General features: G+C 43.4%; 40 protein-coding genes across 63 annotated transcripts; 22 read left to right on the top strand and 18 right to left on the bottom strand.

The window, feature by feature from the left end:
- The first annotated feature begins 14,250 nt into the window (after positions 1 to 14,250).
- On the top strand, positions 14,251 to 14,696 carry LOC6536686 (V-type proton ATPase subunit e 1). The gene has a single exon (XM_002097223.4). The coding sequence runs from the start codon at positions 14,318 to 14,320 to the stop codon at positions 14,582 to 14,584; it is 267 nt and encodes an 88-aa protein (XP_002097259.1). The 5' UTR covers positions 14,251 to 14,317; the 3' UTR covers positions 14,585 to 14,696.
- A 343-nt stretch (positions 14,697 to 15,039) lies between these two features.
- LOC6536685 (cytospin-A) lies at positions 15,040 to 17,055 on the bottom strand. The gene is made up of 2 exons (XM_002097222.3): positions 16,749 to 17,055; positions 15,040 to 16,696 (listed from the first exon to the last, which is right to left on the bottom strand). Exons 1-2 carry the CDS (start codon positions 16,981 to 16,983, stop codon positions 15,114 to 15,116), a joined length of 1,818 nt encoding a protein of 605 aa, XP_002097258.2. The 5' UTR covers positions 16,984 to 17,055; the 3' UTR covers positions 15,040 to 15,113.
- A 368-nt stretch (positions 17,056 to 17,423) lies between these two features.
- On the bottom strand, positions 17,424 to 21,433 carry LOC6536684 (adenosylhomocysteinase-like 2). 2 transcript variants are annotated; one of them, XM_002097221.4, is made up of 8 exons: positions 21,070 to 21,433; positions 20,890 to 20,950; positions 19,521 to 19,590; positions 18,734 to 19,400; positions 18,277 to 18,595; positions 17,969 to 18,212; positions 17,789 to 17,909; positions 17,424 to 17,725 (listed from the first exon to the last, which is right to left on the bottom strand). In XM_002097221.4, the coding sequence occupies exons 2-8, from the start codon at positions 20,938 to 20,940 to the stop codon at positions 17,719 to 17,721; spliced, it is 1,479 nt and encodes a 492-aa protein (XP_002097257.1). In that variant the 5' UTR covers positions 20,941 to 20,950; positions 21,070 to 21,433; the 3' UTR covers positions 17,424 to 17,718. The 2 variants fall into 2 exon arrangements, with proteins under 2 accessions (XP_002097257.1, XP_015047897.1); XM_015192411.3 differs by lacking the exons at positions 20,890 to 20,950; positions 21,070 to 21,433 and adding an exon at positions 19,684 to 19,793.
- Positions 21,434 to 22,701: 1,268 nt separating this feature from the next.
- LOC6536683 lies at positions 22,702 to 26,908 on the bottom strand. 3 transcript variants are annotated; one of them, XM_015192410.2, is made up of 3 exons: positions 26,657 to 26,908; positions 23,712 to 23,758; positions 22,702 to 23,277 (listed from the first exon to the last, which is right to left on the bottom strand). In XM_015192410.2, exons 2-3 carry the CDS (start codon positions 23,722 to 23,724, stop codon positions 23,006 to 23,008), a joined length of 285 nt encoding a protein of 94 aa, XP_015047896.1. In that variant the 5' UTR covers positions 23,725 to 23,758; positions 26,657 to 26,908; the 3' UTR covers positions 22,702 to 23,005. The 3 variants fall into 3 exon arrangements, with proteins under 3 accessions (XP_015047896.1, XP_015047895.1, XP_002097256.1); XM_015192409.2 differs by having other exon boundaries at positions 26,673 to 26,908; XM_002097220.3 differs by lacking the exon at positions 26,657 to 26,908 and adding an exon at positions 25,308 to 25,552.
- Positions 26,909 to 28,034: 1,126 nt separating this feature from the next.
- On the top strand, positions 28,035 to 29,581 carry LOC120321730. The gene is made up of 4 exons (XM_039375348.1): positions 28,035 to 28,112; positions 28,188 to 28,339; positions 28,394 to 28,825; positions 28,891 to 29,581. The coding sequence occupies exons 2-4, from the start codon at positions 28,296 to 28,298 to the stop codon at positions 29,255 to 29,257; spliced, it is 843 nt and encodes a 280-aa protein (XP_039231282.1). The 5' UTR covers positions 28,035 to 28,112; positions 28,188 to 28,295; the 3' UTR covers positions 29,258 to 29,581.
- A 166-nt stretch (positions 29,582 to 29,747) lies between these two features.
- On the bottom strand, positions 29,748 to 31,292 carry LOC6536681 (ER membrane protein complex subunit 2). Its single transcript, XM_002097218.3, has 4 exons — positions 31,134 to 31,292; positions 30,585 to 30,993; positions 30,324 to 30,480; positions 29,748 to 30,261 (listed from the first exon to the last, which is right to left on the bottom strand). Exons 1-4 carry the CDS (start codon positions 31,165 to 31,167, stop codon positions 30,013 to 30,015), a joined length of 849 nt encoding a protein of 282 aa, XP_002097254.1. The 5' UTR covers positions 31,168 to 31,292; the 3' UTR covers positions 29,748 to 30,012.
- A 1,452-nt stretch (positions 31,293 to 32,744) lies between these two features.
- LOC6536682 lies at positions 32,745 to 34,344 on the top strand. The gene is made up of 4 exons (XM_015192407.3): positions 32,745 to 32,875; positions 32,951 to 33,102; positions 33,157 to 33,588; positions 33,654 to 34,344. The coding sequence occupies exons 2-4, from the start codon at positions 33,059 to 33,061 to the stop codon at positions 34,018 to 34,020; spliced, it is 843 nt and encodes a 280-aa protein (XP_015047893.1). The 5' UTR covers positions 32,745 to 32,875; positions 32,951 to 33,058; the 3' UTR covers positions 34,021 to 34,344.
- Positions 34,345 to 34,510: 166 nt separating this feature from the next.
- LOC6536680 (ER membrane protein complex subunit 2) lies at positions 34,511 to 36,056 on the bottom strand. Its single transcript, XM_002097217.3, has 4 exons — positions 35,897 to 36,056; positions 35,348 to 35,756; positions 35,087 to 35,243; positions 34,511 to 35,024 (listed from the first exon to the last, which is right to left on the bottom strand). The coding sequence occupies exons 1-4, from the start codon at positions 35,928 to 35,930 to the stop codon at positions 34,776 to 34,778; spliced, it is 849 nt and encodes a 282-aa protein (XP_002097253.1). The 5' UTR covers positions 35,931 to 36,056; the 3' UTR covers positions 34,511 to 34,775.
- Positions 36,057 to 36,392: 336 nt separating this feature from the next.
- On the top strand, positions 36,393 to 39,432 carry LOC6536679 (xylulose kinase). Its single transcript, XM_002097216.4, has 6 exons — positions 36,393 to 36,581; positions 37,007 to 37,128; positions 37,408 to 38,235; positions 38,295 to 38,516; positions 38,763 to 38,952; positions 39,013 to 39,432. The coding sequence occupies exons 1-6, from the start codon at positions 36,522 to 36,524 to the stop codon at positions 39,247 to 39,249; spliced, it is 1,659 nt and encodes a 552-aa protein (XP_002097252.1). The 5' UTR covers positions 36,393 to 36,521; the 3' UTR covers positions 39,250 to 39,432.
- Positions 39,356 to 42,340, bottom strand: LOC6536678 (splicing factor 3A subunit 1). Its single transcript, XM_002097215.3, has 7 exons — positions 42,132 to 42,340; positions 41,845 to 42,009; positions 41,612 to 41,783; positions 40,088 to 41,550; positions 39,859 to 40,031; positions 39,624 to 39,794; positions 39,356 to 39,568 (listed from the first exon to the last, which is right to left on the bottom strand). The coding sequence occupies exons 1-7, from the start codon at positions 42,238 to 42,240 to the stop codon at positions 39,467 to 39,469; spliced, it is 2,355 nt and encodes a 784-aa protein (XP_002097251.1). The 5' UTR covers positions 42,241 to 42,340; the 3' UTR covers positions 39,356 to 39,466.
- Positions 42,341 to 43,033: 693 nt separating this feature from the next.
- On the top strand, positions 43,034 to 47,456 carry LOC6536677 (chorion peroxidase). The gene is made up of 11 exons (XM_002097214.3): positions 43,034 to 43,290; positions 44,322 to 44,418; positions 44,620 to 44,953; positions 45,018 to 45,204; positions 45,399 to 45,580; positions 45,650 to 46,215; positions 46,353 to 46,524; positions 46,581 to 46,748; positions 46,814 to 46,931; positions 46,988 to 47,147; positions 47,316 to 47,456. The coding sequence occupies exons 1-11, from the start codon at positions 43,215 to 43,217 to the stop codon at positions 47,344 to 47,346; spliced, it is 2,091 nt and encodes a 696-aa protein (XP_002097250.1). The 5' UTR covers positions 43,034 to 43,214; the 3' UTR covers positions 47,347 to 47,456.
- Positions 47,457 to 48,597: 1,141 nt separating this feature from the next.
- Positions 48,598 to 52,877, top strand: LOC6536676 (epidermal growth factor receptor kinase substrate 8). 2 transcript variants are annotated; one of them, XM_015192405.3, is made up of 7 exons: positions 48,598 to 48,707; positions 49,718 to 50,111; positions 50,169 to 50,213; positions 50,282 to 51,172; positions 51,784 to 52,153; positions 52,229 to 52,569; positions 52,630 to 52,877. In XM_015192405.3, exons 2-7 carry the CDS (start codon positions 49,719 to 49,721, stop codon positions 52,723 to 52,725), a joined length of 2,136 nt encoding a protein of 711 aa, XP_015047891.1. In that variant the 5' UTR covers positions 48,598 to 48,707; position 49,718; the 3' UTR covers positions 52,726 to 52,877. The 2 variants fall into 2 exon arrangements, with proteins under 2 accessions (XP_015047891.1, XP_002097249.2); XM_002097213.4 differs by lacking the exon at positions 48,598 to 48,707 and adding an exon at positions 49,158 to 49,274.
- A 1,950-nt stretch (positions 52,878 to 54,827) lies between these two features.
- LOC6536674 (peroxidase) lies at positions 54,828 to 68,464 on the top strand. Its single transcript, XM_002097211.4, has 9 exons — positions 54,828 to 55,233; positions 65,813 to 65,982; positions 66,039 to 66,245; positions 66,305 to 66,516; positions 66,581 to 67,325; positions 67,387 to 67,543; positions 67,604 to 67,973; positions 68,037 to 68,142; positions 68,211 to 68,464. Exons 2-9 carry the CDS (start codon positions 65,813 to 65,815, stop codon positions 68,314 to 68,316), a joined length of 2,073 nt encoding a protein of 690 aa, XP_002097247.1. The 5' UTR covers positions 54,828 to 55,233; the 3' UTR covers positions 68,317 to 68,464.
- LOC6536675 (adenylosuccinate lyase) lies at positions 59,272 to 61,443 on the bottom strand. The gene has a single exon (XM_002097212.4). It carries the CDS (start codon positions 61,317 to 61,319, stop codon positions 59,874 to 59,876), a length of 1,446 nt encoding a protein of 481 aa, XP_002097248.1. The 5' UTR covers positions 61,320 to 61,443; the 3' UTR covers positions 59,272 to 59,873.
- Positions 68,465 to 69,106: 642 nt separating the features above from the next.
- LOC6536673 (basic proline-rich protein) lies at positions 69,107 to 71,123 on the top strand. Its single transcript, XM_002097210.2, has 3 exons — positions 69,107 to 69,151; positions 69,227 to 69,865; positions 69,960 to 71,123. Exons 1-3 carry the CDS (start codon positions 69,121 to 69,123, stop codon positions 71,075 to 71,077), a joined length of 1,788 nt encoding a protein of 595 aa, XP_002097246.1. The 5' UTR covers positions 69,107 to 69,120; the 3' UTR covers positions 71,078 to 71,123.
- Positions 71,124 to 72,274: 1,151 nt separating this feature from the next.
- LOC6536672 lies at positions 72,275 to 73,977 on the top strand. The gene is given in 3 exon segments (XM_002097209.4): positions 72,275 to 72,342; positions 72,402 to 73,745; positions 73,748 to 73,977. Coding segments are annotated over 3 exon segments (1,443 nt in total). The 5' UTR covers positions 72,275 to 72,311; the 3' UTR covers positions 73,816 to 73,977.
- Positions 73,978 to 74,080: 103 nt separating this feature from the next.
- Positions 74,081 to 76,612, bottom strand: LOC6536671 (peroxidase). Its single transcript, XM_002097207.4, has 5 exons — positions 75,353 to 76,612; positions 74,955 to 75,294; positions 74,701 to 74,896; positions 74,542 to 74,647; positions 74,081 to 74,483 (listed from the first exon to the last, which is right to left on the bottom strand). Exons 1-5 carry the CDS (start codon positions 76,573 to 76,575, stop codon positions 74,402 to 74,404), a joined length of 1,947 nt encoding a protein of 648 aa, XP_002097243.1. The 5' UTR covers positions 76,576 to 76,612; the 3' UTR covers positions 74,081 to 74,401.
- A 295-nt stretch (positions 76,613 to 76,907) lies between these two features.
- On the bottom strand, positions 76,908 to 80,683 carry LOC6536670. Of its 8 annotated transcripts, none has more exons than XM_015192403.3 (14): positions 80,501 to 80,682; positions 80,233 to 80,368; positions 80,071 to 80,181; positions 79,845 to 80,004; positions 79,754 to 79,780; positions 79,517 to 79,682; positions 79,111 to 79,458; positions 78,221 to 79,045; positions 77,995 to 78,166; positions 77,836 to 77,932; positions 77,645 to 77,776; positions 77,441 to 77,582; positions 77,334 to 77,382; positions 76,908 to 77,278 (listed from the first exon to the last, which is right to left on the bottom strand). In XM_015192403.3, the coding sequence occupies exons 1-14, from the start codon at positions 80,593 to 80,595 to the stop codon at positions 77,198 to 77,200; spliced, it is 2,541 nt and encodes an 846-aa protein (XP_015047889.1). In that variant the 5' UTR covers positions 80,596 to 80,682; the 3' UTR covers positions 76,908 to 77,197. The 8 variants fall into 8 exon arrangements, with proteins under 8 accessions (XP_015047889.1, XP_039231618.1, XP_015047888.1 ...); XM_039375684.2 differs by having other exon boundaries at positions 77,334 to 77,379; XM_015192402.3 differs by having other exon boundaries at positions 76,908 to 77,382; positions 79,754 to 79,777; positions 80,501 to 80,683.
- A 489-nt stretch (positions 80,684 to 81,172) lies between these two features.
- Positions 81,173 to 82,397, top strand: LOC6536669 (putative tRNA (cytidine(32)/guanosine(34)-2'-O)-methyltransferase 1). Its single transcript, XM_002097205.3, has 3 exons — positions 81,173 to 81,466; positions 81,522 to 82,204; positions 82,262 to 82,397. Exons 1-3 carry the CDS (start codon positions 81,346 to 81,348, stop codon positions 82,364 to 82,366), a joined length of 909 nt encoding a protein of 302 aa, XP_002097241.1. The 5' UTR covers positions 81,173 to 81,345; the 3' UTR covers positions 82,367 to 82,397.
- Positions 82,398 to 82,462: 65 nt separating this feature from the next.
- Positions 82,463 to 83,647, bottom strand: LOC6536668. The gene is made up of 2 exons (XM_002097204.4): positions 83,170 to 83,647; positions 82,463 to 83,115 (listed from the first exon to the last, which is right to left on the bottom strand). Exons 1-2 carry the CDS (start codon positions 83,560 to 83,562, stop codon positions 82,540 to 82,542), a joined length of 969 nt encoding a protein of 322 aa, XP_002097240.1. The 5' UTR covers positions 83,563 to 83,647; the 3' UTR covers positions 82,463 to 82,539.
- Positions 83,648 to 84,092: 445 nt separating this feature from the next.
- LOC6536667 (protein PAT1 homolog 1) lies at positions 84,093 to 89,065 on the top strand. The gene is made up of 5 exons (XM_002097203.3): positions 84,093 to 84,246; positions 84,417 to 85,245; positions 85,502 to 87,051; positions 87,197 to 87,442; positions 87,499 to 89,065. Exons 1-5 carry the CDS (start codon positions 84,208 to 84,210, stop codon positions 87,775 to 87,777), a joined length of 2,943 nt encoding a protein of 980 aa, XP_002097239.1. The 5' UTR covers positions 84,093 to 84,207; the 3' UTR covers positions 87,778 to 89,065.
- A 5,735-nt stretch (positions 89,066 to 94,800) lies between these two features.
- On the top strand, positions 94,801 to 111,441 carry LOC6536665 (mothers against decapentaplegic homolog 6). The gene is made up of 8 exons (XM_002097201.4): positions 94,801 to 95,173; positions 95,898 to 96,026; positions 98,328 to 99,625; positions 105,564 to 105,617; positions 105,679 to 105,804; positions 109,510 to 109,728; positions 109,788 to 109,938; positions 110,009 to 111,441. The coding sequence occupies exons 3-8, from the start codon at positions 98,620 to 98,622 to the stop codon at positions 110,172 to 110,174; spliced, it is 1,722 nt and encodes a 573-aa protein (XP_002097237.1). The 5' UTR covers positions 94,801 to 95,173; positions 95,898 to 96,026; positions 98,328 to 98,619; the 3' UTR covers positions 110,175 to 111,441.
- Positions 111,442 to 111,612: 171 nt separating this feature from the next.
- Positions 111,613 to 113,827, bottom strand: LOC6536664 (guanine nucleotide-binding protein-like 3 homolog). Its single transcript, XM_002097200.4, has 5 exons — positions 113,674 to 113,827; positions 112,725 to 113,610; positions 112,415 to 112,665; positions 111,941 to 112,351; positions 111,613 to 111,870 (listed from the first exon to the last, which is right to left on the bottom strand). The coding sequence occupies exons 1-5, from the start codon at positions 113,693 to 113,695 to the stop codon at positions 111,695 to 111,697; spliced, it is 1,746 nt and encodes a 581-aa protein (XP_002097236.1). The 5' UTR covers positions 113,696 to 113,827; the 3' UTR covers positions 111,613 to 111,694.
- Positions 113,828 to 113,869: 42 nt separating this feature from the next.
- Positions 113,870 to 114,880, top strand: LOC6536663 (30S ribosomal protein S11). Its single transcript, XM_002097199.4, has 5 exons — positions 113,870 to 114,086; positions 114,145 to 114,275; positions 114,331 to 114,431; positions 114,574 to 114,639; positions 114,701 to 114,880. Exons 1-5 carry the CDS (start codon positions 113,890 to 113,892, stop codon positions 114,806 to 114,808), a joined length of 603 nt encoding a protein of 200 aa, XP_002097235.1. The 5' UTR covers positions 113,870 to 113,889; the 3' UTR covers positions 114,809 to 114,880.
- On the bottom strand, positions 114,437 to 121,286 carry LOC6536662 (kelch-like ECH-associated protein 1B). 4 transcript variants are annotated; one of them, XM_015192396.3, is made up of 6 exons: positions 121,192 to 121,286; positions 117,718 to 118,034; positions 117,386 to 117,643; positions 116,640 to 117,322; positions 116,265 to 116,470; positions 114,437 to 116,201 (listed from the first exon to the last, which is right to left on the bottom strand). In XM_015192396.3, the coding sequence occupies exons 2-6, from the start codon at positions 118,024 to 118,026 to the stop codon at positions 115,423 to 115,425; spliced, it is 2,235 nt and encodes a 744-aa protein (XP_015047882.1). In that variant the 5' UTR covers positions 118,027 to 118,034; positions 121,192 to 121,286; the 3' UTR covers positions 114,437 to 115,422. The 4 variants fall into 4 exon arrangements, with proteins under 4 accessions (XP_015047882.1, XP_039232184.1, XP_002097234.1 ...); XM_039376250.2 differs by lacking the exon at positions 121,192 to 121,286 and adding an exon at positions 120,957 to 121,151; XM_002097198.4 differs by lacking the exon at positions 121,192 to 121,286 and adding an exon at positions 118,992 to 119,787.
- Positions 121,287 to 121,517: 231 nt separating this feature from the next.
- LOC6536661 (probable serine/threonine-protein kinase nek3) lies at positions 121,518 to 126,650 on the top strand. 2 transcript variants are annotated; one of them, XM_002097197.4, is made up of 2 exons: positions 121,518 to 121,671; positions 123,975 to 126,650. In XM_002097197.4, the coding sequence occupies exon 2, from the start codon at positions 124,008 to 124,010 to the stop codon at positions 125,670 to 125,672; it is 1,665 nt and encodes a 554-aa protein (XP_002097233.2). In that variant the 5' UTR covers positions 121,518 to 121,671; positions 123,975 to 124,007; the 3' UTR covers positions 125,673 to 126,650. The 2 variants fall into 2 exon arrangements, with proteins under 2 accessions (XP_002097233.2, XP_015047881.1); XM_015192395.3 differs by lacking the exon at positions 121,518 to 121,671 and adding an exon at positions 123,646 to 123,805.
- Positions 126,651 to 126,921: 271 nt separating this feature from the next.
- On the top strand, positions 126,922 to 129,361 carry LOC6536660 (serine/threonine-protein kinase svkA). Its single transcript, XM_002097196.4, has one exon. The coding sequence runs from the start codon at positions 127,175 to 127,177 to the stop codon at positions 129,095 to 129,097; it is 1,923 nt and encodes a 640-aa protein (XP_002097232.1). The 5' UTR covers positions 126,922 to 127,174; the 3' UTR covers positions 129,098 to 129,361.
- Positions 129,362 to 129,648: 287 nt separating this feature from the next.
- Positions 129,649 to 132,984, top strand: LOC6536659. The gene is made up of 2 exons (XM_002097195.4): positions 129,649 to 129,853; positions 129,912 to 132,984. Exons 1-2 carry the CDS (start codon positions 129,773 to 129,775, stop codon positions 132,582 to 132,584), a joined length of 2,754 nt encoding a protein of 917 aa, XP_002097231.1. The 5' UTR covers positions 129,649 to 129,772; the 3' UTR covers positions 132,585 to 132,984.
- Positions 132,710 to 166,575, bottom strand: LOC6536658 (filamin-A). 9 transcript variants are annotated; one of them, XM_002097194.4, is made up of 19 exons: positions 166,413 to 166,575; positions 160,393 to 160,840; positions 158,574 to 158,937; positions 151,975 to 152,119; positions 151,579 to 151,914; positions 151,059 to 151,073; positions 150,059 to 150,150; positions 148,708 to 150,000; positions 148,262 to 148,648; positions 147,590 to 148,156; positions 146,323 to 147,127; positions 145,737 to 146,189; positions 145,536 to 145,671; positions 142,620 to 142,700; positions 142,243 to 142,333; positions 135,794 to 135,934; positions 135,561 to 135,730; positions 133,463 to 135,494; positions 132,710 to 133,392 (listed from the first exon to the last, which is right to left on the bottom strand). In XM_002097194.4, exons 1-19 carry the CDS (start codon positions 166,436 to 166,438, stop codon positions 133,208 to 133,210), a joined length of 7,767 nt encoding a protein of 2,588 aa, XP_002097230.3. In that variant the 5' UTR covers positions 166,439 to 166,575; the 3' UTR covers positions 132,710 to 133,207. The 9 variants fall into 9 exon arrangements, with proteins under 9 accessions (XP_002097230.3, XP_039232561.1, XP_015047870.1 ...); XM_039376627.2 differs by lacking the exon at positions 151,059 to 151,073 and having other exon boundaries at positions 166,413 to 166,574; XM_015192384.3 differs by lacking the exon at positions 147,590 to 148,156 and having other exon boundaries at positions 166,413 to 166,569.
- LOC6536657 lies at positions 160,849 to 162,518 on the top strand. The gene has a single exon (XM_039376632.1). It carries the CDS (start codon positions 162,207 to 162,209, stop codon positions 162,453 to 162,455), a length of 249 nt encoding a protein of 82 aa, XP_039232566.1. The 5' UTR covers positions 160,849 to 162,206; the 3' UTR covers positions 162,456 to 162,518.
- Positions 165,630 to 166,312, top strand: LOC120322010. Its single transcript, XM_039376631.2, has 2 exons — positions 165,630 to 165,960; positions 166,028 to 166,312. Exon 1 carries the CDS (start codon positions 165,677 to 165,679, stop codon positions 165,944 to 165,946), a length of 270 nt encoding a protein of 89 aa, XP_039232565.1. The 5' UTR covers positions 165,630 to 165,676; the 3' UTR covers positions 165,947 to 165,960; positions 166,028 to 166,312.
- A 631-nt stretch (positions 166,576 to 167,206) lies between the features above and the next one.
- On the bottom strand, positions 167,207 to 168,185 carry LOC6536656 (chymotrypsin-2). Its single transcript, XM_002097192.4, has one exon. The coding sequence runs from the start codon at positions 168,101 to 168,103 to the stop codon at positions 167,300 to 167,302; it is 804 nt and encodes a 267-aa protein (XP_002097228.1). The 5' UTR covers positions 168,104 to 168,185; the 3' UTR covers positions 167,207 to 167,299.
- An 84-nt stretch (positions 168,186 to 168,269) lies between these two features.
- On the top strand, positions 168,270 to 169,361 carry LOC6536655 (chymotrypsin-2). Its single transcript, XM_002097191.3, has 2 exons — positions 168,270 to 169,032; positions 169,158 to 169,361. Exons 1-2 carry the CDS (start codon positions 168,304 to 168,306, stop codon positions 169,251 to 169,253), a joined length of 825 nt encoding a protein of 274 aa, XP_002097227.1. The 5' UTR covers positions 168,270 to 168,303; the 3' UTR covers positions 169,254 to 169,361.
- On the top strand, positions 169,360 to 170,277 carry LOC6536654 (chymotrypsin-1). Its single transcript, XM_002097190.4, has one exon. The coding sequence runs from the start codon at positions 169,404 to 169,406 to the stop codon at positions 170,202 to 170,204; it is 801 nt and encodes a 266-aa protein (XP_002097226.1). The 5' UTR covers positions 169,360 to 169,403; the 3' UTR covers positions 170,205 to 170,277.
- A 207-nt stretch (positions 170,278 to 170,484) lies between these two features.
- On the bottom strand, positions 170,485 to 171,506 carry LOC6536653 (chymotrypsin-2). The gene has a single exon (XM_002097189.4). It carries the CDS (start codon positions 171,460 to 171,462, stop codon positions 170,572 to 170,574), a length of 891 nt encoding a protein of 296 aa, XP_002097225.1. The 5' UTR covers positions 171,463 to 171,506; the 3' UTR covers positions 170,485 to 170,571.
- Positions 171,507 to 172,136: 630 nt separating this feature from the next.
- LOC6536652 (chymotrypsin-1) lies at positions 172,137 to 173,164 on the bottom strand. Its single transcript, XM_002097188.4, has 2 exons — positions 172,358 to 173,164; positions 172,137 to 172,296 (listed from the first exon to the last, which is right to left on the bottom strand). The coding sequence occupies exons 1-2, from the start codon at positions 173,077 to 173,079 to the stop codon at positions 172,224 to 172,226; spliced, it is 795 nt and encodes a 264-aa protein (XP_002097224.1). The 5' UTR covers positions 173,080 to 173,164; the 3' UTR covers positions 172,137 to 172,223.
- Positions 173,165 to 173,568: 404 nt separating this feature from the next.
- LOC6536651 (chymotrypsin-2) lies at positions 173,569 to 174,619 on the top strand. The gene is made up of 2 exons (XM_002097187.4): positions 173,569 to 174,380; positions 174,450 to 174,619. The coding sequence occupies exons 1-2, from the start codon at positions 173,604 to 173,606 to the stop codon at positions 174,519 to 174,521; spliced, it is 849 nt and encodes a 282-aa protein (XP_002097223.3). The 5' UTR covers positions 173,569 to 173,603; the 3' UTR covers positions 174,522 to 174,619.
- Positions 174,620 to 177,921: 3,302 nt separating this feature from the next.
- LOC6536650 lies at positions 177,922 to 178,746 on the bottom strand. Its single transcript, XM_002097186.4, has one exon. It carries the CDS (start codon positions 178,629 to 178,631, stop codon positions 178,020 to 178,022), a length of 612 nt encoding a protein of 203 aa, XP_002097222.1. The 5' UTR covers positions 178,632 to 178,746; the 3' UTR covers positions 177,922 to 178,019.
- A 9,445-nt stretch (positions 178,747 to 188,191) lies between these two features.
- On the bottom strand, positions 188,192 to 194,257 carry LOC120321780. Its single transcript, XM_039375676.1, has 2 exons — positions 189,730 to 194,257; positions 188,192 to 189,013 (listed from the first exon to the last, which is right to left on the bottom strand). Exons 1-2 carry the CDS (start codon positions 193,679 to 193,681, stop codon positions 188,937 to 188,939), a joined length of 4,029 nt encoding a protein of 1,342 aa, XP_039231610.1. The 5' UTR covers positions 193,682 to 194,257; the 3' UTR covers positions 188,192 to 188,936.
- Positions 194,258 to 196,045: 1,788 nt separating this feature from the next.
- On the top strand, positions 196,046 to 205,815 carry LOC6536649 (hemicentin-1). The gene is made up of 6 exons (XM_002097185.4): positions 196,046 to 197,010; positions 199,050 to 199,238; positions 199,921 to 200,075; positions 203,012 to 203,222; positions 203,341 to 203,598; positions 204,461 to 205,815. The coding sequence occupies exons 2-6, from the start codon at positions 199,166 to 199,168 to the stop codon at positions 204,736 to 204,738; spliced, it is 975 nt and encodes a 324-aa protein (XP_002097221.1). The 5' UTR covers positions 196,046 to 197,010; positions 199,050 to 199,165; the 3' UTR covers positions 204,739 to 205,815.
- The last annotated feature ends 5,067 nt before the right edge of the window (positions 205,816 to 210,882 follow it).

The following is a 210,882-nucleotide window of genomic DNA, read 5'->3' as shown; positions in this document are numbered from 1 at the left end:
AATTAAAAATTCCAAATGTCCCGCAATCGGACTCTGAAATGTGGAGCGCCGCTGGGGAAGCGGCCATCTTTATGATTCAATTTATCTTTTTATCAATTTGCTGGTCACTCGCTGTTGCTGGTGGTCCGCCATCCAATTTCAATTTAACGAGTACTTAATTTGAGCAAGTGTTTGCTTGGCTGTAAATATTTATGGCCATCGTATGTGCTCATTTTCCCCACTCGTACACTCGTCCACCGGCTATCTCCCTCTATGTCTATCTATCTGAATGCGAAGCGTTCCATAACTTTATTGTTTTATTGCCATTATTATGCATTATTTTTATTGGGATAGTCGTAAATGAGCGAGCACCCGCGTCGGCCAATTGGGCCAACTGCAATTAGCTAAACGCTTTCCTCCGCCTAATTAGATTCCGGCCAGTGGCATGTGGTCTCCGAACCGATCAAATGTCAGGGCAATCAAAATAATAGCATTATGGCTTTCATTGCTGCGCCGCCGAGCGGAACGCCCAGCCAGCCGAAGTCGGCTTGAATTAACATTTCAGGCCCAAATTGGGCAATGAAGTGGGAAATGGCCAAAAGTGTTACTATTTGATTGGGCCTAAGCTCCACAAACTGTGGGTAGAAAGACAATGCTACAAATGAGGTCTCTTAATTTGCATAATTATTTCAAATAATTTGAATCAAAGCTAAAGCAAGCACTCTTGACATTGAGAAGCATAGGCAATTTGAAACATATTTATACCCGTTACTCGTAGAGTAAAAGGGTATACTAGATTCGTTGAAAAGTATGTAACAGGCAGAAGGAAGCGTTTCCGACCATATAAAGTATATATATTCTTGATCAGGATCAATAGCCGAGTCGATTTGGCCATGTCCGTCTGTCCGTCCGTCTGTCCGTCTGTCCGTCTGTCCGTCTGTCCGTCTGTCCGTCTGTCCGTCCGTCTGTCTGTCCGTATGAACGTCGAGATCTCAGGAACTACAAAAGCTAGAAAGTTGAGACTAAGCACACAGACTCCAGAGACATAGACGCAGCGCAAGTTTGTCGATTCATGTTGCCACGCCCACTCTAACGCCCACAAACCGCCCAAAGCTGCGACGCCCACACTTTTGAAAAATGTTTTAATATTTTTTCATTTTTGTATTGGTCTTGTAAACTTCTATCGATTTGCAAAAAAACTTTTTGCCACGCCCACTCTAACGCCCACAAACCGCCCAAAACTGCCACGCCCACACTTTTGAAAAATGTTTTTATATTTTTTCATTTTTGTATTGGTCTTGAAAATTTCTATCGATTTGCAAAAAATCTTTTTGCCACGCCCACTCTAACGCCCACAAACCGCCAAAAACTGTCCTTCGCACTTACACTAGCTGAGTAACGGGTATCAGATAGTCGGGGAACTCGACTATAGCGTTCTCTCTTGTTTTGCTGTATAAACATCGTTCAAATAAATTAAGCATCACTTTACAACATTTTGGTAAGAAACCAAAACAAAAGTTATAGCAAGAATTGTTTTGAATTCGAGACAAAAACAATGTATACTAATTATAAGTTCTTTTATTGTTTAACACTACTTCAAACTACCATTGCTAATTGCTCTTAAGCCCTTTGTTTGAGATATGTGACTTCGCTTACCGTCGTTTAATTTAATATAAAGAAACTAAGAATTATATAAATTTAGTTTCTCCTTTTGTGACTGCTGTGATTTTTATTATTCAGAATACCGATTTTTTATGAACTGCCAGCGGAGTTTCTTCATATTTGGCACTGTACTAATTCGTCAACTGAAAGTCTGATCTTTCCACTCCACACTTCAAAAATTATATCAGCATCCGAACTTTTTCACCGCGTTAATAGAAATCTGTTCAATAATTTAAGCTTTGATTTGATACTTGACCGCGAATGGTATTAATTACGCGCATTGATTGAGCGGCGATTGAGGCAGATTAACCCGAATCGGGACTGGGATTAAGTCGGTACTAGTGCTTTATGGCTGACACTCCGCGGTTTTAATTTCGACTTTATGCGGCGATGATGACGACGACAATGACGACTCGCGGTACTAAAACGCCATTGTAAAGTGGTAAATACTCGGGCGGCGCACCGTAAAAAACGCAAAGCGCCAAAACCAGAACAACAGCCTTTAAGAGGTATACACACACACGCACACAGATACCCGGCCTGCTGGTGTGTGTGTGCTCGCTATCTGCGTGTGTGTGTGTGGCATGGGGCGTATACGAAATCACCACTTTGCGCCGCTCTGCGAGTGGAAATCTCTTCGTTTTCGGCTCGTACTCTCTTTCTCTCTCGCCCTCGTGGTTTCCTCCTGACCCCCAGGACCCCCTGGCCCCCTTAGCCCCTCCGCATAGGCGTAAAAAATTGAAAATTCGAATTCGGTCGACGTGGCCGCCTTTCGTGGGGAATGGAAATGGGCAAAAATTGCAGAAGACACCCCGAACTGGGTGCATCACCTGACACACACATCTAATCGATAAAACCGAACACCTTTCTAGGTACTAAAACTCAGCCCCAGGAGCAATAACCGAAACCCAAGGAAAATAAGCCACGACGGCCACTAAAAATCTCAAATAATCCGGCGATGGGCGAGATATTGTAAATGAAAAATATTGTAAATAGTAAATCGCAAGTCACATAAACCTCTCAGCTTTCTTCATAACGAAATGAAATGATAAATCGTAGGTCACATAAACCTTTCAGCTTTCTTCATAGAAATAAAGAAACTTGAAGTATTTAGGTTTAACTGTTCATCGGAAGGCTGTTACCAATGAAAAAAGTACTTAAGATGCAGTAAATTTATCTTACGAAAATAAATTAAAATCTATAAATTTCCATTTCAAAAATTGTTGAATGCCTGCAACCATGAAAACTTGAATACAGAACAAATTACTAGAATGGAAATCTATATTAAATATATACCCGTCTTAAACTTATTTAAACAGAATGCCATAGTATCGCCAAATCTTTGTAATTAATTAAAAATTTAAATGAAATCAATTTTGGTTTAATAATAATTTGTTTAACGCCACAGAACAGGAGAAGAGAGGACACAAGTCTTTTATTGGATTTTGACAAAACAGTTTGAAAACAATTCCAATTTATTTTGGTTTGGTTTGGTGGTAGCCAAATAACGAGCCAATAATTTACGATTCGACTCAGCGAGCTTGAAAATATTTAGCAATCTGCCGAAATGGCCTTCGTCTGCCTTCCTGCTAATACACAATTCGATATTTTTCCTCCCGAACGAGGAAAACTCCCCCAAAGGCAGTCAGCCATCTTGAACGGGCATTTTCCGATGGTTTGCTTTTCGTCTGGGTCAATGTGGTGGTTCTGGGGTTCTGTGGCGGTCCTTTGGCTACTGTGTCGTGTCCTTGCTGACAAAAGACGGCTGCTAATCGGACTGGGCGATACATTTAGGAAATTGTGCACCATTTCGGCATTTCGGCATTTCGCATTTCAAGGGAGGCGGGCGAGCATTTACGACTTATAAATTATAGTTGTTTTTCCTTTAGTTTCGCTGCCGGCCGCAGGACACCCAGAAGGACGAGGGAATGGGTGCGGCCAGTGGACTTAGCCCAGGACCCTCGAATTTGGAACCGGGCATTGGGCGCTGCTGATTGTGGAACTGTGGAGTTTTGGGACATTAAGACAGTGACAGGCGCAATTTATGGCCTCCGCAGTTGCTGGCCACAGGGCTTGGCACTCATTCTCCTCGCCTGCCAGTCGCAATCATTTCCGAGTGCGGACTCGTACACTTGGGATCCTGAGCTTGGACCTAGGATTGGACCTCGCCGGCAAACTAATCTGTAATTTAACCGATGAAAAATTGACCTCAGTTTGTTTGTGCGGTGAACAAAAAACCAAAATTGGTAAAATCCCAAGCTCGCTGGCATTGAAAATATAAATTCTCAGAATGATATGGCTGGGTCAACTGGAGCATCAACAGCAGCGATCTATTTGGAAATACTGTTTCACAATTTAAATTGACAGATTATCTTCTGTAGAAAGCGTGCGATGTGCTTACGCTGAATAATGTACATCAAAAATTTCCGGCCTCTATCTCATCTGCAGAACTTGAACATATTTCGGCACTTTTTATTTCACTTCACACTTCAACTCAGCATGCGCTCTCCTTGCAGCTTCAAACCATTAAATCTGTTATGCAAATTACATTTTTGATTTTTTGATTTTTAAGCGCGCTATTAAATCTAGATGGTTTTATTATAATTTGTTTTCTCCATCTTGGTGGCGTTCATGGTCTTCGCTGTGTATCAAAGACCTGTTCTAAAAACCCATAGCAATGCATTTGACATCAGCTGCCCGGGAACCTTTTTAATGTTGCCGAAAAATGTAATTTCCGCCGTCAACGTTTTTTGCCCTGCCCATAAAAGTGATGCACAACTTCATCGGCTCATCAGCATTAAAATTGCGATGGCGAGGGATGCCGATGGCGGAAGAGGCAACAAAGACGCTCGGAAAATGTCACAGTTAATCGAGCGGAAGTGGAACCGTGCAATGCAAGGGGTTAAAGCCGATATCCTTCAACGCCTCCTCTTTGATCAACACTCATACGCCCCGTGGCTCCTCATCGAAGATGAGCCATGAGCCATGAGAAGGCAAGCACTATTCCACCGACGTTCGCTCTGGAAGCAGTGCTTAGTTTTAGTATTTTGTTTAATTGGCTATAACCGTTTTTTACAATCGAACGGTCACTAGGAGCCCATCTCGCCCATTCCCTTGAAAGTGAGCTCTGTCTGCCAAGCCGCCCCTTCGTTATTATTTGCTCACTGCAGTAGTTAAAACTGTTGTAGGTCTTAGGGCTGGTACTTTTATGGAGTCCGCTTAGATTGTAACCAAACTGCTGTGGCCCATTCGCGAAACGAAATATTATTGACGATCCAAGCTAATTGAGACATAAACTTAATTTGATGGCTGATTTCATAAAAACGACATCGAGAGTCCCAAATCAATGCAACGTGTTGTGGGAATCCGAATTGCGTGAGCCGTCCGCACTACCGAGAACCTCAATTTACATAACAAAATCCAAATAGAACGGGGGAACAACGTAAGTGAAGCGGGCTCGTTATGCAAATAAACAAATTACTATTCACATTCATTTATTATCATGAACTGTTAGGTCATAAAGCACGTTCGTACACTTTTTCGGTCACTTAATGGCCCCGACCCTAGTGTTTGTTGGTCGGAAAAGTGAATGCTCTGATTTAACATTTATTATGGCCCAATGAATACACCTACTGGCTCATACACCTAACAAGTTCTTCAGCTTTATGATTAATAGAATTTTCCTACACCTTTTCCCTGGAATTGTTAAGCAGCGAGTGATGAAAATGAAAAGCAATTTACTCAAGCTCGGCTTTTCTATTTAAAAACGCAATATCCAACAGATTGTGGCCTGCTGTGAAAACGATGGAACAGGCTCAGGATGCCTCATCTTTCAGCTCTTTCCCATCCTGCATCGACTTTCAGATGTGCTGGGTCCGGATGGGTCTGCTGATGATAAGTCAAGATACTCTCGGCTGAACAAAGGGGCTATAATTTATGTAAATCTGAGGAGGAACCCAGCAACAGCACCAGCATGGCGTTCGCCGAGGAGTCGTGTTTCGAGGTTTGGGGTCTGGGTACTGGGTTCTGGCAAAATGGTGGCTCATTTGTCGGTTGTTTCAGGGAGATCTGGAAAAGGGCGACCAGGGCAGAGACCGTGGACAGTGGATGGAAGGTTGCTGGACTGCCCGCGCCTCGCCTTCAATTACAAACACATAAATTCTCATTTCCATTTGACACATGACATCCCATAAAACTTGTTAAAAAGTACGACCACAAAGGCCCAGCCTCTCGTTTTCTCGGTCTGCAACGGAGATGGGATTGGAATTGGGATTGGGTTCGGGTTCGATTTGATTGGATTGCGGTGAAAAAAGGGGAGAGTGGCGGGGAACGCACAGCAAACACTGCATCCAAAATGGTAAATTCTGCTTCACAATCTCAACGACCCCTTGGCCATAAAAAACCGAGGGTTCCCTCTTTATTTTTTCTTTACGGACGCCGAATGATATCAGATTTCTTTTCATTTCTGTGCCTTTCGTTTCGATTCGTTTCGTTTTGCCTGTGACTGTGAATGTGCATTTCGGTACGGAGATGACGTAAAATGGCGGAGTCGCATTAAGCGCGGCCTTTTATGGAGTCCGCCCAAAGCTGCGTACAAAGCGGAGCTCATTATATAAATCTCATTGATCCGCCATTAAAAGATACAGTTTAAAAGCCCAGCCGCGGGGAGTGCAACAATGACGGACTCTGGCACTTAATGGGGCTGACTGCAAAGTCTGTAGCACTTACGTTTCTAGGAAAGTGTTGGACAGAGATTGGGGCCGCTGTGTAAAGCGATTAAGAAATCCCCAAAAGGAAATCAACTATTCAACTACCAAAACTCTGGGCCAAACAAAGTATCTAAACGGGCAATCTACGCCGAAAAAGGCATTACCGAGCGGGGTAAGTTTGGAATCCACTTTGTGACAGACATTCGCATAAGCTGCTCAAACGTTTGATGCAATAAAAACGAAATTGACATTTTCGCAAAGTCCGTTGCTGGCAATAAATTTGCTTCTTTCTGGCATTCCGTTTATTTCTACTCATTTCTTTGGCATTTGCAGACAAAGGGAGCTGCCAACAATGTAGGCAGTACATCCCATGGATATACTATATGTTTTGCCGTTGCCGTTGGGAGAGGGTCACTTTCGAGCTGGCTTTTACGAGTCCACGTAGCCAGGGATCCAACTCCGACGATTTGGATTTACGAGGACGCTTAGATTTCGCGGACAATGGAGCACAAATCGTTACTGCCGCACGTGGAAGTCCGCCGGCAATTGTGAAAAGCGTTTTTCGATTGCTATTCTGCGCAGATACGAAGTTTTGGATATCCACCCAGATACTGAAACCGATCCGCGACCACCGGACAACACATGTTGCACACCGCTGTGCGGCTTGCGAACTGATTTGCATCCTTCGGTGGAAAACGGAATCACACCCACGCAATACTTTTGACCTTGGGACGACCACACCGCTCAGCACTTTGAATAAAGGACTCAACTCTTTTCATAGCCACCAAATGGCTTTAGAAACCGGATCGTAATGGCAATGCATTTGCTTCAAGGACACCGTGTATCCTTCCATTGCGCAATGTTACGCTCGATCGACGAGGCCGCATTTGGGCCAAGGTCGCCCTTTAATGTTAATGCTAGATCGTAAAGATTTGCCGAGTCTCGAATGGAAATGAAGGGGTGCAGCTGTAAAAGCGAGATTTTAGTGTTTATGAGAGCACTTTGAAAAGTATTTTTAGCGCTTCACTTATGCTAGCTAAATATTTTCTTAATGTTTGTTTGGCTTAAATGTTTATTAAGGATATTTCGATTTTATTTTCTTGAGCTTATGAGTGTATAAGTATTTTATAAATATGTATGTTTTTATATATTAAATTGTAAGAGCATTTTAGTTTTTACAGCACTATCCTAACTGTAAAGACAATTAAAATGCAATTGAAGAACAAATGCAAATTCATAATTCAATGATTTATCATCACAAAAGATGACATTTGAATAATATAGAATTGTAAAAATTGTTAGACTAAGAACTCTGGGTTATCAATTTCTGGGCCTTTTTAAATTTAACACATATAATGCTTTATTGCTTAATTCGTGTTTAATTTGCAATGTAATACAAAATAAACGTCAAGTCAATAAGAAGGCGATACGACAGATAAATTTAAATTCCTATAGCCCAATTTTTAAAAGCATCTAAGCAAAGACTTACCTAAAACTTCGTTAGCATAATTAATTAAAATATAATTTTTAGTAACTTAATTTTTAACATCGCGTAAGAAAATAATAAATTATAAATATTTGAATACCGAAAAATCCGTCTTAATATCTAACCTTCAAGAATATATTATCTCCCAACTCGGTAGCTTATATGTATGTATACGAACTGTGGATACACCTACATATGCACATACATACATGTGTGCACTGCTTGGACTCGTGGCGGCCATCATGGATTTAGACTCCGCCCCTTTTCGAATACAGACTGTTTTTCCTTCTTATATTTTCTGCCCAGAGTCTTATACGAATTATTCGCTAGGTGGCGCTAGCAGGATTAGGTGGAAGAATTTGCTATGTAAGGTGGGTGAAATAGCTAGATGGGCTGTTCACCAGACTGGGAGGGTGGATTCGCTAAAAAAGGTAGGTGTCCACTGCCAAAGCACAGTGGAAAGCATTTTACATTGGCATCAATTTCAGTTTGAGGTACTTAAAGGACTTTATTCTTGGATTTGCATTGTTACTAATTAAGATGAAGGGAAATTCTTTGGCAAGAAATAATATTATTTATACCCGTTACTGGTAGAATTATATGGTATACTAGATTCGTTGAAATTTATGTAACATGTATAAGGAAGTTAAAATATCTGACCATGTCCGTCCGTCCGTATGAACTTCGAGTTCTCGGAAACGATAAAAGCTAGAAAGTTACGATTAAATATGCGGAGTTTAGTGACGCCTACGCTGGTCCTTAAACTGACATACCCACACTAAAAAAAAAAATATTTTTCCGTTTTTTAATTAGTTTTGGATATTTGAAGCGATAAACTAAAAGCATTTTAGCCATGCCCCTTCTAAGGCCCCTAAGCCCCTCAAAACTGTAACGCGACACTTTAAAAATATATTTTATTATATTTTTTTACCAAATCATTTTATTATTTTTTTAGGCTAATTTTTATTGATTTGCCAAAACAAAATTTTAAATTTCCACTCGCTATATAAATGCATAAACTCTGGTTTCAGTAGCTTTTAAGTTACTATTTATAAATAATCATTTTGTGAAATGTTTATTATCAGTCACTTTTATTCCATATTTAAAAGTTCGCCAACAACCAAAGATGTAATTTAAACAGCTACACATTGTTAATATATAAAAATTCTTGAAGCAATATATAATTTACATGTAAAGGGTAAGCAGTATTCGGCTTTCGTAGAGATTGCCGTTCACATGTTCACCTATCTGGCAACGCTGTACTATCTGCACGCCATTATTTTCTCGACAAGCCCCGCCCCGCCACAGAGAAATGGTATAAAAAAGTATCTGTATCCGTATGAGTTGCAACAATGTGCGCGGCCATTAGAGACACAGATACGAGCCCGTACTGGAAGACTCATGTAGCGATAAGGTGGTGGAATGACAATGGTTGATAGATAGATAAAGAACACAACAATGAGGGGTGGAAAGTGGGGGTGGTGAGCGTGGCTCCATTTTGCGGAATTGGATTAAGCGGCAGCGGTTCTTGGTTCTTAAGTGCCGCCATTCCATTTCCCGTTATCTGTGTCCGGGCTTTTATGGCCGTACGTGATCTTGGAGAGCAAACGAAGGTCCGCGGTAGGACGTGGGAACTTCCCAGATGCCATGAATGAGATGTCGAATGGCGACCGGAAATCTGTTTCATCCCTACTATGTTTCCTCGACGAGTTGCTCGTCTTGCTGAAGATTGCTGTAATAGCATCACGCACTGACAAATAGTGAAGTTGAATTAAACAGGACATAAAGCACGGCTATGATAACATTGTCGTTCTTAATGGGACATTGACTGCATTGAGATGCGTGGGAAGGCCCGCTGCGCAACAGTCTTTTATTGCTAATCAAATAATTTAAATATTCATTCTGGGGATAAGGTGATTAGCCTTTGGATTGTGACTACCGAGATCCACTTAATTAAAGCATAAGCTTTGCTTTTGTCTTTTACATTTGGCACAGTTCCAAAGAAAGGCTTTCTAAATTTTTCGCTGTTTTATATAGTTTAAAAAAATATATAAAAGTAAACTTCTTTTGATAATATATTTACGAAAGCAAAATACTATTTTGAAATAAAATCATAACCCATTCAGAGACATTTTAAAATAAAAACTAGAATCAAAAAACAACTGAGTAATTAAACACAATTAGAGGCAATGGGCTCTAAACAGCAATGTCATAACGCTTAATACAAGTTTGTATATTTGTTTTATTTGCTTCTCGTTATAAATTGAGCCATAATTAAAAATGTATTTTTAAGAAAGCAACATTTTTTAAAAAACTGTGGAGGCGAAATTAAAAAGCAATTATTCTTCGAAAACTTTGAAAACTTAACTAAAAAGTAAAAATCAAAATATTGTAAAGAAAACTTTTTTTTTTCAATTTAACAATTTTGTTTTTAATAGCAATATCTTTAATTAATTACCTAAAGAAGTGTGAAGTATCGGATCATAACATTTTAAACAGGATAGCTAACGAAATAAAATACGCTATTTATTTAAATTGATGGATAGAACGTAAGTTGTGTTCCTTTTTACTTTTACATTCACCAGACTAATGCTGTAAGATATCTCATTAGTTTGGAAACAAACTAGCACAGTACCAATTTAAAAATGTTTTAATTTTAGAGACGGCAAAGCTATATTCTGCTCATTGTACAAGACAATTTATGTATTGATGTGTTAAAACTTATTTACCGAATTATAATTTCAGATATTAATTTTTGTATTTGCCTAAAAAGCGGGTATACTTAGTAGTAGTCGATTTTTCTTTTGTTTTTTAATTTTAAATTTATTAATATTTATTTAACAACGGTTTATATAAGTTATTGCTGCAACATTAAACACGTTGAGTTTCATTCTTGTTAAAACTTATGGTTGATACTAAGACGAAAAACAGTACTCACCCCAGATTGCCTGGCACTTGAATCAAAGTATTATCATTTATAACAGCCGCACAAATACAATCTGCGGAGAAGTCACTTGCCGTCGGCTTGCAATTCCTAAACGCGATTAATATTATAATTGGCGATAAGGTGATATAATTGATAATGGCGAGATATTTGCCACCGGATCGACTAATGGGTCCCGGTTTGATGATGGCTATAATTTAAAGCACACAGTCAATGGGTCTGGCGCGTAATGTTTATGAAAATTGCACATTAAATCTTTGTTTTGTGGCCCAATAGTCTGTCAATTACACTGTTATAGTTCCCGTTGTCGTTGTAAACGCTTTGGTTATTGTTGTTGGTTTATTATTTTAACACTTTCGAGCAAGAGCGCGCCGGCGGTGGCCAAGTGTTAGAGCCAGTTTTTGGTTTTGGAGTCCGAGGTGCGGAGCGTCATCGAGTGAACTGAATGGTGCGAGTTCTCCGATGTCTGTGAATCGCTGTTAGTTTCCAGGAATCGCAATCGCATGGCCCACTCACACTCAAAGTCACACTCACATTCACACTGGCACTCACACTCAGAAATCAATATACGAAGCCGACGCCAAGAGTCACCCAGTGCGATGCCAATAAGGCGATGGGCATGGCATGGGGTATACCTATGGCTATAGGAAAATCGGCAACAACAACGACGACCGTGACGAACGCGGGCCGGGGTCTAAGAAAAACTTCGACTTCGGCTTCGGCTACGGCTACGGCTCTTGGGATCATAAATAGTAGATAAACAAATAAATAAAGCGGCGTGGGGAACCGCCTAGATATATGACGGGCATATATCTTTTTTCGAGCCGCACCCGCACCCTTAAAGGCGCACGCTTACCCCACCACAGTATCCGATACTCTTCGAATTCGATTTCGGTTCCTGGCCTCGTTGGGGTTGCAGCTCCGCTCCGTTCCAGATACATAAATTCGCCGGCGACAGGAATCAACCACCGACACCGACCGTTGACGCCCCCGCCCCAAATATCCGTATATATATCTGTATCTGTAAGTGTAGCTGCGCAGTGCGCCCTGCAAAACGAAGCAGTACCAGTCACTTGTCTCAGATACAGATACAGATACAGATACACTCCGTGCCACGTCGAAAATCAATCACCTTCGACAGATGCATTTTATCGTGCGCAGACTCCGATTTATGAGACCCACTATTGGGGTGGACGCCCACATATCGCTCGGGCTTATTTACTTTCCCAGCACTTTGGCTTATAATATAAAGGGCATTAATTCTCAAATGCTGTCCAGATAAAGGACGACCTGCCGAATTAAGTTTGACCCTCAATGAAATCGAAAGTCTTTAATAAAGAACAGAATAATTGCAAAAATTGTAGAGAGAATTTTACAAGTACTATTTAAATCGTTTTTGAAGGTATTTGGACATCAGATATGACTTCTGGTAAAGTTAAATAAAACCCTGATTTGTATTCAAAGTTGTATGTGATATTTGGAAAAGTTTGATAATTATTCCAATAAACAACAGTCGATTTAATTTAGGTCCAATTGTATAACATTTCCCCCTAACTCAATACAGCTCCTGGCAGACATTGATATCCATCCTAAATCTTAGTTTAGTAAATAAGACGTGTTGGTTTAATATAAATACCAATTTTGATAATTAATAGAAGGATATAATCCCTTTTTAGAACCTAACTGAAATATAGATATCTTAAAAAAGATATAATGAGTTAGTAGTGATGTTTACAAAGCAAAGAGGGAAAGTGAGTTCCGTAATAAAATCCTCCTTCCGTCTACCAAATGCGCGTGTGGTGTGGCCTTTTGGAGGATCTAACTGGGCACGGACGTGTGCTAATTCGAGAGCCAACAAAGGTAAGGGACCAGAGCTCTCGCAGTTTGCGTTCCAAACAGAAAACGGACACTTTTCCAGACCGTTCCTAAAGTCCAGAGATGGAGTGGTGGAAGGCGTGAGAAGGGGCCAAGCGGTACCGGTCCAGCGCCATCGACACGGTCCAAAGAGCCGACTCGACGCCTGGCCAGGTGTTTACCTGCGAAATGTGTGGCAAGCTTTGTGTTTGTGACTCCGGACACTTCCTCAAGCGGTGCAAAGACAAGCCGCTAAGTGGCTGCTCAAACTACGCGTGCTGGTGTCGTACGACTAATCCAAATTGCTCAGATTCCCTCCCTCAGTCCTCACTCCATTGCAGTTACAATAAGAACGAAGGAGATCAGGTGCGCTAGATCTAAAACCTGTTGTAGTACTTGTCAGACTGGCTATGACATTTGCTTACAAGTTACTTACTAAAATAATGTATCCTTTCTTAAATCCTGAGCTAGCTCTAGGCTTTAAAAACATTTCTAGCATCAATGAAGTTCAATGAAGTTCATGTTGTGCCTCTACTTGTGTTTGAGCTTTTATATTAAACTGAACAATATATAATATTTAGAAATCGTAACTATATATCCAAAGACGTTGAGTGTTGGTGGGACTGTGAGGGATAACTGGGGAAGTTGCCCTGATACAAACCTATTCAAATCAGTCACGCACTTCTTTGCACCCACACTCCTGGCGAAACGACTGCAAGTCAAATATTTTGACGGCTTGTCAAAGAAGTGACAAGACAAACCCTCACCGGAACCGATAACGCGGTGCCCCAGAATTTGGCAGCATGGCTTTTGTTTCGGGCTCGGTCTGAACTCGGATTCTTCTTAAATGCCGACCGTGTTAAAGGGGAAATCACACATTTAGCTCGATTTGCATTTGCTTGCGACTCCAGCTACGAGAGACCTCTGTCCGGTGATTTACGATACCGAATCGATCTGGCACCGAAACTCGGTTACTTTTCGCCTGGAGTACCTTTCCAGTTTTTAGTTTCTGTCGGTGGTCGATGTGCAAAGTTGTACGAGTACTCCAAAGCCGGCTACTGTATTTCACTTTCTGTGGGGCTGGGGTTCTCCCCACTTTGGAACGGAATTAAAGATGGCCATTGCCGCGAAATAACCGCTGGCTTGGCACCGGACGTCTTGATACTTATGGCGAGAAAATGGAAAATTCGATGTCGCCATTAACATTTATTGCTACTTTGGGAAAACTCGATTACACCACCACCAGCACCACCGCCGCCTCCGCCGCGCACATTGCATTGCCATTGCACAGCCGCCATTTTATGAGACGCGCCTGGGCACTTATGGCATCATCAGGACCTCGGAGGGGATGATCCGGGGAAGGATGACAGGATGGCAGGATAACTGAAGAGCTGGAGAGCTGGCAGTCTCGTAAAACGGATTTTGCGCTTAGTCAGGATGCGTGCAGCAGTTTTATGGACCGCTCCAGCACTCGGAAAATGTATACAGTTTTCCATTTACAGCCTTCGCGCTCCACTGCGCCTGCAGCCTCCGCTGTTTGCCATAAAATATCGAAATGTTCGCAGCCATAAAAGTTTATGAGTGCAGGCACCCAAATTGGGATTGCCCAAGCTCCGAGATCCAGGACACAGGGTGGAAACTTGTCAGAACTTAACATTCAGCCAGCTGGCAAACTCTCCGGAAATGGATAAGTACGTGGCATTCACGGTCATCACCGTCTTCTGGCTGCTATTCGCCATCATTGGCTTCCTGGTCTCCTACCGATACGAGGAGCGTGGTCTCATCCGGTCCTGTGTGATCCTCACGGTGGTGTGCTGCTACTTGGCCTGGATGGTCACCTTCGTGATGCAGTTGAATCCACTGAGCGGACCGAGAGCCAAGCAGAAGATTATTCTCGGCATGATATGCTACTGGCCCAACTCTTTTATCCACGATCAGAGGGACCCGTAGAAACGCTGCAGATTATATATTTTTATAAAGCAGGCCTAAGTGTTATTAATGTTCATGCTTGGAGCACATCCTTTGAACACTATTTTCTTGAAAATTATTACTAAACTTTCTGTATCGCCGTCGCAAATTTTTTTCCAAGTTTTTCAGGGCAAATGAATTATCCAACTATGCTAAATCAAAAAGGCCGCCGGCTTTTATAATTATATAAATCACCTTTGGAATAAAATATAAATGTGTTTTAATTGATCATTGCTCGTTTTTGTCAGTAGCATGTGTGGAACACCTATGGAGAATATTATTAATGTTGTCTTAAAATAAAATTAATGTGTTCCGAAGGGGGAAAACATTGACCGTAGCCCCTAATGTCAAAACATTCACATGCGAGTCAATGATAGCGACTGCAACAGCTAGAAAAATCTACGCCAAAAAAAACCTAATTTTATTTCGCTTTCCCGAACGTTTTCAAAGATATGTTTTGTTGTATTTAAGAAATATATTTGTACAAAACTAATAAGAATTTATAATTTTTCTATACACCTGGTTCCAGTAAGCTCTGGAGCTCCTCCACGAAACCGACCACCTTCTCTAAGTTAGGATGCCCCTGGCGGAGCTCGCCAATCAGGTCAACGGAGTCAGAAACCCCAAGGGATTTGGCAACTTGAATGCCATATGCCAAGGCCTCCTTGGTTTTCCTATGGCCGAGAAAGGTTGTGTCAACCAGGTCTGGGCGGTAGGAGTGGATGATGGCGCACAGAGCACGGCCACTGCTCCACGAGGCACTGAACTCGTACATGGGAATGCCGTAAGGTTTAACCCTTTCCCGGCACCAGCGGAGCAGACTCAGGCGTCGATCGCCGAATGTTTTTCCCAGGTACTTCGGCACCGATGCTGTGCAGGGGACGCGGGTCTTCACTCTACGGGGAACTAGGGGCACTAAGGATAGTTTCTTAAGTATGGGTTTGGACTGTTTCTTAGGCAAAACCGGGATTAAACTCGCATTGGACGTAATAGGTTTTGACTGGGTGCAGGGCTTGTATATCTTGTCCCAAAAAAGCTCGGGTGGCAAATAAGAAACTGCCATTGGTGGCTTTGGTAAAAAGAGAGCTCTACTTTCGGAACCGCTTAATTTTGGTTCCACTGCACTGCTAATTTTTCGGATCCATCTTTTTCGGATCGTCATCATGTTGCCATAAAGACATTCCATGAGGCGGCTTAACTTGAATCTGCAGTACGGAAATTTAAGTCTGTTGTAATGGGAAAGAGCACTCAAGGCTTTGTCAATGACAACCAAGGTATCCTTACTGTTTTTTCTTAAACTCCGAATTGCATTTGTACCTGACTTGCTCTCTTTTTGTAACCCAAATCGCAGCTGTGCTTTCCCAAAGTACAACTCGTCCATGTCCTTTTTGATTTTACACATTGCGGTCCTGGCTCTCACCCTAATCTCTTTTTCCTCAATAAGGCGAGTCTTCAGTTTCATAAGAGTCTCCTGTTCCGATTGATTTAGCTTAACCGACTCCCATACAGGGCTTTTCCTAGTCGATATTCTGCTTTTTCTGCGCACAACTTGAGCATTCCAACTTTGAGGACATCTTTTCTGTGGCCTAATCTGATTTCTCTCCTTGATTAATTGCTTGCTGGCTTCCTTCAATTTCTGATACTGTTCGGTGATGTCCTTTAAATGTATCTGGCATTTGGTCAGGCATTCTTCGAGTGCCTTGTTGCGATCCTGCTCCTCGGCTAGTCTATGTTCCGCTGCCTCTTGTTTTCTGCGGGCCTGAAGGACCAAAGTTTTCTCCTTCATTATCATTAAATTGTGGCCCATTACTTCTAGCTCCTTCTTTTTCTCCGCATTTCTCAGCATTAGCCGCAGTTTATTTAGCTCACAAATCGAACTTTCTTTTCCGCAAGTTTCCGCACTAGTACAACAAGGTTCTGGATAGGCAAATTGCGGAGTGGAAGGAGGTTTTAAGGCCTCTTTGACAATACACTCTAGTTCAAAAAGTATGGTATCGACGTCCAGCTGAAATAGCGTTTTATTTACTTTATTTAAGCTTTCTTCAGCCTCAAGTAGTGGCAGGATCGTAGACAAACGCTTTATGTACCGAGTGCCTACCCATAAATAAACATAGTTACATAACGCCACTTTGAAATAAGAACTTACATCGCAACAGAACTGTAGCCTTCGAGGCTGGGTCTTGATCGCCGGACACAGGACTTTCGGCAAATGTCTCTCTCAAGGACCTCGTGAAGAGAATCACTTTTCCCAAGCAGTTCTTCATTCTGCGAACTTCATTGCGGTTCCAATCCGCGCTATCTGGTCCCAAATGGGTGCCATCCTTCAAATCAGATTGTATTTCTTTTATCTGGCTTACAAGCTCCTTTAATAGGGAACACATCGGCAATGATAATTGAGGGAACGAAAGTGTGATTTGGTCAAGTTAAAAATCATGAAAATTGTATTAAAAGTTGGCAATTCAAAATATAGCTACTGAGAGTGTTTAGAACTATTTTAATTAGTATAAGTATTTTATTTCTTGCTTCTATTATTTGCAACGTCATTTGTTTTATTAGAAATCCGTAATTTTATTTACACATTCATGTAAGTTTTATGTAGATTGACAGCGGCCTGTAGAAACTTTGATGTAGAACTTTTGTACTATCGATTAAAATCGAATAAGCATGTGTAAAATTGGCCTTAGCCAACACACGAACCATAATGCTAGATTTTACAGAATTTGATAGTTTGTTAGTAAATTCGCTAATTGGAATACGACTTGAATCAAATGATTAACTGATAAGAAAATTAGAAAATAATATTATCCGTAATTTATTATAATTTTTATTTTTTTGTAATTGCCTTTTATTGCTAATAAAATTTGAGAATACCACTAATATTTGTTTAACATAAACAATTAAAAAATGATCAATTCAATTATAATTATAATTATTTTAGAATTGGGTAAAAAGGCTTATAAGCACCAAAGGCATAGCAATTACTGTGTTGTTAGAAAACGCTCCTAACAGAATGTTCGCAAATTTAAACCATTCATATTAAAATGTATTTTAATATATTTTCTAAATAATATCAAAAGTACAGAACGAGAATAACAGGATAAAACATTAAATACTGATTAATATCTGCGAATGAAATAAAATTAAATAAGTTAAAGAGCTGATTAGAGCGGGAGAAGGTGAACCAACCTGTAGTAATTGGCTTTAAAAGGCCCTGCCTTGTTTAAGCCCATAAATTTGGACTGCTCATCCGTGAGCTCCGTGAGATGAGCGTCGAAGGTGGCAAGATGCAAACTGGCCACGTATTCATCTGAAAGTATGCATTAAATTATCCTTAGCTTTCGTTAGCTAGAATAAGGAATAACCTACCCATTTTCTTTGGCAGCAGATAGACATCCGACTTATATCTTCCTGGCGCTGAGAAGAGTTCAATCAGAGCCAAAGCCTGTGTGGATGAGGCTACGGATACGACAAACGAGGATATGGTGGAGCAGGAGAGATTCACCAGTCTTCCCTCGGCCAGCAAAATGATCATCCTGCCGTCCGGCCACCTGATGTGGTCCACTTGGGAACGGACACGCTCCCACGTTAGCTCCGGGGTATGCAGTCCATTCTGAAATGGATGAAACTCGTTTTAGTAGGTGAAGGCCAATCCGCAACGACCCCCGACAACATACCACATCAATCTCCGAGCATGAATGCCCCATATTGCAGAGGATACACCCGTTCTTCATGCGATTCATGTGATCCCTGGTGATTACGTTTTTGTTTCCCGTTGCCGTGACCACCACATCCACGCTCCTTATGACCTCGTTGAGCCGTACCACCCGGAACCCATCCATGGCAGCTTGTAGAGCGCATATGGGATCCACCTCCGTAACATAGACAATGCATCCCTGGCCCTTCAGGGACTGGGCACAGCCCTTGCCCACATCTCCGTAGCCGCAGATCACCACCTGCTTTCCGCCAAACATTATGTCCGTGGTGCGTTTCAGACTGAAAGAAGATTATCAGATATTATTAGGAAAACTCTACAACATCTAAAGAAAAAATGTGTGCAATTGGATTTGGAAGTTGTGTTATATTATTATGTATAGATAGTACTCTTTCTACATCATGAATATCTGAGCTCACCTGTCCAGGATGGAGTCGCGACACGTGTAGAAGGTATCAAACTTGTTCTTGGTCACAGAGTCGTTGACGTTGATGGCCGGAACAGTAAGCTTTCCGCCCTTTGACAGCATGTACAGCCGGTGCACCCCGGTCACACTCTCCTCCACAATGCCGCGAATGGCTTTGAAGTAGTCCGGGTACTTTTTCAGCATAAGGTGCGTGGCATCGCCGCCATCGTCCAGGATCAGGTTCGGTTGCCAGCCCTCGGAGTGGATGACCTTGTCCAAGCACCACCAGAACTCCTCCTCCGTCTCGCCGCGCCAGGCGAAGATCGGAATGCCCGCCTTCGCCAAAGCGGCGGCAACTGCGTTTTGTGTGGAATAAATGTTGCAGGCAGCCCAGCGAACAGTGGCGCCCAGTTGGACGAGCGTCTCGATGAGCACTGCCGACTGAGCGTTGACGTGGGTGCATCCGACGATATTGGCTCCCTTCAGGGGCTTCTCCTCCTTCGCCCTCTTCCTCAGCGTCATAATGCCCGGCATCTCCGACTCGGCGATCTCGATCTCCCGCCTTCCAAACGCACTCTTCGAGATGCTCTTCACGCAGAAGTCGGTGCTTCCGGCGGAGTTGCGCTGATGGTTGTCCTTCGGGGAGACGTCTTCCTCGTCAGAGCTTCCGGTGAAACAGGCTGTTAGGGAGATTTACAAGAATATTGAGTAAGTTCAAGTACTAGAAAAGGTATTAAAGCAGAAAGCTGAGTTTACATACAAGTTTATTATCCTTAAAATGTTTGGGTTGTAATACTTACTGGAACTGAATGAGCAGGTGGACACATCAGAAAACCGCCGAGCTTCGATACTTGACTTCTTTACAGCAGTCTATTTAATAAAAAAAATAATTAAGACATGAATAATACTGCAATTAAAATATTTATGTAGGATAAGCTTTGTTTACATTTTATCTTGCCTTACTTTGCTTAATTGCACGTATGTACAATAAAAAGTGCTTTTAATAGACGATGAACTCATTGGAATTAACATAAATCATGTGATACAAAAGGGAGATAATAATACAACAAGTTCCTTGCAAATGCGAGTTCAGTACATGCAAAAAAAACAATTCACCTATTATATTTTATCTAATATCAGGTGTTTTTTGCATATTTTAGCATCACCTTCACGTGTTAATGAATACTTAATATATTTACCTATATCTAATGAATTTGATTCCACCGGCTTGACTAACTAGATTTGTAAAATAACCGCATAATCAGGGGTAATGGATTCGATTCACAAACTCATGAATTTATTGCACTTTCCAATTAACAAATTGCCATCGAACATAAAACATGCAAAATCGCACATACGAGTATGCGAGTATTATAGGGATTGATTAATTTTTTGTTGAAAAACCTATTTGAAGGCGCGACTTTTGCGTCGTTTCCAGCTAAATCCAGATTTAAGTGCAGAGAAAAGCCGAAGGAAATAAATTCGCAGTTGGCCACTAATTGGCATCGTTTAGCATACCGGCGATAATTCGTCGCGCCAATTGATTTCGAGAGATATGAAATCGCGAATATAGATCTACAATCCAGACCTACGTCGGAGGCCTCCCGGAGTGTATGTAAACAGTTGAGTTAATGAAATCTACGACTGTATGCCGTGGCCAGTGTGTCTATGGTTGTTTACGTTTCACTGGCCATATGGAATAAACATGCACTTGTATCCACAACATTAGACTCTTCTACTATCTACTCATGACCCCAGCAGATCAATATTTTGATTACAAGTTGAAAGTCTGCAGAGCTCATAAGGTAAGATTTACTCGAATGATTTATAGCGGCCATGTGTGTATATAGTAGTTTATAGTTCAAGACTGCGATCATTTAGTTTAGCTTGACCCCTAATACTGAATTACTGAATTTCTTACTCGACCACTTTCACGAAGTGTATTAAACGCTTCGAGGTGAATGAATTGCTTTAAATTATTGTTCGGAGATCGCCTTTGGGAGCTTTGTTTGGTTGACGCAGTGTCACGTGCTATTTTTATTATTTTTTCTTTCTTAATCGCCAAGTTCGGCGATTGAAACCAGTTGTGGGAATCTGGCCAACACACCTACTAACTTCGAGTGGCTAATAAATATTCACTACGGTGTTTCCTCCCATGGTTATAGTTACCTTATCAGCCAGACTCAGGTCGGCAAACGTTGTCTCTGGCATTTTGGCCATTCTGCAGGCGCTGAGAGCAGATAAAGAATAAAACAAAAAGTAAACCAGCAGTTCGAATAAAAACAAACAAACAAACGTATTCAGTGTCAGAACTTATTCAAAGCGAGCGAACGACCTTCGGGGACTTACACTTAGACGGATCCGAAACAGGTTATGAAGTATGCTCGGCTTTGTCGCGTTTTATTCCGACTTCTTACGTTCTTACGTTCTGTGCAGCTGGGAGACCGGCTCTAATCATCCAGTGCAAGATTCGTCTGGATAGCACCTAGACTATGTATATCCTATTTGACTATTTGGCACAACGGAGGCACAACGTCCGTACTGGTGGAGATCTCCGATCGGACTAGATCGTCCCGCGTTTCGAATTCAAACGAGATCGCCAATCGATCGATCTGTTTGCCTAATGTATTTGTATCTAGAGCGATCTGCGATCTCCGATCTCCGATCTCCGATCTCACGGATCGTCCGCTCGCGACTGGGGCACACAACAAACTGACTCACTGCACCGGGTTTATTGGGAGGCAGCACGATCGTGTGGAAATACAGAAATACGGCAAGTAAAAAGCAAATAAGAAAAGAAAAAACCAAAAATCAAAAAAACACAACAAGTCCACGGAGCGGGTATCAGCAGCGGTTCAAATAAAAGATCGCCACATTTATGAGAATCTTATCACGAAGCGGCCTCTTATCTCTGCTTCCCCCTTGTCCCCCTCGGGCGCTTATCATAATCACAACTTCACCCCATGCAGTATTCCTCGGCAGATTACGGAAATCAATTTCGACTCTGACGTAGGCAAAGTGTCCACTCGGATGAGTGAACTTCATTATAGCCATACACGGCTTAAGTTCGAGTTGAAAGGCTTGACTTCATTGAAATTAAATGTGGAATATTCAAGTACAGTGGATTCTTATCGCCTACCCCAGGTATAACTATTGGAAGCTAAGTACTCTGTTCCTTTTAATGGAATTACTAAACAAATTCAGCCATTGAGAAACGTCACTCTTATAAAGCTTAAAAAATTTGGGGTAATTATCATTAATTTTATGACGGCAATACTATCATATTATTAAAATATTGAAAAACTTCTCTAAAATAAAAACCTTATTAAAAATTGTACAATTATTTTAAATCATTTGTTTTGACAAATCACAAGAGAATATAGCTCGAAATAGAGAGGTGCTTTTAAATCTTCAGTTTAATCTTATTGCTTAAGACATATTACATGTGAGAAGTAAACAAATATTAGCGCTTTCTTTTAATCATTTTTTCAATTAGTTCTTCAAAGTAGTTTTGGCTTTTACAGGGGGTGGGTCGTAAACTTTACTTTCTGACGTGCCAATCGGCCATTTTTAGCCATCGTTGCCCAATGATTTGATAGCATTGCATTTTATTGAATGCCTGTGCGCTTTTAGCGTAGCCATAAAGAGGGAAGAATTTTAATCAAGGCACCGAAACGGGATTACGCCATCAACCCTCAAGGCAACTCCTTGGATGAGGGGATGCTGGTTAGGGGATGCAGCATCTGCGGGGGATGATTGTTACCTCAAATTGGTGCAGAGCTCCAGGGGTTGAGAAGTTCATTATGTCCATCCGATGGTCTAATTGGTTGCTTTCAATTCCGAGCAGTGTCTACATTGTGCGTGATAAACATTTATTATACCAGCTTCTGTTGAGGATTCTCATTCTCGTGATCTTGTAAACTCTTTTATTGCATACTGCAGATACGACCCCTTGGGCATTCAGAACAAAAGATACAACAATTTAAAGGGCAAGTATTTCGTTTATTCCATGTACTATCTTTGTGATCTTTCATAGGACTAAACTTATGAGAATTTACACGTCCTAAAATACAATCCACGTTCCATAGTTTGGCTTTAGCAGTCACTGTCGCACTCGTATTGCACCAAGAGTTTTTCAAACTCTATCCTTAAAAAAGCCACAGGTCTATATACAACGTACGTACTATTTACAATTAGTTAAATCTACGCTTGCTTATGTACAAGAGTCTACTTAATACCGTCCGGGTACCTATATACAAAAAGCCGGGCCTTCGAGCCCCGTTTCTTACAGCGATCCTACTTTCTCCATCAAATACCAGGGCAGGAACACGGAGACGGCCACCACGGCCACGCAGGTGGCGCACATGGCCACTGTCGCCGAGAGATTGGTCATCGAGAAGTGATCCTCCTTGTCCTCCAGCTCCTCATGAGGATGCCTCTCGAACTCCAGGACCTCGACGTCAAAGCGAAAGCGCACTTTCGACTCCGGAGAGTCCTTGCGCCACACCAAATGGCCAGACGACTCACGGCGCTCCAGGCTCCATTTCGGATCGTGGACTGAAAAATTAAGAAAATATTAAGAAGAAGGGATTTAGGAAAACCAAAGAAGGTAGTAAACATCTGTTTATCAGTAAACATCATATGGGTGTATATATGGGAATCTATCTTCTACATCTGACTTCCAAATGATTTCAAAATAACAACAATGCACTCTTGAATTTATATATTTTTATGAATGCCGCCAGAGGTTTAATCGCAAGTATTTGACAAAACTTAGTACACGACAATTCTACATCAAAGAACTACATTTATGTTCCCATAAGTATGCAATCAATTATATTTTTGAGCATTGTGCTAACTGATCGTGACATTTCGATTGAAAGGGGTAAACAGCTATTTTTAAAATTATTGCTTCCATATGAAAGCGATCTGTCTACAAAGTATTTTATCCACCATGATGCCAGGCTAATTGAATTAATTTAAATACTTACCTGATCCAGTCATTGTGCCGTTTTGGGAGTATGTTCAACGCGAAACCCTGAAATGGCACAAAAAATATCATTGAATAAATTAAATGAGAAATACTGCTTATGTAGACGCCGATTAAATGAAATGTTTGCCATTGCACTTCGCAAAAGCTCTGAGTAATCAAACGTTCTAGGCGGAGTACGACCATCTAATTAGCATTCCAGGCACACGATCAATTAGTGCTCACACTTCCCGACATTCAAAATTAAAATGGAACACGGCGACCAAGTTGCTGACCCTGTCCTTCCATCGCTCAAATGAATAAAGTGTACGCCGCCCGGAGCAGAGCTATTATTTCCCATATAACGAATACTTTTTATATGATGTTCCATTAACCCGGCGTGAGTTCGCCTAGACTTTAGTCGCCTGAATTTCCAGCCAGTTAAGACCCTAGTACATGTATGATGATGTATATATTGACATGTGGGGAAGACGCCACCTGACTTTTTACCTATCCCCTGTTCACACATTGGCATTGATTTTACTTGTTGTCTTTTTTGTCATGGGAAAAAGTGGTGCCATACACGAGGGCAAAAACCAAAAATCAATCACGCTGGACACTTTGTACTGGTGGAAATGGGTTTTTATCACATGGGTTAAGTAATCAATACTTGTAAATATTGCAAATTTGATAAGCACTAAACGAGCGAGTGACCAGTGAAGAAATGCTTATCTAGCTCTTGGATTTTATTGACTCACTTTTAGCAACGGTCTAAAGCAATTGATGTTTATCATTGCTTTGTGTGAAATTATTTTTGGTCAAACCATTTCCGTAGACTTGTAAATTTACAATTGCGTAAGTGCCTTGAACCGTGAATATATTTTTCATAAAAGGTAAACCTTGCCTTCATACAGATATCCGAATGATAGGGTTTCAATGCCGAAAAACAGAACGATAAGTGACACGGACCTTAATTTAATTTACCACCATCCTTATCTTTGGGCTCTGGTGATTTGACTAATATTCAAATTTCGAGGAAGTCTATTTGGGATAAAAGCATATGCGACTGCATGACGCAAAGCGGGGGAACTAAACAAAAATAAACGAAAACAAAGAGGCAACAAACAAATTGAAATTTTGGTCGTTTTGCCTTTCGCATACCCCGCTACTGAACAATTATTTTTAGATGGCTCTCGCAGTGGAAATAGCGAAATAAATCAAAATTGGCAAAATAAAAATATGAGGATCTGATTGTGTTTGGGGAACATAAATAAATCAATACGCCCTGTTGTTCAGGGGTACTGCAGAGTCGCAACACATGGCTAGGTTCGTTTGTGAATGCGGTTTTTGCATATTTTACGTGGTGCTCGTATTCCGAAATGACATCGAGAAAGGTCGCAGCTCCAAATTAGCATTCCACGCATTGTAGACCACTGCCCTTGAAATCCGGCATTACGACAGCTTACAAAACCGATTCTCCCGGTTCCACACGATCTGTTTCATTATCTGGAACCTTTCAATATCCAGCACGGCATTTGTTGTGGTACCGTGGAACAAAACATATTTGCTTAGTTGGAGAGCACTCTGTGCGAAAGTGCCCAATATTTAACTCACTCACTTCAAAGCACTATACTGGATTGGTCTCTACCCGGTCTCTATCCAATCAGCCAGATTTTAGCACCTTTCGCCACCGAATGATAAACTTCAGCGATTGCCGCACGATCGACACGGAAAGTGATCGTTCTATGGCGACTTGCGAGTCAGACAGGGCTTTTTTACTGGACTTTGGTCCGATTCGATGCGATTCTTTGTGACTGCGAGCTCTGCGAAAGTACAAGTACATACATATATATATGCAATAATACACCGCTTACACACGATCGCCTTTGCATGGCATAAAGTCCCCTACGATCCGGTGTATGGGTGATTTTAATTGGTTTTCCTATTTTTGTTGCTGCTCTGGGCTCTGGTCCGATAAGATTCACAAAGAAACGGCAACGTCAGCTGAGCACTTTTAATCAATGAACTCACAGCGCACTCACTCGTTTCCCAGATGCCCATTTCCACTTCCACTTGAGTTCGGCCACAGTGGTCTCTCGCTGCCGCCGATCCCAAATGGAAGAGTGTCACGGCTGGCCGTCTTGGCATTTAAGCTTCGTTAGCCGAAAACCTGATTTGGCCAATGCCATTTTTATGCACATCCACATGCACGGATTACGCAAGCCACGCTCCACTGTTTCACAGCAAAGCCGCCAAGACAGTAAAATAGTTAGTTAGTTTCCACAAGTGCGAATCGCGCAATCCGACACAAATCGGCATTTAAATTCACGGGGAGGTAAACACGCGCCAGCGATAAGAGTAAAGACCTCTTTCGGTGGAGCTGATACTGATGTACAAATGGTTGTATTTACGGTATGCTTTTGTTCATCGTATGTTGTCATTTAATCAATAAATATGTGGGGGCTGTCGCACAGAGAGAAAATTATGCTCCACTAGGCCAACTAATAATTTTGAAAACGAATTTGACATAGAGTAACTTATTCAAAACCCGTTTTCAACAGTTGGTTCACATTTAATAGTAATAGTAGTAGACAACTTTTATGCGAAATTGTATTGCAAGGCTTAAAAAGGAATTTATATATTGTATAAGTCAAACTAATAATGTTAAATGACTTATTCACATCTCTACGCAGTGTGATAATTAAATTATAAATTTTCACGAGTTTATTCATGTAGTCTTGAACATGTTCTTTAAATAATTATTTATATATATTATAAATATTAATAAAATGGTGTTCTTTTCATAGCACTTTAATAGTGCAGATTTTGATATTTTTCCCTGTGTCACAATCGATTCAATGGTCGTTCGGGAGGTGGTGCCACTGGCAACCCGAGTAATCAATAACAAACTCAATTTAGTATTTGCTATGCTCGCATGTTCAATTGCATATTTATGTAAGCACATACGTTTTTTTGTTATTACCGCTGCGATTTGAAGTGACTCGACTTGCAACTCGAGGCCAAGCGCCGCTTGAGAATTAGACAACAGCTGCAGCCGTGCACCGCCACTAAAATAACACTCGCACTCGCACACACTCGAAAAGTCGATTCAATTCGATTCAACTGATTCGACTTGGTTCGGATCGATCTTGCCGAGCTTTTGCCGCGTGTAGGCCGCGCCGAACTATTGGGGTCTAGAGCGTGGAGCCGACTGCCGACCACTTGCCCACTCACCGTGCTCCATTCCAGCCCCAGCGGTACGAGACCAGCGTACCAGAGTACCAGGCAGCTTTACGAGCGGTATTGCTGAGAGCGAAAGTCCGCCGGGGGCTCGCCCCTCCGAGTTCCACTACATCGCCTAGTGGAATCGCATACTAGTACTAGTGCTGTCGTTGGTCTCATTCGACTGCGAGAACTCGTGGGTAAATTAACTTAATGAATGAGTGAGTGATTCCAATCGAAGCTTGGGAAACAGCCAAAGACGGCGACCTGACCAGTTACGATCACTGTGTAAGGTGTAACTACAGTCAAGCATCAGTAGTGAGCGCCAGTACCTTATAATTTTAAATATTTGTTTAATAATTATAATAATAATTTATTAATAGTAAGCACTGAACAGCACGGCTCCACGCCAAAAAGAAAATAAATATAACTTGTGCCGTGCTGTAAAACTAGACTAAGTCTATCAACATATTTTCACGTTTCCTTCTGTTTCCGCCTTCACTCGACTCTCTACACAATGTGTAAACGCTATAAGGCATATTTATTATTTATTTGAACAATGTAAACAAACATGTGAAAAAAAGTGACTATGGTTTATAACATTACGAGGAGGTATTAATTATTATTTCCACCGCAATACTATGGACCAATTGTTTCCAACCACGTAAGTTAGTACGATTCTGTCTTTGATAAAAGAGATACGAAAATAACCTTAGACCCTCTTACTAAAAGTACTCCTACTTTGACAGGAATTCTGTAAACCAAGAACTTAATAGAATACCAAGCGTTCAGGAAAACTAACACACCATGTCCGTAGATAACTCGATGGAAGAGTATCAGCATCAACAAAGAAAAAACAATAGCGTTTTGTTCCTCATTTCTTACTTTGTTGTTCTCGACGTCTCTGTACATTTACACTTACTAATCTGAACGAGAAATTTTACACAGAAAAAATACGTTTATTAATAATCCTTGAACTAAATAAGTAGGAAATTATGATGGAATTTCTATACAATTGTGGCAATAAAGGATCGTAATACAATTGTTATGCTCATAACCTATTTATACTTCCACCTGTGTTTTTATAGATAATTCTATTTTTACAAACTGTTGAATAAAATATTTTTCCGAGTGTAGTTGAGTGCGCCGGGTAATTGCGACCACCGAGATGACAATTGTTTCAATACACTCACATATTCGGGTATGTGTTTGCTTGGGGAGCGGAAGACCCAGATAATCTGCGCGGAGCGAGAATCAAGTGTCATTTTTCCCTCAGTCTACCACCGACTTTGGACCAAAATAAATACAAGCCGACGGAGTCCCGATCCCGATTGGAATACACAGAGAATAGGATCGGCTGCCAGTTATGTAGATCTTCGCCGTTATGTCTGGAACATCGACCTCTGAACGCTCCAACTCCGAGGACAGGTAGTAGATGGGCATCCAAAAATCCACGGCATGGTCATAATATTCCGCTTGCAGCCCATCGAATCCCTGCCTAACGGAGGTGCTCAGGAACTGTGCCAATATCCAGTCCCTGGAGAGCTTGAACTACGAATACAACGACGTGTTGTTAAGCGAATCCAACGAGGGGAAGATGATTACGCCGAATCCGTACTCCTTTAGCGGCAACATATCCATCAGCAGTTGTCCAAGTGAAGATGTTTCATTTACGGAAAGCATCCTGGAGGACAACGGACGCATTTCGCTGGCCTATGAGAACCTGAAGACCATTCCGCGGCGACTGGCCGACAAATTTGCAGCGCAGACGAAGTTTCTCGATTTGAGTCACAATGATTTCCGAAATCTTAGATTTCTTTCCTTTTTCGAGGATCTGGACACTTTAATTCTGGACCGCAACGTAAACCTGGACATAAACACTTTTCCCTATTTGCCGAGCTTAAGGATCTTGTGGTGATTACCATGAATCTTCTATAAAGTGGTCCTCGCAAAACGAGTAATGTCTATTTGTTTTGCAGGATCAACAATTGCGACATAGCGAATATAACCGACTGGATACACCGCATCGAACGGCAGTGTCCTGCGCTGGATCAGCTCTCTTGCATGGGGAATCCTGGCATCCGCACAGTTTTCGGGGGCCAAGGACCCCGCGAGTATATACTGCAGGTGCTTCCCCAGCTAAAATATCTTGATGGACTTCCGACCAGCAGGAGTGCAGTTCATACGACGCTGTCTTCCTCACAAGGACAGGCTCAGGACTCCACCAGCAATTCGGAAAAGCCACCATCCGCCCACGCACTCACTTTCAAGGACATCTTCCGACCAAGGCATTCCAGAAAATCGCACAGCGGACGCATGTACGGCAACGGCTCCTCCACAAATTGAAGTAACATGCCGAAGGAGGGAGGGGTATTCCACTGATTGCATTCTGTCCCATTGTTGGACTATTTTTAACCGTCCGCTGGATTATCAGCGCTGCCCTCGGTGCCCTGCAGTCGTCGATTGCACCTACAGTGCTATGCAAGTATATATACATATGGTATTGCCATGTGCGTATATAAATATGCAATCGTATGACGATGGACATGCATGAGCCTAGTGAGAATTAATCTAGTGCATTATAGCAATTTTTACAATAATAAGAGTCAATGACCTCAACGAATAGTCAAGTAAACAAAAGTATACAATAGGCACCATCTTCAGAAGAAATGTTCTTAGTTTTATTCTGAATGTCGTTCAGTGCCCGATTAATTTTACAGATGTCAAATATGAGGCAGGCATGAGTAAGATATTGTTTAAAAACTCGAGGCCAGCAAAATAAGTTTAATGAACATGAAATTGCGGTTTTAAGGGATTGAAAAGCGAAGTCTTTAAATATGGATAATTGATTATTCTACATTTATTACAAGACTATTTTTGCCTACCCCAATAACAAAGGCTTTAAGTTATCCGATTACAATACTAGAACACCATAAACAGTTGCTCGGATGCACTGACTATAAAATTGTTTTTACTCCTGCTAGTTTAATTGATTATCTATGTACTTGCTTAAGAAACAGAAACTGGAAACCCACTTCTGAAAATATTTGGAATCTTTACATTCTGGCATCTATTGCACAAATTATTAGTGCTTATATTGGTCAATTCGATTTGATTTCCAGGTTTCCAAAGGCAGCCTCCAATGGTACAATCGTTTTTTTTGTCAAAATTTGTTCGAGGGCCCACTGACCCAACTTCTGCAGCTCCTTTCGCTTGGAGCTCACAGCTCGGGAGTTGTCCAAGTGGTTGCAGCACAAGTAAATTCCATAAAGGGCCCTCAAGTTATGCGGGTTAAGCTTCAGCGCCTGCGAATAGTAAGTGCGAGCCGATTCAATATTCTCGACGCCTCCCTGAAAGAACATGAGTTGATGAATTGGAATTCATTAAGGTTTATCTTGCTTTTATAGCTCACCATTGTGTAGCGTATTTCCGCCAAGCGCTGGTGTATTAGATGGCTATGGGGATTGTGGAGCAAAACCTCCTCCATGCAGAAAGCGGCTTTGCCAAACTCACCCTCGGCCAGATACATGTTGCACAGCTCGTGCCATGCCTCCTGGTCAGACATGAACCTGAAGGAATTAAAAATGTTTATAAGATTGTTGTACGTGGTACACGGTAAGATAAGGAGTTATGTTTGTTTAGCGACCGATTGCCGGAAACTTAGTCTTCTTACTTCTTCAGATACTCGCTGAGCTCCTTGATGGCCTCCAGCCGACGACCTCGGGCCTTGAGGATGGCAATCTTGCGCTTCCTGGGCGCGGCATTTGTCTCGTCCTTAGCAATGATTGCGTCCAGGACCTCGTCAGCCTCATCGTACTGCTCCAGAGCCTCGTAGCGCATCGCTTTGAACTTCATCACGCGCAGGCTTCCCGGGAACTCCAGGGCCAGCTGCTTGGTGCACTGGGTGGCGATGTCAAAGCGAGCCGTGTCCAATGCCGCGATGATCACCTGCTCCAGGATGAGATGCCGCTCGTTGCCGGTCTTCTGCACCTTGTCCTCCAGCACAGCAACCCACAGCTGGACCACCTCCTCGCTGTGGCGACCGGTCTCCTCGCGCCACGTTCTGAACTGATCCCGCACATCTGGAAGGATGATCATTCATTATGATTGGGCACTTTTCATTCATGCCCCCATTTTTTGGGTCCACGGAAAACCGGATGATTGGTAGCAACCACTGACGTGGTCTGTACCCGCTTGGAGTCGGGAAAAGGCGAAAACTCACCCGACCAGCTCATCTTCTCATAGTTTAGCGACATGCTCACTCAGGCGGACTCAAATATCACATCAATTTAACTTAATTTCCCAATTGTGATCTATAACTAGCGATTTCCTTCCTGCCAAAATAAAAGTGTGACCGCGAGTGAACCGTTAGAATATACCAAATAACAGTGGTTCGGCGCTGCTAACCTGGTTTTTGAATATCGTAAAGTCCAGTGGTGTCAAAGGTAATTATACTTGTTACTAGTTGAAAAGTATGTTAAAGGAAATGAAAACGTTTTTTATGAACGAAAAATCTTTTGACGCTATTTAATTAAGATTTATCTACTGGAAAACGGAAGAGGTACAAGGTGCAGACATTCCAATTCCAATAAAGGCGCTTTAAGGCAAAAATAAGACGTTTTTTTACCGGTTCAATGTGATTCGATTTATCCATTCCATTCAAAATCGGACGTACTACCGAAATGAAAAAGGTTTTAATGATAGAATCATAGAATAATAGAATCTGGTTTATTAAACACACACTTAGAGCCATTTAAGTTTTGTAAGTTGACACGGCACCTCTTTTGGAAGCTGCCTAGTTCCCGAATGTAGTGCTTTTAGTTCCCGAATGTCGTAGGCCGAGTACCGCCATCTATGAGTGGGTCTTGCACATAAGATGTGGCATGCCTCCAGAACAAACAAGAGAGAACGCCATAGTCGAGTTCCCCGACTATTTGATACCCGTTACTCAGTAAAAGTGCAAGTGAGAGTCTTCAACAGTGAAGGTTTTTGGCGGTTTGTGGGCGTTAGAGTGGGCGTGGCAACATGAATGGAAAAACTTGCGCTGCTTCTATGTCCCTGGAGTCTGTATGCCTAATCTCAACTTTCTAGCTTTTTTAGTTCCTGAGATCTCGACGTTCATACGGACAGACAGACGAACAGACGGACGGACAGACGGACATATGGACGGACAGATGGATGGACATGGCCAAATCGACTCGGCTATTGATCCTGATCAAGAATATATATGGTCGGAAACGATTTCTTCTGCCTGTTACATACTTTTCAACGAATTTAGTGTACCCTTTTACTCTACGAGTAACGGGTATAAAAAGCTAATATTTCACATAAGAATCGAATAAGTTATTTTCAGGCAAAGAACACTGGCTATCCAATAAAAGGAATATATTTTCATTGGTATTTACCGCCTGCCACGTAATTTAGAACGATTCTGTCTTTGATAAAAGAGATACGAAAATAACCTTAGACCCTCTTACTAAAAGTACTCATACTTTGATAGGAATTCTGTAAACCAAGAACTTAATAGAATACCAAGCGTTCAGGAAAACTAACACACCATGTCCGTAGATAACTCCATGGAAGAGTATCAGCATCAACAAAGAAAAAACAATAGCGTTTTGTTCCTCATTTCTTACTTTGTTGTTCTCGACGTCTCTGTACATATGTCTGTACATTTACACTTACTAATCTGAACGAGAAATTTTACACAGAAAAAATACATTTATTAATAATCCTTGAACTAAATAAGTAGGAAATTATGATGGAATTTCTATACAATTGTGGCAATAAAGGATCGTAACACAATTGTTATGCTCATAACCTATTTATACTTCCACCTGTGTTTTTATAGATAATTCTATTTTTACAAACTGTTGAATAAAATATTTTTCCGAGTGTAGTTGAGTGCGCCGGGTAATTGCGACCACCGAGATGACAATTGTTTCAATACACTCACATATTCGGGTATGTGTTTGCTTGGGGAGCGGAAGACCCAGATAATCTGCGCGGAGCGAGAATCAAGTGTCATTTTTCCCTCAGTCTACCACCGACTTTGGACCAAAATAAATACAAGCCGACGGAGTCCCGATCCCGATTGGAATACACAGAGAATAGGATCGGCTGCCAGTTATGTAGATCTTCGCCGTTATGTCTGGAACATCGACCTCTGAACGCTCCAACTCCGAGGACAGGTAGTAGATGGGCATCCAAAAATCCACGGCATGGTCATAATATTCCGCTTGCAGCCCATCGAATCCCTGCCTAACGGAGGTGCTCAGGAACTGTGCCAATATCCAGTCCCTGGAGAGCTTGAACTACGAATACAACGACGTGTTGTTAAGCGAATCCAACGAGGGGAAGATGATTACGCCGAATCCGTACTCCTTTAGCGGCAACATATCCATCAGCAGTTGTCCAAGTGAAGATGTTTCATTTACGGAAAGCATCCTGGAGGACAACGGACGCATTTCGCTGGCCTATGAGAACCTGAAGACCATTCCGCGGCGACTGGCCGACAAATTTGCAGCGCAGACGAAGTTTCTCGATTTGAGTCACAATGATTTCCGAAATCTTAGATTTCTTTCCTTTTTCGAGGATCTGGACACTTTAATTCTGGACCGCAACGTAAACCTGGACATAAACACTTTTCCCTATTTGCCGAGCTTAAGGATCTTGTGGTGATTACCATGAATCTTCTATAAAGTGGTCCTCGCAAAACGAGTAATGTCTATTTGTTTTGCAGGATCAACAATTGCGACATAGCGAATATAACCGACTGGATACACCGCATCGAACGGCAGTGTCCTGCGCTGGATCAGCTCTCTTGCATGGGGAATCCTGGCATCCGCACAGTTTTCGGGGGCCAAGGACCCCGCGAGTATATACTGCAGGTGCTTCCCCAGCTAAAATATCTTGATGGACTTCCGACCAGCAGGAGTGCAGTTCATACGACGCTGTCTTCCTCACAAGGACAGGCTCAGGACTCCACCAGCAATTCGGAAAAGCCACCATCCGCCCACGCACTCACTTTCAAGGACATCTTCCGACCAAGGCATTCCAGAAAATCGCACAGCGGACGCATGTACGGCAACGGCTCCTCCACAAATTGAAGTAACATGCCGAAGGAGGGAGGGGTATTCCACTGATTGCATTCTGTCCCATTGTTGGACTATTTTTAACCGTCCGCTGGATTATCAGCGCTGCCCTCGGTGCCCTGCAGTCGTCGATTGCACCTACAGTGCTATGCAAGTATATATACATATGGTATTGCCATGTGCGTATATAAATATGCAATCGTATGACGATGGACATGCATGAGCCTAGTGAGAATTAATCTAGTGCATTATAGCAATTTTTACAATAATAAGAGTCAATGACCTCAACGAATAGTCAAGTAAACAAAAGTATACAATAGGCACCATCTTCAGAAGAAATGTTCTTAGTTTTATTCTGAATGTCGTTCAGTGCCCGATTAATTTTACAGATGTCAAATATGAGGCAGGCATGAGTAAGATATTGTTTAAAAACTCGAGGCCAGCAAAATAAGTTTAATGAACATGAAATTTCGGTTTTAAGGGATTGAAAAGCGAAGTCTTTAAATATGGATAATTGATTATTCTACATTTATTACAAGACTATTTTTGCCTACCCCAATAACAAAGGCTTTAAGTTATCCGATTACAATACTAGAACACCATAAACAGTTGCTCGGATGCACTGACTATAAAATTGTTTTTACTCCTGCTAGTTTAATTGATTATCTATGTACTTGCTTAAGAAACAGAAACTGGAAACCCACTTCTGAAAATATTTGGAATCTTTACATTCTGGCATCTATTGCACAAATTATTAGTGCTTATATTGGTCAATTCGATTTGATTTCCAGGTTTCCAAAGGCAGCCTCCAATGGTACAATCGTTTTTTTTGTCAAAATTTGTTCGAGGGCCCACTGACCCAACTTCTGCAGCTCCTTTCGCTTGGAGCTCACAGCTCGGGAGTTGTCCAAGTGGTTGCAGCACAAGTAAATTCCATAAAGGGCCCTCAAGTTATGCGGGTTAAGCTTCAGCGCCTGCGAATAGTAAGTGCGAGCCGATTCAATATTCTCGACGCCTCCCTGAAAGAACATGAGTTGATGAATTGGAATTCATTAAGGTTTATCTTGCTTTTATAGCTCACCATTGTGTAGCGTATTTCCGCCAAGCGCTGGTGTATTAGATGGCTATGGGGATTGTGGAGCAAAACCTCCTCCATGCAGAAAGCGGCTTTGCCAAACTCACCCTCGGCCAGATACATGTTGCACAGCTCGTGCCATGCCTCCTGGTCAGACATGAACCTGAAGGAATTATATATGTTTATAAGATTGTTGTACGTGGTACACGGTAAGATAAGGAGTTATGTTTGTTTAGCAACCGATTGCCGGAAACTTAGTCTTCTTACTTCTTCAGATACTCGCTGAGCTCCTTGATGGCCTCCAGCCGACGACCTCGGGCCTTGAGGATGGCAATCTTGCGCTTCCTGGGCGCGGCATTTGTCTCGTCCTTAGCAATGATTGCGTCCAGGACCTCGTCAGCCTCATCGTACTGCTCCAGAGCCTCGTAGCGCATCGCTTTGAACTTCATCACGCGCAGGCTGCCCGGGAACTCCAGGGCCAGCTGCTTGGTGCACTGGGTGGCGATGTCAAAGCGAGCCGTGTCCAATGCCGCGATGATCACCTGCTCCAGGATGAGATGCCGCTCGTTGCCGGTCTTCTGCACCTTGTCCTCCAGCACAGCAACCCACAGCTGGACCACCTCCTCGCTGTGGCGACCGGTCTCCTCGCGCCACGTTCTGAACTGATCCCGCACATCTGGAAGGATGATCATTCATTATGATTGGGCACTTTTCATTCATGCCCCCATTTTTTGGGTCCACGGAAAACCGGATGATTGGTAGCAACCACTGACGTGGTCTGTACCCGCTTGGAGTCGGGAAAAGGCGAAAACTCACCCGACCAGCTCATCTTCTCATAGTTTAGCGACATGCTCACTCAGGCGGACTCAAATATCACATCAATTTAACTTAATTTCCCAATTGTGATCTATAACTGGCGATTTCCTTCCTGCCAAAATAAAAGTGTGACCGCGAGCGAACCGTTAGAATATACCAAATAACAGTGGTTCGGCGCTGCTAACCTGGTTTCTGAATATCGTAATCCAGCTAAGAAGTCAAATGTAATATTTTGAACAAATTTAATTATTTAGAAACCAAAAGAATTAAAAAATTTAATTTTTCTACACAACCATTTTTTTCCGATGTTTGCAATATTACGTATTAATCTAAATACTTGTTAAATACTATTATTAAATGGTTTAATCTTATTTTGCTTTAACTTTGCGCTGCATTCATTTTTCCATTTTAAATAATTTTGAAAAGCGCGCCAAAGCGAACATGAAACCTGATATTTCTGCCTTCCAGCGACAGTCACACTAATAACTCAAATAATTGTGGTACCGTCAACAAAACCAGAGTCTCTCGCGTACTCCGGGTATTAAAGCCGTGGAATCGGGCAGTGCCGCATGCGGTGCTGTTTATAATTTTGCAAACTCCCAACAGATCCGGAAGCAGTTTGAACATGGGTCCGCCGAAGCAGCTGAAACGAACCTTCCTTGGCTTCGACTTGAGCACGCAAAAGGTGAGAACTGGAACTGCCTACGTAGTATCTTTGCATCTGAGATGTGGAGGCGTCTCCAAATCGACTAGATCTGGGCCAAATACGTGCGAATGGTGTTGCTCGAAAAGGTCAAACGGAACTCGGGAACCTGTTAGCCCTTGAAACACAAACTATTAAAACAATTCTTATCAGTTTCGGTGACCGGGGCTCGATTCTCGCTTATCTGCTAAAGAGCCGAGCGCCAACCGTTTTAACTATTATGGTTTGATTATTGAAATTCATGTTCGAAGGTATTGGCCCCCGCCATTATCTTAATAAAGCCGCAATAACTTTCACAATCCCTGAATGACGCCAGCGGTGACTCCTAGTTGCCCTCTGTGTTTGATCGTTATTTTCGAGGTGTGTCTCCATATCTCTAATTGCTGCCCCCCATTTACTCCTCTCAGCTCAAGGCCGTCCTGCTGGGCTCCAGTTTGGAGGTGGTTGCCGCGGCGGAAGTGAAATTCGACACCGATTTGCCGGAGTTTCGGACCACCGGAGGAGCCAATGCCGGACCCAACAAAAATGAGTGAGTCTGTTTCACCATCATCTATTATTACTCCAATTGAGGACTTTAATGGGATGATTGCTTTCGTAAAGCAAATAGGGGAATATTTCCTGTTTGTACGATAAAACTTAGGGCCCTATTTCATAGCAGTTATAGATAAGAAAACTAAACACGAGTTTTATTACCATAGTTTGTTAAAGTGGGATCCCTGCTATAGGAAGAGCAGGGACTACCCATACAATAGGTACCACATAATGTAAAATTGCTAACCAAACTTCACCTCTGCTCGTTCATCTCTAGATACTTTGTGCAGCCAGTGATGTGGGTGAAGGCCATGGACATTGTCCTGGACCGACTGGTGATGCAACAGGCTGATCTTAGTACCGTAGCAGCCATCAGTGGCTCCGGACAGCAGCACGGATCGCTCTACTGGTCCAAGCATGGAATCAACACGCTGCAAAACCTCGATTCCGAAAAGTTCCTTCACGGACAAATCGACGACTCCGCCTTTGTGGTTAATCGTACTCCAATTTGGATGGACGCCACCACCACCAAACAGTGCCTAGAGATGGAGATGGCCGTTGGCGGCAAACTTAACATGGTGGAACTGACGGGCTCCAAATGCTACGAACGCTTTACAGGTCCCCAGATCCGGAAGATATATCAGCAACGCTGCCACGCCTACGAAGAGGCCAATCGAATCTCATTGGTCAGCAGTTTTATATCATCGCTTTTTCTGGGCTCTGTCGCTCCAATTGACTTCAGTGATGGATCCGGCATGAATCTGCTGGACATCCGCAAAAAGAACTGGTCCAAAGAATGCCTGAATGTCTGTGCACCCGATCTGGACAAGCGCCTGGACATTCCGGTCAGTCCCAATACGATTTTGGGAAACGTCTCCCCGTACTTTGTGGAGCGCTTTAGTTTTTCGCCCGATTGCAAAGTGGCTGCTAGCACGGGAGACAATCCTTCGGCGCTGTCTGGGATGTTGGTGGGCAGCAGCTGGCTTACCATTTCCCTCGGCACCAGTGACACCCTAATGATGAGCTTCAAGGAGCCGCTAAACTGGGAAGAGGGTCATGTACTCTGTCATCCAACCGAAACGGAAGAATTCATGGGTCTTCTATGGTAAATTATCCCCGGGACATACGATCTTACAATGAGTATGTCTAAAAACCCTTTTTTAGTTTTAGAAATGCTTCATTGGTCCGCGAGGAAATGAACAAGAAGACAACCGGCGGCAATTGGGATAAATTCAATGAGTATCTCGAGTCCACGCCACGTGGAAACTTTGGGAACATGGCCGTACACTTTAACGATATGGAAATAATTCCAAAGGCACAGGGTGTTCTGCGATGGAACAAGGAAATGGATCCCAGTTCCCTGGAGGCGGCTAGGGGTGTTATCAAGTAAGTCAGTTCGAATTTATGCATTAATTAGCTGTTCTAGGCCAGACATGAATCCAATGACTCATAATCTGTTAACAATCATTTGTAAATAGTTATTTTTGGAAATGACCTTACCAACGTGAAAAATTGAGATAAATATATGAACATCAGTTCGAAGACAGCTGTTTATTTTTTTCTCAATGCCCATTTGCCTTGTATTAAGTTCTTAAAATTGTAATAAAAATTCCGACCTCTTTTGCTCAACAGATTTAGCTCGCCCCAAATCGAAATTCGAGCTCTAGTTGAAGGCCAGATGCTGCATCACCGGGCTGTGGCTGAAGATCTTGGCTACGAATTCGGACCCGAGACCCAAATCCTTGTTACAGGAGGCGCATCTGTTAACAAATCCATCCTGCAAACAATTGCCGATGTGTTCAATGCTCCCGTCCATATCCAGGTGGGTTAACTACAACTGTTCACCCAAGTGCAGGCAATTTAGACAACATATTTCTTGCAGGACGAAGGATATGAGGCCGCCCTACTGGGAGCCGCTTACCGAGCCGCCTATACTCTGTACCTTCATGAGGTGGGTGAAGAAGAGACGCCTCTCTGTTACCGAGATTATATTCTAAGTCTGACCAGCAACAAGCTGAACCTTGTCTGCGAACCACACAAGGACAGTGAGGAGATCTACGCTCCAATGCTACTAAGATATCGCGAAATGGCGCGCATTCTGTCCAATCCAAACACATAAACTCCGAGAGCCCAACGTAACATTCCAGTTTATACTCCGTACATTCCGAAATCACCAACCGATTCCTTTTTTAACGTCTCCTGGAATTGACAGAACTAAAGTGCAATTAACAAATTCTGTGATTGACGATTTATTACAAATTTATGCGACTCCATATACAAATACATTTTTATATATGGCCCACTTGTGTCTGGTATGACTTTATTCTGCGATCCTCCTACTTCTTGCGTCCACCACGCTCCTTGACCTGTAAATGCACCGTGGTTCCGTTTACAAGATTGTAAAAAGCCATGGTATTGCTGTCTTTGAAGAACATTCCCTGAAGAAGAAGTGGTTGCAATAATAGTTTTCTGAAAATAAGTTGTATTTCTTACCTCATAAAAGATCTTCTGCTTAGCCGGTGGCATGCCAGTTTCGTCCTGCAGCTTTGTCTTCAGATTGGCAATGGGTTCGGAAAGTGCCATTGTTACAGCTATCATTTGGCCATTAAGCTTCCACTCTGATTTGTCGGAATTGGGTACCAAAACCTGAATGGTCACAGGGCTCTGAAATAACAAAAAAAAACGGGGTATATACCAACAGAAAGTCTATTTCCCAAGTTAAAGTTACCTTGTGGGAGGCTATGAACTCTGCTTCTGGAATCAGGTTATCCTCGCTTCGAATCTTTTTAGAGGGCGGCTCCTCCTCCATTATATCAACAGGTGGAGCAGGTGCTATTTGCTGAGGGACTCCACCGGGCTGCATGTTCATGTAGCCTCCACCACCAGCTCCGAACGGTGGCTCTGCAAAATAAAAACGCTTAGCCCTCGATGTGTGTTGAATAATATTTGTTACTTACGCATCATGGGTGGACGCAGTTGCATCAGCTGCATAACCGGCTGAGGCTGCTGCGGCGGGTGGTGGTGGTGCGACTGGTGAGGTGGCGCCTGCTGATGCGGTGGGTGGTGGTGATGAGGGTTATGATGCCCGTGATGACCACCTCCGCCACCTTGGTGGTGTTGGCTCTGGCTGGAGTGGCTGTGCTGCGACTTGGTTGACGGCTGCGGCGGAGCTGAAAGCGTTGCCTTGCTGCCCACCGGTTTGGGACCGATCTTTTCCTTCTCCTCGTCGGGCAGCAGTCCCTTAACCTTGTGGATCTGATGAATTTGTTCCTCCAGTGTAATATTTGCACGAGCTGCTCTCGTGGCCGCTTCCACACTGGACGTGTGTCCGTCCCAGGTGACGCGATCGTCCTTCTTGGTTTCCTCTTCGCCGAGCTTCTTACCGATGACGGTCTCCTCGTCGCCCACACCAAAGATATCGGTACGGCGCTCAGCCAGTTGCTTGAGACTGGCCTCGATGGCTGTGCCCGCGGCGAAGACATTGTCTTGATTAATTTTCTCCACAGTATGCTTGTCGCGCTGTTCCACCCAGCGTGGATCCAATAGACCAATGCGCATGTGCTCCGAGACCTTGGAAGCCGGGATCTTTTCACCAGTAATAGGCGATATGAGATACTCATCTGTAGGCATTGGCGCCTGCTTCGGTTGCGTTGCTTTGGGATCGTATTTCTTGACCACCACTTTGTCGTGGGTGGGCGGCAGCATTGGCGCCACAGCTGGCTGCAACTTAGTGGTTGGAGTGTCCTCATCACTAGAGGCCTCGTCCATGTCTTGCACTTGGGTGTTGTCTCTCTTGGCGCCAGTCGGCTGGCCGTAGGACGACACGTTCTTCATTTGAATACCCACACGATTCTCCATTTGCGAGAGCTTCAGACCGCTTTCCAAAAGGCTGTTCACCTGGGAGTCGCCTTCTTCGTCCGACTCGATCTGCATTTCTGTATCACCCTCTTCGTCCATTAGACGTTCCTCCATTAGCACACGGGCACCCACCTCGTCGGGATTCGTGGGCGGCGGAAAGTTGCCCGATTCGAATGGCTGATAGTCCACCGTCTCCACCACCACAAAATCGTGCCAATCGATTTGGGCGTAGGCCACGCGCTCCCTTTCGATCTTCTCCTCCTCGCGGCGACGTTGTGCTTCTTGGTGGCGCTGCCAGTTGGCCCGATATTTAACGTGCTCCAGCACCTGGTTCATGCTGCCCCTGCCCGGAGCGCTCTCGGTGCGCAGTTTGCCCAGCAGATCCTTCGGTGGTATTAATACCTTGGTATACTGCTCCAGCAACTTGGTGAAGTACTGGAAGAGCGAGTGCTGTGGTCGCAGGAAGTCAAACTGGAAGTTGCGCTGCTCCCGGCTCATAAGATTGGTCAAAAACTGACGGCCATTACGGGCTACGAACTGGGCGGTTAACTTCACAATGTCCCTGAAAAGATATGGAAAACGATAGGACTGGCGTTGGAATTTCCTGGCAAGTGGACACTTACAAATCCAGCGCTGAAATGGAAGGCGGATCAGCTATGAACTCAAATTCGGGCGGTGGTTCCTTTGGTACGAACTGCTGCTCCACCACCTGTTTGAGAAGCTCTTGCTGGCGCTGTTGGGCGGCACTGGTCACCGCCAGCTGCTTCATGTTGGCAATGGCAGTGATACCGGCATCTAAAGGGGGTCAACATTTCATGTATAAAAACAAAAGTGAGGAAAGTGAACCAAAACATACCATTGCCCTCGCGAAACTCGTTGACCTTGTGTCTGTAGTAGGCGTGGTAGGGATCTCCGCCATTCAAGAAATTAAACTTGGGATTGCCCAACTCATTTTGACGAATACGCGCCTCGAACTCCGGTCCATTGCGAGCTACAAAACTGGCGGTCTTGTCAACGATATCTAATAGTTAAAGCTTTGGCAACTGAGTATGGGAAACGTTAAATGTGTAACATGTTAATGGATTTAAGGTAAAAATGGTTAAAATGAGAAAATGGTTTTGTTTTCTTTTTGGCAAAGGATGCTTCTGACTTCCGGCGGCGGATAGATAATCCCAATGATTGGACCCGACATCGACTTGGGCTGATCGTTGCCGAACTGCTCGTCGGTTGCTTCCGCGTCTAAAGTTGCCATGGCTGTTGAAATCGTCCTCTTTTATTGATAAAATCCAATTGCTGTTCGAGAAACGAGAAAACGCTTGTTTAGGCGAAAATTAGAGGTGGAAGAAATAGGGATGGAACTATCGCCGGTACTGATGGTTTGCCTGTTGCCACCGCCATCGATATTATCATTATCCCTACTTTCGCGATAGTAAACACAACTCAGCTTTTCATATTTCATATACATTTTTATTTAAATTATAATTTTTTAAATGCAATATTTTTAGAGATACAGTATATAAATATATTTTACTTGCATTTGTAATGGTTATGAAATTTTGTAGTTAATATGTTAAGGTAATTCAATAAGCGAACTGGTTTCACGCCAGAACTAGAGAACCACTGGTTCAACATATCGAAAATGCTGAGTGTGGCGGTAGATTTAAACGATCTGTTGAACAAAATATCAAATCAGGCGTTAAAAATGGCTTAAAAAGCTTTACACCTTACATACATACGTTATATTCATCAGAATGTGGACTGACAAAGGCGTGGGTTGAACTGAATCCCGCAGGTGAGGTCTTCATTTGCATATTGCGTTAGTGTTGGTACGGCTTTGTACGCCCGGTTTGATTCACCAAGCCCAAACAAAAATAACATTTGTTTACGTTTGTGCGATTTTATTCACCCGCTGAGAGAGTCTGCTGCCAGCCAGATGATGATGACTATCAAAATGATGAGGTTCCATTGTGCGTGATAACGACCCGACTCATTTCCATCGGCTCGATTCTGTCGAGACTTGCCCCCAAGCTCAGTAGTCTACGAATCGCTGAGCCGTCGGCACTGTTTAATTGGACGGAAAACTCGGATTAGGTCCGATTGAGCCGCATTTCGGATCACTTCCTTATCACAAGCTAGCGACGTGACTTAAATTCCATTGACGTGCGGGTATTTTGTGAATCACAACCGGTGGCTGAAAACCCTAGTTCTAGAACAAAGAACACTGCAATGGGTGGAATTCAATACATCTGCCTGCTGGCTCTCATAATAGGAGCATCATTAATGACAACGAGCGATGCAAATTGTAAGACCTATAGCAATATTTAAGTCAAACTCTGTCTTTATGACGATCTTTTGGTGTCAAGTATCTCATGCCTATGCTAATATCATTTGAGAGAACACAGAAAACATGAAGTCGTCTTTGTAAAGAGAATTTGGGCAAATAGAAAGCCTATTAATTTTATAGCTTGTTATTCGGTTTATTATGATAATAAAAACTTTATTGAAGTAAATAAATATTTTATTGATAAAGCAGGAAGGCTATTATCAAACGGAGGCTGGTCGCCACTTAGCGATACATTTCCACAGCTACGCACTACTCAGTTTATTAATATTATATATCATATTATTACTCAAGTAATAATATTTAAAATATATATAGAAATTGGGAAATGTTTTATTACTTATGTAATTTCCAATTTCCTACGAGTGCATCATCAAGAATGACAGCATTTGTTTTTACCAGGTTTACACATTTGTTTATTGTAGTAAACATTTCTAAATTATTACATTTAGAAAAACCCATTTGCATATATGTATGTACTTGTTGATAAAGATTCCAATAAATTCCAAAAGCTAAACCCAATGGTGCTCACACATACATATATTGAGAGCTAATCTCCCAAAAAGAATTCCCCCAATCAACAATTGTTTACCGATCGATTGGATCCAAATAGATTTTTATAAGCGTGAGACCTAATTGATGTTTATTCATTTAAATTAACATACTGTAGCCAGGGGGATGCACACTTTCAAAAAAGATCCGACAGTTTAGTAAACATTCACAAATGACCATTTTTTTACTGTGTCTTTACCTTTGATATAGTACTTTTAAATTGACTTGATTAATGTGTTGACAAGTCCTAATTTGTGGAATATTCCAGAACAATTCAATTATATCGTAGATATAAATGATGTATTCTTTAAATGAGTCAATTGCCTTAAAACGGCGCCTAGAACTTGAGATTCGCAAGAGAAATTATAACAATGACAATGACATTATCTGTATGAACTGAAATTTAACCATTTTAATTGTATCATTTTATACATTTTCAGCAAGCCGGGATGTTAATGCCGAATTGAACAGGATACCTGCCTCGAAATGGTTGCAATATGTAGAAACAGCGTTGGACTCAGTAAATAGGCAAAAGCGGTTTGTAAAACTGATTACTTTGAAAACCAGTTAACTTCAATGACTTACGCTGATGAATTTGGGAGTGACACCTATCAGACTGTAACTATATACCTGTAAAAAGGGGAACAATTTAAATTTGTAGCACGACCTGTATTTCCGTATTCGGTCTTAAATTTAAACATTTACATAAAGTGACTTGAATTTTACACCAATTTTTAGTCTGGAGGACACTCTATTGGGATCCGATATCACTGTTAAGAACGGTAGCCTTTCACACCGCCAACTCCTGGATACTTTACCCAGCCTAGCTTCGAAGAATGACAACAAGCTCGCCCTGAAGATCCTTAAGTCCGGCTTGCTCGTTTTCAACAGCGAATGCCTGCCCAATGAAATCGATGGAGATGAGTGCCGCAGTTACCTGGAGCAAAAACCACTTCCAGAGGGCAGTAGTTTACGAACGGAGTGTGAAAACTCGCTCAAGGGAAACCGAGAGGGTCACCATGCTTTTAGGAGGCTACTTGGTAGCAGCCACTACAGGAATGGATTCTACGAGGTATGTTTTGCCCAGAAAACCAGGATGCAGAAAAGGAATTTAATGGGCAATATGGTATTTTCAGATGTTTCCCAATTCCGGAAGACGCGAAACGGTGCCTGCTGCGTGGTCCATCAGTAAGGATCTATATGAGCCCGACAACATTCAAACCTCCAAACAACAAACCGTCGAAAGCAACTCCAACTTGGGCCTCCCTCAGTGGGCGCAGTTTGTGGAGCATGATCTCAGCAAGCCGGTATCGCAATCAATGAGTAAGTTTCTTATGATGACCTCTTCTTTCCATACTTAACACTGCTAAAACAAAGATTTTAAACAATTTTTTAATGCCCTGAAAATAAGTCCTGTGGACATCACAAGTTGACTTGAAGATATATACATATAATTAAATAACAATTTATATTTATTTAGTTAAGGTAAATCTAACTAATGAGTTGTGCATTCCCAGGCAATGGAGCCCCGATAGAGTGCTGCAGCCGTGACCAGATCAACCTTCAGCCGCGTCACCACCACCCGGCATGTGCTCCGATTCTGTACCAGCCCGGTGGGAAATACGACGTGCCCAGCTGCCTCAATTATGTGAGAAGTGCTCTGGCCGTGGCTGATTGCAATTTCGGTGGCGCCGAGCAGGTGAGAAGAATTCAATTATAAAAAACCACGTAAAAATATCACTGGCTTACACCCATTATATGTATGTAGCTCAACCAGGCCACGGGGTCCTTGGATCTGTCGCAACTCTACGGTTTCACGGCATCAGCGGAGAGAAAGTTGCGGCTTCTTGAGGGCGGTTTGTTGAGGTCAACTCCACGAGGAGAGTTCGACAACGCCCTGCTGCCCATTGCCACCGACGCGGAAGGACCTTCCTTCTGCGCCAGGGAGAGAATTGGAGATGGCACTTGCTTTGCAGCCGGAGATTCGCGGGTAAACAGCAGTCCGTTCTCCATACTGATCTACACGATATTCATGCGCAACCACAACAAAGTGGCTGCCGAGCTGCATCAAAGGAATCCCCGGTGGAGCGACGAAAAGCTCTTCCAAGCAGCCAAGGCCGTCAATGTAGATATATACCGTCGAGTGGTGATTGAAGAGTGGCTTCCCGAGGTGATCGGCCAAAAGTTGGCTAGTGAGATTAGGAGGAAACACGGTAATCGTGCTTTGGAGGTCTCCAATGAGTTTGCGGTGGCTGCCATTCGATTTTACTTCTCAATGGTGCCCAATGAGCTCCAAAATTTGACCAAGGATAACGTAGTCTACGGAACTGAAAAGTAAGTGCCAGAATATATGAATAAATTGATTGCCATATACATTACTAATACGATAAATAATACAAACATTTCATCATTAATTACAAAAGATAATAATACTTACCGAGTACTTTTAATAACATGTCACTTGTCTCCAGAAACAACGAATATGTGTTTATAAGCAAGGAGCTTCCAACTAGAAATCTGTTTGAGCTCAAAGAAGAAATCTACAAGCCAAAGTTACAGTACACTTCCCAAAAGTTAAATAACATCCTTGAGAGTTTACTCAACCAGGAGTCCATGAAGATGGATGCGGCCTACTCCGGTGGTGTAAGTAATATGATTTTGATATTTATATATCCCAAAAATCATATTTTAACTCACAGGTCGTCTGGCACAAGGACACCAGACCCACCCACGCCGACATTTTGGCATTCGATATCCAAAGAGGCAGAGATCACGGTCTGCTGCCATACCATCGGTACTTGGAGTCGTGTGTCCTGTCCGAACCCGTAAAAAGCTGGAAAGATTTTGAGCACTTCATTCCAAACGATGTAGGTTGTTCATTTATTACGACTATCCTTTTATTAATATAGTTTCAAAATACTCATTTAACAAGGTTTTGGATAAGCTGAAGACAATCTACGCCAGTTGGGCTGATGTGGACCTCATTGTGGGCGGTATTTCGGAGAAGCCTGTTCACGGATCCGTTGGCCCCACCTTCAGCTGCATTATCTGTATGAGCTTTCCTGTTATAAAATGTGAATTTATCTCTGAAATTCTTTTCTTATAGCCGAGCAATTCGTACATGTTCTGAAGCAAAACGAGCAAAAAGCCCCGAAACACAATGAACTGGTGGAGCAATATCGCCACTTCAATGGAACCAAACTCCTGTGCCTGAGCTCCGGCCTTTCAGCTGTTCCGCAGAATATCTTCCAGTTGCCATCGACCAGGTTAGTATTGAAAAGAAATCATAATAGATCACCTGTCAGTCGCTTGAGTCACAGTCTGCACACAATTTGATTCCCATTTGATATTCCACTGAGTACTGAAGTGATAAGCTCGGCAACCAAAATTATCTACAACCTTAATGATTGTTTTTTTTTTGTGTTTCCTTACAGAAATCAAATGGTCTCTTGTGAAGACATCTAGAGGGTGAGAATACAACGCCGCTCACACTTCGCAACCAATTTAAGATTGTTTCCAAACCAAAAAAATTGTATAAGAGCTAAGACTCATTAAATACCTCAATAACATCTTGATTCTTATTATCTTACTGCTATTTTGGTTGTTAACTACACATTTGTCTAGTGGAACATCGAATTACAGATAGATCTGATTGTATTGCAATATCGTTATGTTTAAATAGACATGGAATTACATATCGATTGTCTGGCTGACACTTTTGATAACTCTCAACTCAGAAGCGGATCGTTAAAGTCACGCAATATTACTATACTCAAAGCCGTTGCAGAAAGTGTTGCGGCCAGAGCGGTACGTGTATTTCCATTTTGAACAATTCCCATTTTGAACTGCAATGAGGGTCGCTTTTTTCTGTTATTACGTGAAATAGTGGCCAAACCTCATTAAATGGCAAGAATGTCACAATTAGCTCCAATAAAAGTTATTGGCCAATAAACGCATAAAATAGTTGCCTCAGACCCTACAGCATTGCTTTACAACTTATAATTTATGATAAAGGACATTCCTAGGCTGGGAATGATTCATAAGCAGCATACAGAAGTTGGATATGATAGTGGTATAAGATAAAGAGTAAGTTATTTGTAGATTTCAATTTTAATTGATCGAAATTATGCACACACGTCATGACATAAATTATTTTAATTTCGATTGTGAAAACTAGTCATGAGACTGTTTTCCATGGAAGTATATACATAAAAGACTTCTTTGACCTTCAAAATAATCAAAGAGATGCATTGTTGTGATATAAAATATATATTGAAGTATTAATCCAAGAAGCGTAGATCCTTTTTGCCTTGTAACTCGATTTTTAATAAGCTATTTTAGGTATTACTGCGAAGCATCGCAGTATGCAAGGAATGATAGAAATGAGTCCATGAAACTTGAAGAAATTCCTAGTACACCTTATTATCTTTAATCGAAAGTTTGATTTGTTGTTGGCCCCAGGGTCAACTGTTGACCATTCCCCACGGTTCCATTGTGGGCTGATATCAATATCAAGGCCCAAAGGCAGCAGACTCTCTCATAAGGAATGGTATTTGTATTCGTTTTTCTGCTCCCAGATAAGATTGAAAAGTGCCTATGAGCACAACACCAAATGATAAGGCACACTTTTGCTTTTGCGATAACGCACCATCGCAATTTCAGGCAATCAATTAATGAGCCAGCTGATATCGCCGATTCCCTTTGGGCCAGCCAACGTCAGTTAGTTGGAGTTGGAATTCGATTCGCAGCGGGTCGAGAGTGCTAGTGCTAGTTCGGGTCGGAAAAAGAGCAACAAAATAAATAAAGAGCACAGTGGGCAGTACAAGGTAACCCATCGGTGCTTCTAAGCCCGTAAATCAAGATACCAAAGATATGGCACAGACATCGGTATCTTAGGATCTGATGTCATGCCAGTGAAAGCAATAAATAAATCTCGAATCACAGCTACCAGCCAAACGATGCCAGCCATACGATGGCGGTAAATAAGTGACCCACAATCACGGACTAAAAATACGCGATTAACTCTTATATTGGAGTCCTTATGTAATGAGCTTCCATTAATGATTGCTTCATTTGCGAAGAATTTCCTGGCTTGTGATAACTGCAAAAATAAAAAAAAAGGCCAGCAAACTGAAAAAGCAAGGCAATCGCAAACACAGTGCCAATTGCGTTTATCTAATCGGACAGTTGGCTACCACACAGGTGAATTAGGTACTCTTCTATGTACCTATGTGTTTCCAAATGCAAAGGTATCTAAAGGTAGCTATCTATCGGTTCGCATTGCCCATTCGGAATCAATAGTTTACCAGATCGCTTTGATTCCACACCGGCGGAATGGTCAAAGCAGGCAATAGGACCCTCAAATACTTCCGACCCATTTCGGTCAAGTATGGGTAAATATCAAGCGTGATGGACAGGTGTCTATATCACAGATTGGCGCACAGATTGCCAACACCTGTCTATCATATTTCGGTATACCTAGGCGTCAGTTCCGAACACCTAGTGTTTTACTGTTTGACTGTTTAAAATACAAATTAAAAAAATCGTTGAGTTAGGTCTGGGCTAACATATCTTAAATGTAAGCTGTGAACCAGCTATTATATTTTACTATTGAACAATTGAAGTTTGAACCCATTTTCCGTGTGCTACAATTAGTCATCGACAATTACCTTCTGTCATGCATTAGTTGTAATGTAGTGTTATCAACGAAACACAAAAAGATGGGCGAAGAACTGCGCAGTTAATATTAGCAGTTAATGCCAAACTTAAAATGGAAAGAATCAACAAATGATGGAAAACGATAATTATTTTGATTGCACACCTCCTTATTTCTCAGGATGCCACAAAACGGCTACGAAAATGGAGTCCCCGGCGGGAATCAGGCAAATGGGCAGTACGACGAGGTCAAACCCACTTATGCTCTGGAGCATTTGGCCACCTTTAAGCTGAAGAACGAGGCTGAGGTCAAGCAGCCGAAGGAGAAGATGAAGCTTCTGGTCGAACTGGAGAAGACCGGGGGCATTTGGCCGCACAAGATGTTCATGAGCTTTAATGGACAGTGGCTGGTGATGCTGGACAGTGAGATGAAGGAGATTGAGAATTTCCCAGGCAGCCTGATCACGGAGCCCACGGCTTTCATAAGCGAACATCCGCAGGAGTCATTCAACAATATCCTCATCTTCTCAGTGCCCGGAATCTCACTGGGCAATACCGAAATGCACATCTTCCAGGTGAGAAGCCCCTGTTTTTGATCGCTTAGAGATCTTTAATAATTGGATATATCATAGGTGGCCGATGTCAGTTCAGTGCTTTTGGTTGAGGATCTGAAGACGGTGAGTTGCAAAACGAAATGTTTCCCGATCTCCAATCCAAATTGAATCCAAATTCCTTGCTTTTTCAGCTAAGCAAGGGAACGCCTGTGACAGTGGATCGCAACAAGACACCCATTGTGCTGCCCAAGCCGGAAAGGCCCCAGAACCAGCAGGCCAAGGATCAGTATGGAATAGCAGCTGCAGTGGCCGGAATAGCAGCGGAGAAGAATGCCCTGGACAAGGAGCAGACCGAGCGGGATGTCCAGGTGATAAATCACTGCTTCGAGGACATCGAGAGGTTCATGGCTCGACTTCATTATGCCGCCGAGGCCCTCAACGAGCTGAAGCTGCGCAAGGAGCAGCATAATCCTCACGGTGAGGGACTTTTGGTCCTGAGATCGCGACCCCCGATCGAAAGCGAGTTCCACGACATCTTGGCCAAGGTGAAACTGGCCCTGATATACTCCGTCCGGCTGCAGAACCAATTCTCCAAGCCCGCCGATCCGGTGCACAATGTCTTCATTTCGCTTAAGTCCATCGTCACCGTTTGCAACGATATCTACGAGGATGCGGGTCTGCCGCAGGCGGTGCTTAATCCCCTTCTGCGTCGTGAGACCATTGCCTTCCTCAACGGCATACTGGACTCCAACGAGAAGCAGCTGTGGCAGAGCCTCGGCCCCAACTGGACGGTGCCCAAGGATCAGTTCAAGGATCACAAGAGCTCCTACCACCCGATCTTCTACGACGACTGGTCTCCCGATTGGGTGGTCGATGAGGAGGTGCCGTACCTGGCTCCTGCTCTCAAAAAGAGCACAACGCCTTCGCCAGTGCCGGTTGCAGTGCCACCTAGTCCAGGTCTAGGAAATCGCACCTGGCTGAGCAGATTAGAGAGCCGAAACGTGAAGATCGCCGAGGTTGCCTTTAATAAGTCGGCCACCAACGAGAAGGAACTGAAGGTTACGAAGGGAGAGTATTTGGAGGTACGTAACTAATAATCATCGAAAGCGGTTTAATTTAATTGTCGAATGAATGTACGTCCGTTATTGTCATTTAGAACATTTCACGAAAACATCCCATTTGCTTGTTTAATTAAGATTTGCATATGATTTAACACGACTTAGCATTTTAAATCGTTTGTATGTAAAAAGCACTTATTTTTTGATACAATCCAGTTTTTTTCATTTAGGTATGTACATATGTCCACGTGTGAAAACTGAATCACTTGACATCTTATAAGGCACAGGTCTTTTACTTTTATATTAATCTTTTGTTTGGGAATGTTGCTGATATAAAAGCTTTAGATAAGTGTTGCTTATTCAGATAAGAAAATTCTTAGACGGAAAAAATATGATTCCATAGTTTTAAATTCAGGGACTTACCCCGAAGTTGTAGTTGAGATGAGAGGTCATTGACTCCGTTTCTCCATACAAAAACCAAGAATAGAATTACTAAACATTGATTATATTAATACTATGTACCAGTTTTATTATACATGACACCAATCTTATCGATTCCCCATTTACGCGATCTTAGTACCCCATCAACCCGATAACAGACCTTATAACGTTCATATACCTCGTCTGATTCCAAGATTATCGATGACTCCCGCAACTGGTGGAAGGCCCGTAACTCTTACGGGAACATCGGCTACGTTCCGCACACAGTGCTCACGCCGTACAACTTTGAGCCCGGAGTAAATGGCCGGGACACGGAGTCGCTGGCCTCGATGGCTTTGACGGAGAACGGCGGCGAGGAGGTCAATCCTCCGCTGTACCGCAACACCATGGCCATGTATACCGCTCCCGTGGAGCAGCCGGCGGCCAATGGCAAGGCAATGCAGCGCACCTTCTCGATGCCCAACGTGCCCGTTCCACCACCGATGCCTCCACCAAGCGACAGCCAGACGAATACGCCCAGTGGCACCCTCAAGCGCAACATGGCGGCGGCAGGAGCGCTAGCAGGTGGGTACCTAAACAAAGGAAAAACAATTATAATAGGAATAATTGTCGTAATTATCTCGTTTATTGTGATAACAGCTATGCGCGCCCGCAACGATTGCGAGGCAGATGACCAAGCCTACTACATGCAGGACGATGTGAACGACGAACTGCGACTTCTGCTGCAGCAGCGAGAGAGGCGCAAGGACCTCGAGATCCTTAAGACGCCGGAAATCTACATCAACCAGAACTCAAAGCCACGTGAGGTGGAGGAGTGGCTTCGGGGCAAGGGCTTCTCGGACATCATTATCAAGCGATTGCATACACTTAGTGGAGAGGAGATCTTCGCCCTATCACCACACACCATCGAAAGTTACTTTGGCCAGCGGGAGAGTCGCCGCCTCATTTCCCAGATCGTGCTGCAAAAGAACTTCTGCGAGGTGAGTTCTTGTACAAATTAATTAATCTTATCAAATTCATTCCCATATCCAATTTTGCAGTACAAAACCATTCGATCATCGGAGCTTTCTGCCAAACTGGCACGTGCCCGCCAAAAGGCCGATCAGTCTAATGGCAATCCCAACGAGGTCTTCTAAGGTCTTTCTCCTATAGCCGGAGACCAGAGAGACAATAATGCTTCAGATGCCATTAATTTATTTATGATTAATAATCCTCCATTTATGTTAAACAGTGTTCATACGTATATTAAAAAACAAGACAAAAAAGGGTTCGACTTTTACGCTTTGAATGCTTGCATTTTTATGAAATGAAATGTATATTTATAAAAAGTAGAAATCGAATTATTAATCTAATGAATATGCTTTACTGTACAGAACTTAACTTCCCTTAACTCAAAAGTGGTATGATTAGTTGCGCTATTCGAAGCTGTGGCATGATTAATTAGGCAAGAATATGTTTATCATTACAGGAAACTTTGAGAACTGGTTATGGAACAGTCCTAATGCAACGCTTATTGGTTAACCCAGATACCTTATATGTCGAACTGCAGCTTGAACTGCAGACTTCAATCAACAAAGTTACGAAACAAGCGAAAAATGTTTTTTCCATAAACATGATTTTAATGTTATGAAGAAGTAATAGACGCCGCTCAAGTGCAAAAAGTGATAATCTTCATAAATTCATAAATTCTGCAATGTGAATGCATCCTAAAGCATCAAGTAAGTGGGCGTTTTGAAACCGGTAGGGGCGTGGCGGCATGTGACTGTTTTGTGGGCATATTGAGGGGGAAATAAGTATTTGAAAATGTAAGTCACGCGCCTGTTTAACCGATTAATTCAGATCTGTGAAGTCACATGTTTCAAGGCTCCAACCGGTCTCTTGTTAGCCTGGTTACGTGGCCGAACATGTGTAGGTTCACGTGTACTTGCTGGCCAAAACATAAAAATACAACTTTTATTCGAATCATATTGGGAATTTTGATTTTTCGAGTTTGGGTAGTTACAAGCGATGACCAATTGTTTCGCTTTCTGCGGCGGTTTTGCCAATTAGAACGAATTAATTTTGCAATTACGCGGCACGCAGAAAACAGGTCCATGGGTTTTTTGGGTTTAAGAGTCGATCAAATTGAATCAATTAGACTCAAATTTATTTGCAACGACCAAACAAACAGCAAACGAGTTATGACTGATACCTGATTGTTGTCAACCTTTGTTACGGATAGGACTTTTAATCGATCTGTAATACATTTGACAGATCAAATTGTGTGTGAATGTGACGATTGTAATGATTGGTTTTTTGCTAAGGTAAACATACCTCTTTCCATGCAACTTTGTCGACTGCACATTTTACGGCCGGGTAATGCTGACAGATAATTACCAACTGTTTGGAGATTTGGTAATACGATTGATTTAGACAGCGGCAAACATTCCGAGCAAGACATACATTAAACGCTTTTCTTGTTTGCTGTTAGGTGCCTCAAACCGTATTGTGGTCAATTTAAAAGTCGAAAAGCATTCAAACATTTTAAGCATGAGAAATTATAAAAATTACCTTTGAATTTTGCCTTTAAAATTATCCATAAAACGTATTTTAGTAGCTTTGAAATATATTTACTGCATTCACACACAAAAATTCGGGTGTCTTTTTATGCCAAGTAGTGTCCCCAATTATGTGCATTTGGCTCTAGGACGGCCCAAATGTTTAATTAATGAAACAATTAGCCGTAACGACGGTCACGCAAAGCCAGTGACACACAAAATGAAACCAAAATGTGGATTTCGAAACATTTTCGAAAGAAAAGCTCTCTAGGTCATGTCAGCCGTGTGTCCCCACATTACATAGCTTGGCACTCAGAAAGGTCGGCGGGTCGCCGATGGCCGATCTCCTCCCGAGCAATAAAGACCAATAACCAATAGCGTTAGGTACACTTAAAACATAGTTGAGATAAGTAGTGTCCTGGCCAAAGGCGACAACTGTTCGAACATAAATTACATAAAGCATAAACGCAGCGACGTTTTCAATAGCGCCATTAAATTGGAGCAGAGAGAAAAAAGCTGAAATGCGGGGAGCCTTTGATTTACACACTCGCAGATGCAAGTACAGTGGAACCGGCCAGCCTTACCTGCTCTTACCAACTCAACGCGGCTCAAAAACGCTAACGTTAACGCTAACGCTAACGCCAACATTTGCGCATGCGCGGCGCACCGGATTCGATATAAAAGGCCCAAATTCAGCGGCAGCGCAGTTAGTTCGCCTTGGGCCTTGCCACAGTTAACCACCCGATCCGAAATCCATAGCATAGAAGTGCAGCCGCTAGTTAATCGTCCACGGATTAGCACTAAGCCCTCTATTTTGTGGGCAGGTGCAAACCCAATTAAACGGTGAACTGCTGTTTTCACGTCACTAGTACTAGTAATCGCGAAAACCAACATAATTCGCAGCAATTTGCTCACCTCAGCGTGGAATTCGCGATTGCGCACTTCAAATTGGTCGATTGTAAATACGGTCTTTGAGTATCGCGAGGGAATACCCCTCCACTGCCCCTTCACCAAAGCCGTTGGCAATAAAAGTGAAAGAACTCCATTGTGTTCGCAAACAACCTGTTGATTAATCGTCGGGAGAAAGGATATTCGCTGCGAGCCACCGTAAGTACATTTTATGCGAAAAGTGCGGTAACGCAATTTAATAGCTGTGAAAAGTCATGCGGAAAGTATGAACATAAACCAGACTTTGAAAATATCATCGATAGATATGCTACAGATTACATTTCTAGGAATGCCTTTAAGTGCTTCGTTTAAAACAATTATAAGATTTTTTAAATCCAATGCTAATGATTTGATCTCAATTTTGAAAACCGCAATCTGCACAGCTAATCTTATTTGGATTAAAATTAGGTCAGCATCAACAGCCTCGCAATATATTGGATTACTTTAATGAATTACTTTAATGAATAAAAAGTCGATATTTAGTTTTATCTGCAATCTGATAATTAGCAAGTCATTAGTAACCAAGTGCTCAGTAATCAACAAATCGCTAAAATAAAACCCAGACCCACTAATTTAGAGTAATTACCAATATTAACGTGAACTCTATAAATGATTTTCTTCCAATGTCAATTATTCTGCAGTCTGCAACTTAAAAACCACAATTGCAAATAATCAACTTAATTTGCTTAAAGGGCACCTAGTAATGAAACAGTGTTAGGATAACGTTCGTACAAACACATATCTCTGTTAACAGCTTTGGTTTTGAAACGAAATGAGTCTTTTAATTAATGGCCAATTATGGAGCACAATAGCTCCACGTACTTAAAGCACATACCGGTTTGCAAAACTGCTCTAAATTACACATTTTAATATAGATTACGGTCAAGCGCTGTTTTTAAAACCTCTGAAAGCCGTTGGCGGTAAACAACTGACCCAAGCATTGCGTTGAAAGTAACAAATCTTTTAATTACAAGCAAGACAATTATTTTGAGATCCAATGCGGCGACCTTCAGGCTTCCATTGCGGGTCTTTCGACAAAGGTTTCCAGTCGACCAAAAACTGAAAACCATTCCGAAAAACCACATTGATCGGCGCCCGCGTGGCCTTTTGAATGCCTCGAATTGATTTCTTTTTACTGCATTCTAACTAAGTCCGGTGTTTTGATTCGGCTCGAGTGCTTTGATATAAATCTCAAGCTCTTGACAGCTGAGATATATGCTCCACACTACGGACAATTCATTTTCCTTTCTTCTGGCCATCAAGCATTCGCTGAGTTATTCCCCTAGAACATTTGAATCGCTCATTCGGATCAGGTTTTTAATCGTCCGTGACTTATTACGCGGGCTTTACTTTCTCTATCGATCGGAATCTTTTAAGCCCGTTATGCAAACGCAGCCAATAGTGACGTATGCCTTAATACTTTCATATATTTCATTACATCTGGCGACTTGCCATTCACCTGGTGGTCTTAAGGCTTAACGGTTATGCTGTTCAAGCTGCCATTTAGCTCGAAACCCAGAAGTCATTTACGATCTTTGGGCCGCAGGTATGTAAATTTGCGCAGGCGTCGCAGACAGGTGTTGTTGTATATCCGTCTTTGTCGGTCGATCTCACATAAAATTAGTTTATTGTATAGGAAATAATGAAATCTGCGCTTTGAGTCACGACACCTCCAACAATGGCAGATATTAGTTTTGGGAACTATCATACTGCCGTGTGTCAGCTGAAAAACAAGAAACACTCGACTGTGCAACTACCACCCCATTGCAATTAGTTTAGTTGCACATAATTGACAGACATGCATAATTCACTTCTGGTGTTCAATCCAGCTAGTTAGTCCCAGTTATTAATACTCATACCAAATCGTTCCAAAATTACGTCAGCAAACAGATTAGCCACCCCCACCCACTTAAGAAATATTCACTTCACAACTTGGCCAACTCCAAAGTGAATGAATCTACTTAGTGAATACTACTACTGTCTACTGTCTACTGTCCCAAACGTCCATCCATTCCACAGGTTGAAACCCAATTAAGACCAATATGTCTACGCATTGAATGTCTAAAAATAACTGGATTAGTATAGTATGTATGCAGCTACTGGTCACATAGAGAAGTGGGCGTTTTTACGGACGTTGCACCCAATCTCGTGCACAAGTCGGCTTGCCAAATCGAAGGCGGTGTCTGAAATTGTTTGGACTCCTTCATGGCAGACAGCCCGGCGTGTGCGCAGCCCACATGGCGTATTAATTCGCCCAAGAACCACAGAGCACCCCACAAACGCGGCCAATTATTGCAATTACCTGAGCGAATTAAACAATAGAATAATTAATTAGCTGAGGAGCTTGTGGAATGTGCCTGATGACCACAGACTTTCAAAATGCTTTGGTGTTTACCACAGTCAACCTTTATCATTGCAGTTATTATCATATGGAGATCGTGTGTATTTATAGCCGCTTTTCGTCGAGTAAAGTAGTAAGAAAGATTCGTCAAAGATAACGTAACTTATCAATAAAACTGATATATGATATTGTGAAACATTACTAAGATTTTATAAACAGGGTCTTTATAACTTTAGTTGATCGCAGTTGCTGAACTTAACTTTCTAATAAATGCAGCACACTTTTCACACAAGATAAAGAGAGATATTTAAATTACGGTCACCTTAAAATCGAGCTGATTGTCAATTTTTATTGGTAAGCATTTAATGCTGACTTAAACTTCAGTATCCAGCATCAAAAGCATTTAACGCGCTTGGCTACATATTTAAATTAAATTTTGCATAACAGATCGGTAACGTTTACATCGATTGTAATGCCAGACGATTTTCGTGATTTCCATGACTTAATCCCCATTACAGTCGGCCAACTGCGATTGATCCAATTGATCCAATCGAGGCAAAACCCAAAGAAAGCGATTGTGTATTCGGGTCCAACCAGTTTTGCCAATTGCACCGCCGTTTCAAAGTCAAGGTCTCCGTACCCCCAAACCGACCAGCTTGCAACGGTCAACGGCAGCAGCAAGTGGCAAGTGGCCACATGGCTCGTCCATAATTGGCGTCCATTACCACTTTAGTTGGTCCGCAACCGCTCGTCGGTTAGCTGATTCACGGGGCGTCTGTCACGACTTGTTCATGAAACTGGAGATAAGCTTTCCTTGCTTCCTGCCATTGCAATCCTACGAGCGTAATAGTAAAAATTTCCCGACTGGAAGGTCGCGGCCGATTAATGGGCCTGGGAAAATGTGATTCAATAAGGGCGGCGGTCTTTTGAGTGATTGCGTGAATGCATATCCAGAAAAACGAGCCGACATTGCAGTAACACATTTCTCGAGTGCGATACACTTTAATGAAGAAATTGTATCTCGCGTGCCGAACGGATTGTCTTCGGCGGAAGCTTCCGTTTTCGAATAGCTGTTGCAAGAGTTTTCCCTGCTCTGGTTGGCATTGTATTGTCACTGCCGTACTTTGCGTGTTAACCGGACCATCGTAATTACATTAGTTTTAATTGCAGCGAGCCAATACAACAACTCAACAACTAAACAACTCAACAGCTCAGCATACAAGATTCAACCAAACCAGGTAGCGGATCATAAATCGCGTCTTGTCTCCGGTGTATTTCTTTGTTTTTAATTCGTTTTTCCATGTCGCGACACTGAGCTTAATTAGTCGAGCGGCTTGTCGCCACTTCATTCACACAAGTGCGGCACACGTTCGGCTCATCATTTCCCAGCCATCAGTCGACCAAAAAGGAAACTTGGAGCCTGTTGTCGTCGGGTTGATTAAAATGTTATGGCCACCCAATGCAGACAAGCAAATCTATTAGCAGCTAATAAACAAGCTCGAAAAGCTCGTGCTGCTTCTGTAGTGATTCAAATAGCTTTTTAATAGATTTTCATTCATTTAAACTTAATTTACTTTCCCTGCTTAACATTCAGGGGATTAAATTTCTAAACTTTGTTTTCAAAAGTTATATGTAAAACTATTAAATGAGTTACAGTGTTCGTACTATCCGATTCCATATTCATATTTCATATTCATGTTTATTCTCCAACTAGTGAGTTAATAAACCCATTGCGATCTTATCTGATCTGAATGCAGTCATTCATGTAAATGTGATAATCCCTTTAGCAACAGCAATAGTGAGACGACCTCTTTGGCGAGACGCTGCTGATTAGCAAACCAGTGTCGTACACTTACTTTTTATGGGCTCGTATACTTTATTATGATATGATATTTCAGTTTTCGTCAAAACAATCTTAATTATGGAAACAAGATTTAAGCATAAGATATTCTTCAACTTAAAGCCAGTAGCAACTGTTTATGCGCCCGCCAAGAAAATTCTCAGCACTTGGCCATGTTATGTTTTATATGTGGTATACCGTATACGAGTAATTAAAAGTAAAGCAAGCGGCATGAGACCCAGAGACCTACTGTGCCCGCATCATTGGAGTCGTGATATGTCAGCCCGAGTGGCGAACGGGAAAGGCACAGGCGGCAAATATATTTAAAGGTATATGTTTACGTTTACTCGGATCAAGAACGTCGACTTGAGTTCGATCCGAGGCTTGTGGTTTTGTTTTTCGACTTTAGCATTTAATTGTAAATAAGCTGGCAAAACAAAGACAAAAACAGAAAGACAAACACGCCGGGGGTTTGACTGCCATCGAGCGACCCATTGAGTCGAAAAGGTGATAACGTTGACTGCATCCAGTGGCTGACGCAGTTGGTTTGGTGCGAATGTTAGTGTGTATTTTACAAAATCAAATTCGGTGCTTAATACAGGGCAACATAATGGGCGTCTAGATGTTCAGCTTGACGTCTTGAACGTTCTTCAGGGCATCCGAGTAGCGTGCCAGCACGGGATCCACCTCCTCCTTGACGAACTCGCCTACTTGGTCGCTGGCTCGTCCAGTGAATGTTTTGGCATCCAGAATGGTGTCCAGTTGCTCCAGGATGGGCGAAAAGTAGGGATCCTTGCGCACTCGCTCCACCAGATCGTTGTCCTTGCCGTGCTGCTTCACCTGGGCTCCGGCCTCCTGGGACAGCACGCGAATCTTCTCGTGGCACACCTGGCGATCTCCTCCGGCCTTCACCATGGCCATGATTATGTTCTCCGTGGACATGAAGGGAAGCTCCTGCGAAATGTGCCGTTCAATCACCTTCGGGTAGACGACCAATCCCTGCGAGATGTTCAGCAGAGTAAGCAGAGCGGCATCCGCAGCCAAGAAGGCCTCAGAAAGGGTCAACCTTCTGTTGGCAGAGTCATCCAGGGTGCGTTCCAGCCACTGGGTGGCATGTGTATTAGCGGCACTGCTGAACAAGGTGATAAGGTGTCGGGCCAGCGCGCAACAACGTTCAGAGCGCATGGGGTTCCTCTTGTAGGGCATGGCCGAGGAGCCAATCTGGGTGCTCTCGAAGGGCTCTTCCAGCTCTTTGCGGGAGGCGAGGATGCGCAGGTCGGAGCACATCTTGTGGATGGTGGTGCCGAGGCTGGCAAGAGCGGCCACGATCTCCACATCCACCTTCCGGGAGTATGTTTGTCCGGTTACCGCATAGGCCTTCTTAAAACCAGCCAGTTCGGTGACCAACAGATCCAGCTGCTTCACCTTCTCGCCATCCCCATTGAAGAGCTGCAGGAAGGAGGCCTGGGTACCAGTAGTGCCCTTGACTCCCCGGAAGCGCAGATCCTCTAAACACCGGGACAGGGCTCGTTCGTCCATGATCAGATCCTGGATCCACAGGCAGGCCCGCTTTCCCACCGTGGTCAACTGGGCGGGCTGGAGATGGGTGAATCCCAACGTGGGCTGATCTTTGTAGCTCTGGGCAAACTGGCTTAGACGAGCTATCACGCTGGCGACTCGTGGGAGGAGCAGTTTCAGAGCGTCCCTCAGTACAATCAGATCAGTGTTGTCGCCCACATAGCACGAGGTGGCTCCTAAATGGATCACCGGCGCAGCAGAGGGACACTGTTTGGCAAAGACATGGACGTGGGCCATTACGTCGTGGCGCGTAAGTCGCTCCTCGGCGGCGGCCGCCTCAAAGTCGATGTTGCTGATCTGCAGCTCCATCTCGGCAATCTGGGCATCGCTGATCTCCAATCCCAGCCTGCTCTCCGCCTTCGCCAGCCACACCCACAACCGGCGCCAGGTGGAGAACTTGTTCTGGTCACTGAAGAGGAACTGCATCTCTTTGCTGGCGTACCGGGTGCTCAGCGGCGACTTGTAGCCCTCGTAGTTGCTAGCCATGTTTGGTATTCTATGTAGGAGATTATTGACTATAAATCACAAATCCGCCGGGCCAATAGTGCGTAATTACGAGCGAAGAGTCGAAAAACAACTGTTGCTTAATTGAGCGACTTCTCACATGTGGCGGGCCAGTGTGACCGACTTGCGCTAGGGCGATGTAAAATATACCACACGCACACACTAATATACCAAGTTCTAAATGGACCGTTAATGGGAAGTGGGCTAATTGGAATTTATTCAAAAAAAGGAGTCCTAAAAGGGTATATTTTATATTTATATATGTTTCATTATTTTAGCCCATAAAGTTTCGTCAATTGATAGCCTTTAAGGTTTAAGCTTCTATGATAAATTTAAGAAAATAAAATAACTACAACATTATTTAACCTTGCCACTATTCAATTATATTCAATTAAATCTAACGAATTCCTTAGCTGTAAGCATTACGTTTTTAGTTGGTTGAGAGCACAGGTCAAGTATGTTAAGTTAAGTATGGTGGTAGCTAATGTTTCGGTTGTTTTAACTAACAATTAAAGCGACCAAAAATCAATAAAAAGCTGCTTAATATTAATTCACGTTTACTAGGTTGTACGACTAAAATAACAACGTCATTAAAACTAGAAATAAAGTCAACCATCAAAGTCGTAGACAAGCGAATCAGATAATTTTCGATAAGTCGCACTCCATAACTAGCTGGTTATAAATAAAAAATCACATCTTTTTGAAAAAAATGGCAAAAATGTAAAAGAAAAACCAGAAAAAATATGAACTAGTTTTCATTGAGTAAAATGCAAAAAATCCAACTAGCCATAAGATACAAATCAGATCTTAACTTTTGCCACGGTAGTCTTATTAATGGGAAGGCCGTAAAAAGTAATTCAAATCGAAAAATGTCAAGCACTTTGTGGACAATTTTAATTTGCATCAGAAAGAGCCAAAACATACACATAATGACCAACCAAAAATAGTGACCACTTGGAACAGAACTGGTTCGACGAATTCGGTGCAGTACAGTTAAGAATCAATTAGTGCACCGCATCTAAGGCGATTGCAAATTGCATTTGGCATGTGTGAAAATATCCAAATAGCTTCCAAATTCAGAAGGCTGAAAAATTCGCCGTCCAAGTGTCCAAGCTCCAAGATTTCCAAGAGCGTGGGCCTGGGCACGAGATCTCGATTTGTATTTCGAACTTTATCTTAATACCACTGAGATCTTGTGATCTAACTTATGTTACGTAAATCACCGCAGTCGGTTGGCTATGAAATTGCATATTGACGGCACTTTGACAAAATGCTGCCATTGGCTTGCATAAATTTTGATTTGAAACGACACATATTTTGTAATTAACGCGCGGATTTCTCGAGTTGCGAAACTGGGGATCCCGTAAGAAATAAAGAAATACCAGAGCAGTGACAGCTTCTGATGGGTCCGGGTCCCATTTTTGCAGTTTTAGGTGCTCGACGCTTGGGACACTTTCCTTTTAAATGGCCATTTCAATTAGTGCTTGTTACTGTATCGGTCGGACAAATCGGAATGTCCTCGATTTGTGTGCACGCCACGTAGCCGCGTTTTTCATACCTATACCTCCGCCAAATACAACCGATTGCAATGATGTTGTCGCTCTCCGGTTATAGAGCAGGTCTTATATGGTATATAGTTGGCCAAAGCCAGCCAATAAATCAATCACGGCATCACCAGGCGTCCCATGCACTATTTTACACTTTAATGATCACCAAATAGCTCGGGATATGAATTCGTTTTTAATTAGAAGTCGTTAAAGTCGTAAAAAATTTGCTCGCGTTGGCCAATTTCGTCACTAGATCTGGCCAAACTTACCACGCCTTCTATGAAAGCTCATATATGGGTGCACTTGCACCATTTAAGTGCATGGCTGCATAACGTATGGTCTATGTCAATCATGAAATTAGCCAAAGATAAAAAAGTACAGACATGACCAAAACAAATTGAGCCCTTCCGCAAAAATGACGTAACTTTTCCGTTGGCCTTTTCTTGTCATGTGGTTGAAAAATCCATAACTCATTTTTTGGTCTGCGCCCATAGTTTTGGGAAAGTCAATCAAAACCAAATCATAAATCAACGTTTGCAGGCTTTTAAATTGTAAAGCAAACTAGTTTCGGAATTGAAGTGCGCGTAAAATATGTTAATGCTATGGAAAGATCATTAGGTTAGTCTAGCCAATTCTTTTTGGTGTACAATTTACGCCAGCCAGTAATAACTTCAATTGTTGCGAAATTTGGGATTGAAGTTGGAGTAAGAATGGATAAAAGGAGTTAGTGGAGTAATGGGAAAACCAATTTTGTTTTCTTCTATTCCTTTTCTCTATCTCACCCCAGTGCCTAAGAAAATTCTTTAACTTAAAACTCACTTGATGAAAATGGTTTAATTCAACAATAAACAATCTGTCTGATGCTGCACTGCAACATGATTTCATACAAATAATTTTGATATTGTCAAGTAGTTTATATTAAATTAATTCACTCATTTCGCTGTTTTACAACTTTGTGATCGTAAATATTTGCTTTGCAAGAAGGCGGCACGATGAAATTATATGCATGTATTCATTTTTTAGAAAGGGACTGCATGGTAAATTAGAATATAATGGCGCGGCCAAGCGGTTCTTGTGACCATTATAGCCACGACATGTCCGTCCGATTCGCGATTCGCAAATCGCCAAGATCTTTCAGAGGTTCTCTTGTGTTCTGTTACAGATTTCAGCGATAGCCACATCGGATATTTTTATGTCCCAGTCATTCGTGTCTAGTACGTCTCATTAAGGCTGAAACCAACAATGCTGATGACGGCCCTGACCAACGGCTGCTGTTTTCTGAGCTAACTTGCATATGGATTGGATTGCCTTGGCGTGTCCGCCTGAGACTGCAATTCAAATTTAAGTCGAGACTTGAATACAGCACTCTTTTCTATTGACAGGCGGCGATGTTGGCGTTGTGGTTTTAAATCCAGCCAATCATCGGTTCCAATCACCCGTTGACCCCATTCGAATTTTAAAACCCCAGAGATGCACTCAAAAAAACATGGGAAACTATTAAGTTCTATTGCTAAGGCAGTACTGATGAAAGTATATCAATGTATTTTGTTTCCAAACATTCAGGCATAAATATTCAATACTTACTATCAAAATTCTCGCAATTTTTTCATGCTCAATAATTATTAATTTACAAGCCTATAAGCTAGCCAAAATAGGTCGCTATGCTGGAAAAGAGGTATTAATAGATTTATTTATATCAATTTCTATCACAAATTAAAAAAATGTATAGATACAATTTCTAACACATTTGCATGCCCATGAAATCTGTAAATTAGGCAAGGGCCAACTTGACTTCAAGTGTAGGCGATGGTTTCCTGGAGAGGGCCACCGCCAATCGGCCGATCAACTTGGATCCAGGGTCCCGGAAAGTGTAAGACTCATGGCACGAACTCGAATTGTTGTCTGGTCCATTGTTCTGCACGGCATGCAATTAAAACATTGACAGAGGGGTGCCTTTGTTTTATTTTGTGGGGTTTCTGGTGGTGGATGCCGATGGATGCGGATTTGCATGCAGCAGCAGCAGCTGGCCTTTTGTGGAAAAGGTTGGGAATGAGTTGGCTTAGTCGGCAGAACGGGGCCGCAGACAAATTCATTATGTAAAGCTAACCATTACTGTCGATTCGGTCTGTTTACATAAGTAGCTTGCAAATTGGTCAAATATGCAGTTGCCATAAAACAATTATGAGACTTTTCACGCTTTTGCGCGCCTTGAGCACTCGAATCTGCATCTGAATTGGATTCATTGTGCTCAGATTTATGCTTGGGGTTGGGTTTGTTGTTTTCTGTTCGGTGTTTAAACTATGGGGTTTTAGCCCAATACCATATAGTACACATAATACCCAGATAGCCGGGTCTGAGCAATGAACATGTTCGTACTAAAATGTCGCAATAAATAATAATGAATGCGCACCAAAACGGTGATGAAACCTGTTGTGACCATATGTGAGCCAAAGGAGCCGGAGTCCAGATCGATCGGCTGCCGCAAAAAAATGCAAAACGTTCCAGTTGTAGTTCACTTGCCGTCTGCAGCCGGCGAACATGAAATGTGTCCAAAGTGTTCAATGTGTCCAACGAGTCCAAGTCGGTAGTGTTGGCTTCACGTATCAGCCGCTGGGATAGATACAATGTATGCTCTTTTGGCCAATTGCAGGTGCCTCTGCAAAAAACACAGTTTTTATTTGGGTTACCATACCAGCACCACTTGAGTTGCTGAGTGTGTTAGGTGTGCTAACAACCTTTTCCCATGTTGTTCAGGATGCCATATCCATAGATTGTCGATGGCCGTAAATGGCGGAGACCTTGGACCACAATATTCATGATTTATTATGAATGTGTTTCTTTTTGAACAGGAAATACAAATTCCATAGCACTAATTCCTTGCAACGCTTTAAGTATTCATTTATTTAAATGTGTCAATTTTAATTTCAGATGATTAGGGCACGAGATCTTCAGCTCTTGGCCCTCTTGGGATTCATCTCATGTGCACTTGGGCTGAAAGTTTCCTCGGGCTACCATATAGTCCACAATCATCCCCAATCATCTTTTCCCAACTATCATGGATTCAGTTACCTACAAGGCTCGGCTCCATATGTAATTGGGTAAGCGTTGAGAAAACTTCTTTCTCCGTTCTCTAATGTGAGTCCTTAATTTTTAGGAACAGCCTGCCGACTTCTCCGGCTCCACAAAATCCGTTTTCCTCGCCTGCCAGTCCTCCCGTAACCGCTTATGGTTACAGCTTTCCTACTGCTGGTAGGGTGTCATGTGCTGCTCCTCCGGCAGCTTGCGAGAAAAGTGCTTACCGCACCTTGGACGGATCCTGCAATCACCTGGAGCAACCTGGCCTAGGAGTGGCCAATTCCAAGTAATTTTTATTAGATTCTGTTAAGAGTTTAAGGTGTTTATTTTCTATGATCTTACTAGGTATGGACGCCTGCTGACTCCCAAATATGCCGACGGCATTTCGGCACCCACTAGATCCGTGACGGGAGATGAGTTGCCCAGTGCTCGTCTTGTTTCCTTGGTGGCCTTTGGAGAACAGGATGTACCCGATCCGGAGTTCACGCTTCACAACATGCAGTGGGGCCAGATCATGACCCACGATATGAGCATGCAGGCGGGTGGCACTCAGTCCAGTAAGTACTACATCTCAAACTATAAATGTATGTTCCTTGATAAAGACGCTTGAATATCCAACAGAAAAGCATCCCACACGTTGTTGCACCGACGATGGTCGTCTGATTGGCCTGGACACCGCGCACAAGACCTGTTTCGCCATTATTGTGCCACCCCACGATCCGGCTTACTCCCAAGTGGGCACTGAGTGCCTCAACTTTGTGCGCACTCTGACGGATCGGGACTCCAACTGCCAGTACCACGGTGGCCCAGCGGAGCAGCTGACGGTGGTCACCTCGTATTTGGATCTCTCGCTGGTATACGGCAATTCCATTCAGCAGAACAGCGATATCCGGGAGTTCCAGGGAGGACGTATGATTGTGGAGGAGCGTAACGGAGCCAAGTGGCTGCCACTTTCTCGAAATGTGACCGGCGATTGTGATGCCGTTGATGCCAGTGAGGTGTGCTACCGTTCTGGGGACGTGAGGGTCAACCAAAATCCGGGGCTGGCCATTCTCCAGACGATCCTGCTGCGTGAACACAATCGCATTGCAGACGCCTTGTCGGCCCTGAATCCACACTACGATGATCGCACGCTGTTCCAGGAGGCGCGAAAGATCAACATTGCCCAGTATCAGCAAATCAGTTACTACGAATGGCTGCCCATCTTTCTGGGCGGCGAGAACATGCTGAAGAACCAGCTGATCTACAAGGCTCCGTCCGGAAGCTATATCAACGATTACGATCATACCATCGATCCATCGGTGCTGAATGAGCATGCGACGGCCGCTTTCAGATACTTCCATTCCCAGATTGAAGGTCGCTTGGAGTAAGTGACTCTTTACTATTAGAGCTAAAGGGGTTTTTTTAATTATAATATTTTTGTACAGCCTTCTGTCCGAGCTGCGTCAAGTTCTCGGCTCTCTGACCCTCAGCGACTGGTTCAACCGTCCCGGCATTATCGAGGTGGGAGATAACTTTGATTCCCTGACCAGAGGACATGCCACACAGCCCGAGGAGCTAACTGATATCAACTTTGACCGGCAGGTGGGTACACAAATAGCTAAATTAGTCCACCTTTCTCAATGCTGACCTTTCCTGGCCTAGATCAAGCACTTCCTGTTCAGAAGAAACATGCCTTTTGGTTCCGATCTGCGATCCCTGGACATTCAGCGTAACCGCGATCACGGTCTGGCCTCCTACAATGACATGAGGGAATTCTGCGGACTGAGACGTGCCCACTCGTGGGAGGGATACGGTGATCTAATCAGTCCACCCATTCTGGAGAAACTGAAGTCGCTGTACCCGAGCCACGAAGACGTGGACCTGACTGTGGGAGCCTCATTGGAGGCGCATGTGGCCGGAGCTTTGGCTGGACCCACCTTCCTGTGTATCCTGACTGAACAGTTCTACAGGACCAGGGTGGGAGATCGTTTCTTCTTCGAAAACGGAGACAAGCTCACCGGATTTACGCCCGGTAAATAAACCTTTCCTCTCTGGAAAAATCAAAATATTAATGTATAAAAACCTCTTTTCATAGATCAACTGGAGGAGCTGCGAAAGGCCAGTATGGCCCGTTTGCTGTGCGACAATGGCAACCACATTTCATCTATGCAGCCCGAAGCTTTCAGAACTGTTTCGCATTCGTAAGCTAGAACTGAAAATATAGGATTTAGGGATAGTTCAAGTTACTAAACTATTTGTTAAATTACAGGAATCCGATCATGCCGTGCTCAAATATTCCACAAGTCGACCTCACCAAATGGATTGATCAAAAGCCATATGCCACTGTAGATCCGTCGCACTACGGAAAAAAGTAATCCCTTGCTGCGGGATCTATGGTTAACTAGTTGAATACAAATACCTTTAGCTTAATCAGTAACATAATCGTTAATGCGAAGTCCCTTCCCCCACCCTGTATGATAATGCCCCCAACTGATGTACAGAAATAAAGCCTTACCATTTAAATAATCAGCTTTCCTTTCTCCTGACCTATAATGTGTGTAAGCTCGCATTGTAGGGTTTTAATTGATATGAAAATAAGTCAAGGGCGAAGGTCTCCAGTCCCTCCCCTTCTTATGCAATATGTCCAGATAATGAAACGCCGGGTCCGAAAACCTTTACACTTTCGTTGACTTTGGGATAGCTCCGATTCATCGGGGTTAATCATATGGAGGCGCGCGACCGAGGTGTGAACAAGTTGATAGAAACGGCCAATTAAGAGACAAAACTCTTTTTTCTGCTGTTTTTCAGTCATTGTTCATTCGAATCGTAAAGCTGAACAATCGACAACAAAGAATCTGTTCTTTTTTGCATATGTCTTCATATTCTGTTTTCATATGGGAGTTAACATATTAATACTTCAGAGGCTGTCCACTTTTGGAGTGGACATAAATTTACATAAGTTTAGAGAGAACCTAGGATGATAGCATCGTCTCAAACAGGTTTGCATATTTTCCGAGAGATTTGGCGAGCAGATTTCTGAATGGACATGATATAACGGTTCTGATGAATCTAGATTAATGAAAGTGATTTAAACAAAGTGTGCATACGAGATTAGCAGTTCATAATGCGGTATAAAAGTGATCCGTCCGCCGGAGAAAGGCAGCAGATGCCATTTCGCCATGAGGCTGTTCGCAGTGATTTTTTGGATAGGTAAGGGAATCCCCCAGTCAATCTAATTAAAACAGGATAGATCTGATTTCTAAATGCGATTTATTTGCTTTCCAGGCTGGGCCTTTGGCCAAGTGAATTCCAAGAACCCAAGTGCCGAGACCGGCAGACTGATAGCCTCTCTTCAAGCAGCTCCAGCTCCGGCGCCAGCACAAAGTGTGATCTACAAACTGCCACCACAGCACTATTACCCACCACCACCGCCACCACCTCAACCACAGCACTGTAATTGCCCGCCAGGGCCACCGGGTCCTCCAGGACCACCGGGCTTACCAGGAACCCCTGGTCCTCAAGGTCCCAAGGGACACACTGGCTCCAAGGGCGAGCGAGGGGAGAAGGGAGAGCGAGGTCACTACGGATTACCAGGCCAACCAGGTCAACCAGGACAACCGGGACCCATTGGCCCACCGGGGCTACCCGGCCCACCCAGTCACAAATCGGGACATGGTCATCATGATCATCATGATCACCATCATCATCATCCAGCGCCAGCACCGCCACCACCGCCGCCACCTCCACCTCCCCCTCCTCCACCACCGCCACCACATCCACACCCGCACCCACATCATCCGCAGCCACCGATCGTGACTCCTCCAATTATAGTTCCCATACCATTGCCACCACAGAAAGGTGACCATGGCCACCATCATCACCACAAGGGATCCAAGGGTCCTCCCGGACCTCCTGGTCCACCAGGTAAGTGAGAGTCGTTACTTATACATCCCAACGGTCCACGCAAAAACAGTACAAATATTGTAAGGTACAATATTGAGTTTTAAATCTTTCGCAGGAACGGGACCACCGGGTCCTCCAGGACCTCCAGGCTCTGCGTATCCCCCTCCCCCACCACCACCACCACCTCCGCCACCATCGTACCCATACCCATCGTATCCGTATCCACCACCTGGACCATATCCAGGACCATGGATTCCTCTCCCAGTGCCAGTGCCCTGGCCCTCAAAGGGACATAAAGGAGACAAAGGTCACAAAGGAGGTCACAAGGGAGACAAGGGCGGACACCACCATCACTATTATCCTCCAGGACACGATAAGGGAGGCCACTACCCGTATCCACCCCACGGCGGCCATGGAGACCATCATCATCCAGGCCATAATTATCCAGGCCCCTATCCGCCACCTTATCCACCTCACCATCCACATGATGGCGGAGACAAGGGACATCACCATCATCCTCCTTCCCACAATCACCATCATCCACCCCACAATCACGGAGGACACCACCACCATCATCCATCTCACGGCAACGGAGAGCATAACCATAATCCACCCCCACACAATAACGGAGGACATAGCCACCATCATCCCCCACACGACCACGGAGGGCAGGGCACACACAACACACACCCCCACTCTGGTACTCACGGAAGTGGAGGACACAGCCAGCCTACACACCATCAGCACCACCATCATCATCAACCGAAGCCCACTGAGCCAGAGGGTAGTGGCGAACAAAGTCCACGGGATGATGTGGACTTGCTGGATGAAAATGTGGAGGTCGTCGAGAACATAATTGATGACAATGAAAATGGTTCCATAGAGGGCGAAGAAGTAATGTCCAATGAGCCCATTGACTTGGAGACGGAACCTGAGGATTCGGGCTACGGCATTGAATATGCAGATAATACAGTGGAGAGTCCCGAATCTCCGAGTGGCGCTGAAGAAATCGATGATGAGGATCCAAACTATGTGGTAACAGAAGGGGAAGATGCGATAGAAGAGGACCATTTAATGGAGGACGAGATGGACATTGTGAATTTGCTGGAGGATAACGCAGCTATGGATGGAGATGAAATTGAGGAGCGAACTAAAAAAGGTCCAATTATCCTGTCAATTGGAACTCCTCGAAATCCTTTTCACATTTACGCCTATGAACAGTATGATACATAAATAAGCCAACACCACCAGAAAATAAAAAATAACTTTGAAATATGAACCTTATTGTGTTTATCTTAAATTTTTAAATCGCCAAAAGTTTAGCGATTCGTTTAGGGTTTTTAATACAGTTAATAATTTAAATATAATAATTGACAAAGAGCAGTTAACCTCTGATTTTAATTTTGGCCAACAAGATCATCTCACAGAATTTCTAAGCAACAAATTTAAATAAATAAACAATAAACTTGGTTATTGTTAGCTGTCAAAATAGTTCCGTTGTTCTTGGAAGTGGCTGTGGCTCTGTGAGATTGTCTATAAAATAACAATGGACAAAGATATGAAAAAGTGAAATCACAAAGAAATAAGCCATTAATTCAATAACGTTCGACTGAAATTGTAAACTCAAATCATTTTTCATAATACAATGGTAAATTATTGAATCTTATCAGCTGGGCAAGTAAAAGTGCTTTTTTATGTATTTAACTGTTTGCAGATTAGAAATTGATTGAGCATTAACATTCAGTTTTCTTTCCATCTTGCCAAATGTTTGCAGTTATTAGGTTGATTGAAATAAAAAAGTTCCCCCACATTTAAATTTAAATTGTGAAGTCACTTACCAATTTTGTTTCCAAATTTATGTCTTTCACGAGTTTTTAAAGAATGCGTCCAGTGCCTTAAGATCTTAAAACATGTTGCGTGTGTCATTTTGAATTTCACTATTTAGAACCAATTTGTATGATAACATTAAAAAGGTTTGGTATCTATGAAAAGATATATTCCAGATCGTTCCCTTTTTGAGGTATTTTGATTTTATTGCCCTAAATAAAACAATGGGTGCAGAAATGGAACAACCAATAACGACGTGGAACCAAACAGAAACTACAGAAAAGTAAATAAAACTTGTGCAATATTTTACATTATAATTCTTAAATAAAAATAAAGGAAACAACAAATTTAAGTCTCAATTGTGGTAATCCAGTTATTGATATATTAATAGTTGGACAACACCGAATAAATAATTTTTCTTGAGCATCAACGAATACCACGCCTTTGTATCTGGACCATCTGGACCACTCTTCGGTAAAATTTATGCAAAATCATCAGGCTGATCAGATCCGAGATTTGCGATTTAAATTTTATGTGTTTCGCATTAACCCATTAAGGTCTAGCCCAACTGTTCTTAAAAGCCTATATAAGAGTAGAGTTAAGACGGGCAGGTGTTCATTCACGAAAGCAGAGTCTTAAAATGAGGCTGCTCGCGGTTCTGCTGTTCACAGGTAAGTCCAGTGAAGATAAGACCTCAAGAACATTACTTAACTTCGTTTTTGTATTGCAGCCTTCTCAGCATTCTGCGAGGGATCATGGCTTCTTTCCCCAGTTCAGCCGGTCAGAGCAGAATCGCGTCCAAAGGCCAAGAAACCACATTATAAATACAACAACCTGTACTATTACAGCCCTGAAACGATAGCTTCTTCCTTTTACCACGGATCTCAAGCCGATTGCCAATGTCGTCCTGGGCCGCCAGGACCTCCTGGGCCACCAGGAATTCCTGGTCTGCCAGGTGAGGAAGGAGCGCCAGGGGAAAAGGGGGATCGTGGTGACCGTGGAGAAAGTGGAAAAAGAGGAAGGCCGGGTTATACTGGATTTCCGGGGCCCATTGGGCCACCTGGACAACCTGGGCCAAAGGGACGCCCTGGAAAATCTCCATCGCATCAACAGAAACAAGGCCCAACCATTATTTACTTGCCAGCAATTCCAGCAGACAAACCGCCAAAAACTGAAAACACAAAGGGCAGCAATGACAACCCACCAGTAAAACCCGATAATAGAAACGTCATTAAAAAGACAAACAAGCCCCAGGCACCGCAGGCTTTGAGGGCAAATTCCACTGAAATTAAGTATCTTAAAGTTAGTCCGCATCTGACCCAAAACCACAAAAACCGAACTCGCAAGAGACCAACTACTTTCGCCCATTCTAATCGCAGGAAAATCAACCAGAGCAACAAGATAACACCATCGACTAAGAACAGAAAAACAGTGACCATTTCCCAAAAACATAAAACAAGCGCTATACAACGCCGAAGGCAAGCTCCTAAGCGAAAGGTAATTAAAAATACAACTTCTGATTTAAGCAGTTCAGATCGACAGCCAGCTACCAAAACCGAGGAAACCAATCTTGACGAGAAAACCATGTTAACCGATGCAAATATCAGCATGAATTTGAACATCAGCCATATTGGATACCAAAAAACGAAAAACGTAATCACAAATGGTGTTAAAAGTGTTCAAATTGATGACAATATAGCTATAAACAGAGAGCCCATACCTGCAGATGTTCTTGCATTGAGTTCTTTAGATAAAGAGCAATCGTCAATGAAAGCGGAGATGGATCAAATAAATTCGAAGATATCTAATACTACATTGCAAGGTAACTTTCTTGAAGACATGATTCAGCCTAATAGTATTAAAATAACAGAGGAAAAGCTAGATCTTAACAAATTAACAACGATTACCGAAGAGACACCAGAAGCGATTAATACATCAATAGTTCAAATTGAGACCGGGAAGAGTGAAAACACAGGTGAAGCACAAACTACAGAAATTCCTATTGAGGAATTAGGATCAGTCTCCGCTGGACTTTCGGTAGAAGCGACCACATATAAAATATCTAAAGATGAAATAAGTTCAGGTTTTACTACATTGGAACCAACATGGAGCACCGAAAGACCAGAAACAACAGTGCCACCTGAGTCTGGAGAACTCACAACAAACAGTAAAGATGAGGAACTAGGATCACCAACCACTGAAACTACCATAACAGAAACGACAGAGGCATTCCCCTCAGAGAAAGATATTTTGGATAAAGAAGATCATAGGTTGCCGTTCACCCCCAATGAAACTGAGATCGCAATCCCAGTAGCTGTTCTGTTTGATAGTACGCCTGAGGAGATGGAAACTACACAAGCAAACTTTACTGCCTAAGTTAAAAAGTCTGAAATAATAAACAACATTAAATAAAAGCATACGTTGATTATCTTATTAAAATAGTGTACGATTTAAGATGTAAGATTTTACGTAAAATTAAAGTGGTAAACATTTTAATAAATTACTTTTTATTACTCCGAAACTTTTTCGTAAACATCAAATTAAATATTTTATTTGTGTTCATATCTTGTTTAACTACAGTCACGGGCTAAAAAACAAAACCCATATCTTTGTTGCATTGTGCTAGGTTATGCAAAAAAGGATGTAAATTCAACTAAACAAAAATATTTGCATCTGAAAGAACAAATTGAGTAGTCCAATTAGTTTCAGATACATTTACTAGTAAGCGCACTAGTGAACAAGCTGAGGCCTAAGATCCTGCCATTTGCTAAGATCGATTTGCGGAATGAAATTGCAGTTGAGCAGGAGATTACTATAAAAGGAAATTATTATATGATAATATATCAAGATATAAAGATTTGTATGCTTACTGTGAATTGGGAAATACAAATACGTTTGGCTGGATTAAATGAAGGTAGTTGGCATTGCTGCAGAACAAGCTGGCCAGGCTCACCTTACGGATCTCAGCAAGTTGAGCTGTGAAAAAATCAATTGCAAAGTGCTATTTCCATACTATTATGTCAACTTACCGCGCGAAAAACCTCCTGCGTTTTCCCGCTCAAAGAAGAACCTATCGCCGCGTCGCGTGTTAAGGAACTGTTTTCCGATTACGCACAGTAAAGTTGGTCCGAATAGAGCATCTGGGACATGGTACTCCAGGGTACCGCCTACACCTAGTTCCACGTCATCCGGAGTGGCGTACAACCGACGCAACAGCGATATTTTCTACACCAAAGTAATTTTAGTAATTGTATTTACAATAGTCTTGACCTCAATAATTTACCTCTCCGGGAATTTCGTGGGCGAAATCCGCCCAATCGATAGCTCGTCGCAGTCCACAAAACTCTCGCACATCGTTGTAAGAAGCCAATCCGAAGTCTCGTGCCCTCTGAATATCTATTGACTTGAGATCCGACCCATACTCCTCGAATTCCTTGCGGTTGAAGTAGTGCTTGATCTCCCGATCGATATTCCCATCCGATCGCTTGTGCAGCTGGGTAGCTAAGCCTCTCAGCAAGGCATCGAAGTTGTCGGATGTGTCCAGTAACCGAATAGTCTCTGGTCGGTCGAGGTAGTCGCTCAGGCGCATGGTGTCATTAGCGCTCCGATTGGGGGCGACCAATCTGTAAAAAAAATATTACAAAGTCACAGATACTTTCAGGAATATAGTCAAATGCCTACGAAAACCATCCGGGGATTTGAGTGTGGGCGTATCGGAAGGCAGCAGCAGAAAACTCTGCATAGGCAGCAGGATTAATGGCCTCGTCGTAGTCGTTGACGTACTCGGTGGGCTCCACTGGATAGATCAGACCGTTCAAGTAAGTATAAGTGCGACCAACGAACAGTGGAAGCCAGTCATAATATGTGATCTTCTGGAACTGCGCAATGTTGATCTTGCGTGCCTCCTGGAAAATGCGCTCGTCACCATGATCGGGATTAATCAGCGCTAGGTTTTCGGCCAGACGATTGTGCTCTCGGACCAACAGAGTCTGCAGCAGCGCGATTGTGGGCGTGAAGCGATTCCGAGTGTCGGGTACGTTGTAGCACTCGCTCTTGGCACCACACTCGCCATTCTCATTTTGACTCACTGGCAGCCAGTGTTGTCCGTTCACGTAGCTGGTCCTTAGAAGTCCGCCCTTGAACAATCGGACCTTTCTGTTTTGCGAGGGATTGTTCCCATAGATGGAGGAAAGATCTAGGTAAGCTGTTGCCACCGTTAGCTTCTCGGGATAGGGTTCCTCTCTCTTTGGGCATACGGCATCCGCATCGGACACACTGCGGGCAAAGTGCAGGCAGGTCTTCCCCGTATGGTAGGCGATAGGTCCACCACGGGGCAGGTTGATTGGCAGACAACGAGGATGACGTGGCTCGGCACAGCAATCTTGAGGAGCTCCCTGTGTGCTCAATTGGCTGATGTCGTGGGCAACAAACTGGCCCCATTGCATGGCCGCCATGGTGCGAAATCTATCGTTCCTCGTCTGCTCCCCGTAGAGCGACAAGGAGATCAAACGGGCATTTGGAGCCTGTTCGACTTGCCGGGGAGGCAGAAGCCTTCGATAGCGTGAAACGGCAATTCCAAACTCCGGATACAACAGATTGTTGCAGGATCCATCCAAGCTTCGATAGTGCAGGTTTCGAGTATCATTCAAGCAGTTGCGAGGCGGAACTCCACACCTAAAAGTTTGATGGGAGCCAGAAGACTCGACCCAACTATTGTGAACATTATTGCCATTGTACTTGGGCATAAAGTCTTTAATCAAAGCATCCAAACTTCCGTCACTAACTCCTGGACGAATGTCAAAAGAACTCCTTTTGGATCTGGACAAGGGTTCCATTGCAGAATACGGACACTTGGTGGCCACCGCCACAGACAGCACACTTAAAACCACCAAAAACTCTCTCATAGCACCGACGACACCACAAAACACACTGCAGCACCAGCAGCATTGTGCCCATATATAGATCTCCGCCAGTTGCTGACCCGCACGATCTTCGCGCTCTGGAGACGTGATAATACAACGTAAAATTCTTGGTATGATTGACTAGATTGAAGAACGTGCAGAAATATGCGAGCATAATTTCCAATATTCGGAAGCTCAAACGGTGGGCGAATTTCATAAACAAATAATGTCGACTGGAACGTGTTTACCGTTCGGAAAATAAGACAATGGTCAAGTTCTTATTAAATGTAGCTGATATAAAATCATGAAGAATGAAATCACATAAAGATAAACCATTAAGAAGCGCAGTAAAGAATTCTGACTCATTATAATTTTTGTGTTGAATAACTGAAGAGAGCTACTTCTATAGATAAGTAACACATGTTAAACATAAACTTATAAAAATAGTTTGGCTGTTTGCAACACAAATATAAATTAACTGGAATGTCTCTTTGTCTTCGTATTCAAAAGTTAACAGGAGTATATTAAACACAAAGCTTACAAAATATGAACAAAAACTGCATTTGCTGTAAAGTTATTATTTTATACTATTTTATCAAAAAGTTCTTTAAGTCTGGTGACATCATCAAATAGGAATGAAGGACTTTCTTCCATTTATGATGATAGGTACAATATTCCATGTATAAAGATGAAGCCTCTTCATTATCTATTAAAGCTTCCGTATGAAACTGCAGTCTTTTTAAAACAAAGGAAGAGCTTACAAAAACCATGTTGGGATAATCCGGCCCGACTTCTGGACAGTCCACCCTGCTAAGGTAATGCATTTGTACATCTTTATACTCTTATACAGCTACATATCTAAACTCACATGATATCAATAAATTGTTCCATAATGCATCTGATTACACCGAAGGTTTGACGGTAAATTTCGATATTTTTAAAATATATATCATCCATTTCAGTTAACTCAACGAAGTGCAATATATTATCGCTAGAGTGTTGTAAAAAGCCTGTATTAAGTAAACATAGCTTTTTATAATCAGAACGACTATAATTTTAAATGTAAACAAACCATTCATTGCTAGAAACATGGAGAATTTGAGTACTCCCAGAAAACGTGTCTCATCCTTTTCTCCGCAATGCAAGGCGAGAAAACTGTTGTACGTGCCGTATAGAATGGACAAATTAAGTTGCAGATTTACATCTATAAGATAAGGAGAGAAAGTTAAAACAAATTCAGAAATCGTATAAAATAACTCAAACCTAATCGAGACTCTTTCCATGCTGAAATGTTCTCGTTAATGGCGAGGATGAATGCTTTATTGTGTCGCCCGAACTCTGGGGAAATCCTTTTCTCAGGCTAAGCAACATAATTGAAAGAAATATGAATCATCCGATTTGAAAAGTTATAACATTACTTACATTTAAGTTTCCGCTTACAAGATTTGGAGTAAAGTCGAAATCTTCGCGTCGTGCTAAATCCAATATTAGGTTGTGATCACGGTGCCTAGCAAAATCAGGGCATAGCACTAGTTCCTCGCCCTTATGGACTTTTTTAGCAGTCACTCCAATGACTTTTCCACTTGGTAGACATCTAAAATTTTCATAAATATCTTATTTTAAACAAAAATATAAGATCATAACTTACACGGCTTTCATATTATTCGTCTCACCATTCTGCTTAAAAGCTTTTAATGTAACAAAAAGCGTAGACTTTAATTGGACGGTATTTTCTATTTTGTTAAAATATTGATTTACAAATTGATGAAAATATTTTGTAATATTCGTCAGCAGCTGGCAACGTTTTGATGTGTTGAAGATTTGAAGAATATCGTCTATTTGGTGTTTAGGTAATGTCTCAGCACCAACGAGATCTTCCACAGTTTCAATTTCATATTTTTGTATGCAAATAGAATGTAGCCTATCAGCAAACCGAAACATTGGGCTACCCTGTGGTAACTTTTCTAGGTACTCATGTTCAGCCTCAGTTAGACTATCGTGAACGTTGTTGTAGCAGTCAACGAAATCTGATATCGCATTTACTCCATAATAACTAAATACATTTGCGCTTATACGTTCAGTTGGCATCGGAAGCGCACCACACTTTTCGAATTCTGCATTAATTTCATTCATGTCAACTGTATCTCCGGGCTTTGTGTAGTAAAGCTCATTTCGATGGGAATTTAATAGAACGTGGCCACACAACCGTAAAAGTATAGCTGCCATTACATTAATTAAGTCTGTTTTCACGAGAGCCAGTAAATAAAAATATTTATCTGCGATGTGGGTGTCATTGTAAATGAAAACCGACAATCGAAATGCGGTGGCTACGATTTCTTTATACTTTTCCCTTGTCAGCAGGTTATAATCTGGCGCCGTAGCCAGGAGTTCTCCAACAAGATTATAATTTTTCTCCTCTTCCTGGGCATGCTCCAGTATAAAGGTCCAAGCCTCATGGGGATCACTTATAACTCTGAAATGGCGGAAAAAAATGATTTTAGGTCTTTAGGCATGTGATTATATCTACACTTTAGTTACCCTCCATCCATGGCATAGTCTACTATAGCCGGAAGAATATATTCTAATGCTTCGTAAAACAATCGAAATAGCATGCTAGCCTCTAGCATTGGTATCAGCCCAATTCTATATCCATAGCACTCGTATTGGTGGATTTCTGCATCTGATTCCATACACAATCTTGAGCAATAGGTTCTATAACGACAGTCATCACAGGTATATAGCTGTTCCTGATGTACTCCACACAAATCGCAGTTTAGAAATGGAGCACTGAACTGAAAGTGCACAGGATTTTCCACAAGAACAATTTCTCCCTTTGGCATTTCGCATGAAGCGAAAACTCCGCCAGAATTCTCAATGGGTTTTTCGCTATAAGAGAATAGATCGCTTTACTATATTTATTGTACATCAAGCATTCTTTACCTACAAATAATCACAGGCTTGACTGGCAAATGGAATTTTCCGAGTAAGCTTAAAACCTTTAAAAGGCGCCAAGTTCTCGTATTGGACTTCCTTGCAAAACTCAACATTTGTTCTAGCTTGGTTGATTCTCTCTTCATATTGTTTTATAAGAGTTAGGAACCGACTGATTTCTGGAAAACATAATAAAATAGGAATATAAAGACCTCAAACTTTTCATAATCACAACTCTAGTAATACTGACCAGTTTGATCAACTAACGACACCTCTTCTGAAATTATGGAAAAACATCATTTTATAGGTAGGTGATCATTATAACATATAATGCGAATTACCAATTAGTCTTTTTACAGCCGACAATTTTTCTTTCGATGATTTATACTCCCGAATCATAAAAAGGCATACGCAGTGAAGTATCTGTGACACTATTGTTCCCTCCGTTGTCTTGAGAGCTGGATCCAAAGACTCGTAATATAGTAAGTCATTACAGGCGATCTAGAGTGATAAAAAGGGCTGTAAACATATGATGTAGACTATTCAGCTAGAAAGAAGATGACATACCGCATGCTGGTTACTTTTCATATACAGCACACTTCTGGCCAAAATAGCATCCACGCATGTAGCGGAGGCGCTGGGTGCGCGGCATATAATTTCGTTCAGACTCTGCAAAGTCTGAGTACTGGATTACAATGAGGTTATTCATAAGAAATAAAATGGATATACCATCTTCAACACTGAAGGACTTTTCATATGCATACACTTCTTAGCAATGTTAAGGCAACTTTGGGCAACTTCGGAAAAATCGCAAAAAACTGCGTCGGTTGTTTTACGCAGAACCTTTAAGAACAGCTCGCATTCTCTGAAAGTGTAGTTTAATTTAGTATTATATGGGCTATCTATGAACACTTGAAGGACCCTAATGTAGGATAACTAGGATTTCACAATATTGCAAAAGCTACGGGATCCCAGACCAAATGGCGCTGGTACTCACATCAGGTTACGTGGACACATGACCCCGGACATCGTGATGTATTCAGAGGCCTCTGGGCACGGCTCCGACACCATATGCAATGGTATTCTATGCATATTCACCACTTAATTTGGAAAAAACTCTTAAAAGCGTATTTTTGAAGCTCTCGCGCTAAGAATGTGACCGCATTTGGCCGCCACTAAAATCCTCAACTATTTTACACAATATTTTAGTGTTACCAGAAATAAGTCATCATATTTATTTATTAATATAATAGTTCTTAACTCAAATTCTTAATTGTATACACTTCGAGAAATCCAAAAAAATTACTGATTTCTATACATGAGGTGCCGCTATTTTTTCCGGCCAGCTAGCAATGTATCCTAAGCATGGACAATTTAAATTAACAGATTAAATATATTTTAAATATTCAACAAATTTTGATATCTAATTTAAAAAAAAAAAACACAACGGGTTTTTGAAACAAGTAAACAAAGAGGCCCACCTAATCTTGGGCAGTCTGTGATGTTCTTCGCAAAATTATTTTTTTTTTTGGTTTTATTGCATTAAGATTTCTTTGTAAAGCCTCCGTTAACCACAGAGCCATTACTTTGAAATTGAACCAGTTGACACTACCGATCCACTAGCTCGCATCCCTAGCTTATCGATATATCGATATTATTACATCAAAAACGTAAATAACAGACACTTATTTTCTTTTTAGCGAGCTTCTGCCCGTGATAACTATATTCAAACAATTTCTTTTACTGTTTTTGTATCTTAGAAAAACAAACCAGTTCTATTGCCGACCACCCCTAATATTTCATATAAGCGGTTATTTATTTACCGAGTTAAAATAGTTTACAATGGGAAAAACCTCAAAGGATAAACGTGATATATATTATCGGCAGGCCAAAGACGAAGGCTGGAGGGCCAGGAGTGCGTTCAAGTTGCTCCACGTGGACGAGGCCTACGGAATTCTTAATGGTAAGAGCATTGAAACTACGTAGGATCGAAAGCTAACACATATTAAAATATTAAGGTGTCCAGCGGGCAGTCGATCTATGTGCTGCTCCTGGCAGCTGGTCCCAGGTCCTCTCCCGGAAACTCTACGATGCCTGCGAAACGGACGATGAAAAGGCCGCTGTTAAGATCATAGCCGTTGATCTGCAAGCCATGGCACCGATCCGAGGAATACTCCAGCTCCAGGGAGATATCACAAAGCAGTCGACCGCAGAAGCAATCATCGGTCACTTTGGTGGGAATGAGAAAGCCCAGTTGGTGGTCTGCGATGGAGCCCCCGATGTCACCGGTGTGCATGAAATGGACGAGTACATGCAGCATCAGTTACTTGTAGCTGCTCTGAGCATTGCCACCTGTGTACTGGAAACTGGCGGAACTTTTGTGGCCAAGATTTTCAAGGGGAATGCAACCTCACTATTAAGCTCCCAGATGCAGATATTTTTCAAGAAATTCGACATCTACAAGCCACCGAGTTCGCGCCCTTCGAGCATTGAAGCGTTTGTAGTTTGCTCCGACTTCTGCCTTCCCGAGGGCTACATTCCTCAAGTGATTAACCCTGCACGAGATGATATACGTCTACTGGCACAGAAAACAGGGTCAGAGGTAAACCGTCGCCTAGTTCCTTTTATAGCGTGCGGAGACTTAAACGGTTTAAGTGATCCCAAAGAGGACCAGACTTCCCCCTCAGATGAATCCAAACCAGTAAGTAATGTGCCTTTTACTCTGCACCGTTTTTTCATTCAACACTCTTTCCCACAGTACGTAGAGTATGTTTACGATGCTGTTATGGACGACGCATCTTATCCCCTGGAATTTAAGGAGATCCTAACGCAAGTCTACGATGAACAATTCCATATCAACTAAATGTTTCTAAAATAAAACTTAAAAATTTAAATTCAATTTCTATATAAAGTGGGCTTAGGTCAAGCAATTTGAAATTTTATAAAATGAATCAACATATTTTTGAAATACTTAGTTTATTTAAGGATTAGGGCATTAAGACTACCTTGCTATTAATTTATTTTGTGTTTATCCCGTCATTTGAGCGACAACTTTTTTTGCTCGATTTCCAATAGTTTCTTTTTCACTTCTATTTTCTCAGCCATTAATTGTTCGATTGCCAAATGATGTCGCTTATCCTCGTACAGCTTCTGCTTGTACAGAACGAAGAATTCATTAAGTGCAAGTTGGGCGCTGTTGGCGGCATCGTGCACCATTCCTAGGTTATTGCTAATCTTGTCAAGCAGCGTCGGCTCCTCCTCCGCGAGTCGACTGCTGGTCAATGCGGCCCGTTTGTTTGATTGCAGGTAAAGCGGGTCTATGTCAGTTTTGTTCTCCTCCGGTTCGTAAACGTACTCGGCGGAGGTCTGCAGAGCGCCACTATCTTCTTCCGGGACCACGTCCTCTACTTCGTCCACGTCAAATTCGGTGGTAGAATTTTCATGCATTTCATCGTCGGAGACCTTCATAATAATTTGACTAACATCCTCGTTTAACCGGCACAGGGTTGCTATTGTTTCCTCCGACGAACTAAGACTGGTGCCAAATGGCATGTTGTGCATTTCGTTTTTTTCCACCTTCCTCAGGATAAACCTCTTCCAGTCCTTCAAGGCCTACAAACAAATCTTATAATGCAAGTGCTTATGGGAACAAATGAGTTAGCCTACCCTTTTCCATGTGGCTATATCTTTTCGCGGAGGACCGTGGCTGTTGAGTTCGGATGTCAGCTCCTCCCAGAGGGACTCCAGATTGCCCCGTGTTTCCCACGTCGGATTCTGAAGCAGGCGCGGATGTTTCTTCACGAAGTCCAGCAATATAAGCTCTTGCGTTGAGTTACGCGGCTTAGCTTTGTTACGGTCAATGGCGAGACTGGTCTGCGGCTGGAATTTGTACTTGGCGCTCCGGTTGAGTCCCGATGTGGGGTGCATCCTATTCATGTGCTTGCTCAGATTCGTGGTGGTCGTCTTGTATGACAGCTTCGCCTTGCAGATATTGCACAATGCAAACATGTCGTCCACCGCCCGGAAAAAGCACCAGATCTCGCTCGTCTTCCGCTTCATTTCGACCTTTTGAAATGACCAATTTGTTTTGAAAACGAAAATATGCTCGGCGTTCAGTCCGAAGCAATAGTTCAAGAACTAGTTACTTAGAAATGAGTTGGCAACCGCTGGTTTCAAGTTTAGAACTAGATCAAAATATCGAATGCATTGATAAGCGCTGCATGTGCACTTTAATTGGGATAGATAAAAATATAACATTAAATATATTTTTATTTAACCACTAAAATTACCCCTACTATTATATTTTATACAAACTATATAAATAACTATAATATTAATATACTAAAGCTTTTAATGGTTCCATCGAGTTTTAAATGGGACTATCTATTTTTTTAAATATTTTTATTGTAAAAAGTTTTTTAAAAAACTTTAACAAAAAAAAATTATTTTAAAATTTGTTATTAAATTAAATCCAATATTTCTAATATCATAATAGAAAAGTGGAGAAATTAATAAAGGATGCATGCTAAAATTGATTGGTAGTATTAGGCGATAGTCAGAAAACCATCGATGCTACTGTCCAGTGTCAGACCGCCGATTGTAGTATCGATAGTACCATCGATGTTTTGACAGCTCTACTGCTGAGGTGACAAATTGTCACTGACAAGTCATGATAATTTTTTGTAAAGCAATAGATTTATCGCCATGGATGACTCTTTTTTCGGCTTTGACACAAATCTACCGGTAAGCAGTGGTCCAGGCATTGCGGCAGCAGTATCCGGAAAAACGGAACCGCACGGGGAGCGCCAAATGCCCAACGCACACTTTTCACTCGTCAAATAAGGGGCATCGAAGGCGACCGGGGGCAGAAAAAGTTGGAATGTCTAATTTACTTTCCTCAATTGTTTCCCCAGGATGAAGATGGTGGCGATGGACGCATCGTCGAGGCGGAATACGATGCCCTCAATGACGAAACCTTTGGATCCGCGATAAATGGCGACTGGGAGGAAGCCCATGAGACGATGGTGCGCCTGGGCGGGAATGGCGAAAGGGTGCGGAAGCGACCCGCGGAATCTAGTGGAAATACGGATTTTGCCGATCACGGCAATGGTGCCTTCCTGCGACACGGTAATCCGCTTTCATCGGCGCCTTCTTCAAGTGGCTCCACTCCGGCCCCATTGAATGCCCCCTTCCGACAGTCTCGGCACATAGGCGACTCGGATCTGGAGCTGAACATTTCCTCAATGAAGTTGGACGACATGGACCTGTCCTCGTTTGCCAACGATAGCGAAGCCGGTGGCCTGAGCAACCGCATCAAGCTGGACTCCGGGGTCTGGGGATCACAGCCGTTTCCCAACAACCAACATTTGTTCCGTGAGCCTATGCGCAGCGCCTTCAAGCCACAGCAGCAGCAACAACAACAGCAACATCAGCAGCACCACCCACAACAGATCAAGCCCCCACAGGAAGCGAATGCTAATTTCGCACTGACTCCACAGGCTTTTCCTAAAATTACAACACTTGAGGACATAGAACGCAATATGATCATTCAGCAGGCCATTCCCAAACAACAGCAGCAGAGTCAGCAACAGGCGGAACGCAAGATGTTCGATGATTTTAGTCTGGGTAACAGGCAGCAGGTGCCTACACCAACCATGTTGCAGCAACAGATTTTGCAGCAGCAGCAGCATCAACAAAAACAACAGTCGCAGCAGCAGCCCCCACAACAAGCTCAGCACATGGGTAAGTATATACTAAATCTAATTTAATATTGATGCTTACAAGAACAGATCTGTGTTTTAAAAGTGTGTGTTTATACAGAAAACTTGTCCAACAAAAAGTCAATTTTTTGTTAAAATGCTTTAAGAAATTCTTTTAGAGGTCATGTACCGATGTATGTTTATTTTATTTTTAATAGATTCAATCATTTTAGTAACAAATATCAAGTTCTTAATATTATTAACCAGTGAAAATAACACTATTCAACCATTCATTGCAGCACCTCCTGGCTTCTTGGGCACGCCACAGACCTCGCCATCGAGGCCAACTTTGGGTTTTCCCGGACCCCATCCACTGCCCGAACTACTGCCCACACCGCCGTCGCAGCAACAGCTGAACGGCATTGGTGGCAACCGAGTGCCGCCCGGATTTATTTACCCGCCAGGTCTGCCCGGGAATATTCCGCAATTACCCCAGCATCCGCTAATACAGCAGCACATGCTGCCAAACTTTCCACTGCCCGGCGGCAACCAGCGACCTCTACCCAATCCGCTCAATCCGCACGCTCTGCCCACGGCCCTAAACAACTTCGCGATGCATCCGAGCTTCAATGCGATGCGGGCCGCTGGACTGCATCCAGCCGCTTTTATGCAACCACCCCATCCGCACCAGATGCAGCCCCCGCGAATGCCGCCGCACCCGTTGCAAGCTGCCTCAAGTCTATTAGGTCAACAGCCACCGAGCTCCATGTACAACATGTTCAATATGCGACTAGTGCAAGAGATTCAGCAGAACCATCCGCTGCTTCAACAGGCAGCAGTCGTGCGCCAAATGCAACAAAGCAGAGCCGGTTCCGTGACCAGCGATCGCCAGAGGACGCAGACGCAACAGCAGCAACAAGGACGACGTCCAGATGGTACAGGGAATTACCCGCTGGAAGAGTACGATGAATATGCCAACCTGATGAGCACGCGCGACAAGCACTGGTTAATTGGAATCCAGCTCTCGCAGCTGAACACAGAAACGCCGTATATCGACGACTACTACTACACGGTGTTCAGGGAGCGCAAGGCCCAACAGAATGGACAGATGCGCAACAGTCAGGCGCACAAGGATAACCAGCTGAATCATCCGCTTACCCAGCCACGCGGCCATGCGCAGCTTATTCTCGTGCAGTTGGGCAACAAGAATGGTGGTCGCAATGGACACGGACGTGAGCGCCGGAACTCGGAGAACGCCAACAGCACGTCAGGCAGCACGAACAATGGATCAAGTGGTAACAACAACAACCTGACAGGCTATATATTCTCGCCTCTTAAGTTTGAGAACTCATTGGGAAAGCTGCAGTATGGAAGTGTGACAGCACCGCGAAAAATTATCGATGCTGACATTATGAGCGGTGAATCAAATACAGCTGCTGATGCCAACGCAACTTCTTCATCAACGAGCTCGACTCCGCTGCCCACCTCCGCGAGCCACGATGTAAATCCCAGCAGCATGCGCAAGTCGCGTCACATTCTGCTTTTGATTGAAACGCTGTATCGTTATCTGCTGAAGCTGGAGGATTTGGAAAGCCCCGAGGTGATGGCCACCATTGAGCTGAAAAAGAAAAAGGAAGCCGAACGGATCGCAGCCCTTGAGCAGCTAGAAATGGCCAATAAAACTCCCGAAGAGCGGGCTGCCGAAGCCGCCAATCCGCAAACCATGAATCCGCAACTAAAGAACAAGTTCAACTATGAGGTTGAGACGAAAGCTGCGTTGGTCAATAAATTAAAGGCAGGACTGGCTTTCGACAAGGTGATCGCCATGATGAATGTGCGCAAGGGAAAGGTGCGTTTTTTTAAACTAGTTTAAATAGGTGCATGCAAATAAAAAAGGCTAGTTACCTTTGAATATATTAAAATGGTATTAAACTATTGAACTCGATATAAGTTAGTTTTTTACTAAAAAATTTAAATGATTCCTTCCGTTGCAGATACTTATCCGACGCATTATGCCCTTTATTGCGGACCAAAACATTCGCTGGATCGTATGGAGCGGAGTCTTCTGTTCCCTGCAAACAGTTGTGAAAAAGGACAAGGACGACGTTGAAGGCGTCTTGTACGCTCTTTACCCAGAGTTTAAAAAACACGTTAACAAAGCCACTTTCGAACTAATAGTGAGCATTTCATCTGCTATTACGCTGAATGACAAGAAACTGTCTGGAATCTTCTGCAGTCGCGTAAGTTATCCCCACTTTTAAGTAATAGACTGTCCTACTAATTATTAAATTGACAGTTTGGAATCCTTTCGTTGGTTGCCCTTATACTTCGCGCCGAGGAAATCTACGTTTCGCGAAATGACGCTACTCTCAGCGAGGAGAACAGGCAAAAATGGCGCGAATTTCTGGCACAGGTGGCATCCTGCCTCAATCGCACTATTCAAAACCAGACCATCTCGGCAGCCATTGAGTCGGATGCAATTCAGCCGCTTATGAACCATTTTGAACGGTTTAAAGATCTTAAACTAGATGCCCTCTTAGCATTAATAACTGAAGCCAGGCATCAAATTGATTAGGTTGCTTTGACGGATTTTCATTTAACTTGATTGAAGCGTTTCAAATAATTGTGAAATTATATAGCCGAGTTCACTTTGCTTTACTCAATTACGCATATGTTTGTATAGAATATGTATCCAAAACTTACATATGTACGATCGTTTTTACATTTACGCGTACTACACAAAAATATTGATACAGGGTATAAAAATCTCATACTGAAATTGAGAAAGTACTCAACTGTCAATAAATTTTGATAATAGTTTGTTAGAAACGTTCTTTTATCCAAAATTGTGTGCACTGTACAAGAAAGATAGAGAGAGGAAATCATGTTTTATAAATATAATATCGAATGGTAGGTTTTGCTCATTGTACATACTTATATCATTTTATATTTGATAAGGAGTACTTTTCCGGCATTTTCTGTAGAGATTTATAAAGAATAATTCACCCTAAATATTATTATTTTTTTCATCGAATTGACAACTGGGCTTTCCTATATCTTGTAACCACGATTATAAAGGGAATATTATAACTACGTTTTAAAATTTAAAAGCACCGATTTAATGCGCGATCCATGCATACTCATTTAAATGTGCATACTTAAGTATCTGCTTATTTTCTGGTATTTGTAAATATCGGTTTAATGAAATTTTTACTACAATACCTTTTGGGTTTCATTGAATCAAATTTGTGCAAGACCCATTAAATATAGTCGAGACATTCAGCATAAATGTGTACTAAATAATTAGCATTGTGAAAGGTGCAGACGTATTTATTATAACAAAATGATCAAAATTGTGATACATTTTGACTTTTAAACATAAACGAAAGTCCGATGATCGGAAACAATTAGTTTAACACGCAAATACAAATTTGAAATTAGAGAAACAGCAATTTTCATAATACTTCTGTAACGCAACGGAGAGATATTTGTTATAAGAATCCGTTGTGGAGCATTTTAATTTTATTTCGTTTTTAATTGTATCTACATCATCATTTAATGTTGTTTAATACATTTTTTTTTATTGAAATTCATGTTTTGTATCTAAAAAAAATTCTACTCGACTGCAAACTTTTTGCAAACACGTTAAAACAATGCTTTTTTAGCAAACAAGAGTCAAAATACGATAGCTGTTTAAGATTGCTAACACAAACACAATAATTGTAGTTTAATTTGTATTTATCAACTGCAAACACTTCAAACATTTTTCTATATGTTCGCCGATTTAAAAGTAAATTTTTTAAATTAATATAATTTCAGAGAGTATAATAAATAAAACATACCATTTCACAGAACACACCGAATCCATAAAACCGGTTTTTTTTGGGCTTAAAAAATGTTATTAAATTAAGAAGCCTGAGGAAATGATATTAAAAATCAATATACAAAAAAAAAACATTTTCTATTTTAATAAGATTTAATTTTATAGGATTTCCTGTGGTTTCTTTCAAAGTTATTTATTAACTTCTATTTAGAGTTGTAAGAATGGACGCTTGCTTTACTATTTTTTCTTCTATTATGATATATTTATAATTTGATTTCTATAAACAATTGTGCTTAGAGGGGGGCATCATTAATGGCGACCGTGTCTTGTGTCTGTCTGTTTTTGTTTTTGGCGCAGAATCAAGCGTCGAAGTGTCGGCAGTTGCCTGTCCGTAAGGGACATTTTGTTGTGCGGAGGCGCCAAAGTGCGTAACAAGTGGCGGCGGCGCGCTCGGGAATTGTTGCAAATTTCTGAGTCGGCGACGCCAACCACTGGCGACGGTCACCAAGACGACAACTTGTCGGCAGCAGTCCGCCCAGCGCGAAGGGATGCGAAGCCCATGCTCCCGATCCCACCCCACACACCCAGAGAGCATGCGGTACACTCGGATAAATAACATGACTTCAGTGCGGAAACTACCGTGGGTCTCGAATGAGCTTTTAGGTAAGTACTCGTGGAGAATATAAATAATTGTCAATTATAATTATTATTTTCACTGTTTGAACATTTTTATAAAATAATATATAAATACATACGTACAATTTTGGTACAAATAAAGGTGGTCACAAAACCAAAAGAGAGCTAAGGTTATTACAAATCAATATAAAAATTGTATACAGATTGTATACAGCGAAAATTTAACTGACACAATAATAAGTTGTAAACTGCGTACCAATTATTTCATTCCACCACTATTTCTACACCACTCATTTCTCCGAGTGCATACAAAGGCTAGACTTAGACAGACGATAGTGGCGACCAGTCGCCCGTCGTTGCTTCTTCGGCGACAGCGACAATGGCACGACGACAGGCAGGAGGACAGGACTCTGGCTCTGCCGTGGAGCGAAGCGGAGCAGACAGTGCCGCAGTTCTGGGCAGGACCAGGACTCAGCGGATGCGGATACGCAGAACTTTGATTTGCGAACGGGCCAAGTGTGCGCCACTGGGCGCCGCTATTATTGCCATTGCCACCAATTGGCGCGCCAAACGCCGCTGTTCTCACAATTAGATGCGAAAATAGCCGGCGCGTCGATGATGACGAGTTATTGTCGCGTCTATCTGGTCGTTGTTTTTGTTGACAACCCCACGATTGGTTCGTTAGCGGCAGGAGGGGATCATCTTCAATACGCTTTTACCAGGGCGCCCATCCATGTAATGTGCGGATTTAACTGATCCTTACATACACACATATGTCTACGAATTTCTTGTTGGAGAGGGGATAGAGATTTGATCAGGGCAACGTGCAGTATGAGTAATATGCCAGGCCTACCTTGAATCTTATTTAATTTAGATTTATTGTACATATATTGCAATATTGCAATATCCGGCGACTGCATCGTTTTATTGAAACCTTACAGATCGGCGACCTGCGGCGCGACCTCTTCTTATTTTGGAGTTAACCACTTAATTACCGGTTAATGAGTGTCGGTGTCTTGATTTCTCCTCTGGCTGCCAATAGGTCGTGCAAACTTTCCCACCGGAATCGGAGTGTCTAGGGCTCGCTGTGCGGTTTAGGCCAACTTCGGCCGCCAGTCGCCATGGTCGCCGTCGCCGGCAGCCAACATTTGAAAAACGAAATGGCGCGCAGATAGGTTTCAGCTTAGACCCCAGTGCGACTAGACCAGACGCCTAGTGACGCCAACTAAAAATTTATGTACTTACTACGTCGTGCTTTTTGCAGTTTCTAGACTTCTTTCCATTTAATAAGGTTTCTTATTAATGCGTAGAGTTATTAATCCAGATGCTTTTGAGCAGACAGCCACTTAATAACTTATCAATTCAGAATTTAGCATACATATGTACATGTACATGTAATGGAATCAATAATGTTACACAAATATGGACCCCATAATTAAAAAAAACTTACTATCCTATAAATCCACTTATGAGTGCAATGTACATTTGTAAAATAATTATAAAAAGTTCTTCTCAAGTTGCCGCTTCGTCCGGTAGCCAAAAATCAAAACAAACAAAAACCAAAACATCTAATGTGCCCGCCACAAAAAAAAAAGAATGGAAAAGACAATAAACTCGAATGTCCACAGCGACATACATCTGCATACAAGTGCCAGTTTGGTGCATGAATGGCTGGCGGGAACTGGCAATGAGTCAGAAGGATGAAGGACGAGTGGCGTCGGCGTCCAAGGAGGTGGACTGGCTCGCAAGCTCGATTCGGTTTCAGACGGCGGCGGCGACGGCGCCTTGTCCAATGATTCTTCCGTGCCGACGCCGCCGTGGTGTCCACATCCATATCCGTATCACTGCGCAGTGGTCGCAGTCGCAGGAGTCCCAGTGCGCACCAAACCGCCGGAGCCCAGTAGCATCGCCTATAAAAGGACGAGTCCTGCTACGGCCGGCGCTTAGTTGGATTAGAAATGCGCCACAGGACGCGTCCGCCAAATCGTGACAGTCAAATAAAAACGCGCGCCATCCAAATCAAAATTGGAAAAGGAACATTTACCCACAGTTACATATATTTGGAAATGACAAATAATCTTGGAGGTAAGACGCGTTTAAACCTCGGATTAATCTTCAACTAGTTGTGATTTAAAACTTCAAACTTAAAAAATGTAAAACGGTTCTAACATTATGTGCATGTTTTCTAATGCTAGTTTTATTTTTTTTTAAGTAAAAATAGCAGACAGAAAAACCTTTTTGTTATAAAAAAGTGCGTTCAAGAACTTGTCTGTTCTAAAACTTTAAAACTAAATATAGTCAAAGTGCAAAGTAATAGTTATGTGAGTTTGGTATCTCTTTGCCCTAAAAAAAAACAAGACCGCTGATCAAAATTAACAGGTAAGTCGATATGGCTTTCAAGAGCTCAAAGGCCATACAAATTCTTCCGACTTGAAGGGACACACTCTACTCAGTTTTATCTTTTTTGAATGAACTCTCGAAAATTAGCTTATGAAACTCAAAACCGAGGGCAAAAGAGACAGCAAATGGGAATATCAATGGATAAAAAAGGCTGGAACTCGTTAAGGGGCCAACAAATGCCAGTGAATTGCACAGGATAAGAAGATGATGAACGATGCTAAACTGGTTTTCAGATCTGCCAGGAATTTCTCGAGCTTTGGGTTTTCAGAGGAAGTCGGCAGCTGATAGTGGATTGCAGCAGATTCGCGGAGAATGCGAGTGAAGAGTTTTCAAGGATGAGTGGCCACCCAAGTGGGCCCGTCAACAGAACAATCATTCAGACATAACAGCAGGTCGGCAGATCAAGTACTTTTCCACTTATTAACTTATTCTGACGCGAATGTGGGAACTTTTTAAAAATTAAGTTGCGGAGTTTTTACCTTTTCTTAGATCAGACGTTTTTTTTTCAATTTTGTGGCCAGTAGCCAAGAAACTTCCGAGAATTCTTTAGATAGAAAATTTGAAAAACTTCCTGAATGGTCCAAATACCACAAGTTCTGTCGGCATTTAAAAGAGTCGAAGCGGTAACCCGATACTTTCCAAGCAACAAAACTCGTAAGCAGCCAAGCTAAGATTTCATAGGTGACCATCCACTATATCACCCAAACTATATACCATTCCTCTTCCCACACACAAGAAACATATACATATTTGAGTTAATCCACGTTGTGCATTTGTTTATAGTTAAATGACGTAACTCTTAAAAAGGTAGACTCTTGTGATAGACACGTGTAAAATAAGCCACATCACATTATCGTTATAGTTTGAAAGTGAAGATTCAATTCAATGATTACTAATCAGAAAATTCTTGTCAAATATCATTTAAGTGCTTCAATTAAATTAGCATTCAATTATAATTGAGCTATACTTATATATTGGTGGTTAAATACCTGTCCTATCAAATCCCTTAATCTGAACTTTGAATAACCTTTTCCCGAATGTTAAGCTCGCGAGCAATTGGTTGGTAGACTGTTATATGTTGCCTTTTTTTCATGTCCTAAGAAAAAATAAATCGTAACAAAGACACTGCTAAATAATTGAGGCCCTTTAAATAAGATGCGTTGTGGGAAGATACTCCTCGCTGTCGTATTATTTGTTTAGCATTTGCGGAATGTCTGTGGCCTCATAAGAAAATAATGTATTCAAACTCCTGCCGTCCTTTCCGGAGGTAATACCCCGTGTCACTCCCTCCACAAGTCAGGGGTCCGACTCTCGCTTATTTAACGCTCACGACGCGATCAAATTCCTCCTGCCAACATCGCCGGTTGCCGGTTGCCGGTTTGGTTTCACTCCACAAGTGGCCTGTGTTCCCTGTGTTCCCTGCTCCCGACCTGTTATTATCGTAATGACGGGAGCCTATTTGCTTTTGTGTTTTTGAGTCGTCCAAACGAGAGACAATTATGTATTTCTGCTGGAACTGACGAACCAGGGTCCCTGCTGGAGCGTCTGCCTGGCACTGCGAGAAACTTCGACGTCGAAAACAGTTCATTACCCATTTGTGATCTTGTGTTCTTTACACGTTGAAGTAATACGTTTTGAAAATTACTATAATAACTATCTTTGAACTCGCCGCTCTATTAATTTTGTAAGTCATCATAAGCGAACTAATGGGAAAACGAATCTTTACATTAGAAAAATTTTAGCGGGGATAATTTTACTGACTTTTCCCTCAGTGTGGTGTGCGATCCTCGCTGCGCGCTTTAAATGTGCGTCTGTGTGTGTACGCCCGCTGCAGGGGCGCCACTTTGTATGGGCGTGTGTGTGTCCGTGTGTTTGGCAGACATGGGCAAGGCAATGCAACTGATATGCCCTTGATCACAACCATTCATCACATTTTGCGGCAACGAAGACCGCGCTAAATGTCGGTGTTGCTTCCTCGGGTTCTCCGCTCTCGATTGCATCGAGGGAGTTGAGTGGAGTTTTTTTGGCAACATCAACCAACTTATTTAACGGGGGCTAATATGTACTTAGAATGTATAACTAGAGTACCTTTAATTCAACGAGCCTTTTAAGCATTTATCTTTAAAACCATCGTGAATACAAACTGAAGGTACTTTATTTTCCCACTTAAAACTCAAATTATAAAATGTTTTTGCTTAAATACTGCGTTTCCATTTCAAAAATGTTAAATGTCCTTAAACTAAGACAATAACTTTAAGAAAGTAAAAAAAAAATTATTTAGTTAATTTGTTGCTACAAAGACTAGACTTATCAATTTTTGAAAATTACCGCGTTAGCCAACACTATTCCCACGGCACTGCCAGCATGGAGCGAAGTGTGGGTGTGCGTGCGCAGGTTGTATCTGCGCGCGGGAGCGACATAAAACTCACCACGCCATCCAACGGATTGCTCTCCGCTCGTAGTTGACTTGGATTCGTGGTTCAGCACTCGCAGTAGAAACAGCGATGTGCAAAATCTGAACATATTTTAACCATTATTGTCTTTTTATTATTAATTTTAAATTCCATATGGATTGTAAGATCGGGAACTTGATGTATGATTCTTATTTTCCTATATCATGGCTACTGAATTTACCTCTCTCTCAACATCCCTCTCGCAACGAAACAGTTTGCGCTCTCAAACTCAACGTTCAAGTTATTCCCCACAGCTCCAAAGACTAGCAATCCGCACGGTGTGTCGTGAGCGCTGCGCTCATTGCCCCAACAATTTTCAACCGCGCCGCTTGTGTGTTCCTTTGCCGTTCGAGAAATCCGAATCCGAAAGATATCAACCAAAAGATGGATACTTGACGTATTGCCACGAGAAATATTCCGAAATAACGTTATTTGTGTTCGGGACTGCTAAATGATTTTTGGGTTAATTCAATGACAACGAAACGCAACGCAGTGCAGGAAAATCGGACTTTTTCGCCTTTTCCCGACTCTTTTTTTCGCAAAATTTACGGAATTTTGTTGTTGTTGTAAACGCGGGCGTCGTAAACAACAAACAAGTGCAGTGAAGTTGTTGTGCGCTCTAGAACAGAAATGTGAAGGAGGAAATACAAAGAAAAAGTGTGAGTGCAGCAGGCAAATCAATTGAAGTGAAAATCGAAGGGGATTGGAAATCGTCAGGCGAAAATCTTTTGTTTTTTGCTGCTTGCTGTTATGAATTCTATGCATTTGTTTGTGTTTGTGTGTGCCAAGAAAGAGCGAGAATTCTACACCCGGATAACGGATCTTCGATCTCGTTGGCGTGCGTGTGTTTGTGTGTGTGTTAGTGTGCGAATGTTTGCGCAAATTAAAAATCATTGAGCATCGGGGGGAAAATACGGTCCAAATATGTAATAAGTGTGTTCAAGCTTTAACTGGGCAAATAACAGAAAGAAAAGAAATGCAATTGTTCGCCAGCCACGTACACACATTGTACCTGCACTGTCCATACAAACAAACATACGTATACGTATATTGCGGCGGCAGCGACGCCGGCAGAATCAAAGCAGAGCGCAAATCGCAAGCCAACAAAAAAGGCCTTTTCCACCACGTTAAAATTGTTATTGTTTTCCGGCTTTCGGCTACTTCAACATAATATTCAACCGAAATCAACACATTACTCGCACCTTATTAAATCCACACAAGCGTACAAACATACATACACTTATGCATAGCAAAAAGTGACTGACCAGTAACAAATAAAAAGAAAAGAAAAAATCAACTGCGATTACCAATCCAATAACAAAAACCCGTCGGCACGTGTTAAACAAATTCGAATTCGTTGCTAATATTCTGTTTCTTCTGCAGTCAATGTAAATATCAATTATCAAGTGAACCTCTAAACATATCAAAACCACCCAAACATATCAAAAATTAAAACAATATAAGGAAAGGATAAACCGGAAACCGCCTTAAACACAAACAAATTGTGTAACAGTAAGTACCTAATTTCACTACTTAGAATTCAAGCTCAATCCGTTTAAAAAAGGTGCACTCGTGATTATGCAAAATAGCTGAGGAATTGGAAACTATTGAATTGGAAAGTCAACAAACAAATGCTAATTATTCAGACAGCAGGCCTTCTTTAAACTCATTAGCGTTATTTTAGTTTTACTCTGATGTGGTTTCGAAACTGATTGTTTTCAAAAGCCGATTGGCAAACTATGGTTTTTTTTTCAGTTTGTGCAATACCACTGCCTTAAAGGATCCTTTGGAATTTTATTAAATACACATATTTTAATCAGTCGCGGATATCTGTTACCAAATTGCGATAGTTTCCAATTGGACTTGAAATTAGTCATGCTTTCTTTATCAGAGAGTCAGTTCATAGTATATACATAATGCTTGTTTTTGTAAACGTGAATTTGGGAAAAATAATTACTCAGCGGTTTTGAATAGAAATTCTTGTCAAAAGACTTTTTTTAATTGATGGTTAAATGGCTTTGAAGTGTTGATGCGCAATTTCTTGTTGCTTTATGGATTTGCTCTTAATAAATTAACTTTATGACCTTTAGGAACTGATCTCTTGATTAATATTTTAATTTAAAAGTGGTTTTCCAGTGGATATCAATAACTCCACAATTTTGAAGTAAAATACTGCATAAATGCAGTTATAGATGTATATAATTTGTATCGCTTTTGAATTGCATTTTCGTCTCTTGAAAAATATGGATCGTGTAGGCATGTATAAGCTTGCAGAAGGAATAAAGGATCATTTAAATGTATTACTAGTACTGGCTCTGTTTTTGAAGAAAGCTACTGTTAGCTGATAAAGCTACTGTTTGAAACACATCCATTTGGGTCCCGATTGACAAAATCTCAGATGCATTCTTGGGCGCTCATAAGTTCTGATACAAAGATAGACTTCAAGAACGTTAAATTCTCGACTTGCCGACTTTTCAGAAGAGTTTCGAGAGCGCCTTCGGTTCTAATTCCCACCACACTCACACTCTCTGGGGCTCTCTTGTGAACCACGGCTGCGGTAGATTATTCCATACTCACCTCAACCTTAAATTGTTGATTCTTCAACTTGTCAAACCGGCTGACAAACCGACCGTCGCGTCGCGTCGCTCGTCCCTGTCCGTGTGTCTGTCTGAGGTGAGCGTGTGTTGGTGTGGCGCCATTCCGACGACGCCTCTGCCGCCGACATCGTTACTATTATTTCTTTTATTACGTCAGTGGCGCCAGGCACTTCCCTCTCGCTCGCACGCCCGCCGCCCTGCCTTTTTTTACTCTGCACGCAAGCATTCTGTAAGTGTGAGTGAGCGAGAGAGCGCGAGTGTGCGGTGTGTTGTGTTGGTGTTGGTGAGCGTGTTTGTGGGGCTGACTCGTAATTTTGTTGCTGTTCGTCGCTGCTGTGCTGTTTTTCTTGTTGTTGCCGTCATGCCGGCGGCGCCACTTTTGTCGTCGATAAGGAGCGCAAGAAATGCCAGCAACAAAATGGAAATGCTCGCATGGGCCACACACATACACGTACACAAACAAACACAAGCATATTTGGGCTGTTAATTTGCGGCGCTCCTCGTTCGTTCCCCCTTACACATCGTTCCCCCCACCATCGTCCGTCTCTTTCCCGCCGACAGCTGATGCTGCCGCACAGATCTTTTGCATATGCACTGGCGTCGGCTGTCCGTCGGCGAAAGAGGGCGTGGAGGGGGGCATTACTCACTCAAGCGATCCACCAGCAGATTCCTTGCCTGCCACCACGGGCGTAGTCTGGAAGTCGAAAACGGGGATGTTAGCCCGTTTATAGGAAATGTGGCACATTGAAACAAAAACTACACTCATTATCGATTTTATACATGCATACATACATATGTATGTTTGTATCCACCTTTATAGTTCCGTTTAACTGCTAAATTTCAAATACAACACGGATTGATTATATTGGAATCTTCCAAATCATATAATCTATATTTATCTGCTGTCAGAACATTAAGTACTAGAAGATTAACATAGTATTTTTACAGAAAAAACTTTGCCTCATATTAAAACCGATCGGTATAACTATGTATGTACGTATGTATACTTTGGATTATTAAAATCTAATTTATAATAATACATAATTACCAGATTTTTAAAGATGTCAGGGCTGGATTTATTTGGTTTTGAGGATTAATTGCAGGCCAACCCCTTTCTGAACGCCACCCCTGTTTTACTTAAGCACGAGTGCATTTAACGATGCTCGAAAGACCAATTAGGCCAGTGACTAATCAACTTACCCCTCTTTTATTGCAGAGTGCACACCACTGGACAATACATATCAAGTCGAAAGCATATCAACGAGTGATACGAGGAGTATAAAACAGTTTAACAAGTTCCCATGTTCCCTGCGCCCCTCGGCCGCCCCAAAGTAAACCCAAGTTCTCAGACACCCACACCTACCACCCCGTGCAACCGAGCTGCGAAATAGGAAAAAAGTGAACTACCGTGACTAGCCGGCCCCGTCGAGTCCGCGAACCAAGTTAGTCAACTACAAATAATGCGCATACAATAGGATCGATGTTACCGCAAAACTGTATGTCCCTCCATGATATTCCCAAGAGAAAAGAAGGCGTTATGGCGTTATGCGTCCAGCAACAATCCGAGCAATGGGGTGCCACCAGCACCGCCCGCTCAGCCACCACGGCCGCCTCCCCCTCCACATCGACACCGCCCTCATCAGAGTCCTCCTTGCTTTGGTTACTCCTGCGACGAGGAGGACTCCTTGGCAATGCGACAGACGCCGCCGCCGCCCTACAGTTCAATGTCCTGCGCGATGGACTGCTCCAGCTCAAACTCCAGCTCCTGTGGCCAGAGTTTGAGTCTGAGTCAGAGTCAGGGGCAAAACCACAACAACAACAACAGCCATCCGTACCGCCGTCTGCCAAATCACATGGACCTATTGTCACCGCCTCCGTCAGCATGCGACCACTGCTGTACCGCTCCTGGCTGCAGCTGCGCAAGCTCCTGCGACGATATGTTGATCGACGAAAGCGATCTGGATCAGGATCGGAATCCGGATCAGGGACATGTTCAGCCGGTGGACCGCCGGATGATAAGTGCCACCACCTTTACGACCATGTTTCGGAAATGCTGCGGCGGCGCGACGGAGTCCACCACCGGATCCACACTCACGATTCCAGTCAGCACGGCCAAAGCCGCCGCATATCCTCCACCAACGCAAGTCCAGAATGGCAAACGTACTCGCGAGGATTTCGATGCGCTGATGAAGCAACTCAAGCGCAAGCAGAGAAACGCACTTCTGCTGGCAGTCAAGAGTCGCGTGGATCCGCCGACCAGGACGCAGCGCGATGTCGTGGAACCCACCACCACCGCACCCACCTACCTGCAGTGCATACTGATACCCTCGGAACCCTGCAAATCACAAACGGATTGGGAGCCGCACGTGACCGCCAGCCGGTTGTTTTTCTGGCGGGAATTGACCAACGGCAAGGAACTGAAGCGACTGCCTGTTTGTCCCGCCGCCCGCGACTGCATCTACACGTGCTGCAACCCGCTGCATTGGTTTCGCATCCTGCACCAGCCCGAAACAGGTAGGACCACTGTTCTCCTGCCACAGGGAGTCACTTCTATGAAGTAGCCTAGGCTGAGAAAGTTAGCAGTTAGAACTAAACTAAATCACACCTCAGAACTTTTGTCGATTTCCAATGTACATATAATTCGGAATCCAATAAGAAGGTTTTTACTTGTCAACTTTGTTGGCTAATTTAATGTAATGGAGAACTTCTTGGAATTGTTCAAATTTATCAATTCCACTTCCGGAACCGAAAAAGGGTGCAAATCGCGTTTGCTTACTGAACTTGGATCGATCAAACCTCATTTGCAATTGGTTTCCCCCCAATAAATTCGCACCTTATCCGAATCTTTATGGCGGGAGGAAAAGCTAATAGCAATCTAAGCGCCAGCTGTGCCAATACCCGTGCCCGCCACTGTAGGTGAAGGCACACAGACGCACACCAATGCACTGGGTGTGTGGTGAGCATGTATTTGGTGGCGCCAGGCCACACAGACAGGCACTGGCACTCACACAAGCGAACTTTCGCTGCGGCATGCGAAATCATCCATACGACTGCCGCCGCTCGCCAATTTGATTTTTTTCGCAAACAAGCATGTGCTGTGCACTTTGCTGTGGTGTGGGTATTCGTACTTATGAGTGAGTGTTTTTCGGTCTGGAGAGCCAAAGCGAAGCCAAAAGAGCCAGATACAAGGTGCATCTGTATCTGTATCATCCGCATGCATTAAACTGAATTTCAAGTTCCTGCACAGAAAAGAAAGTGTAGATACTACATGAAAATTATCTGATTGGATAAAAATACCTACATTTGCTTTTACATACAATTACAATTGTCATGTGGTGAGTGCTACTTCTACATTTTTGCACGTACATTCATTAATGAAAGAAATTCGTAGTTTAATTACCATCCCTCTTCAATGCATTTGCCTTTGGTTTCAATAAACAAACTTCAAAAATGATTTTGTTACTTGAATGGAATATTTGGAGAAGCAGGATGCAGCAGATATGGTTGGATTTATTTCATGATGTGAACTAGTTTTGCATTATTATTTCTCTCTGTGTTGGCTCACTGTGCGCCGCCGCCTTGACTTTTGCCCAGACACAGACATAGACACCGCGCACTCACACACCCACCGGATCCACCGCTCTCCGGCTCATTTATTCCGCTTTATCACGGCCCGCACACCACACTCGAGCACCAACACACGCACACACGTGGGGGAGCAGAGAGAGCGGCGGAGAATGTGCGTGAAAGCGCCACGCAAACGGTCGGCCCAACATGACGGCAACTAAATTCTTTTCAAAATAATTTGCGTAAATTTAGAAACTGGCGCCAGGAAATAATCAGGCGTCGTCGCCAACGCAAACGCAAAAGCTAAAGCTAAAGCAAAGTCGGCGGAGTCCGTTACCCATTGCCCATACCCATTACCCATTACCCGTACTCGTCCGAGTACTCGAATCATTCAGAATACAGTCCAGCTGCCCTAAATCAAACCTCAAACATCAAGGCATAAAAGCTTGAGGAGTTTGAGAAATTTAGGAAACTCCCAGACCCACCCTGAGTATTTTTTTAAAATCATTTTTGAACTTGAAGAAAGCGTATGTATATTCTCAGTGGAAAACTTTATTAATTAGGATGTTGAATGAAAACGTTGCCTACTTATTGGAATAATATACTTATAATGTGGAATTTTTCTTCTTTTTCCGTTTATTTTTTATAAGACATTAAAATGTTAAATTACTCTACAACAAAATTTCCATCAAAACTTGATTAGATTTTTAAGGGACGCTTCACTGTAGCTGGGGCCGCGGCATATCCGTCGCCACCAGCTAGTTGGCGCACCGTTTAAAAATCCCATTCGCACTATGTACATTCGGGCAAACATCGGAGCATGTGCATGTACATACATATGTACATCGTACATATGTGCATTACATACATGTGCGCTTTCCGATTTGTTTGTTTTTATTTTTAGCACGCGCATGCACACACTTCGTTGGCGCATCAAAAATACGTAGACATACCAATTGCATCTGTAGGCATTATACTCGTACATCGAATTCAGATTGAAAGATGCACCATGCACTTACATCGTTGCTTGCAGCTAGCTTTTCATCACGGTTGAAAGCTATCGACGAGTGCCATTTATTTATAACCCATTTGCCGGCCAACAGATTTACTGGGCACATTGAACGTTATCTAGAACGTGCGTATCACTCGGCCGAGCTTACAACTAACTGTATGGGCACATGGATCGTTGTTCTAGTGCTAATCTAATCGCACTATTATATCAGCACTAAACTGCATGCATGTAATACATCATATGTGTGGGTTGTTTTCATCAATTGGCGATGGTGCTATATGCGGAGCTAGCCTAACCTCAAATCCCAAACCTCAAACCTCGAACACAACCCCACTTTTGTGCCATGTGCAGAAGGAAGAACTTCTGCTGAAGCTACAATGATTTCACCTATCAAACTCATCAACACTCCACCGTACAAACAAAAAGAAACACCAAATAAAGATCGATGAATGGTCGTTCTTATCAATGTAGTAAAACTATGTGTACATTTTATGTGATGTTTATTAATTCATAAAGAAAATAGTCCCAATTAGTATAAGAATACAAACCTTTTTTATGAGCCATTTTATAAATGTAAAATAAACCTTTAATTAGGGGAAGTCAATAGCATAAGAAATCCGAACGATTGTAAGATTGCGAACAAATTAATTAGGAAATTGCATACGTTCACTTGTTGATGTTTAACTTAATAGCGACTAAGATTAAGATCACCACTTTTTTATGCCCAGCAGTTTCAGAGTCTTTTCCTAACCGATAATCACTGTAGATGTGATGGCAAAAAGGCATGTCTATACCGACATTCCTGTGCACAAAACACAATCTTTTGGGAAACATGAAGACTCTGTTCGTGCCGGTCTCCAGATACAGATACAGATACAGCTTCCCTTACCTGGCTGGTCGGCTTACCTGTGCCACTTTACCAGTGTGCCTGTGCAACGGCAACGGGCTGTGCACTGGCATCTGGAAAAAAGGCAACAGGGAACTGGCAACAGGGAAATCGGCAATCGGCAACAGGCAACAGGCCGCTTTCTGGCTTTCTGGCTCTTTGGCTTTCTGGATTTCTGGCTGCCTTCTGCTGGCTGTGTCATCGTCGTCTGGCCGGCGGATGGACGACGTCCCGACAGTGACTGGTTTTTTAATGATGGCGCCGAACACATTAAACAAGTCGATAATGTTATTCCATCCGCATCGGTCGGGGAACACAATTCCAGGAATTGTAACGACGAGTGGTCCCGCGACCGGTGCTTTGGTCTTTGGACATCGCGGTTCCATTGGCTCTTTCGACTCCACCGACCCCAACGTCCCTGCCTCGCAGCGAGGCACCTATAATAAGGATCATTTTGCGTGCCTCTGCCCCATCCATCCGATCCCATTCACAGAGGTGCGGTTCTTGGCCATAAAGCAGCACTGCGCGGTTGAGGGTTTTTGTGTGTTCCTCTGAAGATCGGCTACAGATACATATTTATGCTGGCATATTTGCGCTGGTCGAAATCGTTTCGGGACTATTTAATGATTTCGATGGAGGCAACTTGACTAATTACGTTGTATGCTTCGAATAGCACGGAGTTCGGTTCTACGCTTGCTTTAGTCATTATGTCAGGTGTGCTGGAGGTGAGTTTATGGAAACGCATTCACTGCTGTGTACAACAAGATATTACCTAAAAATTAAAATTATTTTCGACCAAAATATATTGTAAGCATGATTGCCAAATGAAACATTAGTGAATGGTTTTATAGTGATTGAATTATACATATCAGATAATTTTCACTAATACATATACGTTATGCTATACATTTTGAAACCCATTTTAAATACGAACCGAAATGTGGAGCATGGTCGAAAACCAAAGCGGTGTCCCCTTTGTGGAATCGCCTGGTTTAAATTTCAATTACTGGAATCTGACTCAATGGACTGGCCCTCTTTTGCCAGAACCCCAAATCCAGAGCCGTGAATATTCGGTTGCCTATTCCGCCGACTGGTCATACGATCCATCCATCAGCTTTTTGATGGCGTGCTGGAATGGTTGGCTCTCCCTTTGGTTTCAGTTTCGGTTTCGCTGCGGCGCTCGTGTTTTTGTTTTTATGGTTCTTTTAAGAATTGTTAGATTTTCGACGTTGGCGTCGATGACGCGGCCGCTCGTAATCAGGTTTAACTGGTACATTGGAGCTTGGGGACTGGCGGCGGTGGCGGTGGCGAATCGCCACGATCTGGGTACATTGGAGGCGATTCGAGTCGCCAGGCGCCGTTGACGAGGCGCATCAAGCGATTTATGCGCCGTCAGAATACCAAGAGCATTACTTGCCGCAGATCTTCTATTCCCATCGAAATCTGGGCTCACCTGTTGCACCTTTATTTGTGCTTTTTGCCTGCAATGTTTTGTGGCGATTTTTGTTGGCTGAATATTAATTTCTATTACATGTACCGCATAGATTTGCATTTGATTGGGTGGAAGCTAATCAAAGACATTTAGATGCAAAGTTGATTTGCTTTATGTCTGGTTTGATTTACATATTGCCGTGCCCCTTTAAAATAACAACTTATCCAAAGGGCTTCTATTTTATTTTTATCTTAAAGTGTATTATTTTTATTAAATTTATTAATAAACCAAAGTGGACCTGTTGCATAATAATTATACATATACATGGTAAAAAAACAGAAAGGTAGTTAAACTTGTTCCAGAGTTCTTTCTAATAATAATAAAATTTGTTATATTCATGGCGCTCTCGTCAAACAGTTTATTATTTTTTAAGTAATACATTAATGCATCCCATAAAATGTTAATGCGACGTTTCATAAATAAGCTAATTTATTTAATTGAATGAGAGGTTCGGAACTGGCAGGTAATCCATTGAGGCCTTTGTTTGCGCCCATCTCAGCCACCAAAAACGACGACCTGTTCCGTTTGCTTATTTGGGAGTAAACTGGAAGAATGAAAACGGTGTAGGATGTAGAATGTAAGCGAGATTAAATACAGCGCCATAGGAATCGGAGATGGGAGCTGGTAGATGGTAGATGGGAGATGGGAGATCGGAGATCGCCGCACATCAAACGATTTCTGCGCCAATAAAAATAAAATGTCCCCCAGTGGGGCTGGCTGATATGCAAAGATTATTTATTTTTATATCGCCGCGCTGATGTTTGGCTTGCTTACGCTTACGCCTTGGTTTGTTTCGACTGCCTTTTCTTTCTTCGTGGTTTTTAGTTTTTCTGGCCTTTATTTTTGTTTGGCTTTGTTGCTCTCTCTCTGTTTTTGTTTCGCTTTGATTTGCTGCTCAAATATTCGAGCACTAGTATTAGTATTAGTTTTGCGAACCATGATCTCATCCTATATGCGCCCGCGACTAGAAGACGCGCATTTATAACTCGAACTTTTGGTTAACTCGAAAGGGTCTGTAATCTCCCATGGGGCTGTCCAAAATGAAACTAGGTAAAAGTGCATTAGGCTGATAAGGTTGAGATAAGAATTTTAATGTGGTTTAGTCAGTCAAGTTATTTCATAAACTTGGTATATTTTGTTTTTTAATTTTCGAGTAGGAAACCAGCTTAAACTAACTTGAGTTCTGGCAGATCGAATTGGACTGAATTTTTAATTATGTCATTGTAAAGTTGATTACCTCTTTCGAGCACCTGATGTTAGTGTGATCTTAAAAAAGTACTAAACAAATGGTTTACTGTGCTGTTATACAATTGTTTAACAATTTGGTTATATAAAACTTATCAGATCTTAACTGATAATGCTTAAGATCTGCAGATTTTACTTATTTATCATGCATCTATTACAAAACTAAGACAACTATTTATACAATTATAAAGCTCTAATTATGTATCTTCAAGATATCTAAAGCCATCCCCTCTCTTGTCTTCCATTTTAGAAGCCCCAACGCCGCCATACCAACGCTCAAAAATGCTGAGACTGAGAGATGCAGGTAAGCCGGCTCCCCTATATAGATTTTCGATCCGATGATTAGTAATCGCCAAATCTTGCAGATTTCGAAGAAGACTCGCAGAACGATGCAAAGTCGGCAGCGCTGAGCACGTGGAGTGCCCAAAGCACCAGCATTTCGAGCTTCTACAAGCCGACTCTCTACGAGTCGTTTACCACTGATGGAAAAGGTGAGTTTTGTGCCCCAAAATCCCTCTCCCCTTTGGCTCTCCCCCGCTTATCAGGGAATTGGTATAGTGCACAGAAAATAAAAATTGTTAATAATTTGTAATATTTGGATTTTAAAATGAAGCATGAAGTTATAATGTGATATGTAGAGGTTGCTTCAATACAATTCTGAACTAAATATCACAACTCCGCCCTAATAAAAAATCTTTTTTTGAAGTTAAGCATAAGTTAAATACCGATCTCAACCAAATAGATTAAAAATATATATCCAAATGCTATTATTAGTTAATATGTAACGCCATTTTGTTCAGTGTATGAAAGAGGGAGAGCACGAAGTGTTGCGATTATTTTGCCGTTTAGGTGTATTGGGGCTGGGGCCCGCTGCTGATGTGTGTGTGAGCGGCGCTCTCTCTGGCGGGCAAGTTGTTGTTGTATCGTGGCGCCAGCTTGCCGCGTCAGGTCGTCACTTTCTATATTGATATTAACTTTTAAGCGAAAACAGCAAAAACGAAATGAAAATAAATAATGAGCGAAAAACAAACACGGGCGGCGGCAGGCTGAGCGAAAGAGAGGGCGTGAGCGCGGAGAGCGAGGTGAGTTGGCGCTCTCGATGGCGCCACAATCTTAATGCTAACTTACAAGAGTGCTTGAAAGGGGGTGAGTGGGCCGAGGGGGCACAAGGGGTCCCTATGGGGACTATGGGGCTATGGGGGCTATGATATCATTCACGGCACTACCATTACCCGGCGACTGAGACGGCACCGTGAAACTGAAACTGGCCAGAACTCACACATGCATGCATTCATACGTACGCGTACGTACATATGTGTGTGTGTATACCATCGTCCATTTGGCTTTTTTATGGCATTGTACTGGCGACGGAACGACGGAAAACTATTACATTTAAATGGACCGTTAAGTTGCGGCTTTACGACGATTGGGTGACAGGCCAGTTAAAAATAGATTGAAATTCCGATTTGATTGATTCCCATCACAAGTTGTCAAATGGACATTGTTTGCATAGTCTTTGAACTGCAAATGATGGTCTTAAACGGCCTTCTAAGGAATTTTGAATCAATGATGGACGGCGATAAGCAAAACGAGGGAATTTAGAGGCCTTAAGATGCAATATAGTATAAGTTGCAGATTTTCAAAATGCGTTCTACCGATATAGACATTAACTAAGGGAACGGCAATAAGTAATGTGAGATGGTTCAATCGTCCACATACTTTCAGCATTCTTGAGCAATCGATTCAATTTCGTAATTGCATTACTGCAACTTCTTCGCCGGTGGGACTCGCCCGAAATGGAGCACACACAAGTCGAGCATCCGTGTTTCCCCGAAGGCACCACATGTGTGCCACCAACAAACTTACAGGCCACTGCCTCGACCCACACATGCACACAGATTGAAGATAAAATATTCTAAATTTAAAGATGATGTAGCAGCCCGTGGATTCGGGCATCTAACACAAATGAATGTACATTTATGTACCTACTTACATAAATATTAGCAAGGGGAATCAGCAGCCATGAAGCGGCGCTACGAATTCACAAAAATGTAGTACAGGAAAAACTGCAGTAGGCAGATCTTTCAAGCAGAACCCTCCTTCAGCATAGAGTTCTTTGTTAAGTGTATTGCAAGCATTGTTCAAATACTCACTGCGGTAATCTTTAATTTAAATAGAACACCTCTCCATCACAATTTTGCACGATATAAATCAAATTCACACGAAAAATCTCATTCTATCCTTGTTAAGGCAACAATCCATAAGAATCATGAATTCATTAAAATTATTTAAATATAAAAAATGGAAATGCAAAAATTATTTATTTATTCAAGGCCAATAATTCGAAAAATTTGGCACGTTGAGTGTAATGTATGTGGCGGAACCTGTTGAAATCTTTACGTAGATATTCAATTTCATTTGATTTGGCACAATGGGGCCAATTTGATTCCCCAATTTTCCGAATCACCTTTCGCCTAGATCAACTCCACTGGCCCACAATCTTGGCGAGCTGCTGCTCTCCCAGTTGAGCGAGCAAGGTGGCGACGGCAGCCTGGTGGGGTAAACAATTTTTCGTGGCCATGGCGAGACGCGACGGAATCGCCGGCGTCGACCTAATTAGGTAAACATCGGACAGGCGCCACTTGCAGCGTCCAACGCCCCCGCTGGCCCCCCGTCGCCCGCCGCCTGCCGCCTGCGACCCCATTCGGCACATTCTTTGCCATGCAAAATTTTAAAAGCCGTCTACGGATTTATTGCGATATATTTTTACTTGGCGCCACTAGCCGTCCGCCTGGGCTTGGCCTTTAGCGCCTTTCGGCCTTTTCGTTTTCCCAGCGATTTCCCTCGATTTTCCTCTGAATCGCCGAGCGATTGTAGATTGTGTGTGCCGCCCAATGCGCACAGCACATTTCTCGAATCGGCTTTGGCCGTTCTGGCCAACTGCACTGCCAATCGACTATCGACCCGCTGGCATTGTTGCAATTGGCAATTTGGCCACCATGGCGTATGCGCGATATTTGCACTCTGTTGTCTGACAATGCTCTTTATGCCATTGTTGATTGATAAATTCCCAAGACGAGGGTGTGGGTTTATGCTGACAGTGGTAATGGTGTCATCCGAAGTAGGTATCAACAAATATATATACATATATATAAATAACTTTGGATACGGTGGCGTATACGCAATGTTAGCATTGTCTTACGACTATAAAAGTTAAATTCAGCGCATTTTGTTTACTAATTCTGAGGAATTCATAGGTACATATACTCATTCAATTAAATATAAATTTTCAATTTTATGAATGGTTTAATGTGGACATAAATTTCAAACAATTTGTACTCAAAGCCCACGCGTTTTCGAAAACTCTCGTCAGCAAGGATTTCAAATAAAGAGTGGCACTTGTTTCTCACTTTGTTATTGGCCCGACACGCGTTCGGAATCGGAATATACAAATGAACCCATAAACAGACTCTGTGGGTTTGCGTACTATATATACAGACATACATACATATGTATGTATATCAAACAGAGCCGAGCAGGCTGATATACATATGCGCAAATGAATACCACTCAAATACAGAATACGCGTCGCCGGTCTGTTTACGTAATGCCCTGGCGCCAAAATTATTACCATTTAAATGTCTGAGCACACAAGTGAGTGAGAACGTAATGTGAATGTGCCTGGTTGAATGCGCGACTCGCCGTAGTCGCCGTCTCTTGGTTCTTTCTGTATTTTCAAACGATATGGCGATATATAGCGCTTACTCCCCCGATATCGCTTGAATGTTATGGCAATTTTAAATCACATTTTATTGGGCGGCGAAAGAGTTATTACCGCTTTAGCCTGCTATTTGTATGCGGGTTACAAGACTGCGATTTGAATAATAGTTATTAATGGGAATAATATTATCGCAGGCGTCTTTAAGAATTTAATGACTTGACAATCTGACAAATAAATTAGCTAGTTAACTAGACATCGTAATCTTTAGGCGTCAACCTTATCGCAGCGTAAGAAGTGAAAGATATGAGAAGTTGTTGCAATTCAGCAGTCCTTGTAAATTCATCACAAATCCATCTCTTTATACCTCGGCACATGCAAACATACAATTTCACAAACTAGAATTGCAATTATTATAGTCCCTCTCTATTAAAAATGGTACCTGCATCTATAGCATCTGGTTTCGCTTGAATTTCAGATCACAACATCAACAGCAAGGTATGGTGCCAAATCGCCTACTGGGAGATGGCCCACCGCGTCGGGGAGTTCTTTCACGCCAAAACGAACGCAGTCAATATCTATACGGATGGGATTGTGGCCAGTGAGGTGGACAGCATGTGCCTACGTGACCTCACACCCGCAGGCAGTCAGATGCACTCGGAGGCGGTGCCAACAGCGCGTCAGACGGTCGGATTGGGTAAGAGAAAAGGGTTTTCTAACGTGGACAAGAGGTTTTAATCGGCGTACACCTCACAGGGGTCACATTGAGCCTGGAGAACGGCGATGTGTGGATCTACAACCGTGGGAATACAACCATTTTTGTCGATTCACCCACTCTGGCCGAAAATCTGGACCGAGTGTGCAAGGTGATGCCGGGCTACTGTCTGAAGGCCTTTGAAACCAATAGGTAAGATCCATCAATAAAGTTGTCCCGAAATTCAGAGCCTCTTATGGAGTATATTTATTTCGATTTGCAGGGCTGAGCTGCTAAGCATGAAAGGGCAAGGCCACCACCCCATGGGACCCGTCGACTACTTCAGCATAAAGATCAGCTTTGGCAAGGGCTGGGGACGCGACTACAAAAGACAGGACATCATGGGCTGCCCCTGCTGGCTGGAGGTTCACTTTAGCCATCTGCGGTGACAGTACCTGATGCAGGCCCGTTCGGCAGGACCTCATTCGGTAACCCAGCACCTGGTTGAGCCCGGCTTGGGATGCGCATGCGACGAGGTGAGCTGCTGGCGATCGCGCTGCCAACTGCTGCAGAAGGCGCAGAAGCTGCTGACCAGGCTGTGCAGACAGGTGTGCGCACTGAGGGATTATCGTCCGGCGAGGACGAGATGGAGGTGTCTGGCGGGAGGAGGCAGGAGATCGAGCCGCCAGTTAACCACTAAACAACCAATAATTTGGAACAACAAAGGACTGCAAAAGAAATCATTTTAAATGTTAATATACATAATTACGAAACAAGTTTCAATTACTGCTAGTAGACACATCGAAATTAATTTTAACGCATCTGAGTCGCATTAAGAGAGATAGAAAGAGAGAGAGAAAGAGAGATAGAGAGGAGACGAGAAGTCGAAGCGAGTCGGGCCGAAATACATAGTAATTGATTGTTAAAAATACTTAGCAAAAATTGAAATCCTGTGATTCACTCTATATATACACATGTAGTACGTACCGATGCATGGGGCTAGAGCTCCATTGCCAGTAGCTATATGATATGTATAAATATTTAATCTTACATACATACTAAACAGAAGGCACTTCAGGGTTAATAGTTTCGAGAATGGCGAACAGTCTAGTTACGATGCAATACATTCAGAAGCCACTACCTTTTCTATGCGACGTTTTTAGAGCAACCCAAGCCCATAATTTATACCCCACCCAAATGAAACCAAACATCACTGAAATACAAATCTGTTCAGTAGAATCTGCATAGATACTAGGTTAAAGAAAAAACACCATTAACAAATTCTATACGGTTGTAGATTCTAGCGCAAGAGGATTCGATTGGCTTTAGAAAGCACACGTCATGTTCGAACATTATTTGTTTTATGTTGATATTTTGACTGTTTTCGTTGTCATCATTACGTTCATTCATTGTTTAAATTAAAATATGTGTCATTTGTCAAATGTATAGAAAGCTATCGCACCACGATACCTTCAGCAGCTGAGTACCATAGAATAATTTCATTTAAATCTGTAATCGCTTTTTGTCCATTCATGAATGCACCAACTTCGTTTGCATTTCCACCTGTAGCAAATGCGAATTCGAGGAACTGGTGTTCTATTTAAAATCCGTGCGCTAGATCTTTTAACCCTTACCAAACCAAACTGCATGTAGGCCATCCTAAAATCCCAGCCTTGTATGTATTTCGTTTTAAGAATAAATGCGATCCACGTTAAACTTTTACGATTTTCTCATTTTTTGAAGCAACACCGGGTAGTTAAATTTTCTTGGGCTTTGGCATGAGCAGAGCTCCGGTCAAATCGGGGTTTTACTTTTATTTGGCCCAGAGAAATCCAGAGTAAAAAGGACCAAAAGGATGGCTCCTTTCAAAGTAATAAAATGGTAGTGTAGTTTTCCAGAGACTTTACACCCTTCTATATTATAGTGTATTATCAACAGATTTATTTAATTATTAAAACTAAGGCAGAATTTACTCAATCACATAGTCCTCATCAAAATCGTATTTCTCTGCCTTGGAAGAGGATGAACCTAAGCTAAAGCTATCCAGAACGTCTGTAATTTTGGAGATTTTCTTCTCGTTGCGGACATTTTGTTTCTTTTTAAGCTTTTGCTGTTGTTTGATGCTTTTATTGAGGGATTGGTTTTCTAGAATTTATATATAACAAGAGCGTTAATTCATTTTCATGTTCCATAGTGAAGGTTTATACATGCTTACCTTCTAAGAGCAGGCTGGGATCAACCTTCTCCTTTTCCTCATCTAGCTTTCGTTTCCGACCCTTTGCGGGCTTTTCCTTCTCGTCTATGACCAAGCTGGCAGTTATTTTATCTGCAGGTTCCGCTTCCTCACGCGGTTGTCTAATCTCTAGAGGCCCGGTAGACGTTATCTCCATAATGTCATCAGTTTTCACAGCGCAGTGCTCTAGGATTTCCGTTTCCATGGACTCAAAGTTTTCCACATCAAACTCGCGAGCCTCTGAGTGTACTATCGAAGCACTTATGTGCACACTTTGTTCTTCCTTAACTTCTGGAGGCTGTGTACAGTATTTAATTTTGCCCGTGTTCCAATCATTTAGCACGCTTCTTGCTGCGGCCACAACATCCGGCACTCCCTTTTTAAGAAATTTTCCTATAATAAGCGTAAAGAAACGAATGTTTGTCATTTATGCCAGTTCGAATTTATAGTACTTACCCATTCTGGCTGCCTTTTTGGCGAAGAATTCCTCGAATGTGTCGTAGTTTGTAATATCGTACATCGTGCAGAAATATTCCTTGCTGGCACGCTTCAACACGCTCTCGGCAATGGTAAAGGGATCCTTTACATCACCTACACGCTGTGCATTCTTCAGCACTGCATGAGAGTTTTCACCTCCGCTGGTAAATACGATTCCAGGACAATCAATCAGTTTGATCTTGGAATCCAGCTCTACTTCCTGCATTGACCTGCAAAAAATCATATATTTCATAAATTCGATGCACCACAGTGATAAATTTTAACTCACTTGGTCACTCCTGGTGTGCTGCCTACCATGCACGACCTACCGCGGGTCAACGAGTTTATGATGGAGCTCTTGCCTACATTTGGAATTCCAACGACGCCAACGCGAATCGAGGTCTTGATGCCCTTGTTGCGGCAATAGTTGCCCAGCATGGACATAAGCAACTCGGCGCCAATGCAGACAGAACCCTGCATGGCCTTCTCGGTCTTCATCTCGCGCAGTTTGCGGCGTCCCAGACGGTTGGCCTGATCCTGTGTGGAAGCCTTGAAGGCGGTGACGGGTCCGCTGCGGCGGAAGTACTTGATCCAGTTGTTCAGATTCTCTCGCGGCACCAGGTCGGCCTTGTTAAGCACCAGGACCAGTCGCTTGTTGCCCGGAGCACCGCGAACGGCACGCTCAACCTCATTGCAGCGGGTCCCCAGGGGGTCACGTGCGTCAACCACCTCAAGGACAACGTCGGCGTTTTCTATTACCTTACGGAATTCCTTGAAGTACTGCTTCAACGACTGCTCCTTGGTCACAGCGTTTTTGTACTTCTTTTCGTCCTGATCCTGGGCATCGTTTTCGTGCATTATTCCGTGCACAGTGCTTCGCATGTCTGCATCCTCGACCATGGACTCCAGGGTCTTGAATTTGTTCTGTTCGCGTTCGACCTTAAAGGCTTCGCGGCGAGCCAAACGCTCGGCCTCCTGGCGCTGCTTTGCCTCCTCCACCTCCTTGAGGATGTCATCCTTGAAGGGGCAGATGTTCGGGATCTGGATGAGCTTCTGTTTCTTGCTACCCTTCTTCGGATTCTTCTTGGCTGCGCGACGTTCCTTTTTGTTGTGGTCGCGCACCTTCTTTTCGATCTTGTGCTTTAAGCGGCCGGTCAGCCTCTTGGATTTCTTGGCTGCGGATTATGGATATACATGTAAAGCTACATTAAATCAATATAAATATACTAAAAACTTACTCTTCAACCTTTTTAGAGCCATTTTAAACGAGGATAACCGGAATCAAAACCAACTTAAAACAAGAACACGTGAAGATAGTCTTCTTCTGGATCTTTTGTCATTCACTACGAAGCGTGCCCACTTGTTGTGGCGTGCTAGCCAACACTACCAGTGTTGCCAGACTGGCGGTGTGATGTAATTTGGTTTTTGTGCACCCTCTGCGAATTAAATTAATAATGTCACTTAAAAGTGTATTTCTAAGTGCTCTTCGGAGCATTACTCTGCCCGCTGTGCCGCTCCAGACTTCTAGGATACACACGAGCGCTTGCTGGCGGAAGGCGGAGGACCGCAAGGAAATGCTTGCATCTTTACCGGCCAAAGACGAAGGAACCGTGGGCGAAAAAACCGTGGATATCGACACACTTATCAACCGGTTGGGATTACATTTTACATTTGTATATAATCTTGATGGCAATGAGTTTTCCATTTAGCAAGGCTAAGTTTTTCCCGGATGCCAGCACCGCCACCACCTTATTCAATGGAACGCCATTTAACGAGCTGCCCATTTGCAATATTCGCGTTTCACCCAACAACACAATTATTTCCGTCACGGATCACAAAGGTGGGTCATGTGGAACTTTACACCCACTGTGCACTAACGTATAGCCTATGTCTAGGAGTCCTCCGGCTGATACGATCCTGCGGAATTGAGGGATTCAAAAACACCCGCAAGGGAACCAACATTGCAGCTCAAGCTACTGCGGTCACCATTAGTGGAGTAAGTACTTTTCAGAAAAATCGGTTTTACTAAAGTGGAAAACTACAAACTACATTTTGGATAATAATGGGACACAATATTCTATTTGAATAGGATGTTAAACTAATTCTATAAATGTACAAAAAATTCGATTGTATTTCAGAAAGCCATTGAATTGGGTTGGAAGACTGTGCGAGTGAAGGTCCGAGGTCTTGGTCCTGGAAGAATGGTATGTGCCAAACATAATGTCACTCATACCATTTAAAAATAATTGAATATTTTTAATTCAGTCGGCCATCAAAGGACTGCAAATGGGTGGCCTAAACATCGTTTCCATAACCGACAACACGCATGTTTCCTTTAATCCTCCAAGGCCCCGAAAGCAGAGGAGTCTTTAATGTAAAACTTGTTTAGACAACTTGTTTAAAAGCTAAAAATACACAAATAGTCCTTTACAAACAAATACGAAACAAATACAGCTTATCTTTCAAATGGAATAGCGCTGTCACGGTGAGTTTAATGGGAAGAAATTTATATATGGCCTTATTGTTGCCACAGAATAAATAGAACCCACACGTAGACCAAAGGTTTGCAAAAGATTAATAACAGATTAAATAATTTTGTAAAATATGTTTGTTTAATATTTTTTAACCTATTTGTTTTTTTCTTAAAAACTATTTTGGATGCACATAATTCCTCTTTTTATCCTACGCTAAAAAAGTACAATACGCAATCTATCAGTTTGGATACCTACAAAATACATAAAATACGAAACTTTCCTCCCACTAATCAACTATTAACCCTAATCAATCTTTTTAAAATTGTCTGACGCGCGCCAGTTATGTTATGGATGCCATAAAAACGGTTTGACTAATTATCACCTAGCGAACACACTAGTAATATTACAATGGAATGCTGCTTCTCAACATGGAATTCTAGGGGAAACGATCAGGCTTTGTACAATGAATAATGTTTTTGGTTGAGGCTAAGCGTGAGGCTCGGATTCGTATTGTCATGTGGCTGTACTCGTGAGTTTTCGCAGGCGATCTTCGATGTGACTGTGAAAAACTTTCGCTGCTGTGCTTAAAAAACATTTTTTCGTTTTAAAAAGTTTATGACGCACACTATCTACGGTTTGCACATTCTCTGAGAAAGACGCTGGTGGAGTTCTTCGAAATCTTTCTTGCATTGTAGACCAGGGACAGCTTGGATTGACCAGCTCTTCCTCTGATTTGATGGCGGGAATTTGAAAACTATGCTGTTCTGCAGTAATATCTGGTTTCATATCCGTTTCCGAGTCACAGTTGTTGCAGCCGCTTGATCCAAATGAACTATGAAACTGCATATTGGACGCTGTTCCAAGATAATGTGGACTCCCACTACCGTACGAGTTTTGTGGGGTATGTCCGTCCCTGCCCTCGTTGTTACTTCCATCGGTTTGTGGTGCGTCGCTGTCCTCGTAGTCCATAGATGTCGTGGAACACGCTGGTTGATAAATAACCGCCGACGCGTGGCCCGATCTACCCGATTTTAGTGGTGTTCCTTTAGTCCAGCTATTCGTTCGTGGGTCGTAGACCTCGACTATGGACAGGAAGTTGTTGCCATCGAATCCACCAATGGCGTACAGTTTTCCGTCCAGCGGTGTCAGAGAGAGTGCACTACGTGCGATTTGGATTGGCGCCACCATGTCCCAGGTTTCGTTTTCGGTATCATAACGCTCCACGGTGGCTAGTTGACGAGTGCCATCGAAACCACCAACAACGTAGATGTACTGGTTAATTGCAGCAACACCTGATAGCAATTAAATCAGAATTTAGTTGGAAACTAGATAACAGGACTCACAGTCATTCTTACCCGCTCCACTGCGACCCGTTTGTAGTGGTGGCAGAAAGCTCCACTCGTTGTTCTCCGGATGGTAGCATTCCACGCTGCCCAACCGCTCGTTTCCATCGAAACCTCCGATGGCATAAAGCAGACGGTTGACCACCACAACACCCACTCCCAAACGCTTGGAATGCATCGGCTGTACAAGAGTCCAGCGATCCAAATCCGGGTCATAGCTGCAAAGGAGTTAAAAAAAATGGGTATTGTTAAACCATGTCGATAGTAAAATAATAATTATCTAACCTATTAATGTTATGTGTTTATAGACACACATAGAATGCACCGCCAAATATAGAAATCTTCAAATTAACTAGTATGTCTTTTCAAAAAATTAACATTACTTACTATTCCACCGTGTTGTGGTACTCCATGCCCGCGGATCCGCCCACGGCGTACATCAGCTCGTCCATCACCGCCACGCCCACTCGGTGGCGTGGCACGGACATGGGAGCGCAGGGACGCCAGGTCTCGGTGACTGCACTATAGCGATCAACCCAATCCGAGTCGTAGGAAGATCCAATGTTGTTATTTCTGCCTCCAACCGCATAGAACTTGCCCTTGAGAAAGGCGGCACCCAAACCAGATCTTGGAATGCGAAGATTCGGCAGTGTCGTCCACGTCTTGTCGTCTACATTGTAGGCCTCCAGAATATCCAGTGAGTGACGGAAAAAGCCGCCGGCAACGAATATCATCCTCGTGGTGTTGGGGGTTCGTTCCTTGACACCCGGGCACTTGTGCAGCGTTAAGTCCTTGAAGATCTTGGCCAAATACTCCCGACAGGCGGGCACCTTCCGCAGAACATCGCAGTTTTTCATCTGCTCCTTGAGGAAGTTTGGCGTGAGGAACTGACAACGTACAGCGCCCAAAATGTGCTCCATTTTACAGTGCCGGTTGTCCTCGTCGTATTTCACCCACTTCAGCACAGCGTTGTAAACCTCTCGCTCCTCCTGCACATTCAGTTCATCCCTTCGTATCAGGGCTATCACCTGATATGCCGAAAGCTGAAGAAACTCCTCCTCTTGGCACACCTATGGATAACTCAGTAGCTATAGTTCACTATGCTATTTGTGTATGGTAAAGTAGTCACCTACCTGAGTGAAATTACGCTCGATGAACACATTGGCCTTCTTTTGCAGCTCAACGCAGCCGTGTTGCTCAGCAAAGTGGGCGATGCCAATGGCATTCGCTGGGTCCAATTGGCGCTCCAGAAAGGCACAGCAGGCATCGATTACGTTTGGCACTTGGAACATGGTAGCCGCGGGCAGGAGTTGGCACACCGTTACCTCAGTCACGCGTATTTGGCCGGTGTACATGAAGTAGAGGATGCGGGACATGGCCGTGGGACACACCTGAAAGAGCGAAACGGACGAACTGTTCATCCATTAAACCAACCAATTGAGGGCCGCGCTTGAGCTCAACTTACCCCTTGGAGCTGGACGCGCGACATCTCCGACTCCTTGAGTCCGCCTGTGAACATGGCCTTGAAGTAGGGCGATGCTGCGGACAGCACCACTTTGTGGGCGGGAAAGAGTTCATTCTTCACCTCCAGCACCACGTCTGTGAGCATGCCGTGCGAACGCATCATGTACATCATCTTCAGGGCCTCCTTGGCGTAGTTGGACATGCAGAAGGTCATGTCGTCATCTGTAGCATCGTGATCATCTAAGGTCGAGTGCGCCGATCCGAACCGACCACCGCATGAGATGGAACAACTTTCCGTAGTGCTGCTCATCTCAGCCTCTGGAAAATCGAGCAACAAACTATATTGTAATATATATACCCTTGAATCTACTTAATAACTAAATAAATATATAGTAAACTTCATATACTATTAACTATTAATAACATATATACTATATAACTATTAATAATATAACTTTGGGAAACTAACACACGCCCTACAGTTGAGCCCTGTAACCCTTGTACCTCATCCACCGCAAATAGATCGACAATCAGCTTTTGCTATTTATTCTATTATATTATCTAATCTGTTATGAATTTGCAAAAATCCAAGATGGCACTTTAAAGAAATCCACCAAGTGTGAAATGACGTACAATTTTATGCATATCTAAGATAACAGAAAGGTTAGATACGACCGGCCTTTAATACGCTCTAGAGATTCGAGCGGTTGGTAATTTTGTTTTTGAATATGAATATGTATTTACTAATTTGTATTATAGTAAATTGGTGTGAAAGATTTATAAATTATTGATTAAAACACTAAGATAAGGTTAAAGATTAAAGCTCTAAAACAACACTTTCAGTGCTTCAAGTACACTCTTTTTAATGGATACTATATTGCCAACCGGAATTCGCATTGTAAACACAAACCCGTTTCCACAAACTTATATATCTTTCACGATAATGTTTCAACTGTCTCTAATTATTCAAATGCTTAAACACGCGTCCAAATCAAGCAATGCAACTTAAATATGTGCTGTTTCACCCCATTAATTTGTATCATCTCACAGTCACATACAGGTGACTTCACTGTAGCACAATCTAGAATCGTTTCAAACATTTTCGCCAATCATTGTGGGCTGTTTTAGTGTGTGGAACCCGCCATAGAACTTGATTCGCACTGTCATGATCAGTGGTTTTTTACCAAAAGCCCGAGTAACAAAATATTCTGGCAAACTCGTTGCGAATTGAACTGTGCCCCCAGGCTAAAATCCAGAACGGAAAAAAAAACCAACCTTCTGGGCGGCTGGAGGAGTAGCTGTTGTGGGTGGGCATGTTGGAGATGTGAGTCTCATATTGCATGGGCGAATGCATTTGGGTTTGCATATTGGCACTAATCTGGGATCGATAAGGAGATCCTGCACAGCTTCGTCAGATCACAATAATCAATTGTGTTTCAATAATCGTTCGCTTCACTCCACTTGAGATAATGGCAATTCGCGAACAAAGACTGAAAGTCCGTGTGAAAATGAAAGCGCACGATCGATCAGCTGCTGCTCCGTAAATCCGCTCCGGCGATCATGCGTGCGCCGTGGAGAGAGCCCGTCAACTGACTGCCATGGTCTGCTGCGTCTGGCCTGGCCCATCGGGAATCCGAATCGAAAGACCCAGAGGCCCCAGAGACGACTTATCTCTCGGATGGCGGGGAGCGTTACAAAGAGCGCTATCATGCTTACATGTGTGTACCCATGTGACTCGGTTCTTTTGGACCCTTACAGGTGAATATACTCCGCGTTGTGACGATAAAAGATACGCCATGAATGAAACGCACGGCTTGCTTGCGTTTTCAGTTTGTAACGATGACGCTTACGAATTGTGCCTATGGCAAACATAATTTGTTGCCATGATTTTATGTTTTGGGTGCGAAGTGCCCAACCCGTCCAGCAAGTTTTTTTAGGAAGCCTCACTTTTTTATGTACCCAACTAATTAATTTGCAGGGTAACTGTGCGGCTACACAGTATGTTCAACAAATTTACGCGCGTCATGCAAGCAGTTAGGAATTTCGTTTCGTTCAAAAGATAGCTTAAATTTGTTCAAAGTCCGTGCAAAATGAACTTTTGAATAGAATCAAAACAAAAATAAACTAATTTCGTATGCATATTTCATGGAATACGAACAAATCGACCAACTTATTAGAGATAAACGTCTCTATTCTGCAATTCCACAGCATAACCCTTTATGCATATTGTTTTTACATACATATATTTATACATATTTTTTGTCCGATTAATCATTGTTACCAGGCAATTGAAAAAGGCAATAATTTTGGGAGTAGCTAGTCATGTTCCCAAATCATTTTCAATTTACGAACGCATTATCACATGACGATAGAAATATTAATATCACTGACACACTCTTAACTTAACATTGTGCATTGGAGAAATTAACTTATTACTTATTAAAACAATTGTGAAAAAACAATGCCTTGAAAAAATTTTAATTCTTAATATATTTTTTATTGTTTAATAACTATCCGAAACCAAAGATTAAAATAACTTAAGGTTGATAAATCTTTCCAGAACATCTGCTAGACGTCTATAATTTTTTTCAGTAATAAACTTAAAAACAAAATTGTATCCACTCCTTTTTTATCTGAATCACCAAATAAAACCCATAGGAACTATCAGACAACCGCAAAAAAGGGGCTTCCCCGCAAAAAAAAACCAAATCTAACGCTTTTTGGAAAATCCACACCCGTTAGTAACCTATGAGCATCTTGGTTTATCGAATTGCGGCTTTAAAATTTCCGCGTTAAGTGACGCTGGGCTGTTGGTAAATGAATGATAAAGGCAAAACTGGGCGAAATAGTGCCGAATCATGCTGAGGAGGCAAAACCTTACACACGGTCGCAGTGTACATTGGTGTAGGTGAAAACAGCGGCGTAATCAGCACGGATGTTGATGGTGTGTGAGTGTGTGTGCAGGTACCGATGAACTTTGCCTTCACATAAACAAATATTACTCACTTACATTGCTCTCCCTAGGGAGACAGCTGTCACCCTTGCACACATGTACGTACTGTACATACAATCTACATACTATTTACATACACACACCCGCACTTCCAATGCCATGTGCCAAACAGCTGATAGAGGCCATGGAAATGGAGCTCGAAAGAAGGCCACCATTCGTTAATGTGAAAATGTCACATTGTATTAAGAAATTACTGCAATGCAGGGCAAACATTTACACTTAATTACCACGGATTTCAAGATCTCACAGATACTTTACACATTTGTGTATATAACCACGTATATGGATGGGCAAGTACACCGTTAATTTCTCCCTTTGTTTCATTGAGGTTTTCACACGAAGATAAATGTAAGTTCGCTGTTAAATAAAAGGTTGCAAACTGTTAACTAAACTATGCGAAGGTCAGGCACTTTATGTAAAATTTTTCGTTGCACTTTGTATGTTTTATTTACTGCTACTCACATCTGTATTTATTTATTTTGCCACTACACAACGATTTTTTTCTACTCTTCTTCTTGAGGTAAACATGCAAGTGTTGAAAAACGCTCGGCACTTAACAGCGGGAGTTGCCGGATGGACAACAAGATTGCGGATATTTATAAAATAAATAGTGTTAAAGACTTCCAACAACCTTTACAATAAATTTTAGTTGTTAGAACTTTAAATAAGTTGTTTTGCTCACCTATTCTAACCTATTTCGAAAAAAAAATCTATTTTCTACACATGTAAGTAGAAATTCCAAGACGTCAACCACGTGACTTATCGATAGCGAAACGATGGTCGGCAACGCGTGGTATTTCTTCACGTTATTACTAAGGTCACACTAGCGCGTTGGTTTTAATTTGTTTGTATCGGCGTCGGTTGAGTTGAAATCAGATAATTCGTCGCAAAGTGATTGCTATTTAAGTAATAGTTGTGCTTCCAGAACTAGAACGCTACAAGGTGGGTGTGCTTACGTTAATATTGAGTTACAAAAACTTAAAAAGCTGCGGCTACTGCGAGGACTATCTGCGCATCCTTTTTGTTGCGGTAGGATAGTAAAGCTAGGTGTACATAAATTTGTGCGCGTACGAAGACTAACAATTCGCAAATTGCAAAAAGTGCGCAAAATATAAAGCAGTGGCGTTAGAAACATCAGTTACATAGGCCCACAAAGGGTTTTCTTAAACCCCTCGCCCTCTTGTTCAAATCTTTTCCTTTCTCCAAACAAATTATCGCCAATTGCGGCTGTCGCGCCGCCATTTTAAAAAACGAACGCGGTATCTGAGCCTCAGACAATTGCCTGGTACAGTGGTGGCAAAGCATAGTGGACCAGGTTGAGCCTGGGATGTCGAAATATCGGAATATAGTTTCTTTTTGATTTGTAATTATAAGAATGCTTTTTAAATATATTTAACAATAATTTAAATATACAGTAAACATAGAGGAAACCACATTATCTAATGCATCCTTTAATATCATTTTCCGTATTCCATTAAATACGTTATTCTGAGACACACAACTAGTTACCTAAATATGTGAGAAAATAATTTTGTTTGATTAAGTTCTCTTTCTTGGCGAATGGTATGCAATATTTTGGCGCGCACTGTAAGCCGCCTTTCCTTACCCACACACAGACAGCTTGTCGCTGCCCATGTGTGGGTTTCTGATTTTTGCTCTGTTCCTTCTGTTTATGTTTTTTGCTGATCCGATCGCAGCTCGTTCAAATTGATTAACTAGACTTGGGGCAGATTCTCCATTAACCACTCGACCATATAAACAGGAACTTATGCTCGAGTTTAATCAACTCCGCGAAGCGAATACCAAAACAAACTACGAAAAGGGCACTGCAACAAAAGTGATGATTTTCATCAAAGAGGGCTTGGCTATAAATACATATGTACATACATGTGTGCGCACACTAATGTGCATCTGCATGGCAAACCTCGCAAAAACACTTATTTTTGCAGTCTTTCGCTGCAATTGTGTTCATTATTTTTATGTATTTTTGCAACATCGTTTGCTGTCGCGATTTTCAGCATTCGCATTTCCACTTTCTAAAAACAAGAAAAAAAGAAAACTGCTCAATGCACTTTTCTTCTAAGTGAATTCCCCTTTCCTCCTTGCCCATCGCGTCTCCTAAATAAATGCACCTGGGTGCAACTAGTTTTGATACCCTTACAAAAAGCGGTATACTGATCAGTAAATTAACAAAAGTAAACAAAAGTAAAATTACAAAATGATATAGAATAGAACATAAAATTTATTTAGTTCAAGTTTATCTTTGTATTTATAAACTTTTAAAAGAACTAAAATTAGTTGTCAATATTTCTACTTAGTATATAATCACAAAAATTCAGTAAAATCCGATTTAAACGATTGAGTAGAGTATTAAGTGCACTTGCGCTTTCGCATTTATCTGGCATCGAGCTGTCTTTGCATTGTAGGTCGGCCTATGACAAGAAAATTTCTCTCTCTCGGCATTTTAGACAAATTTCTTCACTTCAGCCGTTCTTACCCTTTCGAAATATTTTACTTGCAAGGCGAGTGAAAACGGAAAACGCACTGAGGCAAACAGCTTGCGTGCTGGTCTGTATTTGTTAAGTTTGTGTCTCATTTGTTTTGAATGCATTTTATAGAACGGAAGCCAGTTTAAAGTGTGGGGGAAGTGAAAGCCACTCAAGCAGAGCAAAATAACACAGTCGGGAAGAGGAAAACCGAAAATACCCATCTCAAACTGCAAAGCGTAACTTTTTGACGAGTATTTTTCTGAACTTCGAAATTTAGAGGTAGAAATTAGCATATGTCGCCGGCTGACCGTTTATTCCCGGTAATTAGCACATCCTAATCTCTGCACACATGTCCATCATAAATGACAGCTGCATCGGCAGGTAGACTGTCCATGATTCACGTACCTGCACTTATCCTGATCCCTCGGCCAGCTACTTAAGGCGGCGCAGGACGAAGATCCCTCTAAGTTAAGCTTCAGACTTGAAACTGTGAAGACGTGCTAGGAAATCAGAGACATAAAACGCATAGCGTAGTATAAAATCAGAGACTGTGATTACAAATTCCCATGCTGGACAGCAAATCTGTGGTAAGTGGGTGGAGGTATTGATTTTAGAGCCGGTTCTCGCAAGGAATGTGGTGTAAACAAACCGCAAATCAATTCGTGTTTACTTTGTGTTTTCGTTTTCACTGCACTTGAAGTGCAGCAGTATGAAATCAACTAATCACATATACTCTTTGTTTGTGCTCCCTTGCAGAGATCGTGCAACACATCGAAGGAAACCCAACCAATGTTAAGCAAAATGGCTAGCAATACAAGCGGCGGGGGAGGTAATTCCGGAAGCACTGGGTCGGGACGTCGTTTGCCACTCTCGCTGAGCGGTGGTACTACCGTATCGCGGCTGCAGCAATCTTCTGGCAGCAACGGCCGCTCAAATAGCCCCCAGAATGGCAATAAAAAGATCACAGAGTCCTTTGTGCCGGTAAAAAAGATCAACCAATCGAGAACCGCTTCCACCAGCTCTTCCTCGTCGACCGGATCCAGCCAGAACGGCGTAAGCAAGTCCACAAATGGCAAGGATAAGGCACAGAATGGCAGCTCCGCAGGCAAAGACCATAAGGTGGAGAAATCTAAGGATAAGTTGCCGGAAAAGAAGGAAAGGGAAGTGGGTGCCGAAGATAAGAATAAGGATGTCGCTGTCGAGAAAACAGATAAGGAGATTGTAGTCGAAAATAAGCATAAGGAGGTCGTATCTGAAAATAAGGAGGTGGTGATTAAAGTTTCCTCCGAAAAAGACAGCAACGAAGAGACCAAAAAGGAAGTTACCGTTGAAAGTACGACACCCGCTTCTCAACCGCCTGCGGATACTGTGGTCATCAATGATGACGTGGTGGTTATTCCAGATCTCAGCACTCCTACTAAGGATCGCAAGTCTGCACGCAAGTCGGGCAGCCAGCAAAAGTCTCCCATCAGCAAGGCAAGTAACGCCTCACCAGCCCAGAAGATGCAAACCGAAGCAACCGTTTCTCCATCATCCGCGGGCGCTTTGACTCCGCAAGAAGATGTCGATATGGAACCATTACAAGTGGATGCCTCTCCCATACGCAGCGTCCATGGCAATTTAAATGCCCTGCCGACGGCTACATCCACGCCCGGACGCAATCTCTTTGGTTTCCGCGGTAGCAGCAAGCAAAGCACCGAAGTAGAGCTGGCTGCCCAGACTTCCAGCTCGCCGGCAGGCACTCCGGCCCGCACTTTTGCCCAGATCAGCGGCAGGCGCAGCATACGACCCATCGATTCGCTGACACCCTCAAAAATAGGCACCTACAGGTGCGGGAACAGCGACCTGGACACCTCGAACTGCACCAACGCAAGCATGAATGCCACAGTCGGATCAGAGATCCCCAACAGCTCCTCATTTTCGTTTTCATTCTTCGGCCGTGGCCGCAAACGTGACCGCACTCCCCCACCACTGTCGGCCTCTCAGTCGACCAGTGACCTGGGACACGATGTGGATATGTCGCCGCCAAAGCGCGCCCGCTTCGACTTGTTTAGCCTCAATCTGGCTTCACCCTTCAGCATGCTGCGCTCAAGGTTCTCCAAGGCAACAATCAGTTCTCCGAGCCGTCTGCGTCTGGAGCCGAACAGTTCTGGCGTGGAGGAGCAACATCTAAACACATCTTCGTCTGGGATGCCAGAAGAGGTTGAAGTGGAGGAGGAACAACCAGCCCAGGACGTGACCGTTGGCCAGGAAGCCGGTGCGGAGACACCGAAGAAAGGCGGCTCGCCCATTAAGGAGATCCCCGCCGAGAAGGATGTCGAGAGTAAGAACGTCGATGGACAGAATGTCGACGAGACATCCCCATCCAGCGATGGGGAAAACATTGCCCCCGCTGTAGAGGTTGCTGCTGATGTGGCCGGAGCCGAGGGCCGATCCTTCTGCTCAATTATGTAATACAACACACCAGACCCTTCCCCTAGTTTATAAGCTTTTGTCTTAGCATATCCGTTTTAGCCTCTTTGGTAATTTGTGTTCTGACGTAAAGTTACATGTTAAGAGAGAAAGACATCTGCCGCTGCGATACTTTGATAGCCAGGCCTGGTCAGGTAAGTTTCCGCCCGGAAAATTTTGACCAGTCGCCGGCGTACACCAAGCTGGCACAGATTCCTTGCTGGTTGGCTCATCACGAACTCCCGGGTCGCAGTCAACCACCGACGAATCTGATGATCTGTACCCAGGCAAAGTGGGTACCAACAAAGAAAACCCATATTTGTAGTAATCTGTGTAAGAAGTTTTATATGAAACACATATTCGTGAGAGTCTGTCATATCCCTTTCGATGATAAAATATTTTGTTTTAAATATAAAAAAAGGATACAAAAAGCTTCTTGATTTGTAAAAATGTAACACATTTCATAAATAAAGTACATTACAAAAAAAATTTGAAATTGTATGCTCCTGGGAGTCGTCACTGATTTGCTATTTCGTAGATTATCAAATAGCCTTTTTTAAATGAAAATGATATTGTATTTTAAATATTGAAATAGCCCATATATTTGAGGCCCCGTTTTCAATCGTTTGCATTTTTAAGCCGTCAGAAAATAGTTTTTGAAATGTTTGAAAATTGTCGTTGGTGATGGGGTTAAGATCATTTAATTTGTGTCTTTCAGAAACCAGGGCTTTTTCGTTTCGACTCCATAACTACTACTAACTATTATAATGATAAAAAATGAATTTTAAGTGGATACGATTTACGATTTCCCCGTTTATCGATTCAGCGCTTAATAACTGGCTGATAATCGAATATGTGGCAACGCTGCGAAATGGGTTTTGTAGTTCGAGAAGTGGGTATACAAATAAAAATGTGTATAAAATATGTATTGTAAGCGTTGATGTAAGTCGACTATGCAAATAAATGAAGAATTATAACGTATTTAAGGCTTTTATAATTGCTAACGAGTTAAATCATTTTAGGAACATAAAAAATTTTTTATATAAGGAGGATAAAGTGTTCCTCTGGTTTTTCGAATCTAAATTTTTTTTAATTATGATTTTAAAATATTATAATATACTTAAGACAGAATGCATTAGAATTAAAAATGAATTTTTAAATTAAATATTTTTGTTTTTGGCTGGCGGCTCCAATAAACAGCTGGAAAGATATCGATATCGGCAGGGCGAATATCGATATCGAATCGGTATTCGATACTGCTGCGATACAGCAAAAAAAAGAGAGATTTCTCGGATTAGATGAGATACCAACGAAAAAATTATTAGTCAAGTGCCCCCGCAGAGAAGTCGAGCCACCAAATAGCCCACAGAGCAGTTCAGTCCACTCGGGTCCACCACAAGCCAGTCGAGAGCCAGCGGAGTAGCAAGGGAATCCGTGAATCAAGAAGGAGGAGGAGGAGGAGAGCCAGAAGCCACGAAGTGGGAAGTAGAAACCAGATAGGAAACATGTCCTGGACGGAGAAAGTCGATCCCGAACTCATCTTCACCAAGCAGGAGCGCATCGGCAAGGGCTCCTTCGGCGAGGTGTTCAAGGGCATCGACAACCGCACCCAGCAAGTGGTGGCCATCAAGATCATAGATCTGGAGGAGGCCGAAGATGAGATCGACGACATCCAGCAGGAGATTATGGTGCTGTCGCAGTGCGACTCACCGTATGTGACCAAGTACTATGGCAGCTTCCTTAAGGGCACCAAGCTGTGGATCATCATGGAGTACCTGGGCGGTGGATCCGCCTTGGACCTCATGAAGGCCGGCTCCTTTGAAGAAATGCACATCGGGATCATATTGCGCGAAGTGCTCAAGGGCCTGGACTACCTGCACTCGGAGCGCAAGCTGCATCGCGACATTAAGGCGGCTAATGTGCTGTTGAGCGAACAGGGCGATGTCAAGCTGGCGGACTTTGGAGTCGCTGGCCAGCTGACCAACACCACATCCAAAAGGAACACCTTCGTGGGCACACCCTTTTGGATGGCGCCGGAGGTGATCAAGCAGTCGCAGTACGATGCCAAGGCGGACATCTGGTCGTTGGGCATCACAGCTATCGAGCTGGCCAAGGGCGAGCCTCCGAATTCGGAGCTGCATCCGATGCGAGTGCTCTTCCTTATCCCCAAGAACAACCCGCCCCAGCTGACGGGCAACTATACCAAGTCTTTTAAGGACTTTGTGGAGGCGTGCCTAAACAAGGACCCGGAGAACAGGCCCACGGCCAAGGAGCTCCTCAAGTACCCGTTCATCAAGAAAGCCAAGAAGAACGCCTACCTAATTGACCTGATCGACCGATTCAAGAAGTGGAAGCTCTCCAAGGGCGACGAAAGTGAGACAGAGTCGGAGAACTCAGACTCGGACTCGGATGCCAAGCAGGGCGGCAGCAGCCAGGACGAGCCCTGGATTATGACCGTCAAGGGACTACACATCAACAGTGCTCCGCGGGCGGGTGTCAACAGCTTTCAGTTGCAGGAGCACGAGCTGACCATGCAGAAGCTGATGCAGACCACACACTCGCCAGCCGGCGGCGGTGGTGGACAAGCATCCCCTGCTACATCTACATTATCGTCTTCTGTGTCCGCCGTGGCGGCGACAGCTTCCTCCGTGTCCGTCATCGCAGCCAACGAAGGTGTCTCCTCTGCATCCGCCCTGCCCCCCCAGAACAGCCACGTCCACAACCACAACAACATTAACAACAATAACATCAGCAACTTGAGCAACAAGCATGCCACCACCACCATGCTGAATGCAGCTCCTCCGCCAAGCAGCGTCACAAGCTCGTCGTCGGCCAGTGAGCTGCAACAGAAGCGTTCCAGCTCGAAGCCGGAGCTCCGCCAGTCGCGATCCGCTGCCCCTCTGGATCAAGTGGAAGATCGCCGTGCCTCTCTGGGCCTGCCATTGCAGTCTTCAGTTCCGAGCCCTACGCTGGCTGAGCAGCAGCAACAGCGCCGCAGCAACCAACGTGAATCATTCCATGCAACTAACGCCGCGCTGGCTGCCAGCAGCAGCAGCAGTAGCAACAACCACAGCCACGAGGAGCATGTGGCCACCAACCATGCCAGCCATGTCAAGCACTCTGGGGCGGGACAACGGCTTGTCCAGTCGAACAGCGCCTGTCTGAACAACTTCCTCTTCCCCGTGCTGAGCGACATCCAGCGAAAGTACTCCGGCGGAGGATCTGCAGGTGGTGGAGGATCAGGCGGCCGTAACTTAGGCGTTGGCAGCGACATCGGCGACCTGAAGTCTGTGTTCGAGCTGGCCGAACGCTCCAGTCCGGGAGTAAGCGACCTCTTTATGAAAGAGCTGATCCACATGCTCGTTCCTGGTTACTCGGAGACGCGAATCAATACGATTATGGACCGCGCCATACGCAACCGCAAGTAGCTGGCCAAGCCGTAGCCAATTCCGATTCCAAGCATCCTACTTTACTATATACACAACTTTATTAACGAGACCGAGACAACACAAACTGAAACGCTGGAGCAGACATATTCCGACATTTAGTGGCCAACAGAGGAGCGGGAGCGATGTACATGTATTTCAATTGAACAGTTATTTAAGCATACAATATGTATTCGTTTGTTTATCTGCAATATTAATCTAATGTAAAACATATATAACTTCAAAATAAAAACCCCACAAAAATAATCAAATCGAATTTGGCGCGCTAATGCGCACTTGGCAGCATTGGTAGTTTCGAGCAGCATAGGTGATCTGGCAACGTTGGATGCTGGGCAAGGAGTGACCGTATACTCGAGCAGTAATTACTTATTGAATCAACCCCAAATATTTAAATATTTTTAGAAAGCGCTGGGCCAAAAAAAATAAAACCTGCAAACACAGATTATTAAAAAATGAGAGAAACACATTTAATTTTTTTTTTTTTTAAATCAAAACATGTATTGCTTTGAGGCTCTTTGGTATATATTGGCGCTCTGGAAACGGTAACACCAGTGGCAACGCCATTTTTGTGGGCCCTTTTATTTTTGTGTTTTTGGATTATATTTTAGTTTTCATAAATTTTAACCAAATATTCTGAGAACTGATAGCGACACAGCCATGGCCCATGCACTGGTGGATGAGGAAACGCTGGAGGCCATGGTCTTCGAGCGCTCGAAGGCATGGTCCAGCAAAATAACGGTGAGTGCTTATAAACCCAAGTGGCGTCTCTTTTTGATGGACGCTATCATTTTTGTAGGAGTTTTCCAACTTGGAAGACGGAGTGGAGGTGGATGTGTCGGAGTTCGACAACTTGTTCCACGGCGAGGACCAGGACCCCGACCTAGAAAACGAGGCGAACGAGGCCGTGGAGGACAACGTGCCCGACGAGGCAAGGCTTGAAATGGGCCATATCAACGCCACCAGCGTTGCGGAACTGACACTCATTCTGTGCGACAATAAGGATAACGAGGCAAAGGCCGAGATTGAGGAAATCCTTAACCAAACGGTCCCGGTCGTCGAGGAGCACAAGCGCAAGTGGCGGGAGGCGGGACTGGATCGCATCTTGGACACCTTTGATGAAAAGCAGATCGAACATCATGTGGGCCGCTGGATGCGAAGGCACAACAGCGTCTACCTGCAGGCCTCACCACCCAAGTACCTCCCTGCGCACCACAACTCAATCTCAGACGAAAGCGACGAATCGATGCACTCCATCGATACGGCTCGCTACATCCAGCAGAGCCGCCGGCGCAGTGCCCACATGAGCAATAAGAACTCAAACATGACCACCATTAAGATGTACCGTAAACACTCTCACAAACGGGACGAGTTGCGGGCCAAGTATGCCTACGGTGACGAGCAGGAGCATCGTCACCACATGCAGGCTGTGCTGCTTCGTCGACGTGAGAGGGAGCGCCAATTGGCCTACCTGGCTTCTACGCCGATGCAATGCCTCTACTCCAACAGCCATCATATGAGACGCAAGAATCTGCGTAAGCGGCGCATAAGCTCCTGCATGTTTGACTCAGCATCCAGTAGCGAGGACGACACATCATTCGGCGGCTGTGACTGCCACTCCTGCCGGAGGCATTACGCTCTGTCTAGAAGTGTCTACCAGTCCTGCCCGTACGGCAGGGGTCAACGCGAGTATCACCACCGCCAGGTGGCATCTCGAACCATGCACACTATGCGCCGCCATCACATCTTCGACAAGGAAATGGACTTGCGACCAATTTTGCCGGAGAACGAGTGCAGTTGTTGCAATAGTGACCGCCTATGCTCCAATGTAATCCACATTGCCAATAGCTCAACCGAAGAGTGGGTGGTGGAAAACAGAGGAAGTCATTTGATCCAGGAGACGCCGGATAAGACCAGGAATCTAAAGCACCAACCGATGGTTGCCAAGAAGACTAGCCATCGCTCCAAAGGACACGAACAAAAACCACAAAATTCGAAGGCTACTTCTGCTTCCAAATTAGTCTTATCTAAAGAAAAGTACATGCAAATGTTTGATAGTGACACTCCCGATGAAGACAACGCAGTGACAAAAAAAGGATTGCTGTGCTATTCGGAGAAAAAACAAGGAATTCTAGTTCAAACTCCAAAGGTCGCTTCCACGGCAAAGAAGGTTTTAAAGAAAGTGCGTCCGAATGGTTTGCCACAGATCCAAGAAGAAAATACGATTGCAGCATTGGCGGCACCAAAAACTAACGGATTAATTGAGGCCATTTCTCTACCAGTGGCTCATGTGAAAAGCGTATCGTTTGACGGAGCATGTGGTACATCTGCACCACTAGAATCTCCAGCAAAGAACTCAACTCCTTCAGTACTCAAAGAAAATCAATTACACCAATTGTTCAGCCCTATAGCTGACGAAAGGGCATTGCGTCCTATGGATAAAATGGATCAACATATTAAAGAAGCGAAAGTTACCATTAAAAGGTCAGAAATTCCAAAAAGTATTATTAACAAAGAAATCCCAGAAAAAAACAGCACTGAAACCTTGTCTGAAAAACGAGTTGTAGCGAGAGGAAGACCGCAGTCAGTTAAAAAGACAGGTGCGACCAGTAAATCGTCTGCTCCAAAAAAGAAAAAGTTAGAAAAAAATAAAAAGCCATCTGTTACTAAGTTAGAGCAAGTGAGGGAAGAGGCGTCTGATCTATCACCTATCATAATTAGTAAGGATGGGGCATCAAACTCGGACGAGGATTTGCATCGAGCCCTGACTTTGTCGAAGGCCACCTACAAAGAGGAGCAACTGAAGCGCAGGAAAACAAAGAAAGAGACCCCTATTAAGCAGCCCCAATCAGCTGCAGAGACATCAATGCCGGTATTCAACAATCAAAGCGTAGTGTGCAACTCCACAGCTCTGGCCAACGACACGGCTTGCCACCGAGTGCTTCCCAAGAGACGATGTGTCAAAAGGGCAGCCGCTGTAAGCACTACGGAGGAGAAGACAGCGACAAACAGCTTGAGTTCCCCACCGAGCAGTTTGGAAGAGATGGACAGCCCCACGAGTGGGGATCCTGACTGCACTGTAGTCACGTCTACCACATCCTGCGAGCCGCCGGTAAGTGAACCGATTCCAGCGACCATCAGGATCACCAAGCGGGGCATTTTACTGCACAGCCCTTCGGCAGCTGGAGTTGCCGACTTCACACTGACCGAGCAGGGACTCGGAAAGGTTATTGGAGAACGGTGGGCCCGCAAGTACCTGAAATACCACATCGGCAGTCGCAGCTTTGACAGCCGACACTCGGTTTACTATCAGCCAACTCCACAGCTGGCCGCTGCTCTCAGTTCTCCGCAGGATGTGCAGAGCCTCGGAAACATCTCCGACTCCAGTGCAAGCGATGATGACATTTTCGAGCAAATAAATCGATATGGAACGGTGTACAGCGTACTCGAAAAGAATTCCGTTGACAAGTGATGATTAAGCTTAGCAAGTTAATGTTTCCTGTTCAGCCCTAATTGTTATATACTAAGTTCATGTTTTATTGCACATGTCAGATTTCTTGGTGGTGTTAAACAGATCCTTGCAATTTTTTTAGTTCATTTTTGTGTTTTGATTTATTTCACGTAAATTACATGATCGATAGTGATAATAGAAAACATAATACGTCATAATCATTATAATCATCATAAATTTTCGCTTAAGTATTAAATAATTGTTTAAGAGATTTATTCGCATTGCAATAGTAATTCTTGTGTGTCGAAGTTGTGTTTAAGTTCGTTTCCAAGACGTTTATCAAAATTCATATCGGCTATTGCTAATTTTATGTATTCACAAGAAAACAAATAAAACGTAAGATCAATTTAAAGAGTGAAAATGGCGCGTCGAAAAACAGAAGCTTCTTCCTTCCATGTATGTACAAATAACAAAAACTTATCTAAAATATGATGATAAATCAAGAAATTAAAATTAAACAAAGAGCGTTATGATGAAAACAAGAAACACACGACTTTTGACCCTGGAACATGCGCGCCCACACACATACACATGCGAAGCATATATCTACACGTACACATATGCCTGGCCGGCTATATAGCGCCCTACACATCGATCTGGAATGGGGAGCCGGGTATATGCTCCTCGCCCCACTTGATTAGGAGCACGTACTGGCCGCGGTCGCGCACCAGGTACTGCACATTATAGTTGTTGTGGCCAGCGTGCTTCACGTGGAACTCCTCGCAGGGTCCCTTTGGTCCGTACATGCCCACGTACAGGATGTTGTTGCCTGAAAACATAAGCAGGATGGATTAATAACATTTGTTTGTTTGGTTTGTTATGGGGAAAATGCTTCTCACCCGCATCGGTGGCACTGATGCTGAACTGGTTCTGCTTGCCAATGTAGGCCTTCTTCAGGCCCATACCCTTGGACACCACTTTGCTGGCGTCCGACTTGAAGGTGGGCAGATGGACGCCCGTGTTCTTGCCTCCCTTGGCCACCTTCTGCACTGTCTCCACGATCACCGTGGACGTCTCCTGGGCGCCCTCATCCGCCAATTTGTCGCCGGTAGCGTTCACCTTGAATGGCGAGCCCACGATGTGCATGTTGTTGTACTTGACCGTGATGTAGTGCTCGCCGGGCAGCAGAGGGGTGTAGCGGACCTTGTAGCCCTCTTCAACCTCTGTGCAGTCCATGGCCACCTTGGAGGGGCCATCGATGGAGACGGCCAACGTGCCAACGCCGGCGTTGCAGGTATTGATGATGAAGTCGGCCTTGTGTCCAGTCTTCACTTCGTCCAATCCATTGCCGCTGGCGTGCACTGCAGCCGGATCGGCCACATCCTTACCCACCTTGATCCTGAATGGAGAGTCGGGTATGTGGACGCCGTTGAACTTGACGTGGATGGCGTGGATTCCGTTCTCGCGTGGATAGAAACGCACCGAGTACATCTCTCCGTCGATCACCTGGATGAAGCAATCATCGTCCGTTCCGGATGGAGCCACAATCTTGGCATCCAGCTCACCCTTGGCACCGTTCTTGCGCACCATGAACTGGTAGGGAGCGTCCGCCTGGATGTTACCCTGCGGGAACTGCTGAACCTCCAGCTTGTGGGCATCGCCTGCATCCGGGGAGACGTACACCTTGAAGGGTGAGTCGGGTATGTGGCGATCGTTGAATTTCAGGCCCACGCGGTACTCTCCCGGTTCGGTGACCTTGTACGACACATCGCAGCTTCCGTCCTTGCGATCCTTAAACTCGATATCAGCCTTGCTAGGACCCTCCACGGAAATGGCCAGAGAACCGCCGCCTGCTTCGCGGGTCCACACATTGAACTCGGCCGCCTCTCCGACAACGCCCCGCTCCAGGCCAGAACCTCCAGCCTTGACAAGATGGCTGCCGGAGTCGCGCAGTGGTCCCACGGTGAACTGGAACGGTGATCCGGGTATGTGCATCTCGGAGTAGCGCACCGACACCGTGTGCACGCCCAACTCCTTGGGCACAAAGTGTACTGCGTAGAGGCCATCCTCCACCTCCTGGATCTCCGCATCCTCGGTCACGTTGCTGGGAGAGGTGACGCAGGCGGCCAGATCGAACGAGGTAATGCCGGGCATCTTGAATGTCAACTTGCACTGGCTGCCAATTTCCGTGATTGGAACAGCATCACGCTCCCGCTGGATCTTCTCGCGCTTGCGGTTGCTGCCCTCGCCGGCAACCTTGACGGTGAAAGGTGAACCCTCCACGTGATGATCGGCGAACTTCAGGTTAACAATGTAGTAGCCCGGCTCCGTGGGCTTGTAAGAGATGTTGAGGGTACCGTCATCCTTATCCGTGCACTGGATCTCAGCCTTGCTGGGACCCTCAATGGAGACGGAAAGACCACCGAAGCCGGCGTTCCTCGTGTCCACGGAGAAGATGTTGTCAGCATGGGTTTGACCCTCCTTAAGGCCAGCTCCGCTAACCTTGACCTTCTTGGCGTCGCCCACCTCGCGCTCGCAGACAGTCACCTTAAAAGGTGAGTTGTTGATGTGCTTGCCCAGACGCTTCACCGACACCAGGTGCTCGCCAATCTCGCGGGGCGTGAAGGAGATGCCAATGTTGCCAGTGGGCATACGCTTCAGGAAGCAGGGCTCCTCCAGGCCACTGGGCGCCTGGATCGAGGCGTTCAAGGCGCGCAGATCGTCATCGGTAATGTCGCCGGGCATGGTCACTTCGGAGCAGGAGCCAACCGAGATCTGGTTGCGCTTGCGACCCTCGCCGGTGATCTTGGCAAAGTACGGCGAACCCTTGATGTGCTTATCGCCGAAGCGAACGGACACCTGGTACTCGCCAGGAGCGGTGGGCAGGTATTGCACGGAAACAGTGCCGTCTTTGTTGTCATGGTAGTTGATCTGCAAAGTTGGTACAGAGTTGGTTCATTAGTAAGATGCTTAAGTCCTGGCAAGGATATATCTTACGTCAGCCTTGCTGGGTCCTTCGACGGCCATGGTCAGGCCACCGGCGCTGGCTCCCTTGGTGGAGATGGTAAAGTTGGCCGGCTCACCGGTGACTCCGTGGGTCAGACCGGGTCCATAGGCAGTCACATAACCGGAGGTGATCGAGTCAACGTGGAATTTGAAGGGAGATCCTGTTGGCGAACGGAAATTAGCGGATTTAGAACGTTGTTAGCCCGCATTTTTTATCTATTTACCCTGCACGGGTTCTCCGTTGTATTTGACCACGAGCTCGTGGGATCCCTCCTCACGGGGATCGTACTTCACCGAGACGGTACCATCACGGTTATCCTGGATCACGGGTTTGTCTACTTTACCGCTCGGCATTCTGACTTCAGCTAAAAAGGAATAACACGTATGATAATATTTGTTAGTTACTGACTTTTTTAAGCATTTTTTTAAAATAAGCCCAATTTTTTAAACTATAATGATAATCGGGAGAATATCATCTAAATCTGCTACGATAATTTAAGAAGAGCTACTAGAAGAATTCCCATTTTATTATTTTAATTATTCTGGTTTCGACCAGCTATCTTGAAAAGTACTGTAACCTTAGAAATACAGTCGATCAAAAACCGAATTGGATGGTATTTAATGGATGTGTTTTGTATACTCTGAATTATGTCACTGAAGCATTTTTTAAATAACTTGCGGGGGCGAGAGCCACAAGTTTGAAAAAATCATAATTTCATTTTTATGTTCGAATATGTGTGCCATTTTTTATTTCACAAATCTATTTCTGTTTTCTGCACAGATCGAAGATCAAGTTGTTCTTGTTTCCGTTGTCCCAACGAAAAGAAAATTAATTGAACCGAATGTTCTTCTCCTCGAGAAATTCCAAACTTTTTGATGAGTTTCTAAGAAGGATATCATATAACTATGGAAAATTCTAGCTTATTAGCCGATTCATTTATTCACAACACTCCACATACTTTTTCTCTGCTAGAGAGACACACCCACAAAATTATATGTAAGGGAAATTCTCGGTTGGATGGGTATCCTTGTTTAAAAATCCTTTGGCACTTGGGACCTGGAGTCCAAATCACTTCTCAACTGAACGAATGCTGCGCATCGACTGAGTGGCCAGTAAACTTTTGGCTTTCCAAAGAAATCTCCACCAACGCCTACAATTGCTTTTATACTTTCCCACGCCATCAAGCTCGAGAAATAAAAACAACATCGTTCCTGAATTCCGTTGAGGTCAAATATAGGACACTCTTTTTATGTATTTCCCACTCACATATGTACATTTGTGATCCACATAGAACATCGTATACCGTATACCACATCCATTAGTTGTCACAGCTCCCTTACCCATCCAGAAGTATGTACATACATATGTGTCACAAATGCATAAAACCTATTTATATATCTACCTATGTGCTGGAACGATCAATATGGACGGACTTTATTGTGCACGTGTCTGAATTTATATTTAATTCCCGATATTTTTAAAATCGGGAAGACGTGTTATATGCAAACGAAATTCCAATGTTTTCTCGCTGTCAAAATATCATCAAGTATATGCTCGTACTAGGGATCATTAGTAGAAACAGAAGAGTTTGTTGTTGACAAATAAATAATTTACTTAAATGAATTAAGATTTAACGGGATGGCTAGAACACAGTGAGTCACATGAACTATATAAAGTACAATCAAATTTATTATCAGTTAATTATAGACATTTGCTGACACCCCCCATGAGCATTATCGTATATTTCGTTTTATTTAAAGATCATTTTATTTTCTAAGAACATATGATGTCGAACCGACCATAAATATGTTCAAAGAGCCCACTAAGCCTCAAACTTTCAACCGAATAATATTCCGCTTAGCTTTGATCAATCAGAATTAATGAGTATTTCGCGGCCAAGAGCCTAATCAAAAACAAAGACGGAAAACACAGATAAATCAGTGAAAATGTCGCGTGCCTGGCGAAAATTTAGATCAACTCACTATACACACATTATCATGTGAAACACACTAAACATCTCGAAAAACCCAAGACAAAGGCTGCCAAAGAAATATGTGAGCACGTCTTTGAAGAATCTGCCGAGTGAAAAATCTGCAATTTATAGCCAACTTATGGGCGACAAAAGGTAAAGAATGCACAACTGCCATGGAAAATATGCACACTACGCATATTCTAATCAAATAGATACTTTGAATAATTATTCAAGCGTTTGTACTCAGCTGTTCGCCTTTTTGAATTTAATGACTTGTAAAATTAAAAAATGAAACGCGAAATGGTTCAAATTAACGATAAAATATAGTGTCGAGTGCAGGCGTTTAATAAAAAGAAATTCCTTTCGAATAGAATGTATTAAAAAGTGGCCGCCAAGACAACTTGATTCACTCCCAAGCACCGATCCCCCCGTCAAGAAAAAAAATGAAAATATGATTATTTATGTTTGAACATTTGCTGCTGTCCGTCGTCCAACGCAACTCTTCTCCTCCCCTGCCCACGATCACCTGCCAGCGCCGCCCATTGAAGCATGAGATACGACTGCGACAGAGGATGGGAATCGGAATAGGAATCGGAATGGGAATCGGAATGGGACTGAGGATTGGAGGCTGAGGATGAGGTTGAGGAGGTGACCACGACGACTCGCACATTTTTCGCATCTAATGGACGCTGGCAATACAAATGAAAGATTTAATGACTCTCGGACCGCAACGGGCAGGCCAACGATATTTTCGATATTTCGGCGAGAGTTTGCCATTTGCGCATAGCGAATAACACTTGTATACAGGCCAGCAGGCCACCAACACTCCCAATCGCAGTGTACAGACTTTTAGAGGTTTCTTAAGATCCAACTATGAACTCGAATTGGAACCTCACAAGAAGGAAACTCATTTAGCGTTATAAAATAATGTTACGAGACTTGGTAGAGATTTTCCATTATTATTAACACAATTTTTAATTGAAATCATACTCAAAATGAACTCAATATTTTCGATACTTTGTTTTGTATACGCTTAGTCCAAGCTTCAATTGAAACTGTATTATACTAATATATATTTCAACAGCATTTTCAGTGATTGGGTTTGATTATTATGATATCAGTAAAACAAACATACATATTTTTTGAATCATAAAAAACGGGTAATAAAGCAGTTGATATCTGCTTACACCCAAGATGAGGGGAACCAAATTTGGCAACTGCAAACTCTCGATGATCAGTGTAAGCCATCGCCATCACGGTGCCCCTTCTACGCAACCATTGAGAAATTGCATGTGGAGGAGCCAAACGAATTTTACGCTTTGTTGCATATTCTGATAATAAATCATAGAAAATAATTTGCAGACAAATGCCTACGGGGCCTTGGGGGCCCGGGGAGGACGACATCCATCCGGGGGACTTTTGGGCAATAATTCATATTCTTTGCTCAGCCCGCAAGTGCTTTCTGTGTGGGCCCGCCTGGCGCTTGGCCGCGCTTCGAATTGAATTGAAAATATGAATATGAATGTGAATGCGAATTTGAATAAAACTTTGGTGTCAGTTTTGTCATTAACACAAATGAAAAATTCTTGGGGATCTAGTCAGGATTTGGCGGTGGCTGCATGTGTCATCATGGACGTCATTTCTTTTGGCAAAGCGTCAAGAATCACAGCGGCTTTGAGCTCCAGGAATGTACGTTACATCTTACTAGCGGCATTTACCTTGATGTGTTACAATTGAAAACGACGATTTGAAATTCAATGGCATAAAATCTGAACCATTTAGTCCTTGGTTCTCCGGTATGATCGTCTCATTGAAGTACACGTGCGTCCGTTCCGGGTGATCGCGCTCGGATACGGTCACCTTATAGTACTGCGGCCGGAAGAAGTACGAGTGATCGGCCCAGGTGGCAGGCGGCGTGGGCGCTTTCTCTGACAGCCAACTGAAGTGCATTTTCCCGTAATTCGGATTGGGTTGGACAAGTGTGTTTCAATTTAATCGGCAAGCGCACGCGATTGGTTTTGCAAAAAAAGACACTTAAAATTTATAACAATTTAATTTAACAACGAAACAAAAACATTCTGTTCGACTGTTGGCAGAGCAAACAGCAAGGATATGCCGGAGAATTTCAAACGAATGGAAATTTTCGCATCGGATTCGTTACATATCCTTGCTGGCCAAGAGTTGGGAGACTGAGATATTCGAATTGGATTGGAAAATTATTGATTTGGACACTCACACTTGGGCAATCGACTAGAAGGGTTATATAATAGTATTTACAAGCGAATTGTGAATTGTGAACGATCGTGGGGCTCTGTGAGCGAATGTCCTGCACTGCTAAAGAGAGTCCTGGCAATCGATTGTTAAGCGTGCACTTGAGTTCGATTCGATTTATTAATGTGTCATTTGACTGCGAACGGATTGTGTTTTCTTTTGGTGCTTCAATGGCCAGCGACGGTTTGTAGGTCCACGCGTCTCCACGTCCCGATTTCAAGTGAACATCGACAGTTCCAAATCGAAATTAAGGCCAAAATATGAAAGCACATCGGTTCCTACCACCGAGATGCGTCTGCTGCCGTGGCCCAAAAGCAGCGCAGCCGCAGCGCAGCAACCCACACACATACCAATATTTTGGGGGATTTTCGAAAATATGGCCGACTGCTATAAGGCAGGAGAGATCGGACCAATGAACGACATATGAAAGATAAAAAGATAGAAAATTGGAATTGGAATATTTGCTATGCGCCCGAATCTATGTGGCGTGTATATATGTATGTATATTTTATATACAAGTATTAGCATAAGTTTCTGCTCTTGGATCGATCATGGTGTGGGTTTAACAGTTGCCACTTCGAACGATTCGAAATCGAAAGGTGCAAAAATCAGGGGGACTTTGGGTCAAAAGCATAGGTATACCCTATGGTTATAACCTATAGATTTTTCGATGTGAGAGTGCATGGAAGATCGCTGGCGAAATGAAATTTATTACTTATTGCAGCTCAGACGACATAGAATTTATTAATATTTTACCATTAAATCGGCGGGAAACGTTTAAAAATAAAGCGAACAAACATATAGACAGATCTATATTTTATTTTATTGGCGTGAAAGCGGCGATCTGGCCATAAAACCCATAGAATACAAATATAGTCTTGTTGGTATGCCGAAAATGTGTTAATCATTTCGATTCTATATCCGTATTATGTCGTATTAATCGTTAAAGTGGAAAACATTCCATTCGATGAGCCGCACGCGTTTATCCAATACTTATGTAATGGCTTTTGGCAATGGGAAATCGATTTGAAATTGCAAATGGCCAGCTAGCTGGGACACTGAAGCAATTGCCCAAAATCAATCAAATTTCTGTTGATCTTTCAGATGACTACTTGGCAGCGATTATTGACTAATCAAAATCTACATACGCTCGCGAGAATAGGTGTGTGTTTTATTATTAGGCTTGGCGAAATACCAGAAGGCGATACAAAGTTCCAGTTTATAAAAACTGTCGATTTCGAATCAACCTGGTCGTTAGCTGTTAATTAAAAATACTGTTGCCCCTTTCATTTGACGGGCAATGAAAAATCAATGCAACAAATGCGCAACAAATCTATGTCATTTGGCCAAAACGAATCATTTACAATAAACCATCTTCAAAGCAAATGGAGCGCGGCACAGAAAGCTAAAACCCACAACGAGGCGTGGTCCAGATTCGCATGGTGCAGGAAAAGAACCACCACCAAATGAAACGTGGCGCGGCTTGTGATCTTAATGATGACCGAGGATGATGATGAGGAGCCAGTGCCCCCCAGTTGCTCATCCTAGCCCAGCCGAACCCAGTCCAACCCAAACCAGCCCAGCCTAGCGACAAAAATGCTTGAATGCTTGAAAATTGCATGGAAGCGTGAAAAATCGACCAAATATTTGCACGGAGAGGAAAGTGCAAAGTGATGTTCATTGATTTGCATGCAGAGGGTGGAAACCTCATTAATCATGTTGAAAATGTTCATTAAATTGCGGTGCAGCGATTTGCAACTCGTAAATCGCTCGTTGGTACAAAAATGGCCAAATAAATTTAGGTAATTAAGAGACTTATACACACAAGTTGAATACCCAATTACTTTCCCACGAGTCACAAGTGGCCAAGTCAATGAACGTGTCGGAATGGAAAACAAAAGAAAATCCCCTCTGAAAAGTGAGATGAAAAATTGCCAAGAAATGCAGCCAAAATACTACAGACCTCCCAGAACTCAGAGCAGGGGTATACGAGTATTGTCTAATTAAGTTGTCGCCTGTCAGCGTTTAGCCTGATAAGCCGTCACTCGCCCGTCCACTTTCCCCCATCCAAAAGTTGGGTGCGATGCCACTTGTCCATGGTGTCCCATCCAAATGCGCCGCATCGCAAATATATAGTTGGTATTTATATTTCTGTATACGTTTCAGAGATTTACGACACACGAATATTTTTGCCTGACAATAGCACATATCTGATATTCATACGAATTTTCCTTGGTTGCGCTAGATTCTGGCAAAAATGAGATACATGTTGCCCGCCCAAATGGCGCATAAACGCTTTTTAGATTAAATAAACTACTATACATTGTGCTTTAATTAAGTGCACGGCTAGGTGTCTCTTCTGAGGCCTTAGATTATCATTTGAATATTATTTTAAATATATATTCAGTTTTCTTCTGGGTTGCACATACCTGTAACGTTGCCGCCTGTTGTGGGTAGTGGTAATTTCTCAAATGCTACACTGCGATACGTGATCTCAGATTTTCCGTTGACAAGCTCGCTCTGAAAATGTTAGTTATGTGCCATTGTATTTATTGATCATAGCTTAATAAAAAACAAATGTGATAAAGCTAAATACAGATCGTCGGACGATGCAGTAAATTGATTTAGTCTACATAAGCTATTTAATTTTATATTCATTTACATTTAAGTTGTTTAAGCAAACGTAGAACTCTACTGTATGTGATTGAGTTTGATTCGAAAAGTAATTCATTAAAATGCATATATTATATATTCCGAGACTTTTAATATACCTATTAGGTTTTTAAAATCTGGATTGACGACTTACCTGCGTAGATTGCTGAACCACTTTGGTCGTGTGCTCCTCGATATATTCACTATGCGAGTATTGCTCGATACTTTCGACAGCCTGAGGTCAATGAAAAAAAAATTGAATATTAAGATTGCCGAGTCTTGTTTCGATGGAAAAATCGAAATATCTAAAACAAACACACACTCAAGCCAGCAGCCAATAGATCATTAGCATGGCAGTCTGGAGAATGAGAACAATGTCCGAAATGGGTTACTTCGGGTCCATATACTTTGCACTTGTGAATATTGAAGAACTACCACATATAGAGGAGATCTGCTTATTATTAAAACTGGACACTGAGTGATATGGGGAAACTTGAAAGTGTGAAACTATGGGAGCAATACACAAATGAAATTATTGGAGAGGAAGTGAAATTGATTGACGCGGGCACGATTGTGCAAAAGAATTTCCACAATTGCAGCTATTACATAAGCAAATAATTATATTTATATACGTCGTATACGAGTATATCGAAATCATTTCGTATCCGTGGCCAAATCGAAAAAGTCAAAGATACAAATCGCTATAAAATATTTGAGCTATTAATAAGAAGTACGCCAATGCACGGCCAATCAATAGACCAGCAAGGAAAATCGAATTGCCAGTGGGCGACAGTTTGCGGCTCCTCCGCTACATTTGTATATGAATCTGAATCTTAATCAGAATCCATATATCCTACTATATGGACATAGAGTAGTGTATAGTATATGTAGTCCATTGACGGGAATCCATCTCTGCCATCAAATCGTTGGGAGATGGGGAATGTGGCGCACTGAGTTTTCCACTTCCAGTTACCGATGCGACACGATCACGACAACGACCAGTACAGGACAATCTATGACTAAGACTAGACTAGATCGGCTAGCTAGCTGCTGCCACTAGTGTCGGGCCTCCGGTCTTCTTCTAGCCACACTTTATGGCGCTTCCACTGGCGTTGGCAGCAGAAATCAGCACAACACACTTTGCGCCATTTTCATTATACATAATTTTATTTTCCTATTTTAATTACTTGCGATTTTTGCTAGCCAGCGCTCGCTGGCTATACAAAATCATCTTCATATGCATATATGCAGTCGTGGTGCCAGGCGGCGTATACTTGATTTTGTTGCAACCTGCCGAAAGCATCAACGGCAGACCATTGCAACTATCACAGAAACAGCGGGTAGAACATGCTGATTCAGCGTGGGATGTCATCATCGCCCCTCTTCCCGAGATCATTTGAATGCTTTTATAGACTGCAGTGGCGTAGATGAAGAGGCATTGCACAGTCTAAATATAAGCCCCACGGAACACCCTGTACCAACAAAGATGTTTTAGATGTTTTGGAATTGTTTTTCTCTCCAAGTTTGCTACTTCTGCTACTTTGGAATGATTTCTGAGTTTTTTTAATACGGCAGACAAACTAACAGCTAGAAAACAAAATTCTACCATAGACCTAGAACTAAATTTCTTCATTTTGATATTTATAAATCATTTCTAGATTAATAAAAACACAAAACCATGTCGCCACAATTTACACTAAATTTCTTCTCGGTAGGAAAACATGTGTACTTTTAATTGCATTCTAGCAAACACGTCCTTATTTAATAGCAAATGTGGTTTCGAACGACCAAAACAAACAATAATGTTCTTTTGTGTGCGGCAAAGCACGCAGAAATGTGAACAGTTTCAATAAAGAAGTTGCATTTGTCGGATATAGATGTCAACAAAGTTGCCCTTTACAAATTGATCAATGTGGGAAAAAAATTATTTTGCAGCCAGCTAATTGTGCAAATCTGTTAAACATAAATTCTGCGCGAAAACAACAGACAACTCAATTAATCTTGGGTTCACGACTCGACCAACATTATTTCATTTTGGGCACCATGCCCGAAATTGCCGACCATTTCAATCCCAATGAAAGGCGCATTGTTCTTGTGGATGTCAGGTCCCATGATTTTGGCCCAGTATTTATGACACTTCATTTTTTAGGTTGTCAACGCAGATGGCGCGTGAATGGTTTCAGAATTTTACTTACAGAACAAACCACTTCTGGCTGAAAGAAAAATTGAGGCAAGTGCAAAGTATAGGCTCTACGTTGGTTAGGAATATTGTTGTTAAATTAGCAATTATTCAGTGATTAATTAACATTTTGTGGTAAATTTGTGCTCAAGCGTCAAGTTGAAGTACGTGGTTTTCAAGACGTTGTCGTTTTGTTTTTCGCTGTGTTAAGTGCGTTCGGATCAGTCTTTAATGAAATACAGAAACACACAAACAACTTACATAGACTATGGCTGGCTAGCTTACAAACAAAGAAGCATTAAGAATAATTGTTCATTAAATGCATAATGTAAAACAAAGCGCATTGGCAGTGAGGCATAGCAGAAATAATTTTGGGAACGAAACAATTTTCATGCAATTAATTCAAATTTTTTTTGCCTTAAAGATTTTTGAGCGTTTTTGGTTTGCAAACCAAAAGTTGTTTCTTTTGTTTAATTTTTCTTTTTTATTATTTTGGAAGTCATGTTTTACAATGTTGCACTTAAATCGTATTCTGTTGTTTCTTTTTCTGATCACTCCTTATTCTTATGTGAAATTTGTTTGTGTGTTTTTCGGGGAAGCCCAATGAAAAATTTACACAACAATTTTAAGACGATTTGAGGAGTCGCACGAAACACAAAACAATGACAATGGACTTGACTAGAATATAATTATTAAGAGGCGGGTGAGGCTGAGCTCTAAACCGCTTCCACCTGGCTTAAATGACTAGAAAAACGTTAAAGTATATATGTATAAGAATTAAAATAATTGCTAATTTCCAACAAATCCCATTTGTGACTAGACTAGATTTGGCTGTGTCTGTTTTGGTTTGATTAAATCAAGAGTTTCGAAAGAAAATGTAGTTCAGGCTACCTTGATGGCGAAGCTGCCGTTCGGGATGTCCTTGCCACCAAACTTTACGTTGATGTCATAGTCTCCGGGATCGTTAAGGGCGTACAGAATGTCGAAGAAACCATCCTTTTCGATCACATCAATGTCGACAATTTCGCTAGAGTCATTGGATTTACGTTAGGCAAAAGAACATAGAACACCAAAACCAAATGCAATCCCTACCTGCCCGCCTTGTTGGTGATCTTGCAGGTCACCGCTCCATCTCCGGCCTCACGGGCATCCACTTTCAGGTGCGATTGACTGCCCGAGGACTGAATCTTGGGCGCCTGCTCCACCAGTTTGCACTTCTTGGCTTCGCCGGTGGGGAATGCTTCGAGTTTGAAGGGCGAGCCCTCGATCTCCTTGTCGCCGTACTTGATGCTGCACTGGTAAGTGCCGCACTCATCGGGCACAAAGGACACCACGTACGTGCCAGTGGACACCTCCTCCAGGCGCGGCTGCATGGCCTTGCCCTTGGGGTTCTTAATGGCTACATTGATATCAGCCTGGCCAGCCTGTTTTGTATCGATTTCAAACTCCGCGGGAAGGGAAGCAGGCGTTTTCTTCTTTTCATTGACACCCTTTACCTTTACTTTGGTGGGCTCTGATTTGGGGAAAACGGTCATCACAAATGGACTGAAGGGAAAAAAATCAATCATATAGATTTACTGTTTAGATATATACAAATTTTAAATAGAATCTACTTGGACTTTAGAATGCATTAGTCTACAAAACACTCATTAAAACAGTTGCTTAATTAGTCACTCACCTGCATGGCACTTCAACCTCAGAGAACTTCACCTGGCAGGTGAGCACGGAGCCAGCCTTGGGCGGCACATAGTGCACCGCGTAAATGCAATTGCCCTTGTCTTCCACGCGTAGATTGTCCACGGGAATACCCTCGGAGTTGGTCAGCTTAACGGCAATGCGGCCAGGACCAGCCTCGCCCACATCCACGTTGAAGAACGTGGGCACGCTCTCGCGCACCTGGCCGTGCTCGATGCCCGGACCGTACACCTTCACCTTGCTGGGATCCACCGTCTCCTCGACGAGAACGCGGAACGGAGAGCCGGGTATGTGCTTGTCCGCAAACCGAATGGTAATGTCATACTCTCCTGGATCAGTGGCCAAATAGTCTACATCGCAGCTACCATCGCGGTTGTCCGTGCACGTCATTTTCGCCTCCGAGGGACCCTCGATGGCAAGCGAAAGGCCACCATTTCCTGCACCCTTGGTCTCCACGGTGAATTTGTTTTTCTGGTTGGTCAGTCCTTTTTCGAGGCCTGGTCCATAGGCCTTGCAGCGAGCGGGATCGCAGCCGCTCTTCACATTCACAACAAACGGAGATCCTGGCACCGGGATGTTGTCGTACATCAGCTCAATGGTGTGGCGGCCAGCCTCGAAGGGAGTGTACATGATGCGGAAGATGTCGTCGGTTGGACCTTGCACAATCTTGCTCGGCAACACATGGCCCATTGGGTCGAAGATCGCACAGGACAGCTTTCCTGAGTCAATGTTGCTGCCCACCTTGCTCATATCAACCATGAAGTCCGTGGCCGCATTCATGATCACACCTAAGGAATAGCGAAAATTAGAAAGATCCAATAGGTTGCATAATTGTGTATACACTAAGGCATAACATCAACAATAATAATATGCAGTTAGTTATGATGGAGCAAGGTACAAATATCTATACCTTTACGTAAAGAAAAAGAAGAGGTACATTTACTAATTGATAAAGGTGCATTCTTAAATTTTTCTTCTGGGTAAAATCCCTCATTTGAGAAGTAACAGTACATCTTTTGTTCCTTAAGCACTCTCCCCATCATTTTAGATTAGTGGTTTTCGGTTTAGTTCAAATCAAACAAACACAAGGGACAGCCCAACAACAAAAAGGCGTGGCGAGGCGATTGCAACAGGCAACCTTGGTCAGGTTGTGAGTAGAGCGCAGAGGATTAGAGATGTTCTGCAGCGGGAACACTCGGAATTGGCAATTGGCAACTGGTAACTGGTAACAGGAACTCCTCATAGCCTACCATGCGGCTGGATGCCGATGCCGCTGACGCGGGTATTCTTCAGATTTGGTACCGGAACTATTAGTGGCTGGAAGGGCGAGCCGGTTATGTGCCGCTCGTTGAACGTTATGTTGACGGTATAATCGCCCGCCTCAGTCGGTAAATAGGCGACGTTGCAAGTGCCATCTCCATTATCGCGGCAATTGATGGCCGCCTCGCAGGGTCCTTCCACCGTCACTCCCAATCCGCCCTGTCCGGCGCCACGCGTATCTATCATAAACTCCGCCGGCTGGCCCACAATGCCGCGTTCCAGGCCAGGCCCAAAGGCTTGCACCTTATTGGAATCGCTGCCAGTGAGGCACTGCAGTCGGAAGGGACGTGGAGTGATCGGCGTGCCGCCAAAGCAGATGCTTAAGAGGTACTCGCCCAGTTGGGTTGGCGTAAAGTTAACCAGAAATCCCTCTGCGGTCGGTATGATGTGGGCCTTTATGCGATTGCCCGATGGACTGGTGATGGTCACCGCCAAGTCCGCTTTCGGCAGGCCATGTGTAATAATCCGAAACTGCTGCAAACTGTTCAAGGGCGCGGCTTTTGTTTTGGGCGAATGAAATTATGATATGGACTTAGACCATGACGCACTCCAAATGGACACTTTTGTATAAAGTATTTGAGTCCTATCCTACGAGTACTTACTTGGCTCAAGCCCGTCCACCTTGATCTTGGATACATCGACCGTTTGTTCCACGACGACCTTCTGTCCCAGGGGAACTCTTTGGCCACCATACGTCATTGTGGTGGTGTAGGCACCCTTGGATGGCGGGATCACTTCCACCGAGTAGGTGTTGTCCTCGTTATCGATGATGCGACACGGCACCTCGATCTTGGTTTCCTCGTGAATGATCTTTACCTTCAGCTCGGCGTCGCCAGCCTCACGGGCATCCACATTGAAGTGTGTGGCCGCGTTGGGGCGCACTCCAGGTTGCAACCAGGGTCCAAAGGCCTGCACCTTGGCTGCGTCAACAGGAACTCCGACGTACACACGATGGGGAGAATTGGGCGTAGAAACTCCGCCATAATTAACTAAAATTATTACATTAAACTAACTACTCAATAACCGCTACTACTAAACCGCTTCTTACCTTCGACGGTGTGCGGAACTCCAGATGTAGGCGTATACGTGACCTTCTTGGTGCCATCTGGGTTGTTCTTCAGCTCCACGGGCAACTTGGTGCCGTACACATCCTGAACGACAACATCCAGCGGAGCATTGCCTGCCTTGCTGGGGTCCACAGTAAAGCTGGTCGGCTGGTTGATGGTCACGCCATTCTTCTCCAGTCCAGGACCACTAGCTTTGACCAGTTCGGGATGGAAATCGGTGCGGGGGAGGATCTGAGCGATAAACGGCGACTTGGGAATGTCCTCATTGTCGCACAGAATATGCACGGCGTACTCTCCCACTGCGGTGGGGTGATACTTGACCAGGGCAGAGCCATCGCCGTTGTCGTGGCACTCGATCTCGGCCTGCGAGGGACCGGCCACGGTGAACCCGAGGGCGCCGGTCTCGCCATTGGTCTCCACTACAAAGGCGGCCGGGTAGCCGATAACGCCGCTGCTCAGTCCGGGCCCGTAGGCCACAATGGAGGACTCCTTCTTGGGACCTACCTTCACCTCAAACGGCGACTTGGCAACTTCTTGGCCAGCAAAGGTCACCATGATGACGTAACGGCCTTCCTTGGTGGGATAGTAGTGACACTCGTAGGTATTGCCATCCACCTTCGACTGCATGACGTTCTGGTTCATGCCTCCAGGACCAATGACGCGCACCTCTGGCTCACCCTCGCCGGCTCCCTCGGTATAGATCTTGAAGTCGGCATCGTCGCCGACGCGAACGCCAGTTGCCTGGAGACCACGACCGGAAGCGCGAACTTTACGCGCATCAGACAATGGAGCTACCTTCACCGGGAAGGGACTGTTGGGGATCGGTGTTCCAGCATAGAAGACATTCACCGAATGCAATCCCTGCAGAGCGGTCACGTACTCGCAGCGCCAAGTATCGTTTTCCAGTTGTCGCACTTTGGCGGCCACAGAGGTTTTGTGGTTAGCCGGATCGATGATAATCACTTCAGGCACTCCGCGACCCGCATCCTTGGCCAGAATGTCGAAAAAGGTGGGCTTCTTGATGGTGACACCGTTGGGCTGTATTCCGGGACCCGTAACCTTCACCTTAGAGGCGTCTCCAGCATGTCCTTCCACCTTCACGGGGAACGGCGACTTGGGGATGTCGCGACCGGAGAACTTAACGGCCACCTTGTGAGAACCCTCGGCTTTGGGTATGTACGAAACTGTGTACGTAAGGTTCTTGTCATTGTTAAAGCGCACATCAGCCTTCTCGATCTCGCCGTTGGGTCCCTGGATGTCAACATCCACGGAACCTGCACATTAAAAATATTGTTAGAAAGGGGTTGATCAATGGCGAATGTGAAAGCTCACCTTTGCCCGCAGAGAAGGTTTCAACGGTGAAGTTGGCCGGGGCTCCAACCACAGGACCAATAGGCTCAATACCAGGACCATAGGCACGCACTCTGTGGAATGAGAAAAAGTTTGGTCACTATATATATAATAATTGCGTGAAGAGCTCTACATAGCCAATTATGATACACTGGACCATGGAATAGCGCGTAAAGGCTTTTGCTGCATATATTAAACGCCATTGGGTATGCGCAAATAATCTTGTTAAAAGGAACAACACTAGCAAACACAGTTGAATAATTATTTTGAAAACATTCTTTTCAGTGGCGCCACTGCGTTCTATAAGCGGCATGTTACAGAACTAAATTCAAAATTGCTTTTTTGAAGTCTACTTTTTGGATGTTGTTACAAACAATCAAAATTATGTTTTTGAAGCCATAAAGTTTTTTAAATTACTATATTCTGGCTCACCTAGATATTGTATTATTTTATTATTTTTATGTTAATACACTAATATATAAATAATTTAATTATTTACAGATATCCAAAACTATTTACAGAACACAAAACTGTAATTAAGCCAATACAAGTTTGAAAAATGCTTGTATTTCAAATCTAATACACCGGCTTGTAATCAAAAATCATGGTAGCTTAACAAAGCAATAAATTAAATCAGCGTCGGCCAAGATGAATGCGTTTAGTGAGCGCTAATTGCAGAGAGCAAAAAAAGCCGGCAGCCAGAACAGGAAAAATACAAACAGGAAAGCAGCGGCGTTGAAGTATCCATTAGATACGGATCGCTCTGGGCTAGCGCGAGAAGCGGAGAGCAACAGCAACAGAACAAAAGTAACCGAAACTGGTGGAACATTTAAATCACAAATACCACAAGAAGTCAATAAATTAAAAACCGACAATCAAGCGGATAACAACGTTGGTCAAAAAGAAGTGGCAAAACATATCAGAACGGAAAAGAAAAGAATGAACTGAACGAGAGCAGAGAAGACATGCCGAAGAAACTTACCGCGGCGGCGGAATGCTGAGTTTTGCATTTTGAGGCGTTTAATAAATATATATATATGGGTAGGTAGTTTATATACATATTATGTATACGGTGCGGATAGGGAAAACAAGAACAATATCCATACATTAAAATGTTGCTCAATAATACACGGAGAAAAAAGATATAAAAAGATAAAGAGAAAGAAGAAAGATAGATAGAGTCGAGAACAGATCCAGATAAATGCATTGGCCTTAAGAACAGACGGAGATAGAGTACAAATTGAATTTGGAATAGAGTTCGGAATAAGTATAAGGCTGGACTTATAGATCAAACAAGGAAGTTCAACTTTTCTAGCTCAAACTGTAACTTGACACATTTTGGATACACAGAACAACTTTTGTTTCTTTATCGTTTCTTTAAAATCTTTAGAAAAGCTCGAAACAACTCTGAAATAAATTCGTTTAAATAAATAATGTCCAACGTTTAGTTTGAAATATGTCAGAGCTAGAAAAGTACCGATTTAAAAAGCATTCGCACACACCTGTTGGGATTCGTCTTGGGCCTCAAGGGAGCTCCAGTCTTGAGCTTGGAGTTCGGGTACTGAGACAGATAGGTCATCATAGACTGCTCGTCCACGTTGGGGTTGACCAGCTCCTCGGGCTTGATCAGCTGGCGCACGTTGAGCCAGTCATCGGCCAGGCCCATGGCCTCGGAGGCGTTCTGCACGGCATCCTTGGGATCCCACAGCTCCCAGTCGGGACAGAGACCCGGAGCACAGGCGTCAACAAGGGCGCCCACCGCCTTGCCCGTGGTCCAGTCGTTGGTGAAGTTGTTGATGGGCAAGTCGGGTATCTTGGCGTGTATCCAGTTCAGCAGGCTGCCATCGGAAGAGTGATTTAGTACTGGGCAATAAACCAAGTGGGTAGGCGTCACTTACCGCTGCTTGGGAGTGTGGCCCGAGCCGTTGAGCTGCTTGTCGTCCTCGCCATCCCACATCGGCATCGATATCGAGTAGTGCAGAATCAGTGTCCATATCAGACCGAGTATCAGTTTCAGCTTACAGTCCACAATGTCCGACGAGTCTGTGGAACGGGGCAAGAACAGAGATTGGATTACTTTGTGTGTCGGGCGAAAAATCCAGAACGGGCACCGGTACCAGTCGCATGTACCTAATGTATCTATTAATTGTCCCGACAACTTGTGGCAGCCACTGCAACGACTAAAGCGACTGCAACGAATGCATGCCTCATCTGTCACTGGCAACAATTTGATGGGGCTGCTGCAAACCTGTTGCCATTCGACAAGTTGCCAATTATGGTCAGAGATGTCCGCTAACTGTTACAACTACTTTGCCTCCTGGTCAAGTTCAGGGCTGATTATACACGCAATCAACTGGTCTTGCCGGTTTGCTTAAACATCGCCGTCGCGCCGACTTTAAACTTGGCCAACAAAGCCTGCGCTTCGAACGGCTCTTCTTTTGAAATGCAAAACTCAAAACTCAGAGATAGTCGGAGTTTATTGAACCTTCGATAATGGGATCTTTTAATAGCGTAACACCGCAAGGTGAAAGGCGTGGGGATCGTTCTGATTACCTATCACCGATTAGTCAACACCTGGGCCCTCGGCAAATGCATTTGGCACGCACTGAACCATGACGCGAATGGAATTCCTCCCCCTTATCGTGGGGAAAGTTGCCACAGTGAAAACTCGGTGGCCAGCAGTGGTAACCGAATATGCCAAGTGACGACGGACTACTGCGTCGTTGACTGACGTACTAGATGTTCTACATTTCTTTGTTTTCACCCGCTGGGGCTTTCTTGTAGTCCCCGGATCGTTTGGCGCTTTTCGGCCTGCCCAACGAGCCGTTAAACGATTGCTGATAGAGCCAGCTCGCTTACCGCTTACTGCCCAACACCCGCAACAGCAATAACCACTTTTTGCTAAAAATTTGCAATTTGGCTTTGTTTACTTGAGTAGCCGGCCACTTGAGGCCAGTGGACAGGGAAACCGGCTGGATGGGTTGGCAAGCAAAATGGTCAAATGACTTTGCTTTGTTGGCCGCTCGGCTGCTCGGCCTCTCCAAAAAGCCATCAAATTGCCGGGCCATCTCTGCGTTTGGCCATTTAAAATACTTTTACGGTCGAGTGAAGCCTTGACAAATGAATTAGCTGCCAATCTGTAAGCCCAGCCCGATGACATATTTATGAAAAATACATCGAAGACACAGGCGCAACAACTCCATTTGCGAGGCGAAAGAAAGCAGCAATTAAAACGGCATGGAAAAACTAAATAGCCAGAAATGATTTGGCTAATTAGGCAGCAGTCGGCGTGCCGTTTGGCGAGCCTCGGTAACTGTCTTGGCCAAAACTCCACTTCGACTAGATGTCTTTGTGGAGCTCAAACTGGTTGCTTGTCAACTTCAAGAGCCAAAAGTTTGTTTTTGGCACGGCAGCGCGAACAAGAAAATGTGGTGTAAATTATAAAGAAATATGCTAATGCCTGGAGAGGAGAACGAGATGCCATAACTGTGATAGGAATATGCAATGCATATAAACCAGGCAAACTCCAGTCGATGGAATTTCATATCCATACATATGCATAAGTGTGAAGATCGCGGAGAACGAGAATAGAAATTCTACGAAGAGTATTCACTCGAAAGGGGAAATGTAATCCATCTTTGAAAAAGAAAATAGCTCTTGGGATTCTGAATGGGTGCATGATCTAACTAATATGGTTAAGGCTTACACGAAGCAGGCATTCTTGGATTCCGTTAAAGGAAACTAATTTTGCATTTTTAAACCCATTTAGAGTAGCAGTAACAATAATTTTAGGATACTTTATGATTTAGGGGTTATTTTGGAAAAGGTATTTGTTTGTGAGATATAGTAGACAATACAAAATAGTTATTTTAAGTATTGAAAGAAAACCCACTCAAGAATCGTTCTTATCAGATTTAAAGGTGGGCAACCAGTCAGGAAGGCAGAAATTCGATTATTTTGTTGGGATCTGTGTTTATCTGAGAAGAAACTTCCAGAATAAAACAATTCGATTTAAACTTCTGTATTAAGGTGTTACTCTTCAAGTGTAACTAAGTATGATCAAAGGTTGTCCTACTCGACTCAAATAATAATCCAATATAATAAGTTCACTGATACATATTCCTCCAACTTAATCTTATCTGACAAGAGAATTTGTCGCAAAACATTATATGATGAAGTTATTTTTCTTTGTTTATAAATTTCTGGTTAATATTAGGGAGTCTTGTGAGTCTCACTCAATTTTTATTTGAGCCTGTTGTTCCGCAAAATGAAAGATAAACCTTGAGTAAAGAATCTGGATAATTAGCCTCGAAACAACAAAGATAGCCCTAAGATAACTTTATCTATTGATAGTGTACATGGTGTTGCTGTAGATCTTCTTCCCTTCCCATTTAACAAGCCGAACAGAAGATTTTGATTTAATTATAGGAGTAAAGAGTGGAAATTTCTGCGATCTCCCGTTTACAATCCATCATAATTTCGCTGTCATTGACCACAGCAATCGGATATGTCCACCCCAAAACCAGAGGCAGAATCTGGAACCCAGACCTGCTGCTTCAGAAGCCTCCATTCGTTTGGCCATGTCGAATGATGACTTGACATGATTTATGTGCAACGATTCTCGCCTCGATGCGGCCACAGAGTTATTATGATGTTAAGTGCAACGGCAGAGAAGTATTTAACATTCAGATAACAAGAATGCTGAGGCTGCGGCTCCGATTCCGATTTCGATGCCGAGGCCACCATTCCCGGGTAACCGGCACGCGCATACCAGAGACCCGAGTTGGAGTCGGAAAAGCGGCAGCGCTACAATGGAGCGTCTGGAAAGATTTTCCGAACGGAACGGAACGAAACGGAAAAACCAGTTTCCGTTCGGTCTGAGGCTAATCATCCAGACGCCTAACTGTTGCTCGGCTAATTAAATTAGAGCCAGGGCAGGGCTAAGCCGCAAAGAATCGTTGACATCGCGTGGAAAGTGGGAGCCTGTCTGGCCCGGAGTTTTTAAGCGGCTCAGAGCTCCATTTTGGGCGCACTTTTGATGTGGGTTGTCCCACATTCGGGTGGCTTCGAAAGCGCCAAATGTTTTCCTCAATTTTCACTTGTTTGAAGGTAATTGAGCCGGGTCTCACCAGCTCTCTAGCGACCAGCTTTTGCTAATCTAAATAATTGACTGACGGGCTGTTCAGAGAATCCAAACATTCCGTCGAGTAAGTAACGATGTTCATAACACCTTAATCTTATCTCAATTGCCTCTGGAGTGACGAGGAGTGGACATCATTGCTATTTCCAGTCCGTGGATCAGAGGGTTAGCTTCGGCTCATCGGTGACGTGTCCGAGTCGATGGCGTCATTTTGAGGCATTTTAAGACATTGCAAATGATTTATAAAAACACCGGTGAGTACGTGCCGAGTGATCAGGGCAAGTATTGATGTTTGGTCGTGTCATTTTACGAGCGATTCAGCAGAAATTCAATGGAAATTTAGCTGACACTCTGCACCTTGCATATTTCCTTACTATGAGCTGAATCACCAGCCTAAGCTTTTTGACTTAGGAAACGGAAGCTGTTAGCACGAACCAAAACAAAGTGCCTGACTAATTTGCCAAAAATGCAAGATAACATTATGCTAAGCAAAATAGTGATAAAAATCCATTTAAGTTGTTTTTCGTTTTGACTAATTCTAACAATAGCCATTTATTTAAAAAACGAAATGTTGTCAGCTGCAACGAAGGCAAAGATCATGAACAGTTTATCAAGAATGTGTTTTGGGGAGTTTTTTAGACATGTAACTTGAAAATGGTTGAGCATTTCAATTGTGCAGATGCCTCCGTGGTAATCAACACATCATGGGTGAAATCACAAAAATATGAACAAATTATTAACAAGCACACAACAGAAGTAAAATTGGGTCAAATGGATGATCGAGGGGCCTCCATTAAGTGAAATATGCATTTATGTGCTTGACTCATCGCCTGGAAAATCTTCGACGCCCTCCATAGATGACTTTAATGATGTTCGGGCGACGATGATGGCGTCATCAATAACAATCAATTGGCTGTGACAAATTGAGCCTGAGTTTATAGGAACCATTAGCTTGCTGCTGCTGCTGAAACCAGAAGTTGTAAGGCTCCGAAAAACTTCAGCCAAAAGCCAAAGTAAGCCCGATACCAAAAACCAGATGATGTCATGGAGAGTCAACTGAGCGACTTTATCTCTACTCTATCCGGCACGTATTAGGTTTGTTCTTCCCTCTGTTTTGTACTTTTAATGTTGTTATTTTTATTTGTTTTTTTCGCTGCTTTTTATTTTTGCTTTTTGCAGTTTATTGCGACCGCCCGAGAGGCTTTATTATTGTTTTTGTGGATTTTTTAGCGCAAACATTTGTAGATACGAACAGCGGCGCTCCATGGAAATCTACATTCCCACTTGGAGCCGGGGCTGCGGACTGAAAGACAAGCTCTTGAGCCCGCAGCTGCGTGGTTTTTGGCACAAAAGTCGACGCACACATAACTCCACAAAATTTCGCGCTAATTCAATTGACAGCACAAAAGAGGAAAAGGCAGCTTGGAAGAAAATAACCGAACAGAAATGATCTGTGCGATACAGTGGGAACCCAAAAATGTTTAACCCCAAATGCTTACAAACGCCGAGAACAGAAATTTCACACGGAAGCTTTCACTGTACCCAATTTAAATCGATTAAAACCACATAATTGGACAGCAGGAAGAGGTGGGGCTCGTTAAATTAATTTACTATGTTTTCTTATAAGATTCGCATTTGTGCAACCAAAATATCCGAAATTGGATGCGATATCTCTTTTGGGAATGTTTGTCAAAATAAACGGGCAATTAATGTTTGCATTCTAGTGAACAATGCCATTTAGGCAATATTTAGTTAATGACTAAGCTGATTAAAGAGTCGAGCGCGGAGTAAATGAATGAATCACCTCTCCTTGGAATTAAGTTTTTGGCAAACTCGAAATTAAATCGCGAAATTTGAGTTGCTAGCGCTACAAATTTTGGGGATAGATATGAAAGCGCCTTATCGCTAACCCAAGTCCAGAATGGATGATATTTTTATCGCAAGAAAACGAAAGTGCTGATAGCTATAAAAATACCGCCGAACCAGGCGATTGTACTGCCAATAAAAGTACGTGAACTGAAATTCGCTTAAAAATGTCTCGAAATTGCATTTGCTTGCTCACAGTTAACGAGCGCGTTTGTTTGGCTTTCATTTTTGGTATCTGTATTTTTTAGGCAGCTCCCCTTTGAGTCGATAAAAAGTGTCTGTAAACATATCTGTAAACATTATTTACCTAGCTGTCAATTATTGACAAACTGCCTTTTTTTCTGGAACGTTAAGATACTGAAGTTGTTTATCTGTTTTATATGGGGCAGTAAGTCCTCACTGAGTGATTTAACTATATCAAACGCTCCGAGATTGTTGGTCTTATCACTTACGCCACGGGGTCAGCTCAGGGTAGCTGATTACATTGTGAATGAAATGTAATACTCCTACCCGGTATAATCATACATTTACTGAATGCCTCAATGAGCGATCGATGCTTGAGTTGAGGCCGCAAGAGTGAGTCATAAAATCCCGGATCACATGCTCCTCCATCTGTATAGTTTTGAAATCGAACTAATTAGCATGATGCAGTTAGGTGACCATTGATATCGGGTTCTGATACGCTCGTGATTTGGCAATGGAAACGGTCTTTGAAAGCGATAGTGCTCTAATGAAATTAACCTTCCGAATTGTCCACGCTTCGCTGGTGCTCTCTTGTCTTAATGTATATAGCACATATATCGACTTCAAAGTCGATATCTTTATGAAGTTAAAGTATCGAAATACACCCAGATCTGCTTAATTCTTGATAATACAGAATTGGATTTAAATTCCAATAATTCATTATGTGAAAAGTCAAGAAAGAGTTTGTTTCAACTACTCAACAAGCCGAACATACCCATCCTAAGGGGTACTCAACTCAGTAGATTGCGTACTGTGCAGGTACTGCAAATTGGTGAGCACAATCTTGAATTATGCATATAAATACAAATGAAAGTAAAACTCGCATTGAATCTGGCGCTTTGAATAAGCGCGGCAATGACATCATTTTGTTTTGTAGTCTGGAAGCGAGTCGTTAAAGGCAGAAATTTCATATAAATAACACAACAGATCCACATGGGATCGTGAGGGATTAAGCGGACAGGGGATCTGGTGTTAACCCGAGACTCTTAAGGCGTTGGCGGCGCATCTTCAGTTGACTTATCTCCCCATTGAAAGAGCAAGTTATGCAATTTTCAATGGAAACATTTTCGATGGCCAACGATGCGAGGGCTTCTAATTAATGCATAAAGTTGATTCACGACCGCAATTGTGCGGTTGCTAAAACTATTAGAGATATGCACATACATATGTATGTATATACGTGGGACCCAACCCGAGCTTAATCCAAGAATTCTGCGAATTTCAAATACATACACATGTCTCACTTACCAATGTTAACGATTTTGATACCCTCATCCTGCAGGAATTTCAGGGCCACCGAGACGTTTTCCAGTTTCTGGCTGCGGAATGTTGGGCGTTTGTTGTATTTGGGCATTCGCTTCTGGGACAGCACCTCGATCAGGGCGATCAGTCGGAGGCCGTCGGACAGGTCCGTCTCCAGGTTGTTGATCGAGCGATCAATGGTCTTCAGGTGCTCGTTGGCCCACCGGGTGAAGGTGTTCTGTTGGATCTTCTTCCACTGCGCATCCTCGGCGAGATCGCGTTCGGCCTCCATGTCCTCGTCGAAGTTCTCCTCGTACTGGTCCGCCTGCTGATGGGCCTCCTGTCTGGCCGGCTGGTAGTAGTCGTTCGTCTGTGGGTTAGCGATTACGCAAAGAGCAAGTTAGCCGGGTTTACTACGGTTGGTTACTAGGTGTGCCGGTAAATGGGTGGCTTTTGGACTGCGTGTGGGACGTCGTTACTTCGAAAATCACTTAGCAACTATGCCAGAGCGATCTTTGGCATAAAAACCGTCAACTCCACTACTCCTGGTGCCAAGAAGCAAATTGATTCGAATGGCTTTCGATCGGATCTGATCGGATCCCACCAGGTGTGGCGTAGGCCAAGACTTGTTCCAGTTGCGGTTGGGGCCGCCGAACAGAACTTCAACTTCACTGGAGTGGACTGTCCACTTTCCACACATGTCGCCCAACCAAGTGGCTATCAAGAATGAACGAACTCTTGATTCGACTTTTAAATACGCTTTTTGGTGTAAATATGAACTCTAATCCGAACTCAAACTGTTCTATGGCTTTTAGCATGTTAGGGTTTCTTAGGAATTCGTTTTTTGTTTCGAGACGGTATCTTTTACTGCATCTGCAGATTGATATTTAATATATTTTATATTTAATTGATATAGAATAGATGAAATAAAGGAGGTAAATTGTTAATAAATATCTGATTGAAGAACTCCGCATTTCTGCTTCTGTTATACTTGCGGGTTGCCCTTATCTCTTAGCTGGCGAAACAAGTTCCCAGGTAACTCCGCCTAATTCATTGTTTACCAACTTGCCCGAAAAGTTCCCGAAAAGGGTATACAGACAGAAACGCCGCGAAGAACGAGCACAAAGCGGAGTGATCGGAAGGCGACGGACAAGGGCGCAAAGCGGAGTTCGCGTGCCACACACAAACCGAGGAAAGCGCCGAAAAACCAACAGAAATAGAGAAATAGAGCCCCCGCAGCCCCCCCTCGGTCGACTGTCTGGGCCAGGCCAACAGGGAATACGGCTAGGAGAAGAAATTGGAGTGAAGTGCTCGAGTGCGCAGCGTGTGAAGTTCATTAACATTTTCATTAATTGCGAAATGCCGCGACAAAACGCAGTGTGAACTGCAGCACTAGGCAACTACAGTGAAACGGTGCCTAGATAAACTATTCACAAATGTATATCTCTAAATATGCAAATAGTTGGGGTTGACAAGTAAAATGTATCACTCTATTCTCACTAAATTTGAGAAGTCAAGAACTGCTTTTATAACTTCTAAATTTAAACTTCGTTTTTTTAGATTGATAGAAAACTAGAACTTTTAATTCTAACTAAAATATCATTCTGAGAAACGATAAATTCCTGTACATTCCGTTTAATCTCTTAAATCGCAAATTAAGCCCAGCAATGTTTGCCTTTGATTCAAAGAATAAGTATTTCTGATCTTGTTCGCGACAATAAATTTCCGAAGGACCGGCAGTTTCTTGACACTTCGTCATAGGGAAGTTCGCCTGTGGCTCACGCACACTGTCCCATTCGACTCACACACGCAAACGCACACACACCTGTTGATGGCAAACGTCGTAGTGTGCGGCTGGCTGTTGGGCGTAGAAATGTAAGTTGCTGAAATTGTGCTCCAAATTGTTATTGTTGCTATTGTTGGTTGTATAAACACACGCGTTCTGCTGATTTTGCTGCGAGTTTGGCGCGTTCTTTCTGGCGTGACTGTTGTTGTAGTAGTGGTTGCCCGAATTGCTATTGCTATTGCTGTCGTTGTTGTAGTTGTTGTTGTTTTTATTGTTGCTGAGGAATATGGTCGCCTGCGTCGTTTGACCGTTTGTATAATTCGCGTTTTGCACCAATTCACCGCCGTGCGTTAAATTTGCCGATCCGGGACCGTCAGCGTTGTTACTCGAGCGCGTACCACCGTTAAATAAATTCTTATTTTTAAACGTTGAAGTTTGTCGCCGATCACCGGCATTCGGATCCGCCATATCAGCTGATTTGCTGTTGCTGAATAAAGAGAGGAAGAGCGGCAATAACATGAATCAAAGAGAATTTTCGCCTACTCTTAAAATCGTATTTCTCTTAGCCAGCACATAACCAGTTTGTTAAACAAAATTATCAACAGATTCGGTTTATTAAAGAAAATTATCAACAGATTCAAGTTCAGTTTCAGCGTGAGAGCGTAAATTTAAAATATATTTTTTAATTTTTAAGCACTTCGATAAGCCCCAAAGTATGCACTTAAAAAAAGGCCTTTGCGAATAATCGCTTTTCATAGAATGGTTACCATATAAAAGTTATTATTTAAATAACTCGTTTTTAGGACATTTAATTGTTTGAATTCCATTTTTGCGGACGTAGTTAATATTCGACTTTACTTTCTTTATATTAAAGTTAAGGTTTGATTCCAATGTAGGTATTATTAGTTAACGTATTGTGCAAATGACTTTGCTATCAAAACAGCTTTAGTAAAATATGCTTGAAGTGAAAATATTATTCACCAGTGGATCAATGACTAATAAACCTGTCATCGGATGACACAATTCATTACATTCGTTTTTCGGCAAATAAGCTTTTGGGAATGCATAAAAACTGTATTATTTTAGTCGGCAGCATTATCAAGAATTATATATAAATAAATAAATATGTAGAAGGTTAGAAGACCGAGCCCTGGAATCATTAACCCGCGACTCTGCAATACGGACACTCGAAACGAGTAGTCGGCAAATGAAGTGAATCATAATCCCCTCGCACACACCCATAACCAGGGAAGAGCAAATAATTGTGGTAAATATTTGGCATATTTGAGGATTGCTTTTGGCAGTGCCTTTTGATTCCACACTGCCCCTTTTTCCGCCTGATCAAATGCACATGCAAAACCGAAAGGCAGAAACAAATGCACGGCGTCGGCCAGACAAGTGAATGAGCCAAGCAAATGGGGCTGACAACCAGCGACCTTCTCGATATGGTTAGAAATCGTTAATTTTAGCCAAATGAGTCAAAGTCAAAACGGGTAGCTATGTGTGTATGATCGATGGCAGATCGATGCCCGTGGACTGGGTAATGCCGTTTTTTGGGACCGTGTAGTCCTTCGCGAAATTCCCCAAGGGAACTATACAGTGTCTTCCTTATAAGGCACTTAATTTGTCAACCACACTATACGGTAAAAATAAATGTATCGATACAATATACATATGTAGACAATCAGAGCTTAAAAACATTCTATGTTTGCTATGTTTGTTCAATTGTTTTTTTCTTGCTAACGAAAATAACTTTTTCGCATTTGTGATAATATTTGACTTGCCAAAAATGAAAAGTATAAATTCGCGAAATCTTGGCACCAGATTATCACTGCAGATACAAAGTTACCAAAATGAAGTTATTCGCCGTTCTTGTCCTCTTGTGCGCTATTGTAGGATTTACAGTGGCCTCAACCTCTATAGAATATGACGAGACAACTACCGAACAGGCTGCCACGACCACCACTACCCTAGCTCCCCCGGCACAACCTCCATGTGGAAGCGGACCCCAAGGACCCTGTGGACAGGTCCCTCCCCAATTGCCGCCCTGCGTGGGAGGTCCTGGTGGACTTTGCGGCAAGAAACTGTACTTCTTCTACTAAATGAATTCTTACTAAGCTAATTGTTCTGAAGTAATAAAGTATAAAAAGTTCTAGACCCATCAATTACCAGCCTTTAAATATAAAATAAAACAACCAACCAAAAAACTATAACTATAAGAATAACAAGAGGAAGTATGCTATAGTTGATTTACTCGACTATCAGATACCCGCTACTCTTGACAGTTTATGCCGTGAGAGTTTTGTTTTTAATTTCAGCGTCTACGTCTCTATCATTTGCATATTTAATCTTAACTGTTTTCCTTATAGTTTCCGAGCATTTATACGGACAGAAGGACAAACCTTGGCAAATTAGAATATTTACTCAACTGTCTTAATTCCATCACTTTATACGAAACAGAAATCTGAGCACTTGTGTTAACAATTTACTTGACGTCTTTTAAGTACTTAAAGTCAAAATTTGAACCCGAAATATCAGTTTCAATTTGAAGTTATTTGCCATCCTTCTGAACAACAACAATTGGAGCGCCAAGAAATTGTATTTCGTTTATAAATAATTCTGCTTCTAATAATTCGTATTTTGGAGTAATTATAAAAATCCCAAATAAACTTTTACAAGGCTCGTTAGGCATAGCATTCGGAGTTTTTGGACTGCAGACCTTCATTACATTCCACAAGGGAGTGGGATGTCGGAGTGCTGGCCATATAGAACAAGTGCGTCTAGCTGAGGATCCCCTTATATGGCAATAAACTTTTCAAATCGGGCCAAAAACGGCGGCCAAGTGACGCCGAATACGTGAGGCGCCACTTGCATCGCTGGGGAATCGCATGAATCAGCGTCGCCGAACGCCGCCAATGAAATGCTAAATAAATTTGCACTTCCATTTAAATTAATTTGAATTTATTCGAAACTAAAATTACACCCAACATTTACACAGCGAAGGCGCAAGTGAGCACTTTTGGCCCGCCTGTTTGACTAAAAATAAATTGACAAATATTTAGTTTTTATGAAAAGGTAATGAGAACCACATGTCCTCCATTTCCATTTTCGTCGTGAAAATATCGTGAATTATATCGTGGAAAATCGTGTGGGTGAAATGCAACGATTGCTGGTCAGATAAGGGCCACCCTAGCCGCACCATAAAAAACTCACTTTTCTGGACGCCATATCGATGGTTTTGTTGATAGGAATCGCCGATTGAATGATCTCAAGTTGTAATACTTTATTGGGTGCTTAATACTGATCACTTGATTGCCCGCTAATTACACAATTCCTGGCGTGGCGAGCACGTTTCTCTCAAAAACACAACACAAACCGACTGGGAAAACCCTTCTTTTTTTCGTAAACAAATTTCAGAATTTCTTTCTTTCTGTTTTGAAAATATGTGCACGAGATGCGCGCGTTGCTTTCGCGTTCTTTGCTACTCGTACTCGTACTGGCCGCGACAATTTCTCAACTCGACTGAGTTGTGTGCGCCTCCTTGCTCAAAGTTTTTATGCAGCCAAATGCTCGCCGCTTATTTCTCAATTTCTTTATTATTATTTTCTCAGATAAATCCCACAGCCGGGGGTCATCTTAAATAACTCCTTTAAAAATATTACGAAACTGTTTAGCGTTATAATTTCAAAAGATACATTCCACACACTCATTCTGGTTTATAGATTACAATGGTTTGTAATCGAATTCTCTGGTGTATTACAAATTAAATGATAATAAAACATTATTGCTGTTGTATGCCAAATTAAATTATAATATAATATTATTATATATCATAATTGAATTTTAAAGGAAAGTTAAATTTTAAATGTAAAATAAAGCTTCACACAAAAATCTAAAAGTGCATCCCGGGCTGTAAAAGGTCTTCAATACATAATTTGTTCAATATTTATCTCGCTTCATGTTTTGTGTTGTGTTTTTGGTATTGCGAGTGACGTTGACTCGTCGTCGAAGTCGACGTCGCCGTCGACGTTGACTGCACTCTTGACTCTGTTTGGCAGGTTTTTGGCGACGCTACTACATGGCCCCCCAGTCCCCAACTGCCGATGCCCCCACACACCCCCTGCAACTCATCGCAAATGTGATTTTCGACGCGCAGCTGATTTTGTTGTTATTCTATTCATAGGAATGGCTGCCGTCGTTTGTGTTTCATGCTTGGGCTTCAATCTTCTGGTGGCTGGCCACAATTGAAAGTGGCTCTGCGAAAATGATTGGCTTTTGGCCATCTCTGGCGGTCGCCCCAAGTACATTCCGCATTCCGTGTTCCCCCGCCAGCTGAGTCACGAGGCGCTGATAAAGTATCCCAAATCGGGGGATCGTAGAACCCATAAAACTCTTAAATTGAAAGCATATGCACAGTCGTATGTTGTTTAGTCTTGCGAGATGACTAACTCGCTCCGGGCAAATCAGCTGTCATAAATTCCTTGATTTTATTTGGCTTGGATGTTTATGCTCGTTTGTAGATAAAACTCAGCAAGAGCACGCTAAATATATCAAACAATTTCAGTACTCGGGAATATACTGTATTTCGGGAATAAATAGATCTAAGAAAAATCCATTGTAGCGTACAATAACTTTTGAGTAATAAATAATGACTAGAGAAAATAGTTTAAATATTTCCACTCTATGCAAAATTGATTCGAAATGTATACTATTCAAGGAATAAATTATTCCTATGAGTATGAAACAACATACAAGATTATACTTTATTCACAAGAACTCTGTACTAACCATTTCCCAAATTAACATATTCAATTTCCATATGAAAGCAAAGCGCGTGTACTTCTAAACAAATTTTATTTTTATTGGCCATCATTATTCATGGCGTTCGAATTATATTAACAGCTGCTTGGGCTGTTAAAATCTCTTGTTGCGCATACGCCCCGTTGCCGTCAAGTAATTTCACGTGCCAACGCTTTATTTTGCTCTTCTCTCTTCGTCACTGCTGCTTAGGTATTTAGAAAATAATTGGAGTATAATAAACAACGACACAGTGGGCTTTCGAATGAAATATACAAATTAACAAAGGTGGTTGCGTATATTAAAATTGGTAATACTTTAAATACAACAGCTGGTGATTAATTTGGCCATAGAATATGAAAATAAATATTAGTCAGACCAAATTGACTTTTCAGGAGAAATTGGGCATTTGCCCAACTGTTTCATAGTATTATTCCGTTAAACAATTGAAAGTAAATAAGATAAGAAGTATATAATTAATCAAATTGTATCGTTCACCTATTAGTTTCTGTTGAAGTCGACTAACATGAGGTTCTTAACGATTATTGCGTTGTTCTGCGTCTTGGCAGGCTGCTCTTGCTCGGAATCAACTACGTCATCTGGATATTATTGGGACCCATATTCATCTTCTTGGGTGCCTTACGGGGACTCTACCACCTCGTATCCCTACTGGGAGGATACTACTACATCTGCACCTGTTGCTCCGTCAACTGCTAGGCCCCCATGTGATGGACAAATCCAAGGACCTTGCGAGAATCTTGTAAAGGGTGCACACAAGGTGTACGTCTTCTACTAAAACCACTTCAACTTGTACGTCTAACGCCTAACGCCTACTTAAATAAATCATTTGGGAAATACATTGGCTGGGTCCTCTTAGGTATACCCCGAAAATACCCCAGGTGCGGCGAAGCATGCGATTGGGGCTAAATAAAGATCAGAGGCTCTATTAACATCTGGTGCCCGACAGATTAATGCACTTTACGCTCTCACAACTGAACATTTAATGGCTCTTTCTTTGGGATCCAGCAAAGAGACCTTTCATCGTCTGAATATATCACGAAATGGCAACGCCTTGTACGCAATATTTCAAACCGAAATTCACATAACACAAAATATTCAGAATCTATTTTATTTTTGGTAATAAATTTAGTTGAACTGTTTCGTTGGCCGTCTACTATTAGCGCAATTATTCATCACTCTTGGTAGGTACGTAATATATAGCACTGTTGGTTTGCCTTAATTGGAAACCTTATTTCACATACTTTGGCATTTTCACTGGACTTAACATAATTTTCCCTTGACTCTGCACAAGTTGCGAAATTTCACTTGTTATATATTGCTGTATATATAAAAATATGAGCAAGACACGCGTCTACATATAGCTCACGGATTGCGAATACGCCGCGTATTCCAAGAAAATTCGAGACCCGCACCGAACACGTCCAAGTCAATACAGCAACTGAAAATCTTTTTCAAAACGCCAAGATACAACCCACAACTGAGCGCTTTCCCGGTTGTTTTTCCCCCATCTGAACGGCGAGTGCGGATAGAAATATTTTCAGAATTTCCATGCGCCGTGAGCGATTTCTGTCGAAAATTTTCTCACAACTCAAATCATGACTAAGACCACCACTTCTGTCTGGGTCTACCTGCTTCCAATTAGATCAGAACGACACGTGTGGCCAGTGCGACACTTCCCTCCTTCCGAAATAAATCAGAAAACGACGGCTGGCTGAATCAGTAAGACATTCCGGCTGTCTGTCTGAACGACCTCCTGGCTGGGGGCCAAGAATATCATATGCCTCCAGGAACATCGAAATAACTCACCACAACATTCTGCAAAATATAGGTGAACTGTAGCTGGTGGCAGCCGCAGTAATTCTAAAAGTAGAGGATTTACCGTATAGCGTTCCCCGTAAAGGATACCGCATATATTCAGCCTCGTACCGTTTGTTTGCGGTTTGGCGGCGATTTGGTGGCGGGTTGGGAGCGGTTTAGGTGCGTTTTGGGTGCGATTGGGGTGCGATTTGATACAATGCTGACCGTTTGGCAACTATCTTATATTTAAATGGTTTAATAAATTATTTAAATATGCAAGAAATTACAATTTACATTAGAAATTCAGTTTCGTTAATGAGTTCAAATATTTTTATCCAGTTATCGTCTGCTGGCTGACCTGTGCACACTTGCCATTGTCACTCATCGTTTGCCGCATCCAGTCGCGGTAGTACATTACATCCATAAATATATCCGGCACTCCCCGAGCGCAGGGTACGAAAAAGTTGAGTATGCCTACCAGTGTGCCTTGGTGAACTAAAGGACCGCCTGAGTCTCCGTGGCATGCGCCGATATTTGTCTGGCGATATGCGCAGATATGGCAGGGACCCAGATCCACATCTTCGTATGCGGACAGCAGGGACTCGCAGGCCTGAAAGCTGAGGTGTTGCTGCTGGACACGCTGCAGCTGTGTGGGCAAGGTTCCTGCCGCCGACTGGGATCCCCATCCGGTGAAAACCAGATCCGCAGCTCCTCTGGGAAAGGAAGAAGTGGGTAGCCCAACCGCCTGAGTGAGGGCGTTAAAGCTGATGCTCTCGTTCAGGTGAAGCAGGCCAATGTCATTGTGGTACTTGGGAGTGTCATAGTTGCAGTGCAGGTAGATGGCATCTGGGTAGTGCACAGCTCCTGGCGCCGTATAACGAATAGTTCCAGAGGCCACTTGAAGTCTACTGGCCGGATATCCTTTGACGCAGTGACCAGCAGTAATTATCCATCGGTCCGAGATGATGGCACCACCGCATAGGTGATTACCCAAAAGGGTTTGGAGCGACACCTGGTAGGGGGCATCTCCTTCAGCTGCATTCTGGCCCCCCACAATAAAGTGCTCCACTGCCAATAGATTGCCGTATAGTGAACCGCACAGGAGAATATGGAAAAGGAACCGTGCAAACGCCATGGCTGAAATGCAATCGCGGACTGAGCTAGTCTGGTTTTACCCTCTGCGATTTTGTTTGAAGTATAGTAAAGTCGAAATGGCCTGAGCAAAGGTTCCACCAATCGCGCCATAAACTGATTTTTTATCTGATTCCGATAAATGGTCAAGAAGGCAGTCTGTTAGACTGGAAACTTCATTAGCTGACCAGGGCCAGAAACAAGATGTCGGCAGCGGCTTTACTTATTTTTTTGGGACTTTCGGGACTCTTATCCATAACAGCAGCCATACGAATCAAAGGAAACTCCACGGATGGCGGGTTTTCCAAGGATCAACGAATTGTTGGAGGTCAGGCGGCTGAGGATGGCTTCGCTCCCTATCAGATATCCTTGCAAGGAATCTCAGGCGCCCACTCCTGTGGCGGTGCTATAATAAACGAGACATTCGTCCTGACCGCCGCCCACTGCGTCGTAGATGCCTTTATGCCATGGCTGGTTGTCGTCACGGGCACCAATAAGTATAACCAACCGGGAGGCAGGTATTTCCTAAAAGCCATCCATATCCACTGTAACTACGATACTCCCGAGATGCACAACGACATTGCCCTGTTGGAACTAATTGAGCCCATTGCGTGGGACGAGCGCACTCAACCGATCGCCCTGCCCTTGGTGCCCATGCAGCCGGGCGATGAAGTGATCCTCACTGGATGGGGATCCACGGTCCTCTGGGGCGCCAGTCCCATCGATCTGCAGGTTCTGTACCTTCAGTACGTTCCCCATCGCGAGTGCAAAGCCCTGCTGAGCAACGATGACGATTGCGATGTGGGTCACATTTGCACCTTTTCGCGGCTGGGAGAAGGTGCCTGCCACGGAGATTCTGGCGGACCTTTGGTCAGCAATGGTTACCTGGTGGGACTGGTCAACTGGGGATGGCCCTGCGCCACCGGAGTTCCGGTAAGTGATAGAAAACCTTCAACCACTTAGTTTTAGTCCTCCTAGGAATCATAAACTCAGTTGTGGCATCTTTAAAAACATCTAGATGTATAAGAACCCATTCAGAATGTTTGGTATATTTTCAGGACGTTCACGCCAGTGTTTATTTCTATCGTGATTGGATACGCAATGTCATGAGTGGGAATTCAAAGTGCACTGGCTACAGCTCTACCCACTCCTAAAGGTTCCGTGAACTGCGACTATCATAACCCATAAAAAGGCTAATTTATAAGGCAACGATAAAATAGCCTCGATAAGAATGGGCCACTAAATAAAGTTTTGATAGCGAAGAAGTTGGCGTTTAGTGTTCAGTACTTGGTCAAACCTTCGATATGAAGCTGCTCCGTCTAAGCCTTTTGCTTCTCCTAGTTGTGAAGCCCCCGAGTCCCTGTGAATCAAAGCGCCTTGTTGGACCCTATTCTGCAGGTCCATCTGGCAGGATTAAGGGCGGCGAGAAAGCCGAGATCGGATTTGCTCCATACCAGGTTTCGTTGCAACCCATAGTGGGTGCCCACAATTGCGGTGGTGCCATCCTGAACGAAAACTGGATCATAACAGCCGGGCACTGCGTGGAGAACTTTGTTCCCGCCCTGGTCAATGTGATCACGGGCACCAACAAATGGGCCGAGCCGGGAGCCGTCTACTACACCGCCGAGATCCACATGCACTGCATGTACGACCAGCCCTACATGCATAACGACATCGCCCTGCTGAAGCTTACCCAGAACATCACCTTCAATGAGCTGACCCAGCCGATCGCCTTGCCAATCAGACCGGTTCAATCCGGAGAAGAGATCGTCCTCACGGGCTGGGGCTCCGATGTGGCCTACGGCAGCTCCTTGGAGGACCTGCACAAGCTGACTTATGGTCTGGTTCCCTTGAATGAGTGCTACGAGACCTTCAACCGAACCAGCAGCATGGGTGTGGGTCACATCTGCACCTTTTCGCGCGAGGGCGAGGGCTCCTGTCACGGCGATTCCGGGGGCCCCCTGGTGAGCAATGGCCACTTGGTGGGTGTGGTCAATTGGGGACGACCCTGCGGGGTGGGACTGCCCGATGTGCAGGCCAATGTGTACTACTACCTTGACTGGATTCGCAGCAAGATCAGCGGCAACGACAAGTGTTACTACTGATGTACTTGGCAAACTATTACATTTCGGAGGGAAATAAAGAAAACTTAATCTATAAAATAAAGTGTCTTTTAGTTTTTTTTCGAAATTTTTTTTTTCACATTTAAACGTTTGTGTTAACGAAGTTTACTTTTAAAAACGAATTCTAAAATTCAAGGGAAATTTTAGTTAGTGAAATTATAGATGCAAAAAAGCAATAAACATTGAGTAAATATTGAACAAACAATATGGGTAAACGCTTGGAAAAAGAAATCCATATTGCTGAAAAGGAACACTAGCTCGATTTTCTTATTCTTAATCCGCCACTAGCTTTTATTTCAACCAGTTGTCACAGTACATTCTTACCTCAATTCAATTTCGTATAGCTTGCTCAGCTTATTGTGTTCTGGGATGATAACAGGTTAGGATAGTTACTGGCGTAGCAGTGACAGTTGCTGCATGGTCCCGAGGTCATGCTCCTGATCCATTCCAGATAATAGTAGACGTTGGCGTGACTATCGGGAACTCCGAGGGCACAGGGGTAGCCCCAATTGACCAGGCCGTAGAGCACTCCATTGTGCGTCAGCGGACCGCCGGAGTCGCCGTGGCAGGCTCCCTGTCCACCAGCCGTCAGTGTGCAGATGTGGCAAGGACCGTTGGACGGATCGTCGTTCATGATCTCCTGGCAGGTCGAGTAGACCACATGCGTGAGATAGGCCTTTTGGAGTACATCGGGCGTATCGCCCCAGAGTTCCGTTGAGCCCCAGCCCGTGAGGAGCAACTGAGTCCCGTTTGCCAGCGGAGCTGTGGGCAGCTCAGCCGGTTGAGTGTACTCGTTGAACTTGATCGTATCGTTCAGCCGAATTAGGGCAATGTCATTGTGGTAGGCGGGACTGTTGTAGTTGCAGTGGATCCAGTGCTCCTCCACGAAGTACATGGCATCCGGCTTGGCCCACTCCACAGTTCCCGTGGCCACTCGCAGGTAGGAGGGGTTATAGCCATATACACAGTGGGCCGCCGTCAGGACATGGCGTTCGTCGATGATGCATCCGCCACATATGTGACCACCGTACATTCCCTGCAGCGATATCTGGTACTTGGCCTCGCCCAACTGCGCCTCCTCACCGTTGATTACGCGATTCTGGAAGTTGACTCCTTCCGCCTTCGCGATCCACTCCAGCTGCTCCTCACTGAGCTGTGCCAATCGCACGGCGTTGATGGGGCTAAGGCAACTACAGGCCAGGAGGATCACAAGGACCTGCACAACACCCAGTCGAACCATTTTGGTGGGTGCTTGACTTTCAGTGCGACAATTAAACCTGCATATGGGCTGTGATTTTTCTTTTATACTCGAACGTTTTATCGTAAGTCTCGGGGTTTTATCGTAAATCGGAATCAATGTTTTCGCCCATGTATCTATGCCATAAAGCCCGATATCGTAAAAAGATATAGACGCACACTGATTATCATTTTGTGACAGGGCAATCAATGTCACAAAATGTGAGGAATAATATCTAGAATGGTCACTTGGTGGATATTACCACTGGACTTTTAAAGAACGAGGGTTGCATCTATTACCACCTACACCATATATCTAATGGATTTATAAATTATCTTGTCATGGAACCACATGATTTTATATATCAAGATTCGAAAAGTAACCATTTACAGTTTTTATGCCTTTTCTACTTAAAGTTAGACACATTTGAATTTGATATACTTTTCAAGGCAATAAACTTTATTTTATATCTTCTGGAACAGCAACAAAATGTATGTATATCATTAGGTTTCATGGCATTTTCATCTGCAGAATTGAGTTGTATTTTATTCATTTTTCAGCCCTAGCATGACATTGCCCTATGCCATAACATGTTAGCAAACAGTTCCATAAAAGTGTTGATTGGCCATATAAAAGTAGGCAATGACCACATGAGTAAGGGGCTTGTGTTATCAGCGTTGTTTTAATCAATACATTTATTTCACATATTAATGCCAACATTCATCATTGTGTTACCAGTTAATCTCTATCCCTTATTATCTCCTTCAGGTAACGCGATTCTTGCATCCTGAGCGAGTCCTGCGGATCCAATCCTGATAGTAAACTGTGTTGGCATACCTGAAAGGATTGGCAATGCATAAATTCCCATCTTATAAGAGGTAGATGAACTTTATCTTACATATCGGGCATACCGACGGCACAGGCTCTTCCCCAGTTGACCAGGCCCACCAGTTTGCCCTCCCACATCAGTGGACCTCCGGAGTCTCCGGAGCAGGCTCCCTCACCTTCCCGGGTAAAGGTGCAAATGTGACCGACGTCGATGCCATCGTGGAAGTCCCACCTCTCCCTGCACTCCTCGTGCGCGATGATGGTAAGATTGATGGTTTGCAGATGCTGCACTGTGGGGAAGCTACTTTCCGGAGCACCCCATCCCGTCAAAGTGACCGTGGAACCCGCCGGAGGTTGCTCTCTGCTCAACTCAACGATCTGGGTGCGATCGTTGAATATAATCGACTCGTTGACATGGATCAACGCAATGTCATTGTTGTAGACATAGGGAATGTCGTACAAGCAATGGACCAGAGCCTCGTCCGGAAATAAAGTCTGTCCTGGCTCCAGGCGATCATTCGTGCCGACGATAATCCTCAGATCCTCGATGCTGAAGTCCAGTGCACAATGACCCGCGGTGAGGATCCACTGCTCGTTGAGAATGACTCCGCTGCAGATGTGGGTTTTCCAGGTGGTCTGGATGGACACCTGATAAGGAGCCACCCCGTCCTCCGCCTCCTGGCCACCCACAATTCGATTGTCCAAAAGTTTACGATCCAAACGCTTTCCGCGCGTGACGTCAATGGAAGTGCCCAGCAGAAGCAGCCAAATCAGTGACAAACGGACAGCCATCCCCTAAAGAATATTTCCGAGACGAGGGACAATGTCGGACAGCGCGAATTAATGACCGGCAATGGAAAATTGTATGACCCAACTGAGCGTTTTTATAGGCTCTCCATATAAACCCATTTAATCGCACTTCGGGAGTTTGCTCACTTGGGTTTTTCGCGGCCAACTGAGCACTGGCCAGCAATCTTTATGGCCATAAGCAGCCAGGTATCTTTACGGCTGCAAGGATAAAACGCAATCGGTAAAGGCGGAACGTCCAATTGGACCTGGTCGCTATAAACCCATGGACTAGTGTGACACGGCAAATCTCGGCACTGTATAAATGCACCGGTCGAACTAGCCAGTCAGCTCACAATGACCACGGCCACATTGCCGCATATGCCACTTATCGCCATGTCCAGACCCATAAACTTCCCATTATCCAAAATTCGACCAAACTGGCCGATAAGATCCGCCATATGAGGTGTAATTTTAAGGTGGTCCGCCTGTGGGCTTTTAGTTTCGATTGCACCGCGCATATACCAAGCATGAGGAATAAGTGGAACTTTACGGCGCTGCTGGGCTTGACTCTGCTGGCTCGTCAGGAGCCCACGGAAGCCATGAGGATGAGAGGAGAGCCACTTCCGGGTTTGGCCAACGTCGAGAGGCATCGCACAACCGAAGCTGTGCCCCAAGGTCGTGTGGCCGGGGGCACCACCGCAACCGAGGGCGATTGGCCCTGGATAGCCAGTATCCAAAATGTATACTCGTATCACCTGTGTGGAGGCCTCATACTCAACGAGTACTGGGTGCTCACAGCGGCCAGCTGCGTGGCGGGATTGAGGAAGTCCAACCTGCTGGTTGTGACTGGCACTTCGGATTGGTGGGATCTATATGCTGCATACTACAATGTGGACCAGATCCATGTGCACTGCAACTTCGACAAGCCGCTGTACCACAACGACATTGCCCTGCTGCACTTGTCGTCCAGCATCGAGTTCAACGATGTGACGAAGAACATAACCTTGGCGGACATCGATGAATTGGAAGAGGGGGACAAGTTGACCTTTGCTGGTTGGGGCAGCACAGAGGCCATGGGCACCTATGGTCGCTATCTCCAGGAGGCATCCGGCACATATCTGCCGGTGAACGAGTGCCGGGAGAAGTTGCAGAACCAGGATGATGTGGACCTAGGGCATGTGTGTGTCCAAATGGACGCCGGCAAGGGAGCCTGCCACGGGGACGCTGGTGGACCGCTGATCGATGAGCAGCAGCGTTTGGTGGGCATTGGCAATTGGGGTGTTCCTTGCGGACGTGGCTACCCGGTGAGTATTCCAATAATAAACATAGATCGGAGATTTATTTATGTATTTATTGGCCATTATTTCCACTAGGATGTGTATGCGCGCACTGCCTTCTACCACGATTGGATCCGCACCACCATGAATGGATGTACGATAGCCTAGACATTGGTCACCTCTTATCTGTGCACTTCGGGAAAGGCGATTTATCAGTTGGGCAAGGGATTTTTAATATGACAAATATATTTGAAAGCACTAATAAATATGATTTATTTATCTTTAATTTAAGCTTTAGTGTGGGGTATAAACAAAATATCTTTAAAAAATATAATTTTTTCCAAGATTACTATATAGTTCTGCTTTGTAGATCTTTAAATAAATCTTAATCTTAATACCCTTTGACACCTATTTGAATTTTAACAGGCATACTTAAGTTCTTCCTATTCATATTTTAATATTTACCTTTTCTAACTAAAAACTAAAAATTCAATCTTGGATTGGTCCCTTCAGAAGAAATAAGTATTAGTTCGATAAGATATTATTGCTAGATAGATATCTGTCGTCGCGGGAACGAAGTTGCCTTAAACGGCTACTCCGCCATGGATCCAGAAAGAAAGGGATAGACTAACTCGTGGTAGTACGCTCGTTTTATTCTGTAAGAATTAATGGTTATAAAAAATAGAACTATCTCTTGCTCACCGCATTGTGTCCTCCAGACTTTCGCACGTCAATAACAAAGCAAAGTTTTCCCGCCTAGTTTCAAACTAGCGACGCCGGTAAAACAGTGTGCCTGCACACATTTAGCTAACAAATCCTATCACATTTAAACTAGTTCACAACTTTCACTTTAAGATACTGACTATCGATTACAATGTTCGATCCGGGACATCTACCTTACGTAGTTATCGATTGCAAAAAGTTAAGGTCTTTAGTATGACCTCATGTATAAAATGCTCTTGCCTATCTGGTATTAAATGACCAGCCTGGTCCCACTGCGTAAAATTTTAAATTTTAAAGACCGTTATGGAAATTTCATTAATCGCTTAAGCGCTAAACTTGTTTGCTTAGCCTGTTGTTTTACGCTGAATGCGATAATGTACATGTTATATGCTAATTTCAACGACGACATGCATCAAATTGAACTTCTCTGCGAGTTTAGCCGACAAACAGCAAACAGGCGTTGCGCCATAGATTAATATTAAAGCGCATCGTTTATAAATATCCCCATTCGGCATATGGACATTTGTGTGTGCGCTTGTGAGCAGGAAGCCTCGCTGATTGCCAGCAATAAAATTTGAATGCGGAAATTTCATTGTTTACCCAAATCGATCATCATTAAAAGCATTGCTGTTGCCATTCCCGGTTGCCATTGCAAAAGTGCCAATTGCCCCGAATCCATGGCGTATACTTAACGTGGGCGATGCCAACCAGTGGGTGGGTCGGTGGTTAGATGCGGTGGCTCGACTTCTCGTAATGGGCCTGCAAACTCGGATGCCTGGGTAGGTAATTCAATTTTGTGCAAATGCTTGATTTGCCATTTAGCTGCGAGTCCCAATCCTGGTTCTTCGGCTTTGCCTACACAGCAAAAATATTCCCACGCACATATCATGTATTATTAATGCCTTGCCTTTGGGGGCAGCACCAGTGCAATGTGTTTAAATTAATTAACAGACACTCAATTAATTCGTGCGAGGAACAAATTGCAATAGCTTATACAGCTAAGAGTTATCTTCAGATTTTTATGTTCGTATTCTAGTGTAAATCTAGTTTGATAACATAATATAGTAATTTTTACCTGTTTGAGATTGATTCGCTTTTTTCCTTATTTGGAAAAAGAATTTTTCTCACTGTGCTTTTCCATTTCTGCGTTCACTTCGTCTTAGGCCTACTTCATCTGCTCCAAATCTTCCCATCGACGGCTCCTCAAGCACAGTTCACATAAGACTTTTGTCATTATATTGTTAATTTGTTTTAGTTGTTTTTTAATTTCCTTGGAGAGTCGCAACCTCGTAGAGACTAACAACATGCGTGAGGACTCGAGTGTAGAGTGGTGTGCTTGTTAGGATTGTGGCATGATGGGTGGGTGTTGTGGGTGTGTTGGGTGTGTTGGGTGTGCTGGATGCGGATGTGGATTTGTGTGGGTGTGCTAATGTACTGTGAGTGGATCTCTGGTAATAACGGCTAAAGTAAAATGCTGATAAAGTGGCGAATGTTTCGGAATGTGCGAGTGTTTGTGCGAGCGAGGATTCTGCTGCGTGGCTGCGATGACAGGCAAAAGCGAACACAAAACGTTCATTTCCCACATGCACCATTATTCGTTGAAACCCGTAAATTTCACCGAAAACGAACAGCAGCAGTCGTAGCAGCAGCATCAAACAGCAGCAGCAGCAGCAGTAGAAACAGCAGCAACGTGGCAGCACCAATCCAAGGAGCTGCTTAACACGAGAATAATGTTTAAAATGTTTATTATGTGTGCAAGTGACGCGAGCTCCTTGGCATCTTTCCCCCTCGGATGACAGGCTCAACCGACAGGCCGATACGCACACATAACTCTACACTGACAAAAAAAATGTGTACGGGCTTAGAAGTTTGACATTTTAAGGGAACCAGCAATCAAGCCTAAAGCTCCAAGCTGACTACAACTAGCTCAAGTAACAAAATTTAAAACTTTTTATAAATAATATATTTATTATAAGAACTAAGTATTAGGTATATTAAAAAAATGATCTTGTTTATTTCGTTATAATTAACAATAAGTATCAAAGAAAGCCCTGTATAATGATTTATATGGGTTTTAAGCCACATCTTTACTGAACATTACCATGTCGTCAACAAATTTGAAGGCCTGCAGCAGATCATGACATAAAACCGAATTTTTGTAATGAGCATTATGCTGCAAACCACTTTGCAAATTCATAAGCCCCTTATTTGAAACATTCTGCTGGGCCGACGTAAAATCCTTAATCATGCGAACATGAAATCAAATCCTGACTGCGTGTAACCGCTTTGCGTACGATATACTGGGTGTTTTGTCTCTCTGTGCGCAGCCATATGCACAGAATATATATGTATAAATGTGTGTGCTTGTGTGTGTGAGTGCGTCTGTCTGTGTGTATTTACATGTGGCAATGTTGATTTTCGTTGTGCCAGCGCCGGATGCGAAACAAGTAGTCCAAATAACCCGCAATAAGCTTTTGTCACGATTAACAAGGCTTACGCAAATGTGTGTCTCTGTGGTGGCAATGTGACTGCTCCTCCCTCACTCAAATTCCGAGTAACCCCCCCATGAAAACCCCTTTCCACGCCACTGTTTCCAGCATAATTACATGCACGCCATGCGCACGTGTGTGTGTGTGGGCGTGGGTGCGTGTGTGTTAGCCATATTTTAGATTAATGACGGCGTCGACTCGTATTAGGCAAATGAAGAAATCGACATCAACATGCGGTTGAGGAAAAGGTGAACCTGCCACCTTTCTTGGCCAAGTAATTGGGAAAATCATAAGCCTTATCGAAAATGAGAAAATCTGTTCACAAATGGATTTGCAGAAAGGATAGCTACATATGATTATCAGCGTTACAAAGTCCTTATTCCTTAAGCTTTGCATGAAGGAATCGAAAGTTCATTTAAAACTGCTTAAAAGTACAATAAACTGGTTAATGGTGTTAATTGGTTGCAGATTCCAAAACAGTTCGGCGGTCCACCAAGCGGACAATGGCGTCAAACACCAGGTCGGTAGCCGCTTTGCGATCGCCGTGGAGGAACATGTTTTCCAGATGATCGTAGAACGACTCAAGGCGACGATGCAGACGCTCTTTGGGCAGCAGCTGCTGGACCTTCGCATCCTCTTGGTAATTCGCATCGATCCCCAAGTCCTGCTTGCTGAAGATGGTTTCCGGCTCCTTCTCCAAACTCATCAGTCTGATCAGATGGCTGAGCATCGGAAATTGGTACTTTGTTTCGGGAATGTACTCCTGCATCTGTTTTATGAATCGCTCATCCAACACCACGGGGTTTCTTTTCCACGTTTGAGCGCGGCTCTTGGTGACTTCATTCTCCTTTTGCTTCATCAGCGAAAGCTCATGCAGTAGACGATAGTCATCGATCAGGGAACTCCTCTCCAGGCCCACGGAGGCCAGTTCCTCGTCGGTCAGCTGATCGATCCTGTAGAGACTCGACAGCTCCTCGTTGTTCATAGGGCAAATGCCGGCAAACTTTAATTTTCTCGATTTGGGATCGGAAGCGAAATTTGGCTTCGTACTCTGCTGCTCGGCCATTTTAGTGGTATGTTATATTATACTGATTTACGATACTCGATCTGGTTGTTGAGCTCAGATTTTTTCGACTTCTGATGTGCGAATGCTTGAGACTTGTGACTGATCTGTGGAGTTTTAAATCAGAGACAACTTAGTCTGAGAGTACGACTCAGGCGGATAAAAGTTTGTTCCTTGTACATACTTTTAATATGAAAAGCGTGGCTGGGAGGAGTCCACGATGATCCTGGGAATCTTGGATTGAGAATTAGGAAACTCAAGGAACTCGGCCCCATCCTGTGCGGTTTTCGCAGCACTTCCGCAACAAATTTGCCACAACAATAAGTGCATATCATTATGCTGATTTAAGTGGGCACCCCACATCCATACTCACACCCACAAGCACACCCACACAAACAGCTACCCATCCATAGCGAGTTATTGCCCGAGCACCTGACCTCACCACTACAGCGAAAGGAACCCAGCCCCCGAAAATCGCGCCCCCAAATGTGTGTGGTACACAGGAATCGCGGGTCTGGAGCAACGAGTTCTGGGCAACGGCGTGCATGCAAGTGGGTACATAAATCTTTGTTTAAAGACACATGCACAATGTAAGTTAAATTGGCAATAACGTGCTTTCTTTTATACGCCAAGCTCACAGCAACACATACTTACACATCTGAGCCCACAGGTGCGGTCAACCAAATAGCAATCGCAACTTTTGTCGCTTCAACTTGCTCAATTCAATGTCGAAACAGTTGATGTGGCTAACGAATCTTTAGATGCTTATACTTGTGGGTGTATAACTAAAAGTTTCTCTTTGAAGTGACAGATAGTTAGGAAATTGTCTTAATAACTACATATAAACTTAATTAAATCGGTTTATCAATCGCAGCAAACTTAAACTGGAACAGAATGAAATATACTCTTAGTGTCAAAACTTTCTTAGAAATTTTCTGGAAATTTGGGTTGCCTAGTTTCTAAGCAGCGTACATTATCAGCCGTGGAACATTATTATGGTGCATAAGAAAACATAATTAATTATTTATGTTTATATTACCCTGCCCTAAAACCCTTAAGTGTGCGCGCCAGTGGTGAGATAATAAAATGTTCATTTGCAGCGCTATTATATTTTTTCCCAAAACTGTAGCCACCCACCCCCCGCAGACACACACACTTTGCTGTACAACGTACACTCACCGACATGCATATATATGCAGATGTAGATGTGGCCGTATACATAACGGTAACGGAACCTTGTTTGCAAGGAAGTAACAACCTGTTTTCACCCCGTAGTTGGTGGGTATTCGTCGCGGACGAAGTGGGCGACGCCAACGTATCCTATGCCTCCGCCCACTCTGCTTTTTGTTGCTGTTATGCTTTAATTATGCCCTTGTCAAAAGGTGGGTCTGGGTCTCCGGCCCGGCATGACCGTAACTCTGGCGCCCCAGCTTCCCCATCTCCGTCTGCTCTCCTGCTCAATCCCCATGCTCTGGCTTTGTTCGAGCGGATATAAACTTACTATATGGTAGCGTGTGCGAAGGTTGTCCCATAAAATTCGGGAACACACATCATCGATTCCAAATACGAGGAAAACCTGCAGCATCATCAATGCAGAAAGGCGCTCCTCTTCGCATCCATTTGAGAACCGATTTTCCTTCCACCAGAGCTTTCATATTTCCATTCCCCCCCAAACCACCAAACCTGCTCTAAAAAAATGAGGAGAAAAGGAATAAAAAAAAGTGTATAAAAAACAAACTAAAAACCAACAAAAAAGTTCCGCTCGCTCGCCACTTGAGCTGCCATTAAAGTCGCTTTTGGGCGAGCGAAAACGGAAACACGATTTTCAGCTTTTCCAAGGCGACATGCAATCAGCGGTCGCAACTCGCTGTTGCATCCACTTGCTACTGCCAACCGAAAGTTTTGACTTTTAGATAGCCAGTAATCAGGGATCCCTCCACTTGGCACTCCGCACTCTCGGTCAAAAGTCAAATACGAATTCATTTGAATGTGATTGTTTCAATTGTCATAACGGGATTATCATGGCCAGCAAAAGTATTGCGCTCGTGCTTGGTAAGCATGCTGTAAGCATGAACTTAAGTAAATAACAACTTGTAATTCACTCCTAAATCGTAATTTAATTAAAGAGCTAACTTAACTTAACTTCTCATCTTGCAGTTGATCCTTAGAGAAAGCTTTGTAAGAAACCCATTTGCTGAACACATGTAAATATGAATGCTTTAAAGAAAACACCCGTCGTATGGAAGAAGGCGTGGAAAATACGCAAAAATCCAAATGAGCAGGGACACATGGAGGGATTTAAGTCGAAGTAGCTTGTAAGCTGATAAAAAACAATTTACAAGGTACTTTTGGTGCTGGCTGCAAATATGTTTGGACTGTCTTTTTGTTCTGGCTGTCACACCTAAGTGGTTTATAAGCGAACTTTTTTGTAAAACCATTTCGGTAATTGTGAAACTTTAGCGGCACAAAAGAGCGGCACGCCAAAGTTAATCCCCCCGAAAAATAAGCCCTCGTTTGGCTGTAATTCAAGTAAATTCCCGGAATTAATGAATCAACCCCCTTGTATGATGAACGACATCTATATTTAAATACGATATGCCACCCGTTTTGTCTTTCGGTGGCATGCCACGCAATCTTATCGGGGCAAGCGAGTGCTTATCTCATTAAATGCCAGGAGACGTCATTGAATCATTTTACAAATGGCTGAGTACATGTCGCATATGGACAGGGACACTATATGCCCCTATACAGGACTATATAGTCTAGGATTTGCACAAACACACACACACACACAGACACGGGACACACGCACACAGCGCAATTGCTGACAAATGAGATAATTTACACGCTGAAATGAAGCCCATAAAGGCTCATTTAAAATTCAGCGGCGTCTGGGGCATAATTTTTTTTCGCTGCTTTGCTTTTCTTTGGCCCCTTTTTCCATTTCCACTTTTCCACATTTCCACCGCCGCCATCCACCGATTCCCCCCGCGACTTAACTTTTTCCCGTTGTGTTTTGTGTTTAATGGTTCCTTGCCATGACATACGTGGCTGGATATTAAAAGTGGATGGATGGATGGGTGGGGGTCTGAAGGATGGAGGATGGAGGATGAAGGACGTAGGATGGAGGATGGTTCCGAGCTCGGAAGCTCGGCAAATAGCTCTGGGCCCCCAAAAAGCCAGAGAAGAGACACCGACGAGAGGCAGAATCTTTATTAGCATACGGCATAAAAATGTTTATTAAAGATGGAAGGAAAGCGAGGCAGTCGAACGGAAAGGCGGACAAACAGGGCGGAGGGGGAGGAGGGAAATAAATGAAAACTTTCCCCCCGCCGAATGTAAGAATCACAATTTAGTTTTCCCTTTTCCGGCTTTTTCCGTACGCGCCACGCCGACCGGCTTATTGTAAATCGAATTGAAGGTTTTTTGATTAAGCCCCGAAATAACTGGAGGGCGTTATGGCCCCTCCCGGCCACGCCCTCTTTTAGCTGTGGGCAAGTTTTGTCATTTGTTGAGTGTGTCTGTGTGTGTGTTATTTTTTTTATGATGTTCAACTTAATTTTATACAAATGACCTTAGGTCATATCACCATTTATATCCGTCAATCCCTTTTCGGTATAAGTTTTATATTTGGCTGTTTTCGTTTTATTCCCTTAGATTCGGCTGAGAGTCCTTAGCCTCTCGTCTTTCGTCCTTCGTCCTTCGTTTGTCTCTGTTGCTTTTAAGGGCATTTTTATGTTCGCTGGAAGCGGCAACTAACAGCCGAACGAGTCCTGAGCTGTCCTAAAAGCCTTTGGCCAAATATCTTCAAGAGACAGGAGCATCAGGAGCAGGAGCAGCAGCAGCAGGAGCAGCAGCAGCCGCAGGAGCAGAAGCGACAGCCACAACAACGGCAGTTGGATGGGTTGAAAGGATTCGACCAGCGAATCCCTAAATACACTAACGCAAGTCCTTCGATAATAGAATTTAGGGGAATTTCACGCAGACTTGCGGAGCACATTTGTCTTCAAAACAAACCACTTTACACGAGATATATGTGAGCGTAGATATGGGGATTCCCCTGCAAGGAGCTCTTGGCTTAATGCACATATGTAGAGAGATAGTAAATGTACCGAAATTCAGTTAAAATTTACATTTTATAAATTACTCTCAAGTGGAGAGCACCAACTGGCACATGTACCAATTAATGCGAATTTAATCAAATTGGCTTTGGTCTTTTATAGTGCTAGTAACCATTTTAAAGGAAAATGGCAGCGATATAATTCGCCTAAAATGTTATTAAACTTTTATTGTATGGTGCTATATATAGAGCTATGCAAACGTCTGACAAAAATTTAAATACATTTGGCAAGGGCATGGAAACAACTGACTGAGCAGAGACAGCCATAGCCATGTGCATATTTTTATATGGCCATCTATGTATTTGTTCGCCAAACACATGAGTGTGTGTGTGGTGTGTGGGGTGTGTGGGGTGTGTCTGTATGTGTAGGCTTATGTAAATACCAGAGCGACGAGTTTTTGTTTGCATAGAAAGCCAAAGCGGAGTTTAGGCCAGGATCCCGCATTCCACCACCTTTCACTCGGATTCCAGAAACCCAGCATCCGAATCAGGATGCCAATATAAAAAGCCAAGCTGAGCCACTTGTGAAAATGAAAGGAAAATGTCGACTGGAGATGGACATCAGCCAGCCGACAACGGACATGTGGACACACGGACAAAGGACATTAGGAACCCCCAGGCGTAGAAGTAGGGGAAGGGGCAGGGGAAGGGGCATCCAGGAAAAACGAGAAAGGATTCCTCATACAAAGAAACCAAAGTTTTCCCTCAGCTCCAGTCGCAAGTATTTCCTGGTTATTCTTCGGTCCAGCAATTGAGTTAGATTTGATGCATATCAGATGCTTATGCTCGGCTGAATGCTGAATGCTCAATGTTGTCCAGTTGTCCAGTTCCCCCTCCATCAACCCCTTCCCCTTGTCCCATTGCTGGCCAAAAACTCCCGGCTCAACCATCTATGTAAATGCCCTCCAGGGTGTTGAGTTCGGGTGGCGGAAGAGGGGCCGAGTGGGGCTAAGCAGGGGATTATCGAGTGCACCCGCAGTGGCCACTATATTTGCATATACAGTGCGTGCGAAAACTATAAATCACAGGGCATCGCAGCATTTCATGGGCCATGGACATGTTGACTGGACTTTAAAGGACCTAAACAGAGAGTTGGCTGCATCATCAAAAATCAAAGAAAAAGTTTAGCCTTTGAAAGGAGCAGATGGCACACATATTTTGAAAGGACTTCGATTTGAAATTTCATTGGATTACACTTGTATCCTTCTACAATTTTATAAACTACCTAATTGCATACATTGCTGAGAAAGGAGAATTATAAATAATCGCTGGTTACAAGTTACCTTTTATAGCCAAGTATGTTTCTATGTAATTGCAGGGAAATGTCAATGTCTCATGTCTAACAATTTACTGATACTCTTCGATGAAATCAATAAGTTTAATTATATGTATGCCTAGCAAAACGACTTGATTTTAGATTGCAGAATACTATACTTAGAATACTATGTAAATTTCATAATAACCGAGCGAGAGTCAAGTCAGTTTCAATATTATATGAGGCCAATGTCCATTAGCTCTCGACACTTGCCAACATTTATTAATGGAATATACCTAATCCTAACCCACAACCCACAAGCCGAAGAAAATTGAATAATTTATCAACCAATTATCACCCGCTGTAGCCACTTAGGCGCCGTACAGTTGCGAAACGCACTGTTCGCCTAGTTAGTTTGGTTATTTGCACAAACGGATGAAGAAAAGTAATTAATTATTGTGTCGAGTATAAATAAATATTGTTGTAGTCTATCGCATGCAGTTTTCTTTGTTTTTCCTCTCAGTCTATCTCGCTCCTTCATCAGTTGGTGGGTGTGCTGTGTGTTGGCCATAAATCAATAGATCCACACACACACCCACACCCACACCCGAACGGAAGAGGCAATGCACAAGTTTAACTGACCATGTGACACATAAATATGTGGCGGCAGAAGGAAGGCGGGAGGCGTGGCAGCTCGTCCTCCGGGGGCAGATGAAATGCTATCGCCGGCAGGAGTAGAAATTCCGTATAAAAACACTTTGGGGAGCGAACTCAACTCGGGGATCGTGTGGAAATCGCTACTGAAATGTGGGGGATTTATCAATATTTAGCCATGATAACTAAATAGCTGCAAGTGAAACTCAACCGCGTTTTTCTAGGCCGCAGGAAAATATTGATTCACGTTTAGAAATTTCGCAGATGTATACCAATTATAGCAGCATGACCAATTTCAAATTTTTTAATTAAAACTGTCGTAATTTTCTAGCGCTGCAACAGACGCATGGCAACCAGTCGTATACGTAATTATAGCAATTTGCAATGTGTTCGCTTTAAAGCAGTTTTATTATTGATTTAAGTTGTTCTGCTTTATATTTTATATATCAACGCAGCTCTCGTCCTTGCACTATGCTTGCTCAATTTTGCTGAGTCGGCTTAAAAAATGAAATAAAATGGCTAGAGTACATATCAAATTCAAGTTTGAATAGAAAATTCATTGAGTCACTTTAGCAGCAAAATAAATAACAAGAAGAATAACTGCAAACGGAATTGCTGAGTTCTAAAGACCAAATCAACCGAGAAATCGCAGTTCTCAGCGTTTTTGTGCGACCTTTCTGGATGGCAATGAGGAAAAGTTGGCTTTGCTTAATAGACGCTCAACTGCATCTGATTTCCCATTAACTGCATTAATCAATAGCATTTCATCACCTGTCCGCTCCTGTCGTGCATCCCCAAAATCCGAATCCAAATCGCTGCTCTGAACCGGAGCGAGTCAATCAATACGGATTCCCCAATTCGGAGTCCGATTCGCTGTCGGATTCCGTGCCCGGATCTGTCTACGTCTCCATCTCCATCTCCGATACCCATCAGTCGCATCCGCCAGATGCGCTGACATTTTGTGGTGGCATCTCAAAGGGAATCTCATCGTTTATTTATGCGCTCGTCCAGCGGCATCGGTCTGACCTATTCTGTATGGGTCTGTTTTTGGATGGCTGTCCGATCGACTGGTAGTTGGACACCTCCTAGGAAAGGCTTTCTCCAGGCCCGACACAATGGGGATCTTAATCAGGCTGGCATCTAAATGCGGCTCAAATTGAATAATGAATGCAAAGTGGCCGGCGCTGGAAGTATTTGTGGGGCCAGTTAGACGGCGGGGTGGTGGGTGGTTAAATGAATTGCCCCCAAGGGAAGGATGGGGAGGGGGCGTCGGTTGTTAGGTGGGCGTGGTCGTTGCTGCTCAATGAAATGCATTAAATCAAGGCATCGTTGAAAGAACCCAGCAGGTGAGCAGGTAAGCAGGCCCACCTCCGAAAACTAGTCAACGAAATGGAAATTTTCCACCAGCGCGTTTGCAATTGGGAGTGGGAATGGGAGTGGGTTTTGCCGTAAACATCAATTACGCCGCCCAAACTATTCACGCGATTAGCCGTTTTCTCTAGTTATTGGATAATAGCCCCAAGCTGGGGGGTTCCGGGGGTTCCGGGTTGCCAGGGCTCCTGGGTTCCTCGGCTACAAGAGGCTTACGCTGAATTGAATTAACGGCCACGTTGTCTGGGCCGGACTGTGGCGTTGTAAATTTCCACCACTGCATCTGATAAACTCGACTTCGAGGCCCACGGAACGTTCAGCCGTAGCGTAGACGAATCAGAATCGGCATCGGACCAGGATCTGGGCGAGAAGAGGTGGCCCAGGAGCAGGAGGCAGCACCCACACGGCCAACAGAAGACCCAGACGTAGAGTTATTTCAACGAAACAAGAAATGTAAAACAGACAGGGACACACAAAACGACTCAGTTGGGGCACTGGGAGAAATGAGTAGTGAGAACACTGATAAGTCTGTGCTCAAAAATAACCTTAAACTCAAAACCGCAATAACTACGAAATTTGTCTTCCTGTGCTGAGTGTGTTTTCTATTTACATGCACCTCATATTTGCTTATCGTTTAATATTTCCATGTCAGTGGCTTCATATTTCAAGTAAAACAAGTCAAATTTATTTGTAGCTTACTGAAAAAATAGCTTGGGCATATAGTCGTAATTCACGAATGTAATTTTACATTTTTACAATATTTAAATATGATTGATATGAAAGGGATAAAAGTGCATGTGTGAGTGGGCCCTTCTTTTTTAACAATTTATGGACAGTTTGAAATGTGGTGATTGAGGATTACTTGTATTTTGCAGATTTAATTGGTTTGCCAAGGCTGTTCTCTTATTAATTTTTACTTTTCTAAATGGTAAAATGTTTTTGAATTATTCCATCTCTCTTTTCTTTTGACACATTTTAATGTTTGCTCCTCGGGCAATGAAAAATGCTTTTGTTTCACTCGTATTTCACTGGCAAAGTAAACAAAAATGACATCATTTCTGTTTTCCCATTTCTGACACGATAATAATTTGAATTTGATTTATTTGTATTTATTTATTTATTTAAACTTGCCCAGTAATATTTCTATAATAAATATATTATTTTTAATTCCTGCAATCTAGCGTTTGGATAGTTCCTCTTCGGGCTAATTGGAAATCCGGGATTTACTTACCAATAAAAGCGCTTTGACTGCAATAAAATACTTTCAAATGGCCAAGAGAAATATACTTAAAAATTCGAGGGTCCTTTTAGCAGGAAGCCGTTGATTTTTTTGGCTGTGTGATGGGGGAGTTTATTGCTGCGCTCTGCGCTTCTTAGCTCTGCTTGGGTCTGGTCTTAAAAGCGAAAAGCCATTTGTATTCATTTGAAATTAATTTAGCATTCATCCAAGGCAGCGGAAGCCGCTGCCAGCCCCCTTCAGCACCCCCTTGAGCACCCCCTTTTAGCACCCCAATTGGCCCCGCCCCTGGGACAGCCCCCCATTCGCAGTGAGCAATAAATGGCATCGGCGAGCTAAGCAATGGATAAATACGTGTACGTGGCATACATTTCACGGGCGACGACGTCTGGGGCCATGCCCACTTTCGCTTATCGATAAGCAGTTGAAGACAGAGCTCCATCTTTCCCTCCGGCCCTGACCTCATCCTGAAGAAAAGAACCCCATCTCCCGTGGAGCTGGCAATTGAAACTACCACAATGCACGTTCAACGACAAGGCCTGCTCCACTAATTTTAACAAATTAATTGGCAACAATAAATTCGCTGGCGAAAAGGTGAGCAGATAGGATCTCAGCGGGTGGGCCACATGGGCGTGGGCAGCAAGGGGGGGCAGCATGGGGGTGGATAGATTGCTCCACTAATTTGATTTCTTGAATGGCCCAGCAAGCGTTAAGTATCGCACTGGAGTCAATATCGGCCTGCTACCGAGTAGAGTGAGGATATAATGAGCTGCCCACTCGTTACATCGAGCAGAGTACATTTGTTGGTTGTACAAGTACATCATATCCTATATAAGTCACACGATCACGAAAAGATTGGGTGAATAGTTGTGATGCCTCACTGCTTTGACATCATTGTAATGGGGTTCGCAAATAAGAATCATATATACACTATTTAACTTCATTTATTTCTTCATATACAAAAATCACGTCTGATCGCTATGACCGCAAATTACAAGAGAGAAAGAAAGAATACAGTTCAGTTCAATTAGCATCGATATATAAAATGTTAATCCGCTGTTAAGACAGCTGAAGCACCGGGTGACTCCGCTCATAATCCGTACATGCCGCCCGCCAATGCGTCGTCCAGCATGAAGGCTCCTTGTGATTCTTGATCCGTGTGTTGATCATAATTATGTTGAAATCGGAAGTGGACAAAGCTTTGTGATTGACCTCTTTTGAATGCCAGATTTCGTCTTTAATGTAACCACTCTGACTAGCGAGTCCGATCCAGGGTGCAGTTCGACGACTCGGCCTATAGTCCATTTAGCTGGTGGTAGATTATCATCCTTTATAATGACTAAGTCGTTGATGCTAAGATTATCTTTGATTTGGCACCACTTTGGCCGAGTTTGCAAGTGTGATAACCAATCACGAGACCATTGAGACCAGAATTGTCGCGTCATGTGTTGTTGTGCGAGAAATAGTTCACGCAAAGGCTTATTATTCGGCCGACCTTGTGGCGGTGCCAGTAGTGCGTCACCAATTAAGAAATGTGCTGGAGTTAGTACTTCTAAATCGTCAGGGTCGGCGGTTAGCGGGCAAAGTGGACGTGAGTTCAAACATGCTTCAATCCTGATCAAAACTGTAGTAAGCTCCTCATACGTCTGCTTGTGGCTGCCGACGATCCGTTTAAGATGATGCTTCATTGCTTTCACGTTTGCCTCCCAGATGCCACCAAAATTGGGAGAATATGGAGGTGTGAAATGCCACCTTGTCCCATGTTGACATGTCGATTCGTTTAGGGCTGCCTTGCAAGTGATGGGCTGGTTAAGCGATGTACTCGCGCCAACAAAATTTGTGCCGTTATCACTATACATATGTTGAACTTGTCCTCGACGTCCGGTGAATCGCGTAAATGCTTGCAGGAAGTGCTCTGTTGAAAGTCCAGTGACGGCTTCCAAGTGGACCGCCTTGGTTGCTAAGCATATAAAAATGGCTACATAGCCTTTGTAGGTGGTTGATCCTCGTACACGCGCGGCTTGAAGTTCAATCGCACCAGTGTAGTCAACTCCTGTTGTAATGAACGGACGAGTTGGGGGGTTGACTCGATGTAATGGCAAGTCACCCATCAATTGCTTCGCTACGACTGGAGCTACCTTAAAACATGTGACGCATTTCCGGATGATTCGCCTGACTGCTTGTCTGCCTCTGGGAATCCAGAATTTGTAGCGTATGTGAGCCAGTGTTAATTGAGCGCCGCCATGTAGAGTGAGCTGATGAGAGTGTTGAATTACCAAATCTGTAAATAGGTGACAATGAGGTAATATAATTGGATGTTTTCGAGAAAAAGAGAGATTTGAATGCTTGAGACGGCCACGAATCCTCAAGATATTGTTGTCAAGAAACGGTGTAAGATTTGAAAGTGTGCTACGGGGTGGTAACGGCTTGTTCCTTTTAAGCGCTTGGATGTCGGCGTGAAATGTATCGGATTGTGCAAGGCGAGCTATGCAGCACAGGGCCTCATCCAGCTCGTCAGGAGAGAGTGATCCGTGACTTCGTTGTGCTCGAGCATGAGCATTGTGGCAGAATCGTAACATGTATGCCGTGACACGTAGCAGTTTTGTATACGACGAGAATCGGTCAATAATAGAATCCTTTGTGTCTGACAAGGTAGTGAAGGCTCTAATTTTTATGGATTTGGCCTCCAGATCCCGTTCTTCTGGATTGAGCAATTGTGATTGCGTGTTTGGCCAAATATTGTGTGGTTTGCATAGCCAGGATGGGCCATGCCACCAAATATCAGGTATTTGGCTCGGTGGTAAGCCTCTGGTTGCGCAATCTGCTGGGTTTTCCGATGTGTCTATGTGGTGCCACTGAGCCGCTGAGGTGTGGTCGAGAATGTAAGACACTCGGTTGGCTACAAACGTTTTCCACCTAGTAATGTCTCCTTTAATCCAGTGCAGAACAATGGTAGCATCGGTCCAGTAAAAGGTAGATATATGTGCATTGGTCCATCGGTTATTCTCCAGCACCCATTTGGTGAGTTTGGTAGCTAATACTGCACCGCATAGCTCAGTGCGCGGTATTGTTAACGGCTTGGTTGGCGAAATTTTTGATTTTGCGACGATGAGCGTTGTATAGAAAGTCCCATCAGACTGTTGGGTGCGTGCATACACTGCTGCTGCGTAAGCACTGGAGGATCCATCGCAAAAGGTGTGCAGTTGTATCTCACTACTAAATAGTGGCGTAAATTTGACGCTGCGTGGTATTTTGATCGTCTTAACCTTCATTAGTTGCTGTCGAAATTGTTGCCATTTGACGGCAATGGTGTTGGGAACTGGCTCATCCCACTCCAGTGATGTACTCGATCCGTCCTCGCGATATTGCTTCGCTAGTGTGATTTCTTTCAATATAATCTTTGCTGAAATTACAACTGGAGCGATTAATCCAAGAGGATCAAATAAACGTGCTATGGTCGATAGGATTTCTCGTTTTGTTATACCGGCTGGAGTATTTGCTAGTAATTTATAAGTGAAGCAATCTTGCTTGGGCAACCAGTACATACCCAGTGTTTTGATGGTGTCCGCATTGTCCCAACTGAGGGATGTCTGCTTGCATCGATGCTCGAGAGGTATCGTTGCCATCAGATCCTGGTCATTACTAGCCCATTTTCGTAGCTCCATGCCAGAGGATTTTAAAGCTAGCATAGTTTGCAAACTTTTCCGTATTGCTGCCTCTTGTGAATGATCGCCTGAGAGAATGTCGTCGACATATATCTCATTTTTGAGAACGTTGGATGCCATAGGATATTTTGTCTGTGTGTCTTCAGCTATTTGATGGATGACTCTTATAGCTGTATAAGGTGCAGACGCTGTTCCAAACGTGACGGTAGTTAAGCAATGCTGTTTGATGACTCCATCCGCCGCCCGCCATAAAATCCTCTGGTACTGCGTGTCATCAGGGTGGACATTGATACAGCGATACATTCGTTGTATATCGGCAGTGAAAACAAACTGATATTGTCTCCAATTCAAGAGAACGGCTGGCAGATCATTTTGCAGCGTGGGACCTACACATAGTACATCGTTTAACGATCTGCCATTTGAGGTCCGGGCCGATGCGTCAAAAACGATACGTTGTTTTGTGGTGAGGCTTTCTTCTTTGAAAACTGCGTGATGTGGTAGCACGCATGATGCAACATGCCGACCGTAGGAATCCGTGGTTATGGTTGAGTTTTCGCTCGTCTCTGCCAACGTGATTTGACCTAGTTGAAAATATTCTTCAATTCCTTTGCAGTATCTGATCCATTTGTCTGGGTCCCTTTGAAGGCGCCTTTCGAGTTGAAGATATCTGTTCAGGGCGATCTGATGAGATTTTCCGAGCGTCATACTGGGGTCAAAGTTCCTCTTGAATGGCAAACGGACTTGATAACTGCCGTCTGGTTGACGTTGATGGGTCTGCTTAAAGAAAGACTCGCACCATTGATCTTCTTTGGAGAGCTTTGGGCGTTCTGGAACTGATTCTACCTCGCAAAATACCTTAAGCAGCTCTTCGGAGTTTATTATGGCATGATTACATCGAATGTGGCGTGTAATATGCGTGTTGCCAACATTGCCTAACAGAACCCATCCGAGTTGAGTATTCTGCGCTATGGGTTCGTTTGGCAAGCCAATCTTAGTTCCAGGTAACAAGAGTTGTGCCATAAGGTCGGCTCCAAAAATGATATCGATTCGCTTGGATCTATAATAATAGGGGTCTGCGAGCATGAGACCATGGATATGACTCCAGTTTCCTGCTGGAAAACTTTGACTTGGCATGTGTGATGTCAACGTGTTCAAAACATAAGCATCGTCGACCTTTAACGAGAAATTTGGGTTAGTTGCTGTTTGCACCGAACAACTTACGATGAATTTGCAGCGTCGTCCTGAATCTTGACCGACTCCGGTGATTGAAGTGCGAGTTGTGCTTCGGGAGAGCTGGAGAGACTGTACAGCATGCTCCGAAATGATAGTTGCTTCCGATCCTTGGTCAAGAAGCGCGTTTACCGTGGCCTGGCATCCTGTCTGTGTGTTACTGAGTACAACCCGAGCTGTTGCTAGTAGTACCTTTCGATGAGTCATAGATGAAGTTGTAGTTGACATGCACTGTAGAGTCGGCTTGGCATCTGAACTGGCTGCTGAACTTTGGCATGATGTCGAGGAGGGTATCAGCGTTGGCTGTGTTGCTGGAAAATGTAACATCGTGTGATGACGTTGACCACAATGAAGACAATTCTTGTTGCTGGGGCAGCTTGCTTGTGTGTGCGATTTTCCCAGGCAATTGAGACACAATTTTGCCTTGCTGGCCACTTCCTTCCGTTGGTAGCAATCCATTGAAAGAAATTGCGGACATCTTCGAAGTATGTGTAAGTTGCCACAATGATAGCAAGCGGACGCGGAAGCACCCGACCTGGTGTGGGCGCTGTGCACACGCACGCGTTTAGTACCGTCTGAAGTTTCATTTGACTGTTTCATGCCGCTGCACGCGTTACGGCTTTCAATAGCGTCTAACGTAACAAGTCGATCATTGAGGAACTGTTGCAGATCTTTGTATGAAGGAACGTCAATCTTGCTGCCCAGATGATGCTCCCAAGCTGTGTGAGTGTCTTTGGGTAGTTTGGTTGTTAGATAATGAGTCAACCAAAAATCTCCTCCCTGTAGTGGCGCCTTGACGGTATTGCAAGCGGCAATGCAGACGTTGACTGTGCTAACCATAGACCGTATGTCAGCAGATTTTTCTTTCGAAAGATTCGGTAAGTTGTAGAGCATGTTCATGTGGCTGGCGAACACAATTCGTGGGTTGTTATATCGTTGTAGAAGTGTGGTCCAAGCGACTTCATAGTTTGCTTCAGTTAAAGCGATTTGGCGAATGTCGTTGTCCAGGCCTACTGGTAATGCTTCCTTTAAAAAATGGAACCTTTGAATCTTATCCAGACGCTCATTATTGTGAATTAAGCGTAAAAATGCATCATGAAAACTTGGCCAGTCCGCGCAGTTGCCAGAGAATTTCGGAACTGGTAATTTTGGCAGTGGTATCCGTACTTCCTCTACATGTGTTGTTATTGTAGAGTTAGCTGATTCGTTGTGCGTCACTGTGCCTGGATAAATTCGTTTCTTTTCTTCGGCCACGAAACAGTAAACTTCCATGCCCAGGTCTTCGAATTGGCTGATTGTATTTTGTTGCTTATACACACTTTCTTCGTAGTCTGCCATGCATATAAGTGTGTGATGCGCCTGATGAAATTCTTTGTTAAACTCGTCGATTTGATTCAAACGTTTTTCGAAATATATTTCCGTTTTCCGCGCACTCGAGTCTTTTTTCACATTACTGAACAAGCGCTTCAAAGACTCAATGCGGTCAGTTTGAACTCGCACCAGTTGATCAAATTTCGACATTGTTTATACTGACGTTGCTCCACTGTATGTAATATGCACAAATGCTCGTATGTTATCGGTGTTCTTCTTTGACGTCTTGTTTTTTTGAGTTGGCAGAGATTCCGGCAAATCTAACGGAATCGAAGGGCAACGGGACTTAGCTCTGTCGTGATGAGAGCGAGCGCGAATGTTTGCGTATACTGCTCTGTCGTGATGAGAGCGAGCGCGATAGAAAACGTAGGCACGGTGATTTATCTGGATGAAGCCGACCACGAAGATAAAATTGCCAAACAGCTTTTAGCAATTATTAATTATGATTCTTATGAGCAAGGTTCCCCTCATGGGCCACCAATGAATAGTTGTGATGCCTCACTGCTTTGACATCATTGTAATGGGGTTCGCAAATAAGAATCATATATACACTATTTAACTTCATTTATTTCTTCATATACAAAAATCACGTCTGATCGCTATGACCGCAAATTACAAGAGAGAAAGAAAGAATACAGTTCAGTTCAATTAGCATCGATATATAAAATGTTAATCCGCTGTTAAGACAGCTGAAGCACCGGGTGACTCCGCTCATAATCCGTACATTGGGTGAAACCTTTTTAGACTGTTCCCTTTTAGTATTAATCGATTATCTAATCCTACTTGAGACATACTATTTAAAGTTCATCTAAATCCGTCAGATAATATCTAATCTAAATTTAATAATTATCCAAGCGATCTATTCTTGCCGTGTTCCGCTTGACCTGATTGCGTGCTTAGTTAATTATACGAATTGTAAACTGCTTAGTGGCGCTCTGCCTCCGTTCTGACCAGCTCGATGTATTCCCATTTCAATTGTTTGGTAATGGAATTCTATAATCAAATGTCAACTCACACACACACACACATACGAACAATTGGGAGGGTCAAAACAACTTTAATCATTCGTAATGGCCGCTAGGTGGCGTGTCAATTACAGGGCCATTGTCTGTCAATTTTCTGTTGCATTGGCTCGCTGTTTCTCTATATATTGCTGTCTCTATCGCTCGCCAGCCAACTGTCTCTGTCTGTGCGAGTGCGTCTGTCTCTTTCGCCGGCGCCGTGCTCATTTGCATTGCGATGTTTTTGAGGCCTACAGGGCATTCCCCAGTCAAGCACACTCGACTTTATCGCCCTTCGACCGGGTGGGCATTTATTTATGAGCTCGTAAGGCATGCGTTGAAATGCCCGTTTCGAGTTTTCTGAATGCGGGTGGCTTTTGGGGAGGGGGTGGTGCTGGTAGTGGGTGGCAGTGGGTGTACTAGGGTAGTGGTGAGGTGGCGGGATACGCTTTCGACAGCCACATTTGCGGCCATAACACGCAACATTTGACATGGTCGGCGCAACAACGAGGTACAGGTGTTGGTCGTACCCCCAAACACCCATGGATCCCATAAGCCCCTTAAACCCTCTTATAGCCCTTATACCGCATATAGCTTATACTGCTACTATCCCCCCTCATTCTAGTCCCTTAACGAAGCCCCACAAATCTCTCTCGAGTGCGACGCATGGACATAAACTGAAATTGGCCTATAACTGTCTGTTCAATTGTTTCTGCGCGGATGGGGGGTCGTTTGGTTCGATGGCGAATAAGCAAAAAGGATTCCCATGACTATACCCATGGCTATACCTATGGCTATACCTATACCAATACCAATACCTATACCTATATATTGCGGTAAAAATCACATTTACATGGGCCGGCGTAAATCATTCATGTGCGAGAAAGACACACACAAAAAAGTGTGGGTTGGCTGTGCCCCGAAATGTAGACTATATTAATATGCCAAAACGAAGGCGTCTCTACTACGAATATTCATTTGTACGTGACTATGGAGCATATTAGGTTCGTCTGGCCACGATTTCCACCACTCGGATCTCGTTTCTGCCCGAGTGTTACTACTCGGTCTCGCATTGAGGCAGGTTGTGCTAATAACCCAGATAGTACAGATGGCGACAGCCAGAGACACAGAGAAAGAGAGACAGAGAGAGAGTGTGAGAGAGAGAGAGGAGCCGGAGTGACGGAGGAAAGATGAAGAGCGAAACGATCCGGCTTGGTGGTTAGCTGGAAAACCGAAAAGGATAACCGAGTCGGATTGTAAAACGCAAAGCAACGGAATCAAGGAAAGAAACAGAAAAAAACCCTTGGCTTAAAATAAAACCACTCATCAGGTATGCAAAGAAAGCGACATCAAATGGATGGCGAATTAATATTTGATATGCTCTGACTTTCGGGGAAATCCTCTCGCATCCTCGAAGGTCCTTTTTGGCGTGCGCCTGCGTGGGAGAGCGCTTTTCGGAGTCGCGCGATTCGGAGTCGCGGTCCAAGTTCCTTGCGCTCGCCGAGATGGACTCAAAATCAGTTCCAGCACGCGAATCCTGCCGCAAGGATGCCCGTGAACGCTGCTCCGTCGTCGCCGTCGGATAACTCACTTACACGGGAAGGGTAGCATCGGGAAAAGGGAAAGTGCCAGCAGAAGCAAAAGCAGAGGCAGAAGCAGCAGTAGCAGCAACACCAACAACACCATCGCACCACATCGCATTGTGCCACATTTAAAAATGAAAACAGACGAAGGAATGAAGTGAAGGCAGAAGCCAAAAGCCGTTTAATAACTAAATCCCACGGAGCCATCGTTGGTCACGTTCTGAGACGGATACACAAAATGCCTCTCTCCGCGTATCCTTCGAACTTACTGTGTGCGTGTCTGTGTGTGTGCGCCTGTAACTGTGACTGTGACAGTGTCTGTGTGCTTCCCCCCGTCTCAGTGTGAGTGTGCATACCTATAGGGCTCTGGCTGGCACCTAATGTGGCCAACATACACACACGCACATTGCCGACTATACGAATATAATAATACAAAGCACACGTCCTTGTCGCTCGACTCGCTGTCATCGTGTGAGTGCGTGTCCGTGGGTCCTTGCGTCCATGTGTCCGTGTGTCCACTTCCGCCGAACGGATATATTTTCGAAATCCGCGCTATTAAGCCACGCACCCAAAGTAAGCCAGACCAAAATAAACTTGTGTATGCGATTGGGCCGCTTTTTTGACCATTGTTAAACGGATTGATTGGTGAACTGTGACGTTGTCGAACGTTGTCGATTGCTGAATTGTTGCGGCATTGTTGAATGCCAATGGCTATTGTGCAACTGTTGAATGAGCCATGCCAGCAGGCCCGCCTAATTATTGCGCATTGCGCAATCAAATGTCAATGGCGAGATCGAGTGTAACGCAGTAGTAAAAACAGGCAGCTGAAGGATTGACCCGTTTGGATTACGTAGAGGATGACGCTGGTGTCATTTGGAAGTCATTGCCGAGACCCGTAAGTGAAGGAATTTAATTTAATGCGACACAAGGACTAGCGGGAAAAGCAAACAATAAATAGGGTCCTGGCTGACTGGCCAAACTGCGGTCGCCCTTTGTCCGCCGCTTCCGTTTGACAGGCCTGAAAAGTTAGAGAAAAGAACAACAGAATAATGTTGTTCGCTGGCAGGATAGGCAACAAAAAAAACGAAAAGAAAACAACAAACTTTTGTTTAATTTCCATGGAGAGTCAAAAGGGCGCCGGCATACGGGGTCGGCGGCTAGGCGATAATTCCGCTGTAATAGCTGCGAAAAAATGAAGCCCGCCGCGACAACCTCTTTTCCTTTTCCGCGGAAAAACGAGGAAAAACCAGGAAAACCAAGCACCGGGCACGGGGCACCAGGCAACCGAAAAGCCGTCGGCCGAAAGGCCAAAAGTGACCAAAACAAATGGCTTGGTCCTGGGAGCGGACTGCTGGACTGCTGACCCTTGGAGTCACGCAGCTAATTGGACTGACAACAAATGTATATTTTTGAGTAATGACCGGGATTATGAAAGACCGCTCTAGGACCCCACCGCCCCCTTCACACTGCCCCCTTCACACTGCCCCCTTTTGCCACGAGCTGACTGATTACCGAGTTGGAGTCATAAATAATGAGAGGGACACCCACGTTGAGGACTCGGGGAAGTCATGGCAGCAGACTGACAAATTCGCCAAAAGGGATGTCGGCGAAGGAAGCCTGTGAAAGCAATATCGAGTTTATCCAGATAAAACTATATAGTTGACAAGGTCGTTTAGCCAGGAGCTCAGCTTGGGGAAACTTTTTAATTTCATCCTTCACGAAGTTCTCGACTTTTGCCTTAGTTTTCCATGCGGTGCGACCCCCTGCCATCCCTTTGAGTTGCCTCGTAATTGCTCTACCCACATTGCAATGCAATATGCCTGCCTCCCCTTTTTTGGGGGCGTGGAAGGTGACCCTCTCCGCCTCCGCTGCCACCAATCACCACCACCACCACCACCACCATCGACCTTCGACCATGAATGCATTTGCTGTGGCGAATCTGAAACGCATTTTCTTGCCCTGGCAACCAAGTCGAAACCGAGAGCTGAGGCTACATCCGGCATTAACCTCATTAACCCGACATTCAGCAGAACCATTTTCCTGGCCTGCGATGGCTCTTGTGCTGTTAATTGGAATTGTGGTGCACTGAGGTCCATAAATATGCACACATAAGTCGCCTTGAATCAATAATTTATGCTTAATTGCTGGATTCTGGAAGAGAGAATATAATAATGTGCGCAATTATTTCAACTGAATCTGTTGCGATATTTTGCACATAATATACGAGTGTATTCGAGTATATTCTTGGCAGTAGGAAAACGCAGCTGCAATTTGCCAGATAACCAGTAATTTGCTGACCCAGTTATAAAGCTAATTTTAGCCGATAACTCAGCAATTTGTTTCTATACTAATTAAATTAGAGCGCCATAGAATGGTTCAGTTTTTTTAATAAACAAGCCAATTTTGTTTCAGCTATAATTGAATATTTTGCTGAATAATTGCAGTGCGTAGTTGTGGTACAAAAAATATTCATAATGTCGTGTTTGAAAACTAGCAGGAAACAGAAGTCAGTAATTTTGTTGGAAATTTTTGAAATAATTATATCATTTGCTTGTGTTTCCTTTATTATTTATTATTCATTGCTCATTTAATATTTAAAGCTTTATTATTATTATAGCTTAATTGTGTCATACGTAAAGTTTATTGTTATTATTCAATCGTTTGGCCATCTAGGAGTAATGAAACGCACTGTACTAAGCAATTGCCGAGATGGGTAGGCAATTTTCCGGCTGAGGAGGAAGCTATATTGGCTTGACCCACTCCACCCAGGACCCAGCCCACATTCCGGATATATATCTGGCTTTCATCATTTGCCCGGCAAATTACATTCCCATTCCCATTGCCGCTCGCATTTCCCCACAGTTATTTTCCAGGCGCGTCCTTCGCCTCTGGTCCCATAAAAAAGCCCTGGTAATAATATTTCCTCCTTTGCAGATTATTAAACCTTAAACCGTAAACGGAGCAAATACAACAGCCGGCAGGAGCGGAGGACTCCTTCGCCCTCATCAAAGTAGCAGCCGTAGTAGCAGTCCGAGTGGAGAGCATAAAACATGTGGACAACGGACTGCCCGGGAGCGTTAAAAGCGATTTGCCTGGTGCCGCTGTGGCTGCTCCTGTTCCTTGGTGGGTATTCCTTCACGAAATTGCGCGGTGAAAAAATGTAGGTGTAATCCTTGCAGTAATAGGCAATGAAGAAGCGAAAAGGATAAAAACCACAGACGGTTTATAGGCTTATAAATCGCTGAAGGCGAAAGTACCTAGTTTAAAAATAAAAGGGTTTTAAGTGCTCTTCACTTTCCCATCTAGTTTTGAATAAAAGAGCTATCACTACATTTGTACCAGATTATCAACTATTAATGTAGTTTATACCAACAACGGTAAATATACGTTGAATCATAAATTTAAAATGCTTAAACGAGATTGTCGTTTAATGCACAGACTGCATTAAAGATCATTCAAATTTGTCAAAGTGTCAGTGCCAATTGCACGGTATTTTAATTAAACCCATTGACACTGATGACAAGAACAGATACGATAAGCTTGATTTAAGCCAAAAGGCGCTTTCAGCAGAATCTTAACCGCATCTCGCATAAATCTCCCATTGCTGATTTAAGGCCAAGATAGAATTCGTTTCGGCGGAGAGCCGATTTTATTTATTTGGATAATGAAAAAGCGACCTTCTTTCGCCTGCAAACGTGCATAATTGATGGCCAACTTAAGTGATATTTGTACCCTCCTTATGCATACACATGGGTATTAATGGGTCTGCATCCTCTGTTTGTTTGCTTGTTTGTTTTATTCACAGATTGCGGCATGGTCGGTGGCGAGGTGCCGCCGCATTACTGGGAAACCCCGTACTCGCAGCCGTACTTCGACAACTCCTCGAGGCGTGAGGTCACCGCAACCGTGGGCCAGGCGGCCCTGCTGCACTGCCGCGTCCGGAATCTGGGCGATCGAGCGGTAAGTAAGTGGTGGGTCCTGCTGCCTGGTGGGGGTCAGGACGGCGAGCAGCACCCAGCAATTAATGCGCCATGCGCCCCGAAGGTTCCCCAGCATTATATTCGCATAAGGCATACGGCAGAAGGCATAAGGCATAAGGCAAAACAAACGACCTGCGGCGGTCGTGTGGCAGATTTGTAGATTACTTTTAAAAGATTACGCCATAAAGTTGGTGGTTGGACCCCAGACCCGCCATTGTGGTGGTGGGTCACCCATCTCCGAATGTCTGTGGGTTGAATGCGCTCCATGCGCTACATGGACTCCATGGACTCTACGCGCCCCATTCCAACGTCCAATAGCACTTTGTGCTTGGCTCGCTCTGGTTTGCACATTTGTAACACGGCTTCGCTTCCGCTCCCAGCGATTTGTTAGCAATGCAACAACACAGGGCTCCGAACCGCCCTCTGCCCTCCGCCGCTGCCCTTTGACCCCTGACCCGTAAGCCAAACCCCCGCGCCACGCCCCGCTCCCCTAACTGCCTGCTCAACCTTTTGTCCCAAGCGAGCGCTCTGTGGCTGTGCAATTATGCGGTGTAATAAATTTTACGTTGTCCGTGTCCTGCCCTCCCCCGGAGATTCCGAGGACCCCGAAGACCCCGCAAACCCCGATTCGCCGCCAGGAAGCGACAACGATGTCAGCAACGCTCGTTCGCCCGCCCAACTTTCAGCAAGTCAGTTGAATTGAGTAATTAACGCCGGGGTTTGGAGCCGGGGAGGATCCAACATGCGGAGCCCAACTCTGAACTCTGCTCCGTGTCCCTAATCCTCCAGCCGAGGCATTGTCTCCCCTTATATGCGGCTAATTGGCGGTGTCTCCAGCACGTTGCATTCAACATTCTCGGCTCTCGGTTCTCGATTCTCGGTTCTCTGTTCTCGGTGCTGCATGCTGCACGAATCCGGACTCGAAGGGATTCATTCTCCAGTCACTCAACGTCCTCCTCGCCCAAGTTTCGTGCTAATTGATTGTCGCAATATATGCACGACATGAAAATTTGCCTCTTAATGGAATTTTTCGCATTTCGTTGCATACTTCAAGGGGCAGACTCAAAAGGAAAAGCCGAAGGAAAACTAAACGAAGCTTCATCGCTTTTCGAAAATGTAGTTCAAGTGAAGTGAACTAGTTCACTTGCCATTGTGCTGTTGATTTATGAACAAAGTTTCTACTCCATATTGTTTTCAAATATGTTGTGCACTTTAATTAACACATGTCATTTCCATATGCAACTCAATTGTTAAAAACAAAATGTATCCCTTTAGTTAATACGTTTAAAACGAACATTTAATGGCGGATTCCCCCAACTTGCCAATTATTAGATTTACTTACTCTTTTGTATTAATCCATCATACATATTATTATTATTATCGTATTATCGGGCTTATAAAAACGCCATTTTAAAGAGAAAATTTCATTACGAATGTGTTAATTGTTTGGTTTCCCTTTTTTTTGGCTTTTCTGAGCGAATAATCACGCTGTTGACCAAAGTTTCGCCTTGAAACTATTTGCACTGGGGAAATGCAATTAATTTTAATTGAATACTGTGTATTAGCAAACGACCGGTAAATGTATGTATAGTATTTTAATTTAAATATAAATCAAGCGGCTTCTTTATGAGCACGGCTTGCCAAGCACTAATCCATAATTAATTGAACCCACACAAATGAGAAAATTAAGCAGTGCACCAAACCGAGTACTTCATTTTCTCCCTTGGCAGAGTGGAAGCCCTATAAACGAAATCCGGAATCCAGAAACCGTAGTCCGGAATGTGTATAAAACTATTCGTGGGCTGAGCCACACTAAGTAACCCAATTGCAGCCATAAATTAGAGTCCAGACAAAGCCGTAACAGGCAATTAATGAATTTCTAGTTTTTCCCGCCCACAAATGGGAAAACTTTGGGCAACCATTTAAAGTTGTTCAATTTGCTTCGGAGCTAAAGGATCCTTCAGGTGCCACAATTTCTGGCAAGGAGCACAAAGAACGAGTGGCAGGAATCCTTTTAAGCCGTGCAACAACACACTTTTGTTGCCCAAAGAAAAATCCTGCTAATTATACGAACATATAAAAGAGCAATTCTGTTATTATTTTGGGGATTAGCCATGTGAAACGATTTGGGGCTTTCGCCACTGAATATTAAGTGAAAACTTTTTATTTCGTCACAAAAATTTTTGGCATATTTCTCTATCGCCAGAGAGATGTCATAAAGTTTAGTCTATGAGCCAAATAGAGCAATTTTCGCTTGGAAAAAATCATGACTTGAAAATATTATGATGCAAATATAGATGGCAAGACGATTTTGTTTCACTTAGGCCAACTTAGGCCAGTTTAGAGTAGATAATCTTGTTTGTGTCAATATTTAAGTGGTATCTGCAATATACAATTATATACGGCAAATGTTGTGTATCGTATAAAACATCAGAGCACGAATATATAAACATATTATAATGTTTACGAAACTGAGCAACTCCCCATTTGAGCACGGAATAATTTTTCATTTGCTACTTTGACAGCTGCATGCATTTTTTCCGTGCAAGAAATGCAGCCGAAAAAGGCTTTTATTAAATTTATATACACGTTTTCAAGTATATGTAGGTCAACTTTTTGCTGGTGCCAAGTGGCAACAAAAGTTAGATTGAATTAATTTTTTGTTTTGAAAACCAGCACAGTTATACAATTGAAAAATACTGAGGCAGTGGTGTATAAAAATAACGAGATGGCTACTTCTGATTTTTTATTGGATGATTTCTCTATAGAGAAAATTTCTTGCGTATAATGAATATTTCTTTTAGAAAAGTACATTGACTCAGTGTAGGAATTCTAGTAAAATAGGACTTATGCTATAGCTAATGGTTAATGGGCTCAAAGTATTATGGACTTAATGGCCACTTCCTTCTCCGCCAGGTGTCCTGGATAAGGAAGCGCGACCTGCACATCCTGACGGTGGGCATACTAACCTACACCAACGACCAGCGCTTCCAGTCGCTGCACTCCGAGGGATCCGACGAGTGGACGCTGCGCATCTCATCGCCGCAGCCACGGGACTCGGGCACCTACGAGTGCCAGGTGTCCACGGAGCCGAAGATCAGCCAGGGATTCCGCCTCAACGTTGTGGGTGAGTATCGTGGCAGAGAGTTGGGCGATGGGAGCTGAGATGTTAGCTGGCCATTAAGTGGGCGGAGTGCTAATTAATGGCCTGCCCCGTGTGGCTTTTTATTACCTTTCAACGGCAGTGTCGCGGGCCAAGATCCTGGGCAACGCGGAGCTCTTCATCAAGAGCGGCAGCGACATCAATCTCACCTGCCTGGCGATGCAGTCGCCGGTGCCGCCATCGTTCATCTACTGGTACAAGGGCAAGCGGGTCATGAATTACTCGCAGCGCGGTGGCATCAACGTCATCACGGAGCGTTCCACACGGACCAGCAAGCTGCTCATAGCCAAGGCCACGCCGGCGGACTCGGGCAACTACACGTGCTCCCCGAGCAGCTCAGGTGAGTCCCAGTTCCAACTCCTTGTCCACGTGCACGTTCCCATCTGCCCTCCCCCACCCACACTCGCTAAAATTTGATTGCCAAAAAATGTGCAAAGGAGACAGGTAACTGAAAGCAGCTCAGTAGCAGACAGTAGTTTCAGTGGGGATTAATCTTTAATTTAAGCAAAGTTGTAAAAGTCTTAGCAACTCGTTTAATTCTTAATTTAAAGGGAAGCCATTGCTCCAGAAATAGCAACAATCTCCTTACAAGGCTTCCGAACTTCTTGAGCCTCTCGGAAGTGAAATGGAAAACATGAGTGATTGTTCATTAGGCAGAGTTTTTCCGGGTGGGCGTATAAAGTTATTGATACCTTTTATAAATAACTCGCTGTCTGCGTTGGATATTCTAATGGGTGGTATTTATTGTCATGCATACCTGTTAACCTTTAGGCCATCTATTTCTGTGAAAAGTTTGCATTCTATTAATTAAATTCTGATGATTACAAGTACTTAAACGCAGGGCTTGGAAATTAGTTTAGGTATTGGGAGCAATCTTTGCTTAAGAAAAGTGTCAATTTAAAACAAAGTTTATCCATGGCAAGGACAAAGTTTTAGTACAACTCATAAATCATTTTGTATCAAAAGCCAAGAGCTTGTTCTGCTGTTTTCTAAAATCTAAAAATTACTAACCTTTTAACCAACACATCAATGCAGTAATTTTATACGTTTCACGTGAACTTTGTGATACATAAATTCCTCACATTTCAAAGGACTAGAGCACTGAATTTTGCTAGTGTGGCGCCCGTGGCAATTAATAAGGCTTTGTAACCTGCGGCATTTGCATCGCCACATTCATTTCCCGCCACTCCCACTCGTTGCAGATTCCGCTTCGGTGGTGGTGCACGTCATCAACGGGGAACATCCGGCCGCCATGCAGCACGGCAACAGCAGCGCCAGCTGCCTGCGCCCCCTTTCGCCCACGTCCGTGCCTTTCGTCCTTGCCACCTGGATGTCGATGACGGTGGCGGCTGTCGCCTGGAACTGTAACTTCAACGGCAACTGGAACTACTGGAGTCCCGAATGGCGCTGGCACTGGGACCTTAATTGGAATTGGAGCAACCTGGCCGCCGGTCTGGTGGGTCTCTGGAGCTGGAGCTGATCCGGAAGCCAGTTTCGCACAGATGCCTCGATTGATGACTCGATTGATGACTCGAGTCTAAGCCCCATAAAAGCTGAGCAACAGTCCCGGCCAAGTTGGGACTGAACCACTCCTCCCCAGGTGCATTTAATGAGAGCGGCGGAGGAGCGTCTTACGAACTAGTGTACATATACAGTGTGTCCTTCAACGAGTATTATCTATAAGACATCCCCAAGCAGGCAGGCAGTATTACGAACGACAAGGAAGAAGTTTTAATCAACCATCAGTCAACAGAAAGAGTCCAGGCCACATGCACTATTCATACCCAGGAAAACAGGAAAATTACGACAATGTAAAACGTTACAAAATCCCAGCAGCTGTTCACCCAAAAAGCAGTGTTTTCATTGTATATCATTTGAAATTCATTTCGTTCTGTTCAGGGTTATAATCACCGCAAAGTCAGGCCAAAAGTCAGCAATTATAGAGAACCTTTCGGTTTACAGTAGCATTTGGGTTTATTGAAGCTGAAATGTCCGATTGTATATATACAATACACAAACAAACATAAATAATTTAGGCCCTCGATTGTTTATTTATTCATACCGAAATCAAACACCCTGCACGTTGGGAAGTGAAGTGAATAGATGGGGAGGATAGCCCCGGCTATATTTATATAAATATATATATATATATATATATATACATATATATATAGATGGTTATTCAGTGTATATGGATAAGTTTTTATCTGGTTGTCAGCCGCAAAATTGTTCTACGTAGTCCATCATCTAGTTACTGTGTAAAATATTCATACTTGATAATTGTACATTTAGAGGTCGGTTTTAAGCGGTCTTGATAAGACTTTTAAGCAGTAAGAGCGAACGGATCGATTCGATCGCGTTTCAACCCAAAAACCAAAACCAAATAGCGAAAAGAAAAAAAGAAAAACTTACACAAATTATTAAAACTAACAAAAAAATGAACGGTAAATGAAGCTAACCTAAGCGGAGTCAAGTACGTTTTTCTGTTTAACAATGCAAAAATAAACGAACAATGTTTCTCCATAATAAATGAAAATATGGATATGGTTAAAAAAAATCGAAGCGTTTGCGCACCGCGCGTTTCTCATTTCATTAAGATGGGGTCATGTGGCAGCTTAACGAGCCACATAATGGAGGGGGGAAGCGGATATTGGTGGGTTTGGGGTGGTACAAGTTTTTATCCTATTATGGCAGCATTTAATTAACGTCCGATTTGGTGGCCCGTATGCGTAGCCAGAATCGCTTCGATCATCTTCATTATGCATACGCCACGTTGGCCCGCAAATCCGACAGCTACTGGCCACATTCGGTGGCAGCCACAATCCATGGCCAACGCCGCAGTGCCAATGTGCCCCCGAAAATGAAAGACTAATTAAGCGGCTTATTTGCGCGTATTAATAGACCGACTTGTGGTCAGCTCAGCATGTGTTGTGTGTGTTATGGGTGCTATGTGTGTGTGTTGGGAGTGTGCGTGCCTTTTGGTTCGACAAAAAGCGTGGTGCTGGAAAAGCTGGAAAACCCAACTAGCAACCAACAACTAGCAACCAGCAAACGACTGGCTAAACCAACAAGTATTTATATTTCGATTTAAAAATAGCAAAAAAGCACCCCACACAAACAAGGACACCAGCCACACGCACACATCTACAAACTATGGCCACTGCAGATACATCCGAAATGGACTTATAACACTGTACAGCAGCTTACGTGACAGGGATTTGGGGGCGGGGGGTGCAAAAAAGGGTGCAAAAGTCAAAGGAAAATAAATGGTTTTTCAGCTTTTATTTACTTGAGAGACACAGTCCCGAAACGGGGGATAAAAATAAAAAAAAAAAAAACAGGGAGAACGGAATGCAGCCAAGGATGAGGTTGATGATGCGCCAGTGGAATCAATGTAAAGGTCACAATTTATTCAATTGCCTTTTGCCAAGATATTTTTATGGCGTGTTCATGTGCCTGGACACCCGCTCAGCTGCTCAGCCGCTCAGCCGCTCACTGATATTGGCCATGGCCAGTCAGCCATCCAGGAGGAGCAGACCTAATCCCAAATCACAACGGAATTACAAACTGGTAATGGTTATGTGGCGGAAGAAAATGAAGAAGCAGAGGGTCTCGGAAGCCGGGACTTTTGGCCCCCAAACCCCCGGCACATAATGGCCAATTGATAGCCAAAAGGCATTAACACGCCAAAGAAATTCCCCAGGCTAAGACAGAGATGTTGCCAAAAAAGAGCGAGCAAATTTCCAGCTAACACACACACATACCCAAACGCACACACACTCATAAACACTAACACACACACTTGCACTGGGGAGACGGGGAAAATATTAAGTTCAAATGTAGCAGAAATCCAAAATACGTGCCATGACATAGAAAACAGCAATGCCAAAGGGGACATGCATGAGGGGGTGCGGGGTAGCGAGGGGGTCTTTGGGACATCGTAACCAATCCCTGGGCCACGCCCCCTTTTGATCCACCCCTCTAAATGAAACTAACTCCCCTGTTTAGGTGCGGCGTGCGTGCGTGAAGCTAAAATCACGTCCGATTCGATGCGTCGCCTTGCCACGAGAATTTATTGGGGAAAGGTCGGAAAATTCATACATCGATATTTTCAGATACTCCACCTGATGCTAGGGTGTGCGTAAGGGGTGTGCATGCGGAGAAAAAGTGCTGCAAACTCAGGAACTGATCAATTTTCATATATTCTGAGGCTACATAGACTGGTATATTTACTAAAATATTACCTATAATTTAATCACACGCATGCTATTATAGATTCCTTGTTTAAAACCAGTACAGGTAATTACTGATTTAAAATGATTATTAATTACAATTTTGCAAATTTGTTTTAATTTCCAATAGAGTATCGACCGTATGTCCTGTTCCTTGTCGCCGCTCTACTTGGTGTTATCCACCTATAGTTGTATGTGATAGGCAATCAAATGAAGCCTTGACATCACTCCAATCGAAGTAATAGCCCTAATACCCAACCGTTTTTGTCCATGTGTAAGAGTGTTTCAGTGAAAAATTCAATATGAAATGCAGGCAGCAAGTGGAAGGACGTAGACAAATGGCCACCCGTCTGCTAAGCGGATGAAAATGACTTACGCACCAAGAGCATAGCAACATACCTGGCCAGTTCCGAAGGACCCTTAAAAGCGTTAAATATTTTACGATATGTGCAACTTGACTAGCCCCCTCGACTGGCTCCCCTGAGCATCCGCCCTCGCCTTCGCCTCCGCATCCGCCTTTACATTCACTTTGCAGCCCCCTTTCTCCCTCCAGTTTCCACAATTTTGGCTCAAAGGCGAACGAGTGGCGTAGTTAATGGCTTAGAAGCGCACGAACGAATGCAGGGCAACAACAACAACAACAACAATGGCAACAAAAGCAACAACAACTGCAACAACAACTGGGCCAAGTAATGGCAACATCAAGAGGTAGTAGGAGAAAAAAAGCAAATAAATTTATGAAATTTTCATCAACATTTTTGACAACAACAAACGCATTGAAGACGCAGCGGGCGGCGGGCGAAGAAAAAACATTTGTAAAATGGAAATTGAAATATACCAGGGAAATTGTTTAAATGCATGGAAAGTGCTCAAGTGCGATAGGAAGCCAGAGTGCGTAGAGAAAAACCACCGGAACACAGGAAAAAACCGAGCGATTTTAGCTGGCAGGCCCTTGTGAAAAGTATCTAGTAGATACTCTATTTTTACTTTATACAATGATTTAAGCCTAAAAGGGATTATGTTCAAGTATAGCCGTTACTATAGAGATCTTATTAATTACTCTCTGTAGTCGGTACTAACAATTGTTTAACGTAACACTATACAAAATAAAAAGTAAACTTTTTAGCTTGCCATAACTTTCCTAATCCAAACACTTTTCACCCCTGAACTATATTTTGGCAAACAAAAGCCCCAGAAATGCGATGAAAAATGAGGGAATTAAATCGTTGAAAGATTTGATTTTTCCCTGTGCTGTGTGTAAGTTTTGGAAAATCAAAGAAGGAAAACCAGCCAGGCACGTCATGGCAAATGGAAAGCGACGACGGCAACAACAGCACAAACAACAACGACAGTGGCTAATGAAATCTCTCAAGTGCATGGAAATTGCTAATCGGATGTGTGTGTGTGCGGGAAAGAGAGCGAAGTGTCAGAAATGGCGTTTAAGGGGATGAGAGGATTGGAGGGTTGGAGGGGGGAAGCCCTTAAGAGGGGGGATAAAAGCCAAGTGAAATTGCTGCAGCCAATTGCATGGAAAGTACGCACAGGATGCACCCGAAAGTTCCGAAAGTTGCCACAGCAGTTAGCAACGGATTAAGCGAATCAAGCACAATCAGATAATCCAAATCCCTTCCCCACAGAAATTACAAATGAATTAAGCACGAAACTTTTGGGGATAACATCTCAATTTCAATCCCCCCCCCCAATCCTCGTACCCCTTCGAATTCCCTTCGATGGCGTCTAAGACTTGGATGATTTATGATCCAAATCCGCATTTGCATAGATACATTTATCGATGTGCCCAGGTAAACAAAAGATGCTGAAGCGCAGGCCCCCATCTTTTGGGCCCAATCAAATATTTGTTTAGCTTGAAAAGGGGGGCGCCAGTGTGTGTGTGTATGGGTGTGGGCGTGGCGGATGTTAACGGCAACGATATCGGGCATAATCCCGTTGGCTTTCCATATTGCTTCTGACAGCAGATCAATCGAGTGGAAAATGTTTCGACTGGCGCTTCGGGGCAAGCGCTTTATCGGATATCTCCATTATATTTAGCCAATAATTGGCCCACAAGCAGGTATTACTCCACCCCGTGGATCCACCATCCCCTCTTTCTTCTCTACTCGCTATTGAGATCCAAGGATAACTTTATAAAGTGCTGAAGCACAAGGTGAGATTGCATTAGGAACTGTCAATGAATGGACCGAAGTCAAGACAAAGGAACCACAAAATTGCTGAGACTTTCAAAGCAAAACAAAGGCTCCAGTGGCTGCACAAGAGGGGGGATATGAGGGGTATGGTGGCTTTCGACCAGCATAGCAAAGCAGCCACTTGTGGAGAGGGGGTTGTCGTTCCGGTGGGGGGCGCGGGGTGTGGGCGGTGAGGGAATGCAGGTGGAATGGCCAGCAATGTCTGTTTGTCCCAACAATTGGCCCAAAGCGTTCTATTGTGCTTCGCAGTAGCTCCCTTACCCCTACCCCCTCCCCTTGGCTCATCCTTTCTGTGCATTGGACTGCTCATGTTACCCCAAGAGCCCCAACATTACCCCACCACCCTAACACACATCTTTCTACACGTTGAGTAAATATCACATATTTTGTTGCACAAATTGGGAAGCCCTGTGTGAGTTGCTCGAAGAATGGTTAACTTTCAGTGCGTAAAATATTTATATTTTAATTACAAACAATTGTTGTGTGAGTATTTCAACTTGGTTTACGTAATTTGCCCGATATACGATATTCATTAAATAATAATGGTAATGTAATACGATATGCCATTCATGTCTTACAGTTGCTATAAATCATGATTTCACTGTTACTCGTATTAATAACAACATTGGTTTGAAAGGATTGCGTTTCCTGTGCACGCCTTTAGTGTCATGCCAGATGCATGTAGTGACCTATCCTTTTGTTTCAGTGCATGCATAGATACAGAAAGCGAGAGCAAGAGACTTTTCAGCTCAAAACGATAAACAGACTGACAATAGCAGTTGGAGAAGCTCCTTCAGCTTACCGAATTCCATACAAAATACTCGATGCTCCAAACCGAAAAATCGTCGTCGTTTATTCCCAGGCCCCAAATCTGGAACCCCCATAGAGCCCCCAAGCCCCCAAAATCTAGTAACCCAGTGAACCCCTTTTTGGAAGCGACTCTTTTGCTCTCATTTTGGGGGTAGCACGTTTTTATGACTTAATGCTAACAAACGCATCCACGTGCCAAAATAATCGCCCGACTCTTTCTGTTGACTCGGCTCATTGTGCCTCGGCTTTGGACCAATTTTGTTGCCAATACGTTTTAGCCATGTTTGTACAAAACGCAAACGGATTTGCCAATGTTTATGCCATGGATTATTGCGGCATGCGTAAGCCTGTCTACGTGTATTGGCCACCCAACCGCCC

Source organism: Drosophila yakuba, chromosome 3R, assembly GCF_016746365.2.
Source record: "Drosophila yakuba strain Tai18E2 chromosome 3R, Prin_Dyak_Tai18E2_2.1, whole genome shotgun sequence".
In the NCBI taxonomy this organism is placed as follows: Eukaryota; Metazoa; Arthropoda; class Insecta; order Diptera; family Drosophilidae; genus Drosophila; species Drosophila yakuba.
This window is presented reverse-complemented; position numbering and strand designations above follow the sequence as displayed.

Coding starts and splice junctions, on each gene's coding strand:
- LOC6536686 (XM_002097223.4), top strand. CDS start 14,318: ATGGATAAGTACGTGGCATTCACGGTCATCACCGTCTTCTGGCTGCTA.
- LOC6536685 (XM_002097222.3), bottom strand. CDS start 16,983: ATGTGTTCCCTATTAAAGGAGCTTGTAAGCCAGATAAAAGAAATACAA. Junction 16,697..16,748: donor GGCTACAGTTCTGTTGCGAT/GTAAGTTCTTAT, acceptor ATTTATGGGTAG/GCACTCGGTACATAAAGCGT.
- LOC6536684 (XM_015192411.3), bottom strand. CDS start 19,752: ATGTTAATTCCAATGAGTTCATCGTCTATTAAAAGCACTTTTTATTGT. Junction 19,591..19,683: donor CATACGTGCAATTAAGCAAA/GTAAGGCAAGAT, acceptor TTTATTAAATAG/ACTGCTGTAAAGAAGTCAAG. Junction 19,401..19,520: donor CACCTGCTCATTCAGTTCCA/GTAAGTATTACA, acceptor TCTCCCTAACAG/CCTGTTTCACCGGAAGCTCT.
- LOC120321730 (XM_039375348.1), top strand. CDS start 28,296: ATGTCTGGAACATCGACCTCTGAACGCTCCAACTCCGAGGACAG. Junction 28,340..28,393: donor CGCTCCAACTCCGAGGACAG/GTAGTAGATGGG, acceptor TTCCGCTTGCAG/CCCATCGAATCCCTGCCTAA. Junction 28,826..28,890: donor CCGAGCTTAAGGATCTTGTG/GTGATTACCATG, acceptor TTTGTTTTGCAG/GATCAACAATTGCGACATAG.
- LOC6536681 (XM_002097218.3), bottom strand. CDS start 31,167: ATGTCGCTAAACTATGAGAAGATGAGCTGGTCGG. Junction 30,994..31,133: donor TGAGAAGATGAGCTGGTCGG/GTGAGTTTTCGC, acceptor TCATCCTTCCAG/ATGTGCGGGATCAGTTCAGA. Junction 30,262..30,323: donor CGGAAATACGCTACACAATG/GTGAGCTATAAA, acceptor ATGTTCTTTCAG/GGAGGCGTCGAGAATATTGA.
- LOC6536682 (XM_015192407.3), top strand. CDS start 33,059: ATGTCTGGAACATCGACCTCTGAACGCTCCAACTCCGAGGACAG. Junction 33,103..33,156: donor CGCTCCAACTCCGAGGACAG/GTAGTAGATGGG, acceptor TTCCGCTTGCAG/CCCATCGAATCCCTGCCTAA. Junction 33,589..33,653: donor CCGAGCTTAAGGATCTTGTG/GTGATTACCATG, acceptor TTTGTTTTGCAG/GATCAACAATTGCGACATAG.
- LOC6536680 (XM_002097217.3), bottom strand. CDS start 35,930: ATGTCGCTAAACTATGAGAAGATGAGCTGGTCGG. Junction 35,244..35,347: donor CTCAGCGAGTATCTGAAGAA/GTAAGAAGACTA, acceptor TAATTCCTTCAG/GTTCATGTCTGACCAGGAGG. Junction 35,025..35,086: donor CGGAAATACGCTACACAATG/GTGAGCTATAAA, acceptor ATGTTCTTTCAG/GGAGGCGTCGAGAATATTGA.
- LOC6536679 (XM_002097216.4), top strand. CDS start 36,522: ATGGGTCCGCCGAAGCAGCTGAAACGAACCTTCCTTGGCTTCGACTTG. Junction 38,236..38,294: donor GAATTCATGGGTCTTCTATG/GTAAATTATCCC, acceptor ACCCTTTTTTAG/TTTTAGAAATGCTTCATTGG. Junction 38,953..39,012: donor ATGCTCCCGTCCATATCCAG/GTGGGTTAACTA, acceptor TATTTCTTGCAG/GACGAAGGATATGAGGCCGC.
- LOC6536678 (XM_002097215.3), bottom strand. CDS start 42,240: ATGGCAACTTTAGACGCGGAAGCAACCGACGAGCAGTTCGGCAACGAT. Junction 40,032..40,087: donor ACTGCGTCCACCCATGATGC/GTAAGTAACAAA, acceptor TTTATTTTGCAG/AGCCACCGTTCGGAGCTGGT. Junction 39,795..39,858: donor AGTTCATAGCCTCCCACAAG/GTAACTTTAACT, acceptor TTGTTATTTCAG/AGCCCTGTGACCATTCAGGT.
- LOC6536677 (XM_002097214.3), top strand. CDS start 43,215: ATGGGTGGAATTCAATACATCTGCCTGCTGGCTCTCATAATAGGAGCA. Junction 44,419..44,619: donor TCAGTAAATAGGCAAAAGCG/GTTTGTAAAACT, acceptor ACCAATTTTTAG/TCTGGAGGACACTCTATTGG. Junction 46,216..46,352: donor GTAGTCTACGGAACTGAAAA/GTAAGTGCCAGA, acceptor ACTTGTCTCCAG/AAACAACGAATATGTGTTTA.
- LOC6536676 (XM_002097213.4), top strand. CDS start 49,216: ATGGTCAAAGCAGGCAATAGGACCCTCAAATACTTCCGACCCATTTCG. Junction 50,112..50,168: donor CCGAAATGCACATCTTCCAG/GTGAGAAGCCCC, acceptor GATATATCATAG/GTGGCCGATGTCAGTTCAGT. Junction 51,173..51,783: donor CGAAGGGAGAGTATTTGGAG/GTACGTAACTAA, acceptor TCTGATTCCAAG/ATTATCGATGACTCCCGCAA.
- LOC6536675 (XM_002097212.4), bottom strand. CDS start 61,319: ATGGCTAGCAACTACGAGGGCTACAAGTCGCCGCTGAGCACCCGGTAC.
- LOC6536674 (XM_002097211.4), top strand. CDS start 65,813: ATGATTAGGGCACGAGATCTTCAGCTCTTGGCCCTCTTGGGATTCATC. Junction 67,326..67,386: donor CAGATTGAAGGTCGCTTGGA/GTAAGTGACTCT, acceptor ATTTTTGTACAG/CCTTCTGTCCGAGCTGCGTC. Junction 67,974..68,036: donor GCTCACCGGATTTACGCCCG/GTAAATAAACCT, acceptor CTCTTTTCATAG/ATCAACTGGAGGAGCTGCGA.
- LOC6536673 (XM_002097210.2), top strand. CDS start 69,121: ATGAGGCTGTTCGCAGTGATTTTTTGGATAG. Junction 69,152..69,226: donor CGCAGTGATTTTTTGGATAG/GTAAGGGAATCC, acceptor TTTGCTTTCCAG/GCTGGGCCTTTGGCCAAGTG. Junction 69,866..69,959: donor CGGACCTCCTGGTCCACCAG/GTAAGTGAGAGT, acceptor AATCTTTCGCAG/GAACGGGACCACCGGGTCCT.
- LOC6536671 (XM_002097207.4), bottom strand. CDS start 76,575: ATGAGAGAGTTTTTGGTGGTTTTAAGTGTGCTGTCTGTGGCGGTGGCC. Junction 75,295..75,352: donor CAAATCCCCGGATGGTTTTC/GTAGGCATTTGA, acceptor TTTTTTTTACAG/ATTGGTCGCCCCCAATCGGA. Junction 74,648..74,700: donor CGCAGGAGGTTTTTCGCGCG/GTAAGTTGACAT, acceptor ATTTTTTCACAG/CTCAACTTGCTGAGATCCGT.
- LOC6536670 (XM_015192404.3), bottom strand. CDS start 80,595: ATGCATAGAATACCATTGCATATGGTGTCGGAGCCGTGCCCAGAGGCC. Junction 79,781..79,844: donor GGCTGTAAAAAGACTAATTG/GTAATTCGCATT, acceptor CCATAATTTCAG/AAGAGGTGTCGTTAGTTGAT. Junction 77,777..77,835: donor ATGGAAAGAGTCTCGATTAG/GTTTGAGTTATT, acceptor CTTATCTTATAG/ATGTAAATCTGCAACTTAAT.
- LOC6536669 (XM_002097205.3), top strand. CDS start 81,346: ATGGGAAAAACCTCAAAGGATAAACGTGATATATATTATCGGCAGGCC. Junction 81,467..81,521: donor GGCCTACGGAATTCTTAATG/GTAAGAGCATTG, acceptor TAAAATATTAAG/GTGTCCAGCGGGCAGTCGAT. Junction 82,205..82,261: donor CCTCAGATGAATCCAAACCA/GTAAGTAATGTG, acceptor TCTTTCCCACAG/TACGTAGAGTATGTTTACGA.
- LOC6536668 (XM_002097204.4), bottom strand. CDS start 83,562: ATGAAGCGGAAGACGAGCGAGATCTGGTGCTTTTTCCGGGCGGTGGAC. Junction 83,116..83,169: donor ATATAGCCACATGGAAAAGG/GTAGGCTAACTC, acceptor ATTTGTTTGTAG/GCCTTGAAGGACTGGAAGAG.
- LOC6536667 (XM_002097203.3), top strand. CDS start 84,208: ATGGATGACTCTTTTTTCGGCTTTGACACAAATCTACCG. Junction 85,246..85,501: donor ACAACAAGCTCAGCACATGG/GTAAGTATATAC, acceptor CATTCATTGCAG/CACCTCCTGGCTTCTTGGGC. Junction 87,052..87,196: donor TGAATGTGCGCAAGGGAAAG/GTGCGTTTTTTT, acceptor CTTCCGTTGCAG/ATACTTATCCGACGCATTAT.
- LOC6536665 (XM_002097201.4), top strand. CDS start 98,620: ATGATATTCCCAAGAGAAAAGAAGGCGTTATGGCGTTATGCGTCCAGC. Junction 109,729..109,787: donor GCGTCAGACGGTCGGATTGG/GTAAGAGAAAAG, acceptor TACACCTCACAG/GGGTCACATTGAGCCTGGAG. Junction 109,939..110,008: donor AAGGCCTTTGAAACCAATAG/GTAAGATCCATC, acceptor TTCGATTTGCAG/GGCTGAGCTGCTAAGCATGA.
- LOC6536664 (XM_002097200.4), bottom strand. CDS start 113,695: ATGGCTCTAAAAAGGTTGAAGA. Junction 112,666..112,724: donor AGCACACCAGGAGTGACCAA/GTGAGTTAAAAT, acceptor GATTTTTTGCAG/GTCAATGCAGGAAGTAGAGC. Junction 111,871..111,940: donor TCCCAGCCTGCTCTTAGAAG/GTAAGCATGTAT, acceptor TATAAATTCTAG/AAAACCAATCCCTCAATAAA.
- LOC6536663 (XM_002097199.4), top strand. CDS start 113,890: ATGTCACTTAAAAGTGTATTTCTAAGTGCTCTTCGGAGCATTACTCTG. Junction 114,087..114,144: donor ATCGACACACTTATCAACCG/GTTGGGATTACA, acceptor TTTTCCATTTAG/CAAGGCTAAGTTTTTCCCGG. Junction 114,432..114,573: donor CTGCGGTCACCATTAGTGGA/GTAAGTACTTTT, acceptor ATTGTATTTCAG/AAAGCCATTGAATTGGGTTG.
- LOC6536662 (XM_002097198.4), bottom strand. CDS start 119,082: ATGCAAACCCAAATGCATTCGCCCATGCAATATGAGACTCACATCTCC. Junction 117,644..117,717: donor CGCGCGTCCAGCTCCAAGGG/GTAAGTTGAGCT, acceptor TCGCTCTTTCAG/GTGTGTCCCACGGCCATGTC. Junction 116,471..116,639: donor TACCACAACACGGTGGAATA/GTAAGTAATGTT, acceptor ACTCCTTTGCAG/CTATGACCCGGATTTGGATC.
- LOC6536661 (XM_015192395.3), top strand. CDS start 123,785: ATGCTGGACAGCAAATCTGTG. Junction 123,806..123,974: donor TGCTGGACAGCAAATCTGTG/GTAAGTGGGTGG, acceptor GCTCCCTTGCAG/AGATCGTGCAACACATCGAA.
- LOC6536660 (XM_002097196.4), top strand. CDS start 127,175: ATGTCCTGGACGGAGAAAGTCGATCCCGAACTCATCTTCACCAAGCAG.
- LOC6536659 (XM_002097195.4), top strand. CDS start 129,773: ATGGCCCATGCACTGGTGGATGAGGAAACGCTGGAGGCCATGGTCTTC. Junction 129,854..129,911: donor CATGGTCCAGCAAAATAACG/GTGAGTGCTTAT, acceptor TCATTTTTGTAG/GAGTTTTCCAACTTGGAAGA.
- LOC6536657 (XM_039376632.1), top strand. CDS start 162,207: ATGAAGTTATTCGCCGTTCTTGTCCTCTTGTGCGCTATTGTAGGATTT.
- LOC120322010 (XM_039376631.2), top strand. CDS start 165,677: ATGAGGTTCTTAACGATTATTGCGTTGTTCTGCGTCTTGGCAGGCTGC.
- LOC6536658 (XM_002097194.4), bottom strand. CDS start 166,438: ATGTTAAGTCCAGTGAAAATGCCAAA. Junction 148,157..148,261: donor GGTGGACGGGCTTGAGCCAA/GTAAGTACTCGT, acceptor CCAAAACAAAAG/CCGCGCCCTTGAACAGTTTG. Junction 147,128..147,589: donor CATCGGCATCCAGCCGCATG/GTAGGCTATGAG, acceptor GCTATTCCTTAG/GTGTGATCATGAATGCGGCC.
- LOC6536656 (XM_002097192.4), bottom strand. CDS start 168,103: ATGGCGTTTGCACGGTTCCTTTTCCATATTCTCCTGTGCGGTTCACTA.
- LOC6536655 (XM_002097191.3), top strand. CDS start 168,304: ATGTCGGCAGCGGCTTTACTTATTTTTTTGGGACTTTCGGGACTCTTA. Junction 169,033..169,157: donor CCTGCGCCACCGGAGTTCCG/GTAAGTGATAGA, acceptor GTATATTTTCAG/GACGTTCACGCCAGTGTTTA.
- LOC6536654 (XM_002097190.4), top strand. CDS start 169,404: ATGAAGCTGCTCCGTCTAAGCCTTTTGCTTCTCCTAGTTGTGAAGCCC.
- LOC6536653 (XM_002097189.4), bottom strand. CDS start 171,462: ATGGTTCGACTGGGTGTTGTGCAGGTCCTTGTGATCCTCCTGGCCTGT.
- LOC6536652 (XM_002097188.4), bottom strand. CDS start 173,079: ATGGCTGTCCGTTTGTCACTGATTTGGCTGCTTCTGCTGGGCACTTCC. Junction 172,297..172,357: donor GCCGTCGGTATGCCCGATAT/GTAAGATAAAGT, acceptor CAATCCTTTCAG/GTATGCCAACACAGTTTACT.
- LOC6536651 (XM_002097187.4), top strand. CDS start 173,604: ATGAGGAATAAGTGGAACTTTACGGCGCTGCTGGGCTTGACTCTGCTG. Junction 174,381..174,449: donor CTTGCGGACGTGGCTACCCG/GTGAGTATTCCA, acceptor TATTTCCACTAG/GATGTGTATGCGCGCACTGC.
- LOC6536650 (XM_002097186.4), bottom strand. CDS start 178,631: ATGGCCGAGCAGCAGAGTACGAAGCCAAATTTCGCTTCCGATCCCAAA.
- LOC120321780 (XM_039375676.1), bottom strand. CDS start 193,681: ATGTCGAAATTTGATCAACTGGTGCGAGTTCAAACTGACCGCATTGAG. Junction 189,014..189,729: donor TCGCCTTGCACAATCCGATA/CATTTCACGCCG, acceptor GGGACAAGGTGG/CATTTCACACCTCCATATTC.
- LOC6536649 (XM_002097185.4), top strand. CDS start 199,166: ATGTGGACAACGGACTGCCCGGGAGCGTTAAAAGCGATTTGCCTGGTG. Junction 199,239..199,920: donor GTGGCTGCTCCTGTTCCTTG/GTGGGTATTCCT, acceptor TTTTATTCACAG/ATTGCGGCATGGTCGGTGGC. Junction 203,223..203,340: donor ATTCCGCCTCAACGTTGTGG/GTGAGTATCGTG, acceptor TTTCAACGGCAG/TGTCGCGGGCCAAGATCCTG.